The 288,358-nt window shown below is 44.4% G+C and overlaps 2 protein-coding genes across 5 annotated transcripts; one reads left to right on the top strand and one right to left on the bottom strand.

The window, feature by feature from the left end:
• Window positions 1–131,191: 131,191 nt before the first annotated feature.
• MKLN1 (muskelin 1) lies at window positions 131,192–232,058 on the top strand. The gene is made up of 18 exons (XM_033057470.2): window positions 131,192–131,303; window positions 145,193–145,262; window positions 152,751–152,893; window positions 154,283–154,371; window positions 160,183–160,292; window positions 164,066–164,258; window positions 171,388–171,465; window positions 172,576–172,641; window positions 180,424–180,536; window positions 196,116–196,328; window positions 198,164–198,385; window positions 199,722–199,851; window positions 207,835–207,982; window positions 208,921–209,035; window positions 210,670–210,809; window positions 212,995–213,097; window positions 221,196–221,250; window positions 223,152–232,058. The coding sequence occupies exons 1-18, from the start codon at window positions 131,209–131,211 to the stop codon at window positions 223,271–223,273; spliced, it is 2,205 nt and encodes a 734-aa protein (XP_032913361.1). The 5' UTR covers window positions 131,192–131,208; the 3' UTR covers window positions 223,274–232,058.
• Window positions 232,059–232,895: 837 nt separating this feature from the next.
• Window positions 232,896–277,559, bottom strand: PODXL (podocalyxin like). Of its 4 annotated transcripts, none has more exons than XM_033058268.2 (9): window positions 277,467–277,559; window positions 248,264–249,133; window positions 246,056–246,201; window positions 245,499–245,564; window positions 240,015–240,171; window positions 239,210–239,271; window positions 238,979–239,140; window positions 237,621–237,677; window positions 232,896–236,442 (listed from the first exon to the last, which is right to left on the bottom strand). In XM_033058268.2, exons 1-9 carry the CDS (start codon window positions 277,516–277,518, stop codon window positions 236,248–236,250), a joined length of 1,767 nt encoding a protein of 588 aa, XP_032914159.1. In that variant the 5' UTR covers window positions 277,519–277,559; the 3' UTR covers window positions 232,896–236,247. The 4 variants fall into 4 exon arrangements, with proteins under 4 accessions (XP_032914159.1, XP_032914160.1, XP_032914162.1 ...); XM_033058269.2 differs by having other exon boundaries at window positions 232,896–236,439; XM_033058271.1 differs by lacking the exon at window positions 237,621–237,677.
• Window positions 277,560–288,358: the final 10,799 nt, after the last annotated feature.

Below are 288,358 nucleotides of genomic sequence, written 5' to 3'. Positions count from 1 at the left end.
CCTAAAGTGGTTTTTCATAGTCTTTAAACACCAGATCCTCAAGCATTTTCATGTACATCAAAACAGCCAGATCTGTCTTTAGCATGTGGGGCAGCAACCCCAAGAAAGATTCCAAATGAGATAAAAAGATTTCTTTTTTTTTTTTTTTCAAGAAACTGTTTATCATACTGTCCAGGAAGTGGTGCAAAATTCTGAATAAAAGTGAGTGCTGATTATAAACTCATCTTCTCTGGAATTATTCCAACACTCCTAACCATCTGCAGGGAATAAAATACAGCACTCATGTACACAAAATACCTTCTGGGAGACTCTGCAGCCATACAACAGTGACTAGATTATTGGTATGGATCAGGACTGGGTTTATCTTACTCAGCTACAGGTGCCAAAAAATTACAGGTTTACTTTAAACTACATCCTCGAGCAGCTGTCAGAGAGAGGCAACTGACAGTGGTGAATCTTGTTAAATTCCTTAGAAATAAAAATTAACATGAACATCAGAGAGAGAAACAGCTTTGCAGGTCAGCATGACAGGGAAGCAGACTTCTCAATTCCCTCAGGCAAAAGATACTTTCTCCAATTGGAACACAGAGTTTCCCAAAATGAAATCTTAGCACAAAAAAAAATCTCAAACCTGTTGCTGTCAGCTTCTTGCTAATTAACTCTGAAATTACTGGCAGATTGGAGATCAAGGAAGGTAATGGAGTCACAAACTCACATAGTTGGAAGAAGTCAGGAACGAGACAGAAAAGGAGTAAAAAAAGTACAGAACACCTTTTGAACACTGTGTGTGCCACAAAACTTTGCCAGAATTAAACTAGAGGAGAAAAAAAAAGTGACAGGATGGTTGCTGGAATCTTGAATTCCACTCTTGTACAATCATCATCTTATAAATCAAAACCTTTTAGAAAAGATAATGAAGATCTGAATGATCTAAACCAAATAAATTTCGAAAACATGACTTTCTTCATTGACAGTGACGACAACTCAGTGCTGGTTTGAGTTATAGAAGAATTAAAACCATCCAGGGACCTACAAGGGATTGTGCATATCACATATCTGATACTGCCAACCCATCTTTGTACCACAAGTAAGTAATGGCAGGAATCTTTCAACTGCTGCATTTAAATTCCATCACTCACTTCCTTTGGGTCCCCACCAAAAAAACTGTGGAAAAAAAAAAAAAAGCAAATTTCAAAAATTCCTTCTAGGTTGATTACACACAGGAATAGGGAAAATAAATGCATGCCTGTCTAGCAGTTCATTCAACACAGGAGGGATTAGTCACTTTTCTGAGCACAATATTAGGATGTTTGTTGACTGCGGCCAGTCAAAGAGCGACGCTTGAGAATGGAGCCATCAAATTCACTTCCTGGTCAAAAAGTCACAATCCAGAGAGACAGAGATATCTCAGAGAGTTAAACACAGGAACAGAGGAGAAGAAACTGAGAGCCACTGCCTGTAGCTCGAGGTTTAATGGTCATGTAGTTCCTTCCGAGGAAAGGGAGTGTTCCTGCATGACACAGCCAGCAAACCATGTGGGAGTCACATCCTGGTGAAGGGTGGCAGCTCCAGACACTTGACCTGGGAGGACAGCTTTATGCACAGGAATGTTGGCATAAGGAATGGAAAGCATGGGGAAAGGCATTTCTTTCCAGGAAGGCATTAGGGGAATATTGCTCCTGTTGTGAGAGTGGTGTCTGGAAGCCCAGTTCGCCTCCCAAGGGATAAGTCGAGCAGGGTTTTGCCACAGTTCCTTTCAATCCCACAATGTCCATTCTTGTGGGGCTGTCAGGAGGAAGGCACAGTTCAGCAGCATCTCCCAGGATGAGCACAGTCACATTAACCACCTCTCAGGCCTTGGGTGGCTCCCACGGGAGGACTGAACTAAAAGGAATCTGTGTGCTGCAGGATTCCCAGCCCTCCCCGTGCTCCCAGGCAAACCTGGATTACTGCTCTTCATCACCTCTGTCCACCCTGTCCCCTCTGGCACTCACAGGGACACTGCAAACTCAGCTTCAGAAGCCATTTCTGTGCACAGCAATAACACTGGTCTAATTTACACATCCATTAGAGTGTCTTAAACGAATCCGAGGACAGGTTTGACTCATTTAGCAAAATCTGACTCACGCTTCTTGGGTATGGAAAAAAACATTTTGCAGATTTGACTCCTGCAGGTTCTGAACGCCTGAATCTCAGTGCAGCTTTATTTAACAACAGCCACGTTATGAGACCTCAGTAACCCCATGCACCTTGGGCACTGGAGCACAAGGAGAAAACAAAAAGCACAAAGGGAGTTAAAAGAGTCACCTCTGGCTAAGGCAGGAGCTCACAGCACACACACTTTTTTGGGGAAGAAGATAAATACATTATTTTAAAAAGAGGCATGTTTCATTTCGGTAGATACTTTTCACCCCCAAAGCCAGACTAAGAAATTAAGTCAATATTAGATCTGCTTAACCAGCTTAGCCTCTAAACAAAAAGGCCACACTTTCCTATTATGAAAGTTTTGTAAGATTAAACATCCTTTGATTTCTGAGGAACTACTTATCTGTTGTGTACCTGGATGGGTCCTGTGAAATTACTCCCCGTGTACACAAGAATCACCAAACTTATTCAAACTAATTACACAAAAGGAGAGTTTTCCTATTTATTTTTTTGCTGGTGCTCTTGGTTATCATCCCAATTCTCCTCCAACAGGATTTATACACTCAGTTTTCACTGTGCAAATACTGGAGCTCCAACAGCCAACAATAAAACCCAAACATATAAAGTCTTTTTGTACTTTCAAATATATCCTTCCCTGGTGGATGGCACTTCTTTTAAGAGCAGCTCAGCAAAATTATCCAGATGATTATTCATGTCTGTGTAAACATCAGATCCTTTCTGAGGAATACTCAAAGGCCACAACATGAGCTGCTTCTGAGAATCCAGGTCACATTCATGTTTACACTGAAAGCAGCAACAATCTAAGCAAAAACCAATTTTACTTGACATTATTTTTAAGGAACTGCTAATTTGTGATTCATGGTAAACTCAGAGCTTCAAAATGCTGCATAATCTAAAGAACTTTCCAAGGAAGCAGACTCATTTATTGAAAAGAACTAAGAGGGAAAATACACTCAAGATCAGCCTGATCTGTCTCAAGATCAGCCTGATCTGTCTCAAGTGCTGGATGGATGGTTCTGCTGTGCCAGTGGGTTTGAGGGGTTTTACATCAGATGCTGAAGAAGTTCAGAAAATGCCAACATCATTCAACCTTCAACCTTGGAACTCAAGTTGGTTTCTTCCCAGCAATTCCATGACCTAAAGGTCACAGTCCCATGGCTCCTAATGGAGCACCAGGCATGGCTGTGAGGATAGAGGACAGCTACACACTGCCCTCCAGACCCAAAGGCTTCTGTTGCTCTTCCAGGTTGTGCTTCCCCACTGCCTGCTCTTACCCTGCCCTAAAAAGAGGCTGGAGTGAGACCCAGGTCCTTCATGGTTTGGATTTCCCCCAGGTAAGCCAGTCAAAGGAAAAACACTGTGCAGCAATTTGACCAGAAAGAACTGTCATACAAGAGGTGTGGATGGGGACTGAGGTCACTGCTACCCCAGCAGTGTCACACATCAGGCAATCCCTCCCACCAGCTGAGGAACACTATTCCAAGAGGATTTTCTTCCATAGAAACACCTCCTCTCTTCTCACAGAATCATCTCTAGTAATTATTACAATTAGTCAACCATTTTCCCAAGACACAAGCTGCAGACTAAAACCAGAGCCGCCCAAAAACCTCCCAAACATAACAATTTTGCACTGCAAAGCACCAATTGCATGGAAATGTGCTGATTTCACCAAAAAAGCTCTATAAAAGGCAACAAGATTGGCCGGCAGGCCAGTCTGTCCAGCTTCCTGCCAGGCTGCCTGCCAGCCCCAGGGTGGGTACTCCCAGCTCCCTAATTCAAAAAATAAAAATCAGCTATGAGAATGCTTCCAAGAGATGTGGATTTTGCTTCCTGTAGCTCTCTGATTAAAGTAAGTGTTGCACAGGTGTGTTTGTGTGACAGGAAGACAGGGACAGATCTGCTATACACAGCAAGAATGGCTTCTCAACAACAGAAAAATTTAAGAGAAATTGTGTTTTGAAAGACAGATGCCATTGCTAACAGCACAGGAGGGAGAGGATGAGACATCCCTGCATAAATCTGTGAGTGGGAAGACAATGGCAAAGAAATCCAAACAGCAAGACGATAAATCAGAGGTGGGGAATCCCTGTCTTATCCCTTCTGCAGCGTGCATGCAGCCATTGTATTTAATTAAAATAAATTACAGCTCGCTTGTGTACAGCCTGCAGGGCTTTTAACACCCCTGAACAGAAGCACAGGGATGAGCAGCACCCTTCAGGAGCTGAGTCCCCGCGTCTCCAGCCACGGAATGCAGATGCTCTGTCACAGCACAGTCACAGCGAGGCTGACGGATCGAGGCAGAACAAAAAGCCCAAAGAGTTCTGCTTTTGCACCATCCACTTCCTCAGCTCTGTCCCTGGGATCCTTGCCAGGATGCTGGTAATGTTTTAAATGGAGAAGGCAGAGCTGCCCAGCAGTGTGGCAGCTGCTTCTGAGCACGGATGTTTCACTGGAGAGGGGTTTCTTGTAACAGCAGTGATTTACCAGTCTACAAACTAAATTTCTGAACACTTGGCTGAGCAGGATCGATGCACTTTCCTGGCTCACCACCACCTCCACATCCTCAAATTTCTGCCTGAATTCACATATTTGCAGCAGCACCTGAAGACAAGAGGATCTCCCTGCACTGAGGGAGGACCAGGAGGTGAGGACGTGCACAGGTGCACCTGAGGATGCTGCAGAGAACATGGATACCCTGGCAGTGTTTTTGGGGGATACCAACTGAGTTTCCAGCATCACCCAGGTCAGCCACCCTCAGTGCTCCAGGCTGTCCCTGATTTCTGTGGAAGATCAGTCTGTGAAGGTCTGTTAACAAAGAGGTTTGGAAACTCCTGGCTGCTGATTACAATGAAGAAGCAAACACCTCTTGACAGACCATGCTCCTAAGAGAACTGGAGACAAAATGTACCCAACAGGACTCTGGATTTGGAGCTGCTCAGTGGATACTCAGACAGCAGAAAGGACCAGTTAAATACCACCTTGAATATCAGTCAATCCATAACATTTGGGGAAAAAAGAAATTTCTATTTATTCTTGTCCTTAGGAAAGCGTAAGTAAAAAGGAAATGGATTTTAAGCAAGCTTAGAGAAATCCATGATAATACTAATTCAAGATTTTGAAGTGCTTTACCAACAGCAAGTAAAACACACAGATCTTTGACAGGAGAAATGAAGCAGGAAAATGCAAAGCAGCTTGCCCAAGCTTATGCAACAGATGAAAGCACAAACAACACAGAGATCTCCAGGCTCCATCTCTGTGTCCTACCATTCTTTCATTTTGAAAGCCTAAATCCATTTTGCTCTCCAATAAGGTTTTCCACATAGATTTAAGTGCTAATTCTGGGCTGCGCAGACTTTCTTTTTTCTTGATGTGGTATCTCACCCATTATCTCCTCCTCTGTGCATATACAGTATAAAAGGAAGTAGTGTTTCAGAGCCAAGAAAACAGGAAAAAAGAAGAAAGTCCTAAAGTTTTATCTAAAGGCAAATTCCTTTGCATATGGGCACACTGAATACAGATTTGAAGCAGCACTCCATCTTATGAAGAGAGAAAACACTGCTTGGAAACTATGAAAATTGAAATTGCTAAGATGCTACCAAATATATATATTTATAATGTTTCTATTTTCCTCACTAATATAATGTATAATGCATTTTATGTATTATCTGCTCAGATGCAGATGCACTTCACTGCAGGCAGAGATGAGGCAATTACCCAAAATCCTGACAAACCATCCCTTAGCCCCATGAAGTGCAGGGAGTAACACAGATCACTCCAGCACACAGCTCATGTGGCACAGGGACTGCTCCTACAAAAGACACATAAAAGGTTCTCAGTGTCCACAGTGCTGCCAGAGTTTTCTGCATGGAGCCACCTCACCACAGAGACAAGGCACAAAAAGGAAATTTAAGGACTCATCTCAGCAAGCTCCTCTTTTTTTTGCAGAGCACATATTAAACTTACAGGTACTTTCACATCTGACATAAATTAAAAGCTCTCTTTTAAAACCAAGTTGTGTTTTCATGTTCCAAAGCCATCTAGAAGACAGCACTGTCAAATGGAGAGTTTCTCTTTGAATCCCCACTGCCTGTGAGAATGGCTACTCCCCTCACTTCCATCAACACTGACCTCTTCAGGGTTTGTCTCCTTTGCTGCCTTCCAAGCCTGTGGACCTTCTCAGAAGAACATGGACACCTGAAGAGAAAAATGGCTTTCTTTATCCTTGCTGTAATTTTCTTTTCAAACCCACCTTCTCATTCAGAGTAAAGAGGAATATGCTCCAAGATCTCAGATGAGCCAGGAGTGAGCTCCTCCTGAGGTCAGGTATTGGGCTTTTACTGATGAAGAGTTTAAACATTAATATTTATGGTTATGCCCGAGATCTGAAGCAGCCCTCACTGCACAGGTGACAAACAGGACTGACAAAGGCACTCTGTGGAAGGTACAGGAGTTAGCAGAATGCATCCTCAGCCAGAAAAGAAGAATCTGATCAACCTGGTCCCTTTTAAGACCAGCCTCACACAACCAACCAACCATTTCAACAGGGCTATGACAGAAAATACTTCTACTAACCCCGAATACATCTGTGTGCGTGTTCCAACTCTTTTTTTTCTGTAAGACATCGACTAGAATCAACACAATGCCATGACATAGTACACTCTTGCCAAGATCCTACAGGGCAGATGGAATTCTGGAGTCCATCTTTTAAGTGCAGAGGTTGCTCTCAAACAAAAACCATTCTGGATCATTTTAAAGGACATCATTGAAAAAATGAAGATTTATGCCTTGCAGTAAAAGCACCTGATGAAAATGCACAGTTCAAATGAAATTCTCTCTGTTTGGCAGTCTGTAGGAATACAAGGCTCCCTTGTCCAAAACACATGTAAGAGATTTAATCTAATTCTATACATTAATCTGCTCTAAACCCTGCAGAAGCTACAAAGCTTTACTTCCTATTCTGAGGTAGGAAAGAGAATCAAGAATCCCAGACCCCAAAGCCTGATTATTTTAAGGAAATTTTTATGTGAACACCAGTTAGTTCTGTCCTTCAGCATAAAACCTGAAGGACAATTCAAGTATCACAAAAGGTTTGGATTTGAAAGGACTTTAAAGATCATCCTGTTCCAACCCCTGCCATGGGCAGGGACACCTTCCACTATCCCAGGCTGTTCCAAGACCTGTCCAATATTATCTTGGACACTTCCAGGGATCCAGGGGCAGCCACAGCTTCTCTGGGCAACCATGGAGGTTGGGACCATATATGATGTTCAAATTGGAAAACATCACAGAAAGAAAGCAGTAGTAATTCAGAGATACATATCTCCTTTTTCTCTGCACATGTGATGTGCTCCTCACAGACTCTTGGTTGAATTCCCTCCTTGCCTGCTCCCAGTAAGCAATGACCAATTTAAACAGCTTTTTCCAGCTGTCAGAAAACCACAAGGGGTTACGTAATGCAGAGATTGACAGAGCAGGTATCACAACCACCCTCACATACCTGACAATTTACTAAATCAACCTCTACCCCAAGGACTGCACCACCCCCAACCTCAGGTGGAAAATGGAAAAGGAAATTAAGGAAGTAATGGGTAATTTCTTCGGTATTTTTATATGAATGTTGAGACAGCCCTTTTTTAAAAATGAAAAGTTCCATCCCACTATGACAAATCTTTTATTCTGTATCTGGCTCAGCATTTCTCAGTGTAATTTAGTACCTCTAACAGCAAACTCACTGTAAATTAGCAAGAAATGAACAGGGAACGCTGGAGAACTGCAGTTCACCAGAACAAATGCTGGCAACTTCATTATCACTTCCAGCACTGACCACAAGTATTGCAGGGAAAAAGCTGACCTGGTTAAGGACTTTTCCATTTCTATCCATGATCTCTCAGGGAATGTGCTAAGGAAACGATTGTCCTACTGAATCATTTGAAGAATTTTACAGCCAAGATGATTTATTACCATAAAATAGGTCTTGGAAACAAAGATATTTGAGGAGACTCAATAGCTATTAAATCATTGTGGAAAACATGATGCTGAAGGAATTGCAGATGCCTGACACATGTTCTACCACTTTTTCTTTTTTTTTCTCATACTGAGTGTCTATAAAAAGCAACTCTGCAGGATTACTTAAAAATTTTTCCGACAGAAAAAATTTAAATAGAGGAGATATAGGTATAAATTAAGATGGCATCCATAAAAGTAAAAAATAGTTGTAACTAAACACTCCACAAAGGCTGTTGGAAAAACTGGAGTCACCAATAATTTCAAAACCTATACATTAAAAAACACACTTCTCGCTTAGTAAACAAGCCGAGATGCATTTTTACAGAGTTATAGGTATTTTTGAGTTGAGTCAACAATACATAGAAAACCTCACATCATCTTACAATGAGTCCACTTGATAGCTGCTGTGAAACCAGACCCACAATCACCTTGGGTTTTGTTATTACAATTGCAGTGTAAATGTTGTTATCACATAGAGGACCCTCTGTTCAAGACAGTTGGAAGTATCTCTCTTAAAAATGTGCCACTGAATACTAGAAGTGAATCAGAAAGATGGTCTGTAAGGCTTGTTATGCAAAATACCACTGAAGAACACCCTGCTCTCTTGACCAAAATGGAAAAACTCTTGTGCTGAACCTTCCACTAGACCAGGCTGCCCCAAGCCCCATCAGACCATGAACTCTTACAGTACCCAAGTAAATGTTTTTAATGTATTCCAAAATACTCAGCCTCAAAGGAAGGTCCAAGCTTTTCTTACACCAGCTGATACCACACACAATACCAACTACTTTTGGGGGCCAAAATCCCTTTCCAGCCCTTCCTGCCTTCAAACCTCTCCACATCCCTGGATTATCACAGCTATGGCAGCAGGAATTAAGACACAACCCAGCCTTGAACTCCTTTGTGCCTTGACACAATGATGACAAAGGGAGGGAAAAGATCCACCTTGATCCACCATCCACCTCATGCTGAGCCATGTGGCTCAAAAACAGGGAGTTCAGACAGCTCTACAAACTGCACTCACAAATCAGGAAATGAGGAAAACTAATGGTCTTTATAATTAAATAGATAGATGTCTTACAGACAAGTTGACCAATAGTCTCATAAAATAGAAAAATGAGCACTCCTCTTTGACTTACATTTTGCGCCGTCCTGGTTCACTTGTGCAACTCAGCCACCGTTTCTTTTTCTGCAACACAACAAAGAAAACAAATTCTGTTAAAAAAAAAAGTATTTGCTTGAACTGACGTTTCTCATTACATTGTTAAGTAATGCTTCAAGTTTACTGCTTGCTTTTAGTCAACACTGGAAAATATTTCCATCCTTCTTGTCTGTTTTCTCTGATTTTGACTGCCAGAGTATTCCTGTTACATGAAACTGCTCTATCAAGATGAACCTTGGAGACTGCTTGGTGATTGGAGCATAACATTACAAACTAGAAATAAATTCCAAAACCTACTGCAGAGTTGACCAAAGAAATTCCTTGTAGCCGCAGAGAAAGTTAAATAAACCATTTTTTAAAAGGATTTAATTGCTCAATGATATCTTTGTGATGTCTTGTTAGATCTGCGAATGCTCCTTGCTGGTCTCCAGCACCTAATTCAGAAAGGTGATGGTTTGGGGTCACACCTGGTACCCCTGTGTTCCAGGCACCCTAAGACCCAACAGTGGGAGTGGAATATTGGAAGGGCTATTCCTTACATCCTGCTCCATGCTATGGACCCAAATCTACAGAAATAGAGAAATTACATCCATACCTTACTGGGAACTGAAGCAAAAGAAGAGCAAGCAACCAGAAAAACAAATAGAAAAATCTACTAAATAGAGTTATGAGAGTATTGTCCTGAAAAAGAATGCTCTGATGCTACATTCTCTACTTAACCACATAATTAGTAAACTTCCAGCAGAAGCAGTAAAAAAAAATTCCTCATTCCCTTACTAGGCTAAGTAGAGACCTGGAAGAACTACTCAAACCTCCATGAAGAAGAACTGGATTGCTCCAGATAATGAACTAACTAAATAACTGGAGACAGAGTGGAAAATGAAGCACAGAACATCTCATCACTCGAGGTCAGTGCAGTTCTTGTTCTACTGAAAATGGTAATTTGCAAGGGGTAAAAAAAAAAAAAAAAAAAAAAAAGTAAAAAAAAAATTAAAAAGAGATGGAAAGAGGACACCAGTCAGAAAGAATCCTGACTGGCTTCGGTTTGCTGCCAGGAAGGGATAACAAAGCAGTAAGTAAATGCCAGCATGGATTTGTCAAACTGCTTCCCTTCCCCTTCCAACAAGTTAGAAAGCCTCAGGATCCAGAAATAATTCAGTGATCACCAGGGTCACCTGAGCACAGCCATTTTTATGCCATGTCATTCTCCAAAAACAATAAAGGATCATTAATTCGGATAGTAAAATACATCCAAAGAATGAAACTTCAAGTGATCACCCTGGTCTTAGCACATGGCATCCAACCTTGAGCACCAGCAGAACTCCAACACATTCAGAAAGAAGCTGAGCATCTCATTAATCCATTAGATAACCATGCACAAGAAGTGTTTTCTTAGTCCTAATTCTAAAATCTCAATATGAAATAAATACATGTATCATTAGGGGGGTATGAAATCATCAGCTCATTTATAAGGGGCACAGTTAAACTTCAAGCTGTTTAATTTAGCAGAACAATAGAGATTTACTAAGTGTGTTTTTCACTAATGACCTGGACACTATTTTTGTTATTTCTGCCCCTAAAATGCACAGCCAATATTTGTGGTTTGAAAAAAAAAATAGAAGACATTTCTTCCTCAAAATGTTGTTGTGCAGGAAAAAAAAAAAACAATCAAGAAAAAAAATTAAACTCAGAGTACAATCAAATATACAAAGGAAAACCACACAAGTACAGATTTCATCGTACTCCTCCAGATTTTAAATAGATCAACATATTTTGGAGATGGGTGTGATTTTATGCGAGCTGTGCCCCTTTAAAATTGGCAACTACATTTAATTCAGTGCTGCCTTATTCCAAGTTCCTAACTCCAGTAGAAAATAGATCTCACAATGGAATCCTACAGCTGAATATACTCTGGGAGAAGATTAATACTTTAATTTATTCCAAATTCATTTGCATGACAGTATATCATTAGTATATACAAAAAATATATGTATTATACCAACAGAGGAAAAATTCTGTGCAAACAGTGAAAAACTCACATCCCACCAGTGAGATGAGCCTGAAACTTGAAGCAACAAAGCTGTTTTATTTCTCTGAGAAACAAACACATTAAAAAAAAAACCACCAAAAAGAGTTTTTAATAGTCTAGATTGTAATTTTAAAAAATACCATGTGACCTTAAAAAAAATCCACGAAGCAAATATGACTTCTTGCATGCCAGGTATCTCCTAAATAGCTAAAAAGAGCCACATGGACAATCAAGTGCAGACTAAAAATAACTGATGCAACACAGCTCACGTACAAAGCAAAGTTTTCCTACCTCACTGATTAACCAGCTGAAGAGGAAAGAAAACACACACTCACTTTCTAACTCCATCAACCTTGTTGTCCTGGAAACAATTCTACAAGAGAAGTACTTAACTGCCAAAACATCTTCTGCTACCACTTTTGGGGTTGTTTTCTTCCCCCCACTTCCCTCTCTGCAGTGCTCTCAGGGTTTGATAAGCAGCCAGTACCAAACCTAACCCATCAAATGGCACAGAAATTGGATCTCCTGCTCTTAGAAGGAAATATGTAATTCCATTTGAGTATGCAGCACTTAGGGAACACCAGCTTTGCACAAAGGCTATGGAACAACTCCATAATTTTGTTGTTGCTGTTGTTCTTAAAATGTCCCACTAACTGAATCTTTCATTTTAGGAAATGGACTCAAATTGTGCCAGGGAAGGTTAACATTAGATATTAGAAAGAATTTGTTCATGGGAAGAGTGGTCAAGCACTGGAACAGGCTGCCCAGGGCAGTGGTAGTGTTAAAAAAAATAGATACAGCAATTGAGGACATGGTTTGGTGGTGAACATGATGGTGCTGGTAAGCTGATGGTTGGATTTAAGTGACCTAAAAGGTATTTTCCAACCCAAAAAATTCCATGATTCCACATAAACCAGCAAACTTGCAGGGTGAACTCATTATTCACACACCCAAGTACCTGGGGTGAGAATCCTTTCTTGCCACTCAATAGCTCAGTGGGAGTGCAACCAGGTCAGAAACCACAAAAAAAAAAATCTTTTATAGGTTTTATGTTTACTGTCTATGTTTAGAAGAGAACAAAACTTTCAAACCCAGGTCTTGGCATTTTCTGCCGCATTGCTGGCCACAAATTTTAAAAAAATGCTTCTGTGTCCCAGCGCTGCAAATATTTGTGCCCTCCCTTTCTTGGTTTAGAATCCTTTTTTGAAACAAAAAAAAAAAAGATAAAAAAATCCTTTTTGTGTTTTTACTAGAAGAGAAAATGTTAACCTTTGCATGAAATAAAAGCTAGGTTTAGAAAGCAGACAGATCTAGGAAAGAGCAGGTTTGTTTCAGACCAGAACTTTATTTTCACACATTGCTCTCTTTGCTAGGCAGCCTGGTTGGGTCAGATTCAGCAATTTGGCCTTATCCAAATTGGTCCAATCCACTGCAACAAATATACTTATTTAACACTTGTAAATTCCTGATTTCTAAACTACCAGTGTTTAAAAAAAATTGGCATCTGAGCCTCTCAGCCTCTGCCCACACACACTGCCCACACCTGTTTTCCGGTGAAACGCCAGAGTCTGCACCAGCCTCAGATGGGAAAAATCACAATTCACTCTTTTCAAATGAGACCTCTTAATTACCAAAATTATTCCCACAGCAAGTCCAAAGGGATTTTGGTTCCCTCAGAAGATCCATGATTACACACAGTTACACTCAGCAGTTTTATTCAGTGTGGTATTTCTGATGTATTATCTTCACTCTGCTAAGGAGACCTGTGTTTTCCCTCGTCTTCCTCCAATTTCCAATGTATTCACAAAGGTTTTTTTTCACGTTCTTAGCAATGCTGGTTAGCCATCTTTCTGTACCTTAGATTTCCATATAAACCCTATCTAATTCTGGAAGTGTCCAAGGCCAGGCTGGACAGGGCTTGGAGCAATCTGAGATAGTGGAAGGTGTCCCTGCCCATGGAAGAGCGGTGATCAAGATGGTTTTTAAGGTCTTTTCCAACCCAAACCATTCTATGCTTCTAATATGCTTTTACATTGATTTTAAATTGTATCCTTGTATCTACTTTTTTAATGACTTATCTTTAATATATCAACATGATGCACAGCTTTGTTTTCCCTTTTCTCTTGTGACTTTATTCTAGATTTCAAATTTCTATTGCAAACCTTCAAATCTGTATCTGTATTTCTTTTAAGCATCTTCTGGAGAGATCTCAGAGTGATAAATGGATTGGGTTGGAAGGGACTTTCAAGATCCTTTAGTTCTTACACTTCCCACTAGAGCAGGACCTTCCCCTAGACCAGGTCAGATGTTTAGCTGGTAAAATTAGCTGAAATCCCAATTCATCAGGATCTGAAGTTGCTACAAAGACCACTAAGAGATCCAAAATCTCAGCCTCACAGTCTTGAGCTGCCTCTGCAAAGCGCCGCAGTCAGGGATGAAAATTTCTCATCTCCTCCACTACAGATCCAGTTGCCTCGGCAGCATTTTGCTGCACAGGCTCAATAAAAACATTCCATGTGTCATCAAGCAGGCAGTGAACATCCACAGAAGTCTGTCTTAACACATCAAAGATCCAGGGATTTTCAGCATCCCCATCCCTCATACCATGCACGAGAAAATTCAATGTTAGAGACGGAGAGGAGGAAGGTATTTGGAAACTTGGTACATAGGAGCAAATTTAAGATTATGAAAATTGTGGTGCCTTACAGTAGCAGCGCTGTTACAGGCGTTACAAACACTGAATTTTGTCAAACTATTTCCAGTAAATGTATTTTTTCCCCATCTCAGCACTAGAAATTCCCAATGCATAGTGTAAATCGTTATAGTCTGCACTTTCTAGCTCAAATGAGGACCAGGTTTTAACAGCCAGCTTTTAGAGTGTTTAGACCCTCCCTCTCTGGTACAGAAGCACACTGATCTCAGGAAAAACACTTCCCATACTGATTTTTTCCTTCTTACTTCAGGCAAAAATTCCAAACCATAGCAAAGCTTGTGCCTTCTGCTGCTGCTGAGTACCAGTTGCTGCACAAGTAAAACGGAAAAAGGCTCAATTTATTTTAAACCAGCTACTTTTCTCTACTTAAGTGTTTAGTTTTCAGTAGCTGACTATGTTATGGGTGGGAATTTAACACCCAAAGTGATGCAACCACCAAAACCCCTGAGTAGGGCAGTGGCAACAAGTGAAGGAAAAAAAACTTCCAGGGTAACGTAAAAACAGAATATGGAAGGTAGAACAGCATTATTAACTGGAGAGAAAAACCCATAAAACAAACACAACAAAACAACACCCTCTGATGATTCTTTTTAGTCTCAGGCAGTATTGCTACAAAATACCTAATAAAGGTGACACAGAGAACTTCTAAACCATTTATTAATTACTTGAGGCTATTTTTCATTTTACTGCTTCACTGCAATTTCCATTAGCATGGGAAATTGTACCTTTTTTTTTTTTTCCAAAGAGATATTTCCAGCGAAGTCAGTGTGGATTCAACAAAACCAGGACCATCATATAAATAGAAATCAGAAAATAGTATTTCCATAAGAAACTGCTCAGATTTATTGGATTAACTGGCACTTACAAGTGACTCACGCTGACACAGCCTATAGTAATCCAATCTATTTGAGATAAGAATAAATTCAAAGGAAACCTTAAATTTAGAAAAATCACCTCTGTGGTTGCACACATAGTTGGCTTTATTACACGAAATCACATTAAGTGTTCTCTCCAAATGGGAGGACAAATAAATTAAAAGCTAAATTCTAGCAATATTTTTTTTCCATGAGTTCAGAATGTCCTTAACAGCAGTAGCTGCCACACTGAGCATAATTAGAGAGGGATAAGAGAGCCCTGTGTGGAAGTGCCTTATGGAACACAGCAGTTTTCCTGTCCTACAATCCCACAGGAATATGCTGTGCTAAAAGAGTGGGAAGAAGAAAAGCCACCAAGCCACCTCACCTTGTCTCAGGAGAATTAAGGCAGATTGTTAAATCTACACTGGTAACCACCATTTCTCCTGCATGTACACTGGCTTTCATTTCTGTCTGGGATTTCTTGGGGAACTCTGACTTATCTCTAGGGGATGTTATTAAATCCCAACAAACACTGAGGTGTTCTGGCTCAGCACACTGAAACATCAATGCTTTCCTGAAACCCTGAAGGATGCATTCACAGCTCTCACACCTCCTTTAAAACATGGCAGCAAGCAGGGAGCTGGGATGGAGCTATTTCTATAAATACTCCTCCACAGCCATGAAAGAATTTTTACCTCTTGATATTGCCATGAATAGCAACAGTATGGGAAAAAATGTATTATTAAATATTACAGAGTCATAGAATGGCCTGAGCTAGAAATTACTTTCAAGAATATCCAGTTCAGATTCCCTGTCATGGACAAGGATGCCTTCCACTATCCCAGCCTGCTCCGAGCCCCATCCAACCTGGCCTTGGTTCCTCCAGGGATGGAGCAGCCACAACCTCTCTGGGCAACCTCTGCCAGGGCCTCACCATCCTCAGAGGGAAGGATTTCTTTCCAATATCCCATACAAACCTTCCCTCTTTTCACTTGAAAATAAAAAAGCCAATATAAGGAAAGGCGACATGGGGTCATGCACTGAGGACTGGACTTTTATCCATACCACCAATTACTGAAAGATATAATTAAATACCTGTGTGTAAGGATATTGGAAAGCCATGGGATATTGGAAAGCCATGGGATATTGGAAAGCCATGGGATATTGGAAAGCCATGGGATATTGGAAAGCCATGGCATATTGGAAAGCCATGTATTTTCTGCCACCCATAAAGCAAAGACACTTCTCTGTGCGCAGGGATGTAAATCACTGAGTACACAGATGAAAACTCATTTGTAAGAACCAGCTGCACACTACTGAGGCAAACAAAATCTTATCAAATGCAGACTTCAAGGCTGAAGTGACTTATTTAGAGAACTGCTGTGCTGCTCTCACCTGCAGTACCCAGTTAAGTTAGATCAAGGACAGCAGCACATACCAACCACATCATAAGCAGGAGGATTTAATTTTTTTATGCACATTTTCCTTCAGGCCAACACACCCACTCTCAGCAAATTCCCATTAGTGGCCATTCTACAATCCTGAAAAGCAGTATGTTACAGCCTTGGGCTAACTAAATTAGAGTGAGCTATGCTGAAGCTGCAATCACAGTGAAAACCTGCTGTATGACTTTTACCACAATAAAGATACTCCCTCAGAGAGCCTCTTCACAGTATAGTGCTTTCAAAAAAAACCCTGCCATAGCCTGCACCTCCTGTGAATTTGGTCATGACAGCCTGGAGCCTTGCCCAAGGACACTCAGAATAAAGATCAAAAATTAACCAGCAGTCAAAAAATGCTGATTATACCCAAGGTTTTTAATGCACTTCAAGTGGGGATGCGGATCTTGGCTTGAAGGAGTGCAGAACAGATGAGAACTCAAATGGCAAAGTGCAAGGGGACAAGGCACAATTTGTTCTGATTGAAAGACAAGGTTAAAAATCTCATTTTCTGTCACAATGAATTGGGTTTTCAAAGTGAGACCTCCCTGCCCTTGTGCTTTTTTTCAGATTTGATTTCTGGAGAAATTCTACCCTTTACATTACAGTAAAAGGCTGTAAAATTTTCAAATAGCTAGATTTTGTGCTAACCCTAATTCATAATCATTCTGGCCTTGCAACCATGGTGTGAAATTCACTGAGCTAGACAGCTGGGAAGGGGGGGGTGTGAAGAGTGGGGGTGGTGTTGTGTTTTTTTATTATTATTGCACTTCTGGTGCTCAACCCTTCTACTCTACACGAAATCCATATTCAGAAGTCTGTAAGCATGAAGATGCTTTTACGTACAAGGATTTGGTCAGACCCTAAAAGCATCTGCACCTTCCTTGGCAATGAATGAATCTCTCTTCAAATTTACTCTGGTGACCAAAAGATGTGTTTCTAGCCTGTAGTCCTGACTTATGTAAAAAGTGGCGCTCCTTACAAAATTGTTTTGTTCATGTACTGCTCTCCAAAATAATTATCCCTTCAAAACCTTCTAAAGAACACCTACTGAGAAATGCTTTCCAGTGAAACCTAAAGAAAACTCCTGAGCTCACAGTACTGGTACAAAACTAAACCTTAAATGAAGTTCTAGGAAAGAACCACCAGCTTTTCACGTAAACTTGTGGTGAGTTTTCACTGAAGTCCTCAACCCTGCCAACCCATGGCTAAATGTCATTCATACCTCATTTCCTACCCTAAATCAGCCATAACAGCAAGATGGTTTTGTTCTGTCATTTTCAGACCTCATTAAAACCCAATGCTAAGCATAATTCTGGATAGTGGAACTTTGCTGTGGACTGAAAAAAAAATCCCCAACATTTAGACAATCTAAGAAATTTAATCTCTTTCTTTTCCTACCTAAATGGGCTTTGGGCACAGCTTTTTAGCAAAGACATGGTTTTATTTTTTTCACATGCTCTTGATACATGCTGGATCAACATCAGGAGGTGTGCAAATTTAAAGACAATTATTTCAGTTAGAAAATCCTTCTGAGATCAGAGAGTTCAACCATTAACCCAGCACTGCCAAGGCCACCATTAATCCATGTCCCCAGTGCCACATCTTTTAAATCCCTCCAGGAATGGCCACTCCACCACTGCCATGGGCATCCTGTGAGAGGGCCTGACAATCCTTTTGATGAAGTAATTTTTACTAAAATCCAAACTGAACCTCTCCTGGTGCAACTTGAGGCCATTTCCTCCCATCCTACTGCTGTTAAAAAACAAGCACAACCTACCTACAACTGCTTGGTAACACAAGCACATCAGAAAAGTCAAACTCACTCAATTTCTTAGACAGTTATCAGTCAACTTTTAATTATTTCTCCCTGCCAAAAATCTTCTATTCTTAACAATTCTTTAAAGGCCACTTAAGACACCCCAAGAACTATGAACAGCAACACTGGGCAGTTTCATGGATCACCTCCCAAAGTATCATGCTCCAAAGCACAATTCACTGTATTTCTGCCTCTATAATATTATCTTTAGGCAGGTACAAGTTGTCTTGGTGAGAAAACATTATCTTGTGCATGTCCTATTAAAAAAGATTAATCTGTTCAACACCTGATGATTCACTCACCCACATGTTAGAAGTCCACATAAAAATGACTCATTCTGTCCGTAAGAATATTCACCTGGGATACCCAAGTCCTCTCATCTTTTCCAGAGCTGGTAACTGCTTTTTCTTGCAAAGGTGGCTTCCCTATGAGAGTAATGGGTGACATGAAGGACAAACAGACATGGGACTGGAAATTTTATAAACTATCTACATAATAATAAAAATATTTCATAGTTAAGTTTCTGGATGATTGAAGCATTGGCAGAGGAAACAATAACACTCCACAGCGAGACAGTGGTTGAAGGCAACTGATTTTAATCCCAACAACTGATTTTAATCCTAACAAATCTCATCACCCAGATCTGAAGGAGTTCAGGCTTCTCCTCCATGACCTGGACACTTTCTCCCAGGAAAGAGCTCAGGAGCAGCCTGTCCTGGATCACCCTGGCAGGGATGGTCAGTGCAGGATAAAAGCATCTTAAGGGCTGGGCTGATGACATCAGCTCAGTGTTGGTGCAACAAATCAAGCTGAGCTCTAGGCTAGAACTTCATGTCCAGTTCTGATACCCACCAAAGGACTGGCAAGTGTTCAGGGAAGAGCTGAGAAAACAGAGGAGCTGTCTGGGATACAGACACCCTGACTCCATCCTTAGGGAGATGAGTCCCTGACCTTGTTCTCATAGGGACTTTGTGAATGTGACAAATAACAAACAGCTCTTTGATCCTTGGAGAGCAAGATATTACAGCTGGAAGGCAAACAAGCCTGGATTTGAAGTAAATTCTTGCTTTTTAGCAACAGCACTGAGAAATATTTACCATTACTTGGTGGTTTCGGATGGCAGAGCTTTTAACAGCACTCAAAGATGCACTTCTGAGCAAAAATTCTTCCACGGAGAACCACACAGGCTTGATACACAGACATGAATCAAAAAATTCCATGGGATCACAGGATAATGTAGGATGTAAGGGACCCCAAAGACCATCCAGTTCCAATCCCCTGCCATGGGCTGGGACACCTTCCACTATCCCAGGCTGCTCCAAGCCCCATCCAACGTGGTCTTGAAAAATTCCAGGGCTGAGGCAGCCACAGCTTCTCTGGGCAGTCTGTTCCAGGGCCTCCCTACCCTCATAGCCAAGAATTTCTGCCTAATATCCACTCTAAATCTACTCTCTTTCAGCTTTAATCCATTCCCTTCTCCTAATGCTGCTTCCCTTTTATTAAAAATAAAAATCTTAAGTTAGTATTGAAGTTAATTTTCATGTTTAATTTTACTGTTACTGCTATATAATGACTACTGCTTTATGCTGTCTCAAGATGAACTGTGCTCCTTTCCCTTGAAGGAAGCATTTTATAGATTGTTTTCCTCCTTGTTAAACTTATCTGCAAAAATACAGGCATGGAAAATACCTGATTTGCTATTTTCCTTGCACCTCGTTACCTCGAGAAGTAACATGGAAAATAAAGAGAGAGAAAAAAAAAAAAAGAGAACGCAAGACCTCAATTTAGGGGAAAGTAAATGGTAACTCTGATTGTGTATTATTAGAATATGATGAGAATTTATGCAAGAGGACACTTTAGCCAGAAAAGCACTTAACAGAAGTGACTAAAGACATGCTTGCTGCTTGCATGACACAGCTCTCTCTTTCCAGCCCTTCTATCATCCAAACACATCTCACTGCCACCCCTTCTGCAAGTCCTGAACCTGAATTTTTGATTGAGGTTTAGACATTACTTGGAGGTACCAAAGTGCACAGCACACCCAGTTCAGTAATCCAGGAAAAGATAAGACTTTTACATGTACTTGTTCTACCAACACCTTGCATTCCACGAGGAAAGGGGAACAAAGAGAACAAACTGGCCAACACCACAAACAAGCCCTGAAAAATGAAAAACACAAAGAGAAATAATCTAATGAAAGAAGGTAATTTCCTGACACGAGAAATAAAGTATATAGATTCTGAACTCTTGCTTATTTCTAATTCTGCGTGTAAAAAATAATAAAATTAAACCAAATAAGGCATAACTGACTCATTTTAATTCTGACTCATCCCAAATCAGAGGATTCCTGTGTCAGACTATCTGTGCCCTCAAGGAGGTAATGGAATATGGCAATTTCTAATCCACTTAAGAATCAGGAAATTCACACAGCAGGTGTGAACACTAACAAGCCACTATTTTCACTTTTTACTGAAAAAAAAATTCAATCAAGCCCTCTCTATGGAATACAATAAGAGTTCTGAAGAGAGTGGGTATAAGACAAGGCACACTCTTTTACATGAAAAAAAAGCAGGGCAAGTCCTTTCCTGGCTTGTCCCACTAGAATTAGAGACCTTGAACTTGGAGCAAACAAATAAAAAACCTCTTGACAGCAGTAAGAGATCAGGACAACCTCCTTCACACCACCCTGAGCTGGGGGCTGCACACACAAACCACATCATGAACAGCTCCAGTTCTGCTCCTGATGCCACGAGGCAGCAACTCCTCACACTCCCATTGTATCCCCATTTAATATTCTGCAAAAGCAAACACACTGGGTTTATGTAATAACTGCCACTGTGTCATTCACACCACAGGATGTGGAGTTTTTAACTCCTTAAGGACACAATCCTAGAAAAAATAATGTATTTCAGGAGCTTGGAATACTCGTATTTCTGGGGAATTTATCACAGAAGTATTTTGTACAGTGGTTTTAAATCTTCTAATTTTACGAGGAGATTCAAAGTGCTCAGCATTTTTCTTAAAATTCTTGTTCCCAGAATTACCAAGTTACATAAGAATCTCATATGCCAATAATGAAACATTTTCTAGTCTCCAAGGTAGCACAGAAACGCCAGAAATTTGTCTGACATTCCTCCCCCTTTCCAAAAAAAACCCAGCAGGCACGTAAAAGAACTCCAAGTGTTATTTTTAAAGTCTCATTAATTATCAACTATTGAAATACTAGTAGTCCAATTATTCCTGAATACTTGGTGAGGAATGTAGTTGATAATTTCCATGCATTCCTGTCAGGTCTTCTCTATCCAGGAAAAAAAAAGAAGAGAAGGAAGAGAAGAGAACTGAATCACAATTTTCTAGCCCTTTTAAGATTAAAAAGTACCTGATATTTTTATTAAAAGAAATATCTATAGCTTTAATAAAACACATGAATTAAACTAAGACGTTTCCTCCCAGTATCATGGCATCAACCACTATGGGATCAGCATTTTGAATAAAAGCAGCAGGAGCACTTCCCCTTCAATGACAGCAATATACAGCTCTGGTAATTTATTGCTCATTATTATTCATCATTACTTTTCTCAAAACAACTTTCAGGAGAGGAGTAGCTGCGAAACTGCATTTTTCTTTAGCAAGTATCTATGTAAAACACAAAAATGAGGCATCTAAATTATCTGTTTCCAATTACAAAGGCTGTTTATGTGGTCCACAAATTTTCTTAAAATACAAAAGTACATTTTAGAAGATTAACATACACATCAAAAAGATCAAATCCTAGCTAACACTTAAATATTGGTGTCTTAAAGCTATTTTAAGTAAAGAGTAGCAGTAGAGAAGAGTGTGGAACTATGCTACAGGTGGAACACTGGCATCACATCACCTGTGCCTACCCCTGGATTAGGACAAGAAAATGGGAAAAATTCTTTTCTCTCACTCTCAACCTCTTCATCCTTGTTTCACACCCAAAGATTCCAAAATGTTTTGCACAGACATGTTGTAAAACTAACTTTAGGTGTTTAGCAGAGTGAAAAAAGGAACCATTTTGGATCCCTCTGTAAAACTAAAGGCTCAAACTGCAGTTCTGCTCATTTTTATTTTAATCCAGTTCGTGTGCTGGTATTCCAGCAGCATATGGCAGTGTGTATTTCAGTTGGAAGAGCTTCAAGGAGGAGCAGCAGCATCACCCTAAAAAAATGCTTATGTACCAAATCAAGTTGTTGTTGTTTTTTTTGAAGCAAATCTCACTTAAATCTTTAGGATGCTCATCCTCTTCTAACAACACAAAAACCCCTCACGTCCAGAACCAATTGCCCCAATTATCTTTAGACTGTTCTCTGCTTTTTATGGCAGAACACCAAGGAAAAAACAACTATGAAGGAAGCTTAAGTTCCCTCTTTAGAAGCACGATGATAAAAAGAAGATAAGATCTTACTACTTGCTGCTTGGAATTAGTCCAGTGATTAGGAGACTCTGGAGAAATCTCATCTCACTTTAAAAATCAGATACCCAGGTGAGATTAATCTTAATCCAGTGGGATTATGTGGGTATCACCTTTCACAATGCTTGTCAGGTGAAACCCTCAGTTGCAGGGGAACCAGAGCTCTGAAAATCTGCAGAAGAGATGGTATTTGCATTTCAAATCTGAGCAGGAGTTACCATAAACCAGCCACATGTTGCAGCACTGCCAACACCTCAGCAGAGTCTGAAATCCCACGTCAAGTGTCTAAAATAGACAACAGCAGAAACATCATTCCTGAAATAACCTGAGGACCTTAGAGAAGGTGAGAATAGACAACCTGAGGGAATCAAACTCTCTGAATAAACACCAAGCTGATTATTCACTGATTGCTGAGGAGTTTGGCCTCCCACACTTAAGGCAGGGCACAGGCTTTTTCAGGCTTTGATACCACAAAATCTTACCACTGATTTCATAAGATTTCTGCCTGAGCAATTGACTGTGGAACTCAAGGATTTTTCCTTGAGAAGTGCTCAATAACTAACTACCAATTATTACATCTAAAGATGGTGAAACATCCCCTGCAAATTGCACACGAACCCTTCCTTCAAACCAGTTATCCCAGGAACTCTGTACAGCCCCCATCTGTGGAGCAGACAACTCCTCCAGTGAGTATTCTCCCAAACCACAAGAATTTGGTGTTAATTTTCCTTAATTCTTGGCAGACATTAACTGAAAACACCCCTCATCCTCTCTGTCCTGACACCATCCCTGAACATTTGCATTCATTCCACGCTTATGTGATGGGAACAAATAAACACTGAGCTCTCAGCATCCTCCAGACTTCCAGAAAATGTTGTCTTTCCCCAAATTAACACAACAACGAGATCAGCAAATGCCACTGCTCAAGCAAACACCTGCTGTAAGGTTTGGTGGGCAGAAGAGCTTTCCAAACCTGCTAGAAACCGAGACCAGCTACCACCCAGCTGGAAGAAACCCCAGCCCTACATTATGTAATCTACATAGTTTTTAGACCAGTCTGCATTCTTGCAGAGCCCAAAACTGGAGGAAGCTACAAGACAGAACAAAAGAGAAGAGAAAAAGTTCATTAACCTCAGCCCAAGGCTGCTGAAGAGTCTGTATGTGCAGGACTGCCCACTCACCCACACAAACCTGAGCACTGCAACCTCCCAACATCGAGGGTAAAGCACCACAAAATTTCCCCAGCGAGTCAGATCAGTCCTTTATTTGGATGAAAAACCACTAACACCTAATAAGTTAAAAGATCCACTTCAGGCTCAGCTCTGGGTTTTCCTTTTCTTGGTAGTGTGTGAATAAGTCCAGACACAAACTCATCTTAAAAACTCAGAAACAGCTCAACTGGTGCTGCCACTGACCATACGGAATGACCAGAAAATGGTGTTCAACCCCAAATTCAACCTGCCCTTTAAAGACAGATTCATCTCACCCAGTTTCTTCTGTTGAGTATGCATGCTGGGGTTTTTCCTCTATTTCACAGAATCACAGAATGGTTTTTGGTAAGAAGAGCCCTTAAAAGCCCATCCCTGCCATGGGGCAGGGACACTTTCCACTGTCCCAGGCTGGACACTTCCAGGGATCCAGAACAGCCACAGCTTCTCTTTGTAACCTGTGCCAGGGTCCTCCCACCCCACAGTAAAGAATTAATTCCAAATATCTCATCTAAAACTGCTCTCTTTCAGTTGGAAGCCATTCCCCCTTGTCCTGGGACCATATGCTTTTGTAGCCTCTGAAATGGAATATATACTACTAGAAATGCTAGTCTCTGAGAACATGTCCAAGTTGCAGACTTTTCACTTATTTAAGAACAAAGAAAAAACAGATGAAACTATCAAGCACCCAAGTCAAACCAAGGTGTTCCTTGCAATCAACATTTTTTAATAATATATTTATATATATTATATATGATTTAAAATTCCACTCTCATTTTATTCTTTTAAGTCATCCACAGAATTCTAAATTCTTTTCACCTGAAGATATTTTGTAAGCCTTCTCCTTGCTTTTAATCAAGCATCAAAAGTTGCTGTTTTCTAACTCTCATGACTGAATAAAACTCCCTAAAGTGAAAACATTCACCAGTTGAAAACACTGAAATACCAGGGGGGATTTAATTCACTCCATCTCTACTACTTGCACTGGGGTCTATGAGGATTTTTGGGTGTTTAAATCCCTCACAACCCAGGGAATGCAGAGAGCAGCTCATCTGAGCAGAGATGCTGACAGAAGGATGAACCAAAGCTGCTCATTCCACTTCACTGGCTGGGGCAGCATCCTCCAATTATTCTCCACAACAAGGAGAAATTTTCTGGTAAAAACTTCCTCATGTTGTTTGTCTGACAAGAGCATCTCAAAGTGCATGGAAGCCCACGAAGCTCAAAACTTTTCCTCTCAGCACAAGCATATAAGAAAGAAAAGACACAAAACCAAGTCAGCAGCCTAGAGAGACTTCCCAGCTCCATACCTGAAGTGTCCAAAGCCAGGTTGAGCAGGGATTGGAGCAACCTGGTCTAGTGGGAAGTGTCCCTGTCTATGTACAGGAGGTGGAACTGGATGGTATTTTATGGCTCTTCCAACTCAAACCATTCTGTGCTTCTGAAACTTCCCCAGCCCCATGAAGGTACCTGACAGTTAGCCAGCACCAAAAATCACCTCTTGAAGCTGGCCAAACTGCAGGATTTTGGAGATGGATAAATTCTCAGTGTAGTCACTGTAGTGTAAACACTGCATTTTAGGACACCATTAATTAGGCACTCCTTCAAACAACTCTGAAACCCACAGCAGAGGCAAGACTTGACCCGTCCTGACCTGTGTACAGGATCTTCACTGCTGAAGAGTGGCTGCATTACTGATTACAAAGCACTCAAGTTTAGTACTTGAAACAGTAGTTTTTCTCTATTTTTAGCTATGCAACTAAAAAAAAAATCCCCACTTGAGCATGAGGGTTGGACCAGATGACCTTAGTCCAGGTCCTCACGCACTCTGTGATCAAGAAACAAGGAAACTGCTTTAAAGAAAACCTAAAATGAAAAATCAAAAAAAAGGTCAAGGTATTGAGAAGGCTACAGCTTGCTGAAGACCCCATACTGTATATGGAAGAATAGAGCAAGTGCAACTTAACACAAAACAAAATAAATAATATCAAGAAAGCATTCAAAAGCATGTCCTTCTAAAAGAGAAGTCATACTGTGATTCCAGGAAAAAAATAAAGACTTTTAACAAACTAAATGCAAAATTATAAGCTGAAAAAAACATACTGAGAACTGATGTGTTAGGAGGAAATTTTATCGAATACACCAGAAGGCTGAAGCTTATGAGAAAGCCTGCTGGGCCAGCAGGTGATAAAAGATCAAAAGCTTGACAGGACAAAGTTGTGGGGAGGGGGGAAAAAAACCTCAGCAATGTTTCTTTGCCACATGAGAACCCAAATGAACTCACTGTTCAGTACGTAGCAGTGATGGGAACTCCCAGCTCTGGCGTCTGCCTGCAGAGAGGAGCAGGAAAAGGATCCTCTCCAGGAAGCACAGCACTGCTCACTGCCAGAGCCTGCCAGGAATTACACAGCCAGAGCACATGGACACAGCCAGATTCCTAAGGAAACCTAATTATTTAAAATAGCAATCACCAGGTCACAGACATGAGGGCTCTGAAAGGGCTCTGTGGATTTTGGGAGTCCCTAAAAATGACCAACTTCTCCACAAGATCTTGAAGAAATTCAGCGGTAGAGAAGAAAGGAGGAAGGTCTTATCAATAAACAGTCAATTTACATGCAGAGAACATAAATCCTTATACACACACATAAAGTCAGCTCCTGTACAGGTCTGGAGTTAGACCTCTCTCATTTAACTGAATAATAAATGATGCTGCAAAGGACACGCTGTGAGGTCACAGGTTTATTACAGATAAACCAGTAAATGCATCAAAGTAGTTATCCTCAGTCTTTTCTTCCAGCTAGTTATTATACAACGTGGACTGGGAGAGAAAACAGAAGATGAAATTCAAGTAAGATTAATTCCAAGGCCCTGTATATAGAAAAAAGCAGCCAACTACACACTGAAAATGAGGGGTTCTAAATTAGTTTTTTTCTTGATTAGGAAAGACCTTGAAGACACTGCAGATAGCTTTGTGAAAATGCAGCTCTCACAGGGGTTGATAACAGGAGCAGTGAAAAAGCAAACAGAATTTCAGGAGTAATTAGGAAGGAACAGAGGAGGTAAGAGGAAGCAGCAGTGGGACATTGGGACACTGCACTCATGTGCAGCACGTTCATGTCCTCAACTCTCCAATCCCCTAAGCTGCAGCTGCAGGACACCACTGGAAAAAATATTTTATCCTACAGGTCCTTCAGTTTTACATCAGATGTTTGCTATGTTAATGTTGGGAAACAAGAGCAAGTAACAGTTCTACTGCTCAGGCAATTTCTTACACTTAATCATCTAAAATAACCATGTATTTATGATTGTGGAGATGGATTCTGTTGCCTAATTTCCCTTATTCAATATAAATTTCTGTTTACTGGCAATGCAGAGACTGACAAACCAGCCTGGTTACATCCAAGTTGGTTTTGAGATAAAAACTCAGAAGATGAAAAAATGCTGTAACAAAGCAAGTGTGGCATCTTTTAAACATTAAATATCCTCCTCAGTCATTCAAAAGGGTGAATCCCTTGCCCATCCTATCTTTCAAAGGTGAAATTACAAATAGGCAGCACTGGAATACTCTGCTCAGGGAAGTTGGAGGTCAAAAAATCTGTGGATTTGGTACTTGAGGATAGGGGATAGTGGTTAATATGACATGGTTAAGAGGGTAGAACTTGAGGTCTTTTCCAACCTTAAGGATTCTGTGATGAAGAATGACATTATATCTTACATATTATTACCCATTTCTACAAAGCATTTTACAGTGACTCCGTATTTACAAGTGCACCAAAACAGCACAGTGATTTTACCCCAAATTCAGCTGTGCCACGTGCACAAGTGGGCAAACCTACTCTGTTTTTGGCAGGACTTGGTGCCATTTCAGCTCTTCTTTCCACAGGGATCTGAGCTGGGATCTGTTTCCCAGCACTGTTCAATGAATTCATAAATGACATGAAAAGGGCTCTACAGTGAGATGACATCTGCTGATGATAGTAAAGTTATTCACAGTAGCAAAGGCAGTAAATAAGTAGGAAAAACCAAAAAGAAATGTGTGCAGCTTACTCACTGGACATTAAAACACACAAAATGGAATTCAGGAGTGAAATTAATGTGGAATCTCAATGAAATTAAGTGTGAAGTGGGATGACTGGAGGTGGGGACAAATGGCCCTACTCCATGTACAGGTCAGCAGGCTTTGAATTGACTCAACACTTGAGACAGGCTGAGCTCTAGAAAATTATGGTCATAATGGAAATAGTCATGTATGAATTACTTAAGTCTTTTCCAGTGCAAGAAGTGGATTTTAAATGGAGTCCAGGCTCAAGAGAATGTGATTCCTCACTGAACAGGCTGAAGTGTTAGTTAAGCTGGGGAATCACAGAGCTTTACCTTTCCCAGTACTTGTCACTAATAAATTCCAAAAGACAAGGGCAGTAAACACTGCAAAAAAATTAAAACCATCCAGCTCAGTCAATCCATGTACTACAGATGTCTGGACAATGAAGGGGTGCAGAAGGAGGATCCCACTCTCATTTGTTGCTGGGCTCCTCAATAACCCACCTGTGGCCACTGCTGGAGACAAATCACTGTTCCAGGTCACTAAATGACAAGAGCTGCTTTTCTCCTCTAACCTTCCCTATCTCTCTGCAAGCTGTCAGACCCTTTTATTCTATTCTGGATATTATTTTATTCTATTCCATTCTGGACCCTTTTATTCTATTTTATTTCTGTGTTGTCTATCAGGGAAAACCATCTGAACTATGCTAGAAAAACATATCCAAAGGGCCAGGCAGGAGAAGCTGGAGGGGGTGAAAGGGATCTGGTGCCTAAGCACAAAGTCTGGCACCTTGCAGATAATTGTTGGCATTGAAGCTGCAGTGCAGCTTGCATCCAATAAAACATCCATCCACCAAAAGTGCAGTAGAACAGTTCCCTCCTTCTCAAAGGAAAATCAAGCCCAGGCAGAAGGACTCATTCAGTATTTGAGTTCCCTTTTCCACACAGGTGACTGGAGCTTATTGCTCTTTCCCTGAATTTCCCCTACATTTCCACCCCTGCTAGAAAGAAAAATTCCCTTTGAAAAATCCCAACCTGAAAAATTACCTGGATTTCCAAGCAGCAAGATGAAAGTCCTATCTATTTCAGGAAACAATCTAATTCATTTAACAAAATTACTGGGTATTTTAATGACCCTTTTATAGACTACCACACTGTAACTGACTCTTGATACAGTTGACCTGATGGTATAGAAATAGGAAAATATTAACCACAATATCAAAATAATCTTTGAAAGAACTATCATATCACTATTTCCCTTTTTTTTTCTCTCAAAAGGTTACCAAGTTACTTCAACATGGAGCAGAACAAATCTTCTGCCACAGAGAGAGAATTAGAAAAAAATTTTTACTTGTCTGGGTGCATACAGCACTAATTCTTAACAGTCAAGGCTTCAGAAACAACTTCTATGCCAACAGGTACCGAATCATTTTAAGATATTAAAATTATTGAACAAATCACTACTTCTAACCATCTACTCCCTTCAGTTCTGTAAAACTTCCCAGGGATAAAACATAACTTCCATAAAAAAAAACATCAGAAATCAATTTTGCCTGGTCACTGTATTTTCTTTCACAGAGCACAGCTACCTAAATTTAGCATGGATGTTTTTATTTCTCTCACAAGCTATGTTAACAAACTCCATGGGGCTCTTCCCTGCCCTTGATAAACCACAGGCTTGCAGAAGAAGGCTGGGAAAACTGACAGGGTCAAATATCCAAGCTGGGAAGAGGAGGATGAGTGAGGGGGTTGTACCAGTAATCAACTGCAACTTCACTTAGCTCTGGAATAGGAATAGATGAATTCATAGATGAATAGCATAGATTAATTAACTTTATATACAAATAGATCTAATTGTACACTTGAAGTTCCTGGAAAGTTTGCTGCCTGGGCTAAATCCAGGCTGAGCATTCCATGGAAAAGATGGATTCCTTTCTACAGGCACCTTTTCAGAGACAAGTTATCTCCTCCAAGGGGATGTTCCTGGAATTCCTATTCCTGGAATAGGAATTGTCAGGAAGCTGTTCATCCTACCTGCTGTTCACCTCTGGCTTCAGCAGCACCTGGACATTTAAACTTCATGAGAAAAAACCTCACCCACAGCATTTGAGGTTAAACAGAGAAACTGAGGAATTTGTATGTGTTTGGGATGTTTTGTAGGAGGATCCAAGCTGGAACCTCCTCTGTGTACACTGCTGGGAATCCTGAATGTTACATTAGGTTTCCACAAATACACTCATGTGCTCTATCACAAGTACCCAACTCCACCTTGGAGAGTTATTTATGCTGCTTGGAAAGACCAAGGATCTGGATCCACACACAATAAGTACCTTCACTTTACTTGCAGTGTCTCAATTCTGTATCCTCCTCACTGTGCTTGTGCAGACACTGCCAGCACACATGTGAAAACTGCATTTGCCTGAAAAACCCATTTTCCTCAGCTCCATACTGACAGGAATTAACAGCCTGAATAATTATTTCAGAAAGAAAACCATTTTGGCATTTAAGATATGGTGACAACCAACCAATGAACAGGAAATCAAGTATTAGGGTGGATAACTGCAGCTGTACTCAGTTGGTACCTGCAAATATTTTCTGTTGAAATTAGGCAACATCTGTAAAAGATGAGAGTCCTTAAGGGATAGATTCTATCTGTATTCCCTCAGATCACAGGGCTGCCACCACACAATTTTTATTTCTGCTTGGAGCCACCATATCTAAAAAACAATGATCTTCTTGTGCTGTGGAAGGGATGGAATGTGAAATCCCATCCACATCCCAACAGAATCCCACAAACATTTTGGCAGGAAAAATTTATTATGTAAAGCCCAGATGGCATCTCAAATATTTCTACTTCAAAATTTAGGACTCTTTTTTTTTTTTCCCCCCCTTAAAATAAATTACACAAAAGCATCACGCCTAAAATTAACTGTACAAGAGCATCAGGCAAGGTAACCAGACTTAACTGAGCAGTTATTTGGACTATGGGAAGAATGGGAATGTGGTTTTTTCTCCATTTAACTCCATTGTCAGAAATGAATAATATTTTTCTATTCAACTATATTTGAATGACTGGCAGAGAAGGAAGATATAATAAGCAAATACATCCAGTAACATACAATACTTGGAGAAAAACTTTTCCAGTTATCTGAAGTCCAATACCTTTGTCATCAACTTCTGAAGCAACGTTTCAAACTTTCAGAACCGAAATTGTCATTTTTTGTTATTCTAACAGGCTTCTTTTGCTTAATATTTGTTTTTTTCCCACCGTGCAATTTCAGCTCTGAATTTGGGAATCTGTGATTTCAAAATGTTTGAGCTGCTGCTTCACCAAAGCAGCTAAACCTGATTATCAGTTTGGTTCAGCATGACTTAGTCACTGCCCACCCTTTAAGCTCTGGGATGAAGATCAACCCTTGATTCCGACTGTCATTTTGCAGTGAGCCCACTCCTAGATTCCTTTTATATCCACCACTTCACTGAATGCCAAAGAAATCTCAGTGTACTTGGCATGAAGGCTGCACTTCCTATATTTATGCTCCAACTAATGTATGCTCCATTTTAGTCCTTCCCAGCTTAAAATCATCCAAGGGAAGACGGCACAAAGTGCAAAACAGTCCTTGCAACTGTTTTACTAATACAAAATACTGATCACCCACCACTGCCTTTCCATCGCATTTTCTGCTTAAATCTACCCAAAATATTAACCCAGAAGGAACCATGGTCATTTCTGTATAGCACACAGTTGTATCAGGCTTGTTGCTCCACCTCAAACTTCCAGAAAATAAACCATCACTTTTTTAATTGTACTACCTTAACTTTGCTGGCAGAAGCTTGTTTGATTCTTCAAGACGAAAGTGAAACGCTCTCTCCAGGCAAGAATTCCTTATATCTGGCACGCTAACACTTCATCCTTTTTAATTATTCCACAGGTGGTTGCCTTGGAAACTGCCAAGTAGCTCTTGGATTTGAGGGACCCAGCATGAGACAGTAAGAAGCCTTTGTAGCCACAGCGTTCGCATCCACGTTGGCAGCAGCAGGGACATGGAACAGCCACAGAAAACCTGGAAGAGATGGTTAAAATTAACAGGCATTAATTACATTGCTCAGTTCTTCTAATATAGAATACAAGGAATGCTGATAGCCCCTGAACAGAGGGTAAAAAATCACATTTTAGAGGCTCTGCTCCTGCAGCTCCCCAGCACAGCCCCGGATTTCACCTTCGGAGGACGGCACTGAAATGGAGATGCTGGCGGAGCTCAGAGCTCAGCCCTCGAGATCCAGCAAGATGAGATTTTCATTTCCCCTCAGCTTCCAGAGAGACCTTCCTGAGTGTCTGGTCCTACTGCCTGAATTTCAGTGCTATTGTTTTGGTTTGAATAAAAATAGAGTAACTATAAATAGCTGCCACAGCGAATGCTGATTCACTGTATTCCGTATCATACAGAAAATTGCTCCCAACTTCACTCAGCCTGGAAAACCAGGGAAATTCTCCTAACTTTAAACACAGCTAGAAGCCCAGCAAAGCATTCAATTCTGCATTCGTGTCACTGGTCTAAAAGTATGAAAGATCTTCCTTTTCCCTCTCTGATTTCTCATCACTTCAAAAGCTGATAATTTGCATTTAAATATATAAATAAAACCACCAAAAACCAAACCGAAGCAAAACCTTATTACGCTTTCTGTTACTGGTCAAAACTATAAATTTCCAGTTTCAAAAAAATCTTTTTTGTTCCCCATTTTGTTTTTTAAACAAAAAAATAGGTTAACATAAGCCTTAAAAAAAAATTTCATTAAAACTATCAGTGCACTCAGAGGCTGCCTTCTCTTTACTGATGATTAATATGTCCAAAACCAGTGATTTCTTGAGAGCTCACTCAGATATAAATGCTTGGATTTGAGGTATCACAAATTGCCTGGCAGCACCTCAAAAGTAAGAGGGATTTGATTCCATCCTTCCATGGTAAGACACCCAAAAGACACAAGAGCATGTTTGTTCATTCCAGAGCTGAGTTTTACTAGAACCAACCACATTCAAGATGTATTTATTGCACAGAAAAAAAAATTACAGTGAAGTAAGAGAAATAAAACCATTTCTGAATTATCTCCTCAATGCTCACTTTGCCCTTCCAGGTCCTTCTCTCTTCTTGCCTTCTTCAATCACTTGATTAATAATTAGAATCTGAAACCATTTTCCTTCTCTCTGTCACTGAATTCCATCAAAGACAAAGCAAATCCTGGTGGGATCCACAGTTTTTCCTTTCTTGCTTCCCTCTCCACATCCCTTTCAATCACCTATTTTCCTACTTAAGTGTAAAATGACGTGACAAAGCCAGGCACCTTCTTTCCCTCATTCCCAGCAGTTCCAGAAGTGAGACCTGTTTAATCCTCTCTGGATTTAATTTAGGATGAATACTAGTTTTGCCAATTCCCTCATCCCACCCAGGGCACACTTGCCATCCAGCCACCCACCTCCACACTTTGGGAGGGGAAATATGCCTTCTTTTCAGTCCACTAGGTTTGGTTTGTTAAGCATTATTTTGGGGATTTTCCCTGAAGAAGTGGCATTCTAAAACACCGGAAAAACCAGAGCATTTTCTCTGTTGTCCTCTTCCTAATTACAGCTATAACCTCCAGCATGTCCTGCTAATGCAGGAGAAAAACCTCTCCTCTGCCACAGTTCCCTCTGTTCACCAAAGCCTCAAATGACCCTTTTATCACAGATGGTTCTTTCCTCTGAGGAAAGGGGGATTTTTCATCCCTGCCTCAGGTACCTTAACATTACTTTCAAGCACATCCTCACTCTGCACTCCTGATCCCATTTTGCTTTTCCTCACAGGGCAGGACAGGTGAACTTTATCTCCAGTGTTCACTCAGACCAAATCTAGTGCTTGACCAATTTCCCACTGTCAGTCCTTTCAACCCACTGAGGTGTTTTGAAAAACAGGGCATCCAGTTCTCAATGCCTGTCATGTTCATCTGCCTTATTCTCAGAGCAGTATCACCCTGAGATTAAGTCAAAAATTGTGCTGCAAGTCTTCTTCTAACTTGACTTAAATCCTATACCTTTCTAAAGGAATGCCTCAGCAAGCTGATTTCTGAAGTCTTCACCTACAGGAGGTGACAAAACCACTGAATCTCTTCCCTATCCTCATCTCAGACTAAGTAACTTTAAAGAGTGCAAGAGAGCTCTTGCTATCTTTTATCCTTTTTTAATATGTATTTTGGAAACCTCTATATGAAGTATTCATGTTCAATAAGCTCATTTTAACACACTCTTCAGACATTCTGTTTCTGTGAGTGGCCCCACCTGTGCAGTGGTTTATCTCTGCTATGTTCCTCCTGCTCAAACTCCTTAATCCCAGGTTAATCTCTGCCTATCTGGTGAGACTGTTGGACTCTCAGACTTCTTCTCTTTTTCATATAAAGGTTATGCATGGGAGCTGTGGGATGAATTTAATGAAAGACTCGGATTTCTTCTGTTTTCTGTTACATTCACCCACCTCAGGTGCTACAAACACACCTGGAGCACCACCAGCTGAGTTTCTGACCAGCCCTGGGAAAAAAGGGATGTCACACTCTGAAATTCTTGTCCAGACTTGTGTGGGAGAGTGCTACTGACTTCTCAAAATACAAATAAAACCTTCTGTCTCAGCCTTCAGAGGACACAGGTTTTTATTAATTTCCAGCCTCCTAGGGCTGCCTCAGGGTTCACATTTTGCCTCAACCACCCCTGCTCTGACACCCTGAGTGATGGAGGAGCTCTGCTCCCTCCTTCAGAACGAGCATCATTAAACACTAAAAGCACTGTAAACTCCAGAGCTCTGCCTTATTACTACAATACATAAAACATGGGACTTGTGAATAGTAAAACTAAAAGCAAGATGAATAAAAGACTTTTAAGTAACTCCCCTGGTCCACTGTGGTTTCTTTTTTTTTTTTTCAGAATTGTTCTCAATCCATTAAAAACCTAATTTCACAAATCCCTACACATCCCTGAAAGAAATCTTTCTTTCCCTGTTTGAACATTTCCAGATACTGCTGGTTTTCCTCTCCTCAGTCTCCATTCCTGTCAAAGGCTCCTTTCTCATTCTCTATCCCATTCTCCAAAAAGCTGCTTCCCAAAAATACCCTCAGATGCTCTCAGGGAATGCTCCATCTCTCTCCTGCCAGAGACTTGCACTGACAGCAAACACAGCACATTCAAACACCAGCAGTGATGCATCCCGCACTGGAGTTTTCAAAAAGACCCAAAAGGTCAGCTTGCCAAAACCTTAATTAACAAGATCCAAGTTCTTATTTCCCCTTTTCTCTGCAGAATTTCCTGTTTGGTTCGTGTCAAGCACATTTTAGCCATGACCTCTTAGTGTCAAGTTCGTTGCCCTGTCTTGGTTTCAACCACAGTATAATGAACAGATGACCATTAGTTTAAGTTTTTAGTTTCTCTAGTTGCAATTTTTCTTTTTAATTCTTCAGAATTTGTTATCCATAGAAGTGATATACAACCACAACCACCTTTTTTAGACAACTAAAAAACTGATGTTTCCTTGATAACTGTACTTTTATATCTGCAGAAGGCACCCAGACAGTTTAAACCAAGTTCAAAACTTCATTTTTATTCAATGTTTCAAATACTATATACATATATATATATCTATATATATACTTTATATATGTATGAATACAAGTAATAAGTCACAGATACAAGAGAAGATTGAAACTGCATTGAGACTGAGCCCCACTGCCCTCTTTGGAAAACATTGCATTAAGGTTACAGAAGAAATTAATCATTTAAGATTATTTCTTTTAAAAAAACAAACAAAAAACCTCCAAACATCTTCTATTTCAGCTTTCTATTTGTTTACTAAACTTCTCTTCTAATAGCCATTATTTCCCACCTGAAAGAAGTTAAATGGTATTTTAGTAAAAACTGCCATTCCCGGATATCTTTTTTTGTTAAAAAGCTTGTCAACAATTTTTTATGTTTTAACAGAAAACTATTTAACACATAATAAGGAGAAAATAGGAGTAATCTTCTGAAAACTTTCATGGCTGGCAAAATCCCTTCTCGTCACAAAAAAAAAGAAAAGGACCTGTGTTGTAAAGAAAATTATTTAGTATTTGCTGTGATGGGTTTTTAAGGTTTACTTGCAAATGCTTGGTAAATAAAAAGGCACCTTTCTCCTCAATTATTTTGAAGTATAAACAACTAAGGCAGACCACAAAGCTGCCTTTAAAAACTATTCCCCCTCCAGTGAAGATCAGCACAGCTAGGCTACTTTACTTGGGTAATACACATCTGCACAATGAATACTGAAACAAATATATAAAAATTAAGAAACAGAACAAAAACAGAACAAAAAACCCCACCAAAAATCCAACAATGAACCAGACCTTTGCTGTCTTCAATAACAACCTAAAGTATGAATTTTTAATGAGAAATATGGGAATTTCCCCTATAAAAATCACAGGTTGCCAGAAAAAATTTAGCCAAGCAAGCTTTTCCACAGATTCAACTAGAAGATTTTACAAAACAGAGGTTAAAAGAATAATCAGGACACAAGGCACTGCCTGGGACAGGACTACTAAGGATCAGGTAAGAAAGGTATCAAAGTTTGGAAGTTCAGTCAGTAGCAACAAAGACACCTAAAGAAGGGGATCACAGAATTATTTAGGTTGGAAAAAGACCTCCAAGTCCAACCATGAACCCAACACTGCCAAGGCACAGCAGCAGAACGTCCTTGGGACAAGTGTGGCCAGGAAACTTTGAGAAGCTTGAATTAAGGCAGCCCAGAATCAGATGGTCACTTCAAAATATGTTTGAGTTGAATGTGCACTTGGTCAGACCTCAAGGGAAAAGGTTTCCACCTAACATTGGGCAACAGCTCTGATGACCTGTCAGGAATTAAACAAAAACAGAAAGGGAAAGAAGATTCTTCTGCAAAACAGTTCATCAGTTCCCGTGGTTAAAATGAGATCTGTACCAGCTAAAACTTGGGAAGGTGAACTCTTGCTGAAATAATTCACAAACAGATTATCCAAAACCAAATCCATCTCAAAATGGAATAATTTTCAGTCTTAAATACAATAAAGTTTTGCCCCGTGCTACCAGAAGAGACATGGAATCAGGGTGCTGAAAAATGACTTTGTGCTTCAACCACTCAGCACCGCTGCTTAAACAATACTGGAGTCTTCTGGTAAGATAATACAGGCCAATTTTATGTAACAACTTTCACTACAGTAAGGGATCCTGGTAAACTGAAATGAGAATAACAAAAACTATTTTGACAGTACTAAAAAATGATCAGTCAACACTTTCAGCAGTATCTGGAAAAAAAAAAATCTTTTTCCATCTATGGAGAACAACATCAGTATGTGATGCTGCAGGAGATGGGTATATTCTGAATTTCTAGTTCATAACTTGACAATGACAACTCCAGTGTTTTGTGGTGATAAAGAATTCCCTTGCCCAGACTGCACAATCCTCTGTTGCTGGAGTTGACTTGTCCTCAGATCTTGCTCTTTACAGCTTCAGTTCTTTCTTCCTCTATCTCAGAAAACCTCACCCTTCTTCAGACCACAAAGGAAGCACAATTAAACTAATACAACGTTAGAGTGATGTCCATCTCAGATTTTTACAGGCTGAAGATGCTCACCTTTCATTACACAGCATGATGAAGTATTAAAAGCATGAGAGTTGGCAGAGATTTCCTTACCAAATGCTCTCCTAAGAGAAATAATCATTCAGTTGAGAGACTAAAATTATTTAGTGTGAAGGTTACCTGATTTAGCACTAAATACTGCTCAACATCTGGTCTTAAGATAAATATCAGTTTGTGTCTTTAAGGTAGAGTTTATTTTTTGAAAAAGTCTTTACTAAAAACAGTCATCACATACTGGGAATTCCCACATTCAACCTGTTAACACTCAGACTAATTTGCCTCATATAAGCCCTCCAGTAAATCCAAAGCCCTTTTCCCCTGTGTATTAGCTACCAATTACAACAATACAGACACTAAAAGCCCAACAACAAAATAAATATTAATACCTTGAACAGCTTTTGCTGCATCAAATAACTGTTTGGATTTTTTTTTTTTCATTCCAGCGTTCTGATGAACACCTTGACAACATGGTTGTGAAGTTTTGGTGTTTAACACCAGGAGGATGAACCCACAGACACTTCTGGCTGCAGAACAACACAAACCACCACTATTCCCATCAGAAAAGGACCAAGAACCAACATCATTCCCACCAGGAACAGGGCAAGAACCAACAGCTGAAAACAACTCCATGGCTTCACCACCTGCACCTGAAGCCACCTGCACCCATTTCTCATCCCTGATTGTTCATTCCCCTTCATGCAGCTGTGCCATGAACAACATCTTGGTACTGACCCTGGAGAAATCTCATTTTGCTGCTTTTGTGGCTGGTTCTGCAGTGGGTTCACCCATGGCTGTAGGGTGAACAAGGACCAGATCATCCAGGTAAGAAATGGGGGATGCTGACTGCTTCTTTCAGCCGTTCTGCTGGTTTATGCCAGCTTAAAATTCCCATGAAACTTCACAGAATTAGGCATAGCCAAGTTAGAAATGTGAGAAACCCCCCCCCCCCCAAAAAAAAAAGTGAAGCAGGCACAGACTGTTTGTCCCATAGAACAAATTACTAAGAGAGATGATGCTGAAAACCTCATTTCTAAATAACTCCCAAATAAGCCAGCCTGCCCTTCTGAAAAGCATTTTCAGCAGATGCCTGCTAATTTTTCAATTTTTCAGTCAAACATAAGCTACTGAGCTCAAAACAGGGAGTAACAGTTACACATAATGACCTGCAACACCCTAAATGTCAGACTAAATTACCCAACAGTTCCTTCTGCCTCCCATCTTGGTAACACAGATATATTTTAGTTCCATCCCTAGCTGTGTCAAATCAGCAGGCTGTAACAGTCTGAAACACAGGAGTCAAATGTAATGATATCCCTGCTTGGAACGAGTCCAGGGGTTGAATCTGATTTTCTTCACGTAGAAACAAGCAGCTCTTAACATTTGATCTGGAATTCGTACCTCGTTAGGAGGGAAGCAGTAGAAGAGTCTCACCCGTTCTTGGTTCCAAGCTGGTGATGATGGAGGAAGGAAAAAGTGAAAAAGAGAAAAAGGAGGAAAAAAAAGAAAAATTTTTTAAAAAAGGAAAATAAAGGAAGGAAAAAAATGAAAAAAAAAAAGAAAAAAAGGGAAAAAATGGAAAAAGGAGAAAAAAAAAAGGAGAAAAGGAGGAGCTGTGCTGTCCTAGAGCTGGTCATCATCCCCATCAAAACCCTCAGCTGTGAGTGCAGTGAATGATAATTTTGCCTGCCCTAAGCAGACAGCTCCTGTGAATCAGGAATCCTCATGTTCAGAAGCTCTGAGGAGGAGGGTCAAATCCAAAACCTTGGCTTTCAGCATCATTCTTCGTGCCTCAGAATGCTATGGGTGAAGGAAGATGCCTTCTCTCTGCCTCAGTTACTGTGTAGTATTTCATCCTTTGCAAATTAAAAAAAAAAAAAACCTCTAAATTTACAAGACGTGTAGCACTTGGCAGGATTTCATAACTGCTGAGTGACTGAGATGAGCTCACTTAACACAATTTGGAAATAAATGTATTATTGTATGTAGCTGAGCCTATACACTCTGCAAGGCAATGGGAGAAGGGAGGGATGATAACATGGTCTGAAGAGTGTTGCCAGTGCCCACACACACTTATCCCTCTCCTTTCCAGCCTCTGTCACATACACACACCTCCTGGAAAGAAACAATCCGCTCAGGGCAAGTAGGAGCATTTTTCTAGTGCTGCCAACTTCTGCCAAAATCCTATTTTCACTTTAAAATAAAAGACTCTGCTCGTTTAACTACAAGATCCTTGACTTGCACAGCAACACCTGTCAGAGAAGTAGAAATAAAACAAGCGGGGGGGGGGGAAAAAAAAAAAAATCAGGATTTTTTCCAATTCTCTCCTGCTCTCAGTGTGACCAGGAAAGTGGAATTTGTCACCTCCATGAGCACTGGGGATTGGGGAAGAGTGGGCAGGAGCAGCCATGGATACACAGGCTGGGAGAACCAAGCCCATCACTTCTCACACCTGATGCTTCTGGCTTTACACACCTTAAAAAACAACTGTAAAGGAAAACACTGCACAGAAACATCTTCAGCAACACGAAGCTTTGAAGTCCTTTTACACTTTCTGCAAATTCACAGCCTCTGTTTAGATCTGCTCCTTTAAGCAGCTCAGGTGTGGGATTTAAGACAAGCTCCTCAGCTGAATGAGCTGCATGTCACAGTCAGCATAAAAATCCACTGCTAGAGATTCCTCATCCTGTAATTTCTATTAGTCAATAATATTAATTAGGTTTCATAAAAAAAAATAATTTCAGTGCTGTTTCTCATTACCCGTAACAAAACAAAAAGCATTTCAGTCTTTCAGAAAATTAATACCTGAAATTATCAGCCACCAGTACGTGTACAAAACCACCCACTGAAGAGATACCAGCAACTTAAGGATGACTGAGAAATAATTTTTTCTGCACTTTAATTCCAACACTTGCTGCCAGCCTGTCTAAGAGCGAGATTGAGCAAGCCAGGGGGACAAGTGGCAGCCTACTCATGTACCAGGCAATTCAGCAAGGGCTGAGAAACAGGACAAATTAACCCATTTTCAGCTTGGACTGATCTGGTTATATCACCAACCCGAGCTAAAACCAGCTTGGGAATCAGAGCAGAGACACTGCTGTGGCTGAGTAAGCACATAAAGGAGGCCAGAAGCATCAATCAAACTCAGGAGGGAACTGTGTAGGTAATAATCACATAAATATGTATTTTAAGGGATAAACTAAAAAAGGTATGTTGGTTGGGTTGTGTATTTTTTTTTTTTTGTAAACAGCATGCTTTTAAAACTGCAAGAAAATTCCTTCTCATTTTTAAAAGCCAGGTCTGAACTGCTCACTGTGGAAGGATCTCTGCTTGATCAATGCTGGCACTGGAATTCTGTCCCTGCACCACCGTGTTCATGGTCCAAGTAATGCAAAGGTCAGGAATGAACACACCCAGAACACAAAAGACACCCACTCCTGTGCATTAGAGAAATATTTACTTAATTAGTCATGAAGAAGTTAATTTGCCCCTTGAATGACTGAAAATGCCTTAAAATTGCATCAGTTTTCCCTTTGCAATAAAATAATTAAAGGCCTAAATCAATTCCACAAGAGAAACTCATTCCTAACCACAACTAAGGCATGAGCACTGCAAGATCTCCTCATGGAAAAATAATTATATTGATTTAAATAAAACAATGAAATTATTGTTAGTAAGAGTAGCTGCAAGCCTGCAGGAATTTACTAGTTTGAGCAAAAATCACCAGCATTTTTTAAAATCTCTAGAAAAATTCTATATAAAACTACTTGATTTTGTGAGCACTACAGTAAGCTATACTCAACTATTACATGAGTATTAATCTAACCCAGTTTTCCTTTATATAAGTTGCCAAGAGAATGCTCTCTTTACCCTTTTCTGATTTCCAGAAAAAAATGTCTTTAAAAAATGCTTCTGCTAGAATTACTGGAGTCTGAAGTATGACCAGTAATTTACAGTCAGCAAAGGACATTACTTATCCCTAAAAATTTAGGGATAAAAATATTTTTAAATCAAAGTACAAAAATTAAAAAAAAAAACTTTAAAAAATCACAGTAGTCATGACAACCCCATTCCCTTTCCTTCTGCTCACCCATGTCATCAATATGATACCTAAAATAATCCACAGTAATTAAACTATCTGCAAGAGACTTGTGCAGAAAATAATCCTAGAAGAACTTACACCAAAAAGTGTTGTGGTTTAATGCCAGCCAGGAACTAAGTTCCACACAGCCCCTTGCTCCCAGCATGGGGGATGGGGAGAACTGGGAAAAGTTAAAACCTGTGGGTTGAGATAAGAGCAGCTTAATAATTTAAATTAATTCAAATATCATTATAATAATAGAATATAATATCATGAGAAGGAGGTTATTAAAAAGAGAGGAAACAAGTGATGCACAAGTCACCAGCACATCCCAAAACACCCCTGACTCCTCCTGGATAACATCCCCCAGTTTCTATACTGGGCATGATGTCCCAGGGTATGGAATATCCCTTTGGCCAGCTCAGGGCCATTGTTCCAGTCCTGTCTTCATCACCAGAGTCCTTGACTTGGAATGATCACTCCTTAGCAGCAACCAAAAACATCAGTGTGTTATCAACACTGTTCTCACACTGAATCCAAAACACAACACTGCACCAGCTACTAGGGAAAATTAACTCTATCCCAGCCAAAACCAGGGCAGACTTGAGAGTCTGACCTCAGTTGCTGGGAAAAACATGGAGAGGATTATACTGGGTGATGCTGGGAGTCTTATGAAAATACATCTGCCAGGCAATGGCAACACAAGGTTAATTAATTTGATATCCATCTATAATAAGGTCAACTGCCCAGGGAATGAAGGGGAAGAAGGGGATTTAGGTTTTTTTGGATTTTAGTAAGGCTTTTGGCACTCCCAGCACAGTTCTGGACAAGTTATCTGGACAAGCTCAGGGTGCCCTGGGTGATGAACTGGCTGAAGGGCAGAGCCCAAAGAGGTTCCAGCTGCCTGGGTCTGTCACCAGCAGTGTTCCTCAGGGACCAGCTCTAGGGCCAGTCCTGTTCAATGGATTTATCAATGACCTGCAGCTTCAACCCTGCAGCAAGCCCTGAATTGCTCAGGCAGCTGGACAAGATGATCACTCTAGGCCCCTTCCAATAGAAATATTCTATTCCATGCTAACATTTACACCTGGGTGTAAAGCAAGCACCAAGTGGGAAACATCCCACCTAATTCTTGCAGCAGGGCACTTAGTGCCCACCTAAACCCTCCAATAAAATCTCTGATTTCACCAATATGACTCAACTGTGACTTTTCCTCCCATTATCTGAACAGCAGGTGACATGTCCAGAGACTGTGAAATCATCTGAGAACATCAGAGCACAGTCCTTTAATTAATTCTGCACCTCTTATTCAATCCTACAAGTATTTTAAGACTACAGTCAACTGCACTGCAGAGTCTGATTACAAGAACAGAATAAAACTCATCAGGACTATTGCTGGGATTTTAATGACAGAGTGGCCAAGGTAGCACCATGGTGTCTATTATGTACCTACACTTGACAGACTAATTTTATTCTAACCCAGTACATTCCCCTCCAACTGCTTGACTCAATTCTTACAACTCAAGAAAGATTCTAAATCAAACACTGTTAAAAAAAGGAGAAGCGCAATGCTAATAATCTTTGATTGTGCCTTCAAAAGCATATTTTGGCATATATTGTCTTCATTTTGAGATCTGGATTCTACAGATTTTCACAGAAAAACAGCACACCTGTAATAAACTCTTATTTTTTTACAAGGAACAGCAATCAAATCACAGAATATTGGTATTTGTCTCAACTGTCCACACCAAGTGCCAGCTGTCCAGGTACCCCTGGAGGCAAAGGAGCTCTACCTAAACTAGATGAGCCTTCATTATCATTCACTTCACTAAATCCAGTCTCTCCATGAGAAAATGAGGAATCCCATCCTAAATTTCTTCAGGTAGCCCTCCACTGACTGTAAAGCCCAGAGTGACCTGCTCAGCTCAGTCACTCCCTGACTGCTGCTCCTGGAGTCTGGAGGGATTCATCTTGGCAACTCTAAGTTGCTCCTAGGTGGTTTGAAGGCAATGCTCCTGTCCAAAAAATTAAAATACTTGGCAAAAGGAAGATCTGTACCTCTGGTATCAAAAATTATATACACAAGCCCAGAATATTAATTAAAGACACAGTGACCCAGTGGTCATCAGCCAAGGAAATCACACTGAGGATGAAGACATTCTGCCCTCCTGGTCTGACCACAACTCCCTCTGTTGACAAGATGATATTTCATCCTTCTATGAGAGAAATGGACCATCACATTTGATTTTATTTCCTGAAACTGCTGAGTCTTTTATACCTAAAGAGGATACAACAGATAGGCAAGAACCTTAGAGTGAAGGAAACAGAAATTAAATGCAGGTAGAAAAGCAAAATTTCTCTCCTTCACAATACAGAGTAGCCTCCCTCACCTGATCTTTACATCAGACAGTGACCTATGTCTGATAATTAGACAATATTGCTACCCACATAACACAACATACAAGATTGAAACACCTAATACTACTTTACCCAGCATTTGGTTGGAAAACCAAAACAGAACACAGAAAGAAGAAAAAAAAAAGAAAAAAAAAGAAAAAAAAAAAAGAAAAAAAAGAAAAAAAGAAAAAAAAAGAAAAAGAAAAAAAAGAAAAAAAAGAAAAAAAAGAAAAAAAGAAAAAGAAAAAAGAAAAAAAAGAAAAAAGGAAAAAAAGAAAAAAGCAAAAAAAAGGAAAAAAAGGAAAAAAAAGGAAAAAAAGGAAAAAAAGGAAAAAAAAAGGAAAAAAAAAGGAAAAAAGGAAAAAAGGAAAAAAGGAAAAAAGGAAAAAAAAAGGAAAAAAAGGAAAAAAAGGAAAACAAAAAGGAAAACAAAAAGGAAAACAAAAAGGAAAACAAAAAGGAAAACAAAAAGGAAAACAAAAAGGAAAACAAAAAGGAAAACAAAAAGGAAAACAAAAAGGAGAAAGAGAAAAAAAAGGATAAAAAAGGATAAAAAAAGGAAAATAAAGGAAAAAAAAAGGAAAATAAAGGAAAAAAAAGGAAAAAAAAAGGAAAAAAAAAGGAAAAAAAAGGAAAAAAAAGGAAAAAAAAGGAAAAAAAAGGAAAAAAAAGGAAAAAAGGAAAAAAGGAAAAAAAGGAAAAAGAAAAAGAAAAAAGAAAAAAGAAAAAAGAAAAAAGAAAAAAAGAAAAAAGGAAAAAAGAAAAAAAGCAAAAAAAGGAAAAAAAAGGGAAAAAAAGGGAAAAAAGGAAAAAAAAGAAAAAAAAGGAAAACAAAAAGGAAAAAAAAAAAAAGAAAAAAAGGAAAAAAAGGGAAAAAAAGGAAAACAAAAAGAAAAAAAAGGAAAAAAAAGGAAAAAAAAGAAAAAAGGAAAAAAAGAAAAAAAGGAAAAAAAGGAAAAAAAAGAAAAAAAGGAAAAAAAAGGAAAAAAAAGGAAAAAAAAGGAAAAAAAAGGAAAAAAAAGGAAAAAAAAGGAAAAAAAAGAGTAAAAAGGAAAAAAAAGAAAAAAAAGGAAAAAAAGGAAAAAAAAGGAAACTCAATACTTTCTCTTTAAAAAAAAATTCATTAATCAACTGCTAAGTTTCCTGATAAAAACAAAAATTACCCATTACTGAGTATTGGCCACATTGAGATCCAGAGAAGCTCCTGGGCTGTTTTAACACGCATTTCACTGACACAGAGCTGGTGTCAGCAAGGGGTTTGATTCCTTAAGCAAGCACTGTCAGGCCTGATCACTGCACTCCCTTCCAAACTTCTTAGTTTGTCATTCCTGTTACTGATTCAACTGTATTCCACAGAAGAGAAAAACACCCTTAACAATACCAAGAATAACATCCTTCCTTTCCTGTTCGGATACATTGATGTCAGTCATCTTCCTCTCCAAAAAATTCCAAGGCATCTTCTGAAACACAGAGCTGGAATTCCATTGCAACTTATCAGTCCTGTGGTTAAAGCAAGCTTCACCCTTAGGGACCAACAGCTCCAAGAGAACTGAGAATAAATGGAATTGGGAAACTCTGATTGGGAAACTGCTTCTGATGAAAAAAAAAAAAAAAACAACACTTGACCAGCCCTCATGCACTGATCAGACCCCAGCCACTGTTTGCACACATTAATTAATTAATTTATTTATTTCTATTCACATTATACTGGGTGCATACTTTCCTTCACTCTTCTCTGTTCTGCCACTCTCTGTTTTGATTCAAACTTGAAGAATATGTTATCGAATAACATCAAATATTGTTATCAAATTCAACAAACTGGCTAAAGCAAATGAAGGGAACAACTGAAGGCCCTGGAAATTGTGTCTGGAGAAACCGACTGCCAAATGGCCACGGACACACTCTGTACTTTTCCACTGTTTGGTTAAAAGCTGTTAAGACAGGTCACATGGAGAGATGGAAAAGCCTTATTTAATCCCATGTTGGTTCAATTACCTTTCATCTTCAATAAGCCAACTCCACTGGGCTGCAGCATCTATTTCCCGTAAGACAGTTAAAAAAAAACAACTAAAAAATACTCCTCTGCCACCCAAGGCACTCTGTGTGACTGCTGCACCCTGGGCATCTCCCTGCTGCACTCTCCATCTCCACCAAAACTGCACAACAGATGGATTTGGGTAAAGCCTCTGAACATCAACTCCTCTGCTCCAGCTCCCAGAACTATTTACATGACAATACAGACACCAAAGACACAGAAATTGCTTGCCTGTTAAAATAAATCCTTCAGGTCAAAACAAAATATTATGTTCTAACACTGACAGCTACACAATGTACAGTGCTTTGTCATTCCCAAATTCACCCAGCACCCCAATACTGCTGCCACCTGTGGCACTTAGAAAATCCACTTAGCAGCTAAAACCATTTTTAGTTTAAAAAAAATAAAAGTCTAAAGGGCGGAAACAAAAAAGGACAAAAAATATTTTAATGTAAAACAGGAGGGGAAAAATTATCAAATATTGAATACAGCAAAATGAAGACATTTACTACTGGAAAATAGCTGATATAATCCTCTGATTGTTTATTATGATGGTAAAATCAATTCTAGAATTTCCGTTTTATCTTTAGAATTTTCACAAAGCCAAATGCAGATGATTTCTTGAAAATTTTCTTAGTTATGCAAAACTGGTTTGTTACTTTTTGGCTTATACCAGCAGAAATTGGCAATAATTAGAAAAATTACAACAAATCACGCTACAGCAACAGGATCTGATTCTGTCCAACTTCACCATGTAAAAGATGCCAATCCTGGCCATGCAGTGTTTCAAACACAGAGTTTTCCACCAGCACTAATGCACTTCTACACCCAGGCAAACAAGTACCAAACCAGGTAACTCACTGAAACAACAGCATAAAAATCCTGAGGAGTTGTGGTGACAAGGAAAGCCTGCCCTTTTAGCTGGGTTTTGGTTTTGGGCTTTTTTTGCCTTCTGATTAGAGCAAAATAGATGCTTCATGCTTGGTATATTCTGGAAATAAATCTACAAAAACTTGAGAGAAGCACTGCAGCTCTGGCAACCAGCTGAGAAAAGCTGATCTATAGCAACCCTCTATTTCAGCAGGTCTGAACTTCCTCAGCCCTGCCTGTGCTCAGCAATTCCTTTCCCCCACCTCCCATTATCCACCTGGGAAGCAGAAGGCAGCTAAAAGCTGCTTCATCCCTGATCTGCTCCTTTCAACACCTCATAGGGCTACAAAACTCCATCCTAACCGAGCCTGAACGCTGCAGAAATTAGGATTTCACGTGTGAGTACACTCCTAGTGGTAAATGCACACAGGATCCTCATGTGCTACAAATACCAATACTCACAGTAGTGGTGCCATCTGCACTGCTCCTTTTGAAGTGTCTGCCCCTGCTGTAACCTCCTGCCTCCCTCCATCCTGCCCTGCTCCTGCTTCCAAGCGTGCCCCAGCTGTCCACCCCTCAGTCTCAGAGCTGAGGATTTAATCTGATATTACCCACAGAACCAGAAATCAGTATTGATCTGTTTTCATTGCTCTCAAAATCTGGATGATTATCTTAATGCACTCCCTTGAGTGACTTCCACAGGACTCGCTTTTAGTCAAAGGTTAAAAATCTCTGTTGTAAAACAAAAACCTGATCAAGTTGATGTGTGTAATTGAATAGAATTTACAAAGCAATTTTTAGCTTAAAGGGTCTGAATAATCAAAAATGTGCTTTGCTACAACACTGCAAATACTCCATGGTACTAAAATTCCTCTGTGTTAACATCTTGACACTACCATCAAGTATTCCCTAGTATGAACAAGAAATGTAGTTCAATATTTATTCATGCTGAGATCAATCTCTCTTATTCCAGCAATCTAGTGTAACTCCTCTAGTGTTAAAATCTACTGAAACAGCATTTCACCCAGCTTTTGGGGGAAAAAAAAATCCCAAAACAAACCAGCAAACCACCCCCCCCCAACAAAACCCAACCCTATTTTCAATATTCAGTGTTGCAGCCTCATCCTCGTTCTCCTCATTAAATTTCCCAAATTTCCTCTGGGTAGTAATGTGAGGTCTCATCTTCCCCTTCCATGCTCAGAATTTTCCAAAATTCAAATCACATCATTCACAAAACCAGTGCAGACCTCTAATGACATTATACAGTGTTTCTACTTAGACATCAATCACTGTTTACAGTATCCCAGGCTATTTTTAGGATGAGTGATTAAAAGGTCTTTTTAAAAAACATAAGGAGACTGAGAAGTCTCAGTCATTAAAACTTCTATAGTAAATAAAACAAAACTTTACTTTGCTGAGTCAGGTCCTACTCCAGACTTCTAGAAACTCCTGCAAAATACAGAAAATCTCTGCAGGTCAGAAAACAAAATGATGCCGTGACAAACTTTGACAATTTAGCCTAAATCATCAAGAATTAATTGACCCAAGAGGCTGAAGCTCAAGATCTGCAGAGTGCCCAGTCTTGTACACAGAGTCAGAACAGATACTGGACTCAGGATTGTTTGGAACCAGGCTAGATCCTTGTTTTCCAACAATTGAGGGCCTCATACAGATCAAATTTTTGTTAGAAAGGCAGAGACTGATTCCACAAGAAATAATGATAAAGTCAACTGAACTGATGGGAATACAAATGGATGGACAAGAACTGTAGCCTGCAGGAAAAGTAAAATGCAGGATTTGCTGCAAAGATGAAAGAAATGTGTGAAAAATTCATCTGTTAGACACAGACACTGAAGGGAAAGTGAATCAGTGTGTTCCCACACAGAAATTTTGACAAAGCAACTATGCGACAGTTCCAGACTATGTGTTTTATCAAAGGGAGACTCAGTGGTTTGCTTTTTAGTCTGATGAAATGGAACTACAGAAACAAGTTTCAATATTGAGGAAAATGTCTCCCAGTGATAGCTCTTAAAGCCAGAGAAGTAAAATCACAAATTCCACAAATATTAAAGATAGAGTTCAATCTTGACCATCTACCACAGCAAAACAATTAGTACATTTTCAAAAGTGACTTAGAACTGGCTTGTGCTACTTTTTGTAGCCTCAGGGGCTATTACTTTGGAGGAGTGAAATGATGCATTTTCACTTTTACACATCACAGGGACTATTACCAAAGTAACAAGATTTATACACTGAAAGCCTGTAGGATTCTATTCTATACAACAGCAACACACCACACTTACTAATAATCTCTGTCTTAGTTTCTCCTTCTCTCCATCTGGTGTTATTTCTGTACATCCTTCAGTAACTTCAAATTTGAAACCATTTTTCATTTTCTCGTGTCATTTTATTTGAAGCATATGCTTCAGTTATCATCTTTGTCTGCATGTGTGATATCAATAATGATTCTATACAGAGGCAGATTCCGAAATCTTTATTAGGTAACAGCTTGCCTCAGCAACATGGGCAGTCTACAAACTATTTAAATCAATTAGGCTAATTTCCATATTACTCAACCTGACACTGTACATCAGAATCTAAGTAAACATATATAGGCAAGTAAAAGAAAAGCTATTTGCAAACACTCTGGAACACAAACAGATTAAATGAAGATTACAGCCAACACCACATCAAATCCCAGCCATGATCCACCTCACACAGTGTACTGACCAGCAGGAAACACCACAAACATTTCACAGAAAGGTGCAATGAATTCCTGCAACACAAAGCTGTAAAGTAAAGGGTAAAAAAAAGGGATCACTTCTACCTAAATATCACCTATTTCTGGCGGACGAACGCCCTCGAGAATCCGCGCTCTGCTTCACCGACAGAATAATCCCTGGGAGATTTCCTCACCTCATTACACTCTGGTTTTGTCCACTACACAACCCCCTCTTTTAATTTCTAGTAAAATAAACTATCTTCATTAACACATTGCTACATGGCACCCACTCAAGACAAAATTTTCCAGTACCAAGCCAGTTAATTGGAAAAGGTAAACAATTAGTTCCTTAATATCACGGTCTGTGTGTCCTCCTAGTGATAACTATCTGAAACTGCACTGATCTGCTGCTGCCAGCTCCTGTCCTCGCTTTAACTCTTCATTTCCTTCATTTCTCTTGGATTTTGGGAAATTCCAGCTGCCAGGACACATACTGCTCACTGTTAGTCACCCAAATCAAGCCCCCACAAGCTCTGCACTAGGTATTCAATTGGGGTAAAATCAAGATGCAAAGGTAACTAGTAACTACTGCACAGCAGATGTAAAACCAATAAAACTATCTAATATTTCAGAACACACAAAGTGCAAAGTACTTTGAGGTTTAGGTTTTTAAGCAACACAGAAAACTAAGTGACTCCAACACAATTTCAGCTAAGTCTATGTGGCAGTTTCACCCAAAGATAAAACTTTTAAATTTTTTGTGAATAAACACAAATTTTCCTCCCATGTGTCCATTACTGAAGATTCATTAACTTCAATTTCATTTCTACAGCACAACTGGACTACAGCTCTGCAGGCCAAAGGCTTCAGGTCACTTTATCTGAACCCTTTCCTATCGCAGGTTATTGCATTTTTTTCCAAAATAAAACAAATAAGAACTTTATCTGAGTTTTTTTTCCCCCACCTGTCAGGTGACCATGCACTCACCTAAGAAATGACAAAAAAATTAAAGAGATATTCCCAAATTATTTCAGATGAATGACAACACCAATCTACAGAAAAATGCAAAAATCATCAAGGGCTCTACCAGACTGAACTCAAAGTTCACCTGGACCTCAAGCCAGTACAACTTTTTGGGATAACCTGCAATTCTCATGACCACACTGCATCCTCCCCAAGACCCAGGATAGAAGAAAACACACAGAAGATGAGGATGTTGGATGTTTGTGCCACAGCTACAAGTTTAAAATCCAGACAATGAGAAGAAAAAAAAAAAATCTAATATCAACAGAACAGTGAACATAGACACACTGAGGGAGTTTAAACCCCTGGTTCTTTCTACAGGGGTGACAAAAGCCACAAAGTTGAATTTTAGGAATCTACAGGCAGAAGAGGTCTGAAACATGTAAGGGTTATAACAGACAAGCTATTGACAAATGCTAATTACCAATAAAATTACCATGGAAATTCAAAGGAATGTTGCCAACTTTAGGTTGACAGGCAGCATGTCTTTCTGGAAACAGAGTTTACAGCTGTTATAAAACAGCATGATGACTGGCTAAAACCACAGTATTGTTGAAAGTGCTTGTAAATTTAAGAACTATTTGTATTTAAGAATTTCCCATTGTTATTATTTCTGTCAAGCCTGGCAAGTTTCAGTATATTGTGCATGGTCGTCAAACAAAATAACCTGATTAGAAATGAATGAGTGCATTACTAACCCCAGAAATTCACATTTATCTTCAACCTTCAAACTGACACATGGTGTTCAAACACTCATTTTCACAGCAGAATGTCTGCATTTTCATATACTGCAACACTTAGATCATTTATAAATCAAAGCACTCCTTTAAAGGTGTTCTAACTAGTTTTTACTCTGCTAGGTTAGGCATTAGTCTTAAGTAGCATTTTAGCTAATTAATAAGAAGAAAAAAATCCCCACAAAATAGAAAAAATATTCAACTCACATATGTCATCCAGAAATTTTAGGATTATACTGTTATTTTTTAAACATACATACACTTTTGAATTATTTCAGTTCATCTAATCTGGTTAAAAGGAAATTTTTAAAACAGATACAACTCTATTAAAACTACTTTAGCATTCCAATTTTTTCTTCAGACACACTTTTCATCTTTCCTGGTTCCCACACATGGTGACCTGCCATGGTTTATTTAATTTATATTGCTCTGTAAGTACCATATTCCACTTCAAAGAATGCATTTTGGTTGGAATCATCTCTTTCACATTATAAATGTCATACAATCCAAAACTGTGCTCTATGGGATGAGTAATAAAGCTTGGCTGCCTGTTTCCTCTATCACACACATATATATGCTTGGGGTTTTTTATTATTGCCAAATCCTTCATGTCTTACAGAAATTTGATGGCTACTTCCATGTCCTGAGCAGTAAGAGGCAGGAATAGAAGAAACTTCTGCAAGTTGCACCAGGAGAGATTCAGGTTGGATATTATGGAGAATTTCTTGACCAAAAGGGCTGTTAAGGATTGGAAGAGGCTGCCCAAACAGTATCAGAGTGGCCATCCATGCAGGGTTTTAAAGGACATGAAGATGTGGCATTTGGGAATGTGATTTTTGCCAGTGCTGAGGGAATGGTTGGGTTTCATGATCTTAGAGATCTTCTCCAAGCCTAATGATTCCATGATTCCCAAACATACAAGTTTAGAAACCACTGACAGCATGAGGATTTCGCATTTACAAAAATGAAATTATTTAATTTCAACAGGCTTAGCAAGTAACTAATTGCTTTTTACACACTTGAAACTCCACAGGAAAAGAGGAACATGGAGCAATTTTGGGATGCTGGTTATACCTCGTTATTTCAAACCTGTCTGCACCACTTGTCACTCTATGACTCACAGCTTGCTAAAGCCTGAGACTATCAATACTTACTACATGTCAGACTATGTGCTTAAGTTGTTTCCATGCTCCCACTGCCTGCTTTGGGTTTTGTGAACCCAAATTCTGTGTGGTACCTTCTCCAGTCCATCCTGTGCCCCCTGCAGCATCACCCTCCATTCCATGGGATCACTATCCTGCAGTACTACACAAGCTCTGGAGTAGAAACAAAAGTCAGGTGGGTCAGGTCAGCAGTACAAGAAGGAAAAACAAAAATCAGCTGAGTTTTTCTAAGAAGTACATTTTTAGATGTACCATGTAGAAGGTTTTCAGGAAGCGGCTCGTACAGGAAGCCGGTGACCTCACAGCTTCATGTAAACACCACACAATTACAACATGAAAAAGAGCAATATTTCCTCACTGCCACTTTCTTTTAGCATGTTCACTATTCACTCAACGCTTCCCAATTATGAAAACTGCAGATCAAAGGAATTGGGTTTTTACAGGTCTAAAAACACAGATCAATGAAACACTTGTGCCATATTCAAGCAGTGGAAACACCATTAAATCTCTGTAGCATCACAACCTTTCAATGATTTTCTTACATTTTGAATATTAACTCCATTGTGCCAAGCCCCAACCGGCAGATATGACCACTCACAGCCACACCAACCATCAAAAATCCATGTATTTTCTACAAACCCACTCTTTTCCTTCCCTTCCAAAACTACCCGTCCCTACCTCCTACCCACCTTCTTGTCCATTAATTAATTGCCTTTCCTCATTCTTACATAGGATGGAACCAACTGTTAAATTCCAGCACCTGCAATGAGAGCTGTGCTTCCCCATTCTATTTCTGATTTTAACTGACTGAAGACACTCTGGTATTTATTCATAATTGTCTCATGTGTTAGAAGGGCTTTATCTTATTTTTTAAACAGGTTTAATCCTCTCTCTATTCTTTAGGTTGTTCTTCTTTAATCAACTTAGCCAATTTGGATTTGAAGCCTTCATTATTTCTAACAAAAAACACAAAAATGCAACCACTCTCTTATGAGCTGTTATTTCACTGATTGGAAGAACATCCCACATTTCTCCATTCTCAAATCTGCAGGCTCTCTCTGGTTTACCCCGATGAGCAGAGTATTTCCAAGTGAGCTGCAACACCTCCAAGAAGAACTGGACCTCACCATCTGCTTTTTTAATCCACCCATATATCCTGGACATGTTTTAAATCTCGCTAAAAGAGAAGATACAAAAATCCAAGTTTTTTCAACACATGGGCTGGGCTAAGTTCTTCACATGTGTTCTTGGTTGGTGGATACGTGGAGATGCTGAGAATTATAAATTTGTCAGGTTGGGTAAGTTTTGGGGTTTTTCTCCCCCCATTAGTAATCCTGTATTTTGTTTGTGGTTTTTAAAACTGAGTCAGGAAAGAAGAACCAGGAGAATGTACAAAATGAACTTAAAAAATAGAAAAATAATAAAAGTGGGGTGAATTTCCACAGCATGTCATACACATAGGTAAAATACATATTCCTACCAGGTGAACAGCTTCTTAATTTGGAAACTGTGAAGGAGAAAAAAATCCTAGCCCATTACTACATGACTGAGGGTCATCAGAGTGACACACCTGCTAAATAAAGCAACTGTGACCCCAATTTATGGCTGCCTGGAAAATTCACCTAATTAGCGTGCGTGCCCTGCTTAAGGGAACTGGATTCACACTGGAGCATGGAAAGAAAGGTGGTTTTAGGTAGCAGGAATGGCAGCAGATGGTTCAGCTCTGCCTTGCAACTATGAATTTTGTTGTTGGTAGATTGACCCAGCCCATTTCACTGCAAGTTAAAACAAAACAAAAATAAAAGTTTAAAAAAAAAAAAAAAAAAAAAGGAAAAAATGACATTGTCTGATCACTAGCCATAGCCTTAGACCTGGAACTCTAATTTCTCAGCCAAGATCAGTGTCAGCAGCCACAGGACAGTGGTTGCTGGTTCTTGCTGCCTCCCAGAACTGATGAATCCCTGCCTGGACAAGCTCCTGCTCTGCCATCCTCTGCTCCATCGTGCTTTGTGTTCAAGCATTCACTGCAGGAATAAACTGAGGGCAGAGAGGAGAAGCAGCACCTGCAGCCTCCACACTGGGAAACAACAGGGAGCCCCAGCTCCAAAATGAAAGGCAGGACCATGAGGTTTGAGAGGCAGGAAATGGAGGGCGAGCCGAGCACTCGTTCCGTGCAGCCTCAGCTGCAGCAAACAACAGCAACACGATTAAGAATAGTTCCTTAAATCATGTTTGTGCTTTGATGAACGATTCCAACTGCACGTCAGAGCCCAGCACAGCAAGCTGAACTCACCACAGCCGTTCTGGAGGAATACAGAGATCCTCAGGGACACTGTGTCCCATGCTGGTTTAACTGTGCTGGCTGCAGGCAAACCAAGGTGCAACGCCAGCTCTGAGCTGAGCCAAGAATGCAGAGCAGGCACAGTTTGGGGCGCTCAGGAGAATGGAAAATTCAATACTGAACACAGACTAGAGGCTCTGTTTGCTTACCTGACTGAAGAGGTAGTAACTGATATAACTCCTGGTCATAAAAGCATTACAGTAATAAATACCAGCGAAGAAGCATAAGGCAAACTCTGCAATTATCATTAAAAAGTGAGCTCTTCAAAATGTTAGGCTGGCAATTTGAAGACTTTCAAGATGCTGGATGGTCTGAAAATTGGAATCTTTCTTCTAATTCCAATAATGGAAGTAAAAAAACCTGTCCTTAAGATGGAGTTTGATTATTTTAAAGTACAAATTATATAGCAATTATACAACGTCAGGCTTTCTATATCAAGTGATAAGGCTTAGAATCCTAGGAAACTATTTCCAGTTCAATATTCTTACTAGCAGTTAGCATTAATTCCACAGGAATATCACAAACACCATCAGCAATAAGCATCTTAGACAGGAAACCAAGGTAAGGAAAGAGAATTATCGAATACTGAAGAAATAATGAACAAAACTGACCCAATCAAAAGTTCTGCTATCTAAAATAACCCTTCCAGCAATAAAAAAAAAAATTAAAGGAACTGCAAGATCATCCTTCAGAAAGCAAACAGAAACAGATATTCTAATTCTCTGACTATAAAAACAAAAGGGTCTTAGAGAAACCAGAAGAACATACAGAATAATGTAAGGAGAAAGAGAAACGGTTACTAGTTGTTAATGGAAAATCTTAGTGAGAACAGGAATACATGGACAATGTTGCTTCATGTTTTTTTCAAGTCCAAATGATCAGTAGTAAAATGTGCCACCACAGTTCCCTTGTTATTTCTTCAGAACAAACACGTAACACTGCTACTGAGCAAGTGAGAGCACCTCCAGCAGCTGAGCTCCCCCAAACACATCAAAAGCAACACTTTTGACACCTTAAATAAGTTGTAAGATTCACACATGCACTAGGGCAACACAACCTCACTGAAGCACTAATTTAACGGAGAAGTAATAAGAGGACTGCTAATTTTATGGGCAAGCAGCCTAAAACATTTATTTGGAAACTAGCAGTCCCTGGAGGAATTTCTACATTGGTAATAAGTCAAACCTGAATACCCCAAAACATGATAATTAAAGGGCAGAACAAATCCTTTAAGAGAAAATAACCATAGTTACAAATGCACGGTAATGAGTCATGTTAAAAGAAAAACAAAATATTTCCAGTATGTGAGCCAGATGACTGCTGGACCACATCAGTTTATGGTAAAACACAAGAACAGATTTTTAAACATTTGAAGATAAGCTCTTCAAAAGCCAGCATTATCCTGGGCCAACACATTTATCTAGTGGTAACACAAAGACATATCTTTGCATTAAATCTAAATTTAAGATCCATGCATTATTTTTGAACTAACTTCTGCACCACAGCTCCAGGCACTTGACATCCTTGAAATTAATTCCTCCATCAATTCCAAGTTTCTTTCAATAAAAGGCACCAAACTCTTCTGTGTTTACACAACCAGGTCAAACACTAGCACTCATTAGGAAGAGCAATCAGCAAATCAACAGGAAGCACAGCTAGCTGGAAGGATTATGGAAGATCCCAGTAGAAATCCAACTTGCAGGAAGATGAGACAGCAAAGGTGGGAGCCTCAGAACTGCTGCCTTGTCCTGGAGTTGAGCATGGGATGACATCTTCCCAGATGGATACAGTTATCTTGTTTACCAAGAGATAGATTTTATAATATTACAGTTATATAATAATATAACACAGAGTTTATAAAAGTTAATTGATAGGCCCCTAAAGTTAGCAAAAATGCCTAATAATATGTACTAGCAACATGGATTAGTAATAAGCAGATGTAATACAGAGAAGTTCAATGAACTCCTCCAATTTGATTTTTGTGTACAGAGGAAACAGTTCTGTTTGACTTTTTATATTAGTCTGTGGACTTGGCAGCACTGGGTTAATGGCTGCACTCAGTCATAAAGGTCTTTATCAATCTGAATGATTTTATGATTCTACTCCATGTTAGCCACTTGTCTCTTGTTCACAGTCTCTGATTTTTAAATCTTACCCAGCTGGGGTTTCTGTGTTCTGTACTTTCAGACATCACAGGCTCTCACACAGAACCCCCTCCCCACCTCCTCTGCTGTGCCCTCAGTGCTGTGACACTGATCCACACACACCAAATCCCCCAGGAGCCAAGGTGGCTGTGGATGCATCTCTGGACATGCCCTTCCCCTGCAGGGCTGGGCAATCCCAGCTGCCCAGGCCTCCTTCTCCACAGGTTTAAATCTGATTTTCAACACTCACAGGAAATGAGGGACTTAGCAGCAGAGCTGCAAATACAAACAGCTTGAATTCGGAGCTACCAGTGAAGCTGGTTAACATAATGTAATACTTAAATATGCTCTTAGAAACCACAGGAGGGATTCAGCAGTAGATGATACTATTAATATAAATATTATTTAACAGAACCCTTGAGAGACAAAGAATGTAGAAGTAGAGGGGTCAGCTGAGTAAGATTAGCTGAAAAAACATGTATTTATGATCTTCATCCTTTTTGAACTAAATGCTAGCAAGGAAATTTATTCTGAAGTAAGTTATGCAAGAAAGGCTGCTACAAAATCATTCTTAAAATCAAGTATCCTGAAAACCTTCATCCATGTGGCACACAGTGGAAATGCCAGGAAAACATATCTTACAACCAGAGGATGGGAAGTCCCTTACCGACAGGCCCTGGTCTAGAGAAAAAAAATGGAATTATTGTTTCATAAGAAGAAATTCTTCCCTATCAGAGCGGGAAGGCCCTGGCATAGGTTGACGGAGAAGCTGTGGCTGCCCCTGGATCCCTGGAAATGCCCAAGGCCACACTGGATGGGGCCTGGAGCAGCCTGGCATAGTGGAAGGTGTCCCTGCCCATGGCAGGGGGTGGCACTGGATGATCTTTAAGATCCCTTCTGACCAAAACCATTCTAGGTCTCCACAATCCCATTCCTCGCTCCAGAACCTCGAAGCCATGAACCACACTGCTGCAATCCATGGGAACACTGCTTTAAGCAATGCTGAGAGCCTAGGATGGACTTGCCCATCCCTGTGCTTTGGATACCTGGTGGCAGTGATGGGCAGAAGGGAATAAAAGCACAGATCAGGATGGAAAGCTGATCTTGGAGTCTGACTGCAACTGGATGAACAGAGAACATCCCTACTGCTGTCCCTCCCTGATGGAATTCCTGCTCTTGCAGATTCTTTCTTTGCATATCCAGAATCAACAAACCACAAAGATAACCCAGCAGTCAGGAATGAGGCAAAGTCTCCTTTTGCTGCAGGAAAAGTAGAAAAACAACTGAAGAAAACAGACAAATCATGAATGCCACTCGCAGGGAAAGGACAGACTTAGTCACCTCATTTCTGTTTCCTGCAAGGCAGCAGCAGCCTGAAAATAAAACCTAGGATGGACACTGACTGCAGGCACAACCATGAAGTAACATTTCAAGAGAAAAGAGTCACTGCAACCTCTTTCAAAAACATGATGCATATCTGTCCATGTTAGCAGAAAGAACAATGAACAGCTGAACAACACTGTTTAACATCTTTGCAAAGATTTATGTATTAAATATGAAAACTGAATAAGCCAAAGCATTGTTTGCCCAGGAGAAATGTTGCAGGCCAGAAGAGGTGTCACTTTATACGTAACATTAGAGCTATACAATAATTAATGTTGACACAGCTACCAAAGAGACTGCATCTGAAAGTCTCAGAGCTGACTTACAGTTTTCATCTAGTCAAGGAGATTTTTCTGAAGTAGCAGAACTAGAAAAGCATAAATTACAATCCTTGTCTGCCAGGAACTGTATGCACATCACAAACCTGTGCTCCAAAGTGGATTTTACTTTGGGTAAATACAATTTTTTCATGAAAACTGATCTCACAAGAAACTGCCAGAAGATCCATTAGCACTTTATCAGCCCACAGCATCTGGAACAGAATTAAACCTGTTCATGATATAGGAGTACTTTGTAATTGCAAAAGAGAACATCAACAAAACAGATAAATACAAACAGATATATCCTACAGAGAACTTGACCAGGAGAACATTAGACATGACAAATTATGTTTATAGCATTTACCTGATCCAGGCAACCAGGAGAATAATCTTCCGTAAACCTTCTCAGAGTAACTTTACCCACAGGAACAGAAAATTTGCTTCACAGGAAAAGGCTACAAGGGCTTGTTTCTGAAACCAGTGGTCTTTAAAAGACCAGGGATACTGGATCCAGCATATCTTGGAAAGCAGGAAGGGTACAAAAAAGCTGAAAATCAGAACAGTGAGAGCTCCAATTTGGAGGCTGAAATCTGCTGCAGGAATCATACTGCACATCTGCTTGCAGCAGTGAAGGGCTGGATCCTGCCATCCAGGCTGCACAATGAGGACCTATTTTCCATGCTTCTGTAATTGGAAGAGTGCTCTGACAGATGCTGCTCTCCCATCACAATGCTGGAGGCCTGGGTTAACCTATCAAACATCCCTACCAGCATTTTCCCCCACTGTATTACACAATTTTGGTCTCCAGTACAAATTATTGCTGCTTATAGATGTGACTCATTCACTACTGAAGTAATACTGCTTTTGAGGAATTCAGTTTTATTCAATAAATAGCATTTCAGCTCACAGTTCCTGGTTACTTCTCCACAGTCACCATCTCTGACCTTTTTTCTCTCCAATATTCAGCAAGGACTTCCCTGTGAATGTCAGCACTTCCATTAACAAGGACTGGGAGAACAGAGGTCCCCACTCACACTGAAACACAACAGCCAAGCTCTCTCCTGCTTAAATCCTTTTAACATCAGAACCAGCAATACATGAAAGCTGCAGTTTCTTGAAAACAAAAAGAAGGCCTTTTCCTAAGTCATAAAAACACAAAGGAAAATAAAGTTTCACCACTCAAAAAAAACCCCAATAATAATTATCTCATTAATAAAATCATAATAATCCAAAATTTAAATAGCACAAAAAAAATCCAAGAACAAAAAAAACAAAACCACAAAAAGAGACAAATAACAAAAACAAAACAAAACCAAAAACAAAAAAAGCAAAAAAAAACAAAGAAAACCCACAACATACAGTTGTGCTACAGCACAGACTAATCAGAACAGCAGATACAGTCAGTGCCAGTGAAATTTTGTACATTTAATTGCTCCAACCTTCTTGTTTCATATTGTGTCAACACCCAACAAATTAAAACCAAATTTAAGTGTATTTACATTCAAAATACTGATTTTTAGATCAATACTGTTTAAAAAGCATCTGAATTACCAGAGCCAGACACAGCTAACAACCCAAAGATTAAAGCTGTTTTATGGGAAAGGTGTACAACCCCCTGGCAGAACTGGCTCCAGCATAAAAAACCTTTGGAGAAGCAGCTGATTCCATAATGTTGGATCCACTGCTTGGCTTTCAGATTATCCAAACAAGCACCTGAGCAGATGCCCATGGACAGAGATGAGCAGGACCAGAAGCTCTGGCTGGAACAGGAGCCCCTGCACAGCTCCAGCAGGAAGGTGGGCTCTTGAAACAGGAGCTGCCAAAAAGTGCCAGGGACTGCATCCAGGGAAGCCCACACAGCAATGCCTGGCGCTGCGGGTCTCCTCCGGCAGAGGGCAACGCTGGAAAAATCGCCTGGGAAGGAAGGAAGGAGCGGAGCATTGCATGGAAGCGAAATGTGCCCGGCAGCCCCGCACGCTGCGGGCTCCAACGCCGCCGCTCCGGCTCCAGACGTGCTGCGGGTCCGTGCGTTCTGCAGAGCGAACAAATACACCTGCTGCTTCCCACGTCTGGAATCCGGCCCTCTGGCAATGGGATAAGCGTAATCCCGATGGCTCCGGGGTCCTGGAGCGCTGCCACGAAGCCGGAGGAATTAGGATGTAAGGATCTCGCAAGAGCTACAGATGATGCGTCAATACCCAGACGAACACTGAAGTTATGCTAAAATTTTTAAAAAAAGGGGTGGAGAACGGCACTGCAGAATGATACAGCAACTACACCCTGCTCGGGTGCATTAACAGCGCTTTTCAGTTTCCAAAACACATCCAGATAATAGCCAGAAATGTCCTTTTCCTCCTCCTGCTGGAAGTAAACACGGTGGCTGGAGGCTCGCTCTCCCTCCCAGGAGAGCCGAGAGCTGCTCACTAGAGCTGCAGCGTAGCAAGAAATCTCCCAAGTTCCAATAATCCAAACACAAGGATCCCTCCTGCTTCAGACACGTCTCACCAGCACCTGATCACCGGCAAACACCTCCCTGTGCTGATGTAAATAATCATCAGGATGAAATTCTTGTTTTCTTTCTGAACCTCGGTTTGATTTTCCCTTGTTTCCTCAGCACGCTGGAATTTATTCAAGGCCAGTACCTGCCGTCATTTTACAACTCTGTTTTTGCAGAAGCTCCTGGAGAAGCTACTACAGTTGTGTTAAAATTCAGCAAGCTGAGCGTAACGCAGGTGTTATTCAAAACAGCACATTTCAGGGGCATTCCACACACAATGCTATTAAATGAACACAAAAATCATCTTGCTTTTCCGAAAATCTGAGAGCTACCAAAAAATATACCCCAATGATAACACACAGATTTAAAAAATAAATAGCACAGATTCAAGGTATATTTTCCAGAGAGATCCAAACTTGCTCCACCTGTACCACTTATGAATGATGTTCAGCCCAAGCTAATAATCATTGCAAAAAAACAAGGATTACTTCAGGCTCTGCACAGAAATTGGCACAGCAGTGTAGCTCACAGGTAAATTGGGGCAGAAAAAGCTAAATTTTGTAGCAGCAGAAAATGATGCTTAACAGGTTTCCCTCTCTCCATCCTGTTCACCTTCCCCACCCCCCGACAATTAATTGCTGCTTCTGATAATTGGCAAAATGACAGAAATGAAAAATAATATAAATGAAAATAAACAATAATATCACATCAGCAGGCTGGCTTCACAAGTTTTTTTTTGTTTAGATGAGACTACTGTTCAGCACTCTGCACATATAAGCACAGCACGGGCTTGGCTGCAAGAGAGCAAGGATTTGAAATATAGGACAAGAAAAACGGGATGACTGCTCAGAATTTACCAACTCTGCTGATTTTCTACGCAATTACACAATTTACGTTCCCTAACAGGACCTGCTCCTTATACAAGACACATTCAGAGAGCTGTTTGTAAAATCAGGGCTTGCAAGTGGTGTTATAAATGCCCTCTTAAACCATTTGTTTCTCAATTTCCTTTGCTTATCTTTTAGTAAGAAGTTTCTATCATAATAAGAATTGAAAAAAAAAATAAAAAACAAAAACATTTACCATAGGCTCACTAATGCTTCATAATTATGAAAAACTAATTCTCAGGTAACAGTACACTGAAATTCAGCTCACTGTGACACAGAATAGGACCATCCCTCCTCATCCAAATTACTTCCCACAAATCATAAACCACTGTCAAAAGGAAACTTCAATGCCCATATTGATCAAAATTACTTAAAACAGGAATATTATTACAATTATTGCCTTTTTTTTGTCCTGCCAATTACTTCAGTTTTATGTAAGAAACTTGGATTTTCAGCTTGACTGCTTTATTACCATCATGAATATTTCTGCCACGCAGACGTCACTATTTCAGGCATTTCCAAACTTACGTTTGGGAAGAAGCACAACATGGGGACATTTAAATTCCCTCAAGAGCTCAAAAAAAGTTCATGAAAATTCCTAAATCAGGACCCACTGCAAGTGTTAAATTCCCAGATCAGGAATCTATGGAAGGATGAAATCTCTGACCTTGGTAAGGGTAAAACTCAGCACAAACAACTCCCATTTCCAGCCTCGCTGTTAGACAACAACGCTACGTCTGCTGGCTGAGGTGCAGCATCCTGAGGGACTGGAAAAAGACCGAGGATTTTTCACTGCATTTCATGAAATCCAGAGCCGAAAGAAAAATATTGTTTATGCTGAAATTCACGACAAAGAGTTGCAGTCCCATTAATTCCATCTCCAGCCATTTAGAAAACCATGAGTCAGGATACAAAATTATCATCAAAACTGACTTGAAAGAACTGCTGGGGAGAGGCTGTTGTTTAGTTTTTTTTTTTAACTTTGAATTTCAGCATTCCTGTACACAAGTGCTCTAACCCTTTATGTCACAGTATTTTCAAGTTCATATTCTGGTGCTATCAATAATTCCAGGAGCAAGATGTTTATGGAAAAACACCAGGCAAATATGGCACGAACTACAGCCAGTCATGCTATACACGAGGTTAAAAAAACATGACTCTGTGTCTTAATTTATAAATACAAAAGAAATATAGTAAACACGTGATTACACCAATTAAAATCTAGCTTGGATTAAAGAAATCCTCTTAATTTTAACAATATAACAGATTAATAAAGTGTAAATAAACACATTCTTAAAAGAAGTTCACAATTTCCTTTTTTATTAAAACTGTAGAAAGATTTTACTACTTCCTACTGCAAAACCAATACAAACACTAATTTAAATATTTCCTTTTCAGCTGCATTTTGAATACTTACGAAGACTAAACCAGCCACCTTTCTGCCATCAAAATTGACAAGGCATAAGACCCTAAAATGACACCTTTTGAGTATTTTAGAGAAAAATGGGGATTGTTTGTATAAAAAGTAGAGAGCAGTGGTAAAATATTTATTTTTCATCCCTTTTTTTTCATGTATGTCGTATTTGTCACCAAAACAGTTCAGTGGAGCACAGTGTGCAGCACACATTGTGCCTTGTCATGAGCTGACAGCAAATAAAGAGAAGGTGAACCAAGTTACAAAACAAAAGTGGGTTTGTTTTTTTTCCCCTTCTCACTGCCTGAGAAGATAAATGATCTCAGTTATATTAAAGAGAAATGGGACAGAGGATCCAAAGGGCTCATTTTACGTTAACTGCATCTCACCAACAAAAATAGAGAAAGCAATTTCCTGGTGCATCATTCTACGCCGGCACTTTCAGGTACACCAAGAATTGGGAGGCGCCGGCACGCTGCGCACCTCCGGGTATCCTCACATCTCCTGCACGTCAACAGCTCCCCAGCAATTTCCTCTATTAAGTCAGGGCTCTTTCTCCCCTCCCCAAAAATACAAAGATAACACAGATATGCCACCACAAACCACCCCAGCTGAATAAACATCATTCTCTAGGTAACACCGTGCCGAATTACTCCCGTAACCAACACAAAGCGTCAGTTCTCTCTCAAGACTTGTCAGCACCCCAGTTCTTTCACCACTCCAGTGCCCCTCACTCCTTTCTGTAATTTCTTGTTATTTTAAGGTCAGATTTCCTTCATCACCCACAGCAGTCAGTATCTGGAAGTTCTCATCATTACGGACTGCAAAAAATTCTACTGAAAAAGTCAAGATGGAAGAGAAGAATGTGAAATACCAGGAACTATTCCTGATCCGTTTACCGGACTAGACCAGCATAAAACTGCAAACCTCATCTTTCCATCCTCCTTCTCATGTTCTGTATTTATAGGGTATTAAAATCCTCCTCCTCCTAAGCAAAGACTCGTTTCTAGTGCAACACCAAAGCAGTTTTAAGTATCTGTGTACAGTCCTCACCATTATAAAACCTTCTCTTCTCGACCCAGTCTCGTTCATCTGCTGTTATTTAACTCTTGAAGGCTATTTGAGACTCACCACGATACTAAAGGTTATGTAACTCTTAAAAACACACTGAATTTTACGTTTTTAAGCTGTGCAATAGAAACATACGCAACAAAACACACAGTTGAGGGGTTTTTCCCCACCCCTCCTGCACTTATTCTAAACCAAAACATCTCAGTGATCTAGAATAGTGGATCTCCATATTTTGTTTTCAGAATCTTCAGCAGTGCAGGAAACAGTACAATGAGCACAAGCCTACAGAAAACACGATGTCCTTTGGTCTGTGGCTTCCCACTGACCCTGAGTTGTCCACAGCCTGCAAAGCTGAAAGCTGCTGATCTAGAACCGAGTATCCTCTTACTGTTTGCTCTGCCACCCGAGAAGTTGCATTAAAATGGCATCACATTCCTTAACTCCGAACTGACTCGCCTTTCTCCACATAACCTAATAACAACCCATGCTCCAAAGCGTTTCATAAAACCCCATTCCCAGGAACAAACACTCAAAACTAAACACCATCATTTAAGACGCCTCATTTTGCCAAGGATTCGAACGAGTCCTTCACACGGAACACTGCCCAACCCACCTATAAATAGGTTCAAAGCTCCAGGCTCAGGAGACTGAGAGCTCCACATGATCCTCACAGCGTTCCCCAGCTTCACCTACATAAGAGCCGTGCCACGACACTGCCGGGCTGGGCAGACACCGAGCTGCTGCTGTGGCTTACGCAGGAGAGCACGAAGGGAGGGGAAAGAAATAAAAAAAAAAAAAAAAAAAAAAAGAAAAAAAAATCATTGGGCATAAACAGCTCTCCTCGGGAGAGAAACACCTCCCTCTCCGGAGGCCAGAGCCAGCCACGGACACGCTGTCACGGCTCGGCCATGACAGGAACAACAGCCAGGGACAGGCCCTTCAGAGAAGGTTTAATGGGGCCAGGGTCAAATGGACGCTCATGGTGAGCAAGGGCCTGGGGGCAATGGCAATGGAGTCCTGGACACATTCCCTGACCAGGGGGGTTCAGACAGAGCCAGGCCCAGTCAGACTCCTCTGGGCAGGGGGGGCTTCAGGCTCCTCCCAAGCCGGCAGCCAGTTCTGCTCCCCATCAGACCCCACAGACAAGGCAGTTCCAGACCCCCCCTGCTCCCCATCAGACCAGGCAGCTCCAGAGCCCCCTGCTCCCCAGTAGATCCCACAGACAGGACAGGTGCAGATCCCCCTGTTCCCAGTCAAGACTCCCCCCTGGACAGGAGGGCTCCAGGCCCCCCAGCGTCACCCCATTAGATCCCATAGGCACGACATCTCCAGGTCCCCATCAGACCCCTACTCAGACAGGAGAGCTCCAGATCCCTGTGGTCCTCATCAGACCCCGAAAGACAGGACAGCTCCAAACCCCCACGTTCCCCTTCAGACCCCCAAAGACAGGAAAGCTCCTGACGGCCCTGCTCGCCATCAGACCCCCAAGGACAGGACAGCTCCAGACCCCCACGTTCCCCTTCAGACCCCCTCAGACAGGAGAGCTCCAGACCCCCACGCTCCCCTTCAGACCCCCAAAGACAGGACAGCTCCAGAACCCCACGTTCCCCTTCAGACCCCCTCAGACAGGAGAGCTCCAGACCCTCAGGTTCCCTTTCAGACCCCCTCAGACAGGAGAGCTCCAGACCCTCAGGTTCCCTTTCAGACCCCCCCTCAGACAGGAGAGCTCCACACCCCCACGCTCCCCTTCACACCCCACGGTCCCCACCAGACCCCCCGGCCCGGGGCGCCACGTGACCGGCCCGAGGCGGCGGCACGTGGCCCGGACCGTAACAAACAGGCGGGTGGGCGAGGGGGGCGAAGGGGGGGGCGGGCCGAGCTGCGCTGCCATTGGCCGGCAGGGCGCGGCGCGCGCCGAGGGGGGCGTGTCCCCGCCGCGCCGCCCCGGCGATTGGCCGGCGGGGGGGCGCGGTGGGCGTGGCCGCCACCTCCCCCCCTGCGCCCCCCCCTCCCGCCCCGCCGCCTTGGTGCAGTGCTGAGGAGGCGCCAGGCGGGGGCCGCGCGCGCTTTTCCCGCCCTCGGCGGAGCCGCCGGGACCCCCCTGAGGGCGCCGCTCCCTCACACCCGCCATGGCGGCACCGCCGTCACCCCCGCACCGCTCGCGGCACCCAGAGCTGCGCCACTCAGTAACCCGCCAAGTCTTGTCCCCGCACCCCACTTCACTCTCAGCCCCGGCAGCGCCTCCCGCCGCGAGTCCGCGGAGTGCGGGACTGCTCTGGCGTTCCCCACGCGAACAGCGCTTCGGCCCCTCTGCCCGCACGCACCCACCTGTGGGGCGCCCTCGGCCGCCTCCATCATCGCCCCGCGGGGAAGCGCTTAAATCTCCCCGTGGCGGCACCGCCTGTATCACGGACCGGGGCTGCGAACGGCAGTGCGGCCCTCCCCGCCTCCCCCCCCGGCCCGCCCCGCTCCGCATCTTGTTTTCTCCATACGCACTTGGAAATGCGTATGGAGAAAAGCGGGATCGGGGGGGCACCGCTGTTATTCCCGCTCTATTCGGGATACTCACGCAGCACCGAGGAAAACAACGCGGCGCAGTCCCGTTCTTTCTCTCCCCCCCCACCACTCCGCGCTGTCACTTGGCTGCTTCCCCCATGTCGCGACGCACACACCACCACCCCCCCCCGCCATGTCGCGACAGCGCCCCGGGCACCTGCCGCGCCGCGTCCCCCCCCACGCCCCCGACCCGCCGTGTCCTACCGGGCTGCGGGGAAAGGGACGCTCGGTTCTCCCTCCCCGGGGGAAGCATTGCGATGCCGGCGCTCCCCCAGGTGCGCGGGGGCTCCGCGGGTGCGGAGCGGGGGGAGCGGCGGGGAGGGGGCGGCAGGAGCCGGGATGGAACCGGGATGGAGCGGGGATGGAGCGAGCCTCCCTCCCCCCCCCAGTTCCCCGTCCGCCCCCCCACCCCCCCCGCCGCTTGTGTTTACCTCAAGTTTGAATTTTATCTGCGCAACATGAGCTGGAATGCGGACATGGAGGGCGGGAGGGCGCGCACACGCCCGGCGCTCCGCGGGGACACCGCGGACACCCCGCGCACACACCCCGCATCCCCTCCGCGCACACAGCGCGCCCGCACCCCGCGCCCCCCGCCCCGGTCCCGCCGGTAACTTACCTCCGCCACCGGCTCGCCTCCTTCTCCTCCTCCTTCTCCTCCTCCCCGGGGGAAGGTGCCGCCCGCAGCCCCATCAGCGGGGCGGACACCGCGCTCCCGGCGCGCCGAGACAGGTGCAACCGGGGCGGGCGGGTCGGGGGGCGCCGTCGCCTCCCCGCCGCCTCCCCAGGCTCCCCCACTGCTTCCCTCCGTCCCTCCCCACGATGTTGTTTCGTTATATCATGTCCATCATGTGACACCCGGAGGCCTCTCTATGGAAACTTAAAGGGGACTTTCACGTCCGCCGCCGCCGGACCCGCCGGTACCCCCGGGGGGCTGCGAGCCCCGGCGGGGCCCGCCTGCCCTCCCTCCGCTGCCTCCCTTCCCTCCCCGGGGGGCTGCGCTCCCTGGTCCGACCGCCCTCTGCTTAAAGCAAGTTGCTGCGCTTGCTTCTTCTATTATTATTTATTAGGGGCTGGTTTGGTGTTTGGGTTTTAGGTTTGGGTCTGTTGGTTTTTTTTTTTTCTGTTTCCCCTTCTCTTTTCGCAGAAAGAAATAACCGGGAAATAACCGGCCGGGCAGGCACCGTGCGGAAGGATGGACCCCACTCCTGGAGGCTGCGGGATCCGGTGCTCCTCTGCCGCCGCGGCGGATCTCGGGTGCTGGAAGCGGCAGAAAAAAAAAAATTCAAAACAACCAAAAGAAAAAAAAAATTTAAATAAGGCGGAAAAAATTATCTTGTTTGTGTCGGCGGGGTCGATGCGGTGGTCGCCACCGCCGCGTTGAACTCCGCCGGTCGGTAGCGAAGCGATCTCTCCGTCCCGACCCGTCGCACCGCCGGCTCCCGACAGCCGCCTCTGTGCCGAGCTGCTGGAAGGAGCCGCTCCTAGGGATGTGCGCTGCCCACTGCAACACCACCAGCAGCAGCCAGCCCTCACAGAAAGGAAAAGGGAAGATGCCGACAATTCCCCGTGGTTCGGGCAGCCCCTGGCTCCCCGCGTATCTCGCTGCCCGGCCGCAGCCGCCGGGGGTGCGGGGCCGGCCGGCGGCAGCGCCGCGCTCCTCCGGCTGCTGTTCCGCCTGCGGTGCTGAAGTGGGTTTTATTCCCTGCTCTCCTCCAGCCCCCAGGATTTGGGATGAGGGAGCTGAAGCCCACCCGCTTCACGGTCCCACCGCCGGGCTGACAACGCGCAGGGGGCTCTCGGGGTTTTCCCCCTGGAAGGTTCCTGCGGGAGGCCCCCAAATTCTGCTCTCGAATTGGCGGCACATGTCAGTGTTGATGATCAAGTGCAAGGCTTTAGGGGCTAGACTGAGAAGGGGGAGATAGATTTGTTGTTAAAAACTGAAGGAGGAAAAGCAATCCCGCATTCACTCTTTCTTTTCTGCTTCCAGCAGCCCCTCAGCAGATTAAAAAAAACCATGACCCACAGATGCAGTAGATTTTAAGTTGGGGATTTAATTTCTATGGTATCCTAACATATTTTCTTGAAGGGAGTCGTATAAACGACTTTTTTCTAACTGGTGGGCTGGTGCTGGTGGCTGTCAGCCACGGGAGGGGAGCAGAGCTGCCGGGCACCCGGCACAGGCCCAATCCTGCAGTGACAGTGGATCATCTCCCTCAGCTCTCCCATTTGTGCTTTGGACTTGAAACACTGATCTCTGTCCCACTCATTTCCAAGTGTCTGTGCAATGAGCTGTATATCTAACAGATCAGTGTTTCAGATATATCAACTTTTTTTTTTTTTTTTTTTTTTTAGTTTTGTAAAAATTACTAATAATATTATCTGAAAAGAGTTAACGAAGTGAGGAGCAGTTGATCCTCCTTTCCTTACTTCTTCTCACAGTCTTCCCTCCATCCACCCTACACACTGTTTATGTCTATCTCTCCTTCCCATCCAATTTTGGGGGAGTTTTCTCTCTGGGCTCCCTTCTGCCATTTATCCAGGTTGGCCCACTGCTGTGGAGCTTAACTACAATTTGCCTTGCTTCCCATATCTCTGGGCCTCGTTTCCCTGCCTCACTAAGCCTCTTTCTATTCCGTATTCCCTTCTTCAGATCATCCTAAAAGGAGGAAGAGGCTGGAACTGGGATTTAAAGTAGTCTTTTAGGAGTACTGCCAGAACCGATCTGTTTTACTCTGCTGCTGCTGCTGTTGCTGTTCTGCTGTGTCATGGGAAGAGTTTCCTTTGCACACCGACCCTTGGAAGCGGCACCCCGGGCAGAGCCGCTCGCTGCAAACCCCGGCCGTGTTTTACAAAGCCCCGGGTAAGTTTGTGTGGTGCAGGATCGAGCCTGGAAGGAGAAGGCACTGCTGCCTTCCCAGGCTGTGACCTGGAGAGCTGTGCACGATTTTGGGAGATTTGCAGGAGGCAGAGTGGCGGTGGCAGCAGTGACAGCGCATCATCGCTCAGCTTTATTTCATTTTCTCGAGCCAAGACGCTTTAGGTTACAACCCAGCAGAAAAGGAAAATGAAGCATTTCTGTCAAAAGGGAGCTATCTCCCAAATTTGCTTTAAATTATTGCAAGATCTTGCACTAAAAATGAGCAGAGATTCTGTCTCCTCTTAAAAAATGTTGTTAGTTATAAAATCTTTACGATCTTGGCTCTCTCCCTCTCAGCCTGTCTCCTTCAAAAACTTACTTTCAAAAATCTGAGGTTTAAAGATGACTCTTCTCTCTCTCTGTCCCCTCTCCCAAATTTATGTTCCTTGGAAAGGCCTGAAGAAGCCTGAAGGCTGTGTCTGCCCATGAAAAAACCCTGGCTTGCACATACACGTGCGTATCCATGCGCACACACAGGATTTAAAGCATCCCGTTGAAGTCCACATATAGGAAAATCCTTCATCATGTGATAGGCTTTAATATCTGCCTTAAAATTAATCCCTAACTGATGGACTCTGTCTTCGTGTGGTGGCAGATCACAGGAGGCTCAGTAGCTGGGGCTCTTGTGCAGGTTTAAAAAAACTGCCAGATAAAATCCCCCGTTTGCTGTTGGATTAATTTATTTTTTCACAGCAGCTACCTGGGAAATGTTCATCTAGTGAAACCAAGTAAGAAGACTTTTATAGGGCTCTGATCTTGTTTTTCCACAGTTAAAAAGAAAGACCTCGTCATGAGGTCAGGACAAGATCTGATGTTATTACACAAGGAAATGGCTAAAGGGCCCTGCAGAGTTCTTCAGGTGCTCTGTTGGAGGTAACACTCCTGAATTTTATTAGGGCTTGAGTTTTGAAGATGGTTCTGCTTAATTGTCAGAGTTGTCTTTGCTTCTTTTTGATTCATTTCTGTTGTTGACACTGAATTTTCTTGTTTCACTTCTCTTTCGAATTCATTTCACTCTTTAGTTCCCACGTGTTAGAAAGTGCAGTTTCATTTCGACTCTCGAGAGAAGAAAGTCTGATTCCAGAGAGCAATTTGCAGCAATATATTTTCCTTGCCACTCACACAAAAACATCACCACTCCAACAGATCTTGGTATAAACAATGCTGACAGGTCCTCAAAACCAAAATCAAATTGTGAAATTGAGGCAAATAGCCCAGAGAACCCGAATTGTTCTGGTTTCTAAAATGCTGGCTGCTGTCAAAAATAGGGTAAAATAAAGCTTTGTTTACGTGTAGAGCAGAGTGTTTGTTGATCAAGTTTCTAAGGTGATGTAGCAGGAAATACTGTTCTTGGGGAAAATGACACGAACAAAGCATGAAACTATAATTCAGCAGCTATTTGTCAACTGATAGCAGAAGAAAAAAAGCATATTTATAAAGCAGTGAGAGGTTTTCATTGAACTTTTTCTCTCATTTGCTGGCATATATGAAGGCAGCTTCTCACCTGCTCTGCTCCTGCATATAACTACTTGCAAGAGCAGAGCTAAATCATTTATCAGAAGGAATGTTTCCGTCAAATCCAAATATCTACACTGGCTGCTGTTTCTACGTCACGTCACGGATGAGATTGATGCTCAAGCAAGGTTATAATGTACCTGCATTTTCTCCAGATTGGTGCCAAGCTTGCTGAGTCATTTTCCCTGTTCCCATTCTGCAGCCGGCTGCTTGCTCGCTATTCCCTGTTATTTGTGTGGGTCGTAAGCTCAGCAACAGATGAGAATAAATGCTAATATTTCTTTAGGCTGCCTCCCTAAGGAAATAAAGGTTCTGCTGCACTGCTTTTCTGTGCAGGTACGTGTCCCTCCCCCTCTCCCAAAAGCTTCTGAACCCTTTAATGAATTCCAGATGAATTTGGGAGGAAGGAGATACTTTGAACTCAGTTATATTCCTGCAAGGTGCACACGGGCAGGAGGGAGAGACTCGGAGTAGGAACTGAAGCAGAATTTAGCCCTAACACCTCTGGGTTGGCATCCACCTTCAATCCACCAACCCACCCGTGACAGGCAATTAATCTCTGTGTAGTGACTCTGAGCTGCCCTATCCTGCCCAGTACAGTTTTCTCTGTCTGGCAAAGGGTATCATGGAGAAGCAGAGGAGCTAGGCTAACTCAGGGAATGAGCTGTTTTCAAGGCAAAATAATAGAGGAATTTAAGGAGTATCACTGCAAGCAGCCGACAAGTTAATACCTGGGAATTGGCTGTGCATTGTTTGGGGGAATGATTTAGCTTTTGTGCCAGTCCCAAAACAAACCATGGCAGAGGAGCAGGTCAGGCTGTTCCTAGAGCCAGCACAGCTGTCAGTCTGGTGCCTTGTTGCTCTGGGCACTAAAGCTAAAGGCCAAGATCCTCCACCTGCACTTCTTCCAGACATGGATGTGTTTTGTCTTCAATGCCAACATCAGGTGAGGAGCACCCTCAACCACAGGCTTCAGCCTACTGCATCTGACAGCCCCACTCTCCCATCCTCCTTTCTGGCATAGCCTGGCTGTAGCTGAGGCTCAGAATTGGTTTATGTTTGAGAAGATCCAAGCCTGGGATGTCTCCTCATGGATAGTGCTGGGTCTCTGCCTTGGATGGAGCCCTCTCGGCTGCCTAGCGGAGATGGGAGAGCTCCAGCCCTGCATCTCCACCTCAGGGAATGCTGGTCAGGTCAGGAATGCAGACAGGATCAGATCCATTCTCACCTGAGAGCCAAGGATTAATTTATGTGTCCTTTCTCCACCCTGCTGGGAGCAGCCACCGGAGGGGGGACACCCTGATGCTGCACGTACCATACACGCTCATCTCCATTGCAATTAGTTTGATGCAACAGCTCCAGCGTGACAAACTCCAAGCTAAAAAAAGCCAGGACTTCATCTGCATAAATTGGATGCACAAAGTATGTATTGTGTGTCACCTCCCTTATGTCCCACATTTGTTCCTGCAGCAAATGGCATATGCTCCAGCAATACCACGTGCTCTGAATGGACTCCTGGAAATACAGCAGGGATCTGATGCTGGTAGTCTTTAAAATTAAGACATTAGTTGTGATCCTGCTTATGGACCTCTGCTGGAAGGAAGGTTTTTGCATATAAATTAAGATTCGTTATCCTCTGATGAATAATCTATAAAATTGGAGCTTGCCTCTCCATCGATGAGCAAGTTATTATTTCTGGTTTAGCTGTTAGACAGCAACTGAGACCAGGGGCCTCGTTCTGGCCACTGTGTAGTCACACCCAAGGAGATAACCTCTGCCTTGAAGAGCTTACAAAGCAGAACAACAAAAGAGTGAGCAATATAACACTCAGGCAGAGCAAACACGGTGACCTTTTGCAAATGTCAAGTTAATACCATGATCTGGAAGTGGAAGGGGCTTAGCAGAGGGTAGGTGGGTCAATGAGGATGGGACACGCTTCAGGGTGGGGGGATGAGATGAAGGAAAAGCCGCAGCAGAAGCTGTGCGGTGTGAGATGCACAGGAAGCGCATGCAGAGCGTTCTGTGGTCAATTGGTGCATCCAGGGTAAAAAACGGGGGAAAGAGCCTGACGACCCTGGCCACAGCTCACAGAATAACCAGCTCCCCAAAGTCTCACAGCCTGGAAAGGGGAGGTGGAGAGGGCAGGGGTGGACTGAGCAGTTCCTCCTACGCGCTGGTTCCGCACAGGCGGCTCGAGGTGTGATAACCCTGTTTTGGGGCTGTTTCTCTCCGTGGCTCAGCCTCCTGCAGCTGTGTTTGCTGCAGCTGAGCCTCGGGGCTGGAGTGAGACGTAGTTCAGCTCTAAGCTGCTCTAAGTCCAGGGCAGCACGTAATTGAATATTAACAGGAACAGCTCTAGGAGCTGCTGGGACTCAGGAAGTCACAATTCCTTCTCTGCCGCTCCTTCGCCTTCGTGGGAGGTGATTGCTGGAGGCCTTAATGGATGTGAGACATAATATGCTTCCCTCACATTAGCCCCAGTTAGAAAACTGAGGCTTTAACCACATCCTACCCTCTCTGATCATTTCCTCACCACCTCTTCAGCAGCATGAGAAGTGCAGTAGCTGCAGCCACCCCAGCGACCAAGCAGAGAGGTGCAGAGACCTCATGCTTTCTGAACACTGATTTCACACCTCATTTCCCCAGTGAACAAAAGGGTCCCACCTTTAAGGAGCATCAAAATTTGCCAAATATACATTATTGAATTCTTGGCCCTGTATCATCCTCCTGGAAACAAGAATTACTTAGTTGCTGGGTGCGGATGCCATGAGCATCATACAAAATGCATAAAGTGATATTTAAGTTGAGAAAACCTTTGGTACCGTGCCTTTGTTAAATAATCAAGGTAAAATACAGCAGCAAATCCATAGGTACTAGGGTCTTTCCATGCTTGCTGCCAAGCTGAACTGACTAGCTGCCCTCTCTAAAAATGTGGATGGATATCTTTCCCTCCTCAAATTCATGGTGCACATCTGCACTGAGTTTAGTCTGCAGTCGTGCTATGTTTATGGAGGAAGCAAAGTGCTTTACAAAAAAAGAGATACCCACAGAAACCCATCCCTGCCATCTGATCATTCAGAACTTGGTGTTAGACTAAGAAGGAAGAAGGCAACGTGTTCAGAGTACCAGAAAATTCCTGAAGACCCTGAGAGCTGTGCTGAAGAGCAGTCAAAATCTAAAGTTCCTCCTCTTGTCTTTTCAGTCTCTTTTCCCTTTTGTTCCCTCACTTTTTCCTCACTTTAAAATTCACAATATCCTTGACGTATCATTTTCCTTCAGGTCCACCAGCACTTGTTCATTGCATAATGGCTTTCTTTTCAAAAACCATGCTCCTCTATCTCCTTTTTTTTCATTAGTTGAAATACAATGGACTCTACCATGAGACTGCTCCTGGTTTTGTTTGATTTCTCTTTTCCTTTATCACTACCCAGAGACATCCAGCAGATTGTTTCATAATCTTCCTAGAGTTCAGAGAAAGTATATTTCTTCCAGATAGGAATACAGCCTGCAAACGTCCTCCTCCTTTTTCCTCACCACCTGCTCCTCTTGAACAACACTTCTGGCAAACTTTATCCATGTATTATTCCTTTATTTACAAATTAGATGTTCCTTTTTAGGGAAAAGTGAGGAACACACTGTTTTCCTGGCATGCAATGTGTGTTTTTGCATGGCTACTTTGCTCTCTAGCATGCTCCCAAATTTTTGGAGCCCTCAGGAGCCAGGACCTCAGCACCACATTCATCCCCAGCAGCCACACGCTGTCTGTGGGAGGTCTGCAGAAAAGGAGGCTCTCTATTCTCCTTGTGGTGCATTAGGGAAGAGAATTGGTGGAGCTCTGCAATGCACAGGAGGAAGGATTGCTTTGTTATTGGTCAGGGAAGCTCTGTGCTGTATTTGGTATCACTGGCTTCCTGCTGTTGGTGGATAATTAATTAACACCAACAGAGTGTTTGAAGCTCTGCTGAAGTGCAAACACAGGATTTGCATCGATATTTCACATTCTGGCCAGGCATGGGGAAGATGGAAGCACTGTCCCACTTTGAGGAGACAGTCATGGAACAGGGGAAATGGAGAAAAACCATGAATTCCCCTCGGTGCCCTGAGCAGGATCCAAACATCCCTGAGAGAAGCTCATCAACTTCCAGAGAGGAATACTTACAAATTGATTTAGAAATTGTAATTCAAAGAAATTTGCTTTTGGACTTAATTTGTGGGGTTTTCTTCTTTCCTAGATATCCAGTAACAACGATCTTTGCCACTTTATTTCTGTGGGATCGAGAACAATTGTCAAAAATCTTTTTATAAGTTTACTCTGCCTTAGAAGGCAGTTTTCATCTTCTCACATGGTTTTTCCCATTTGGAAAAAGCAAAGAAAATGCTCCCATTTTTTAAAACTCCTCATAGTTCTCGCTGTTTTCCTTCAGCCCCTGTACGATTTGTGTATGTCACTCTTCTTCCTTCTCCTAGCACAGCATCCAAACCCACACCTGGTATTTCCCTGTTAGAGTGGAATATTGCTTCAGATGTTTCATTGTTGCTCATACACCCCAGAATGAGATTTGCCTTATTTTGCAACAGCTGTGTCCTCTCCAGTGCCTCTTTCACAGCTCTTTTTCCATTGAAACTCTGCTTGACCAGAGTTTTGCCACTTTGCATTGACATATTTTGTTGCTTTTTACCTTACTGAATCAAATCTGGTTGATTTTATACTGTTGCTCTGATTTCCCAGGCACATTTTGGAACAGATCCTCTGGAATATTTATATAGTCTTTATTTCATCATCCAAAGAACTAATGAAAATATTAGAATCAGGTCGAGGAGCAAACCCTGAGGGAGCCCTTTTGGAAAACCTTCTAAATCCAAAGGAAAGGAATTAGTAATTCTTATGTGAATACATTTATTTTCTGTCAAGTATGTCTTAAAATGATTTCACAGAGATCATAGTTCCTGGTCAGCTTATGGAAATGTCATGTGAAGTGGTGTTAAAAGCCCTGCTTCTTTCAAAATACATGACATATGTTCCCTCTTCCTTTTTCTACAACACAGTTACTGGATTCAAAGATGGAAAGTGGACGGTTTTAACATCACTCACTCTATGACAAATCCAGTCTGACTGACTGTATGTTTTTCTATTGTCAGTCAAATGCTCACAAAGAGATCATTGCACAGTTTATTGTATTTGAGTTTTTGCATTGCATGCTGAACTGGCTGCTGTGTAACTCACAATTCACCAAGATCTGCTTCCCCTTCTTTAGAGACAGGCACTGTGTTTGCCCTTCTCCCCTCCTCTGGGATCTCCTCCCTTCTCCATAAGCTCTTCTGGATAATTACTAATGAGTCAGATTGCTCTGGCCAGTGCCTGAAGTGCTCTAGGGGGAACTTCATCCAGTCCTGCTGACTTGAATTTGCCTAACTTCTCTGAATGATTTTAGTCATGTTTATTTGCTAATTTGGATTGTCTTACCCTCTGCAGTAAAAGTGGTCCTGATAAATACCAGTTCACAATCTTTTTTTCTAAATATTTTATTTCCCTCCATAGCTAAAGCATAAAACCTAATGAAGACTTCAGTCTTTTTTCTGTTGTTATTTCTGTTCTCTGATTTTCCATTAATTCAGTTATGTGTAATTTCCATTACCTTCCTCCTGTTTCAATACCTTTGCAGAGCATCCTTTTATCGCCCTCTATATCCCTTCCTAATTGAAACTCATTTTGCCCCCAGTCTTTCTCATTTTAGTCCTCCATAGTCACACTATTCTTTTACAGACACAATTTTCCTAGTCCTGTTTCCCACCTTTGTACAGCTTGATGTTCACCCTTCTGCTTCTGCTTCCCTCACTCCTTCCTTTCCTTGGAGGATGATGTTCCATCATTTTCTCATCTCTTTCAATTTAATTAACCCCCACCTTCCTGTCCTCAGCAATCTCCTCCCCATTAGTCAGTCCAATCCCAGAGAGCTCCAATGTCCTCATCCCACAGGAGCTTTTCTCCATCATTTGCACTTCTGTTGTGTCCACACACAGTTTCACATCCTGCTGCTGGTCTGGTGAGGCAGTTTTTGTACAGTCCCTCTGCAGAGCACCCTTGGCTCGTTTGCCAGAGAGGAAACCTTTATTCATTTTACTCCATTATTGCAGATCAAATTAATAATGAGTTTGTCTCTTAAACCCGTGCTCACCTCTGCAATATGCCAGTCCTTGCCCTTTTTTCTCCATCTAGAAGGAGTGGAAGAGGACATTTCCCACTCCCTCATCTCTTTCCCTCTTCTTCCCAGGGCCTGCATTTAGAGCTAGGAGGCTTCATCAAGATCCTTTTTAGGGTGGTAGATGAGGGTGATGCTCCTGCAAGCATTACAGAGATCCCTTGCCTGCTGAGGCTCCCCTCTCCAGCTCAGTGTGAGACCAAGCAGGCTTTTAGGAAAGGAAATTATGGAGTCAGAGTGTACCATGCACTGAAACATCCCTTTACCCTTTCAGAATTATAGTGTCCAGCACAAAGATGGCTTTTTTTTCCCACCAAAAATCATGCTGCTATCTTTTAATAAATCAGACAACAAACCCAGGCCTGAGATGTATTAAATTAAGTCCCCAGCTCTCTGGGTCAGTGTTCCTCATGAAATGATTATATCTCTAAACAAGGAAGAACACAAACCTGCAAGGTCACAGAGACCTGCAGCTCCACATGGATCCACCTGCCTCTTCTTTCTCATTAACTGCACTCAGCTGACCCTTGCTCAGGGCTTTCCTTAGGCTCTCCAGGCTCCTGGGCACTCTCCACTGAGCAGCTCCAAGGACTGAGGTAGCATTTGAGCTGGGTGAATACATCTGCCCATTTCTACTTTGGCCAAGAGCGTTAAACCAGCAGCTCTCAGTATCTGAGCAGTCTGTCCCCATCAGGGGGCTGCTGGTGAAGCTGGACAATTCTCCACACTGGAGACAGCCCTGAGCCCACAGACAACACTTGGTGGGGCCCAGAAGAGTGCAGGTTATTAAGGTAACAAAGCTTATTACTGCCATTAACTGCCTTTAGGAGATTATTGAAAAGACAACAGCAGATTTTGCTTGAAGGTTATAGTGATGGGATGAGAGAAAATCAACCCGAGGGGCAGAAAAATATGCCAGATATTAGGAGGGGAAAAAAATACAACCAAAGTAGTTAAATACTGGAACAGGAGTCTAGAGAGCTTTTGGGATCTCTATCCTTGCAAAACTCCCCTGGGAAAGCCTATAAGAGAGGAACCTGGAGATCCCTGAAGTTTTTTCCCTCCCCAAATCTCTGTGATGCTGAAATCCTGTGTGGGTGGGTCTGGGGCAGTCCTATTGCTGTCCTGCTCATTCCAGCTGATTGCCAACAAAATTACAAAGCTGCCCAAGCATGTTGGTTCTGTTTTGCATAAATTTGTAAGGATACTGTGTGCAGACTCCAAAGACTGTATAATAGGAAAATCCCAGGTAATTACAAATTCATTGGTTTAAACCTGATCCCAAACAGCATCAAAGAGAATCTGATATAGGCTGTGATTAGTAATGAATTAAAGGATGCTAACCTGATTGATATGCCTGAGCAGTTTTATGGAAAGTCTGTCATGTCAAACAAATGAATGTTTTTTTAATGAGAATGTAAGTTTGGTTAATAAAGATAAGCCTGTTATAAATTACTTAGATTTCTGCAAGTTATTGAACAGTTCCTGAACACAGTCCCAATTAAAGGAAAACGGTACAAAACCTAATCTGGGATACTAAATGGATTAAAAACTATTTCAGCAAAAGATCTTATAATGCAATTTGAAATTCAATTAAACCAGAGATATTGAAGTCTTCCATTTATTTATTTTGGACCCTGGGTTGTTCAGTGTCTTTGGGATTGACCCAGAGGAAATGATAATAATCATCACTGATAAACTTGAAGATGACGTGGAAGTTCCAGATTCATGGCAGGAGAAAGCCAAGCAAATAAGGTGAATTTAAATACAACAAAGTGCAGTGTCACTGTTGTTAAATGTATGGACTGTGTTGGCAAGAAAAAAGACAGCCCAGACTGTAGGAACAATGAAACTGCCCAAATAATCCACTGAATTGGAACATCCTGAGAAAATTTTGCTGTACCCCAACTCAACTAACAACAATCAAAGTTGGTTTTTTTTCCCCAAGAAAAATTCAGGATGTTCTTGAAGATGATGAAGAGATTGATTTGCCACCCAGGATGGCATTCAAAGAGCTGTTACCAGGAGGTACATTCACCACCATGCAGGGATTTATAACAGGACAGGAGGAGGATATTGCTGCTACCCACCTGCTCTGTACCTTGGAAGCTCTTGGGACACCAAGGCCGGGATCCAGGGTGCCAGCCAGCAGCTCCAGAAGGGAGCAAACCTCCACAGCATGCTCCAGATTTCTCTTCATCCTCTCCCTTCCTCACTCACCAGCACTGGGCACCAACTGGTTTGTTGGTACAAGAGAGGCTGCAGCCTCCGTCAGCTGTCACATCCTGAATCCCTGCCAGGTTTTTGTTGCAAGAACTGATGCCAGTGTTTTTAACCCAGAGTGTATTTGGCCCCTAGTGTTCTCCATGACACAGAATAAACATTAGGGAGGAGATTCAGGCTTCAATGAGAAATGCTTTCCCATGATACGTTTTCATTTTGGCATGCACACTGTTTATGATGAAAGGATCCTAAAATAATTGTATTAGATGAACCGTCTGTTCTTCTTGCTTTGAGGCCAGTACAGCATGACATTTCAGAGATAAAATGTTGTGGAACAGCCTCTGACTTACAGCCCAATGGAACTTTTCTGAAGCCATCCTTCTCTCTCTTTTTATTTGCTTGAGGTTTATAACCTGAAAACATCGAGCTTGCATCACACTGTTGCCAAAAGATCGTCCCGTGCATTAGCTAAATCTTAAATTATCACCAAATTAAATTTCTCTGCAGAAGTCTGGTTCACAAGCAGCCAGCTCCCTTGTGGAAAAAGCTCCACCCTTCCAATTCAAAGGAATTCCAGTATCACAAGAAGTACTAGGTTTCCAAGAGGAGACTATCTGTCCTTAGGAGAACTTATTTCTGCCTGCAGGTTCAAGTGAGTCTACGGGACCTTAAATCAAAGGAGCCCAGTGCCAGGTCAGTTGCTGAGTAACTGATCCTGATCGTCACATTTTGACCAGCTGGATGAATGACAGCACCAATTTCTTGGGATTGCATCTGGAGTCTCCTGCATTTTCTTTCCTGCGTTTAACTCATGACTGCAGCCTTAACAAGGGGAAACGATTCTGAGTTGCAGATAGGGGGGTTTGTGCCACGTCCTTTGCACGAAGGTATGTAATGATAAAACCTCTGAATCATTATGTGCATTGCTGAGATTATTGCAATTACAGGAAAGTGAGGGGAGGCCCTTGCCAAATGCTTTGAGAGCCACAGGTGAAAAGTGCTAGCCGAAAGCCACGTCATTCACGCTGGGCCAGATCCTGCCTGGCTCCTTGGGGAAGTGCTCTGTAGCTGGAAACCAAAGGGGAAAAGGTTTAGCAGGCTCTTGCTGCTCTTTTATGGAATGATTTGGATTGGAAGAACTATAAAGATCACCCAGTTCCACTCCCCTGCCATGGGCAGGGACACCTTCCACTGTCCCAGATTGCTCCAAGCCCTATCCAGCCTGACCTTGACCATTTCCAGGGATGGGACAGCCCCAGCCTGTTACAAACTCTGCTTTGTGGAGAGAGGTGGGATCCCATCACGCTGCTCTTGATGGATGGACATGGTGCTCCTTGAAGGAATTCAAGGCCACCTCCCCACCCTCACCAGGCCACTCAACAGCAGCCCTGAGGGACACAAGCTGTCCCCAACATGTGCTGTGGCCTTTGGTGCACCTGGGAGAAGCCTCCCCTGTGTGTCTGCAGCTCTTTGGCTGTAGACAGTGACCACGCAGGGCACAAGCTGAGCCTTTACCAGCACAACTATTTCTGTCACATTCACTTGGGATAGTTGCTTCATAGCTGAGATTTTTGAGAACCACTGAGGACAGTGATAAATGGAGGATGCTGCAAGTCTCAGCCCAAAACATGACAACTCCTGGCTCTAGGAGCTTGGGGCTGGCACTCCTGCCTGCACCTTCACGAGGAAATGGGGCAAGCGGAGCAAGGCATTTTTGTTGGATCATTTATTTATTGTTCTGTGCAAAGCACAGGGTGTAACTATCACCAGTCATTTTTGGCTATTGAGCTAGCACCAGACATCACTATTAGAGCAAAACATATTAGCTCATCATGAATTTACTTTTAGCCACGGTGACTGCACGGCTTTCCTGTTTTTGCGCAATGCTGCAGGACATGAGACAGATCCCACAGTCACAAATTCCTCCTGGGTGGAGACTTGGTTATTGCAAACAGCCCTGTGGGTGTGGGGGCATCGAAGGAGGTTGACTGTTGGACTGCTTGGAGCTTGGTCTGACCCAACAGTGGCATCTACACCAGGATCAGGGCACAAGAACAAGAGTTGCCCATGTTGTTAAATTTTTTATGTGATCCCTGGTCTAGTTTTGGCCAAGGCTAATGAATGCTCTCCCAGATCATGTCAGGGCATGAGTCTGAGCTCTTCTGCTGGGTGGTTGGACTGTGAGGTCCCTGTTCTGGATGGTGAAAGAGTTCATCCTGGTGGCCAGGTGCTGCCACCTGGAATCAGAGAAGACAGCCAGCATTGCTGATACTCCTCTGTTCTTTCATAGCAGAGTACACCAATACCCAGGTGTGCTCCAGGCCTTTGGTTTGTCACAGGCTTTTAATGCAATTTATAGATGTATTTCCCAATAGCTTCAATACTTCATAGCTAATTTTCCCCAAAATATGTGGAAGTTAATGAAATAGTCCTAAAATCCTCTTGCTCTTCAGTTCATCTTATTTTTCCAGCATCCCTTTCTGCCCTAATGGGACTTCTCTAGATAAACACCTCAGAGAGAGGTGCTAGGAAATACTCCATAGTTGGGGATGTCCCAAAGCAGAGCACTTGGCAGCACAGCCAGCACGTACAAACCATGGCTGGGACACAGCCCTGGGCACTTGCCTGCTTGTTGTGGGGCATTGTTGATGTGGTTTGCACGAGAACATGCAAAAAATGTCCTCTAAGGACCAGGAATAGGCTTTACAGGTGTATATTCTGAACTGAGCCCTGTATCTCTCAATCCACCATATGGGATGAGGCTCAGCCTGGGATGTTCCAAAAGGGACATTAGCTGTGCCCAAACTGAGAAAGGAGCTCCCTGGTTCCTGGGCCTGGGCTTTCTTTGTGTGTCCAGAGCTGGGCAACAGAGCTGGGGAAGGCTCTGGAGCTCCAGGAGGGGCTGAGGGAGCTGGAAAGGGGCTCAGCCTGGAGAAAAGGAGGCTCAAGGGGGACCTTGTGGCTCTGCACAAGTCCCTGACAGGAGGGGACAGCTGGGAGGGTCCAGCTCTGCTCCAAGGAACAGGGACAGGAGGAGAGGAAATGACATCAAGCTGCACCAGGGGAAGTTTAGGTTAAATATTAGGAAAAAATTGCTCATGGAAAGGGGGGTCAAGCATTGGAACAACCTGCTCAGTGAAGTGGTGAAGTCACCATCCCTGAAGGGATTTAAAAGAGGTGTGGGTGTGGCACTTGGGGACGTGGATTAGTGATGGTTTGGCAGTGTTGGGTTAATGGTTGGACTGGATGACCTTAAAGGTGTTTTCCCAGCCTTAATTATTCTGGGATTCTATGTCTGTGTCCTAAATCTGTATCCAAGAAAGACCAACGTGCACCAGCCTGTCCTCTGTTCCAAGGACATCCAAGCCCCCAGGAGAGCACCAGGTCCGTACCACAAGTCCTGGAGCAAAAGGACCAGGGCTACCACAGCACCCATGGGACCCTAGCCATGCTCTCCTGCCTGGCTCTTCTGTGACTCCCAGGCTGGCTCCTTGCTCTTTAAACCACCAGTCACAGAATCCCAGGATGGTTTGGGTGGGAAGGGACCTTCAAGAGCATCCAGTTCCACCTCCCACTGTCCCAGGCTGCTCCAATCCCCACCCAACCTGGCCTTGGACACTTCCATGGGGATGGAGCTACTCAACCATCCTGGAAGTCATGGGGCTGTGCAGCCTCAACAGGGATATTACACACACTTATCTTCTGTTGACACTTCAGTTTTTGTTAATTTTGGGTAAACAGGCTCCCTCCAGCAGAACAAGCTCTCTTTTGCATTATGCTGACTTTTTGCTGCTATAATATAAAAAGCACATGGGCTTCTGCTGACGCAGTTATTCCAGCAAAATGTTTAAGTACGGGTTTAGCCTAATTCTTTGACAATATTCCCAGATTTATTACATGCAATGAGCAAGCACAGAACAAGTATTTCACTGACAACCTCTGGATTGGAAACAGACACAAAGAAATCATTTCTCTTCTCTGCAACATCCTAATTGGGCCTTTTACTCTCTGATGGACTGAAAGATTGCCAGTTTCATTCCAGGTTTCCTTATTCTGTCTCATGCATTAAAAAAATCTGATTTTTTCTGATGCCCTTTCCTGTTTGCAGTTTGATTCTCCCTTAGTCTTTTCAATATCCAGATGATACCAGACCTTCCAAGGTTTAAAGCCCAGCATTTCAGTATATGTTAAGTGACTTTAACATCACTTTTCTTTCCATATGTATCTGTGGATATTTAATGTGATTTTTCTGCCGTGCTACCAATTTTTTAGTACTATCAAGTTGTACATTTTAATAAATACTAAAATAGCTGAAAGACAGTCCACTTGGAAATTAAAATCAACTACAATTTGAATGTTACGTAATATAGCTTTATGGGGAAAAAATCTTGTAGAACTGGGTAAGGAGAGAAAGCAGTGGGAGTCAATAGAAATGTAATTCAGTTTTAAGGAAGTTATTTTAAAATCTGCAGAGTTAAACAGAGAATAATTTAATTTTTACAGAGTTTTTAATAACATCTAAAATTCTATCGTGCTGATTTAATATCAGCAAAGAGCTGAACAGAAAGGTATAATTTCCTGCTAAATTCTATAGGATCGTAACGTAGGTTTGTAACCTAAAAATAATTTTATGCCCAAGAGAGCACAGTTTCTAGCAGGAGGCTGCCTCCCCCCAGCTGCATCTGTCTGTAAGAAGTTTTAGCTCTAGAACCCTTTGCTTGCATTTTGTTTCTAATATTTCATCTCTATGCTGTTGGAAGGAAAAGAAGAAAGAGGCTGACTATTTCTTGTCTTCTTAACAAACTCAACATCTTGCCCTGTTTTGCCCAAATCCCTGCTTTTGGAAGCTCCATATCATGTCATAAATGCTACTTGTTTGAACAAACAGGGATTTATTTACAGCGCTGAAAGAACTTTTTGTGCTCCCTGCCTCATTTGCAACATTATTCCCGATTGATTTCTGCTGTACCTATTATTGACTTGCCAGCAATATTCCAAAGTAAGGTTGGGTCTATGTCAGAAAAATTTGTTGCCTCACACTGAGCCTTTTTCAGCACCGTTTACTCAATATTGTTCCTCTACCCAGCTACTGCTCCAATAAACCAAAACAGCTCGCTGTTGTCTGAAATGAAGAATAATTGGAAACACCATGCCTGCTTCTTTCAGCACAAGTAACAATTCGGCCATTTAGTGCTCCTCTAACACTCCTGAGCGCTGAACAACTCCAACCTTGGCTTCCTGCTAGCCAGGAATATTCAAACTCACCAGCTCCTGGCAGCGTTTTCCTCCTCGCTGCACAAGGACAGAGAGGTCGGGCTGAAGCCACACGAGGGATCTGAGTCACCACGTGAAAAAGCTGATGGGCAGAGCTGCAGCAACTTACCTGAGCACTTCCCAGCCCAGCCCAGGGCTTGCCTGGCATGTGGGAAGTAAGGAAGCCTTGAGAATGTTCTCCAGGAAAAAGCTGCAGTGGGTCTGATGGTGAATTCCTTTGGTTCCCTGGGTTTGTGCAGTGTCCTGGGCTCGCAGTGTCAGGATGAAGAAAACCACCCACATTTCACCTGGAGTGCTGAAGCTCTGGATGTGGGACCCTGGAGGACACACAGGACAGCAGAGGTAAGGCTGGGACAGATCCCACCAGGGCTGAATGGCAGCCTCCTGCTCCAGGTACTGGAGTTCATCCCCCAGAGGGAATATTCCAGGACTGGGCTGGAATGGTGATTACACTGAGCTATAAACCTGAGCAAGGCAATCCTCAGAGACAGCAAAGGGGATGTAGACCCAGCACAAAGCACACCAGTGTTGTTGTCTCCTTCCCAGCAGCTGGCTCTGACTCATCCCTTGGTTTCCCCATCCTACCCATGACTTGTATCTGCGGGGTGATGCACCTGTGATGTCACCTTCTTCCTGGATTTGACCCCCCATGACACATCCAGTGGCAAAAGTGCCTCCCTCACTTCTGCCTCTCTGAGCTTCAAGCCAATCCTGTTGTCTCGTGATCACAGTGATGCTGTGTCAGGAGTTCTCTTTTGCTTAGGAAAAGAAAACTCAGTCTTTTAGCACAAATATCTCCTGGAAGACATGGCACACTGACAAGGAGTCAGCAAGGCTCACCCTTGCTCATCCAATGGAGAAGATGTAGGACACCCCACCATCCTTTGATCTTTTCAGTCAAAGGTTGGACACCATGATCTTGGAGGTCTTTTCCAACCTTATGATCCCATGATTCTGTGCCTTGAAGAGATTTTCAACCACCACGAGTTTCACTGGGGAACCAAACCATCTGGGAATGGTTCTTTCCAACAGAGTCCATCTCAGCCCATTGGCAATAAAAATCTGTGAATCTTTCCCAGAGGAAACCACCCCCAGCACAGTCTGTGACCTGGTTTTGTTTTTTTTTTTTTTTTTTTTTTAAGGATATAAACCCAAGGCCCAGGATGAACATAGAGCAATAGGGACTTGCATGATGAATGTATCTAAAAAAAATACATGGAGATTGTACTTTACTTTTGGACCAGAAAATGTAGAGCAGAAGAATCCATCCAACAATCCATGAGTTGTCCAGAGGGCTGGAAGCATGCACAGATGGATCCCTATGTGACAGTGGCATAATGTTGGTCCAGCTTCCAGCCCAGGCATCCACTGGGCTTCATTTCACCTGTGCCCCAGCAGGAAAGATGAAACACCACGAAAAGCCACTTTTGATTCATTATTCATATTAATTGGCCACAGTTTAAAGCCTGTCATGAAAGAGGAGGGGGAGAGGGATCAGAACTCTGTCAACAAACCTCACATCTGAAAGCACAGCACAGCCTGGGAGATGCATCTGCTCCTACCCTTCAGCATGGGCAGAAATTCAGGCAATAAGGAGAATAATGAGGAAATTTAGTCCCTTCAAAAAGGTAATTCCCACCCACCATGCAAAAATGGGTGAGTTAAATTGCCCAACGACCCTTGGAGTAAAACGGGCTCCTGTGTCCTCTGTATTGGTAAAAGAAAAAAAAATAAAATTGGAGATGGACACACAGCCCAGCAGAGCCAGCAGGAATTCTCAAGGGAGATGTCCTGGCTCTACTGAAATGGATGGAAATCCTGCCACCAGATTTTCTGGGATTTCAGCCCAGGACTTTTGGATACTTTCTGCACACTTCTCTCGCTGTCTCTGCATGATATAGTGAAGCTGCAGGAAGCATTAGATTGCATCATTGCTTGGGCATCCCATGAAAAAAGCCTTGGCAATGCATTTTTGGGCTACTGGAGTAATTTTTGCCATCTCATGTGGCACATCTCTGACTGTTTTGAAAGTATAATTTGCTGGCACAAAGGCATCCTATATTATATCATATTTATTTATTAGTCCCTGGAAGTCCAGAGTGGTGGGAGGAGAGGAGTAGGGCCCATCTGGAAAATGTGTTACAGTCCATAAAACACTTTGAGTTTGAAAGGTTAGTCTGAATTATTCAGTGATCTTTTCATTATTTACAGGGGTTAATTTTGGGATTAAATTGGTGTATCCTCCACAGTGCTGGGTGGTGCCTCCGATGAGACAACATAAAACCTGTCTGAACAGGGCAGGGAGAAAATCCTCTTACCTTCACTGTGGAGGATGAGGAGAAATTCCACCTGGGTGGCAAAGTATCCATAGGATCCCTGAAGAAATCTCAGAATGGTTTGGGCTGGAAGGGACCTTAGAGCTCATCCAATTCCAACCCCCAGCTATGGACAGGGACAGCTTCCACCATGCCAGGTTGCTCCAAGCTCTGTCCAACCTGGCCTTGGACACTTCCAGGGATCCAGGGCCAGCCACAGCTGACAGGGAACAATTTTTAAGAAAAAATGAGCAGGTTCAGCCAAGAAGAAGATTTGGAAGAACAAGACCTTCTGTGATCCACGGCCAGGACATTTCTTTCCCACCTTGTACGTGGGATGCAGCTGGGGATCACTGTATCATTCAGGTTATGGAATTGGGTTTTATAAACAGGAAACTGAGATGTGCAGGGGAATGGGTGCCCAGATTTGCTATCACCCAACAGGTTGGACTCAAAAAGGGGGATGTTTCCTCCACATGACCAGGGCACCTCACACCACCTCCATCCTCTGCTCCATGAGATCCCCCTCACACAGGCAAGGAGCATCACCTGCTAGTTCACACACAGCATTTCCCAAGCTGTGAGGAGGCCAAATCCCACTTTGTAAGATGCACCTGGTGAAGCCACCATCTTCTAGTTGTGTGGTTCTCCACGTGGTGGGAGACTCGTGGGAGTGGAGGTGTTTTTTGAGGCAGAACATCTCCCTGCCCAGCCTGTGCTCAGCCTGGCACGGCTCATCCCTGCTGAGCTGAGCAGTCACAGGCTGGCAATGGGACCAGTGGGGTGTCCAATCCCAAAATTGGTGTAGCCATTGTCCTCCATCCCAACTGCAGCAGCACAAAATGCTGCCAAACACTGCCAGTGCTGAATGTCTGCAGCGAAATCAGCCGTCGGCATTCGGGGAAATATTGTGTCTGAAGTCATCAGAGCTGGTGCAAGGAAAGTGTCCAAACCCAGAAATCACAGGCAGTGGGTCAGGGAGGCAGATGGAGTCATGCTCACACAGCACATCGCATCATGAGTCAGGGCTTTGTCACCGCCGTGTGACCGGCAGGACGTGCTCAAAACCCAAAGTGCTGGAGCAAATCCCAACAGTGAGTGGTGCCCAGCTGGCTCAGAGGAGGCACTGCTGGCTCTGCATGGCTCCTTCTTCTGATGCAGAGCTCCCCATCCAGGGGAGATGGGCCCTGACCTGGAGAGATGTGGGGAACTCAATTCAGAGTCATGAGTGGTGTTGAGATCACTGCTTGCTCCTTTCTGAGGTGATGAGCTGATGCATTCCCCTGCTCTGCCCAGCCTGGGGGTCCCTGCCCATGCCCATGAGCCCCAGCCCAGAAAAGCATCACACAGGGAAGGAGCCACTGCTCACTTCACCCTCATTCCAGTGGTAGATTAGGTTTCCTACTGTGGTCTTGAAGCTCTTCTCTTCTTTGAGCTTGTCTGGCTTCCACTTGGAGTCATTGGGTCTTGCTGTGGCTGTTTGATGTTTAAAGAGCCCGTGTAAGCCTGCTCTCTCACATCCTGTGGAAGGGCAAACTTCTGCCCAGCTTATCAGCAGCTAAAAGCCAGAACTTCCTGACTGCTCACTCCAAGGCTTTGCCTCCAGCCCCCAAGGCATTGATCACAGAATCCTGGAATCAGGACAGCTGGAAAAGCCCTCTAAGATCATCAAATACAACCATTAACCCAGCACTGCCTAATTCCTCACTAAACCACGTCCCCAGCTGCTACATCCACATGCCTTTTGAACACTTCCAGGGATGGGGATTCCACCACTTCCCTGGGAAGCCTGTGCCAGTGCTTGACACTATTTTCAGTGAAAAAATTTTCCCTAATATGCAATCTAAACATCCTCTGGTGTAACTTGAGGGTGTTTCCTCTCATCGTGTTACTGGTTCTCATTGAGCACAGCCCAACCCCCTCTGGCTGTCCCCTCCTGAGAGGAAGTTGTGCAGAGCCACAAGATTCCACCTGAGCCTCCTTTTCTCCTTTCCCAGCTCCCTCAGCTGCTCCTGGTTCTCCAGCCCCTTCCCCAGCTCCATTCCTTACTCTGGGTGTGATATTCCTCTCCTGATCCTTTTACCTCTTTTCCAGCATCCTCTCACAAGCACGAGCAGGGCAGAGCTCCCCACCATGCACAGAAAGGAGGAGGATTCTTACAGAGGGTTTGCATCAACCATTTCAGCCAGTCTCACACTGGGAGACCTTACTGAGTTGTCTCCTGAACGATCCCATCTTTCAGAGTACAATCCTTCAGCAGGCAGGGATGACCAGCCATCCTTCTCCCTCAGTGGAGAATTTGCCATTAGCAAGTATTTAAATGAGCAGAGCTTGCTTGGGGAGCCCAATCTATTCACCCCACCGTGTGTGATCAGAGAGAGGCACTTCAGCAGCAGTGACTCTGTGTTTACCACCAGACTCCTACCTCACCTTCCAAACTGCATTTGGTGCTAATTCCCAGCCAAAGCTGGAATTCAAGGTCTGCCAGGCAGACACTTTTTAATCTGTTTTGCAAATAATAATTTGTGATAATTTTCAGTGCCAGTTTTTAATGGAAATATATCCCCAACAAGTGAGTATGTAGTGTGAGATGCAAGGACAAAGGTCTGAGAATTTTGTACTGTCATCATTGCCTCTATCAAACAAACCTGTAATTTCACTCAAGAATGCTAAGCCAAACTCAGTTAAAAATGCTGGTTTTCTATCAAAACCAACTTGACTGATACTGATTATATTCTTGTCATTTTATACCGTATGGACTGAATTGCATGTCCACTGTTCTGCATGGGAATGTTGTCATGGCTATAATTACCTGTGCTGCCCTGCTTGCCTTGTCATCAATCAGCACTGGATGGGGCTTGGAGCAACCTGGTGCAGTGGAAGGTGTCCCTGCCCAGGGCACAGGGGTTGGAATAGATTATCTTTAGGGTCCATTCCAACCCAAACCATTCTAACATTTGATGATCTGTGGTTACCCTTCTCCTGGCCCTCAGGAGCTCCTCCAGATGCCAAGGCTTGCAGAGTTATTAACACAAGCAATCCAGAGGCCTATGGAGGCAGCTCCTGAGGACCACTTGATGCAGATTTCCTGGATGGCTAATCTAAAAATATTTGTGTGTAGTAGATATCCAATATCCTGCTTGGTTCTACCAACAGAGGAGACTCATCTCACCTAATTTTAGCTGCCAAAACGTCAGGTGTTCGGTGTGAGCCAAGTCTGGCCTCCCCCTCTCTAGTCAATGGAGGGAAGCAGTTTTAGAAAGCAACTCATCCCACCCATCTCTGGAGCAGCTGAATCACTCTCCAGAAGAGGTGTCTCTCTCCATCAGCTGCTCACAAAGGCAAAGCAGGCAGCTGCATCAGGCACTGAGGCTTGGTAGCCCTCTTCCCTTTTGGCAGTGGTTTAACATCTCCATTGCAGCACTCCCTTTGCTCCTCATTTACCTGAAGTGCTTCTTCTTATCTTCCTTGTGCCCCTCAGCCCAGCCATTCCTGTATTGCCTCTCTCATTTACAGTTCTCTTAATTAATTGGTGCATGGCACTTTCTATCCAGCGTCCATATCCCCTTCTTCCCCTGCTTTTTGCTGATTATATTCTGCTTTTTATTTCTTCTTGCTGTTTTCATCTTGCTGTTCACCCAAGATGAGCACCACACTGAACACTCAAGATTTTTGGACATCTTAAAAAAAACCTCCTCCTCTCAACCTTGCCTTTTCCACTCAGGGAGCTCTATCTCAATGTTTTATCCCATTTGTCTCCACAGCTTTGGGAAACCTACTGTGCCACCAGCTGCTGTGTCTCTCTTTGGGTCTGTTCTCTCTTAGTTCATACCAAATGCTGTTGCAGGTGATGTTCACGAGGCTGTGAACAGCCACCAGCTCACAGCCCAGTGATAAATATAATTTTATCTGTCATAATGAGGCTTGAACCAGTTGGCTCACATTTGGTGCAAGACCATTTGTGTCAGAAATTATCTCCTTTAATTTTGAGGAGGCTTGGTGATGTTTTGTTTTTCTTCTGCTGGCTGCAGGAAGCTTGTCTTATACCTGACTCATGCTGATGTTCCTCTTAACAACAGTTGCATTTTCTGTAGCGTGTTATGAAGATGAACTCGTTGAAAAGTTTATTTGACTTAGTTCTTCAACTCTGTTGATTCTCAGATGGTTCAAATACCTGCTCTTGGGGTTGACTACAATCAGCCTGACTCGATTTTAAAACTGAGAGGGTGGAGAAGTAATGTGAGCCAACAAGACCAAGCTTCTAATAATGTTTTACCAATAAATCAGAAAGAAGTATCAAGACAAACCCCATTTCCTCTCCATTTCTCTGTCACTGCAAGGGAAACGGCATCACTGTGCTTTATTGAGGGTCCTGAATTTGCTGGATGTGAGAGGCTGCAGAAGTACAGGCAGTTACTACTGCAGGCTCATGCTCGTAAAAGGTGTTCTGGGTTTGGAGAACACTCAGATCTAGTTTCCCTTTTAAATAAAGTGGCTCACATGATTACCTCCGTAATGAGCTGGGACCTACAAAAAACACGCTGTAACTACCAGAGTTCAGAAGCAGCATTAGTACAAAGGAGCTCCTTTAAATGCCCCGGAGCCAGATTTACAAAGACAGATAAGACACGGCCTGTGAAAAATCAGACACCGAGTTCAAATCTCAATTCTCCTAGGACTCATATGTATTCATTTCTCCTCCCTCCCTCCCTTTCCTCCTTCCCCGCTGCTTTTGCCAAAGGAGATGAGCTGGTTACTGTTAATGGCATCATCCCGAGCGTTTCTCGTGTTTCAGTACTGAGACTTGTTAAGGAAAATCCCCGTGTAATGGCATTACTTGGCACTTTTGTGCTGCACAAGACACCATCCACAAGCACAAACTGCTTAAACCCCATTCATCCCCCCTCTGCCAAACACCAGGGCTGGGTGGGTTTTGCTGGTCCCATGGTGGAGAAGGAGAGGAAAGCAGGGGCTGTTCTCTGCTCCTCCTGCCTTTCTGCCTCCCTCCATCCACACCTGGCTAGGGGTGGCCAGTGAAGCTTTTTTTGCTGCCTGTGCTGGTGGGGCACAGCTGAAAAATGGGAGGGTTGTATGAGCCTTTCTTGATTTGGCATATTCAGTCCTCTCCTCTTCTCCCAGCTCAGTGCTCTGAGAGGAAAAAAAAAAGTGAAAATACATTGGTAAAGAGAAATTTTCTGCCTGTGCATCCCAGTGGTGGGAATTCAACTGTGCAACAGGTTAAGGGCTGGACAGCTCCAGTCAAGGCAAAGGTGACCAGACTGCCCTGGTCCCACCTCTGCAATTAGGTCTGCCAGAATGAAGGAGAAGCATTTCCCAAAATCCTGACCCTGAGGTCCTCCTCAGCTACCAAGATCCTCCCCTTCCACCAAGCAGCAGAGGAAATGCTCATACCTCCTGCAGGAAATGGTGCAGCTGGGCAAATCCTCCCTGTCCCTCCCTTAAATTATTTAATGTCCTACAGGAGCAGATGACCCCTGCTAAGCAGACTGTCAGGAGAGCAGCAGCCTTTGATGCAGTAATTGGAAATTTCCATTCTTTGCTTGCAGCTCTGAAAAACAAAAGAGTCTAATATACTGGGAAATCTCCATGCTGAGCTAGGAAATTTCCATGATGGAAATTTTTAATATATTCTCCAGCTTTAAATACACAGGTTGATGAGGCTTGGGGTGTCTGTTTTGTGTTTTGGTATTGTATTTGGGGTTTGTGGTTTGGTTTGTTTCTCTTCCCTTGTTTGCTTTGCAATTTGCTTGAAAGAATCAATGAGTGGCTGTGGGAAGGGTTGGAAAAATCAGCCTGACCAGAGGAAAGTGATGCATTTGCAGGAGAAACACGTGCAGGACTAGCAAGGCACCTGTAACACTCCTGGCCGAGCCAGAGATAATGGGAACCTGTATTTTAACGAGAGGGTCACTGCCAGAGGACAGAGATGACTCTGCAAGAAGCTCTGCAGCACAGCTTGGAAAGGTTGGAGCTTTTGATGCTCTTAAAAAGCCAAGGAGCCCAGAGTGAATATGCCTTTGCCTCCCTGAATATTTTGCACAAGGAAAAAGCAGGAAAAGAGTGGAAATCAGCTCTTAAGGGGAACCTGTGCGAGCCCTCAGTCTAAATACCTGGCAGTTCTTGCCGGTGCTTTGAACAGAGAGTTCTCAGGGACAGAAAATATGGGAGGGAATTGTCAGCTGTGCTGTAAAAATGATGATGAGGAGCTCGTAGGAGCGAGGGTGGGAGGACAGCAGAGGAAACACATTGGAAGCAGAGCTGCCGCCTTTCCTGGCTGTAGCACTGGGACTGCACGGGCTCTGTGCTGGATTCTGCAAATCCTCCCAGGCTGGACCCAGCTCCCTGTTCCCTGTCCTGTCCCATGTGGGTGCTGGGGTGGCTCCTGTTGATGTCAAGCAGCAAAATGCAAAGTGGCCCTGATATTTCAAAGTAACAAGGTGAAAACAAAATCCTACCAAGATCCCTCGGCGTGCCAAGCCCCCTCCATCCAGTGGGACAAACCAGCAGAAGTGGTTGGTTTGTTACCCACTGGACTATTTATTAATCAGAAATTAGAGATTTATGGGGGTGGAGATATTGAATCTTCATTTTGTCAGGCAGGTCCGTGTGAGCAGCAGGGGTGGGGAGGAAGGGAGGGAGCCAGCCCCACACCAGGAGCTCTGGGTTTGGTCCCCAGGGACCTTGTGGGGCCAGTGCAGACACAAAAACCTGCACAAAGCCAGCCTAATCCAAAGACAATGGGAGTTCTTGGCTGGCTTCTTTCTAATGCCCCAAAAGGTGTTTACTCCCTTCAGCCCCATGCTCCCAAGTGCATTCAAGGTGTTCCTGCCAGTTCCCAGTGTGCAGGACCTCAAAGGAAACACTGAACTGGGATGGATGGCTGGGTGAGCAGTCAGTTCTCCATGTCCAAGCACACAAAACTAAAAAACAAACTCGTGGCACAGCAGGGAACTTCACCTCTCTTCCAGCTGGAACAGATCATTGCACCAAAATATCAAAGGTTTTATTTAATTGTGCTCCTGCAGGGCCCTTTGAGAACAGAATCACAGAATCATTGAGGTTGGAAAAGACCTCTAAGACCATCAAGTACAGCCATTAACCCAGCCAAGGCCAACACTAAACCATTTCTCCAATATCTACATGTCATTTAAATTCCTTCTGGGGTTATGACTCTCTCTGCCCTGAGCAGCCTTTTCCAGTGCTTGACAGCCCTTTTGGTGGAGATATTTTTCCTGAATTTTTCCTAGTCTGGGAGAAGATGTGTTCAGGTGCCAGTGGGTGAGATGAGGTAGGATTGGTCCTTCTGAGCACAAACCCTGTTGCCATTGGGTCAAGTCATGAGCGTATCCTGAAGTTCCCCTGTGCTTGTCCATCACTTCAGCCCTAAATACCGAGACACTAAAACAAGTTACCTCTAATGGGCCAAGAGCTGAACTGCTGAGTGTCTGCCTGGGATGTGTTGACTACAGATGACAAAACAACAGCTAAATCCTGCTCTGAGTTTGCAGTAAATGCAGAGAAGAACAAACCCTTAGGGTACAATCCATCTCCCTGTAAAACAGACATCACACTCCACCATGAGCAGAATTACTGAGCTCAGAGTCTGGCTCCACCACACAAGTGGGTGGATCCAAGCCTCACAGACTACAAAAGTGGGTGACTTTGGCTAGACAGATGGCTTTGTCACTGAGATCTCGTATTCATTTATGTGTCCTTCAATCTGAGTCCATCTGCTGCCTCCTGTGCCAAGCACAGGAGGTGGAAGCCATCACTGGGGTGAGTCCTTTGCTCTGGGTTTGTGCTCCTTGCACAGCCCATCCTGGTCCTTGTGTAAAATCCCAGGTACAGCAAGAATCTGAGCCATGTGCTGCTTCCCTCTGAGTTAGGTTGTTCACCTGGGGAAGAAAAAACCACAAAAACTCTGATGGATTTTAACTGTCCTTTGCTAATTATGGTATATTTCTATTTTCTTTCAGATTTCCTCTTCACCTCTGCTGCCAAAGAGTCACTTGAGTCATTTCCTCCATCCTGGAGCTGAGCCAAGCTCAGGATCAGGTCTCCAAAATCAAGACCACATCTCTGAGTGGGAGATGAGCCAGAGCCCAGGACCTGGTGTCCTGAGCCTGGCACGCAGCTGGGCCCCTGCTCCAGGATCATGGCACTCGGGGTGTGATTTCAGGCTGCTGCTCGCTGGGTTTTTCCACTTTGCAAACTCAGCTTGACCTTAGAGCTCAATTCACCGCTGACTGCCTGAACCCAAGCCAGGCTTGCCACCAAACAGGGTCACACCTGAACTTTTTGGGGCTCAGGGAATCATCCAGCCTGAGCAGGGAACACACCCCCAGGCTGGCTAATTGCTGATTCTCGCTCCCTGCAGAGGGAGAGGGCAGGAGGAGGGCGGGTTGCTGCTGTCTGTGATGGCTTAGCAAGCTGAATGACTTTTGGACCTCTTCCTCAGGGGCTTTACTCCTGAAAATGATTTATTAGGACGGTCTGTTTGATTTAATGTGATACGGACGTGCTTTATGGGTTACAAAACTGAAATCTGATGATGAATCTTCAGCAAATCTGCTGCCAATTGTATTTTACCTCCCAGAACCTTCAGCAAATGCTGCCAATAGTGTTTTGCCTCTGTTCCCTTCCATATTCCAGGAGATTTGCTAGATTTGTGTTTGACTGGGTGGGGACTTTAAGCTCAATAACAGTTTGGCCAGCATAGGTGAAGTTTTACCAGCTCATAGAAACCGTACATCAAATTTACAACTAAATATTCACAGCTGGGAGATTTACATCGAGGCTGAAGCTGTTGAAATAATCAGTCATGGAGCAGCCATGCTTTCTGGCCAGCCAGAATGATCCCATCCAAGTGGAACCAGCTCCAGAGTGGTGCCTGCTCTGTGCAGAGTCACACGGGTGAACCCAGCGACGGCGAGCACCAAACACCGTCAGGAATTGTGATTCCTCCATGGATAATTCATGAGCATAATAAGCAGCCACATTTGTTAAAGAAGCTGGTGCTTATGAATGATGCACTTACGGCTCTGCTCTGGTTTTCTTAGCGCTTCTCCCAGACGCTGGAACATTCTCCACATCGCACATTCAACAGGATTTGTTCCAGGGAATTTTTACTGTTCCCTCTTAGCTTGGGTTCCCAATGAAGCAAGGCTGATGCCTTTGAGCATTGTTTATTTGGAGCCCCACTTCCATACCTGCCTCTCCAGCACCTCTCAGAGCTGTTGAACTTGGTGGGTGTGTTCATCTGAATTTACCAGATGCAGAAGTGAAAATTGCCCAGAGAAGCTGTGGCTGCCCCGTCCCTGGCAGTGTCCAAGGCCAGGCTGGCTGGAGCTCTGAGCAGTCTGGTCCAGCGGGAGGTGTCCTTAAAATGACAAGGGGTTGGAGCTGGATGATCTTTAAGGTCCCTTCCAACCCAAACCCTTCTGTGATTCTATGAGCCTTTTTGGGAGTTTAATGAAAGCAAGCAAAGGGGAGCAGCAAGGAAAGGAAAGATTACAGGCTGACTGCAACTCCCCTGGGAATGCAGAGAGAAATGAACTCTTGTAAGACCTTTGCCTGCAAGCAAGGTGAGCCTCAACCCCATGAGGCAGAAGAGAATTCACACTCAAAATGAATCCTTATCAGGACCCTTATCTGTTGCTTCCGTATCTACTTTAGGGAGCTTTAACATTTATTTAAAAGTTGTTATTTTAAAGGAATAAGTACCTTGTGGTGCAGCATCAGAAGAAAAACACAGTGAGAGGCACCATTAGCAGGTGGAGCCGAGCAGAAAGCGCTGCCTCCCATTGTGATGCTGCGTGGGGCTGAGCAATGGAGAAGGAAAATATTAAACAGAAACAGGCTGTGATATTGGCTGACAGCCTCAGCACAGGCCCAGGGGTTTGGAAATCCAGGATCAAATCATGCCTGCGATAACAACTCCTTTCATTGCCCACACGGGCTTGGGGGTTTGGCTACCTTAGTTAAAAGGAGTGGGGATGATGCAAGCTGTCTCACAGGATCGTTCCTGTCCAGCAATATGAAATCACTTGATGTGCTCAGAGGTTGAAAGCACCCTGCAGTGAAATAAAAGGCACCAGCCATCACTCCTGTAGGCATTCAACGCTTCTCCCTACCTTTGACAGCTGCCACGCTACGGCAGAGATTGTTCTGCTCAGCCCCAGCTTCAGAATCCAAATTTAGAACGTGTCCTATGACAGGAATCATTTACATGACAAAATCTGCCTTTCTCCAGATTCCTCTAATTAAGTCCTGCCTCCCTCGCAGCTCTCCCGCTGCTGGAGCGTTGCAGGGGAGCCGCCGTGGGAAAAGCAGCGTGTCTGTCTGCAGGATGCTCTCCTGAGCCCACCAGGGTGGAGCTGGAGCTGCACATCCCTCCGTGGGATGCTCTCCTGAGCCCAGCTCAGTGCTCAGTATCTCAGGGTCAGCCCCCACAGCCCTCCTGCACTGGCTTCAATCTCACCATCAAGCTACAGATGGGACAGAAGACTTCCCTCGGAACAATTTTTAGGGTGAATTTGGATGTTTTTGTAAAGCCTGCTGCGAGCATCTGATTAAAAATGGATGTTGACAAATTTTTGGCATCACCTGGGTCTCCACTGAGTGCCTGTGGTGGAAAGATCCACCATGGTCAACAGCAGTTTCTGTCCTCCAAAGGATGTGCTGAGCTGCTAACGTGCCTAGCAGCTTGGAATCAAAGCTCCATGGCCACACAACTAGGAGGATTTTAGGAAATCCCACATATCCTTCAACCTATTCTAGAAAGAAAAAAGGTCCTTTCTTACTCATCCTGGGGTCACTGAGGATGTCTGAGCTACTTGCAGCAGAGTAGTTTCAAAGACTTCCTCCTTGAATAACTGCTGTCTTCCCTGCTGGGAAGATCTTACGTGTACCCGGCAGAGGAGCTTCTTCCTCCCACGGGAGGGATGTGCGTGGAACCTTCGTGGCACTCCCCACCTCTGCAGCCCCCAGGAGGGTCAAACCTCCCTTCAGATCTGCCAAAGATCCCCCAGCTGAGGCACCCAAAGCTGGTGGGCACTGCCCGAGTTCGTGGCACAGATCAGGGGGGTCAGGGTGCCACCCAGGCTGGGGGCACAGGGGCAGGGTGGCCACAGTCAATGAAACACAAAGGAAGGAAGGGTGGTACTGGCAGCTCCAAGTGCTGCAGCTCATCTGGCTCAAAAAAGCCTCCCTGGGATGGGTCAGTGTTTGTTCTGCACTGGTGGCACTCGGCCATCCCTGTGCTGGGATTTGGTGCTGCTGATATTTCTGCAGACAAGGGCACACAAGCAGCAGGAAGCTCCAGGAAGCACCAGGCCATTCCCCACTGGTGCCAATGGAGAAGCTCTTCCCATGGAGCAGCTCCTCCTCCTCCACACTCTCATTTCAGAGCAGCCACAGGCTCCATGCCCTCCAACCCAGCTCCAGCAGTGATGCTCTCATATCCCCATGAGGACAGTGTGTTCCTCCCTGCTCCATCCAGGGGATGACCTGAGTCCTCTGCCCACCCCTTCATCCATCCCTCCATCAAATTCCAGCTGAGACCCTTGCAGTGTTGCCTTGGGAGAGAACACTCAGGATGTGCTGGTCACCAGCAGCACCTGGGACTCAGCCATTATTGGGAAAAACTCCTTTTCTTGAACCTGCAAACCCCCAGCAGCACCTTTGGATGCTGCCAGCAGGTTCTCCCTGCCTTTCCTCCACAGATCAGCACTTGGGGCAGGTGCCTGAGCTTCCATGGACACAAAATTCCTGCCACAGGCGACCTCTTATCCCAAACAGGAGCACATCAGTTCCACACTCTCACCCTCTGTGCAGAAGGGATCATTTCACTCAGTTATTCCAGCCAGATTTCACCAAAGTGACCACAATCCAGGGTCTGTTTCTATGTCTGATGCCAGCCACATAATGCTCTTAATCTTGGTGATTGTAGTTTATTAAGGATCTTGGAAACTGCAAAAATGGTTTTCAGAGGGATAATAAAAAAATAAAGCAAAAATTTCCCAAATTCCAAATCAGGGAGGAAATTCCCTCAGAGGATCATGGCTGAAAACAAACATGTTTTTGTGCTTCCAGAAAATCAGCAAGACTAACAGTGCCATTGTTTGTGTAAGGGGGATTTCCACATTTCAGGGAACAGCTTGGAAGCCAGCACAGCAGCTGCTCTCAGGAGAGCAGGAATTGTGAACCAGCACCAGGAAAAACCACAGCAGGTTAAAAAAAATGGGATTTTTTAAAATGATCATCCAGATATAGGCTGTGTTTTGGTTTTTCTTTCCTTTCTGTGCCTGCTCTCCAAACCTTTAGGGGGCATATTTTCCTGCTTCCCTCATAGCATGAGGAACAGAAATACACCCGGCTATTTTTGCCCCTCATAAAAGCTCCTTGTCACAGAGCCATGTGACTCTGGCCATCCTTGCATCACTGAGGGCATGAAATATCACGAGATTTATAATAAAATTACATGAGTCAGCAGCGCTGAAACCTACCATGAGAAACAAGAATGCCCTCCAGAGGGGGAAAAAGTGGATTTCTAAAATCCACGCTGGGCTGCACATTAGGACAACACACATTTGGTACCTAGGATTTTTTTCCCAGATGAAGAACTCCATGGAGAACCCCTCTGTATCATCCTGGAAGAGCCAGGAGACAGCACCAGGATGATTCCATTGCAGTGGTGAGACCAAAAAGGGACACAGCCATGGGAAGAGCAGGAAGGGAATGACAGGAGGTGAGGGGGAGAACCTGAGGGAGCCAGAAATTGCTGTCTTGTCTTGATGGCCCTGATGATGAGAAAGCCACTGAGGGGCTGGAGCATGTCCAGACAATGGGATGGAGCTGGGAAAGTGTCTGGAGCACCAGGAAAAGCTGAGGGAGCTGGGAAAGGGGCTCAGCCTGGAGAAAAGGAGGCTCAGGGGGGACCTTGTGGCTCTGCACAACTCCCTGACAGGAGGGGACAGCCTGGGGGGTTGTTGATCCCAAAGAACAAAGTGACAAGAGGAGAGGAAATAGCCTCAGATTGCACCAGGAGAGGTGTTGGTTGGATATTATGAAAAATTTCTTCCCTGGAACAGCTGTCCAGCACTGGAGCAGGGATGTGGTGGAATCACCAATCCTGGAAGTGCTCTCAAGACTGTTGCACTTGAGGACAGGGGTTAGGGGTAAACACTGGGTTCATGGTCGGGTTTCATTGTCCCAGAGGTTTTTCCAACCTAGATTCCAGGATCTTAAGGACATCTTCCAGCCTGCACAGCTCTTTGATTCCACGGGGATGGATGCTATCACCACAAACACTGCAGGGAGACATCCCAGCCTCAGCTGATCGCCCTGGCTGATAGCGTTTGGAGATTACCATATCCCTGGGCTGGGCTGCCTGCCAGGAAAACATGACTGGGAAGGCGATAAGAAGGGTGCTCTACGGGGAGGGGATGGCGTGGCTGCTGCCAGGGGTGTTACCTCATCCCCTCTGAGTAAGCACCGTGTGACCACCCTGAAACTGGAGCAGGGGAGGTGGCACGGCGACCCTGGCAGGGTCACCTTACTCCTGCCACCACGGATGGACCTGTGACAGATATGTGGTGGGATGGGGCAGGTGCTTGGGATGTGCTGCTGGAACATTTGTTCTGCCTTGGTGCGCACTGGGAGCAGGGAGGGTGGTTGTTGTGTGGGTAAAGGAGTGTGGCTCTTCTTGGGTCTGCCCTGCTAGGGGATGCAAGGTCCTTTTGGGGCATGGGAAGAAGAAATCACTGCTCAATTTAATACTTTCTGCCATGAATTAGATGAAAATCTCATCAGAAAAGGCTCCAGGATGTTTGTGGTGGGACACCCTCAGCGAGCAAAGATGAGAAACGCAAGTTGGGAAGACCCTGGCTTAAAAATATCCCTGCAACCTTCAATGATCCCCCTCGTGTGGGTGAGTCCTGATGGCCCTTAATTGAGCTATTTTTTTCACTGAGCTGCTGCTTCATTTAGTGCTCAGGATGTGCTGTGCTGGGTTAATGAGCAGCTAATCAGTGTTGTTCTTTGGCTGCTGGAGGCTGAGCCCCGCAGAGCCCGGACCTGGCAGCCCTGGAGGAGCAGGGATCCTCCTGCCCTTTCTCCAGGAGCAGGGAAGGCACCTGGTGGGCTTTGAGTGCGCTGGGATTTCACTGCTGTCAGTGAAGATGTCTCATCTGAACGCCAATGGCACTTTTGAAGATGATGGCATTCACAGGAATCCAGAGATCAGTCCCACTCCACAGCTGAAATCCACAAATATTTTTTTAAAAGGAGAAACATTTTACTTTTCCCTACCCCTGTTCTTAGAAGGGGCTGCCTGGTTTTGGCTGAAGTTTGAGCATTAGTACAAAACACTCAGCACAGAAAACTTCTGCCCAAGTGTTCCAGAGTTCACAGTGTTAAAAGCAAGGTAATACATCTTCTAGTGGGAAGCTCTGGGTGATTTACAAACCCATCCTGGTGTGCTACCTACAAGTTAAAAATCATATGTCTCCATCACTCAGTGGAATTAACTGCTCCAGAGAGCAGCTTAGCTCAGCTGAGTGCCAGGCAGGAAGGGGAACGCTTTGAAAGATCCAATTTCCAGATTAGACTCAGCCATGTTTCGCTTGTTCTTCCCTAAAAAAAAATCTTTTTAAACAAACAAGCCATCAAAGGTACCAGAAAAATCATGGCATTTAGTTTTCTTAGGGTTTCTGAGGAGTTCAGGAGACAAAAATAATTATGGAACTATAATAAATTATGATCTCAATCTGATGAGATGAAGGACAACGAGGAAATTCTGAAATTAGAAACACCCATGATAAGCACAGAAACAAACACCTTGTGTCTTTCCACACCTCTTGCAATCCCACCAGTGCAGGGTCTCTGTTTGGAGGGAGAAACTCCCATAAATGTATTAACTAAAGAAAACAAAACTGAACAAAAAGGGCACCTGATGTGTTATAGATTGCCTGAAAAAAGCCATTTCAGAGGGGACCTAGCTCTTAAACTTGAAGGTACTTCCCCACAGAATGAAAAGCTTTTGTAAGGATTAACTTTGTGCTATCCTGTGAACTCAACAGGCATGTGGTACCCCTTAAATGTGGCTTTGACACATTAACAGACATGGACATGTTTACAGGACAAACAGAACCATTTATGTGAAACCCCAGGTTTTGTGGGTGGGCTGTGGAGTGTCTCACTGAAGCATCTTTATAATTCACAAGAAACAAAGATCAAAACATTAAAAATGCCAATTGTAGCAGCAGGGGCTGATTTGCTTCATTTTAAGGTTGGCATCAAAAATGACAGACCAACCTCCAGGTGCAGCTTTGGGTGACTGAAGGGAGCCAAGGGTGAGGACAGCAGCAGGAGGCTCCTGTTTACTCCCAAAGTCAGGGAAGATGAGTGTTGTCCCTTTCTCTGGAGTCTGGGATGAGGAAGGACAATCCTTCCTCAAATCTCCAGCCCTGGGGGTGCAGTGGGTGCCACCCAACCGTGTCCCCCCCGGCTCCTGCACCAGGCTTGGTCCTCGCTGCCTCTGCTAAACCTGCAAAGACTGCCCAGAACATCCTGTTTTGCTGCCAGCCACTCATGTCTAGGCCCTGAACCTTCTCCTGGAGCAGCTGCAAAGACAGGGCAGGAGCAAGGTCCTGCCCTGCTCAGAGGGATTCCATCACCTTGGGATCTCACCAAGGAATTTCCTCCGTGTGACCGCAGGGAAGAGGCCACGAGGGACAAAGGGCAGGGGCTCCTCAGTGGAGCAGGAGCCTGGACAGCTGGGATCCCCCTGGGCTCATCACTCCAGAGTCACTGCTGGGGATGGAGTCACCTTTGGCCAGCCTTGGCTCCTGCTGGTTTGTCAGCTCAACACCTGGAACCTGCATCTGGACACTGTGAGGCAAAAGCTGGTGAATCCAGTCCCTGCTTCTCTGGGATGAAAACCAAACTCAAAGCCTGGCAGCAGGTAAGTCACACAGAACATCCAAGTGAAGAGCTGCTCATTGAGGGAAGGAGGAAGGATGTCTTTATCTCTGGGCAGGTGATGGCTGGAGGTGCTGGAGAGCAATGCCCTCGATGGCCCTGCTGAGGAGAGCTCCCACAAGCTGTAAATCAGCATCAAATCCAGCAGCTGCAGACCTGCTGTACATCACTGAGAGGGAGATGCCTCCCAAGTGACTCACAGGAGCTCCAGGTATTTGATAGAAGTAGCCAGCAGTATTTTTCTGCTGTGCTGGAGTGTTGGTTCGTTGTGTGGAGTGGAGAATATTTCAGGATTTGGAAGGTGGAAGCGTTGTGCAGGTGCTGGAGGGAGGGTTCACACTCTAGCCCATGTGGCATCTGTGGGTGAGCCCACATTACAGACAACACCTCAAAATTCTCTGCTGAAATTTAGCCAGGGCAGACCCAGTTTAGCCAAGAAATGATGCTCACACAGTGGTCCAGCTCCTGTCAAGCTGGCACAGTCAGTGCCATTCTCTGTATCCTAAGGGATGTGCCATGCTTTTGGCCATTTCTTGGGAAGGGACACTGTATCCCACACGATGGAGAAGCCATCCCACCCTGCAAGCTGTGGTTAAGGCTTTTGGTCTCTCTTTGCCTCAGTTTTCCATGTACAAAACAGGTCTGGCTCTTTTCCTATCCCTGCAGAGCTGCATGAGGATGAGTATATTAAAAACTTGGCTGTTGTTCAGGTTCTGGAGTACTGGGAGTGACTTAGATAGATGGTTTAAAGCCAATTAAAGCAAAATCTTTGCTCTGGCCATAGAGGGAAGATATGTCAGGTCACCCAGCCCTCATCCCTGCCAGTGTAGAGTTGTTCTATTTATTTTCTGATCTTCAGCCTTGTCCAAGTGTACATGCTGGAGGCAACTCACTGTATTACCACCAGGAGAAAATTCAGCATTTAACCTAAACACTCCCTCTCTTCATTTCACCCCTGTATTCCCATTTATCCCCCTGGCAATCCATTGTAAAGCTTGTTTCCAAGCTAATAACAGGAGTCACAGCAGTGAGGAGATAATGTCACGTTAAAGGGATGAGTCTGTTTGGCCTGGGAGCATCATCTGGATGAATTCAACGCTCCTGGTGCCTGAGATGATGCAGAATGGATCCCCTGCATCAAGTCCCCTCCTTGTTCACACCTCTCTGGCACAAATGTAGGGTTTCATCCATCATCAGAAAAGCCAGTCTCCTCCAGGTTGTGCTTGAAGGTGGAAAAAGCATGATAAACACATGCAAAGGGGAAATGTTTGCTGAAACACTCACTGCCCTGAAGTCCATGGCAAAAACACGGTGCTGGCTTCTCAAAGTGCAGCCCTCACCTCACCCCTTGGGCATAAATCCCTCTCAAACCTGATCTGTTTATTTTCATTTGCCTCCTTGTCTCATTTTCACTCCAGCTGTACAGACACAAACCCATTTGTGTTTCACGTCCTTACAAGTGGAGTTTTATTCAGAGCTTTCAGAAGGTGTTTTTTGTTCCTGGTGTCCCCAGGGGACAGCTGGGATGATGCTGTTCCAGCACCACGAGCTGCTGAGGGCTTGGCTGTGCTGCTTTTGTGCAGAAGATCCTTCACTTCCACTTTAATTATGGGTATTTCAGACCAAAGGTTGAGAACAAATAGGGTATTTTGGTAGGTTTTCACACTTGTAAAATTAATAGGCTCCTCAGCACCACCCTGGGAAAGGATTAGCTCAAGATGCACAAGAAAATACGCACAGGCAAAACTTTTTGTTGCAAGGAAACTTTTCTCCAATCCCCCTGTGCATGTCCATGGAATCATTGAATCCCAGAATGGTTTGGGTTGGAAGGGACCTCAAAGATCCTCTATTTCCAATCCCCTGCCATGTGCAGGGACGTCTTCCACTACCCCAGGTTGTTTCAACCCAGCCTTGGACACTTCCAGGGATCCAGGAGCATCAACAACTTCTCTGCACAATTCCTCAGTTACTATGTTATTTAATCCTGGGTAGGACTGTCACCAAAATAAACAAATCATTGCAGTCTGCAGCTGCTGTAGGTGCTTGGTCACAGCACAGGGGCACAGGAGCAGAGGTGGGGGCAGGATCTGAGCCTGTGGGATGTGCCTGCTCCAGGCTGGATTCCCCTGTGTGATGTTGAGGACATGGATGTGCTCTGAGGATTCTTGGTGTGAGGAACTTTATGCTGTCCACATGGATGCCTTTTAACCATGTTTTTATTTTGTAAACAGCAATCAGTCATGGCATTATTTCTTTTTAATCAAAATCTTTTCATGTCCCCCTTATGCAGCCTTAGGAATGCCAATGCTCTGATTACCAGAAGGCATTATTTTGAGTCACTCTCCATCAGTAGGATCATCATCTTTTGAGAGAAATCTGTGGCAGCCTTCAACCACTAGAGTGGAAATAATTTTTAAAAACAATTTGACTTGTCACCATTTTCTTTGAACTCCCTGATGACTCCATCCATTTGTCTGTTCAGCCCACCCAATTCCTCACATCTTGCAAGGTGTTTCCATCAGCTCTGGTGACAGCAGCAGGTCCAGCTCCTGGCAGTGACAGCATCTGGGGCTGCAGGAGCTTTTTGAGTCAGCTTTTCTAACCCTGCCAATGCAGGGGATGCATTTGGGGCAGCCCAGCTCAGACATTCATTCCCAGGTTGCACATTTAGTTCTGAAATCAAAGAGGGTGGTAAAACACTGTCTAGAGAGATGACTCCACCTCTGGAATACAGTAATTTCACGATTATAAGCTGCACCATTTTGACTAAAATTTTGGTCCGAACCCAAAGTGCGGCTTATAATCAGGTGCGGCTTATATATGGACAAAGAATGAAAAGTTGCTGTTTTAGTTTGGAGGACAGGTGTCTGCTGAGAAAGGCAGGAACTTCTCTTTGAAATGGAGAATGTAAAACCCCTCCCTCCAAATTACTGTAATTTGGAAATCAAGGGGCTTTTCAGGCAAAGATATGGGAATTAGGAATAACAGTTCTTTACTAGGGAAATTAAAATAGAAATACAGCACTACAAAGAACAAACCCCAAACCCTGACACAGTCAGAGTACAGCCTGACACCCGTCAGGCAGGGTGTTGGCAGCAGTCCCATTCCATGGTGGCTGCATCCTCCTGCAGTGACAGATGTGGCTCAGCTGGAGCAGTGCTCCTGTACAAGGTGCAGTTTCCCTCTAAAGCTCCAGTGGGGATGTGGAGAAATCCGGTTTTCCTCTGGAGTCCAGTGGAGAAAGGGGCTCCCTTAGTGTCCCAAAAGCTCTGTTTTTATCTTGGTAAGAAATGTTGGGCTCTTCCCCCTGGCTGGAGCAACTCCCAATGGGATGCAGTAATTTTATCAGTGCCACAGTGGGACTCAGTGGCCATGAGCAGAAAATGACTGGCTGGAGGAAGGATGGGTTGTGAAAAGATAAAGAACACTGCCCCAATTGGTTTCAATGGATGGCCCATTAGCAGATTATCTGCCATTGAGATAAGGATCACTGCCCCACCCTCAACAGATGGTGATAGAACAGATACCTTTTATCACACTCTGTATTGTAACATGCGGCTTATAATCAGGTGTGGCTTATATATGGACAAAAAACCAAAAAGTTGCTGAAACCCAGAAGTGCGGCTTATACTCAGTGCGGCTTATAATCGTGAAATTACTGTACTCTGGCCAGCCTGGGTGGGGCTCTGAGCTCTGATCTAGTTGAAGATCTCCCTGATCATTAAACCCGACCTTAGATGTTTCCAGGGATGGGACATCCACGACCTCTCTGGGCAACCTGTACCGATATTTCACCACTCTCATTGTAAAAAAATTCTTCCTTGTGACTTATCTGAATCTACCCTCCTCCAGTTTAAAATCATCAGCCCTCTTGTCAGGAATTTTTCTGTGCATCCCACTGTTTCCAGCCTGTCCCACAGGTATTGCTGGGCAGACGGACGGTGGCCTGGCAAAGCAGAGCCAGTGCAAGTGTCCAAAACCAGCATGTGATTAATTAAAGCTTCCAAAGCATGGTAAGGACCATAAAAATCTCCAAATGCAGTCAATTTAATATTTGCATGACATCCTTCCCTGTCTCTCTCACTTTCTCAGGAGGAGGGGAATGTTTTTTTCAGTGCAGCAGTTCAGGTGGCAACTCAGCTGGCCCAGGGTGAACCTGGCAGTGAAGGAAATAAATGCCCATCCAAAAATGAAGTCCTGAGATCTCTGGAAAATTCCCTCAGCCCTGCACCTGCCCCGTCTCGCATGTACTCCTTCTGTGCAGTCTATAAGCTGCAGTTTTTGGTTTCTGGACTGTAAAAGAGCACGAGGAGAGAAGTTTTCTTTCCTCTGTTTTGCTCAGGTAAGCACAGGGGTGCTATCACAGGGATTTTGGGTACCCCTGAGCCAGAATCCTCAAGGAGAAGGAAGGTGATGGTCCTGTCGTCATTTTTGGGATGGTTTGGAGCAGGACCCACATTTTCCACAGTATTTCTCTTCTTTGGGCACAGCGGTAACAATTAGACCATTGGAAGTAGGTTGATGCTTCCCAGTGATTAATTAGTGTTTTTTGAGGTCTGCCCATCCCCTGTCCCTTCTCATCAGCACTGGGTGGTGAAGGAAGGGCTGCTGTGCTTCATTTCCATCTCCTTGAGCCCCCAAACAATGTGCTTCACCCCAGAGAGGGGCTGCAGAAGGGAGCTGCGAGGTGCCTGGATGTCCAGAGCTTCCCTGCACTCATCCTGGGCCAAATTTGGGGCAAATGCGAGGTCACAGCCGCTGCTTTTCCCCTCTGCCCCGTCAGCTCTCACTGCTCTCAGCTACGCCTCATCCTCCGCCTTCTGCATCCCCACCAGCCCCGCTCCTCGCGGCGAGGGCTTTTATTTTCCAGCCTAACCTTTGTCTCGTTGAGCCAGTGACTCATCTCACTCATTAGCTGAACTTTGAATATCTCTTTATCCGCTGGATCCCTTTCAAGCTCGTTCCCTGGCAGCGGAAGCGCCTGCTCTCCATCCCTGCGCTCCGGATCGCAGCGGAGCCGCCTGCCTCGCTCTTCCAGCGGAATCCGTGACAAGGCAAAGCAGCAGAATAAACCTGCAGCAGGGATGGGGTCCAGCCCTCCCCGTGCCCTGGGGGTCAATGGCAAGGACACAGCACTCGGCGTTTGGGAAGGCAGAGCGGTTTTTGGCTGGTACCCGCATTGCTCCCCCATGAGCCGTGCTGGTGTTTGCAGAGCCGGGGATGTTCAGCCGGAGATGCCTCGAGGGTTGTTCCCCTCGTGGTGCCTCCAAAAGGTCCAGATTCTTCCTTAATGTCCGTGTAAGGGTGGCCACGGGGCCAGCAGAGGGAATTCGGAATGAGCGATGTCCTGGGAGGAGCAGGGCACGGGATGGCTCAGTGGGACAGGGCGGGGATGACTCCAATGGATTTTTACAGCAGCTTGGAGAGGTGGGGATGACCTCAAATCAGCTCTAGACTGCTTGAGGAGCCTCTCACCTGATTAAATAAGAGCACTGAGGGTGCTTGATCAAAGTGAGAAACCCATGGAAAGTGAGCAGGAGGTGCCTTTCTCTCGCAGCCTCCTCTGCGTGCCTGCTGCGGTTCACCCAGCTCATTTTCCCACTGAAAATTCAATTTATTCTTTTTTTTTTTTTTTTTCCTGGTTTGCAGCTCTAATCGCCTTCCCAAATTGCCGGGCACATGACCGAGGGCATCTCCGTCGGCATCTCCGCTGCCCTGCTCCTGTTTCCGTGCTGCTCCCCGGTAATTTGTGTCTCTCCGAGCCGGGGAGCTGGAGAGCCCTTCCCCGCCAGGAGCTGATGATTCACAGAAAAAAAAATCAATAAAGGATGACTAAGGCAGCCCTACATCAGGATAGTGATTAGAGGCTGCCTCCGCAGCTTTGTCCAGAGTGGCAATTTGTGGATTGTCTTTACAATTTTTGTCTTGCGGGGTCTCCACTCAGCTCCCAGCAGCACTTTGTATTTATTCGTTTATTTTTGACTCTGGTGTTTCACAGGGATTTGCTGCCTTGAGCTTTCTGGGGGTGAGAAGTTGTACCAACCTACAAATTTCTCAGCGAGAACAGTAACTCAGGCTGCCCTAAACCAGCCCAAACAGAGAGGTGGGTGCTATTAATCACTGCTCTGGGGTCTCTAGGGGATTGCTTGCCCACAAAAGCACTTTGGGATAGAAGAGTTCTTTTGATTTATGAACTCTCCACCCAACACAGAGAACACACAGACATGATAAGGGCACACTGGACAGGAAACTAATTATGTACTATCAGCTGCTCAACATCCACAAGAGGGTAAAATGATGCTCAGCCATGAGACAGAGGATATTTTACACCTTGTGCAGCCCAGCTCTCAAGAATACACACAGGTACTCCAAGGTCTGGAGGTCAGCTCTTGTTCCATGTTATTCCTTCAATTCACTGTGTGCTGGAGCCTTTTAGGAGTAACACAGGGCTGCTGCTTGTCCCTGCCCATGGCAGAGGGGTTGGAATTCGATTATCTTTAAGGTGCTTTCAAACTCAAACCATTCTGTGATTCTGTGGATGTAGGGATGTGCCAGCCTCACTCTTAATGCATCCTGGAACATTTCACTGGCAGCTGTGCTGTCCAGGCAGGGCCTGGGGAGGGTTTTTATTTGTAAGGTTATTCTGCGCTGGATCAATTCCCCAACAGATCGTTGTGCAGCCCCAGGGCAGGGAGGAGAGTGATTTGGGGGCTGTTAAATAGGGAATGGCAGCCTTAGTGACAGGTAATGTGAGGATGGTGCAGGAGACAACAAGGAAAAGTCTTCTTGTGAGGAGGGGCTGCTTAGAACAGCCCCCAAAAGCCAAACTCCTGGAAAGGGGGGGGTGGAGAGATGGCACTCATTGCCTGATGGCAGTTCCTTGGCATCCAGGCTCCAGCAATGACACAGGGAGCAGAGACCCTGTGTTGGAGCAGTCCTCAAAGCCTGCTGAGGTGATGACAGGGAAGAGGAAAGCCAGGAAGGAAGAGGCACTTCCCCACACCCATGCCAGGAGGATGCAGCAGATAATTCCTGGCACAGGGATGGCAGTTTCCACAGCAGTCCCCGAGGCTCAGCCTGACCTCCCTCACCATAGGGAGTTAAAATACCTCTCAGATCTTCCTGCTCGAAATTCCCATTAACTTTGAGGTGCCTAATGGGAGAAAGTGCTCTGGGATGGATGAGCACCTGTCCTGGGACACACTTTGGCTTAGACACCGGACTTAAGTTTTGGCTCCTCCCATCCCCAGTCCAGCATGGTCCCGTCTATCCAAAAGAGCTGTTTCAGCATCCCAAAAGTACTTATTTCTCCCTACAGCCCTTCAAAGATGCTTGAACTTCTCCATCAGCTCATCTCCATACTTGTTGCTGCCAGCACCGTTTTCATTGCCTCCATCCAAGTGCTTGGGGCCGCCTCCAGGGGGCAAGCCAGGATGCCCAAATTTGCTATAGGGAATCTGGGGAGGTCTGTCCTGGAGCAATGAGGTGTCCACCTGCAGAACCCAGGTCCCCCTGCTCTGCTCAGCCCTCTGGAGCCCCTGGCTATTTGGGATGCCCTGGGCGAAAGCATCTCTCTCTACTTGGGCAGCTCCCACTGGGTGAATAAGGAAGCAGAGGAGGTGTCAGCAGTGCTGGAGCACATGGCAAATGGAGATCTGTTTATTCTCAATCCCTCCACTCCCTCCTGCTCTCCTTCTAGTTTCATGGATGATGTTCCAAGGAAAAGGAAAACAGAAACCAAATCCCAACCTGGTGTCATACATGTGGGAGCACAGCTGTTCCCAGTGCTCCCCTTCCCGAGTGGGGAAACACTTTGTGTTGGAACCCCTGGTCCTGCATTAAACTGGGGATGTTGATGCCATGGATCCCACCTGGAATGGTGGTGCCATGGGTAAGGGTCTCCCTGGGGAGGGTGATGCTGCAGGTGAGAGCTCCACAGTGGAGGGGACAGTGATGCCACAACTGAGAGTCCTGCTGGGGACCCAAGCTCTGGTAGTGCTGCTTCCTGCTTGGGTGCAGGTCCTTCTCTCAGCCTGCCAGCAAGGCTCCTGCTCTCAGCCACTTCCCAAAAGCCAGTCAGATGACAGGGTTATTTACTAAGGCTGGCAGGAAGGAACAGCCATAAATTCCCCAGATCTAACAGCTGAGTCAGAGAACGAGGTGCTGGCAGACAATTCCAGCATGGCCCAGGAGTGCAGCAAGAAGGGAGGGACAGGGTCAGCTGTGGTTTGTGTTGTCCTGCTGAGCCAGGAGGTCCCTTGGAGGCTGGGAGGGACAAGGAGGTACCAGACAGCAGGTCCCACCAGCTCCTGGTAATCCTGGAACTGTTTTCCCTGGGAAGGCCACCCTGCTTCCTGTGCTTGGAGGCAGCAGTTTTCTTTGGTCCCCTGCCCTGCTCAAGGATCACAGCTTGGCTGGAGGGCCTTCCTGACATCCTGCCCTCCCACCCTAGGGATTGCTGCTTCTCTGGCAGGAGAGCCAAAGGGGCTCTTCAGCTTTGGGGCTGAAGACCATGTATTATCTTCTGCAGGGTTTTTGCAAGAACCCCCACTGCTATTTATTTTTTTTTATGAAAAAAAATCCTAAAATTACCCCTGACATGCTGCAAACATAAAACCCACATATTTCATTCAGAAAAAAAATAAGAAGGAAAAAAAACCCACATTATAAGGAGGCATTTGGATCCATTCACATGCATTTCTTTTTCTTCTGTTTGTTTGAGAGCAAATTATCCAGCGGCTTCAAACAATCTCAAACCAAACTAGATAAATATTGTGTTTCCAGAAGGTTTTACCCCACAACTGCTCCTGCCCTGTGCAGTCTGCAGCCTCCACAGCTGACTCAACCAGACCCCATCCCTGGTAATTTTGCTCATGGTCTCCTCATCAGTCACTCTATTCATTATTTCTGCTCTCTTCAGGTTTCTTCCTCCTCCGCCTCAGGTCTACTCAAGAATTCCAGTGGGTGTTCATAGAGTTTGCAACCCTTACCTCCTGTTTAAAGTTTTAATTAAAACTCTGGAACTGAAGAATGAGGACAAGATCCCACCACACCTGCAGATCTGGGGGTGTCAATGTTTTATGTCCCTCCCCTCTTCAAGCCTTCTGGTGTGGTGCTGGAGTCTGAGACCACTGCAGCTCCAGGGACAACTGGCCATGCTCTGACCAGGGCATCTGCCACAGCCAGGAGAGAGAATGAGGTTTTGGGACCATAGGAAACATAGGTGAAAACTTCTGCAATCCTCACCTCTTCCCTCTCTCCCTTCTTTCCCAGCAGACTGACAGATGGAGGAGTCCCCTTCCCATGGTGACTCCTGGTTCCATTACTGAAGGTAACACTGATTCCCTTCCACCACTAAGCTTGTTCTGTGAGAAGAGATAAAAAGTTAAATCCTCCCCAGAAACATCCTATGTCCTCCAGCCTGCTTAGAGAGGACACAGATGCTCCAGGTCCCTGTCCCCTGCTGGCCCAGAGAGCTCAGCTCAGTGCTCCAGGGACCTGGATCAGGCTGCTCCAGCGACTCAGGGCTGTTGCTCAAGCCCTCACGGATGGAAAGGTCTTGAGCAACAGCCGTGAATCACCCAAATAGTGCAAAGAGGAGGCGGCCAGAGGAACACGAGGCCAGCACAGACCTCAGAGGCTGCTGGGGGGACCAGTTTAAGCCATGCAGAGCTAGAGCACTGGAGGAGAAGTAGGGTGGGACACATTTGAAGGCACAGTGCTCATCATTGTCATCCTTTCCAGCAGTGTTCATTGTAGGTGGGGAAAGAATGAACCTGGAGAAGGTGACTGCGTGTTCTGGGCTACTCTGCACCAGAAATGTCTCTCTAAATATCAACCCAGGGCTGGGTCTGCAGTGAGATTGGAAGGGTTAAAAAGAGACACTGAGTGGGCTAAGTGGTGAGTAATGGAGATGTCACTCAGTGAGAGATGTTTCAGTGTGTTCAACACAGCTTGATATTGGATGGAAATTTCCAGGTGTTCGCAAGAAAGCCAGAGGCAACTTATTATTTACCATCCTCTGGTATCTCATTTTATGCATTGCCCTTCCAAACCATTAGCAAATATGTTAATGAAACTTAATCTTTAGCCCTGACTCTTGTTTTGCCCTGGTAACTGTGCCTTGCTCTGTGTAGACCACTCCATTTCAGGATTACTGACTGCATCCCAATGTGTTTTCAGTTTGTATAAACCACATCTCAGACCAAAGCTTTTTTCCCCCTAATTTTTGTATTTCCTAAGACAAAGAAGCAAAATACATTAGTCAAAACAAAAACACATGTTCATAAAAGGCTGCACTGCTTTCATCCTCTGGCCATGCTGTTCTCTAACAGGATTTCTCTTTGCACCAAAAAAGTTGGAAAAGAAGAAAACTGGCAGTTTTCTGTGCCCATCATCCCTTGAGTCTGACTGTTGTCTCATGGTAATTTTATTCAGCGTCTGGCTTCTGCAATTTTCTCCCCATTGACACTATTGTGTGGACAGAACCAAGCTCTAAATATTTCACCATGATTTTTTAGAGAATATTTGTTCTGCTACTTTTATAAGCTGGTGATTGCCAGAATTATATTCTCCCCTTCTTTGTTTTAAATCACCACCTCATTTCCTCTCTTCTGCCTCTCAGAATCACATTGTCCAAGGATTTTAAAATGCAACCACCCAAGTATCAATATGTTCATTAAAGAAACCTGTTGTTAGCAACTGAAAATGAATACTGGATGTCTGCAGCCCACACAAATTGGTTTCTTAAATATGAATTTTCTCAAGGATGCCTCTTCCCTCTTTCTCCCCACACTTGGAGAACAGAATATTAGCCCTTTTTGGATTGACAATAGGGTCTTTTACTTCCTTCCTTTTTCTTTACCTTTCTACTTCCTTTTTGGTGGCAAATCACCTCTTAATCCTTCAATGAAGACCAACCTGTTTTCCTGCTTGGCTCACTGTCCTCTTCCCAGCAATTCTCAGCTGTCCCAAAAAGCTCCCATGTGGTTATCTCCCTATAACTTCCATCCACAGGCAGATGTCCACCCTGCAGAGGGCTGTGCCAGCTGGAAATGTCACTGTGCCCTGGCTGGTTGTTACCACCCCCAGCAGCACAGGACAGTCTGCACCACAGCATCTGTGGAAGCATCATTCTGACCCCAAATCTGCTCCAACAAGCATTGCTGCTCTGTGTTGAAAGGGCTGAAGCAGCTGGGGAGGAGAGGCTGGAGGAGGAGCACATCCAGTGGCACAGCTGGATCCAGGAGTGCACATCTGTCCAGAACTCCCCATCCCTGAGGAGCCTTTTGAGACTCAGCCTTGGACAGCTTTTATGTTGGACAAACTCTTGGACTTCAGCCCGAGGTAGAGCCTTCCTTGGGATTTTCCAGCCTTCTCCCTCACCTCTGGCTTTTACTGTCCCTTCAAGCAGGGACTTAAAACCCCCAAATCCCCATTTTCTTTTCTTTCTTTCTCTATGCAATCCTCACCGTGGCCCAGCTGAACTCCTTTCACAAGCTGCACGTCCAAGGTTTCCCATCCATTTCCAGTCTGGAAGAAGCAGGGTTAGGAAGGTTTTCCAAAGAGTACCTCATCACATGAGTGCATGTTTTGGACCCTTGCATTGGATCCTTACTTTGGAGTGAGCAGCTGAGTTGGAGAGAAGCAGGGACTGGGTGGAGGATTGGCTGGAAAAATGTGAAAGCAAAGTGCAGCAAGACAGAGCAACCCAGTAGTTTTTGGGAGGTTGGGGTGGTCCTTCAGCCTTACAACAGGTGCCAATGAGCCATGGACTCCTTTTCAAAGCAACCCAAGCTCAGGGCAGGCAGCCACAGCCAGCTGTGACAGCTCTGGTTTCTCCTGCACTTGTCCTGCTGCCTCCAGGCTCTTCCCCATCACCCCAGGAACTGGTCCTTGCTGGCAGCTTCCTCACCTTGAGCTGCCAGGAGCATGGGGCCCAGAGGAGAGACACTGGCAAGGGCTGCTCCTAGAACAGCAGGGAGGCTCCTGGTTTTGGGTAAAACATCCCCTGTGTTGCCCTTGGTGAGGGAACACGTTTGGCACCAGTGTTTCTACACTCACCACACCCAGGGTTTCTGTGGAAGGGGAAAGGATAAGAGTTTCAAACACAGAAGCATTTTGGAGGATGCCCATGTCTGCCTAAAATACCATCCCTGCTACATAGAAAGCACCAAAAATGGGGGAAAAAATATCCCACTGCAATGATTAAACTGAGATTTCTGTATCACACTTCAGCCCTGCCATGGGAAATAATTGCTAAATCACACGGACTCTGTGGTCATCGCCTCACTGGGCAAACAGGAGCAGTGATGTCAGCCTGCAAACTGCATTTCCCTTTGGAATGGCTCTCCCCAGGTTGTTCTCCTTCCCCAGAGCCTGGCTGTTAATGGATTTCTCTGAAAGTGGCTCAGTACCCACGTGTGATTCAAGCTGCGCGCACCCAGCAGATCCCAGCCCGCGGCATCCACGAATTAATACAAAGTCCTTGAAGGTTTTGCTATTTTATCTGCTTGTTGTGTGGCTGGAGGAGACTGAGTAGTGAGGGAAAGTCACAGGTTTATGGGATCCTGGGGCTGGCAGGGACCAGCCCGGAGGTTCACTCACCAGAAACCACCCCCATGAGGAGCCACCAGGAATAACCCAAGGAAGGATCTCTACAGTCCTTTCCTCCTGAACAAAGGAGTCATTTCCCCATGGGAATACCCCAGGCAACCCCCAAATACCTCATTCCTTCTCCTTACACACTCAGCCATGGCAGGGATGCTCTATTATCTTTCAACACACAGCAATTTGTATTTTCTCTTCCCAACTCCTTAACAATGGCTGGTCTTCACATTATATTAACCCCATGCCAAAGACTGCTGTTTGTAGAAGGAAACTGAAGCAGAGAGGAAAAAAAAAAGTGCATTTTTCAGTGCTAGAGTTCTCAGGAGCTGCAGTGCCTCTTGACCTCCCTTGCCAGCACCAAAATCCCTGGGAAACAGGGATTTTTGGGCAGAATTTAAGATGAAAGAGGGCAAATTTAGATTACAATTTGGGAAGAAATTCTTTACTATAAGAGTGGTGAGTCCCTGGCACAAATTGTCCAGAGAAGGTGTGTCACAGCTAAGTCAAGACAGATAGGGCTGGCAACACCATCAGCCCTTCCATTTGCATTTCTTACCAGTCTTAACTCTACACATTTTCATCTTCAGTCCCTATTTTCAGACAACTATGAACTCAACCCATTTTCTTCTACAGACCTTTTTCTTATACAACACTGTCTCTTTTCCTCATAAGCCTCTCTGTTAGTTCTGTACAACTCTATCTCCTTATCCTATTGACTTCTTTGTTAATTCTGACTCCATTCTCTTATTAGCAGCTTGTACTGATTCCTTTAGCTATAAGCAGTTTCCATGACTCTGGTTCCTTCTATCTTTCCACATGGTCAGCTACCTCAAGCTGTCCCAACCACCTAGCCCTGGACTGTCCCCCATACAACACATTCTTACCTTATCTGGCCCTTACACCACCGTGTGTCCCCAGGCTCCTCTCCACACAACCAGCACCTTCAGAGCTCACAGCATCTTTAACTGCCTACTCCTTTCTATCCTGAAGATTGGCCAGGCACAGACGTTTCCTCTTTGGTGATCAGTACAGCTGCAGATCATTGGGGAAGATATCCTGCACTACCCTAGCTCTGCACAAAGGTGTGGATGCCCCATCTCTGGAAGTGTTCAAGGCCAGGTTGGACAGGATTTGAAGACAGGTGGGATAATAGGACATCTCCTTGCCCTTGGTAGGGGTATGGAACAAGATTACCTTTAAAGTCCCTTCCAACCCAGGCCATTCTATGACTCTGTGACAACTTTCCCCATAAAAGTGTTAAATCCTCATCCTACCTCCAAAGTCTTTCCTGCTGCCCTGTGCAAGCCTGAGTCTCTTTGTGAGTCAGAAATGCTGACACCTCATCACTGAGCAGCGTGAGGGTGCAGGAAGGAGAAAATTGCTTAGCAGCACTAAATCCAGCCCTGCTCCTATTATTGCTGGGTTTCTGAACCTGCTTCTCCTTCGCCCGCTTTGTCAACTTATTCGCAGTTGCTGTTTATGGGGGAATTATTTAGCAGCTAAAGCTTTCCTTGTGGTGTTTTGACATCCACCTCTTCTCCAAGAGGTTTGCATCTGAGATGCAGATGTGCTGGCTCCAACCAGCTGCCTGCTGCCTGGATTTGTTGGAGGAGGTTCAGATGGAGCAGCGTGGAGCCCTAGGGCCCAGTGTACCCCACCTGTATTAGCCAGGCTGGAACAACACAGTTATTTGTACTGAAATCAGCAGTAAAGTTTTCATCCACTCTCATTACACTGAATCAAGACCCTTGGATGGCGCTGAGCCGAAACATGATTAATGGTTTTCCAAGCACAAGCCAAAGGTGGGTGGAAAATACATCTTGGAAACCAGCTTGGTAGCACTTTGATGCCTTCTGAAGCCTTACCAGGATGTGAAAATGTACCTGGCATTTTGCAGCTGTAAATACGGGCTTCGCAGCCACATACAGCACTTCCAGCTGCACAGATGCTACTTATTTTTGTGTTCTCCTGGAACAAAACCTTGCTTTATTTTTCTCACTTCCAAAATAAACTTCCTTTTCTGCACTCCCACAGAGAATCGCCACCGGGAAGAAAAGCTGTGCAGAGTTCTCTATCCAGCAGATTGCCTCTCTGTTCCCTCCACCCCAAGAACCTGAAAGCAGAGCTGGGCTACTGTTTACAGAAATCTGAAGCGAATTTAAAGATGTCTTGTTTCTAAATCCATCCATTTCTGATTGAAAGAAGCTGAGCTAGTCACATTCGAGGAGCTCATTAAAATGTAAACAGCGTCGCTTTTAATTGCCAGCGCTAAAAATTGTCATTATTTATTTTAAATGTCGAGGTGCATAAGAATATGTGTTTAATTGCAAAAAGAAGGAGGAGGTGAATTTTAAATGCACTTTGGAGATGATGCAGCTTGAGCTCTGGCTGGGTGCTTCCATGAGGAATTGCAGTCGGCCGTTTCACCCTGCAATTCCTTCCATGCAGACACACTTTTTATACAATTTATTTTTTCCTCTCTCTTAATGTATCTGTTTGTTTGGCCTTTCTTTTTCAAAACCTTATTTCCCACCTTCTGCAAATTCTCACTCTTGAAGAAATCTGGAAATCAGTCCAACGCTTCCAGATCAGTCATTATTGGATGTTTTTCTGTTCACGCTGGTAATGGTTGGAAAGTGTGTAATTAGTTAAAGATGTGAAGTGCAGACTGAGTGCTAAGAAATGTTACATAAGTGCAATGTATGGCAGACACAGTGTGCCATGGAAGCCATGGCACTGTTCTGCACTGAACCAGCACCTTTCCCCCAGGCTGGCAGAGCTCCTCGCTGTCGCTGCCGGCGCTTGTCAGCACCCGACAAATTAGCAAATTGTTTTAATACGCGTTTACAGCTGAGAAAACTGAGGCACAGAACAGTGAAATGCCGTGTCCCCTTTCCCATGGGACTCAGCAGCAAAGCCAGGCATCCCAAATTCCACTGCTAGCTCCAGTTAGGGGTGCCACTCCATAACCCCTGGCTGCATGGATGCTGCCACACACTGCCAGCAAAACCCTGGGGGCACAGCCCAGGGATCAGCTGGGAGCAGAGGAGAAGGATGTTTTGGATGGCATCTGGAGATGCTGCAGCCCACCAGGGTTTGGGGAAAGGCCCCCACAGTTGGTCCATGGCCACAGGGACTGCTTGTAGGTGTGCTGACACAAATGGTTTGTGTCCTCAGGAAAGCTCCCATCCTAGTGAAGGATGGAGACCCCATCTCTTCCCTTTCCACAGTCAAGCTCTTCTGAGAAAGATCAGTTTCCTTGGAAAGTGGCTGAGTTTTGCTTCCCACAATTTTTGTAGGACTTGCTACACTGAGGGGGGGAGAGGAAGAGCAGCTTTATCTTCTGCTGCCCAGCTTATGTAATTTCCCATCTCCTGCCCATCCCATGGATACATGCTGGACATTGTCTCAAGGACTTTCCCTGTAAAACCCAAAGAGCTGTGTGGTATGGACAGTTGGGACATAGTTGAGCCACAGCAGGCCACTGCTCTGTGCCTAAGGCCACCAGCCAGGAGCTGGAATATGCCACATCCAGGGGATGCAGACCCAGACAGATTGTCCCTGGAGGGCCTTGGACAGGATGTGCATCATCCTTGCTGCTTGGCACCTCAGCCCTGCCCTTCTTCAGCAGCATCACTATGTTCCCCCCACTTCCTCCTCCTTGCAGCCTCTCCCTCCCTCTCCAAAGCATTTTTCTTCAATTGCTTTTATAACTGTGCTCTCTTTGGATTTGCAGTGTCCTCTGGAAAATTTGATTTCACACCATATTTGTATGTTTAACAAAAATAATTCCAAACACCAAAAACAAGCCGTGCCCCGACTGGCGTTACGTAGCATTTGTGATAATTGGATTCTCAGAAAGCCAAGCACTTTCTGGATTTTAATGAGATTCAGACTTTAATTACTGCGGCCCTTTCCCAGGCATGCAGTGGAAGCAGGGAGGAAAATGACCATAATCAGGACTTGGGCATGTTGCAAGAGACAGCCTTGATGGATCGTGTTTTGGTTCCTTAATGAGGGGCCATTCTTGCCACACAGTTGGAAAGCCACTTTCTCTTGCAGTGTGGCCTATATTTACACCCTGTAGGATTTTGGCCACAAACACTGCTGCAGCCTCTCAGAAGACACTTCTTCCTGGATGGAAAACCAGCAGAGATGGCTTCTGGTCCTGCAGGAGAAGAGAGGGAGACAAGGATGTGGTGGTGACTGGCACATGGTTTTGCTGAGTTCTGCATGCAGCACAGGAAGGACATGGACTTGTTGGAGCAAGTCCAGAGGAGGGACACTAAGCTGATTAGAGGGATGAATGCCTTCTCCTGTGAGGGAAGGCTGAAAGGGTTGGCATTGTTCAGCCTGGAAAAGAGAAGGCTTTGGGGTCACCTAATGGTGTCCTTCCAGCACCTGAGGGAGCCAACAAGAAAGATGGAGAGACTATTTATAAGGGCCTGGAGTGACAGGACAAGAGGGAGTGGATTCAAATTATCAGGGAGTGTGTTTAAATTGGATAATAGGAATAAATTCTTCCCTGTGAGGGTGGGGAGGCTCCAGCACCGGTTGTCCAAAGAAGCTGTGGTTGCCCCACCCCTGGAAGTGTTCAAGGCCAGGTTGGATGGAGCTGTGAGCAGTGGAAGGTGTCCCTGTCTACAGCAGCAGGGTTGGAACTAGATCATCTTTAAGGTTCCTTCCAATCCAGGACATTCTATGATTCTATGATTCAAGTTTTGTTGTTGTTGTTGTTGATGATGATGATGATGATGATGATGATGAAGCTAGCACAGGGTGATCCTTGGGAAGAGTCCAGGATTCCTGCAGGACCAGCACCAGCTTCCTGCAAGCCCCTAGCACAGCTCTTTGCCTCCTGCACAGTGCAGATCCCAGGCAACTCCTGCCCGTGAGGCTGGGATGAGTCACTCGCTGGCTTTCTCGCTTCCCGCCTCCATCCTGCAGGATGCGGTGTTTTGCCGAGTCTTATCTGCACTGAGGTTGGAGGAAGCAGATGATGCAGTGGTTTCATGTCTGCAGAGCGCCAGCCTCAGCAGAGGGGTGGGGTCATTAACAGAAACACGCAAACTTTATCTGGGAGGAATCAAGATTCTGTGTGGCCATCCGAGAGGTCCTTTAGATTGCAATGTTCAGCCTGCGTGATGATATTTGGATCCAAGCCAAGAGAAATTAATTTTAAAAAATAAATAAAAAGGCTTTGTTAGAGGCTACATGTAACTCTTCACTGGTGAGTTGATGTATTGCCTGTATGAGTGGACACATCCACTCATTTTACAAAATGATAAGAAATCTCTCCATTTCTATGTTCCTGATAGCCCTGCTCCATAACTTTTGTTATCCTATCATCCTCTTGCCAGTCAGAGATTGATGCCACTCCCTGCCTTCCCCCTTGCTGTGTTCAGGACTGAAGTCAGAAATGCCAGGTAAAAATTTCCAAGATTGCTCTTTCCATTTCCTTTTCCAAGTTCTCATCTATCTGCCTGGTTTTCCATCACTTCTAAAAGGTCATACTCTCAGCAGTCTGGAGTACACATTGTCCTTGCTTACCACACACAGGCATATTCTTGGAATTACCTTCCTTTTAACCACTCACTGCTTTCCCTTTCAGCCACACACTCTGGATGCCCACACAGCTGTGACTGCTGCACGCTGGCAGCAGAGGAAGCCGAGGTCTGAGCAGGCAGCAGCAGTGGGTGGCTTGAATGGCGCCTGACACGAGGTTCTTCAGCACCCACCGTGGGCAGGTTTGGCATCTCCATTCTGCCCAGCGCTGTGATCATCATTTCATGGGATGGGACAGCACTGAAGGACACGTGTAGGAGCTGGGGAGGAGCTCAGTGAGGCTGATGCTGTGAGGGCAAAGTGTTGCACAGGGCTCAGAGCGTGCCTGGGAATGTGATTTTGGTGGCCATTCCCTCCGGCACTGCCCAAGCGATGTGACAGAGCAGGGACACATCTGCCAGCCCTTGTCCTCCAGAGGCAGATCCGTGTCTCTGGTACTTCTTGAGCCTTAATGCTCCCTAACTGTCCAGTAGGATCAACACTCAGCTCAGAATTGTGTTATTGCTCATCCCCCCACCTTCCATTTGCTCAAGAAAACCTGCTTGCTTTGTCCATTTCCATTTCCAGACCTGTTATTTTTACCCTTGGAGCTGTGCAGGGGGAGCCATGTCTGCTGCTGTCCTGCTGGAGGAGGCAGGGCTGTTCTGCCTCCCCAGGGCTCATTTTTAGGGCTCTGCAGCTCTTATGGGTGGTAGGACCTCTCCAGACATCCTGGACAAACAGAGAGCTGGGAATCATGAGCAAATTGGATGCTTTGGGGTATGTGTAGGGACATAGTCCAGGAGGTTACAAAACTCTTTTGATCTTCCTCCAGTTTTTCATGGAGTCAAATTTCTCATCCTTGACAAAGATGACTGGATTCAAGGCCAAGGGCAGAACTAAGGCCTCAGGGATGATAAAGAGGGTGAGCTGGAGGGCTCCCATGGGATCAGGGCCTCACCTTGAAGAAGGACACAGCCAGACTTAGGTCCCATTGAGACAAATCCCAGGAACAAGGTGTCTGCACAAAGGCTCTTAACCTGCAGCTTATGCAGAGCAAACTGCTTCACCCCCTGCAGTGACCAAGGAGCTTGAATTTCCACACCTAAGTCTGAGCAAACAAAAATACACCGGCAAGTAATGTGGGATGACCTGTGCAGGAAGAGAAGTCCCTTGCTAAGCGTCAGGACTGGAGAAGGGAAAGCTGCCTTTTGGTGTCCCTCCTGTTACACCAAAACCAGGAGAAACTAGGATGTGCCTGGCTTGTAGTGTGCAACACCACTTCAGGACACAACTCAAATGTTGTTCTGTGTCCCTAGGAGGGAGCTTGTTTTATTCCAGCACATGTTGAGCTGATATTCTCTGGACTGTGCTCTCCAGGTGCTCCTGTTGAAGGGTGTGGTGATTTAGGTCACACTCCCATCTCTCTTCTCTGACTTTATGTTGTGTATCCTTCTCTTTTGGCATCCCTGTAGAGGGAGTCCTCCTTCTCAGCAATGTGGGGAGGCCCCTGAGCCCCACAGTCAATCCATGGATGTGGGGCAGGTTGGGAAAGTCCATGTCCATCAGTCCATGCCCATCTGTGGCTCTGGGAAATTGCTTCTGATGAGGCAGGAGAAGCTGAGCCTGGGAAGTTACGAGCCTCCCACTGGGTATATAGCTCTCCTCTCTTCCCGAAAAAATGGAAGCACTGTCCTTCAATGGACTGAGAACTTCTGGATCTGTAGATAAAAACAGCCCTGGATCATGTGTCATCCCAGCCCCTCCCAAAAAGCTTTTTCATGGGGTTAGGGTTGGGCTCTGGACAGAACAGAGGAGTCTGTTTGGGTGGATTTGCTGCTGGGGCAACGGTAAAATGCAGCTTGAGATTTCTGTATGACTTTCACTGTGTGAAAATGTGTATTCCTCTTGAGTGGAAGAAAAATTCATCTCTCTTCATGGATGCAGTGTGTACCCCCTATTTCCCACTTGTGCCTGAGTGCTAAAGAGGGTCTTAAGTGGAGCATCTATGGCCATGGAGGGTGATCTTGGTGAACAGGCATATCCTTCCCCAAGCCCTGCCCCTCCCAGAACTGCTGCCAGCATTTCCACCTACAAAATCAGGAACAGACACAACAGGAAGCAACACTCTGGAACAAAGCAGCTTTTCAGAGACTTTGGAGACTGGGCACAACCTCTCCCCAGGAAGTGCTGGGATGGGTTGGTGAGTTTGGCATGTGCATGGCCGTAGAATTGCATTTCATCAGGCCTGGGAAATGAAATGATGCTTTCCTTTTCCAGAGGTCAGGCATTACTGCTCCTTATGGATCTCTGTGCGAAAGATCAGAGAACACCCACGGTGGAGAGGATCAGTTCCAGGTTATCCATGGTTTTTCCTCTCCCTATTCCTGGCTGTGGAGGTCCTGAGTGAAATCCCTGTACAGGATGCAGAGAAGTTGGCAGAAGCTGCTGAGATGGTCTGCAGCTGGCTAAGCAACTCCATGGAAAAGGGATGGGAGCTGGCATCATCTCCATGTGGCCTGTGGCAGGAAACAGGGAGAGCCCAACAGCCTCACTGGAAAAGTCATCTTCTGCACAGATCAAAGCATGAGACTGTCCTCAAGAGGAGAAAATAACTAAAGAGAGTGAGAAACCTTGGGCTGTTTAGAAGAGAGGCAGAGGGAGAATGTGCCTCCCTGGACTGGTCTGGCAAAAGTCAGGCTTGCAGAGGTGGGACAGAACATCCTAGGAGGGCACTGGGAGAGCACTGAATTTTATAATTTTCATATGAAATCAGAACAGGTTAAAAACCTTTGTTTGTAAATCTAGAGTATAATTAGCAGTGAGTCATGGAAAGTGCTGTTCCAGCTACTGTAAAAAACAAGCTGGCACTGAAGGGTCTGCTGGTCATTTGAAAGCACCGAGAGCTTCAGCCCAAGATTCCTCCTTCCTTAATTGCACCACTCTTGGCCACTCGCTCTAAATTAAGCAGACAGGAGTACAAGAGAACTAATGCACTACTCTGAAAGGCAAACTATTAACCAGTGTCTCTCAGATGTTTAACTTCAAGGAGGTACGATTGAAATCTCATCAATTATGATCAGCAGACATGAGGAGGGCTTGAAGTTCATCCATAACGTAATTTGCAGGGTAATAAAATGTGAAATCTCTGCTGGGCTGAGTCTGCTTCAGTCCCCAGGGTGAGTTAGATGGGTCCCTGTACCATGATTGTACTGTGTTGCAAGTGTGCAATAAGTGCAGTGCAAGAAAAGTTTCTCTGATGCACTTTTGTTACTCACAGGATGTTGCTGTTGAGTATTTACACCACACTTAAAAATGAAAGGATTTTCTGTGCAGTCTCAGGCATATTTCCTGCTTTGGGCTTCATTGGCATTTTTCTCCTTCTAAAATTCACCCAGTTTTTCTGACAGTTCTTCTGGACCACAAACAGCTCTCCGCTGTCCCCTTGCATCCTCTTCCTTTAAACACTTTCCCCAAGTTCCCTGCCCTCAGCAAACCAATCAGCAGGAACAATGGATTTAGGGGAGACTGTGGTGTTCCTGGCTGAAAAACAAAATTGAGTCCTTCACTTTCCCACTGTGCTGCTGACAGAACACTACTTAGCACTTCTACCCTATGACATATTACCCAAACATTAGTTAATTCTCCTGCCTGACTCCTTAGAAAGTAGGAAATTCAATATTTATCTTCATTCTCCTGGTGAAGAAAACCAGGCACAAAAAGACGTCAATAGGGGAAAGACCAATCCTGTCCTGTAGGGTGGAGAAGAGAACATCCCTGGGCCTTGTATCAGAGAATGGTTTGGATTGGAAGAGACCTTGAAGATCATCTCATTCCAACTCCCCTGCCATGGGCAGGGACACCTTCCCTGAGTGGCTCCAATGTTTTGCTGCTGCGATTTGAGCTGACTTTGATGAGCATTGTGGAGCACCATGACAGAAAGAGGGTCTGCAAGCTCGCTACCATCAATTTGATGACCAGTGCTCCATGAATTTGGGATATTTTTGGAGGGAGAAAATGCTGCGACACACTATTTCTAATACAGAGAGAAAACGTTTAGCAAAAAGAGGAGCTTTTAGCAACAGAAGGAGCACAAGTCTAGTAACAAGAGCTCTAGCCATTGTGACTAAGTATGCCATAAAATGTGTAATTAGGCACTATAGCAACTATTGAATTCCAAGGCATATTTTGCATCTGAAACACAGGACAGAGCTCTCTTTGGGTGATTCAGAGGAATCATCACAACACCCCAGTGCTCCGCAGTGTACAATGAGCCGCGAGTGCTTGCCGTGCAAGAGCATCCCTGTGGGAGCAGTCCTGCCTGGGATGAACACACCTGCCTGGGGGGGAAGAAATTAGTAAATATTTTTAGCCTGAGGCACAGCTGGGAGTGTCTAGTCTGCTTCCTACAAGTGCTGAATTGTGGAGTGGAGCTGAGCGTGGTGGCGCGTCACACTGGTGGGCACAGAGAGAGTGGCATGGGGATGACATCAGAAAACTGAATTTTCCAGAGAAGAAGGACCTGGTATTGTTGGAGCAAAGTTCAGAGGAGGGCCACAAATTTGGCAAGAAGACCGGGGCTATTCAGCCTGGAGAAAAGAAGGTTGTGTGGCGATCACATAGCAACCTTTCAGTATCCAAATGGGGCCTTCAGGGATGTTGGAGAGGGATTCTTCATCAGGAAATGTAGTGATAAGACAAGGAGTAATGTGTACAAAGTGAAAGAGGGGAAATTTAGGCTAGATGTTAGGAAAAAATTCTTTAGTGTGAGGGTGGTGAGGCACTGGAACACCAGTGGGAGGATGTGGATGACCCAACCCTGGCAGTGTCCAAGGCCAGGCTGGGTAAGGCCTTGAGCAACGTGATCTAGTGGAAGGTATCCCTGTTCATAGCAGGTGAGGTTGGACTAGATGGTCTTTAAGGTCCCTTCCAACCCAAACCATTCTGTGATTTTACCAAAGGATGGAGAGTGTGGGTGTGATTTGTGCCATCATTCCCATCTCACTGTCTTTCCCTGCCCTCGGGTGCCCTATTTCAGTTCAGCCAGAGCAAGGGTACCAGGGAGATCTTCTTTCCCCAGTGTGGCTCAGAGCCACTTGCATCCCTTAAATGGCATCTTCTGACTCAGATACACTCTCCTCCATTGTCTGGGGCATGTTGTTTTGCAGCTGGAGATTGGTGAATGAGGCTGAGTTACTGACCTTGATTTGGAAAAAATGCAAACTTGTGCTTTGCAAAACAAGCCTTTTAAAGCTGGCTTTTATGCAGAGAATTATGCCAATGTGTGCATGGAGGCACTGGCATTTTGGGCCTCTTTCAATCCTCTGGATTGTCAGTGAGGTCTTTCATTGATTGAAAGCTTCAACCAAAGGACAGATGCTGCAAGAGGCAGTGAAGAGGACTTAAGCAGGTATTGGAGTGTTTAGCCCAGGAGCAGATGCTTGGATCAGGGCCTAGATCAGAAGAGGTATTTTATTACGCTGAAGGAGGTATTGTTTTACTGCATTGTAAGGAGGCACAGATGATCCCTCTCTCTAAGGGGACAAATAAAACATCATCTGGTTTTGAGGCTTGTTCTCATCCCTTTCTGGTGTGGATGTGCATGGCAGCCCCACAGGAAATGGGTCTCAATAAGCTTTGCCACTTTTTTCCATCATGTCATTAAAATGAGAGATGAAGATGAGTGAGGCCAGTTTGAGGAGCTTTTGGAATTCCCTCTGGTCATGCTCCAGCCTTGCACACAGGTTAGAAACGTTTTTCTTTGAAGGTGCTATGGGAGGCAGCAGGCATTTGGCTTGGGAGGAAGCTCTTAGCCTGAGTCTCATGTCTGAGTTAAACAAGGCCCTCGCCTTGCAGGAGGAGCTCGGTTAGGTGAGCACCGCCAAAATCTGGTAGGACAATACCCCGCTGGGCCAGCGCTCTGCTTCCGCTCCCTGAACAATGGGAGTTTACACAACTGCAGCCCACTTGAGGTTTCTGCCTTGATTCATGGCTGAGCAACGAGACCCCAAATGTTACAGCTCTGCCTAATGTCCTTGGCTCTGTCCTGCTTTGGAAGGAAACATGCAGCGGCCTGTGCTGCCAATGCTATTTCCTCTCTCGCTTGTCTTTAAAGGTCTCTTTTTCCAACAGCTGATCGGCTCCGCAGCTCCGGGGAGGACGTGAGATCCGGCTGGCCCACGAGCTGGCTGGTATGGCTGCGTGCCATGTTGTTGTTTGTATTGCTTTCATTTTTCTGGCGTTACTTGGCTCTTCCACGAAACTTGTTTTCATCCTGAACTATGTGCTCATTACATATCCAAACGCCCACGCGAGGTTTTGCATGAGGAAACTCGAAACACACGCGCAGTAGAGGAGCGAGTTTCTGATGTGGGGGGATGAGATATTCGTCTCGAGGCTGACACAAACAATTGTCAAATCCCTGAGTATCCTGCAGTTGGGGTTCCTGCTCGCTTTGCTGATGACAAGTGAACACTGTGTGTGCATCCTCCTGGCAAAGAGACGCAGGGAACATCTCTTGTGGTCACCTTGGCCTTTCCCAGAAACTCCAGCTACTGTCCAAGGCACACATCCAGGGACCTCCGAGCTCTCTGGCAGGCTGGGCCCTGAACGCCAAAGGGACCTTCTGCTGCTAGCAAAGCTCTCACTTCCCCTGTGCGGCCCCATCCTCAGAGAGCAGCCAGCCACAGGCAGCACGGATCCACCCAGCCAGCTCTGGGCCAGGAGGCACCAAAACGTGCTGGAGGGTTTCAGTGAGGTCCCAAGTGAGGGGGGCAGGAGCAGGAAAACTCTGCACGGGGTTTGCTTCGTAAGGACAAGGAAGCTTGTGAAGGGCCTGGAGCACAAGTCTGATGAGGAGCAGCTGGGGGAGCTGGAGGGGCTCAGCCTGGAGAAAAGGAGGCTCAGGGAGATACTTCTCACTCTCTAAAACTCCCAGAAAGGAGGGGGCAGCCAGGTGAGGTGTCTGCTCCCAGCAATAGGATGAGAGGAAACGGCCTCAAGTTGTCACAGGAGAGCTTTAGATTGGGCTTTACAGAAAAATTCTTCACTGAAAGTGTTGTGAAGCACTGAAACAGGCTGCTCTGAGTAGTGGTGGAATCACCATCCCTATAAGTGTTCAAAAATCGTGTAAATGGGGCACTTGGGAACATAGTTTAGCGGTGGGTTTGGCATTGCTTGATAATTTCAGAGGTCTTTTCCAACTTTAATGACTGTGTGATTCCATGTGTAAGTGCCCTCTTTGTGGTACTTCCCTGGAGCAATGGGTCTCAGTCACTGCTGGAGGCAGGATGAGGCGTGTTGGTGCCATTGGGCTCCCCACATTCCTCAGATCCAGTGTCACATTGACAGAGCAAGCACAGCACAGGCCTGGACCAGCACAGTGGGCTTCAGTTTCTTGTTTTCTGAGTTTTCTCTCCCTCTTCTACAGCCCCATCACCAGCTGGGCTGCAGCAGCTGCCCTGGTTGTGACACAGAGAGCTCATCTGGAGGCTGCAGACTGTCCAAATCTGCAGCACAACACTGCCCTGCACATTATGCTCCTCCCCACCATGCTCTGTCCACTCAGAGTGTGCAAAAACCCTCTTCTCCAGCAGCCACTGCTAACTGCACAGGACTGGGCAGGCTGTGCTGGAGGGACCACAGGGCTCGGTTTGCAGCTTTGGATTGCTCTGCTTCCTCATAGCCTTCCCTGCTGCCTGTGCTGCAGATGAATAAAGATTTTCCAGGGCTGTCAGTACTGCGTATTTCACCAGCATTCCCTTCACTTTAAGTCCAAAATGTGCTAAAAATACGCTGGCTTGGCATCCAGGTCTCGATTCAAGTGGTAACAGGATATTGGGCAGAGAAATCCTGGGGTGGTTTCACTGTGCAGCAGCAAGCTTCTGGCTCTTCCTTCTTTTCCTCCTCCTCCTGGCTGCTGCAGGGCTCTTACCCTCACTCTCAGTCTCCTAAATTTCATATTCAGAGGTCCTAGGTTTCACACAGCATTTTTCCCCTTGGGCTGGTTGTTAGCAAGGCTCCAAACACTGAGGTGGTATCTCTCCCTCTGGGGTTGGGAGTATATAATCAGCAAAGTATTTGTTTTATTATTCCAGTGGTAATTTTGGGAGGGGGATGCCTGTAGGCTGGAGCTGGAATAAGTGAAGTCTGAAATGCCACGGGAAGGCCACAAACGTCAAAAGGCCTCATTAGCGAAACAGCAGAAGGAGATGTGGATGTTTGTGCCTCATCCATGGATTTTGTTGTGTTGTTTCTGAGTCGTGTGGCTTTGATAGCAGTGAAAACACAGCGAAACCCCTCTGGGAAAGGGTCTTGAGATGAAGTGCTTTCTGCTCCCCCTCACTTTTGAAACACTCAGTTGATGTTCAGCCTTCAAGGCTGCTGAGCGAGTTTTTCATCCGCAGGCAGATTTTGCTGCCACATTCTCACTCACTTTCCTAAAATAAAAGGGGAAAAAAAAGAGAATCCTTGTGCTAATTTAATCTAGCCAGGCATCCTGCTGTCCTGCCTCATAATATCTCTCCAATCTGTCATTTCCAACAGACAGTGGTTTATTGGTTTGGCTTTTTTTTTCCTCCCCCTGGTCTTGAAATATCTCTTTTTCTTTCCAAGTAGCCCAGAGCTCCCCCAGGGGTGTCCCAACTTTCTCCTTTGCTTTGGTGGGAGCTCTGGGTTAAAACATTTCCCTTCTTCAGGAAAAACCCTACAACCTCAGACAGAGAGAAGCTTGTCAAAGAATCTCCAGTTTATGTGCTGGTCCTGTCGGTGCTGCATTAATGGCTGGACTTGATGGTCCTAAAGGATTTTTCCAACCTTAACTATTTTATAATTCCAGGAGCCAGCTAGAATCGAACTTCACTGAGTTTCTCTTGATCCCTTTCTCAATCACCCACCAGCGTGGAGCCAGGGAATGAGTATTTATTTCGGTAATTAACAGTCCTAAGCCCACCTGAGTCCCTCAGGGCCTCCCTCTGGAGCCCCATGGGGCACACCCTGAGCCCCTCATCCCCACAGTGCCTTTCCCAAACTTCTCAGCTCACCTCAAACCCTCGAGGCATCCCTTGAGCCCCTCAGGGAATCCCTTCAGCCCCACAGCCCTTCCAGCCCCTCAGGCCACCTCAGCTCCGTGGAGCATCCTCTGAGCCCCTCAGGGTGTCTTCAGACCCACAGCCCCTCTGAGCACCTCCTCAGACCTACAAACCCTCCAAGCACCCCAGTGCACCCCCTCTGAGCCTCACGGGACACCCCCAAACCCCTCACGGCACCTCAGCCCCAGGGGAAAGCGCCCGAACCCACGGAGCTCCCCTCAGCCGCCCCCGAGCCCCCTCAGATCGCCCCCACCCCCGCCGGCGCGGCCCCTTTAAGAGCGCGGCTCCTTTAAGAGCTTGGCCCCGCCCCCCGCGGTCGCTGCCGGGGCCGCTGCTGACAACAAGATGGCGGCGGCGGCGGGTCCGGCGGGCGCTGAGAGCCGCGTGTTGGGCTATAGCCTGCACCGCTGGAGCAGCTTCTCCTCCACCTACCTGCCCGAGTGAGTGCTGGGCTCGGCACCGTGCCTGGAACGCGCTCCGGGCTCGGGTCTGGGGGTGGCTGGGCGGCTGGGCCTGTGTGGGGCCTGCGCGGGCCGTGCGCTGGGGCCTGCGCGGGGAGGCCGCAGCAGTGGCAGCGGGAGCGGAGCTGGGTGTGAGCGGCGTTCTGTGTGTGAGAGGGCTCTGTGCAGCAGATTTTGGGGGGCGGGCGTGTGTGAGAGGGGTGTCTACAGGAGAGTTTGGCGCGGCTGTGTGTGAGAGGGGTCTCTACAGCACGGTTTGGGGGGCTGCGTTTGGCGGAGGTCTGTACTGCAGGAGTTGGGGGTGTTAGCGGGGCAGGAGGCTCTCAGCAGCGCTGGAGGTTCAGAGACAGGGCACCATCACTTGGGGCTGTGTTTGGGAAAGTGGTTCATGAAGAAATTTGGGGAGAGTTGCGCGGAGCAGAGGGTTTGGAGTGATGATGGGGAGGGCCTGGAGAGTCAGGTTTGCTGCTCAAGAGGAGAAGCTGAGCTCAGATTTTGGGGAAGAACAGGTGCTGGTGTGGGAGAGGCTGGTCACTTACTGGGTGAAACGAGGAGAAGGGTCAGTGCCCCTCCTGCCCTGCCCTGCCTCTATCAGGTGCTTGTGGGTTCTGTGTTTTTTGGCAGCTGGGCGTCCTCTTCTGCCCCTGACCTCTGGAATGCTGGGCTGTGTCACCTTCTGTTTTAGTGAAAAGGTGTCACCTGCTGCTTTTAGGAATTTGGGGGCTGGCAGGAGCTGTTAGAGCCATCGGTTTGTGCTGCTGTACCAGCTCATCCCATCCTCTGTTGGCCATGTGGCATCTAGCTGCAGCCTGTGCAGTTCCTCTAGTTTCTGGCAGTCAGGTCTGGAGTGACCACAGCGTTTAGGTGGGATGTTTTTGGTAGACCTTTTGGATAAGCCATCCTTGGTGCTGGATTTGGGGAGGACTGCTGGGGTCACAGCACAACGAGGTCATCGTGGGCTGTCGAGGCTCATCCGATCATCGATTGTGCTACATCTGCTGACCTTTGATTGATGTATCCTGAACTCACCCGCTATCAACAAGTGACAGAGTTGCCTTAGTTGTTAATTATTAATATCCTCAATTATCTCCACTTTCCAAAATGAGGCAAACCTCTGAAAACAGGTTTTTAACTGAACTCCAAATTGTTTTGGTTTTCTGTGTATTTTCTGTGTTAGATGTGGAAAAGAACTGGTTTCTTTTCTAATTGGTAATCTTTGGTGATAATTAAACCATCCCTTTACCTTTTTTGTTAAAACAGCTTGCCCTTAGGGTGCCTCTTTCAAGTCTCTGATGGTCTTGTAGTTATTTCTACAGGCATTTCTAGCTTTTAAAATCTTATTAAAGTGTTGGTCCCTGAGGAGAGGGGTGACAGTCCATTATTGATCTCAGTGATGTGATATAAACACAAAGTATTGTCTTTCTCCTTGTTATTCCTTTCCAAGGCTCCCATTAGTCCCTTTTGCTACAGACTCGTGTCAGGAATTAATGTTCACGTGGCATCTGCAGTGCTGCCCAAAGTCCTTAATGCCTTCCCTGATACAAATTCCCATTCCTGTTGCTGGGCTGGTATTTTACAAATGTGTGACCTTGCATTTGGCTGTGTTTAAGATGTTGTTTAAAAGTGCTTGTCATCAGTGAAAACAATTTTATCTGCTTTTAAGCACTGTAATCTCAGCAATGGGGTTGTTCTCTGGTGTGCTGACCTTGGTCTGATGGATTCTGGTCCTAATGTGCTGTCTTGCTGTGGAAATTTTGGTTTTTGCTTTTTATTCCCATGGTCTGGGAGAGAGCTGGAATACAGTCTGAATTGGAAAGGAGAAGCTTTGAGCTGTGATTTAAACCTTCTCTTTTTGAGAGGTTGATCTTAATAAGAAATATATGGGAGAGTGGGTTTTTGGGGATGGACTGAAGATGGAAATGTTGAAAATTGCTGGGACAAGACCATAACACTGTGGGATGAACATGCACATAGAACTAAAGGCAGTCTTAGTATTTAATATGTAGAACAAAATGATGCTTGTCTGGAAGAACTTGATCTTAGAGGATGTTTTCCAACCTACATGATTCTATGATATTGGAAATTCTGGTTACAGTGTAGTTTAAATGGGTTTGCTGGCATAGCTGGAAAGAAACCACTTTAACCTTGGAGGAGAGGCTCTGCCCTCATGTATGTAGGAATGAATATACAGCTTATTAAATATTATTGCTTGTTGTTGGGAGCTGTGGTCTTGCAGGCAAAGTGCTTGGGGAGGAGCAGCAGAGGAATTAAGCATGATTTAAACACATGCCTTAAGTAGTTGTATGGTTTTAAATGTAAAAAACAAAGTTATGGAATGTGAAACTTTTATTACTGCTGATCAGGGAAGAAATTAGATGTCTAGTGACATCTCACCTGCATGTGTGATGCTGAACTGACATTGAAACTTTTCAGAAGACTGAAATCATCTGATAACCTCACTTTTAATTAAAAAAAAAAACCTAACCAGAGCAAAACAAAAAGTGTTTTTCAAAGGCCTTTCTGGTCATGCTCTAGCTGATGATCAGTAATCTGTTGAAAAACATTAATTTTCTTTCAGTGACAGAGAAGCTTCCTCTGCTGAATGCCAGTGTCATTCCTCTTGCATTTGGTGGTGGTACTGGAGGATTAGTTAGTGCTGGGTCCAGTTTCTGGCAGTTTTACCTGCTGCATGTTTGCAAGGACCTTTCCAGACATTAAGTGAGGATTGTCTTAATGAAAAGAAATAGTTCTCCTGTTTTTCAGATCACTGGAGTTGTCTATTGGTTTGTACCAGCAAGAAGACTGACGGGTATTTATTTTAGAAACTGTGGGTAGAAATCAAAGAATTGGTCTGGTAATAATGGCTAGCTCAGTCAGTGTTTTAGGGTAGGTTGTGCCTTTGGGAAGAGAATTGATCCAAGAGGAGATTTGCTGTTGAAACATCTGGTGATTCCAGAGATGCTCTGCCTGTGCAGGGGCACTGGTGCATTGAGAGGCTTCAGCTTATCCAACTTGGAAAATGCTCAGCCCAGCCCATTGCCTGAGCTGTCAGGTCATTCCTTACCTCTCCAAGGTTCCTCCAAAAAGGAATGGAGCCCCAGGGGAGGCTGCTCCCTCATGCCTCATCATTCCTTGCCTCTCCAAGGTTCCTCCCCAAAGGAATGGAGCCCCAGGGGAGGCTGCTCCCTCATGCCTCACATGGGGCTGGCCTAGGGATTGCCCCAGCACTGGCAGTGCCTTCACTCCAGTGACACAAATGAGCACTGGTGTCCTTAGACATGCACAGAGACCAGGAGATGGATTTTATTCCTCTCCCTTCTGTGCCCTCCTGCAGGAAGGGATGAGCTCAATCACTTTGTTTCTTTCTGGCCAAGGACAGAATAAAGTTATAGAAGGTAATGCGTGTCTTGCTCCAACTTGAGTTTTTTTGGTAGGGAACAGAACCAAAAGCTCTTACTCTACACTGAGAGAAGCACTTCATATCCTCACTTGTTTAGTGGCCTGTTTCTGTGCCTGCTCCAGTTTGAACTTCCTCCTGAGGTGAAGTGCTGTGCTCTGTGCAATGGCAGCCATGTACCCTTTTTTATTGCCAGATTGCTTTATCCTGGGGCTGTGGGTTCCAGTGGCTGCATCAGCCTCATGGCATTTTGTATTTGGTAATGCACTCAGGTCCTTCTGTCACTGCTTTATACAGCTGAAATCCCACTTCAGAGACTAACAAGAGCTTTTTGCTGTGTTCCTCTATTCACATACTTTAGTGAGGAATGTTCATCCTGTTTCTGTTGCTCAGTTTTTCAGTCCTTCAAGTTTTCCTGTATGGAATCTCTGTAGAGGAAGATCAGTATGTTTCCCATGTTTGACTTCAGGATTTTTAATTAGTATTTTGTTTATTTCTTGTGCTAAGGTTGTTATTAAGAATATAAATTAAGATTGGTTTCTAGCTGATAATTAAATACCATTAACAATCTCTTAGTTGGTGTCACTTTTTCACTGCAACTCACTTTTATCTGTTTCACAGTCAACTTCAGTTATTCAGAGAATTCCAGTCTTCTCCAGTTTGATGCCTTGAGTGGTCATGTGGTAAAGGCTGAATAACTGTTTTTCCTTTCCTAGGAAATATCCTGGAGCAGGGAAAGATCCAGTTGAACTGTTAAAACACACTCAAAATATTTTTTTTATTGGTTTTCTGTATTTCCATCAAATTGGGCGAAGAAAGCTTAGTGCAAGATACTGTAATAGTAAAATATGAGTGACACATAGGCTTTTAAAGTGAGAATGCAAATTTCATTTTTACTTTCTAGTTATGAGGATGTAACAGCAAGTTCCTGGCCAGACTAAAATGTACTGGTGTAGTGGTCTGCTCTGAAAGAAGCTGAATGTTTTCAAATCTTGCAAAACCTTAACAAGAAGGTGAAGAGAGCACATGTAGCAAACTTTTTGGGGTAAAGTCCAGAAGGATTAAAAACAACAGGCCTAAACAAACAAACAAAAAACCCCAGGTGGAAAATAACCTGAATTCCAGCTCCTGTGATTGCTGAGATTTTTGTAAAAGTAAAAAACATGTTTGTGGCCAGTGAATTGTGGGTCTCTGTTTCTCCTCCGACCACATGAAACTGATGACTCAGATCTGTACCTTAGAGGTTCATAAATGGCTTTGTAGATGCATCCAGCTCTTGAAGAATCTCATGTTCAAGCTGAGATCAGTCATGACTAATGAAAAGGTTTATTTTTAATATTATGTTCCCTGAGCCCAAGCTCTGTTCCCTTTACAAGGTGAGGATACCTTCTGCTGAGGTCTAAAGAGTTTAAAGCCATCTAAACCAGACCTAAGTGGTGGAAGAGTTGTAGAACTGTGACTTTGGAGGGTTTTTTGCACCAATAATAAGCATTAATATACTTTTTTTAGCTAAGCTCTCAGCATTTCCAGCTTTACTTCAGTATTTTGACATAGCCAATCACTTTGTTTGTTGTAATTGCTTTACCTGTAGGTATGGGAAGGCAAGCAGGGCTGGCTCTGTAATGCTGATTATTTTCAGTGTTGATCAATACTTCCAGCAGTTATTAACATGAGCAGGGAATGCAAACCCTGCCTAACCAGTGAGCTGACCCACTCCTTTCCTCTCAGCTGAATCCTGTGTATAGAAATGCTCTCAGTTTTGCTTTTTGTCCTTTCCAGTGGCCAGTGGAAAATATTTTCCCCCCTCTGCATGTTTGTGTGGACTTTCTGGATGTTTCTAGACAACCTCATGAACCTTCTGACAGGCATTTTCCCTCTTGTTTACGTCACTTCTGTAGCCTAGGATTTTTCTGTGAGTGCTGAAATTCAGTATTTACAGAGTAAAACATTTCTGTAGAAAATAAAGCTGCCTGCAGCTTGAATACATAACTATTAAATGCTTCTTTGGTGTCTGATAAAGTTAACTAGTGAGAAAGAAAAATGTCAGAGGTGGAAAGAGTAAAAAAAAAAAAAGTCACAAAATTATGAAGTTATGAAGAATTATGAGTTGTGATATCTCTTGCTCCCCAGGTAAAAGCACAAGTGCTGTAGTATCAGGAGAAATCTCTTTAGGCTCCAGTTAAAATACAGACATTATTTAAGAGATTAGACAGGTTTATTCACTGGCAGAAGGAGGAAGGTGAAATGCTAATTGCTCAGGTTCCCTGGTGTGCCCAACCTGGCAGAACCTGTAATGCTCTGATGTTCAGCCTGTTCTGGGATGGCATTTTACAGGAGCATTAAGAATGTAAAATTTTCATAGGAGGTGTTAACATCATCAGATTGTGAATCATTTGCTGTGTATGTGAATATATAGCCTGTGTGTTTAATAAAAGTTTTCTAGCCTTTAATTACTAATTACTAGTTTAAAGACTAACTAGTTACTGGAGCAAAGTTTTCCTTGGGAGAAATGTTGTTGCTCAAGCAGTATGTACAGTCTGCTTGATTTTTTTTTTTTCATAGCAAAGAATATGTTTTTTAATTCTGTACATTCATTATGGTTTTATCAGATTGCTGGTAGAATGGTCAGGTTTATCACCACCATCAATTTTGTGATCTGATCCTGATTTTTTTGCTGAGATTAAGTAGTGTGGGTAGCACTGATTCCATCACTTACATAGATGGTGACTTGTTCTAAAGCAAGCCAGTGGCTGACTTTAATTGTACATTAATATAAACTTGTAAACCCAGATGTAATTTTGCTTTTTTTGCCTGTTTTGTGGGAAGAGTGTGCTGTAAGTTCACTGGGTCTGAATTCCATAATACACCAGTTACTGGAAGGGGAGGAGGAGCACTGGAGATGTAGAGTGGTTTGTTGCTTTAGGTAGTTGCTATTTCAGTCATTACTTGCAACTCAGTGTGCATAATCCTTGAGAAATTATTTCCTGGATCAATTTAAATCAAGGAGCACAACCATCTATTTAAGTTGAGGACAGCAGCCTGCAAGTCTGAATTTAAACTGCAGGAGCAGACTGGCTAATAGCACTTGCTCTTCCTCTGCTGGCACCTTCTGCTGTTCCTGGAAAAGGACAGGATCTTCATCATGGATAAAAATTGTGCTCTGGTCAGTTTGAATTTGGTGGTGTTTTCCTTGGTCTTCCCTGCCTTTCCTCCTGAGGCTGGCTGAGTTCATAATGTCATGCTCAAGCTCTGGGAAGGTGCCTGAAAAAACATTGTAACTCCATTTAGGACATGACCTGTATTTTTCTGGAATGCTTTTCTGTGGGTACATAGTTTAAACAGCATTTGGCTGTTATGGTAATTATATTTAAACAGCAATTTCCTAGCCTGTTCTGCACTTGAAAATTTTGTTAGTAAAAGAGATGCACTTAACACAGAGTGCTAAATTGGAGGTAAAAATTTGGGTTGGGTAAATTGACCTGTGAATAAGGAATTGATGAATGAGTTCCCACTCCACTTGTGTGCGTCAGTGCACTATTGCTAACTTTTAATTTTGTCCTCTAAAAATCCTGGTTTCTGCTACAGAGTTTGGAAACTGCCAAGTATGGGAAGTAATTTTGGCCTGGGAACTACTGTATCCTTTAGCATGAATTATGTATATTGATCCAAAATAAGGAATTATTCCCTAATGTAATCCAGGGTCAAATGTTTGACCTGTACTGTGTTTCTCCACATAACCAGCACTTAACAGGCTGATAATTCCTTGTTTTCCCAGATCAGTATTTTGTCTTCTTCATTCCTTGAGTTGCACTGTCAGTATGAGAAACTTAATTCGGAATGAAAGCTATGAAAGTTTTCCCACCTGGAACCAGGAGGCATTTTCCATAGAGTTTTGGTGGAAAAATCTCCAAACATGACATCAATTTGGGCATGAGGCAGCTTCAGTCTGTTTTGTTGAACATAGTCTGCTTTAAATTCTTTTGCAGGCATCAGTTTTTTGGGTGAACTTTTACTGGGTGTGAGGTTACAGCGCTGATGAGTACTAAAGATGTGTTTATGGCTTACATTAGCAATGTATAGCTTTACATCACTGAGTCTGGTTTTATGGCTTCCCCTGAGTGGAATTATTACAGATATTGTGGAATAGAAGAGCATCCTTGCACTGTTGTGAAATCGTGGAAGGCCTTGATCTCCTTCCTGGCCTTTGTTAAGTTTTTCCATATGTGTATTAGTCAAACAGAAATACTCCACTGAGGTTTTCATGCTTCCAAAATACAGCACAGGGAATTTACATAGATGTGCTGCTTTCCTCTAATCTACTTAAAAAGGATCTGTCCCATCCCAATAAAATGCTTTTGGAAATGAGAAGTGAGCAGTGCTGAAGTGGGCTGCTCCAGAACTGTGGCAGTTTTGGAAAGTCAAAGTTCAGTGACTTTTCTGGTGATTGCTGGCAGTAGAAATCCCTATGTTCACACACAATCCAAACTATTTTCAAGCTAGATATGAGATTTTCTCAAAATGAAAACTGAACGTTGTTATCCAGTGGTTGTGGGTGATGATGTTTTAAGCTCTGGGAGATTTTATTCCAGTATTTTATCTGTTGGCTACAAATTCAGTCAACTGAAGAATGTAATCTCTTTATCTTTTTCCTTGAGTCTTGAAGGGCAGAATTCATGCTATTCTTGGTCTCTTTATTAAGCCAGGGATTTATTTCTACTCGGGGAGTCTGCTGGTATCTTACCTAGGCTTGGTTAAAAGGCTGGAATTCAGATATCCTTGTGTGCTCAAATAGTCTTATTGAGTATCATAATATGTACAGGTGAACACAGAGTATGAAATGAGTAAAAGAAACTGCAGCAGATGATCTTATAATCACTGAATTTGCTAATATCACCAGCATTTTAAGTTATTTTCTTATAAAAATGCAGATAGACATTAATTCAACTATATAGAAAAGATCTGTTTTAGTGGTCTAACAGTTCTTAAATTTAAACCTAAAGTCAGTGCAGGGAGAGAAGGAACCTTGGTAATTTTTCAAGCTTAGAAGATTCTCAGCATCACTTAGCAGTGAAATTGCATCTAAACTATAATCCCTAAATGTTGGGACAATTAGGCTGGTAATCATCTGTGATGCGTGAACTTACTGTGGGTACCAACAGAAGTAAATAAGCCTGACTTTATTTTTTCTCCTGTTTGTTTTTCCCCTGTGTTCATACTGATACTCCCAGCCTGGAGCTGGGAGCTTTTGCCACCATGGATTTGAATCTCTCAGTGATACAGTCAAAAGTTTAATCCGCGATTTAGGGTTGAATGTCACTGGAATAGAAGTCATTTACTGGGCTGTGGTAACTTGGAAATGACCTCAGGAGTTGCCAGGGGAGGGTTTAGATTGGAAATCAGGAAGGGATTCTTCACCAAAAGGATTGTCCAGCCCTGGCACAGCTGCCCAGAACAGTGGTGGAGTCACCATTCCTGGAGGGAATTTAAAGACATGGATGTGGCACTTGGGGACGTGTTTTAGTGGTGGCCTTGGCAGTGCTGGTTTAATGGTTGGACTGGGTCATCTTAGGGCTTTTCCAACCCCAAGGGATTCTGTAACTTCCTGCACTACACTGCTGCAGTTTTAGTCACTATTGATACCATTCAATCCCTGTCATGTCCCAAGGAAGAACTGATGAATGAAAAAGTCTTTAGAAGTCTTAACTAGATAAGGGGAGTAAAAACAAAGTACTTCCTAACTTGCCTTACTGGAAATGTCTGTGACAGGGTCATTTAACATTTAAGAAGCAGTTTGGTTGGTCTGGCAGTGATGATAGGCATGTTAAAAAACAAAAGTAAACTTTTCATAGAAAAAATTGAGAACCTGATTTTAATGGGACTGTTTCTAGGCCAGAGCTAAGTAATGTCAGGTTTGTTGTCCAGTATAGTCAGCTGTGAGCTGATGAATAGATTTCAGTAAGATCTCTAAACTCTTCAGTTTATTTTTGTAATGCTGTATTTATGAAGCTATTTTATTTTTGATAGAAATAGGTTTATAATATACCGATGATGTTGTGAGACTGCTGAGGAGATGAAGTAAAATTGAGCAGCAAGTTGGCCAATCTCATGACATTGTTATATTTAAAACTGTGCACTCCTGCACATGTTCTACTCAAACTTTGTTTGGCTATGCAAGAGGGTAAGAAATGCTGTGTTGTAAAAAAACAACCTCAAAACCTCCCACTTTTTCTCCTGAATGGATCTGCATAATAACTTCCCATTTTTACTATGATGTTTTCGTGTCTTTACATTCTTCTGCCACTCTGAGCAGAGAACTTTTCCTTGGAGAAGGAGAGAAACTGTAGCAGAACCTAAAAAGTGTTTTTTAACTTACTTTAGGTGATAACCATAGGTACATGCAGGTTTTCAAACATTGCAACCAGGTGTTTTCAAATCAGCATGGCTTGTAGCGAGCTATGGGAGTTGCAGGAGAAAAAAAAATCTCTAGTTCTTTCCAGATCCATTGGGTTTTTAGGTGGTAAGTTGTTTTTATCCCCTGTTTCTCTTGGTTAAGGCTGTGTGTACATTCCTGTGTCTAGGCTGGGCAGGATTATCTCCGTGGATGCTTTCTGCTGGCTGCTGTGAGGGTTCTGCATGTTTGGAATAATTCAGTCCACCACGTCTTACAGGGGACTTAATGGAAATTCTAGTCTGTGTATTCCAGTTGCTGTGTTCTTCCCAATCTCTTTTGGGATGGTTGTAGGAAAAACTGAAAGAATCATCACGTGGACAACCCTGCAGCAAGTATTTAGTCCATTTCCAGCCAGTCTGTGTTTTCCTAGCACTCCAAGTGCCTTTTTGCAGTGTAATGGCGTGGTAGCTCCGTGGTTTTGAAGAAGAGAGTCTGAGCTCCAAGTCCTCTCAGTAAAGCCCGTGCCCTTTCCTGCACAGCTGCTCTCTGAAGAGCCATGTGAATGTGCCAAGCAAAGAGAGTGTTTGGGATTTGTTTATTCTTAAAGACTTGTTCCTAAAATCATGGATTTCCCTAATAGCAACTCCATGAAAATATTTAGGTTAGATGCAAATTATAGCAGCCTTAAACCTAATTTGCAGTGTATTCTGCAAAGTCATCTTATTTCTCCCTTCTCCACTGGAGCAAAGGAAAACTCTCCCTTAGTGATTGTCGTGTCTGAACCCACAGAGCTCTTAGCACAGAGAAGTCCCCAGGACATCTCTGTCATTCCAACAGAGATCAGCCAACAGTTGGCATAAAGGATATGATGATTTCTGGGTTGGTAAAAGGAAAAATTACCTCCTTCCAGCAGTTGTGAGACCAGTGTCTGCCTGGGTAATAAAAGGAAACTTGTGCTGTGCTTTGCCAAAAGCTTTGTACATGGGACCATGCACTCTTTAGCAATGGGAATCTTACAGTAAGGCTTAGCTGCTGATAGCTGTGCAGGCAGCCAGGTTAGAAAATGAGGCACACCAGGCTGCCTCTGGAATTTCTTGGGGTGTAATAAAATGGCCCCTCCTGCTTTGCTTCTCATAGCAGAGGTGCCACGTCATCTCACTTTTCAGTAATTTCTTTCCAGTGGGAAGGGGGGATTGGGAGTTCACTCCAGTGGGAACCCCTTGTCCCAATCCAACTGCTCATCTTTTAGCCTCAGCTTGTGCTGGTGCTGGTATGAGCTGATCTGACGGAGGGAGTTATTTATGCAAATCTTTATTATAGCTGCTGGTGCAGGGAGGGGGAGGATCCTTTGAGAGTGGGTGGGATGGTCCCTTTGGCAGTGTTGTAGATTGGTGCCAGACTTGATCTTGTATCCACAGCTGATGATGATAAGTTATCTCAAACCACATTTAATGGGATGCTTTTTTCGCAGGAAAAGCTTGCGTAAAACCATCGGTACTTGTGCTAGCTCGAGGGCTTACAAATACCTCTTTATTTTTTTTTTTAATGTCTTGTGAAAATAACATGGAAAGTCGTTGTGTTAATGGAATTTTCACTTCTCAGATTTTAATCTAGGTGTCATATCTGCAAAGCCTCCCTCTGGGTGCTGTGTAGGAGTTTTGTGATGTCCAGAAAAAGGGCTTTACATGGAAAAAGACATCTGCTGTTAGGACATGCATTTGTTTGTTTCTTATTGCCTCATGGCTGGTGCAGTGCTTGAATTCCTTCAAGTCCATAAATTTTCCTAAACTGTTATGGTAAATCTGCTTTGTACACGTGGACTTCTGTCTTCACTGTTTGTTTAATCTAAATAAATTAATAATCCGTGTATTTTAAACATTTCTGACTCTATTGATACTACTATCTTTGTATTTCATGTCTTTTTTTAACCTTTTTATTTTGTGTGAGCTGCCTGTCCATTTCCTCTCTCTGTGGAATGATTTTTATCTTGTCTAGCTATAGTGATTGAGATCTTCCTTGAATGTGGCAAATCTTTGACCTGGAGAAGCAAACAAATCTACTTCTAAAAATACGATATTTGGGATCTGTCCCAGGTACAAAATGCCTCTTTCCAGCTGGGCATGATCTGACCATGCAGCAGTGCCAATTCCTGCGAGTGTTGCTCAACGTACGAAGAGTTTATTGTCTAATGTTTAAACAAATGTAATGGAATCATAAATAAAATTTATTCCGTAGGGTAACTTGTCTTCTTGTGTTCCAGGATTAGGATAAAGTTCCATAAAGGAGGAGAGTCATACAGCATTATCTAATTTTATCTGCCTTTGTATCCCTAAAGTATTTAATGTAAGATACATATCTTGAAGTTTAGCATTTTTTTACTCTCCAGATACTAAAAGGTATTAATAATTTATTAAATACCACATCTTGCCTGTGGCATGATACAGGAGACTGCAGGTGATTCTTCTCAAATACGTCTTGTGGTTTCTAATGATGACTTAGCTTTCAGACTGGCAGATTTTATTAGAAATTTGTGTCTCAGTTCCCAAATTCTTCCCTTTGCTTAGAGCGGTTTGTTTTGTCCCAGCTGCAATTAAAGACAGGGCCAGGTTTTCTCTTGGAATCGAGCCTCTTTGCACTGCAGATGATGTTCTGAGCTGGATGTTGAATTGTGTAGAGCCGTGTTTTTTGTGTTTGATGGGGTTGGAACAGAGGGCAGTGCTGTTCCGTTGCGTTTTCCCGAGTGGGGATGGGTGAATAAAGCAACCACAGACCTGGATTGGTGCTGGCATCGCTGTGTTAATAAATGCCGAGCTATGATGGGAATCAACTAAAAGGAGGGGGAACTTCACTTTTATTCCTGCACTGTGTGAAAATCTGGAGGTGTTCTCCAAGCCTATGGATAGACACAGCCACTTGGCCAGCTCTCAAGAGTGTTCAGATTTAAGAGGCCACCCTGGTGTGGCTGCTGGCCTGTCCCTTGTCTCATCATGGGACTGCCTGGATACTGTTGCCACTGCGGTGATTTTTGGGCTGCCCAGTGTGGAAAAAGCCAGCTAATTTCTGTCTGGTAATGCTCAACCTCTGACTTAACCTCTTTCCCTTTGGAGCTTTCGTTGGAGCGCTTTTTCCTCCAGCCCTTTGTAGTAATCCAGATGCTCATGTTCTTTTCCTCCTACACAGCAGATGGAGATGGCAGAAGCCTTTTGATGACTGTTTCCTTCTTTTTACATAAGTTTTATGAGCTGATGAGTTGGTTAGTTGGAAGTGGTGGAGCTCACAAACCCTGTCCAGCAGGTGGTGCATTGTCACCTTGCCAATAATTATATATATTTTAGGGATTTTTAGTTGTTTTTTTTTTTAGTTTAATCTGGGGTGTGAGCTTTACTGCATGGTTATAGAAGAGAAAGCAGATGTGTCATGTAACTGTCATGATGAATCTGTTTAATTTTAGCCAAAAACAGCTATTTTGAATTTATTAAATACCTAAGTATTGTGCTATTCAAAGTGAATGAAGCAACTTAGTTTTGCTGGTTGAAGAGTTGAACTTTTGCTTTTTTCTGTTGTTCTGGGCTTGTAGCTCATGAAAAATACTTGCTAAAATTTGGCATGACTCAGGTGGTCATCTTTCTGTGCTCCAGGAAAACTCTGTCTCCTTTCAACTATTGCCTATCTACTAAAAGAGAGTTTTTGGCTTACTAACCCTCCAGCTGCTCATCATTTCAACCTTATTGAAAAGTTCTTACCCTACTGGGGTATATAAACCCATTTTTTCCACTTCATTACAGACTTAGGTCTATGTAAATTCATCTGTTTTACATTTATTTCACAATTTTAATTTTGTTTTATTTCACAACTTGGAGCTCTGTTTCACAACCACAAAGCTTGAAGGCGTGTTTTGATGGGTCCTGTGAAATAACAATGTAGAAAATCTTTAATAAAGAAGGGGTAGAACCTGAGTCTGTACCTGATGTTTTTAGGTAGTTGCATGAGAATGTTACTGATCTGAATGTACAACACATTTATTGGAGATGTGAAATATGCAGCTGTTACTTAAATTACTTTTGGCTTCTTGTTTCTTAGGAATATCTTGGTGGATAGGCCAAATGATCAATCCTCAAGATGGTCTTCAGAAAGCAATTATCCTCCCCAGGTAAGCTCCTGAATCTGTGCTGCTCTATAGCTGTGTTGTACAATTTAATGTATACTGGGGGTTTCATTTTAAATGTGGGCTGCTGCTATTGACATTGGCATATTTATTGGCTTCTTTTTCTGAGTAAAATGCAGGTTGTTGGTGCATGAGATATTTACATTTCCAGCAATTTGTGATCCTTCTAGAAGTGCTTCATTGCGGGGGAAGTTTCAGGTTTCCTCCTTGGCAGTCGTGGTCGTGCTGGAAATAATCAAACCTTATGGTGAGATTAAGCTGCTAATGAGGCGTGCAGGTCCCCCTTTGTCAGCACTACTGGAGGCTGTTGTAGGTTCTTGGCCTTGCATGCCAGATCTAAGGAGCTGGTGTTTATTTCTCCTTGCAGCACGTTCAGAAATGTGGCCTCTAGTTAGAAACACGGATGTTACCTCTTCTGCTGGTTAAGCACCTTATTAAAATAAGATTTGTATTGATTTTAGCATCTAATTTGCTTTCTCAGTATTATTAAGGCTGTTAGGTTATCCAGAATATGCTTTTTCACTTTTTTTTTTTTCTCCAGTGAATGTTATCCTTCTCTCTGTGTTGGATCTGTACCTTATTATTCTGATATGGTTTGATCAGCTGCTATGTCTCTTATGCTGCTTGTTTTAAATTCTTTGTTTAAAGCACTGGTAGACAGCAGTGTCTTGCACAGTGCAAAGTTCTGCTTATCTCCTTATTTAATCCAAGTATTCTTCATCAGTGAAATCTCACAGGATTTTTCTCCAGGTAAATCTTGCTGCTTTGTCTTGGACTTGTGTTAAAAATCCAGAGTCTGCCACTGGTGGCTCCCTAGAGCAGGAGGTCATCTGCTGCAGCTGAGGAGCTTTCACCTGGATTTTCTGATCAATCCTTCTGTGTCATTGTGTCTGTAAAATTAGGTTTTTGGGGTTTTTAGAGGAGAAGGAAAGGTATCCTTTGTATTCCACTAAAATGTTCCTTAAACCTGATTGTGAAGAATGATATTGATCCTCTTGATGCTCTTTGAATTTGATTATTTTACTAATTTATATTTTTGATAAACAATGTGGGATTTTAATCCATAGCCTGAAGCAGTTTAGTCTGTCTAGGAACTATGGATTGCAGAGTAATGGGTATTGAGCATGGATTATATTTTAGCCTGTGTGCCATCCTTTACTTTCTTTCATGCAGGAGGCACATGTTTTTCTTGGTTTTTCTTGAGCCAACTCAAGGCAGGGTTGGCTCATGGTGTGTCTTTGGACTGGGCTTTTTATCTGACATGTGCTGTTAGTTGTTGTTTAAATTCACTCTTTAATTTTCTGAGCCATCCTGAACATTCAGTCCTTTTAAAAATCTGATTCTGGAATGGAAATGCACCTCCTGTAAGTGGATGCTTTAGAATATTCCCACTTTGTACTTAAGTCTGACAAGGAGCGATGCAGGTTATACTCAGACATGTAGATTAAGCAGGGATTAATTAGAGTGGCAGACTTCTGTACAAACCACACGGGCTTGTTAAAGAGATGTCTTCCAAAAATTTCATGTGTATGAATCGTGACCTGAATGGAGATACTGTTGCAGAATGACTTGACTCCAACCCTGGAGAGTTGGGCACTGCTCTGCATGCTAAGCAAGGCATTTAACCCCAACTTCTTGGTAGGAGAGAGATGAATTAACACTGGCATTATCTACCTGTGTGTCACGTATCAAGACATATATTAGGTATCCAGAATTAAGGCCTGGAATGCAAAAAAAAAAAAAAAGTCCTCATGTGGCAACTGAGATTGGAAGACAGTATTTGAGTTTTATTCTATTACTTAAAGACAACACTGACAGAAAACCTGACTGGAAAACACTGTGTTGCTGCATCCTCTTGCTTGAATCTTTGTATCTAATAATGAGAATATAAAGTACTGTGTAGTTGCTTGTGTGTTCAGCAAGCCCAGTCCTGAGCACTGAGTGAGAGATGATGTATTTACAGTGCCTTTATACTACATAAAGCACTATATATATGATATACAGCAGCTAATTCTCATGTTTCTAATCTGAGTATTTAATTATTCATGTTAAGCATTTTTTACAGTTTAATTTCTGTGTTGAAAAATTAGCTAGAAAGAGGAAGTGGGGAATTAAAATCTGCAGAAGAGTCCTGTGTGCAAAGAGTGCAGTTTTTGTTATTTCTGTGTATATAGAAACAGTTCCTATTTGTGTTGTCTCATACTTGAGAGATGAAAGAACTCCAGATTTGGTTGCATTTTGATCAAAATAGTTCTTGTACCTTGTCCATTGAAAGACTGCCAAATTAAATGCAGGAAAAACATTTATATAGGTGTTCTGCTTCCTTGGTTTCTTCCCCAGTGACAGAAATTCTTACAGCAGAATCTTAGCTTGGAAAACTTCAGTTGAAATACTGGATGGCTGAAATTTAAATGTAGTGAGGAGAGAATTAGGGGGAAAAATCAAGTTGAATACTGCATATTCCTAAAAATGTTGATTTATACACATAGCTTCTAATCTCTGGAATAAATATCATGGATCCTGTAGAAAATGTAGCTGGAAGGCATTTTATAGGTGTTGTGTTGGCAGCTCTTCAGTTAAAAACTGGTCACTCGTGCAGTGACGCACTTGCTCAAGTGTGTGGGTGGCCATAATGGTCCGGACAGGAAGCGAACTAAAACTCAGGGAAATAAAGCTCTCCTTGTTCCCAGCTTTATTAGCTGAAACCAGGGTTAAGGCACAGCACAAGGACTGATGTCCAGCATGCTCAATGTGAGATATTTTAATAAGCTCTGCAGCCCTGATCGCTCGTGTTTGTCTCCTCAGTGCCTCACCTTAATGCCAGGGTTTAGCAATTCCCTGCTGAGGTGATAATGCTGTGCTGGCTTAGAGGTAAAAATATGAGTGAGTCCCTAAACAAAGGTTTATTCCCTTCCCTCACTGACTGAAACAAAACCTTTCCTGACACCTTTCTTTTTTTCAGAGCATGTATCAGAGGAACATATGTAAAAAACATCAAGATGTGTTCAGAGCCTCAATGAAAATGCAGTAAATGTGCTGAAGGTACTAAACCTTTTTGAAAAGGGAAAGAAAATGAAAGTGGAAGTGTAGCCACTTGAAATGCTGCCACGTGACTATATTTAGTAAAGGGGTTTCCTGGCTTCATGGGTATGGTAGAGTTAAATAATTCTCACGGCTGTGAAAGCCACCAGTTGGTTATGAATGAGTGCCAGTGAAAGGAAATACATCTGACAGCTGTTTTTCTGTTTATTAAACTAGATATCTTTCTTGAGTCTTGAAATAGATGACCCAGAAATTATATATTTAATAACAAACCTGTTATGTAGTAACCTATTCAGGCAGGAGAGGGCTGATGGTTCTATTTTTAATTCCCTTCTCAGCTTACATTGGAAGTGTGAAGCAATGAGGCTGGTGATGCTGAAGACCACGGCTCTGTCAGAAAGGCTCATCCTGATGATTGCAGTGATGGTCTGATGTGGAAGGCTGTGCAGAGCATTTAATTCCCCTGAGTGGCTTGATGTAGAACAAAAACATAGATTTTTATTTAGCCATCAACTTAATTGCAAGAGCAATCGAGATGTTTGTGTTGTGGACAAAGGCAGCCCTTGTTATTTTGTGGGTTTTATTTTTACATGCAGTACAAGTTTCACTGTTCCCTAATTTAAAAAAAAAAATGCTTGAGCAGAACTGGTTAAAGAAATTGATAAAAGACAGTGAGACTCTAATTGCATAGGCAGCTTGTGCAGTGCATTTTGGAATCTGGTTCAGCATGTTTGATCACAGAATCAGTTAGGTTGGAATAGACCTCTGAGATCAGAGTCCAACCTTTGACCAATCACCACTTTCTTAGTGCCAGGGTCCAGTTAAATGCCACATCCAGTTGTTTCTTGGACACCTTCAGGGATGGAGACTCTGCCACCTGCTCCCTGGGCAGCTCATTCCAGTGTTGAGGAGGTGTGAATTTTGAATAGTTGAAGATCATATGCTGGCATCTGAAGACCAGTTTTCTTCTGATTTCCATCCTGCTGTGTAGATTGTATCAGGAATTAATTTAAAGTACATTAATAAAATTTACACTCCATGGTGTGATGCAGCAGCCTGCATATGGTTGTCATCAAATGGTAGCACATACCAGAGCTTCAAAAAAGTTTGGAATTTGCTGCAGCTCCCCAGTGTAACAAGGCTGGACTTGTTTTGATTTTTTTTTGGTGGGGGAGTACACTGTAAGCTGCTGTTGGGGTACTGAAGTGCTATATGTGACTTAGTCTGCTCTTTTTACATATATACTTACAAATGTGTTGAATCACAAACCAGAAGTTTTCCTCATCTAGTGTTTTGTAGCATCTTTGTTGTTAGTGTTGTCCTTTGAGGCCTAACAACTGGGCTGAGGTTTTTGCTCAGTCATGCCAATTAGCATCTGTGTGCCCTGTTCTAATGGACAAACACTTCAGTTATAATTTGGATTTTTGGAATACTGCGTGAATACATGGACATTAAATGTGCTGATGTTGCTCACAGCAATAAAATGGAGAAGTGTCAGATATCTTGGTGTATTTGCCTGAAATCTCATAGACTTGTTCTCTCCAGGTTGAATAAATCACTTGATCCTACAGACACTTCTGTCACATCTTTTAGAGCTACAGAGAATAGTCTGTCACAGCTAAAATCCTGGTAGCAGTCCAAAAATACCCATGCAGCCAGCTGTTAGCAGCTCTAGAGGCAGTGTGTTTTTACAACATCAGTGAGATTCATGGCTGGTACCCACACAGTGGCAATGATGTGTGTTTGTAGAGAAACCCAAAAAGTGCATCTCTGTATTTTTACATTTATTATTGAATTACTCAATAGTTTGCATTAGAAGGGTCCTTAAACATCTCATTCCAGGCCCCCTGCCATGGGCACCTTCCACTAGACCAGGTTGTTCCAAATCCTGCCCATCCAGCCTGGCCTTGGACACTTCCAGGATGGGGAATCCACAGGGTCTCACCACCCTCACAATAAAGAATTTATTCCTAACAGCTAATCTAAATTTATTTTTTAGTTTGAATGTCTTTCAGTTTGATGTGTGTCTATGCATTATAAACCAGAAAAACACATATCAAGGTACAGGGTTTTATAGCAAATCTGTCCTTTGTTTCCGTATCAATCAGCACATAATTCACAAAAAAATGTTGAGTTTCGCTTTTGTGCTTCTATTTTTGTGAGGTCTGCATGACTCAGCAGGTGGTGGGATGTGTGGAAGTGGGAAGGAGGGCAGCAGAGTTCCCTCTCTATCTGTAGGGTTAAGAAATCACTGCTGACCACGTGGAGTGATTGCTGTGCCTTGCTCCCTTCCAGGCATAAAGGATTTAACTGCAGTCCTACTTTTCTCTCCCTTAATTTAGGGTAAGAATTGAATAATGCAGGGTGATGTTTGTGCCAAGTTTTTGCAAATCTTGTGTGGTACTTGAGAAAGTATGTGTTCATGGCCCAGGCATTAGGTTTGGGATTCCAGCAGGATTAGGAACTGCAATTGTTGGTAGTGCTGGCTTTGCTTTTCCAGCTTTGGGAGAAATCTGCAGGGAAGATGTGATGGTGTAGGAGGAGTTCTTAGACATTGTGTACTGTCTGTTCTGTATGGGAATTTTGGCAGCAGGCTGTGCCATGTATCAAGTGCTGCCTTGCTCATTAAAGGACCATCCTTTTGCTCATCCTTTCCTTTCTTCTGCTTTAGAAAATTAGTTTTCCCTATAGAATTTTAGAGGATTTTTTCCTGAAGTTTGGGAATTACTTCGAGACAATGGCATGGCTTGCTGCTGCATAAACAGTGAGTTCTGACATTTAGTGGATGGTGTTCTTCACAAAACAAATCCTTTTAATGAAAAAGTTCTAGGAAAAACACCAAAGCATTCTTCTGTTGTACCCTCACAGTGTTGATACTGGTTTAATTTCTTCATTTTGAAAATTGGAGATGCTGGAAGTACCTTTGACAGTAGATCTGCTATTAGTACCTATCAAGTCTGCATCCTCATTTGTAACTGCTCTATGTACAAGTATTTCTCTTAAGCTGAGCTTTTTGTAAATGTAGTAGGAACCAGCCATTGAGGTCATACCTTTATTGATCATAATTTTATCCTGGTGCTCTCCAGAACAATGTCAGTACTGCTCCTAGATGGAGAATTATTTGCTTTATATGGCTGAGACAAAAAAAAAATAAAAAGACTGGGAACTAAATGGATGAGCAACTCTTTTTTCTGCTGCTCTCCCAAAAGTTGCCCTTTCTAGGGTAAGATTGCCCTACTGATGGAGTTGTCTAGGACAGCAGATACTATCCTAAGATGTTTAACATAGGAAATACTACTCAGTCTTTACTCAGGATCTGCAGAAAGCAGCCACACACATGAAAATAACTGCTTGATGTTGATGAAAGACCAAAACTCAGGCATCATATCTTGGCAGTGCTGCTGCTTGGAGGACAGGGCCACCAGCAGTGCCTGTGGTGGGAGGTGTCCTACAACTTGCTGATCTGCTTTTGCTGGAGTCCTGATGACAGGGTTTTGTAACAAAATCCAGCACAATGAGTAATTGTCATTCTGTGCTTTGCCTCTGTGGTGCACTACTTATTCCTGAGAAATCAGGGAAGAGAGTGAAACATGTTGTTTTCAGATTTGAAACTCGATGTATTCTGCAAAACAGGGTGTCTCCAGACTTGCCCCAAGAGCTGTTTGGTAGGGGGAAGGTGCTCTGTGGCCCCTGATGAATGGTGAAAGTGCTTCCATGCACCTACCTTTCCATGGGAGCAGACCTTTTCCTCCAGCAGGGCTGGTGAAGCTGGTAGCTGTGACCTGAGTATAATCTGACTACTCATCCACAGATTGTGTCCAACCAGTGTGAGAGGGGAGCAAATGTTCACAAGGGAGAGCATTTCCATTATCCATGTGAAACCCCTTTTCTGTCATTAAGTGGCTCAGTTTTATTTGGGATGGTTAATAAGCGGTTGGATCCTGTGTTTGCCACACACCAAACTTTGTGTTCAGTGGTTAAACAGCCCAGAGAGGAGAAGTAATTTGATGTTCTCTTAGCATGTGGAACATACTGTATTTATCTAATTGTGTATTCAGTTTAGGTTTCATTTCAGGCTCTAGTGGGCGTTTGAATCTTCACTCTCTGTGGTTTGATCCTATTTGCCAGATTTCAGGAAGCCTTGTGTCCAACTTAAAGGAATGTATGTAAGCTCTGAATAGAATTGCTAGGCATAAGTGGTTTAACCAAATCTTTTTCCTACATAAACTGATTTTAAAATAATATTTTTTAAAAAGCTTTCCTTCATTCCAGGACCAAATAAAAAAAAAAAAAAACATAATGGGGATGTTTCATCTTTGCTTTCATTCTCTGGCTTTGTAAACTGAATATTTGCAGACTGTAATGCTTCTCCCTTAGTGTGTTTTGCAGCCTTGGCTTTAATATTCAAACTCACTGTTTTCTCTTCCACAGTATTTGATTCTGAAGCTTGAAAGACCTGCCATAGTCCAGAGCATCACATTTGGCAAATATGAGAAAACGCATGTCTGCAATTTAAAGAAGTTCAAAGTCTTTGGTGGGATGAATGAGGAGAATATGACAGATCTCTTATCCAGGTAAGACATGATTCCATCAACTCTGGGAATCACAAAGGCTGGACAAAAATGCTCTTCCCCCTTGTCTCCCCAGCAGTGGGGCAGAGCTGTGGGTGTGACCCTGCCATTGGCTGCCCTCATGTTTGTGCTCAGGTCAGGATCAGCAATCCCAATTCTCACTCCAGGAGCCTTCCTTATCCTGCTCTAACCACAGAGGGTTTGTGGAGAGCAAACTCTTGGGGATTTGGAAGAGCTGAGCACGGGGTGCAGCATTGCTGGATTGTAATTCTTTCCTTCCATGTGTTTGAGGCACAGAAGAAATTATTCCCTGGGTGTAGGGGACTTTGAAGTAACTTTCAAAAACCCAAGTAACCTTCCCAAGTCAAAACCCTCATTGCAGCCTTAAAGATCTGAACTAGTCAGCTGCTCTGCCTTTTCCAGATGGGTTAATAAATCAAACAGGCAAATGGAAATCTGCATTTTCCTTTGTTTAGTTGGATTTGGTAGAATTGTAGTGATAAGGACTAAAAGAGCCTTTTGGCTGTTCGGGTTATCCAGAACTTCAGAGTAGTTGCTAAAGTAAATTTGCAGGGGCCTTTTAAGGAGTGTGCTATTTGAGAAAGGGAAGTGAGAGTTAAAATCCAGGAGTACAAGAGAAAAGTGTGACAAGGACCTGGTGTGTTTTGGGAGACCTACAGAAGAGAAGTCCATCTCCAGGGAATGTGTAGGGTACATCATCTGTAGTCAAGCAGAGCAGCCATGGACAAACATGGGAAATTCTATGTTGCAGGTATCATTCAAGACCATATAGAATCTATCCACAGCCCTTCCCACACTTTTACCCTCTTTAGATAGATCAGTTTTGAAATTTGCCTTTATTGCTGTTACAATTGTGGGGGAAGAGGTCTTTTTGTATCATAGTAATTATTGGCATTTAATATTTTTTCCCTTCTGCTGAAGTTTAATCAAAATCCTCATTTTGGGACTTGTATTTTCATTAAAAATGGACTTAAGATTTTTGATAAATTAAACATTTGATGTTTTTAGAAAACAATGCCCATAAATTAATCACAAAGCACTTTGTCAGGGTGATAATTTTGAGATCTGATCCATCTCCCTCTTGAGAATGGAACAGCGCAGTTCAGCACATCAGGAGCTGAAGTCTCAGGGTTCCAGGTGCAGAGGAGCAGCACTGATCCAAAGCCAAATCCCTCCCAAAAATCCCAGTGTTGCCTCCCAGGGAGGCACAGGTAGGTGGAGAGCAGCCCAGGCCTCGGTCCAGCACGTGTACTGATGATTCAGAGTGGTGTGGAACAAGCTGCGTGTTTCAGGCGTGACCTAGATTGCGTTTATTAGCTAGTTCTAAAATACAAGGTAAGATTTAGTAACCTTATTTATTTTTTCCCACAGTGGCTTAAAGAATGATTATAACAAAGAAACATTCACCTTGAAGCATAAAATTGATGAACAGATGTTCCCCTGTCGATTCATTAAGATAGGTAAATGCATTTTTTCAGCATTCTGAGTAGAAAATAATCTCTTCTGATACTTGTGCCTGTCTTGGCACTTGTGACTTCATTGTACTCAGGCAAAGTGTCCACAATAGCTGTTCCATTTCATCATCTTCTAGGCTGGTTAGATTGGAACACGGTGAAGTCCTGTTAATAAGAAATAGTAGCTTCATAATTTAGATCCTGGGGAGTGAAAGCAAAATAGAGTGATTTTCAGAAATACAGTTGAGTCAACTAATTGTGGGAGAAGCTGCTTACTGTCCTTCTATGAATTGCTGTATAGAGCTTTAAATAAATAACTAAGCTAAATACCAGTGAAAGTTTCAGTCTGAAAAAGCTTGTAAAGTTTCATTCTCACATGCTCACAACACATAAAGCAACAGCAGAAGCCTCCCTTGTTCTCTCCCTGCTGCTCTTCCCACGGTGTCTCACTCACCTCTGGCTAAGGATGACACCCAGGGGCAGGGGAGGGTTGTACCCACTGATGTCTGGTTTGGCTGGGGCAGGGGATAAGGGGGTGCTCCCAAAGGCCAGGTGCTGGGAGGTGTGATGGGAGCAGGTGAGGATATCTCTTCCTTGCTTTCTGCAGACCAGAGAGAACAAGAGCCTTAGAGCTGTTGGATCTAGTCCAAGGATTTGGAGCCTTTCAGCTTGCTCAGTAAATTTATCTTCGCCTTCCTACCTACTGAGATAGTACAAGAATGACTGGGTTTAAACTAGCTGTTTAAGGTTAAAAATAGAGCAAGGAGGTAGTTGCTGAAAAATGAGATAAGATCCTTTTGGCTAATTTAGATGAATTTAGGAGTGTTTTGATGTGTTGGGTAATTCCTTTGCCAAGACGCTGATGATAGTGGCTGTGTAGGAGCTCCCCTTGGAGCCCTTTGCTCCAGTGTGTACTTTCTGAATCTCCTCATGTTTGTCAGGAACTGAAAGCTTCGGGCTGGGAATCCAGTAATCATTTGTGGGGTTTCCTGTTCTTAGAGAAGCAGAGGTTTTGGTTGTTCACTGGGCTGGTTTCTGGCTGCTACTTTTGGAAGCAACTTGTAGTGCTTGGCTTTAGGAAACCTCAAGAGTAGCAGAGGAATCAAGTTAAAGGTTGACTACATCAGGGAAGTTAAATGAATTTTAAAAAACTTTATTTTTTAAATTCTGAAGCTTCCAGCATTAAGCTTTTGGGAAATTATTTTTCAGTGGCTAAAAACCAGCAAGTAGTTCCTGGAGGGCTAAAGGGCCAATGGAAAGATTTCTGGCCGCTTCTTTGAATGTGTAAATTGTATTCCAGGAAAGTGCATTCTGATGAAATGAAGTGTAGCTGTGAGTTGAAACTTGTTATGAATGTGAAACGCTGATTAATTTCTATTACCAGGATGTTTTCCTCCTGAAATTGCATGAGTACCTGGTTTTCTTGGGATGCAGTCTTCATATGTAGCACTTTTCACAGGAGCATGTGGTGACAGGACAAGAGGAAATGGCCTTATCTGAAGGAAGGTAGATTTAGATTAGATATTAGGAGGAAATTCCTGATTGTGAGGGTGGGCAGGCCCTGGCACAGGGTGCCCAGAGAAGCTGTGGCTGCCCCTGGATCCCTGGAAATGCCCAAGATAAGATTGGACAGGTCTTGGAGCAGCCTGGGATAGTGGAAGGTGTCTCTGCCCACCTCAGGAGGATGAAGTTGGATGCTCTTTCAGGTCCCTTGCAACCCAAACCATTCCATGAATAAACATTATTATCTACTTTAATATTAGGTTTGCATTGAGCTGTCGCTTGCTCACTGCTTATTGTTTGAGATGAGTGTTCCTTTATCTATAGCCTTTCATTTCCTGAAGCTGTCTTCCATGAAGAAATTTCTATGCTAAGACAGAACTGGAAATGATCTTTTCACCCAAACCTATGAAAGGCTGTGGTTGGTGACTGGTGTCATTTTGTTGATGAAGTTGTGAGAGCGCTTTTTGCTGTGAAACAACTGCAAAACACTGTTACGAAATTCTGTTATTTTTCAGATTCACAGCTTGAAAATGTTTTGAGTTTGTTAAAATTTCCAAGCTGCTAGCCAAAGTAACTCAAAATTTCAAGCACCGTGCTGTGTTCCTTGTAACAGTGCCAGGAAATGAGGCCAAAATCTGCCCTTTGGACTCTTGGGGACTGACACGGCGAAATCCCGCTATCAGTGAGGTTTGGGTCTGGGGATTGGCAGCACTTGCACCAGGAATCGGCTTTATGATCCCACAGATCAGCACAGGGACCTACAACAGCACTGTCAGTAACACGGCAGTGGGGTTTATATGGGGGCACAGGGCAGGAGGAGCCGTGGGGAGGTCTGGGAGAGGGGAAAGTTCCTGCTCCAGCCGCCATTGCTCACGTATCAGAGGAATTTTCAGGCTCATGAAATGAAAGAATAACCTCTCTCCTTCTGTCAAGAAAAACCTTGCACTTCTGTTAGTTTGATAACTTCAGCTTTAGTTCCTGAGCACTGAAATGCCCCGTTGTGCAGGCTTTTGACCTACTTGACAGATAATTTTTACATTTCATGTAGCACCTCATTAAAGAACTGAAGAGAGAGAAGGTATTTATCCAGACAAAATATCGAAGAATAATCTTTGTCATGTCTCTGAGCTTTGTTTCTGGCTCTGTTCTCATGATTCCTCCAAGCAGAGATTTTTCTGTGCTGTGTCCTTGAAAGCAGAAGGTGTAAAGACTGATTGCCATGAAAGATCTTGAAAAATGTCAGGTGTAATTCTCATTGCAGTTTGTTACTAGCATGGGATTTGGTAACTAGGCTTCAAGATTTTTAGGCTTTGGTGGAACAAAAATGAGGGATACTTTTAAAATTGATATTTTCTTCATTTTTGCAGGCATACCTGTGTGTCTGCCTATAGGTGAGGGACACAGAAGTTAGCTTGAGAGAGGTATTTAAAATTACTGTGTTTAATGCATTTGCTATTATCTTCTCTGCTATATAGTTGCAGTCCTTGTCTAGGCATAACTATTATTGAGAAGTATCCCCTAAAATCATCCTTGTATGGATTAAGAAGTGTTTAAGTGGCTCAAATACATTCTATTTCTCAGAAGAATATTGATTTTTTTTAAAAAAAATATATTTTTCCTCTACTGAACTCCTCTCACTGTAGAGTGACAATTTAACTGTTCTGAGCAGTTACACCTTTTAGGATGGATTGCTGTGGTACCTGCAGGAAAAAAAAAAAAAACATGGTGAGGTGGCTTTATGATAAAAAGTGAAGGAATTATTTATCTTTAGGCTTTCAACATCTTTGATTGTAGTGATTTTCCATCTCAAAGGTGTGCAGAAAAAAGTGCTTCCATGCTGCACTTAGTACCTCCTCTTTCCAGGTATGTCAGATTGTGGGTGCTCTAAAAGGAGATTTTTCTGAAGATCTGAGCACTCCTGTGGAGGACCTCAAAAAAGAGAGGGCAGAAGAAAGGGTGAGAGATGTCTCCTGGGAGTCAGGAGAGAAGTTAAAAAACAGGGAGATACCAGAATCTGATCCATCAGAACACTTCAGCTTGCCTAACTGGAATAGAAATCACATTTCAGTCTCAACCTTCATCTTTGTTTCTTTTCCTGCTCCTATGGAGTCATTTACAAAGATCAGGTTCAGTGTTCTCTGCCTGTGCAGTGCTGGGGAAGTGGTTGCCTTCCCTTCCCTGTACAGATTAATTTGCTTTCCTTAGAAAAAATGGTTGCACCATGAAAATCTTGCTGGTAAAATCACCATTTCTGGTGTTTTGTGTTTTCCTTTTGGTAAAAAAGGCTGTTGGAAGCTCTGAGTTAACTGTGGGAAGGACAAACATCAGTGAGTTGATGGCTTTGCTTTTTTTTGTGGTGAGAGCTACCCCAGATTCTTGTGTACACCCCAATAACTTCTTAGGGGTTGTAGTTGGTATCAGAGAGGAGGATGAATTGTTAATTTTTTTCTGGGAGAAGTTCATATGAGTTCTGAGGAGAATTGCTGTAAAGAAATAGAGGTGGATAGAGAAGGTGGTGATACTTCAGGTTGGAATTTGGCCTCAGGTTTACCATCAGGAAATTGATGGTCTTGGCCCATTTGAGGTGGTCTGTGGTTCAGTTGACTGTTTCAGTTTGGTGAGCTGATGGATAGACTTTGATGTTTACAGCTGTCCAAATGCCAAATTTAACCTCAGTTTGATCTGGTCTTTGTGTTCAGGTCTGAGGACAGACCAAAGGTGTTGCCCTTAGATGTGGTATTCTGTCAGACTGCTGCAGTGATGGGTAGGATATCCGGGACCCAACTTGAATTTAGCAGCAGTGGTGTTTTATGGTGTAAAGTTACCTTATTGACAGCGCTCAGCTTGTGCAGGGGATGAAAGTCAGCAAGAGGGAAATTTCCTGGGCAGAGAGTGTGGCATGTGGCTGAGAGACAGGTGACTCTTGGCTTTTCTGACCACTTCATTTCTCTCTTCTCTCCACAAGGAACTGCTCTGAAAGCATCACACTGTGTATTTAATAATCAAGTTTAAAAAAAAAGTTTGAAAAGATGGTTTGAGAGCATAGAAATTAATATCCCTATTCTTAGGGATATTCAAATCAGTTAAGAGTTGCATATAAAAAAGTCTCTTTGGATCTTGACTGTTCCCAGAAGATATTATGAGTCCTTAGCAATAGGTTTGTAAATACACCCTCTAAAACTTAGAAAATCATGTGTTTGAACATGTGCCTTGTGCCCAAGCACATTGCAGACATTCATAGATGCAGTTTGTTTGAAGCATAAATACTTAAGAACCTGTAAGAGCTCAAGAACAACTTTATGATGAGTTTGGGGTTTTTATTTCCTCAAGGAGTAGGTCAGAAAAACATGAGTTCAACAGGTTAATCTCAGTGGTATTTCATGGTGGTTTGAAAGACAACAAGCAATTTCTTAGTGGCAAAAATAGTGCAAGGGAGGAGGTAGTGGACTCCTTGCTGTTGCTGGTAACTGCTCATTCAACTTTAATACTGTCTTTTCCTGTTTATCAGTTGCAGTCAAATAAAAAGGAACAAAAGTATTTGAAATGAAACCACTTGATTTCAGTGCAGTTTTAAGGAGTCAGAGTTCACACACAAGTTTTCTGGGAGTTGGAGTTGCTTCAGAAAGCAGAACCGGGTCTTAACCTGCAGATTAACCACAAAATCAGTGCAAGGCCACAGATGTTAACCCAGAGTGGTTGTTGAGCTGTAGGTGAGAGGCTGTAGTGTGTTTCATGGGTCTTCTAATATTTCAAGTCCATTTGTTCCAATAATCAGTTAAAATAGTATCAGCAAGAAAACTGCACAGATTAAAGCTTTAAAAAAATAGAGTTTTTAAATTAGAAACTGACAGTTATCCCTCCCTCGCTCCTCCACAACTTGCAGATGTTACTAATTTTGTAAAATTTAAAATACCCAAGCTTCTTGTCTTCACCATTAGGGAAAATAATTGTTGCTGACAAATGGGGAAATAAATGTACTATGAGGAGCAAATACTGTCGCTAGTATGCTCGTGATTCCCATCCTTGTCAAAGCTTGTTGCCTCTTGGAACTGTTTTAATGATAGTGTTTTTGCTCTTCTGCTTAAAGCAAGCTTCTGCTTTGTAATGATCTGCTGTGTTAATGTTGCTCAGCACAGGTTGCTTTAAATGACAAACTTGAACATGATGTATTTGGTAATTTTCCTAAGCTATGTTAAATGAGCTAGAACTTAAGTCAGAAGCACTGAATTTTGTGTAAACTTTAAAAGCATTCTGTTGCAATAGTGATTGCTTGATGTTTATGCATCCTTTTTCTCCTTTTCATTTCTTCTCCAGTTCCACTCTTATCATGGGGACCTAGCTTCAATTTTAGTATCTGGTATGTTGAACTAAATGGCATTGATGATCCAGATGTGGTCCAGCCGTGCCTCAACTGGTACAGCAAGGTAGGCCTGCATTTTAGATGCCTGTTTGTTTGAAGATTCCCAGTCTCAGAGTCTTGTGAAACTTCTCTTACTGGAGTGATGTGACCTTTTCATTCCTTGAGCATCAGCTATTAAAACAGCAAACACGCATAGTTGAAACCACATGGCTGACTTTGACCCTGAGGGAAACTTTCTGAATTTTATCTGTTTGTTCTCTTTGAACAACCAATAAAACAGCCCCAAGAAACCCCAAAACCACCAACATCACCCAGAAAACCTGCCAGGTAGACATCAGAAGAACATAAAAGAAAGGAACACTGAGCCAAAGGGGACAATATTAGTAAACTAGTATTTGTATTGGAAGGGAAGTGAATCTTAACAAATCCAGATTCTGTTTTTCCCTCTCTTGCTTTCTGATTCTTTTACTCCAGTCTGTGGAGTCCAGTGCCTTTTGGGTTACAGATGCAGCTTTTGTTACAGGATATAAAAATGATCTTTTTTAAAAGAGAATCCATGTTGGTGACTTGCACTTCAGATGTTTCCCTCTTACTGTCTTTTTGCTGAATATCCTGGAACAGAGTGGGGCTGGTGCCACTGGCCTGTGAGATTAGATGATTTATGCCATTTGTCATTTGATAGACAGACAGCTCAAAGGGTTCCAAACTTTGTTTTTATAACCTGTATTTAATTGAGTATAAGAGATGCCTCTCTTGTGGGAGGGAAGTGCACACTGACCAGAACTCAATTTTATTGGTACATTTTGTGCATTGGATCTTCTGGAACAATTAATGAAACTCATATTGTGCAGCAGTGGAGACATCCTTCCCAGCTGAGTAGGACTGAGTAGGGGAGCAGTGTATCTCTGCTTCCAGAAGGAAGAATTCAGAAGGGGTAGAGGTTGTGTATGATTAGTACTGGAGGTACCTCACCAGTTCATGGTGCTGCCAGAATGGTGAAGAAGCTGTGTGTGACTGGTGCCTGGCTCGTGCCCATTTACACCAACATCATGAGCTGCTTTGTGGAGGATTTAAATAACCAACACAGTGGAAGTTGTCTGGAGCTGCTTTATGGTCCAAGTGGTGTTGTGGTCATGAGTCAGCTGGTGATGGATGTCCAGTTCTGAAAAGTCCAGTTGACAGAAGCTGCTGTTGGTTTTCCTTTTGCTGGCTCTGCACATGGTGGTGTGTCTGGCAGTTTGGACCAGTTGCTGTAAGCAGGAAGCTCTGATTTTTATTTACTTTTTTGGTCAGGAGTCATGCAGTGATGATGTCTACATCTGTTTTGTTCCATCTTATCCCATGGATTCGGCACTTTTCCTGGTCAACATTGTGTGTAGGGACGGCTTCTTCAAGGGGTGCCAGCATTGTTCTCCTAGAGCTTGGAGCCCCAAACAGCCATGCAGAGACTGAGTCATGATGGTATGGGCTCTGCTGGGATCCACTGCCAAATTCTTGGTGATGAGTACATGTGTCATGATGTTCTCTCACAGAAGAGAGGCCGCTGTTGTTGGATCCATGGAGAAGGATGTGCTGTCCCATATTTAGGGAAAGGCAGAAAGGTTGATCTGTGTCTTCCAGTTCTTTTCATGTGTGTTTTTGGAAATCTCACAGTCTTTGAAGTGTAATAATTCTTCATTGCCTGCAACATCAGTTGAGAGGAAGGTTGTGCACCATGTTTCCCTTCCTTTTTGTTTTGTGCCAACAAAACCTCCCTCTCCTGTGGGGAGTGGAGCTGGGATAATGGATAAGGGTTGAAACATTCCCCAGCGCTTTCTCCTTGCTGTCCAGCTCAGCCTACTGCCTCCAAAAAGCCTTACCCCTTTTTTCCTGAGGACTGGACATACTTCAGCACTTAAGGTGTCCTTTATCACTGGGTGTCACTTCTGATAATGAGCACATACATATTTTTAATTTTATGAGTGTATTTGACAGTGTTGATGTCTTAGTCTCATGCTCTTGTTACGTTTTTAACTGTAGGAATTATTTACAGCTTCAGATCAAAGCTAATATTTGGGTTTTCATCTCTTTAAACCTGTATGACAGCATTTAAAAAGGAACCTTTTATATACTTTTTACATGCTTTCTTTGCTTAAAGCAAGTTTTTACATTTAACTTCTGAAGTACTATTATGGTGTCACTTGAATATAAACTTCTATATTGCATCAAGTGGCCAAACTCCATCAAAGTCATTCCTGGCTGTCTAAGCCAAGTCTATCAGTTGTGAGAGGCTCAGTGGAAGGGAGGAGGTACCCTCTGTCCCAAGTCAGCACTTTGTCTGATTTTTAAAGTTGAGGAACTGAAAATGCAGGAGCTGGTTGTTACTGGTGTGCAGCTCCCCTTTTGTTTTCTGTCCCTTTGAATAAAAAAAAGTCTAATTTGGTTTTGGCCTTGACTCATGCAAGTGAAGATTTGCTTAAGGAGAATGTCTTAGGCATCTCTTGGAAAGGAAGAAAAGGAGTTGTTTTTTGCCAGTTGTGCTGCAAAACTATTTTAGCTTTAATATTCCTTTGCTGCAGCCTTGCATTCTTATCGGTACATGTCCTTGGCCTTTATGTGGGCTGGGAACTGGTTTTCTAAAAATGCAGAGTTTTGGCTATTTGCAGCTGTGAAATACTGATGGATTAAGAACTAAAAATACAGCACATGGCCGTGTTTCTTTTTAGCTACTTCAGTTTATGAGATTATTGCTATCGAGCCTTTCTTTTGAGAGCACTGATTTTTGTTCAATGTGTTAATTCCAAGTTTTCAGAAAGATTCTATTAATTTAAATACTATAAACTTCACTTTTAGCAGTAGTGTCCATTTAGGAGTAAAATCTTTTGTCTGTTATTTGTTCAGTCTTACAGATGCTTAAAGTTGCATTTGCTTTTTACCACAGGAGTTGTGTGTTGAAAATGAAAGTTGAGATTTTTGTTTTCTTTAATGCCTTAGAATTTAGGCTTAAAAAGTCTATTTAAAATAAGTGGTACTGCTACTTATCAACTTAAAAATCTGTGTTTCTTATGTGTCTTGTTAGCAGCTTTGAAAATTGTAGCTCTTACTCAGAGTTTACTACTCCCTCCTGTGTCTGTGCCAGGATGTTTGACCCAGCGTGGGTTTTCTGTCACCTTTCTCACCCCTTCCCACAGATGAGTGGGAGATGGGCAGCTGTGGCTCCATCCGTGGTGTGAAAGCAGAGGTTCTGCTTCAAGATGCAGGAGAATATTTAGAAGTTAAAACTTTGACATGCACATAAATCCTTGATGCTGCTGATCACAAACCCTCACAAACCCGCAGGATTTGGGGTCAGCCTTCTGCCTTTCCGTGGCAGGAGTGCTGGTCATTGCAAGTATTCCCATTCTCACAGCTTTTTTTTTTTTCCTTCTGCTTCTAGAAAAGCTGTGACCTACTTACTCCTCTAAATTATTTTGTTATGTAAGAGTCATACAATCAAATTATGTAACGCTGATAGCGAAGGCTTTTTCCTGCTCTGTGCTTCGTGTAGGCCTCGAACAGCAGGGCCAAACAGATGGGGGGGAAATAATGGCCACCTCAGAGATCTGGGACACCATGCACTCTCTTCTTGTATGCTTATTAAATGGGATGATACCAAATTGTATAATTTCTATACTGTTGGAAAGTAAATGCCTGCACAGCTTGTAATGTCTCTCACACAGCGTTCCTCCGTGAGCTCACGAGCCGTTTGTGGGGCGTGCATAAGAGATCCTGTCTCTGGGCAGGTTCACAGGTATTTACCAGCAGTGCTGGTCCAAGAAAAAATCTCCATGTCTCAGAGGTTTTCTTGTGTTCCAGTAGTACCGTGAACAGGAAGCCATTCGCCTTTGCCTAAAGCATTTCCGGCAGCACAACTACACCGAGGCGTTCGAGTCGCTGCAGAAGAAAACCAAGATTGCCCTGGAGCACCCCATGCTGACAGACCTGCATGACAAGCTGGTGTTGAAGGGGGACTTCGATGCTTGTGAAGAACTGATAGAAAAAGCTGTGAATGGTAAGAGAATCAGAGGAATCTAATTAATTTTTTTAAAAAAGCACATTGAAATAATTACCTTCTTTTGAATGTTAGTGTGCTTAGTAGTAGAATTGGCAACTCTGTGTGTTGTTCCATTTCTGGTGTGCTGTCAGCTTTTGGGCTTGGGAGTGTGTGTGTGATGAAGGATAAAAATCAATGAAATCTCTTATCACTGCTACTTTTGAAGTCTCTTTCCCCCAGAGATGACAAGGAGGTACACTTGAGTGGGTAAAGACAAGTTCTTCATGTAAGTGTTGGCAAAATGAGGGTGGGCTTAAATTTTCAGGAAAGTCACTGGGATGGTGAGCAGGGAAGCAGAAGGGTGGAGTTCTCAGTGCTGATCTGGATCATGGTTTCTGGTTGGACCTCACCACTGAGTTGGTGTTTAGGCAGAAGTTTTCAGCTGTGTTCATATGAGGATGCTCTCTTTGCTTATTGGGAAAATAGTCCTTGGAGAATTGTGTGGCAGAGCCTGTTTTCCTTTGCAGAGTGGGACCTTGGCAGGGCAGTCAGTTCCATTGGAGCTGTTACTAATTTTTTACTTGGAAGCTTTCTACTTAAAAACATGGTGTATAAACAGCTCTCAACTCCTAAAAGGAGGGACATGTACTCTCTCTTGATAAATAGGGTACAGAAAGAGTGGGGCTGTTGCACTGAAGTGACTCTCAAGACCTGTGCAGCAGTTTTGGATTGCAGTCTGATAAACCAGAGGTGCTCTTGGCTGTGGGTGTGCAGCTCTTTGATTCTGTGCAGTCACTCAGTATGGGAGGCTTGTGCTGGTGTAAGAGAAAAACTTTGTGTCTGATGCCAGTAGAGTTAGGGACTTAGTGAACCAATTTCATGGATAGCTGGCACCAGAGATGTTATTCTGTAATTCTGGGCTAATCAGTCATTTTGTAATACCTTTGGAAAGATGCCAGTGTACCTGCTTGACTCACATCAGTGTGGTTTGTACCACTGAAGCTGGAAGTGGTTCTCAGAATGTGATAGAATGATAGCTTGGAAATGAAGGGTTGTCTTCCATGAAAACCCACCATCCTTTTGTGACTAAGCTGTTCAACTGAGCACAGTTTTAACGAGCTTATTACAACAGGTCCTCCAAAACTCCAGTAAATAGTTTTCTGTGGGTTTGGCTCAAGGTTTCACTTCAGACAGAGCAGTGGAGACCTGCCCTGTGCTGAGCTCCATGAGCAGCTACGAGTGTTGAGGCTGAGAATTGCCATGTTCATCCTCACCCTCCTGAGACAGCAGAGTGTTGGCTGGGCTGGGAGTGTGAACAGCTTCCTGCAATGCAGGGGCATTTTACAACTGGCAGCTTCCTCCTGAATTGTAAGGGCAAGGGAGAATTGCAAGTTGGAAAAGCAGCAGGGAGCTGTTTCTGTCTGTGTCTCACTGAGTGCCTGGAGGGAGCTGATGAGCCCACCATGATGCTGCAGCAGCCAGAGGAGTGCTGTGTGCTGATGGTGATGATTTTATCATTGCCTCGCTCTGCTGCCTTGGCCATGGCTTAATCTCAGTGCCTGGAGGCTGTCCTCTTTCCACTTCATTGCAGGCTGGAGTGGAAATGATTTCTTGAATGGAATTTCACTCAAAGTCTTAGAATGTGCTGAAAAGGTACTCTCAAAAATGGAATTTTTTTCTTGGGCACTAGTGAAGTTGAATGTTTGTAGCCGCATTTTTTTGAGCTGTTATATCTTAATATCTTTTACTACTTAATGTATGCTGAGAGTGGGGCTGCTGTCAGCAGTGCTCTGCTTTTCCAGGTGTGGAAGTACTGGCAAAGACTGGCCTGGTAGGAAACTGTAGGTCTTGTATTGTTCTGTCTGACAGACACTTGTTTCTTGTCAGATTTGATGTGGATAATCCTCCTTCCCTGGTTTTTGTAATCATGTCCCTTTTTGGAGGCTGAGAAGCTCAGATCACGTAGGTGAGCTGGAGGAATATGCTGTAGGTTGTTTCATCAGCCTTTTTTTTGTTCCAGCAAGCATAAGAAACGAGTCTTGGTAGTAACAGACAGTGGATAATTTAGCAGGAGAGTCTTCAAGTGCATCATTAGGTTTTGTCACTGCTTCTGAGGGACAGAAAAATAAGCATTGGGATGTTTATTTTACTTCATTTTTTCCCAGCACCTGGCTAGCTAAAGTTAAATGTCAGTGTGCACATCTCCCATTGCTCTGTTGGTCATCCTTAATGATTTTGCTTGTCTTGGAATACATTAACCTTCCTTCCCCCATCCTCCTGCCATTCTTTATGCTGTCTTCAGCTTTAAATGTACCCATTTAAAGCTGTCACCTCCCAGCACCCTTTGGAGAGAAGTGCTATCTACCCCGAGACACCGAGGCTGCATCCCATATTTGCTTTAAGCTGACACGACTGCGGGTTTTCACTAAGTGGGTCAATCCTGCCCTTGCTCAGGACGCTGTGTCCCTGGCACTGGTGCTCGTGCTGCCACATGGCCAACCCAGACAGGGAGCTGATCAGGCTGGGCTGGGGGAGAGGACAGGACAAACCTCTTCTGATAGCCACAAACCCCCCCCAAAGCTGCAGCTGGAACAATTTGTCTGAAGTTGAGGCAGTTAAGGTGCTGGATATTAATGGTGTTTAACAGTTGGATTCTCCTTGATAGGATGGCAATAAAGGTTTCCAGCCTTCAGCACATTCTCCTACAATATTCCTACTCTCTGCTCCCTGTGATCTTCCACAGTTACATATTCTTACTCTGTTCTGCATCTGTCAAGCTCCCCGGCATTTTCTGAGCAGCCTGGTCTGGTGAATGGTGTCCCTTTGGGGTCCCTTCCAACCCAGGCCATTCTGTGATTTTTTAAAAATTATTTTACTTTCCTAGCAGCTCTGTTGTGAAATCTCAGTAGCTTACTGCTTAGTCTCTAAGGTGTGGGTGTTCTTACTGCTGAACTCCTGTCTGATATGTTGTTTTTCCAAATAAAAGAGGATTAACTTTAGTCCTGTGTCTGTGTAGTGTAGCTGAAGTGTAGAGTTAATTGAGACATACAGATCCTTAAATTATCCCTGAAATCGTTCAAAGAGCGACTGTTCTGTTGCAGACTGGGCATGAATATGTGAACTCCTGACCGCTTGCTGATCTGGGAGTTCATTGCCTTAAAGGCACAAACAGAAGTGCAGTGAGCTTGACAGAGATACTGCACACTCAGTTCAGCCCAAAATGTCTTCTGGAGAGGCTGATATTTGCAGTGGTGGGTATTGACAAAGTGCAACGCTCTGCATCTCTCGCAGGCTATTTCCATAGGCTTAGTCATGTAGAAAAAGAGTAGGTGGTCAAGAATTAGTGCTGGCAGAGCTAACTCTTGTTCTTTTGCATTGCTAATGATGAACGCTGTCTTCCACCTCACATCACCAGATGATTTCTTTTGAGAGCTCTGTGGCAGGCAGCCACACTTTCCCCACTGATTCTTTTGACTTGTGCGTTACACTTAGTAAATGGGCAAATGGAAACTCTGGCAGCTGCCTGACTTCGTCTCAAAAAGAAAAGGTTCCCTAAATCTCAGCTGGTTCACAGACTTGGTTCAAATGCTCCACATTTGGATCCATTCCTGTAGCTTTCAGGCCTATATTATTGAAGGAAAAAAATCTGCTTAATATTCCTGCAGAGAGTATGTGGAGTGCAAATTGCTTGGTTCAACCGCTCGCAGCTCCTGTAGACATGGAAAGCTGCTTGGAATGGGTGGAAGAACTGCTTGTTTCCTATTAGTATTCCAGGGACTGAGGTGTTCCTTCTGGCCCTGCTCGTGTCAGTATGTGACATGTGTTTATCTGGTGACAAGGCAGTCCTGCGCGACAAACAAGAAGTTGAGACGCGCAGCCTGCAGGCTCCAGTGTCTCCCAGAAACTCATGATTCACAGGAACAGGATGCACAGGAACAATTGTATTCCCCTGGAAGCTCCAGACAGACACGTATACCTGAATTTTACCATCTAATATTGTTTGGATTTGGTTCTGAGAAAGCTGTTTTGTGTACTGGGATATGTGGAGGGGAGAGGCTGCCTAGGGGTCCAAAGCCTCTGGGAAGTAAATAGTAGGGTTTGTGTAGAAGGAGGATAACTTACATGGATTTGAGAGCAAACCTTGTTTCATTTTTATGAAAGAACAAAGTGCAAGAAAATATTACAGCTCTGAGGCTGGAAAAAAAAATTGGATGTTTCCTTGTTTCTCCCAAGTCTTGAGGAAATTGTCAAATAATGGCTGGGTTTTTATCGGGTAGAACTTTTCTCTCCTTCAGGTTTTCTTTAGAAGGTAGCTTGTGACTCAAAAAGCCTCAAACAATTAGGGTATTTTTGCTGCTTTTCTTTGGTTTGACAAGAATCTTAAAACCTCAAACCCCAGTTCTCAGAAGTTATGGGCTATAAATGTCATTTTGAAGGTTTTTGAACCTCTGGCAGTGAAGTGAATAGATTTCAGCAACCATACCTGGAGATAAGTGTTGTCTAAAAACCCCAAAACTTTATACAACTTGCTCTGATTGGCTTCAACAAGTTAAATATTTTTGTCTGCAATGTTTGTCCTAATTCTTTCTGGGTAACCTGCAATTGGCTGGCAAAATAAAGGCTTGGATTATCAGGGAGGCAGAATTTACCGAGCTTTAATCATGGTGAACTTCGTGTTGTTACATCCAAAATGCGTCATGACTTGCTGCAAAGGGCTTGAAAATAGTACAGAGTTGTTTTTTGGCTGTAATTTTAGTAAACATGGACATTGAAGTGAGAGGTCTCCGGAGCGAAAGAAAACACTTCATCTAAAACCTTCCACTCAGCGCTTTTTCTTTTTTTTTCTTTTTTTTTTTTTTTTTAACAAGGGCCTTGAAATTTATTTTAAACTCCTGATTCATTGGGAACAGCTGACAGACCTGAGCAGGCCTAGATCTGATCCTCAGTGTCTCACAGGAGCTTTGGAGACCTTTTGGTCAGCAGTGCTCTCCTGACAAGGAACATAAGGAGTGCGCTGGCGTAGGTCTGGCGTCGGGTGCAGAATCCACCTAGAAATCCTCCTTTTTTTTCCCTGGTGGTGTCAGACAGGTGGTGATTCAGCTTCCAAAACAAGCTGCTGCTGGTTTGCAATGCAAGTAGAGTGAATGTGGAGCTGCTTCCAGCAGAAGGAAACATTTCTGGGAAGCAAGCTGGAGTATTTCCAAACCAATGTCCCATGGAAGACAAGAAGCATTATTAAAAGAGGCTGAAAGCGCAGTAGGGGAGAAGTGTCATATCTTGACAAGTGCAGCCTGTGGGTGTAGAGCATGAGAGAGAGGTTAAATCACCCTTTCAGATCCTATGTGGTGTAATTCATCCTTCTGAGCTATTTATGTCCAATTATCTATTGGCTGCCATCGGGATAAATACGGTTTTGGTTTCTGTCTTGTAGACCCAGGGCTGTAAGGATCACCGAAAAGCTGCATTTCTGTCTGGCTTTGTGGCTGAGTCACTGTGGGATTTCTTACAGCACATGCATTTGTTCTATTAGGCCTGGATTTTCTGAATCAGAATTTATGAGATCTCAAGCTTCAAGCCTCTAGTGTGTTGTCCCAACTTCATAAATGCTGAAGAAGTGGGAGTTAAGAACCCTGCTATTAAACCCAAAATAAACCACTTTTCTTTCTACATACGTTGAGCAAACTTCTGGCTTTCCTCGATTACCTAATAGGGGGGAGAGCTGCTGGTTTTGGCGCTGAGGTGAAAGTAAAATCTGCCCTGTTTTCAGAGTATTTATTTGGAAAAACTTGCACAGCTGAGTTTATGGAAGTTTTATATTTTCAGACCAAACTCATCACCTTTCAGGAGCTCTTGAGTGCCCTTGTTTTCCTGTTAGATGGTCTCTAAATAGAGCATTCATCTTCTCCCAGGAAATACTTGCTGGCTTGGGTTTTAATTAAAACCTGGATTTCAGTCACGACAAAGTACAGGATGCCAGGAAACACTTCAAAATTTTCTCTGAGCCTTGTGTCATGCTTAACAAAGATTTTTACCTTTTTCTAAATAAATATGGAGCTGTTCAGTAAGGATTATTCTTTTTTGCCTATATACCTACAAAGGGCTTTTGTATAAATAAGCAGAGGCGTTCATCATCTATTAAATTCTTCTTATTTTTTTTTTCCAGGTAGTGCATTAATACATTAATACAGCAGAAACATTTGTCAGGAAGATCTTGTGTGTTGAGGTGGTGGGTGATGGGTGGGATGCAGCCAGGCAAACAGTGCTCAGGTGCTCTCATAGTTTGTTGTGTTACAGAAGGTGAAGTAGGTGTTTCAGAGCAGACATTTAAAGAACAACTGCACCAAGTTCCCCACATGCCAAGCCCTTCCCAGTCTGGAGAGCAGTCCCAGGGAGTGTGGGTGTTACAAATCTCCTCTACACAAAATTGATGTTTATGTGGTAGATTGATAACATCTGAACAGGATTAGGAGCTGGCCTCTGAGTGCTGGAGAGGTGGAAGGCACAAGGGGAGTGTGGATAAATGCTGGAGCTGGTGCTGCTCACAGAAATGCTGCACTTGGCACATCTGGCCCAGGATCTAACGCTCCTCTATTGCTCTCCTTGCTTCACTCTCTGAAGAGAATGAAAACTATTGTTTTGTTTTTCATCCAGTGCTTGGTTGTCCCATATCACAGCATTTAAACAACCTGCTCTGCTTCCCTTCTCTCAGATGAAGCTCCAGAGATGCTGTCTGACCCAGTTTTAACTTAACGTGCACTGAAATGGTTGAATTTTATATGCACTGGCAACTTTCCTTTTGCTTAAATAAGGGGGAGGGATTCTATTCTTAATTAAATTCACCACACTGGAGATTTATAGACACTTGGCACGACCTGGCAGGCAAACTGGATAATTCCTGATTGATCTAGTAGCAAGTATTCTTTTTATTTTAGTGCTTGCACATTTAGTTCATTAACAAACCAACAAAAGTTTAACAAACTAACAAAAGTTTAACAAACTAACTGACACATAATGGAGAACTCCCTGAAAATGGAGGCTTTGGAGTGGCATACTGGATTGAGTTAGGCTGAAGTTACCCACATTAAAAGTGGTTTTGCTATAATAGAAGGATAAATGTTTTATCCAGTAAAATTTTTTTGTTTTGCAGATGGCTTGTTCAATCAGTATATCAGTCAGCAAGAGTACAAACCTCGCTGGGGGCAGATTATTCCCAAAAGCACCAAAGGTAAGGACATTGCTTAACATAGAACTCATGTACTGCCAGTTCTGTCTTGTTCCTTTGAGAATATGGAGCAAGAAAATGATGCAAGAAAGTCTCCTCTAGGAGAGTTCTAGGGAATGGTTTCTTTGAAAAAGTTGCATTTGTCTGCAAATTCAGTGAAATTCAGCCTGCTCTCTGGTTGAGTAAAGAACACTGAAGGAGTATAAGTGGTAACTTTGAGGTTAGATCCTCAGTTTAGTAACAAATCCCAAAATATTGATTAAGCATGAGAACAGTTATCTGTGTTACTGGATTTAGCTTAATGTAACTTAAGTTAAAGTGAAGAATTGGCAAATAAATACATTATCTTAACAGGGGGTATTTCAAATGAGATGGATCTTTTGAAGTCTTGATCTGTTACACAGGAAATCCAAACTGCAGAATCTTTTCCATTCCTGTCTGCCTTGAGAGGAGACTTGTAGCAGCATCCTTAACTGCAGAGTACAAAAATCACTGTCACAGAGCAAATGCAGGATCCAAGATGACAATTGTCAAATGTGGAGCACTGTCCCCAAGCCCCTTGGGAGTGCTGTCACCTGTCCTGAATGCTTGGGATAAATAAAGTGCTTGGAAAGCTGCTTTAGTTGCACAGTTGGAATTCCCTTGCACGTGAGAGTAGCTGGTGCAAAGCTGGCTGTGCTCTGTGTCCACATCACCTCCTGCTCCCATCCCAGGGGTTCATTTCCCTGTCATTTGATTATCTGTTCTCACAGCTCAGCCCTCAGGCAGCTCTCAGGTGGGGAGGGATGGAAGGGGAGCCAAAGGGTGGCTGTGTTGTCCCTGCAAGGACAACTCAGAGCTCTTTTGTGTGCAGAGTGCGTCAGGAACGTTGGAGCTCCTTTCTAAGGCACTGGGAGTTGCAGTTTTCACTTCTGCTCTCTGTACTGTCAGTACCAAATAATTCTATATAAAACTTTGTACAGTTTTATAATGCACAAAAAACATTACCTGGAAAAAGTGACTTGATAGTGTTTAAATAAGGATGAGTTACTCAGTTCCTTTGCTTCCATGTTGAGGCTGTATCTTTCTTTGGTTTAAAAATCTTAAAACTCTCCTTTCTCTCTTTTTCTGAAGGTGATGGGGAAGACAGTCGGCCAGGGATGAGAGGTGGCCATCAGATGGTTATAGATGTGCAGACAGGTGAGTAGTTGTTACATGTATTAACTAAATTATCTAATCAGTTATTATCTGGATTAATATGCAAATATGTTTTCACTATGTTAGCTTCAGATTTTGAGGAAAAAAATTTGCACTTTCTAATATTTGGATTAAATGCTCTGCTTCCTCTCTGGATCTATATTCCAACTGCCTTTCCCCTTCTTCCCTCATAATTCAGTGTTATGCTGTAGCCATTGTCTTGCCTTAACTGAGAAGCCAAGAAAAATTGGTTTTAATTTTTTGTTCCTCCTACCATCTTAGAGCAGGAGTTCAAACAGGAGAAGAGAAATTAGGGATAATAATTTCCCTTATCTGCTGCAGGCTGTGCTCAAGCAATAGATCTGGTGTGTTGAAACATTCCTTGTATTTCGGTTGGAGTGGCTCCTAATTCCCATAGTGTGCAAGAAAGTCCTGCTAAATATAATCCTTTAGACATCTTTTGCAAAAATGTTTCCTGTAGCAGTTTAAAGAATGGCTCAGCCATTTCAGAGAACCTGCAGAGAAAAGAAAGTGGGGTGGTGTATCAGGAACAGTTCCAGTGATTGTTGTTCTGCATAATTTTCTCAATCTTTGTCTGTTATTTAATCAGATTTCTGTGCTACGTCAGTCCTTACTAAAATAAGGAAAGCATCTGCCCGAGTCTTTGCTGTATGAGTGAAAGGATTGTTCTTGGGAAGGGAGAAACAAGATCAGGGTGTGGGTATTGGACAGGAATATAGGGTGGCATTGAAGGAGTTGGCAAAAAAAATGCCCATGGCCGTATCTGTTGTGGTCACAGGACGGGGACAGAGCATGTGACAGGAGAGGACCTTCCAGAGTAATTTGCTAAGTCATAGTGAACAAGCAAAAATCCAGCAGTAGCTGCAGCCTCTGGCTTTTGCTCAGAGTAGTTACTGCTCTGGAGGAAACACTCGAGTTATTTGGTGTAGGAGAGTAAACTTTCATTTGGTGGGAGAGGTTTGAGATTGATTAGGAGACGCTGCTGGAGGATTTGCCGGTGTTTGCCTATGCAGAGGCTGCCAACGCTCCCTAGTGGCCTCGGGAATTAGCAGTGAGTGTTTCACAAGAGTGTGGAAGAAACCTGATCCTTGTCAGCTTGGAAATGTTAGTCCTGCACACCTCTGAAAATAAAATCCATGGTAGTGTGAGCCTTCCTTTCCATTCCTCTTGCTTTTCTTAAGTCCCAGTAAAGTTGTCAGCTCTGCCTTTGACTTCAGTTTCATTCTGCTTTAACAAGGCAGTGAAACTCATCCATGTATTTTTTAATATTTCTTGATGTATTTTTTGTGTATTATATATACTTTGGAAGTATGTGTGTATTTCATGTGTATCAATATCTATGTTATTTATGGAGAGACATATATATATATGTAATTTTTTTAAATTGTATTTTTACCACTTGAACAAAAGTGTCTGGATAGTAGAGTCCTAGATCTCCCTGCCTCTCTCATGGTGATCCTTTCTTGCTGTAGCACTATTTACAGGTGGTGGGATACCTTCCCAAAGTTTCCCTGTGGGCTCTTTGGGAAGTTGCTCTCAGTTTTGCATCCAGGTCCACTGAGGCTTGTAAAAGCTGAAATGTTTTTGAGATGATCAGTTTTGCCATTTAATTTGGCTCGGGACAGGCCAGGGGAAGTTCTTGGGGCTGTTTCCCATTGCTGATTGCTGGAGTTTTCCTTTTGAATATAGGTGGAGTTTAATGAGCTGGTGGGAATTCAGCCAGTTATGTCAGGATGCATTTTACAGACTGGAGCTGGAAAGCTCCCTGGCTAACCTTGGACAGATCCAGTGTTAATGGAAAAGGGAGCAGTGGTGTACTCTTCCCTTCAAAGACATCCTCCCTCCTTACTCACTTGCTGAGTGGGTTTTTTTCAGAAGACTTTGGCAACTGAAGAAAAATCTCAGTTTGCATTCCTTGTTAGGGGAGTGAGGTCCTTCTCAAAAATCAGTATTTTCTTCAACTTGAATCTTTTGGAAGTGAGGTGAAACAGCAAAATCATACTTACAAGGAGATTCTGAAGTTTTATATCACATAGAGTTAAGTGTTGGAAACAAATTTTCATCTCTGATGGCCAAACTTGCTGTAGCTACAAATGAACTGTCAATGGTTTGACATTTTGATTAACCTCAAGGAGATTTTAACCACTTATTACTGACTAGAAAAATAATTCTAATTTAATAGTACTGAACCTGCTGGATGCATGTGCTGATGTTAAGACAGAGGATATGGGTTGGTGAGTAGCTGAACTAGATCTTAAATTCCTGCTAGTGCATGGAGTCACCGAGACTTTTTAAATCACTTTTGGGTAGAACTGGATTAACTTGGTCAAACATGCCTTTTAGCATGGTTTATGTTGCACTTAGAGTAGGCTGAAAGTAACAGAGAGAATTTAGCATCTGGCAGCAGTAACTTGTGCTGTAGCTCATTTCCATCTGATATTTCTATTCTTAATACTTACCACAGCTAAGTGCAGTGGTCCTGATGCTTTGGAGAACTTTTAAAGCAGTTTGAAATGGAACTGAGAATGCAGCCTGATGTCTTCCTATATAAAAAAGAAGAGAAATTAAAAATGGGAAGTTAGTGATTCCTATAATATCCTTCATCATTTTAATCACATTACCACTCAGACTGGAATGACTCTGGATGGTAGAATTAGGATTTGGTATACATGTGCAGAAACATAAATTAAGAGAAATTCACAGTTATAGCTGAAACCACTATTAGGTACTTGAAAGCTTTAGGCTGCAAATGAAAACAGAAAGCTCCTGTTATTCCTGCTTTTCCCTGCAAGGTGCATTTCTCATGCAACTCTCTGTGTGGGAGGCCTGGAGAGTTCTCTCTGCTTTTCTCCAAGGATGGGGAAGTATTTGAGTAGCTGCAGCCCAGGTACATAGATTAAAACAAAATTATCCCCCATACAACCCCAGAACTACACAAGAACACTGTTGTGTGCTGCATGTCAGACATGAGAAGCTGTTTGTGTGGACCCTGGGGAAATGTTGGGGCAGTAACACACAGGCTGGTGTGCAGAACTGTGTTCCCAGAGAATTGAACCCTAATGCACTTTTGGATGAGGGTGTCAGCATCTGGCACTGGTTCCTTATTAACAGCTCTTTGAGTCTGCCCTCCCTGGCCTCCTTATGGGTCAGATACGCCACATGTTTCAAAATTCCAGTGCTTATTCTGGAAGGAAGAGGGAATGGGTAAGAGAATTGCCAAAAGCAAGTGTTAAGGAGTAATGTTGGTACTTACAAACAGTATGTGTGTTGTGTTTTGGAGATGTGGTTTGTACTTCCATAGGCAAGGTGGAAATATCTCTTCTGCAGACACAGTGATTGACAGTGCAGTCCATAAAACCATGTAATTTTGATAACAATAGAAGTATGGACCATGTAGAAATAATTTGATTTTTAAAAAGATATTTGTTGTTAAATCAAGCCTTCTTAAATGTTGACATTTTCCCATGCTTTAGAAATAACAGCAAAGCAACCAGGATGATTTTTCTCCTATCTCCATTTCTCTTTTCTTTGGCAGGTGAAACAGTTTTGTGAGGGAAAGCATTAGTGAAATGGTCTTTATTGATGTGATACCTCTGTTCTCTCACTGAAGTGCAACTGCTGTGTAGTTTTGGCTGTACATCATCTTGCTTTTCCTTTCGTCCGAAGGAATTCTGTTTGCTTCCCTCCATTAGATAAATGAGGACAAATCTGCAGGTTGGGAACAGGGGGAGATTTCAGAGCACTGGGCCCAGCGTGCCCAGTGTATATGTGGGCAGCACAGCAGAAATGACAAGGCTGGTTCAAAAGCAGCGTGGAAAGATGAAAAAGATGAAGAGAGAGCAGCAGACATGAAGGATGCTGTTTTGCCTGAGGAAAACACTGCTATCCATAAGATATTTAAAGACAAGACTTGTGTACAGGATGAAGGGATCTCAGAAACAAAACACAGATGGCTTCTAAGCTCTGAAACACAAACAGCTGCTGAATCCTGGAGGTTACTCAACTTCATGGGGCTTTCACATTTGAGACTGTATGCCTATCCTTAAAAAAAAAAAACCCTTGTATTCAGCCAACTTGCATCCAGCTGAACTGTGGCTCAGAAATCAAGGGGTGTGATACTGCAAGAAGATTTAGGGCTGGTTTTATATTTGTGCTTTTTAATGCTCCTTGCAAAGTGGGCAGCATTGCTGGCATGTAACTAAAGGTGTGGATGCTACTTGGACAAGTGACATTCTTTTGTAGAAGCTTTTGAGAGATCTTACACCTTGGGGTTTATTTTATTTCTGAGAGGAATCCTTTGTAGTTTTAGGGACAGTGGTGCTCCAGTACAGCCCCAGCAAGTCTGTGCTGGGAGAGCAGTGGCTGATGAACTGGGGAACAGGGCCATGAGTCCAGGGGACTCGGGAGAGTGTTGTAAGGTTCTGATCCTGCCCCTGGGATGTGCAGCTGTGCAGGGGGACAGGCTGGGGACTGACTCCATGGAAGGATTTGCAGGGCACTGGAAGTGGAATGTGTGTCAGCAGTGTGTCCTTGTGCATTGATGGCCAGCCTCTCCTGCTGGGCTGTACCAGCACAAGCACAGCCAGCAGGGAGAGGGGAAGGGTGATGTTCCTCTCTTGGGTACTCAGGGACACATCTGGAGTGCTGTGCATAGTTTGGGCTCTCTGGCACAATAAGGATTGTGTCAAACTGAACTGATCAAGTAGGGCTGGAGTGTGTGATGTGTGAGGAGATGCTCATGGAGCTGGTTTTGTTCATCTGGTAGGAAAAAGGTTCATGGGAGGGTTCTAGAGCTGTCTTCAGCTACTGGTGAGAGCATGGAGATAGGCAGGCTCATTTTGGGGGAGAGAGGGATAGGATAAAGGACAGGAAGGAAAAATGCTGTTAGATAGTAATTGTAATGAAGTTAGTCAGTCATTGCAGCAGGGATCCAGTCTGAGTATCTCCATCCTTGCAGATACTCAAACATAAAACTGAATAATTCCCTGGGCAGCATGGTCTCTGCTGAGTTAGCCCTTCTGTGATTTGGGGGATGGCTGATGGACCTTGCAGAAGTGCTGTAGATCCACAATGATTTTATATTCCGTGGAGAACTGTTCTAGCAGAGACATGGAAATACTACTTGACCAAAGAATGTAGTTAAATATGTCACCAGAACTGGAATGTATTCACTGAGGAAGTCCTGTACCAGAATCCCACTAAGGATTTCACCACATGGAGAAAATGGAGTTAACAGGAGTTAGAGAACTGTCCTTAAGAGTGTGTGTGAACCTGGACTGAAACCACCCTAGGAATTTTGGTATTTAATGGTTTGGAGAAGGCTACTTTGCTACTCTTCTGAGAAATAGAAATTAAGGAGAGATAGACAGGAAATCTGTTCATTGTTGGGAATGTACATCCTCTAATTTGAGAACTTCTCTGGCACCTTTTAATCATCTAGAGGGTAAGGGAAGAAAAGAACTCAGACATTACAGAAGAATTTTTGACTGAGCAAGCAGTTTAGAAATACTCACAGAACATATTTAATTCAAAGTGTTGAATTTGTATTCAGAAATAAATGTAGAGGAAATAAGCTGAGGATGCTGGAGGAGAAATTTGACTTCCTAAACGTAGCTGGTAAAAGCTTTGGGTAAATATAATTGCTTTCATGTTTTTTTCTTGTTGCCTTGCAGCTAGGTTTGAAAAATTCTCCTGCTCTGCCCCTAAAGCTGAATAGAGACTTGCTTTAATAATGCAGCATCAATTTTGTTGTTTTCCATATTGCTTGGATGCAGAGGGAGGATCCTTTCCTCCCTGAGTTCCCCAGTGCTACCAGAGTTACCTTGGTGTGAGACTGCTGGGCTCCCCTTGGGCTGCCCCACTGCTGCTGCCTGGAGTTTGTGGCTCTGTCCTCTTCTTTGAATATTGGCCTTTGTTATCTGTCCTGGCTGGGTCTCTGCATGCAGGGTGAAAAAAAAAAAACCAAAACCCTCCCATAAAATCTGAATTAACAACTGGAATACAAGCAGTGATGGTGGCTGGGAAATAGAGTGAAGCTTGGCTTCAAAAAAACCTTAAAATCCAAAAAAACTCAAACCCAACCAAACAAAAACAATCAAACCCAATCCCAACCAAACAAGAACAATCCCACAAACCACCACACAACCATGGGAAAAGAGTTACACATTTTAGAACTATAAAAAAAATTTGCTTGACATTACCAGCAACAGATGCATTTATGCATTAAGAAATACTCTTTTTAAAACATGAAACCTTCCTCTAAAATGTGCATATGCTTCTGCAATAAGGCATGAAACTAAAAAAAATATTTTCGTTTGGTCTAAATTGTAATGATGGAACCTTTCTTTCATGTGAGCTGCAGTTTATTCCATGATGAAAAATGGGTCTGGCACAGAGTTCATGTCCACTTGTGTTCAGGGTGTCACTCTGGGGATGCTCAGCACCAGTTGGGTGCTCGTGCTTCTCTCTCAGTGCTCACATTTAATTCCCTCAACTTGGGCTAGGTAACTTCCAAAATCTGAGTTTTCATCCGAGTCATTCAGGTTTGCTATTAAATTTCATGTGAGCCAACAAAGCCTTTCCAGGCAGGCCTGACATTTTGGCAAGGCCCCAGTAGGATTTTTAGCTGGTGCCAAATCTTTTATTTTTCTCAGCTATCAATGAAGCTGTTGTGGTAATGTGGGTTTTGTGAGCTGTGAGAATTTATGCGCACAAAGGGACCTGCTCTTTGCAGGGAACACTGGGAGCCCTGAGTCCAGGAGGAAGGGTAATTAAAGTTAATGAACCAGGGTAACCTTTCCATGGTGATGACCACTATCCTGATGGTAGGTAAGGGTCAGGGACTAGTCCTGTTTGTAATCGTGCTCTAACTCCGCGCTTTAATTGGTGTTGGATTAAAAATTGGCCATTACCTCCAGAATAGAAGTGGTTGGTTGATTTTAAAGGAGTTTTTCAAAACCCTGCAGGTCTTGAGGAGCTTGTTCTTCTTGGACTTGGCTTTGTGTTGTGTTTTAATGCAGTCTGAAAATTAAGTATTTTTAGAATTAGAGACCAGATAGTGCTGTTTCTATAATGGGAGCAGTTTGGTTATCTCCCCATGGCAGAACAGAAACTCCTTTCTTAAGTGCTTCCCCTCTTCAAAGGCTTCATCTGGTTTTATCAGTGAGTCTGGGAAGCCTTAGAACTTGCTGTACACAGAGCAGTTGTGGGTTTGAGGTGACAGCCCTGAAACACTGACTTAAATTTGTGACTCTTCTACTCACTGGCTTTTGTGACATCAGGTAAGTTATTTTATGCAAGACATTTCCCTTGAAGAAGGTTTTGTAGTTGATTTTTCTATCTAAGGAATGGGCTGAACAAAAAAACTTTGCTGCTCCCATCTCTGAAATCTTGTTGGTGTATAAATCCTGCACCAAACAGGGCACAGGCTCAGATGTCATTGATAGACTACATGCACAGGATCCAAAATGTTAAATATTGTTCATTTGTCTGTCTGGAATTTTAATCAGAAGGCTGTGGGTTTGATTGCCTCTTATGTAAATGTAGAAATAGAAAATGACTCTGAGAATTGGCTGTCTATCAATTCTAAAATCTTCCATTACTAAACCAAACCACATTTTTGTCATGATGACTAGTTCCATTCAAAGAGGAGTGGTGTTTTAAGTAAAAAAAGAGTTTAAATTTCTTTTCTGATAGCTTGTCTTTGTCACAGATGTTTAAACACATTCTCTTTTAAAAATAAAATTAACTTTTTTTTTTAAATAGAAACTGTTTATTTGTTTGGTGGCTGGGATGGAACTCAGGATCTGGCTGACTTCTGGGCATACAGTGTGAAGGAAAACCAGTGGACCTGTATATCCAGGGATACAGAGAAAGAGGTGAGTTCTGCAAACATCCATATTTTCAAAAATACATCAGTGGTTGCCTCAAAAATGCCTTTTCTAAAGTACTTGTGTTGAAGTGCAGTATAAGGTGAGAGCCACAGAGTTCAGACTTTCAAGTTCTGAAGACTTTTGAAATGCTTACGTGGGAAAAATATGAGCTGGAGGTGGCTTTGAAGTGTTAAGATTCCTGGAGGGGAAAGGTTTATTTCTCAAAAGCAGAAATGATCGGCCAAAAAATCAGCTCAGCAAGTAGAGCACAAGTTAAACAATTCTGTGTGGCTGAGCAACCAGACTTATCACAGAATCACAGAATGTTTTGGGTTGGAAGGGACCTTAAAGATCATCCAGTTCCAGCCCTGCTGCCATGGGCAGGGACACCTCCCACTGAAAGGTTCCAAGAACTTGCTAATGAACATTTCAGGCCTGATCCTGGTGTTTGAGCTTTAGAAACAAATTGTTTGTTTTTTTAGCTTCTGTCAAAAATGAATAGAAATGGACAAGTACCAGATGAAATCTAGAGGCCAGGGGTTACTGCCAATGGCTACACAACCCCAAGAACTTTCGTGGAATTCATTTGAACCATTTTCCTTGGCCTGTTTTGCTCAGTATTTGATGCATTAAACCTGAAATGAATGTAGCTTGGGTTATGGGACCAGACAAAAAAAGCCCAAGACCTTTGTCTTGTGTAACTCATTTCACTGTACAGTGAAATCTTCTAGTTCTGTGTGGTTGTTGTGTTTTAAGTTCATTACCTGTTTGTCAGAGGAAAATTCATGCCACCTCTTCTTGGAGGTATGAAAAGTTTGAGATCCCATCACTGTTTGACAAATTCAGGAGTTGATTTCCTCAGCTATTTGAAAACAGTATAAAACCATCTTCTTTCCCATTTGTATTTCTCAGTTTCTTGTCACGGCTAATTTTGTGAGCTTCCTTACCAGATTAAATAACAATTTAATATTCTCATTTTTTTCCTGGCAAGGATTTTTTTGGAGGTTGTAATCAAGTAGGACAAATAGCCTGAGCTTAAAAAAAAAGAATAAAATTTCACAGGCATTTCCTGTAGCCCTCAAATCTGTGTCGTGTACTTACTGACTGGAACATCCTTTACAAAATGGGCAATAACAAAACTGAACGTGGTACTCTCTGGTTTCTGTCATAACAGAGCTGTGGAGAGGTGAAATTGTTGTATTTATGCACTGTTTAGGCAAAAAGGGACTGCTGTGTTCTCTTCCTGCACGAACCAGTGTGGGTCAGGCTGGTGTTTAAGGGATTCATTTCCTTCTTGCTGGGTCATGCCACATCCAGTTGAATTTCTCTAGAGATAAGGAGACCTGGCTGGGATGTTTTCTCTGCAGGTTCCTCATGCCTGACTCCAGCAGGGTAAGACTGGGATGGGAGGAAGAAGGGATGCACAAAAGGAGAGCTGTGGAGGAGACACAGTAGAAGAGTTGTGAGTTGATGTGTTTAAATGATTATAAAGGGATTTTGGAGGGAAAAATTGTTAACAGAGTGTTACAGAAGCTCAGGAAATTAATATGGAAGATGGGAAGGGTGAGAGAGGGGAGAGGCAGAAAGAGGGATTTTTAAAAACTGGGGACTTACTGAATGTATGAGGAATTTTGAAGAAGGGATGTACTTAATAGAGATGAGTGTGGAGAAACCTGGTTGGCTTTGGAAAGGGAAGGACTCTCCATGACAGACTTGTAAGGTGGGGCCCCTGTGAGCCTCATGGAGTTTAACAAAGCCAAGTGTAAGGTCCTGCACATGGATTGGGGCAATTCCAAGAACAGATAAAGCCAAGCAGAGAATGGGTCCAAGAGAGCCCTGAGGAGGAGGAGGACTTGGGGTATTGGTGGATGAGAAGCTCAGCAGGTCTCGATGATGTGACTTGAGCACTTCTACTGTGGAGCCAGGCTGGCAGAGCTGGAGGTGCTCACCTGGGTAAGAGAAGGCTCTAGGGAGAGCTCAGAGCCCCTGCCAGGGCCTGAAGGGGCTCCAGGAGAGCTGGAAGGAGACTTGGGACAAAGGTGTGGTGTACCAGAACAAAGGGGAATCACTTCCCAGTGCCAGAGGGCAGGGTTAGATGGGATATTGGGAAGGAATTCTTGGCTGTGAGGGTGGGAGGCCCTGGCACAGGTTACCCAGAGAAGCTGTGGCTGTCCCTGGATCCCTGGAAGTGTCCAAGACCAGACTGGACAGGGCTTGGAGCAACCTGGGACAGTGGCAGGTGTCCCTGCCCATGGCAGGGAGTAGCTCCAGATGGGCTTTAAGGTCCCTTCCAACCCAAACCATTCCATGATTCTGTGATGCATTCAGCAGTGTTCAGGAGGCCTCCTGAAATCTAGTTCAGGGTTTTGGTGGCTTCAGAGGTACGGTGAGCTGGCAGCTGCTGTGCACAGAAACCAGCAGTGGGTTGTGTTTTTTTTTTTTCCAAAGAGATCTGGATGAAACCTGATTTAGAAATGAAAAGGTCAATCTCAAATGTTGAGAAGTAAATTCAAAAACAAAGACTCCAGATGTTTCTCTAATAGGGACATCAACTGCTCACAAACAATTTGCAAAAAGGAAATGTCTGTTGACATGGAATTTTAAAAAATATTCAAGAGTAGATTCCAGTAGAGCTTAATCTTGTTTTGTTGTATTGTGCTAGTTCTGCTTCTGGCTTTTTTATTCTAATTAATCAGTGACAGTGGTTAAATTAGCCACTCAATAATTAAACTTGGATAAGAGCAAAAATATGGTGAAAGTTGCATCCTGTCCAGTGTTATTTAGGGATAATGCAGAGTAATGCTTTTGGGAGTTTCTGTTCTGTGCATTAGGAAAACGTTTTTACTGTTTTACTGTTTTTTCAACGTTTTCCAGAGGTGTCTGTCACTTAAAATTGCATTTGTCTTTTTAAACAATTAGACCACCAAAACTGATTTTTCCATAACTCTTTGTCATAGAATCATTGAATAGTTAAGTTGGAAAAGCCCTCTAAGATCATCTCCAACTGTTCTCCCAGCACTGCCAAGGCCACCACTAAACCATGTCCCCAAGTCTCACATCCACATGGCTTTTAAATCCCTCCAGGGATGGGGACTCCACCACTGCCTTGGGCAGCCTGTTCCTGGGATGGACAGTGCTTTCAGTGAAGAAATTTTTCCAAATGTCCAAACTCAACCTCCCCTGGTGTAACTTGATGTCATTTCCTCTCCTCCTGTCCCTGTTCCCTGGGAGCAGATCCCAAATCCCCCTGGCTGTCCCCTCCTTTCAGGGAGTTGTGCAGAGCTACAAGGGCCCCCCTGACCTCCTTTTCTCCAGGCTGAGCCCTTTCCCAACTGTCCCAGCATCTCCAGAACCTTCCTGGATATTCCCCAGCTCCTTAGGTCTGCCTTGTATGTCTGGACAAAATGCTCAGGGCACTAGCTGGTCATTACAGCATTAAAAACAGGGTCTGGAGGATCTGCTCCAGACCTGCTCATGGACAAACAGACCCTACCACCCCTTCAGAGTGTGGATCCAGCAGGATTCCTGCTGTGCTTGTCAAATCTTCTTCTTCAAGCCTGAATCCTTGCAGGGAGATGCTCCATGGAGCAGCTCAGGGCCTCTCAGCTTACCCACAGCTTCTGTCTCTGGGGGGTGTGACAGCCCTGTGAATCAGCTGGCACAAGGCACAACCAGAATTTATTTCATTTAAGAGCCTTTAAGAGTTTCTACCCTGAATCAAGTGGAATGTTGTGACAAATGCTGTTGTCTTCAGGGTTTTTTAGTGGCAGTAGATCAACAGACCTCTTTAGGATTAGGGAATAGTTTTAAAAAAACAGACCCTGTCATTCCTTGGACATTTTTATTCTAGGCCAGTGTCAGTTAATACAGAAATTTAATGTGTGTGTTTTGATGTCTATTTCTAGTTTCCAAGCAGCAAATTTTCTCTTTTGAAGGGTAATTTAGTGAAATTTGGCACAGGAGGACAGTTTTAAGTGTAGGAAAGACTTTGTTTGTTGTAAATTGATAGTCAAGGGATTTTGAAATAAGATCAAAATGCTGAGGGATGTTGATGCCTCTGGAGATCAGATAAATGAGAGTAAAGCAAGTGTGATACTTGGCATATTTTGTGTGTCTCTGGTGTCCCTGTACCTTGTTTTAGCATTTCCTAGAGACAAGGGATGGGGGGGATCTCCCTTCAAGCAATGTCACTGCACTGATTGGTGCCTTCTGTGCTGCTTCTTGGAAAATACATTGACTCACCCTCATTCTGGCTTCTTCAGAGGAGAAGCCTGCTCACAAATCAGCTCTGTGAAGGATGTGGAAATTGTGTAAATGGGTTAGGTTTAGGTGACACTGTGTTTCTCTCAAAAATTGTTGAAGTGTTTCCTTACCAAAGGTAGAAGTGAAGGTCTTGTCATGGTTTAACTGCTTGAGAGGATAAATCTTTGCTCACAGTGGAGGGAAGTGTAGGTCAACAAGTGCCTCCTGTTCAGTAGGTTCAAAATGGTGTAGAAAATGGGTATATTGTGAGATGACAGTTTGCTGTGAGCACCAAGTGCTTTTCCAGGATGCTGAAAGTAAAAGCTGACAAGTGTAGAAAGATCTCCTAATGGTGAGAGCCAGGGGGAATTTCAGCTGTTATTGTATTTCCAGTTAAATTTTCTCCTGTCTCTGCATGCCTTTCTTTGCATTTGTTGACATGGATGAATTTACCCAAATCATTCAGTGTCATATTACCACAGAAGTATTTTTTTGTAGGAATTTGTGACACTTCTGACTGGATTTTTGGGTGTGATGCAGCAGTACATGAGCTTATCAATGTAAAGCTTTTACCCTGTGCTGTTTGAAGTGTAGGAATTGAACTAGTCTCAAATATTGACTTCTTCCCACAGATGGTGATACAGTTTGGAAGACACATCAAGTGACTTGAGGGGCTTTTTGTTGCAAATATTGTGAAGTTTACGGACTTGAGATCTAATACAGTGAGTGTGCCATGTCCCACTGCTGAGCAGTTCCAGTGGTACAGATGCTCAGTTGTACAAGATGCCTGGTGCTGCAAAAGCACATAGGGAGAAGGCAGCTGTCCCTGAAAGAAACTTGGATACTGCAGATGTACCTCAGAGCCAACTTCCTAAATAGTGCAAATGCCTACAAAAGTAGGGACAAAGACGGCAGATGCTGGAGTGAACCAAATGAAAAGTATCCTAGGCTGATCCTAAATATCACAGCCTAATGGTTTCTTTTCCTCCCTATTTAGTAGCATAATGGTTTAAAATGTTCTAAGCCAGTATTCTTTCACCAGACTGTTAGAGAGAGACTTTCACATATGCCTGACTGACATCCCCAGTGATTTCCACTTAGGCAGCCTAAAGCAAAAAGAAAGACCCTGTTGAGGGAGCAGCCCACAGCTTTTTAAAATAATTTGTTTTTAAATAAACTTTTTGGAAAAGGTCTTCAGCTTTTAAAGCTAACTTCAGGCTTATGCTACCTTGTGTGCCTCAAGAGTTCTGTCCTCTTAACCCTGGTTTATTTGTTATTTTTAACTTTGACATTTTTTGAAGGAAAAGATCATCCATATTTGAAAACAGCTTCAGGTCTTAAGTTATTCAGTTCCCTCTCTAGGTGCCTGTATTTCTTGCTTTCAGCATGAAAGAAAGCCCAGAAAACCAGCCAAACTTCAGTTATTCCTCACACCAGATGTTTGAATGCATGGGGGTCCTTTTCCTCCACACGCTACTGTTCAAGTCGGTCTCGTGGAGAAAGGAGCGTTAAATAAATGCCTTGTGCCCGGTGTTCTGGCAGGCCTGGAGCTTGTGCGTGCCAGTCTTCAGGTTATGCTGAATTTCCAAGTCATCATAAAGCTTTCAGTTGCAAAGTAAAACTACTTTTAGTCCTTGAAGTAATGCATCAGGCAGAGTTGATTTGTGGCGTTTATGTTCCGATAAAAATCACCACTTCAACTGCAGCTTATGATGAGTTTAATGCTCTGATCTCTGGGCTGGAATGGAACTTTATTTTACTTACGTGGCTTTATTAGGACATTATTGCATCATCCTAATGCATTTTGCAATTCCCTGTAAATTGTAGATGAGGCAGTGTAGAGTCATTCTTGGGTGGCTTGGATGTGTCCTGGGGGAAGTCGACATTACAGGGTTTTCAGGTAAAGATTTAGGGAGGAGGTTGTATTGGTACAAGGAATTCTGATTTATATCCTTTTGGCTTTTAAAGACACAGAAATATGCACCTGTGAGATGAGCCAGCTGGAATGCCAGGATCCCAGCATTTCACACTGAAGGGATTAAAAGAAAAGGATTTTAAAGAAATAGGAGAATATGTAGAGGTGGAAGGAAAACTTACTCTTTTGCCCGGTGAGTGAAAGTAGCTTCACACACCAGTCAACTTTGCCTTGGGAGTAATGTCTTATTTCAGCTACACTGAGAGACTTGTTACATTAATGTTACATTAACATTCCTCAATCTGTTCAAATACAGAAATCCCCAGAGAAATATCAGTTATCCCAAGGTGGTAACATAAGGGAAGCAGACTCAAGTAGTATCACAGACAAATCTCTGGCTAAATTGCCTGGATAATTACGTGCTTGAAAATGCAGTGAGTTTTTGTGGACCTTGCTACTGCAGTATTTCAGCAGCTGGGTTTTGGAGGTAATTGGGAATTGAGCTTTCTGGAGTGTCTCAAGAGAACTTGCTGGTGCAATGATGTGTTGAATTCAGACGTACCTCAAAGAGCCTAGTGTGTTTAATAGGACTTAACCCATGAATTTTCCAGGGCATGCATGTAATGGAGATGTTAGTGGTACTGGGCTCTAGGAAATTAAACAGCCCCTTTTACAACTTGCTACCACCTTCAGGTGCAAGCTACTCTTTTGTCACCTGTTCAAAACTGTCTTCATTTTTCCAGAACCATCTGAAAACTGTGACTGTCGAAGGATTTAGACTCAGAATTTCATGTTTGTCTATCACCAGCATCTCAAGGACAATTAATTACAACAAAAATCAACTTCCAAAAGTGTAGCCTTGCTTGTAACCTTTGTGACTAAACAGCTTATAAGCAACCAGTAAAATTATTTCAGCCTTCTGGTTTGCAAGTGGGGCTGTAGCTCAGCCGAGTAGTTCGTGTCTATGGAAAAATCTCTCTTGGCTGGACCTTTTCTGGCCATTGTTACTGGTAATGAGAGGACAGCATGAACTTGTGATGCATGCAAAAATGACCTCATTCAACATCCTGCAATTGTTAATGGGGTTAGTTAAATTCAGCACCCGGGAGACGTTGTCCTGAGGGCCCATCTCGGAGCTGGTGAAAGCTCTGGTTCTCTGGTGGGTCCTCTGTTACATCTCATCAGCTTTGCTGAAAGCAAAACTGAGCAGTGGATGTGGAATAAAGTGACAATTTACTTGGTAGAATTTAAGAAGTTACAATTTTTTTCACATTTCACCAGGGTGAGCAGCGCTTTGTTTGCAGGTGAATTGTGCCTTGTGTTAGAAGCAGCACAGAACTGATGTCCTTTTGCTGCAAGGCTGCCCTGTGCTGGGTTATCCCTCCAGTACTTCTGGTTATATTTATAAGTTGAATCACAAAGGCTGGATGATTTTACTTTTGACTGTAAACTGAAGTTTGTACAAGACCTTCATTCACATAAATTAAAGAATTACAGAATGGTTTGGGTTGGAAGGGACCTTAAACATCACCCAGTTCCAACCCCCTGCCATGTGCAGGGACACCTTGCACTCCCAGCTTGCTCCAAGCCCCATCCAACCTGGCCTTGGGCACTTCAGTTGGTGGGGCTTCTCTGGGCACCCTGTGCCAGGGCCTCACCACCCTCCTGAGCAGAGAATTTCCTTCTCACAGCTGATCTCAGTGTCTCCTCTTTCAGTTTAAACTGTTCCACCTTGTCTGCCTGTGTAAAAATCCCCCTTCATCTTTTTTATAACCTCCTTTTAAGTACTGAGTGGTCACAAATTATTTCCCACTATTTGCTTGCTTCAAGATGTGGGAGCTTTTTCCCCTTTCCACTGGTGTGTGAGAGGTCTTGGTTTACTGCAGCATAAGATCCATGGTGTTATGCATTGCTGGAAAGCCTCGATGATACCTTGATGTGAGAGCAGAGAGCTCAGGAGATTCAGCAACGTGGCTCCTGCACTGACAATTCCTGTGGCATTGGCTGCCAAAGCTGTTTCTGGACTGTGGGAAAACTCAGGCAGCACAGCTGTCAAAGCACAGTGTTGGTGCTTTGGAAAGTTCAGCTGTGAGGACACACTTGGTCTTTAGAGGTGCCTTGATCAGGGCAGAGCAGAAGCCAGAAGATCATGTATTAATTCATTCTTCTATGAAAGTACTTTCAAATCAGTTATTTCTGCAAGCAGCCTGGCTGGGAGGCTAGTAAATAATTTCATCACAATAGAACATTATCTCTTTGTTTTCATAGCAGTGCTCATGCACTGAGTCTGTGCTGTGGTAAACCTGTGCTGATCCCTGAAGGATGGAGCAAAGACTTGGAGTCAAGCTCATGTCAGACTGGAAGGGTTGGGCTGTCAGGGGTCATCAAATCCAGCCCGCTGCTGTCATAAGGATCGTGGCGTGTCATCTCTGAGCCTGATCATTTGACTTATAAGCTCATTGAACTGTCTTTCAAAAATAGAACATCAGGCCATTTATTTTTTTAATTCTAATTTAAGCAGGGAAAGTCTTTGTGGCAGGCTCAGCTCAAGGCCACACAACATCAACAGTGGGAAATTAGGACTGTCCCAAATGTGAGCGTGCTTTTAGGAAGGGGAAAAAGAAAGCTTCATTCTGTTTAATTTTATTGTTTTCCCACCTTGAAGAGACATGCACACAAAACTGTGTGCTAAAAGCTGCTCTGACTTTAATCTGGTCCATCATGTCTGAGTCAGATGCCCAGAAAGGACTTTGCTGGTAAATCTATCCCGTGGCATCGCTGTAGGAGGGCACCAGTAAGCAGATTAGCCATAGCTCAAATTCTGTGTCAACTGCCTGACCCAGGGTGCCTTCCCTGTCTTGGCTGTGCCTGGACTTATTAATGTTAGTTACAACTTTTTAATATCCAAACCTAATATTTATCATAAGACATTTAACTCTCTAGTGTGAAAAATTGTGTACTGGGTCCAAGTAGTTTTCAACATTGTGACTCTTAGATTCTGGTCTATTTCTTGGGCTTCCCAATATATTTATTGGCAGAACATATTTAATTTATATATAAATATATATTTATATGTAGTTTTCTAGAGAAGCCATCCCTGGAAGTGTCCTGGACCAGACTGGATGGGGCTTGGAGCAACCTGGGATAGTGGAAGGCAGGGGAGTGGGACTGGGTGAGCTTCAAGGTCCCTTCCAGCTCAAACCATTCTATGAACTTGCATGTGATCAGAAATATTCTTTATAACTGGTAAAGCATCCTTCAAATTAAGTTGTAATATCTGTTGCTTTTGTAAATAGTGGCAAGAATCATGGAATGTTAAAGGTTGGACAGGACCTTAGAGATCATCTAGTTCCAAACCCCAGCCATGGGCAGGGACACCTTCCACTAGACCAGATTGCTCCAAGCCCCATCCAACCTGACCTTAAACACTTCCAGGGATTATTTGCACAGTAATTTAAACTATGGTGTGTACATTAAGCATCCAAAATAAGTTTTTTGGAGCTTAACTCCCATCTTATGCTCCTAGAGATGTCCTTGGCTGCATCTACCCTGTGTGACATCCAAAGGTTTTTAATTCCAGTGCTGGAGCTGTGTAGTCTTGGACATCAAATGACACGGGTGGCACTGATTTCTGCCATCATACAGAGCAGGAAGTTGGGATGTGCAGTTTGAGGGAGGGTCTTTGATGCTGAAGAAACCCTTAGAGAGGGCTCTGAGCCCTGCCATGTGCCTGTGCTGGGCTGCTCTGGCCTTGAGCATGGCTGTGATGCTCCTGTTGTGTGACTGAATGTGCAGGACCCTCCTTATGTTTAGTGTTCTGTGTTGAGGGGCCATACAAATCCTCCATGCTACCATAAGAAAAAAAAAATAGATCAAATTATTTTCTTACATTTCTGGCACCTTTAGGTTATAATAAACTTAAAATCCCTTTGGTGAGTAACTTGTATGGGATGAAAGTGTTTTATTTTGTTGTATGGCTGCAGTTGTTTCTCTTGCTGAATTTAGTGCTCATCTGGACCAAAGCAAATCTTTGCTGCGGCTCAGATTAAACATTTTGGGAGCGCATTAGCTGTAGACTGGCATTGATAAAGCACTAACAAGCTCTAATCTTAAAGCACATGGACTTGAATTATTGCCAGGAATAATATGCATTTCCTTTCATTTTCAAGTTTCCCCCTTTTTTTTCCTTTTTTTTTTTTGTGGGGGGGGAGTAGAAGAGGAAATGAATTATAGTCCAAAACTGGGAAATGAGAGCAATTAATCTCTGCAGTTGTGTAGGCAGGAGGGACTATTTGTTGCCTGACAGGCTGCTCTCAGGACTGGAAACAAAGTAGGTTGTTTGTGTCTTTTTATGTCCTCGTCCTAGTTTGCTTTAGGACAAGAGCATTTACCTCATGACGCTTATTTTTGAACTTCATACTGGAGGCAGTGTTCACATTCCACTCAGTCTTTTACAGGACCAAGAACGGAGAATTAGTCAGCTGTTCTTTGTTTTTATTGCCCTGACTCTTGAACAGGATCCAGGCTTGCTCCTGAGGTTTTTCATCTGGATTGGTCTGAATAAAACAGATTTTTCTTGCAACTGAAACCCCTTTATTTGCAAAAGGTTATGATAACCAGAAGAAGCCAAGCTCCCCCAGTTTTTGTTTGGGATGGGCAGTGGAACCGGCTTCCTGCGGTCGTGTTCACATTAAAGGAGGTTCATAGGACATTTATTTCAAAACAAACCAAAAAGTGAAAGCTGTCATGTTTGTGCCTTAGTGTAGCATGCTAGGACGCTCTTGCTAAGATTATGCCTGCTGATCCTGGCATAAATAGTGATTTGAGCAGACCCTACCCTAGGGAGTTGAGTCCCATTCCTTTCTCCCCTGTATAGGAACAAATCAATTATTCTGAGGAGGCGGTGTTGTCTCTCGGTGCTGTTGTGTTGCTTTTTGAAAACGTTTTGTAAGTTAGTCCTTAAGTGGGATAATTGCTTTCAGCATTTGCAAGTTAAATGAAGAAAGCTCTAATTAGATTTTATAAAGTGGCTTAGCATGTTGAGAAGGCTTTTCATAAAGTATACTGTGTATTCACTTGGCGTTGCACAATTGAATTTCGTGTAGCACTGACGAAACCTAAAAATCCTATTTGGCCCTGGGTGCTTAAAGGATTGAAAGCCTGTCTTAAGTGCTCCTGGCCATACAGCCTCTCCTCCTTTCCCCACCATCCCACCCTCACCAGGGCATTTATCTGTGCTGTAGAGACTGGAGGAGTTGTGTCAACACCAAGGAAGAGCCTTGGAGCTGGCCATAAAGCTTGATGTTTTGTAGCATTTCCAAACAGGACCCTGCACAAGCTGTTTGATCTGTTTTAGCTGTTACTGTGCTGTGCTGATTGTATGCTGGGGCTGGGTGGCACAGAGCCACTTTGTTCAGGTCACTCCTGGCTCTGTGTGGGCACTTACTGAGTCCCACACAAACCCAACAGTGCCTGTGCTTAGTAGTTTTTGGTATTGTTTGGTGTCCTGTAGGTTAGAAATGTGATATGCTAATGCTTTCCTCTTGCCATCACAGCCTTGGCAGCAGCTGAGGCACTGGCCAAAGCAGCCTGACACACTGCTTGCCATCTGAATAAGGGCTTAGCCCAGTCACAAGCCCCTTTCACGTGTGGTTTCTGCAGTGTGTGTGCCAGGAGCTTTCTGATGAGAATTGGAAGGAGTCCCCACAGCCAGTGTTTGTTCAGAACGTTTGGATGCTGTTGCTGGATGTGACTTTTAGAGCTGTATGTAAGGTGGGCTCTGTTTGGGAAGTGACACCTCTACTACCTCAGTCAACCAGGTTCTGAAGCTTGATCTGCAAAAATGTAGATTCCACGTGTAACAACCTAGAAGAAACCAGATCTAAAGTACTTAATTGTAAAATCCCAGAATAGTTTGGGTGAGGATGGACCTTAAAGACCCTCTAGTTTAACCCTCATGCCATGGACAAGGACACCTGCCACTGGGTCTGGCTGCTGAGGGTCCCATCCAGCCTGGCCTCAAACACTTCAGAGGTGAAGAGTTTTGCACAGGTTTGTTATGAGTTCAGACAATCACAAAAGCAGCTTATCAAAACTGTGACTTGGTGATAAGGCCTGAATTTGAAGAAGGGGATAGAGATCTCTAGTAAGATCCACTCAGCCTGGGACAATAATTAATTAATTAATTAATGGATTATGACCAGCCTAACATCTTGGCAGGGGGACAAAAGGTTGTTCTTTTGCCCTCTAGCCATGCTTGATCTGTTCAACCTTGGGTTAGAGAGTTGTCTCTGTCATGGTCAGTTGTTCTCACTCATTGCTTTTAAAGGGTCAGATCCTTTGAACACTTGTGGAATCAACAAACTTTCCCATTTGAATTTACTGAATCGCTGTGTCCACGACAAGTTGTGGCAGCGTGTTCCTTGTGTGAACAACAGGCTGCTGTTGTAACCACATGGAGCACACAGCTTTGGATGAGCATTCACAGCCACCCACGGGCACTTGATTCATCACATGTGCCTCAAAGCGTTTTACTCTTTTTGTAGTGTCTTTGTAAATGGACTTTGTGTCCCTCTTTGAAGTTCATATGAGCTGCAAGGGCTGCCATGGTCAAGCTGAACTCAGAAGTGAACACAGATTTAGACCTCTCTCCTTTTCTGCCTTAAATGTCAAACCAGTGTGTATCACTGTTAATGGAATTATTTACTCATTTTGGTAAACATGTAGGCTAAGGAAGAAGCTTTGGCAGGTTCCTTGTGATCTTGTGAGTGGTGTGCAGGCAGAACTCCAGTTTTCTTTGGGAATGGATTTCAAATTGGATGCGTGTCCTGTATTACAGGAGATAGTTCATGCTATGGCAGGCTCTGCAGTTTGGTGGAGCTGAAGTTCTTGGGTGAACTTGAGGTGATGAAGATTCTGTGTCTGTAGAGATGAAATGTTAACCTTAACAGCTCTTTAAGAAAGCAGATATTACTCTGTGAGATGTCCTGGGTGTAATTTAAGAAAAAATGTATTTTTTCCTGAATTCTTTTCTCATTTTAAATTAGTCTTAGGAAATCTGTATGTTGCATATTTAGTGTAGCAACTGTGTTGTTGGTGCCAGTGCCTTGAAAATGGATATTGAGTTGTGAAGTGTCTCAGCCTTGTGTCTTTGCTCAGACAAATTTTGGTTGATGATGTAGCTTTTCAAGGCAAGATAATTGCTAAACTGGAGATTTACTCCTGAAAATGCCAAAGAAGTTATTTGAACAAGTTTGGGAGGATTTAATTTAGTCTGTATAGAGGTGAGAGAGTGGAGGGATGATTCTTAAATTGTCCAATCCCATAAAAAAACTGCAGTGACATGCCAAGAGGGGGCAGGTCAGAAAGCACAGGTAGGTACTCACATCTCACCTACAAGGCAGCTCTGCCAGGGTAAATAGGGGCTCATTGGCAGAGGACTGGTGCCATATCCCTCAGTGTCCCAGCTCCATGGCTTGGGATGGACTTTGCACACTGGGGTGATTTATTTGTGAGCCAGGGGCTGCCTTGGGAGTGCACAGATTGGTGCTTCTCGTGCACAGGAACTCCCCCGTGTGTTTGGAGCAGGGTCCTCTGCAAGAAACTGTGTTTGTATTTTCTAGGAACAAAGTAAATTGTGTTGTTGCCTTCTGTGTTATCTTCCTCCATGTGACCAAAGGCAATCAATGAGCTTTTGCTGCATTTCAGGATTTTATGCTAATATTTCACTGCTATCAGTACTTTTTTTTTTCTTTCAGAAAATAAAATTATCTTAATTACCCTGAAGTAACTAATCCTCAAAGCTGTAATCATTGCAGACATAATGCTTCATATTTACAAAATATGAACAATTCAGTTCACCTCTTCACATGGTCTTTTGAGTTACTGTAAACAGTTTCCTGGAACCATTGCTTAATCAAGAAATTGAATTTTGTAACATAAATAGTAAAGGCTTTTGACAACAAAGATGTAATGCTTCCTTTCTTGTTTTATCCAATTTAGTGATGTGCATTCCATTAGTGTACTTCAAGTTTCAGTAGAATTTAAGTGAAAGGGTACAGTTATGAAGATTTTATCATAAGGCAGTACTTGGACACAGAGCAATTATTGTGCTGATTATTTGGTGTGATATGTTTGCTCTTCTTTAACTATAAGTCTTCAATAACGATTTTAAAGATTTGCTATATCCATGTCTACTTGCCTAATCTTTACTTTTCAATAGTTTTTAATAGATTTTTTAGTATAACATCCCAGAATGGTTTGGGTTGGCAGGGACCTTAAAAATCATCCCATTCCAGTGCCTGCCATGGCAGGGACACCTTCCACTGTCCCAGGTTGCTCCAAGCCCTGTCCAGCCTGGCCTTGGACACTTCCAGGGATCCAGGGGCAGCCCCAGCTTCTCTGGGCACCCTGTACAGGGCCTCACCACCCTTATGGGGAAGAATTTTTTCCCCATATCTGATTTAAACCTGTCCTGTATCAGTAGGAAGCCGTTCTCTGTATCCTGTCATCCAACTGTGTCAAAATAAACTACAGAATTGATCTACACTCATGCTATTTTGCACTTAAGGCTTTACAAACCTTGATTCCTAATGTTTTGGTGTACCAGAACATCACTCTCATGCTTCAAGGAAAAGTCTATGAAGGCTCTTAAAATGAGATTTGGGAAGCAGAAAGGAAACTGCCCAGGACAGTGTAATCATCATCATAATGTCATTAAATAAATTACTCCACGATTTAACTTGAGCACTCCTGGATGGATTAAGCCCATAATAATTTGACATGGAGCACTCTGTGTGTTTCTCTTGAAGATCATAACTCAGGGCAGTTTTTGCATCCCGTGGGAAACTTTCTTTCAGATGGAGGCTGGGAGGGCCATATCTATTTGTGAAGGACAGGGAGTGCTTTTGTTACCTTCCCAGAGCCATTACGGGCTATGATTGCTTGGGGGAGTGTCTGCTTATGATCTGTTAGAAAACAGCCTATTAATAAAACAGAGGCTCTTGTAATAGAGCACTTCTTAATCTTCTTCCTGTGTAGTTATTTATAGGTTGTGACATCTTAATTTGCCTCTCATGTGCATCGACTTCTGTTATTTTAAAAGATCAAGTAGTTTTCACACGCCTCTGAGAATCACTTCTGGGAGAAACTGTCTGTTTTCTAAGGAATCTGACAAAAAGGATTCAAATCACAAGTTTGTTGTGACAAGTGCATTAAGGTTTTTGCTGGTGTCTTTCTAAAGGACAGAAGTTATGGGATGTACTTTTGTAGTTATTTATTTATCAATCCTGTGTTTGATTACAAGCAGATATTCCTGAATTCCCCAAGGATTTCTAGTTGCTGCTAATCCTTATTTTCCCTTAGCGACCTACCGGGAGCAGTATTAATTCCCTTCTTCTCTTCATTTCTGTGGTCCTTTGCTTTCTCAGAGTGGTCCCAGTGCCAGGTCCTGTCACAAGATGTGCATTGACATCCAGAGGCGGCAGATCTACACCCTGGGGCGGTACCTGGATTCCTCTGTGAGGAACAGCAAATCCCTGAAAAGCGACTTCTACCGCTACGACATCGACACCAACACCTGGATGTTACTGAGCGAGGACACTGCAGCAGATGGAGGCCCCAAGCTGGTGTTTGATCATCAGGTCAGCCACACTCATCCTCCTGCTTCAAGTTCTCAGTGTTTAAAAGTCAGTTTTGATTGTAGTCTCTGATTTCGAGGTGCTGTAGCAGGTAACAGAGCAGGGATGAAGGAGGGTGTGATGTGCACTCAATTAAATCCTAATAGCATTGCTGCTCAACGCCACTTGCTGCTGGTGCTCTAATCAAACCGAGTCAGAAGAATCATAAAAACCTTTGCAAACAAATGCATTTTATTAAGACACGTTTTATTAAAGCTCAAAGCACAGTTCACCTGGTTTTAATCAGTCTCCTTGAGCTGAGTTTGCAGATCTGCCTTGCCTGGAGGGCCTTGGGGAGCAACTTGCAAAGCTGTGTATGGTACCTTTGGATGAATACTCCAAGCAAGCTGCTGGAGTGAGGCCAGCACAGGAGCAGGATTCTTTCCAAATTGGTTACCTTTAAAAATTGTAGAATGTGCTTTCTTTGTAGAGCTTGAAACACCTTAGAGGAATGGCTACTAATCCTTTAAAAAGTCACATCTGTCCACGTGCTCAGTTTGAAAACTTTACTTATGTTGTGTTCACTGACTTTTGTCTACTTGAAAAAGGTATTTTGTTCTCAGCTGATTTTTGTTATGAAGCATCGCCAAGAAACAGCACATCAGGACTCATTTTTAAAGCAGCCCAAGATCAGCTTTTATTGGTACTGGCTGTTTTGTAACCAAAGCTGTTGTTTGCCAGCACAATGTGCCTTCCTGCTGACACCGAAAATTAAAGATGTGCCATGTCTGCAGAACAAAAACCAATCAGTCTTTCTGTTCTATTAATAACCAGTGCCAGTCTCCCAGGTGTTGGGGAAGAGGCACAAGGAAATTGTCAGCTGGCAAGGCTTCTCTGGGCACCTTGCTTGCCTCTTGAAATGATTCCTTTTTTCCTTGTTCTGTCTCTCAGGGAAGAAGGGATTTACTGACTCCTGTCAGTCTGCAGCTCTCCCTCTTCTCTCCCTCAGCACCTACTGCAACAGCAGCTTTTATTTAACCTTCAGAAATGTGCTGCACTGGAAGTGTTTTGTGTAGGCTTTGCTGAGTAGCATCTCTACCTCACTGTAATCTTGTCTGCTTGTTGGTTTTCTTGGTTTTTTTTTGCCCTCTGGTGTTCTGTAACCCTCTGCTTTGCACTTTGAAAACATCACCTGGTTTGATGTGTGCTGCAGTGCTTCTCAAGTGTGCCATAACCTCAGTTTAGGTTTGGACATTAAACGTATTTCTGCACTCCCATGAGGAATCTTTGGCCAAGTTATGCCCCCACTTTGTGTTCCAGTAATGGGGGTAACAGTAAATGTGTGCTGGGGATGGAATCTCCCTAACAAATCACAGGCTGGTTTTTGCAGCACTCGATTGGTGGGCAGTGAATTAGCAGTGATTTTGAATTTTTCCCTTGCCCAACCATTGCCAAAGGTGATACTCTGTTAACTCTGGCTGGAAGGACATAGCTTGAAAACATCTCTGTGGGTGTTTTCTGTGCAATCTATGGAAAAAGAACCCTGTGAATGCTTGTGAAAGACTCTCAAGTACTTTTCCCTGTCATCAGCAGGTTTTTCAGATGATGAAGGATACGTTGAGTCTTTTCTTTTGCATATTAAATGGCATACAGAAATTAGACTTGTGTTTTAAATTTCTTTCATGAGATTAAGACCTGACAACCATGAAGATGTGTGTCCTTTTCTGTTTGTTGGAGGCTCAGGAGATGTGCAGAGCATTGTCTCCTGCATTGCTTGCAGGAGAGGGCTGTTTAATGTTAGATCTCAGAGTGTTCAGGTCTTACCGTGCCGCTTAAAACTGCTTCCCTTCTCCTTGCAGATGTGCATGGATTCTGAAAAACACATGATCTACACTTTTGGAGGCCGAATTCTGACCTGCAATGGCAGTGTGGACGACAGCAGAGCCAGTGAACCCCAGTTCAGTGGCTTGTTTGCTTTTGACTGCCAGTGCCAGACGTGGAAACTTCTGAGGGAGGATTCCTGCAACGCCGGACCCGAGGATATCCAGTCCCGGATAGGACACTGCATGTTGTTCCATTCTGTAAGTATCCACACCCTGCTTTGATTTATGATGTCTGACTTTAAGGGGAACATCTGGTTTTGGTTTCTCTTGCAAATTTTGAGCTCTTTAATCTCCTGAGTGATGTGTTGTCTCAGTTAATTCTATGTTTGCTGACATTCTGATGCTGCTTTGGTAAGTGCAGGAGGTGCTAAAATTTTGGAGCTTTCATGACTCCAACTGAATAAAATTTCAAGTAAAAATCAAGGTGAATTTAAAAGAGTTGATTTTAATGAGATAGTAAACAGTATGGGCACTTCATCCAGAGCCTCATGGAGAAGCAGAAGGGTGGGGGTGAGGTATATACAACATTTTACTCTATGTTGGATATTAAAAAACACTTTCCATTGCCTTTCCAGTTGTGTTCATCACCCACATGTCTATTTAAGAGAACTAAAGATAATTAAAATTAATGTTGTGGCATTTAAATATTTACTGATACCTTCAACTTAAACCCCACCAATTTCAAGAAATTGCTGATTTTATTTCTCTTGTCCTTTCAAGTGAAAAATCAGAATTTTTACAGTGAATACTGGGCTTTCTGAGCTTTCAGTTTTAGTTTTGTTTTGAATGGTTCTTTAAAATCTGGGGGGAAAACATTGCCACACAAAATTTTGCACAAGGACTTGAGGATCTTTCAGAAGAAGTTTTTTTTCCTGAGGATCTGTCCGTGGTAAATGCAAGAATACTGGTTTCTGTAAGCACAGGTCATGGAGGTTTAAATCCTTTTCTGTTTTCTCAGCCATTTGAAAGAAAAATAATCTGCCTCTTACGGACTTTCCACTTGGCAGACTTGAAAGAAGCAATAAACCTGTTATTCTTGGCTTGCTCCTTGCCATTTGCCTGTACAGAGTTTAGTAATGTGCTGGTACCTGGATGGTTTCCCCTACAGTCTGTCTTTTGTTTCTCTTGTGTTTTTAACGGTGATTTTATGATGGATTTAGAGATGGGCCCTGTTAATTCTTTCATAATAAACTTGAAAGATGAGCTGCTGCTTTATTGTTCTGGAGTTAAAACTGGATGAGGCAGGGCTGCATCAGTTACCTGTGCACTATGATGCTAAACTTAAAGAGACATCTCTGCTCCTCTTTGATTCATTAATGGCTGCCCCTGCATCCCTGGAAGTGTTCCAGGCCAGGCTGGATGGGACTTTGAGTGACCTGGGATAGTGGAAGGGGATGGGAGCTGGCTGGGCTTTAATGTCCCTTCCAACCCAAACCACTTATGATTCTGTGATAAATATTCCTGTTAGTGATCACAGCTGACCAACATACTGTCTTGCATTTGTAAAGCCTTTTTTTCCCCCTCCCTATTCCAGAAAAACCGCTGCTTATACGTATTTGGTGGCCAGAGATCAAAGACTTACTTGAATGACTTCTTCAGTTATGATGTGGACAGTGACCACGTGGACATCATCTCAGATGGCACAAAGAAGGATTCAGGGATGGGTAAGAGAATAACTACAGAATCATTTCATTCCATTGGTACCAATGAGAAACATACTGTGGGAGATCAAATATTGTAAAAGGAGAAATATGTAGGTGAAAGGCCAGCTTCAACCTGTGGGATCAGGTTGGCATCCTTAACTAACCCTCCATACCCAGGTAAACTTCCACACTGTGCAGATTAAACTTATGCCAGCTCTTCTGTCCTTTCTGTCATTTGACACTCTCCATCTTGAGCACAATACAAATAATTGATGCATGAAACCACATAGCACCTCAAAAGAAAACAAAAACAAAAAGACACAGCAAAAGAACTACTAAGAATAGCTTTTCTGGAAACAAAAGCTGGAAAAAATATCTTTAAACCTGGAAAGGAGAAAGCAAATTTTTATTTTTCTGGTTTTCACTAAGTGAAAATTACCATAAGGTAGAGATAATCTGCAGAAGGGCAGCTATGGTGCTCAGAGACAGAAAATTGGAGTAGAGGGACAGAAGTTTTTTTGACCAAAAAGATGAGACCAATCTGTCGTCCTGTTATATTTGTAATAGATATCAGAAAGGGGCAAAAAAAAACAAGAAGAGGAAGGGAGCAGGGCTTCAGTTCTGTGTGATTCATAGCACTGGAGCTGCATATCCTGTGTGTGTGACAGAAGTCTTTAAAAACACCCAGAAGGCCTGTAACACAGCCGTAAAGAACTGATTTCATGCCTTTTCTGCTCAAATGACAGAGAAAAATTTTCTTTCTTCCCAAGAAGCATTTCTGCATGTATAAGCACATCACTTTCCTGTTACAAATACCCTGATCTTCATCCTGCAAGTCAGAATTTGAAATTTGAGTTGCACTGTGTACCACCATGGGACAGAAGTTACAAGTATTTCTCATATGTTGTATATTCAGTCCCTATCTTCTCTTTTTCCAGTTACTGAAAATCCCAGGAAGGTAATTAATCTTGAATTTAGACTGTCCTCCTCCTTTTGATCAGATTTAACTTTTAGCAAGTAATTTTGCTGAACTTTTGAAGTGAATTATTGGTGGTGACGAGTTAATGTGTGCTCATTAATTTAGTTATGCCAATAAGGAACAAAAGCACCCAAGCTCTAATTCTCTGGAGTCATTTATTTCCTCAAGTGCTTCCAAGAAAGAACCAGCTCATTGCTGACAGTCTCCTTTTTCAGGTGCACGTTGCCTGATGCTGCTCTGCACACACCCACGCTCCCTTTGTTGTCCTTAGAGCTTTTAAAGAATTGATTTATTTTTTTTCCCCAGGAAATTAGTGGCATTCTGCCATTTTGATCTTTTCAAGTTACATGTCTTCATATCCAGATGCTTGAAAACATGTGACTTTAAGCTGACACCTTTGTCTACTTCAGATTTGAAGATAATGAGTTAATCAGGACACTGAGCTCTGCTTTTCATACATGAACTGCAACGTTCAGTGAAGTTAGTGAGAAATGAAGTAAATTTTTAGCCCTTCTCCCCATTCCCACAGGCCCTGAAGGGATGAATAGAAGATTTTATTTATTTTTTTTAATAAGAAAATGACTCACTGGAAATAATTCACGGGTAGATTTTTTTGGTTTACTGTTCTCCTGTGTGTGGAGAGTAAACAAACAGATTTGAACGTTTCCATTGCTTTTGAAAGAAAATGCTGGGATAATTTGCATTTTAACAGGAAGAGAACAAAATGCTTATTACATTCAGACAGCAAATGTTGACAGCACTATTTTCACCCCAAAATAAGCAGGTCTTTATTGTGCTCTTGTTAGGTAGTGATACACCATTTTGATGTGTCTGAACAAAGTGATTGCCTGCCTGGTCGCTGTGAAGTTTTAAGCTGCTCAGTGTGATGAGTCAAGTTGAGGATGCCTGACCTAAATGTTCCTATAAAGTCCCATGATTACATTTTGTTCCTGGCTCGCATGTGGCATTCAGTTCTATTCTTAGTTGAGCTATTTTGAATTTTACCCTTTCTAAAAGAACTTAATTGTGCGTTTGTTTCAATATCTCGTGGAGTAGGGATATTTTTTTAAAAAATAGTGAAATAGATAATAAGCATTATCAGTAACAGAGTTGTTGCAGTGCTGTAAAACCATGGTAATGATATGTTGGTTTTGCTGCTCTCATCTCCTGAGATATTTGTGCTGTTCAGCATTTCTTTGCTTTTGTTTGTGCCTCTGCTGTTGATGCTATGACCAACTCCTTGGATGTGTTTGGGAATGATGGGTGAAAGTATCACTTAGACTTTCACAATTTGAAGTAAAAGACGTAATTCTAACAAATTTAGACATGCAACTGTGGTGATGTGTTGGATGTCAAGAAAGAAAGCAGAGGTGCAAATTAGAGGAATTTTAGTGCTGTTGACTAGAGTTTGTGTTTGGAAGAGATGCAGAAATGTTTATGTTGATGGATGCACTTTTAGAGCAGTTTTGTATTTTAATTGCTTTAAAAAGCACATAAACAACACTCAAGCAACAATTCCCCACCCCCCAACAAACAAAAATGATGTGTATCTGAAGCCTACAGGTGCTCTGGAGATGCCACCAGTCCCAGCTGTCCCCAAGGGCTGGACTGGGAGCTTTCCTGAGGCCCTTAGTGACAATTCATGACTAATTGTGGGCAGTCATTTCAGCTCTGAGGGCAGCACTTGTGGTGGAGGTTCCTGTGATAATCCCCTCTGGCCCTGACTCAGGTGCTGTGTCAGAGCTCCTGCTCGGAGGGAGAATTTCCTTCTGCAGAGCATCTTAACATCCCCTGGATCAAGTAACTTCCAAAGTCAAATGTGACCAAGCCTTACAAGTTCTAGTGGCTCACAGTGGTGAAGCAGTTCTTAAGGGCAGCCTACAGCTTTTAAAGCTCAGCCTAGTTTTTAAGCTACCTGTGAAGCTCCCAGGTCTCTTGTTGGGCAGGTGCCCATTTCACACACAGAACTGTGCACCTGATGGATGGGGAATTTCATGGATAAGTCTCTTGTTGGGCAGGTGCCTATTTCACATACAGAACTGTGCACCTGATGGATGGGGAATTTCATGGATAAGTCTCTTGTTGGGCAGGTGCCCATTTCACATACAGAACTGTGCACCTGATGGATGGGGAATTTCATGGATAAGTACCACGGACAGAGGCGACACAGCCCAGCCTGGGAAACAAGGCAAAGTCATTAAAACATGAATCCAAACAGATAGTACAGCTGGCTCAGCACGGCTGGGATCCAGCTCACACAGGCAGCCTCAATCTCCCCTTTTCATCACCTCCTAGTGATACCTGGCATGTTGTGTCTATGTTCAGGTAAGGTCTTGCCTGTGGCCAGCACATCCCTTGCCATGAAGCATTTTGTTTTGTGAGGGACCTTGTGCTTTTCATCTTGTGAGGTGCTTCTCTGAACTAATCTCCAAATCTATTCCTCTACCTATGAAGGTGTGGATAGGGACAGGCAGTCACCAGATCCTTGAGGTGCCTTGCAGAGCTGTCATAGCTCAGAATTCCATTCAGATTTACTGACTGATCTTTTTTCTTTTTTTTTTCCCCAAAATCTCAGAAACAGCTGAGCACTGGACGTTGGATTGTTGCTTTGTCAACATGACAACCAAACCGTTCAGATGGTCTCCTTAGCTGCTTCTTGGCAGACTGCCAGATGCAGTCTCATCAGGAAAAATCCAAGAGGATAATCATTATCTTGCTGTGTCAACAGCTGGCCTGGTGCTATCACTCACCACGACTTGCTCCATTAAAGTCTGGGGGAGGTGCTGCTTCCGCTTTATAGGAATTAAAGGAGTGGCATGGAATCATTTCCAGCCCTACCACTTTTTAAAAGTTAATCCACTGGGAGGTGCCAGGTTCTGGTGAGCAGCAGGATCCATGTGATGCAGTTTTCTCCCAATTTTGTAGTCACGAGGCATCACAAGGAGGGAAGATTTTTGCAAAACGCTTGCAATGAGACTGTCAGTCACATGTCCTGAGGGTTTCATAACTCAGGTGGCACTAAAATCCTGTCAGTGAACTTGATTCTCTTACTAATCCTTCATGAATCCTTCAGGCATGGTTTGTAGACTATAAATTTATAGAATTGTTTTGCCATTGTTGTGTTTCGAAGCATGTTGAAAAATTTGCTAAAGTTTGCCCTCAAATGTAAGAGATGAGATTTAATTACCAAAATGCTGTCCAGTTACAAGAACCACATCTGTGTAATCATAAACTTGACTTTAGGATGCCCAGAGAAACTGTGGCTACCTCTGGATCCCTGGAAATGTCCAAGGCCAGATTGGATGGGGCTTGGAGCAGCCTGGGATAGTGGAAAGTGTCCCTGCCTGTGGCACAGGGTGGGACTGGATGATCTTTAAGGTCCTTTCCAGCCCATACCACCCTAGAACTCCATGAATTTAAGTTTTCTGCTTTGCAAGCTCAGTCTCTGTGTAAAAGCTGCTTTCTTGCTTTGATACTGGCAGCAGCCAAGGTTGTGCTTGAAACAACTGTAGCTGTTTGCACATACAAGCCAAAAAATATTCAACTGGCTAAAATGATCACTGTGATCCCATAAAGTCCTGTAAGCAGGGACTGTGGTAGTGGGAATGTGGCTGTTCCATGATTAGGTGTCACTTTGGGAGAAATGCTTTTCCCATGTGTTGTATTTAAATGGAAATCCAAAGATCCAAAGATCTCCTCAGAGGTTGCTCAGGAATTATTGCTTGTTTATGGAACTGGCTGCAAACTCCAGGCCTGTGTGGCTGAATATTGTTTTTAAATATTGGGGCCACGAGCTTTTAGTTTTTACTATGTAAAAATGAATGAAAATACTAAGTTCCTGAGCAGGAATTCAGATCTCTTATTTTCAGGTAGTTACTGCCTCTCTACCATGGACTGGTTAATGAGAGTAAGGGGGAAGAAGAGTCAGTAGGACAGGAAAAGCATTCTCCATCTTCTAGACTTTTGGGATTGTGTTGTGTTCAGTGATTTCTCTCTACAGCTTTTCCCCTTCAATAAGTGATGTATTGTCACAGGAGGCAGGTTAATACCACATAGCCACAGGCCAGTGTTCAAAACAGCCTGGGCTAAGTCCTCAGTCACTGCATTGTCCTTGGAGCTGGCTGCCCACAGCTGACCCAAGAGGTGCTCTGAGAGGTGTGGAATTGGTGGGGATTTGCTCCAAAGCTGATCTTACATCTCTTGTGAGGAAGCACAAGTGAGGGAATTTGCATGGAGCTTTTCCTCCCACTTCATTCACCCCTTGGATCTAGCACATTGCAAATAACAGATCTGCAAGTGATCTGGTTCTCACCCCTTGCTATTTGACTTTTTTCTCCCAACTCCTAGAATTTTAAAAGATATGTCCTAAGCAATCAATTACTGTCACTGTTAGAGACCCATTTTTACAGGTTCAATTTTGCCCATGCAGAATTAGATTTCCTTCCCAACATACATTTTGTTACCTAAATGTCACAAGTGTTTTTCTGACGTTTCCAGCCCGTGTCCCTCTTTAATACTCCAACCATTCTCATTTGAATTCTGTCCAACATTTCCTGCCAGTCTGCTGCACTTGCAGATGATGAACCTCTCTTACCCCCTAGTGGAGGTATTTCAGTCCTGAGGTTTTCATGGAGCCCTTTTGCTCTGTCAAGGATCAGACTTCCTTGGAAAGCATCTTTTTGATGTTTCTGTTGGGTTTAAAACATCACAGCTTCTCCTGCTCCCTGTGTAGTATATTGTCTTATTGTCTATTTATTTTTCAGGGACTTGTTTATCAAATTTGTGTTTTTTTAATGACACTGCATCCAACTTTCTCATTCTGTCCTCCTCTGCAAAAGACCAGATGTCAACTCTTTTTTTGCCTAAGGCACTACTTTAATACAGTTTCTACACAGTTGCTTAGATAGGTCACAGAGTTTATGTGAGTTACTCCTTGTCTTTGACCCTTAGTAAATGTAGGGATTTATATTTCTGATACTTTCCTAGGCATTCTGCATTTCAAACAGTCTCAAGAAGAGATTGATTTGCAACTGAGGAAAGCCTGAAATTACTTGACTTGAATCTGGGTTTGATTGCAGTTGCTGCAGATGAATTCTATTCTTAATATCAAGAGGAAAGAACCACCAGCACTGAACTTTGGCAGCTTTTCCCTCCTTCATTATTTAAATAATAATTTCAGCTTCGGGAAATCGAGCACAAACGAGATACAAAATTAATTTATTTAACAACATTTCAGGAGGAGGGATGGGACTTCCACAGACAAGTTTCAGATGCTTTGAGTATCAATGGTAATAGAGCAGCTATGTTCCTCATGATTATAATAATTTTCATTTCAATGAGGTATTAGTGCTCTGAAGATTTGCACAGGGTTTTTTTGGTTTTTTTTTTTTTGTAATATTCCCAGCGTGGTCTCAAATGTTCAAAGCAGCAGATAGGGTTGCAAAGATATTTTCCATGTGCATTAGCATTGCTGATCAAATTTAGATGACTCTCCTGCCAGAAATGTCTCAAACAGGCCTTGAATTTAATAATTTTGGGTCAGCAGCTTAGTCCCTGCCTATGCAAGCAAGCACATTGCACGATATTTTTCAAAAATTAACAATTTTTAGTCCTTAGTCATCTTTATGTTCTGAATTTCCTTATGGGATGACTTTCACAGTTCTCATTTGCCTTATTTTTTAAATAAGTTCTTTGTGGTGTGCAGATGAAAACAAGTTGTGTAGTCATTGTTGTGTCATTGTTTTTCCCTCATTTTTTTCTCTTTTCTACCACTCATTTGATTATAAACTGGATTAATTTTTCTTTTGAACTTTGTGGCATAATTAGAGGTCAAACTAGACAGGTTTATGCTGATGAGGGCTCCAAAGCCTTTTCTTTCTGTAAAGTCATAAGGAAGGATTTTGTCAAAGGGAGTCTGAGAATGAGTTATCCAAATATATTCCAGTTTCTATTTAAATTTACATGAGAATTAAGCATTTAATTTTTTTTAAAGAAATGCTTAAGTTTTGTGGTGCTGCTAAATTCTTCACTAGGGGCTAAAATTGTAGAAAATCAAATTCTACTCAGAATTTTTTAATTCCTTTATTGCTCTGCTGGCCTAACAAATGCAAGGAATGAAGCGTGAGAATGAAACCAGTTACAGGATGGGTTTCCAAAATACCATTTTGTGTATTCCCCAGCGGCAATATTAAATGTTTTATTAATGTTGGGCTCGTTTTCTAGGCCATGGGTGCAATTCAGTTAATTGCAAGGAAGAATTTGCAAAATACAAGAGTTCTGAGAATTTTTCATGCCAAAATCTTGACCGAAGGCCAGGAACCTTTACCAGCCTTTGTAAACTGACCCAGAAAGAGAAAGGAGACAAACAGGATCTGTAAACAAAGATCACGTGCCCTTCACAAATACATTTTGGAAGGATGGTTGCCTAGGGAAACAGGAAATGGGGAATTACACAACAAACAAAAAGGACTGCCAAACAAATTTGCTGACCTTTTTTTCGGGGAATTATGATGAAAAGTATTGGAATCCGCAGGATTTCACCATTTTACTAAATCAGAAGAATACTTTGGTAATTATGCCACAACTATTCAGAAAATACAAAAAACTTCTTTGACATCTTTGTCCTACTGGGTTGTGAGTATAGAATTGTGAGATCATCTCGAATTTTTTTGGAGTTTCCCAGCTTTTGCAATTAAGCTTTTTGGAATCAATGCTTCCTTTTACAGATGAGATAATAACAAAATCACTCCATTCATATTTGTAAGGGTCATCTGGTCATTTAGCTCTATGTTAGGCAGCTCAATCCTCATTTCTGAGCTGGTAGTCTCCCAAATGACTGTCCATATCTTTTCCTAGGAAACAGCAGCTCTCAGAATGGTTTGTTTTTTGCTTCCAAGAGTCAGAGATAGGAAGAGAATTTTCATTGGACTTTCTTTGACAAGAAAGAAGCTGCCTCTGTATGATGATCTGCTGAATTGCAGGGGGAAGGAAACTCATAATGTGTAACTTCAATTTTCTTTTCTCAGTTCCAATGACAGGCTTCACTCAAAGAGCCACCATTGATCCTGAGCTGAATGAAATCCACGTCCTGTCAGGGCTCAGTAAGGACAAGGAGAAGCGGGAGGAGAACGTAAGGAATTCCTTCTGGATTTATGACATTGTGAGGAACAGCTGGTAAGTCCAAAGTTCTGACTTCCACACTGGCTTTATTTAGAAAGCAGTCTCTAAGGTAACTCTGTAACCTCTATTAACCACAGAATTGTTGAAAGTTGTGGAGGACAGCTGAGTTCCCTTGAGGCACCTCTTTTTCCCATTGTCTTCAGAGGCATCATGGCAATAATCCAAATGAGGGAGAGAAATCATGTGAACATCTTTATTGGAGCCAGGTGGAGGAGATGAGGGGAAGTGAGCAGTTATGAAAGGCTTTTCCTGTAGGAAGGGTTCAAGGCCAGGATTTGTACAGCAAATTCAGTCCAGTGTCAGTTGTTAATAGCAGAGTTCTTAGAAACTGAGGAAGCTGGTGTGAGTGAATGGGGATGGAGAAGTCTCTGTGCCAGGTGGGATATTCTGAGGAAATATCTCCTGGTTTGTTTACTGAGTTCAACTCACTAGCTCCTTGCCATTGTTCCTTAAGAGAGCTGGCAGAGATTTTGTGTTCAAAGTGGGGTCAATCACTTCAAAAGGTGTGAGTGCTGTTTTCTAAAAGTGAATTCTCAGTTATAACTGAAGTCTGCTTGGAAATCACTGACTGAAATACCACCTCTGCTGTAATCTGTTGTCTAAAGCTCTGCTGGGTCCAAGATGGTTTTTTCCATAATTAAAAAAATACTTTTTGTTGACAGGTCTGTAGGCAAATAATGTAGTGTCTGAAGAGATTCCTAAAGCTCATGACAAATAATTTTCTAGAACTTTTTCCTGTTTGTTTTGTGCTTAAGCACTGTTTTCAGCCAAAATGATCTCTGATTGCTGCCTGGGTTCTTTATAGAACTAAGAATGGGATGGGATAATAGAGGACAAAATAGAGAGAAGTAAGAAAATCTTTGTGCCTTCCAAGCAACTTCTCATGTTTCCTGTAAGTACAACTAATAATTCCTTACTGCTTTGAATTTCAGGTCTTGTGTCTATAAGAATGACCAAGCAGCAAAAGAAAATCCAGGTAAAAGCCTTCAGGAAGAGGAGCCCTGCCCAAGGTTTGCCCATCAGCTGGTTTATGATGAGTTGCACAAGGTATGAAGTGGATTTTTTCGGGTTTTTTTCAGTCTTTTTGTTCTTTAGAAATAGCTATTTCCTTAAAGATGGTACAATAAATAGACTTTTTGAATGTTTGGATTAATATGGTGAGTAACTCTCACTTAACTTCCCATATTTTAAAATAAGGTGCTGAAATGCTTTTTATGTCAATATGAAGTAAATGTGTGTTCTCACACTTCAGAACCCACAAAGCTTCATTCATTATCCTTATTAATCTTACCTGTTGGTGACTAAATGAGAGCAGATAGTTAGCAAAATTTCTAGGAAAAGCTGTGTTTGATTGAACCAATCACAGTTAAGAATCCTCTGAATCAAAGGTGTCTGACTTTGCCCTGCATTCAGAATAAACTGTCATTCTTCAGCACTGTCATCCTCCAATAGACAAATTCTTACTTAAATACTCTAAACCAAATTTTAAGTCTGTTTGACAGCTCAGTAAACTTGGGGCTGGCTTTGTGCATATTAACCAATAAAGCACAAATCCACAGATTAGGTTCATAAATTCATTAACTCATGAATTTAAATTACTGTGGCAAGTTTACTGATCTTTTCATGGAATTTTCTAAAAATTCTCCCTAGTCTGAAACAGTCTGAGTTAAAGAAAAACATATTTTAGTCTTGCATTCTGTGGGATGTTCATCAAATTTGGGAAACCCAACTAGCCCAAAACTTGACAATAAGAGGGATTTTAAAGAGGAATGGGTGCAGATTCTGTATGGAGAAATTGCATTGCTTGTTGTTCTCACTGTTATGATACAGTAAATAAGTAAACACTGTTCTGCCTTTACTTGCAAGTGTAAGGCACCATGAGACAGAGTAGTATTTTCTGAGTTCCTCTGAAGGTTGCTAAATCATTGCAGTTGCCCAGCTTTATCTGAGGAGCTGTTTGATCTGCTTGTTTTGAAGAGTCTTATTTTTAGAAACCTCTGTTCCAATGACCTTTCTAAACTCCTCTGATACAAATAAGGAGAGCCTACAGCAGTGGGATGCAGAATACATTGTTTTGAGTGATTATTTTTAAAGCTGTGGGGAAAGGTAGCCTGTTGGACTTGTTAAACTTCAGTATTTGAAGGTCCTTTGTAGCATGTTTAATATCAACAGTTCAGAGTCTGAAATTACCCCACGATGGGAAGAAAAATATAGCAAAGAAATAAACAGTCCTTTTGTGACACTTCCACTCTTCTGGAAATTTGCCTCTCTCTGTAAATCTAGATTATGCTGGCCTGGCTTGCTGGCACTTTACTTTGGATGTCTTTAGACTTCCAACTCATTTTGTCAGTGCTTAAGGATTTATCATTCTCGCAGGTTTTTCCTAAAGAAAGAGTTTGCATGATTTTTGGATGTTTATTTATAAATATCTCAGGTATTTGCTAGAGGGATGTTCCAACATTACAACTCTTATTTTCTCAAAATGTAAATGGTTTAAGAGAACTTTTTTCATCTCCAAGGGGACAAAGTGAGGCTAACAATAAGTTAGAGCAACTTGCTAAATGGGGCAGAGTTTCTCCCACCAGAATAAACCTCTGCAAAGTTACTGAAGAGTAAATTGTCTTTGTTCAGTGGATTTACACAAACAATCAATTTTTTTGATCTGCTTCTCATTTCCTTAGGTTCATTACTTATTTGGAGGGAATCCTGGTAAATCCTGCTCTCCAAAGATGAGATTAGATGATTTCTGGTCTCTCAAGCTCTGTCGACCTTCAAAGGAATACCTGCTAAGACACTGCAAATACCTCATCAGAAAGCACAGGTAAAGAAGTAAAGGTGGTTTGCAATTTTCTTTTCTAGGTGTGGTTTTTTTTCAAGTTGTTATGACTCAAATCCCTCATAAACCATTTTGTGAAATGTCATTTTGTTGGTTATATGGAACTAGATGATCTTCAAGGTCCCTTCTAAACGTTCTGCAGGTTTCTCGATTATTTTTAAAAACTATTTCAATAAAAAGCAGTGGGCCAGGGCTAAACTATAAAATTAATTTGATTCATTTTGCCTGTGGCATTCTAAAACTAGAAAAGTCTGGTTATTGTGTGGGGAGTCATGGGGAATTTTTAGATTCCCTTTTCACTCTGCTGCTCATCAACATGTGTTTTGGTGCTGTCACCTCCCAAGGAAATGGAGTGTGTTTTGGAAACACTGTGCTTGGAGATAGTAACAGCCTGCAAGGATGCTAATGAAGTCTGGGGGCTGGATGCCTTTGCACATCTGAGACTCAACTGTGGTGAGGTCATCAGAGTTTCTCATTCAGAAACTCCTGAAAGAGCTCACTTAGGCAGAATTCAGCTACACTGCAGTGCTTCTTGCACTCTGGATGCTTCAAAGCTGCCTTATATTTCTTATTTAGGGCAACAGCTTTTCAAAATCAAGCTATGGTGTTGCCTTAGTCAAGAAATTGCAGCAGTGAGAGAGCCTTTCAGGACCCAGCAAATCATTTGAAGGCAGTAAATAGCTCTCCCTGCATTCTGGGGGAGAATACTTTGTTATCAGGCTCTGCCAAGAGTTGGAAGGTCAGGTTTTCCTGATGGTATTTTATTTCTGAGGCAGCAAGCAAATTGCTGTACTCAACTCACAGCCACTGTGGCTGGGTTGAGACTCTGAGATTAGCTGCACAGTAGATGTGAATACCTACAAGAAGGAATAAAGGCCTTCCCAGTTATCTGGGATGCTTATTAAACCCAGATGTGGTATGGAAATGCAGCTGTGCAGCCTCCAGAGACAGCTCTGCATTATTTGTTTCTACTTGCTTAAATTGCACTTGAAGGAAATGTTGCTGTGTGTTATCTGGCAGAAATTTGGGGTTTGTGCACCAGGCTCCCGTTTTTGGGATCTGTGAGGGAGTCAAAGCTGAGCAGCCAGGGATGGAGGGATGGAGCTGAATTGCTGTGGAGTCACTGGCTGCCCTTGACCTGCACTCCCCAAGCCCTGGGTACCAGAACAGCTGCTGGCCTTGCCACAGCAAACCCACAGCATCAGCTGGGCTCCTCTTTCTCCTGTGAACTTGCTCAGCACCAGTCAGCCAAACAGGGCAGGTGGAGAAGAGCAAGGTGGCAGTGGTTCCACTCATGTTAAAGCACTTCAGCTCTCTGATGTCATCTGAGAAAATCTATGGCAGTGTTTGAAACCATGTGTAGTGACCAAACTGTCAGATGCATCAGGTGACAGACAAGGTCTTTGTGCTCCCTGTGCTGCTCAGTCCCTGACATCTTGAGGCAGTTTCAAGATTCAGGCTACACATGTCCACTGTGGTATAAATAGCCAGGTAGATGACCCAAATAAAAAAATAACAATATGAGAAGATGAGAAACAGTGTGATGCTGCACCCAGTGGGTAGGTGAGGTGAGGAAAAAGATGATTTTAAACCTCATCCTTTCTAGGCTTTTGCAACCAAAACAGTGCTGCAGGGAAGTAGCTGTGCTCACTGAGGATGCTGAGCCCAAAATCATTTCCTGAGGGCTCTCTTCACTGCTTGAGGGAATTCACAGAAGTTGCAGTTCCTGTTCATTAAAAGAAAATGAAGAAATAATGGTGGTGGTGCACAGGATTTTTATGGATCTGTACTCTTTCCAAAGGTGGGATGTTAATATCCCAGGGACTAAAGTGCTCAAGGCTTGCCTGTGCTACTCACAGCTTACTTCATTTGTGGAAAACAAGCTGTACTCAATATTTTATGTATTAAGTTTCTGTGCATAAGCTTTTGAATAATTTTAGTAAGAATAAATAAATACTTTGCCCTTTTACACTCCTGGACACCCCAAAAAAATCCTCTTCCATGTTTCAGTCTGGCTTGAAATTCCAGCAACCACAAGGCTCAGCTGTCATTAATGTGGTTTTCCTTGGAAATACTGGGTTTGTTAAATGGAGTTTGCTCTCTGTTGAACCAGTATTACTTAGTCCTGAAGGAAATGGCTGTGCTCAAGTTTTCTGTCTCTCCTCTGCAGGTTTGAAGAGAAAGCTCAGACTGACCCTCTCAGTGCACTGAAGTACCTGCAGAATGATTTATATGTAACTGTGGATCACTCGGACCCTGAGGAGACAAAGGAGGTGAGGAACAGCAATCCTTGTCCTAAAGAAATTTAAACTGTGTTCTCATTGAAAGTTTTGAGCCTCTTAAACCTGGGGTTTATTCAGTTTATAAAAGTTCTGCAGGTGCCAGGCAGTTTGCTGTGTCATGTATTTCTCTGCACTTAAGTCACACTGTTTTGGAAACAGTCATTTAACAACTGCAGGTCCAGATAAAATAGCTTTTGTACTCCTAGGAGTGAAGACTAAGCCTTTGTTTTAATTCCAGTGTGCTGGTGTATATTTTGGGAGCTTTAATTGAAATGTAAACTCTCTGAAATGTCACCAGTCTGTAGTTGGTTGTGCAGTAGAAAGGGAGTAGAAACTCGTGCTCAGGCTTCTCAATATTCAGCATTTCTGGGGAGGGAAAACTTTTCCAAAGGTGATCAGTATTTCTGGATGTAGTTTATACCTATACATTGCTTGCTACTCTTATCTCCTTTGCCTTTTGATTTTATCCAGTAGGCATCTTCTTTATTTATTCCAGGAATTTGTTCCCATTTCCTGTGTTGATTCCAGTACCTCAGTGCGTGTCACTTTACAAAACGGATTAAAGAAATAGTGAGAAGTGGCAGATGAGGTGGTTGATTTGACTCTGGCTTCATTTCCAGATGGAATTTGGGGCAGCCAGTTAAGATATGCTAGCTCCTGATGGGTAGATAAGGAAAAGTCTGGGGTTCTTGCTGTCTTCTTTGCTTAATGACTTGGAAAGGGATTTGACAGCTCCTTTTATAAATCATGATAGGAGGAGGGGCAGTTCTATTCCATGCTGAGTCCCTGGATTAAATCTCTTAATCTGGTGGCTTTAACTTGCTACTTTAGCTAAAGAAAAGATTACACAGACACTGAAAGGTCTTGGGGGAGAATATGCTTCTTGTGTGTGCACAGGATGGAATTGCAGGGTTAGAATTAGGAAAAAAGTTTACCCTTATCAGGATCTTGGAAGGGATCACATTCGTCATAAATTCTAATCAGCCTTTGTAAACATGTGATTCAACAGAACATTTTAAGTGCTGTGACTCTCTGTTCTCTGTAAATGGTTTCTTGTTCAAATTGTTCCATATCTAGTTTCACATCCTTTGTAGTTATTTCTAGGAAATACAATAGATGATCCTGCTTTTCTTAAAGGAGATTTTTATTTTTTTTCCCACTATGTGCCATCTTCCCAGTGTGGGTGCATTTCCAGAGTCTTTGAGGTTGGAAAAGACCTTTAAGGTCATCAAGTGCAACCATTGCCCCAGCACTGCCAAGGCCACCACTAAACCAGGTGCCACATCTCTATGGCTTTTAAATACCTCCAGGGATGGGGATTACACTTCCCTAGGCAGCCTGTGCCAGGACGACCCTTCTGGTGAATTTTTTCCTGATACCCAGTCTTAACTTGAGGCCATTTCCTTTTGTGCTGTGTTTTACTGCTTGGGAGTGACCCCCTTGGCTGTCCCCTCGTGTCAGGGTGTTGTGCAGAACCAGGAGCCTCCTTTTGTCCAGGCTGAGCCCCTTTCCCAGCTCCCTCAGCCTCTCCTGGTGCTTCAGACCCTTCCCAGCTCAATTCCTCTCCCTGGACACACTCCATCCCCTCAGTGACTTCCTTGTGAGAGGGCAAAACTGAACCCAGAATTCAAGGCTTTTTCTTCCTGTACAAGCCCTCATTCTGATGCTTTCTTTTCCCTTTCTGCTCCCTCCCACTCCTGTAAAATGTGTCCTGTGTTCTTTGATCTCCTTTTTTCTCCCTGTCACACCTGTGTGCTGGTAGCCTCTCTCTCCTCAGCCAGTTATTCCTAAAGAGATCCTGCATCTCATGGCTGGCTGGGCCTTTTTATTATTCCCTGAACAGCAAACATCTGTGATGTGATGAGCAAGCTCCTTTCCTAGTTGCTGCTGCCTCCTGTCGCCCACAGAGCGAAGGAGGTGCTGCAGAAGCTGCACACTGGGCACATCTGGCACAGCAAAGCCTTTAATATCCTGCTTTTCCTTTTCCCAGTTCAGTGTTCAGCTTGTCCACATTGTAGGAATGGAGAATTTACATGACTGCATGGGCTCCTTTGAGAGTTTGGGGGCATGTAGAAGCTGTATCATGCCAGGTAGAAATAAAATGAAATGTTTGAAAAAAGGAATTACCCCTTTTCAGAGAGCATACTGGTGTTGTGAACATTAATGATCCAGCGAATGAGCTTACATAGCTCAATCCAGCTGAGTGAATGCATTGTGGATTCTTTCTCTGCAGGCCTAATGTCTGATCCAAACAAAATCCAATAGCTTGTGTCTGTTGTGCTGGGCCGTCAGATCAGCACACACCATTCAGCAGAATTAAAGCTTCCATCCATTCCAGCCATCTCCAAAAAATTCATTTAACAGCTTCTGGGACGCTTTTGTTCGCGTTTTTTGTTTTTGGTTGTTTTTTTTTTTAAATTATTATTCATTGTGCTGGTCATAAAGCTTTAACTTCCAAAGCTTTTTTTTCCACTGGCACAGATCTGCCAGGGCTGTGGCACAGAGCCAGCTGCTGGGCTGGTACTGACTGGGTGCATTTCCAGTTGACGTCAATTTACCTTCCGGTTATCACATCGAGTTGGCTTTTTGCTCTGGCATGGCATCTCCAAATGGCTCCTGTGCTTTCCAAAGGACTGACGCAGGCATTTTGGATTCCATATCGAATTTCAAGCACCAGTTTGATTGTGTCTCTCAGCCCAGACACCTCCATACCCTGCCTTTATTTGATTTGTATCTCGATTAATAGCAAAGGTGATAGATGTGGTTGGCTGCAGCCATTGAATGCTGTAAGGCTTCTTAGAACTTTAGGGAATCAATTCCTGTTTGTTTTCCCTCCTTTCAGGGTAACTGTTAAATTTGGGAAGGACCAGGCTGAACAGTTTTATCCCCAACTTTGTGCAATAATTCTGGAGACTGGCCTGTATGGCTTCATGTTTTATGGATGGAGATCTGGGTGGTGTTATATACCATTACAAGCAGAATTTCCCCTTGCGGTGAGGCTTGCTTGCTTTGTAATAGAAGTAATTCCTTCTAACTTAGTTAGGCAAGTCTGTTCAGCTGTTTGCAGTTGGATGCCAAGGAAAACAAACAGACTGTTCTTGAAACTTACTTTGGCATTAGGAACCGATTTTGTTTAAAGTAGCATGAATGATTGATAGTAGGAACATACCCGAAGATTTTCATTCTGGTGCTGTGAATTTTAGGGATGCTAAGAGGGCTAGATTTTTATTTCCCTTTTTTATTACTCTGAAATGAAATAGGTATCTGCAAGTAAGAGGTATTGCATGGGTGCTTTGTTTAGTAGCCACAGGGCTGTGTGCCAGCAATTTCTCTGCCCACAAATGCAGATCCAGTTCTCTTTAACTGTGATTCTGCTTGACATCACTTAAACCTCCTCAGTCAGTTCAGTGTTCCCAAATCAGTGGATCTTTTTTACTGGCTGTGAGTTAATAGCCCTGACACTGTAGGAAAAGGAGAGTAAGTCCCTAGAAAATGTGGAATTTTGCCCATGATTTAACAGATAGAAAGATGTATAAAAGGGTTATTTGCTGGTGCAAAATTTTCTGCTGGCCTGGCTGTTCTTCTGTTTCACACACAGATGTGAATTTGGTGGTAGATTACAACAGCAGGCTTTTAAAGATAAAAGGATGGTCAAAATAAATATCAAATTGAATTCCAAATTTTGTACTTAGAGAAAAACAGGTGCTGTTAAAGCACAGAAACATCAGCAGTTCATGTACAAAAGCTGAAGATGCTCCTTGAACACTGCAGTAATCATACCCAGAGCTTTGCTGCTGTTAAATGGGCTGCAGTAGAAATCAAGATGACACCAAAAAAATGTCCAGTGCTTTCCAAGTATGGGAGAGCAGGATGATTTTGTTCATGGAGATTCAACAACTGATGAAGCTCTATCCCATGGTTGTTGTAAAACAGATACAAAGCACAAGGAAAACTCAGAGTATGTTTTTCTTGGAGCATGGTAGGAGAAAGAGCAAGGACCTGGAGGCCAATCTGAGGCCTGACTTGCTGTAGGCTGAGGCTGGAGGCCCCTGTTCAAGGCTGCTTCATACTTTCCATTCTTAAGACCTTGTCTTTAATAAATTTGACAGATAAAGCCAGCAGGGCCCAAAAGTATTGTTTGAATTTGCATTAGACTGATATTTCTGGGAAAATTGACGCCCAAATGGGAAAAATAGTTCTAGGAAGGAGCTAAGAAAAGCCTGTTTCTCTTCTTTGTGTCCTGCTGTGATTCTTTGTAAAGCCTCAGAGGCTGTGTGCTGCAGGAGCAGAGCTTTGGAGCCAAGGAGCCTTTACAAAAACAGCATCCAGCCTTCCCAATTTCAGTGTCAGCTCCGTCCTCAAAGGGTCTGAGCCTCTCTGTGCCTCTTTGAGCCTGTGCTGGGAGTCACCAGCCCCAGAGCACTGCTCCAAGCTGAGGAACTGGTTTATGCTGTGATCTGAACACTAAAACACAGGCATTCCAGAGGGGAGGAGTTGTGTCTGATTCATACAGGTATGCCAGGTATCCCAAACCAGAGTTACTCATTCTCCCTTAATCATCTTGTTTGTGCAAAGGCAGAGGTGTGCAGATAGATAAAAATAGACATAGTGTAACCTTTTATTAGTTAGCCAGATCTGTTTATCTCCAAGGAACCCCTGCCTGTGTTCAGAAGGTTGGTTGGATCTCTCAGAGAGAAGTTAATTGTATAACAAAGGGAACTGCTGCCTTTTGAATGGAGACTTAATTTGGAAAGGATGAAGCCAGTGAGCCAGAGGGATTGTCAGAAGAAAATGGGTGGTGGTGTGATTGAAGCAGTTGGATGCTTCTGCTGGGTAATTGAATTCTGCTCTTGCCTCCATAACAGAGTTGCTGTGTGATATTAAGCAAATTGTTTTTCCTAGATGGTCATTAATTGGGTGTTTCATTCTGGTGCCTGATGGGAGAGATCTGAGGTGTGATTTGCTTGAGGGCTTTGCTTTTCTGTGAATTCAGAAGCTGTTGCATAACACTACATATTTTGAAAAATCAGATACTGTTAGTTTCAAATAGACCCAAAATTAATCAGAGTTTGAAGTGCCATCTGTTAGAATAACAATTAGTATGATAAGAAAGTACATGAAGAAATTAATTCCTTCTTTAGAGCAGAGCTTCAACTTTGTGAAGAAAATAGTACATTGGATATCTGCTGGGATGGGATAATGAGCAGTAACTGTCCTACGCTTTGGGAATTAAGTAGAGATCCTTTGAGAGAACAGTGTAGGGTTTGGGATCATAATACAAATGCAGAGTGAACCAGCTTAGGCTCAGCACTGTCCTTAACTGATGTTCTTAACTCACATGCTCGACTTCTCCATCAGAAAGTGCTTTTCAAGTGTGAGCTGATACACAAATTTAATTACAAACCAAACAAACAACGGCCCTCAAGGTTAACTCAAGTGCAGTGCCATCAGCAGAGAAGGAAACAAGATCCTTCTTCCCCACAAAGCTGCAAAGAACTCATAGCCATGAAAATCCATCATGCCTGGTGCAGAGGAGGCTGCAATACTTGGCAGAGGCTGCTTCAGCAGGGTTTTGGTCTCAGTTCAGCAAGTTCCTGGCTGAACCCTGCTCATCTGGCCTCTTACTCGGGCACCTGAGCCCCAGTGTGGCTTTGTGCTCCCAGCAGGACCTTGGGAGCACAGGAACCCCTGGAAGCACGTGGCATGTGCTTTATCCCAGCCTGTGTGCCACCAGGCAGCTGGCAGAGGGCCCTGAGGCAATTGTGTGGAAGGGCAGGATGGCCAGAGCGTGGCATTTGCGCTCTGAAGCCGCACGGATTTAGCCACGGGTTTTATTGGAACTTTTGGAGCTATTTCTGCTGGGCAGCTGTTTAAGTCCAGGGCTGCTGGGAAGCCAAGCTGCTCTCACAAATGAGGCTCAGGGTGGAATCCTCCTGTGGCATTGCAGTGATTTTGTGTAACCAGGCTTTACACTCAGGAGGGCACTTTACACCCCCTTCCCCCTCATCTGCAGTTTGTCAATCCTGGGTCTTTCTCACCACACCCTCCCCAAAGCATACAGAACTCTGCAGTCCCTATTTTAGCCTTTTTTTTCCCCCTATGTCACATTGAAACTGATCTCACTGAAGTGTTTTGGTAGCTTCTTGCACTTGGTTGTAGATGTACTTTTTGTAGCAGCCTTTTGCATCTGTGACTTCTGGCAGTTTTGTTCTTGGCCACTGTTCTGTGGAGGTTCTGGAGCCCTGACTCCTTTGAGCTTTCTTCATAGAACTTGGTTTTCAGAACACTTTTTTTTTTTTTCCTAGTGCTTTCCTCATATGTCAGTAACTGATACAGGGCATCCCAAAATGGGTGCCTTATTGTAGAGGAGACTTTAAAACCTTGATGACAGCAAGAGTATTTCATTTAAAGATTCTGCTCCTTTTCATGCATTTGTCAGTTTTATAATAACTGATACTGATTTGTTGTAGCTCCTAAGTGCATTTTCACAGAGCCTCTGCACCTGTTCTGTATTGCTGATTTTTTCTGTTTATGTTGATTTGCACTTGGCCCCAGTGAAATGCACCTCAATCCATCATTATAATTTGGATTAAGTGGAAAAACAGTTGGAAGGCTGTCTGTTCCATGCTGGCAGTCAGTCTGAGTGTGGTGTAAGGTCTGGTGATCCTGCCCTGTTCTGCCAAGCAGGTTATCACTGAAAACTCAGGGTGATACTGACCCTGGGGCACAGATGAATCACTCCTGATTCAAGGCCCCATTTTGATGTCAAACCATTGATGGCCTCCCACAGTAAAGTTATTTGACCTGTTTGCCTTTCCCTGTTGGCTTAATCTAAGTGATGCCTTGACAATGTGCCTTAAATATCATATAAAAGTGTTAAAATTCCTATGAAAGTCAGAATGGACAAGGTCTATTGCCAAATCCCATCCCTAGGGCCTTCTGCCTCAGAGGAGAAATCAGATTGATATGCTACAACTTGTTGTTGCCAAATTCACGTTGGCTGCTACTCATCACCTTCTCCACTCCTACATGCCTACAAATTGTCTGTGTTCCCATTTTTCTTGAAATTGAAATTAAACTGATGGATATGTAATGCCTGGCTGTTCTTTCCACTCTTTCCCTGAATATATTTGCTTCTCTTCTGTTTTTTCCTCACTTCTTATCCTTCAGGCTGTGTGCTGAAAAGACACACAGGCAGGAGACACAAGATTCCAAGGCTTTAAGGAATCAACTCTTTCTTTGCAGGAGCATGACAAAGCACTAAGCTTTGCTGTTCCTTGGGTAACTGGAAACAGCAGTCAGGAGCAGAGGAAGACACTGTGGTCACCATCTATCAGTGTGACATGAAGGGAGAATAAAATCATGAATGTGTTATTTAAAATGTTTTTATTCATGATCTCGATGTTCCCAAACAAAGAAAAATTATTTTTAGTTAAGAAGATATTGCCTTAAGTTTGAGATATGAGATCTCTGGCAGTTCAGAAGGGTTGTTGTCATTAGTATCATAGAATGGTTTGGATTGGATGGGAGCTTAAGGATCATTGAGTTCCAAACCCCCTGCCATGGGCAGGGATGCCACCTTTTAGATCAGACTGCTCAGTCCTACCTGGCCCTGAACTGCTGGGATTGGGGCATCCACAGCTTCCCTGGGCAGAGCTTTCTCTGTGTTCAAGCAGTTCATGCTCACTCCAGCAGTTACCCTTTTTTTGTGCCATCTAATTCCTGTACCATGTTAATCCCTGGGAATGTTATTGTATGGAAGGGACTCTACCTTCTGCCAAAGAGGCAAAAAATTATATGTAAAAAATTAGATTTTTAGAGCTCTCAGTCAAATACCTTTCATTGCATCAACACTGCTCTAGTTCTAGGAAAAGCCATCTAACTTGTGCCAAGGTGACAAATTGTAGTGCTCATGTGAAAGTGCCTGCTGCTGTTATTCATGTGTCTGGCACAGGAGTTATGAGGATTGGGTAGAGAAAACACAGCAACTCTAAAGCTACTTGTACTTCTGTGAATCCTTTGGGGTTTTTTGCCTGTGTGGTTAATAACACTTTTTTCTTTCTTTGTCCCTTTACCTCCTCTTCTGCAGTTTCAGCTTCTTGCCTCAGCATTATTTAAGTCTGGCTCGGATTTCACGACTCTTGGTGAGTATTGTGTGTCGGAGGAATTACATGATGTTCCCTTTGATAATTACTCTTAGTTTCTACTGGGTTTTATATCAAATATTATAGTTCCTATCAACATTGCAGGCTCTTTTCAATATGCAAAGTGCCACTACCCAGACATTTGAGAGGTTATTTATAATGACCAGTGTCCAATGCCTCAAGCCCATATTTAAAACATCTGTCAACATCAGTGGTTTTAAACCAATGCCTCCTGGGATCATTTTGTGTCTCTTATTACATCTGATCCTTCACTGTTACCCAAGTAAACAGAAGCTTTGGTCAGAATAAAGCACCTCCTGTCATGTCACTTTGGAATCTCACAGCATGGCTACGGCTCTGTTTGCTGTGATAACTGCAATTCCTGGAGTAGTTTGGTTCGCTCTGTTCTCTGCAGAACGAGTTCTTTGGGCAGAGTGTCAAGAGCGGAGAAAACAGTGGCGTGAAGGGCTGGAAACAGGAGGGCTGAGCCAAAGCCATGATTTGTTTCACTGCTCTGTCCAGTTAACTCCTTGAGAGATCTCAGAGACTCATCCTGAGCAAGCTGTAGGAAAACTACTGGCAGAAATTACATCCTTGTACTGCTGGGGTGTCCTCAAGTCACTGAGCTCTTGCTGAGAGAATGGAAGACTTTAATTTTTGATGGAGGTACAATTCCCAATCTAAGAAATTGAGGGAAAGTTAAAGCCCACTGCAGTTCTGCCCTGATGGATGAGGAAGCTCTGCTGAATTCCTGTGGTTTGGAAGACCCTAGTTGATCAAGTTGACCCTATAAGATGAACTTTTTTAAAAAAAGAAAACCCAAGTTTGAAAAAAGTTGAATTTTTCGTAGACTCATAGACTAGTTTGGACTGGAAAGGACCTTTAAAAATCATCTCATTCCAACCCCCCCTGCCATGGGCAGGAACACTTTCCACTATTGCAGGTTGCTCCAAGCCCCATCAAATCTGGACTGGGACACTTTAGGTATGGGACATACGCAGCTTCCCTGGGCAACCTGTGCCAGTGCTTCACCACCCTCAAAACTTTTCCCTTGTTTTAAGCATTTTAAAAGATGGATTAGTTCTTGACTCAGTACAATACTTTATCCAGATTTCGGATTTACAGATAGGAGGATATGTACATCAAGAAGTGCTTTGAAAATAAAAACCCCAGCCCTCCTTGATTTGATTAATTTGGTTAACTTTGATTAATTGAAGAGTGAGTTCACCGAATTAGAAAGCATTCCTTTGAGATAGCAGCAATGGAAGTAATCCAAAGTGGAGATCGTTGTGTGCCTGCCTTATTGTCTTGTTGATGATTTTAATGTAGGATTTGGATAAACAATGCAAACCAAATCCTGCTGTGTTGGGAAGCAACACTCCAGAAACCGATTTGCAAAGCTCCTGTGTGCCAAGATGCAGCCAGGTGCAAGTCCAGTGAGTAAATACCAACTCTGAGTTGGGACTCCTGCTGTCAGCACAGCTTATCTCAAGGAAAACTTGAAGCAATCCAAAGAGCAGTTCTGGTTATGGCAGTGAAGATAACGAAGAAAGCCTGAGGACAGAAGAAATGAGGCACCAAATAAAAATAGCTACATGGATTTTGTTTTCTGGGACATCAGAGCAGTCCCCTGAGAACTCCTGCTTCCCCCATTTCTTTGGGGCTGTCAGTGAGCTTGACAGACATTTGTTTATTACTTTTTATGGCATTTTGATGGCAGTCCTGGCTTGGGGTGACAATCTCTGTATATGTGCTCACAGTAGTGGGACAGAGAGCTGGCAACCTTGTTAGTGGAGGCAGAGGGAGCTGTTAACATCTATCCCAAATGGACAATCCCACAGCTAAACTGAGTGTTTGGGGTTGGTAGAAGTGACTTACTTTCCCCTTTCCTTCCTCCCCAGGATTTTCAGACGTTGACCACACGTATGCCCAGAGAACTCAGCTGTTTGACACGTTAGTCAACTTCTTCCCAGACAACATGACCCCTCCTAAAGGCAACCTGGTGGACCTCATCACGCTGTAACAGAGCAATCACTGGACACATGGAAGAGGGGAAAAGCATCCATTTTCAGTATTTTAATTTTTTTACTGCATTGATTGACTGCTGGGATGAAGTTAATATAGTAACCCCTAGGTGTTTGAAAGGGGTTTTATACTTGTATGGTGAATCCCTGGAGCTTTTCCCTTGGAGTAGGTTAATAAAATGTAACTGACGTACTTCTGACTAAATATATATATTTTTTCTGACTTTGGATTTTGAGTTAGCAAATGTAAGATGAAAAGGTGGGGAAAAAAGAAAAAGAAATAAAACCCAGTCATGCAGTGATCTTTTTGCCTATGGGGGAAAATTTGAAATTTGTGAGTTGTCTGGGATTAAAGATGATGGGTTTTATTTTGCATTTCCTGAGGAAGAGGGGGAAGAGGTTTTTCTTTCCTCGTTTGTAGCTAGTCATGATGTAATGCTTTCTCCTACAACTCCATCCTCAGCAGCTGCATAACTTGGTGGCAGGACACTGGCACGTGTTGAGGTGATGTAATTGTGTCCTGAGTCTTGTACTCACGGTGTGTCACGGGAAGGCGAGCGTGAGTTCCGAACCGTCTGTCTCCCCTTCCCAGAGATGTGCTGACAGTCGTGTCTAATTGCTTCTGAGACTCCATCTAAACTGACTTCTGCATCCCTGTCTCCTGTTCTCTGGAGCCTTCCACTTAAACCTGGCAGGCAAGAGGGAACCTGGGAGATCCAGCTGGAAAATGGGAGTGCGGTCGCTGCCCGCACGGGCCCCTTGTCAGGGATCGATCTCTTTGCTGCTGTGCTCATCCACTGAGAAACCCTGTGGGTCCTCAGTGAGCCTGGCAGAACTGGGTCTTCCACCACACACACCCCTGCAACCTGACCCCGGGTTGGGTGTAGGATTTCTGAAGCAGATTGTCTTCATTTCCATGTGCTTCTGTGTGTGTTTGTCCACGTGTATGCGTACAGGGCAGCTTGTCTCCTTCCCCTGTAGTGCAGCTCCCTTGTCAATGCATTTTAGACCTAGATCTGAATGTCAGGGAGGCCTTCTTAGCATAAATCTTTGAAAATGAGCTGATACGTATGTATAGAAAATGTATTCTTCCTTTTGCTGAAAGCCTTTTTATAAACACTCTAAGGGCTTGGTGCTGCACTGTGAGGTGGAATGAAGGACATGCATACCCAGCATTAGAAACTCTGCATTCAGTACACACTGGCAGATGTAAATATTTATATGAAACTGCAAAACTTTCTGTCCAGCAGTGTTCATGCCAGTCAGGTATTGTTGCTGCACCTGCTGGGGCTCCTGTTGAACTTGGTGGAAGTCCTGTGTGTGCAAAGATGATTTGGACTCTTGAAATAAAGAGTTAGTCAAGTGTCTTTTTCAGAGCTCGAGTGTCTGCTTGCTTTGATTGTATTGCCTCTTTATCATGTTCTTTGTGTGACTTTTGTAGTCCTGGTGCATTAGAAATAAATTTCAAAACCTCATACTAGTGTTTAATCACTTAGAAAGGAACAGTATGTCAGAGGCCAGGCTTGTCTTCAGGGAGGACTGTACAAATGAAGTGTTTTTAACCTGTCACTTGAGACTGTTCAGACACTGTTCACTTCAGTGGATGGCAAATCAGATGTCTGCAGAAGAATCCACTCAGTCTGGGAAATGAAATCTGATGAAATTGTTTCTTTGGAACGTGGCAGGTTTTTTTCCTATTCACATGGAAAGTTTTACATCACTGCTGGGCTTTGTGGTGTGCTACCTGTGCTGAGCCTTTGTTAACTTAGAGTTTGTACAGTACAAATGTAGATACTGGGGGAATATTCCAGCTGAGCTGTTGCTTCCGTTGAGATCGAAATGAGCACTTTTAATGCTATCACCCAAAATTCTGCAACATTTTAGTACTTAAATTTAGTGCTGCTGTGCTCCTTTATCACTTGATCTCGTTGCTTGTGTATCCTCAGCTTCAGTCAGATGATTAAATAGTCTTTGTGACAGTTCTCTAATTAACCAGGCTCTTCACAAACCGTTGTGTGTCCACCTTGGATGCCTAAAATAACCCCAAAGATCCACCTTGGTGGAGAAGCCCTGGTGAGCAGGCAGGGGAGAAGTTCAGGAAGGCCCAGAGCTGTGAATGGTGTTGCTGGTGAGCAGTGCATCGTGTCAGGTCTGATTTGTGTGACAGGAATTCGATCCAAACCCGTTGTCCTCCGTGCTGGGGGCGCGTGTGGAGCCCGGCAGCCTCGGCTCTGTGTTTTGTAGCCTCGTGCAAATCGATGATTTGTTGGAGCGAGGGGAAGGTTGCTTCTGCAGGACTGACAGTCCCAGCTAACGAGAGCACTTCAGGATGATCAAATATTGACCTGCCTTTGTCCCGAGCAGATCGATGCTGCTCGCACCAGCACGGTTCATGGCTTGCAGCTGGTGATTAACCAGCAGAAACTTCACTCAGCTCTGCAGTATTTGTTGAGCAGCAGAGGCACCGTGTGGCCAGAGAGGTTAATCCAAAGGGAAAGCTTCTTGTGGCTTTGCCAAGGGTCTTTCCTTCTTTTTGTCCTTAGGGCTAGGAGTCAAATGTTCTCTCTTTGCATTAGTGTGTGCTACGTTACCTGCTTTAAATTCTAACCAAAAATTCTGAGCAGTGAAGTATAAATTTCCTTTTAAAATTGACCACTTGTTGTCAGGCAGTGACACAGGTAGTTTGAATTTCATTGCATGCTGATCTTTAAAGACACTGGTGATATGCCAGGAAAGCATCTGAGGTGCTCATTACAGAAAGCCCGAAATAAAAACAGTAAAGAAACCCACTGGATCTGAAAACAGCCACCTGAAAACATTTCACAGCCCAGTGCATGCGAGGTTATAAATATCTGAGCTGTGCGTGAGAAGTCTTTGAACCTCACCATCATTGCTTGCTGGCTGTGTCTGAGGCTGCTCTTTAGCTTAGACAAGACAAACATATTCTATTTGCCTTTACTTCAGATTATAAGGTGACTTTGTGTATGAACTTGACACCACATAATCTTTGCACTACAGTGAGTAATTCTATCTGTAAATTCTGTGTTAACTTGTAAATAAGGTATTGCAAAGGAAAGCGTCATTCCTTGACAGAGAGGGACTCATTCATCATGTTTTGGGTCTTTAAAGCCAAAGTTGCAAAGTTCTGGTATGTCTTTAAAAGCTAGAGGAAGTCAGGGTGGGGTAAACTTGATACAGACATCCAGACTTCACTCTTGTTTTAGCTTTTTTGAAAATGTCCTTTGAAATCCCTGTGTTTGGTTCTTCACTGACTCTGGCCCTTACAACACCCTTTAGAGGATCATCTCCTTGGAAAAGAAATTATTCTTTGTTATTCCTGTCAAGTGATGCATTTTCTTAGAGAAATAAGGCCCTTCAGAATTAATTTTTTTGGTCACTTGGATTAGGTAGAATTAAGTGAGTTTGTTAATGTTTGTCTTACACAACCCCTCATAGTAGTCACAAGATAGAAGTTGTTAAGAATTCTCCCAAAATGATTTCTCCAAGCATGTTCTGCTCTTGCAGTGTGACCCAAAAATGTTGTCATGTGGCAGAAGGACTTTGTTACATGTTGTTAAATGAGATTATAACCACTTCAGCCACCTTTTTGCCTCTTTTCTTTTGAGGATCCCATTAGTTAGTATTGGTCCTGGGAAGGCCTGAAGGGTGATGCAAAATGTTCATTGAAATTAATTGTAGTTGGTATCCTCTTGCTCTTTTAAAGATATTTGTGATGTGTTTATTCTTTATCTCTTCCTTTTGCTGAGCATAATGAGGAAGGAGAATTTTCTTTTGGAAAAGTTCAGTTTGCCCTTTCCCTGGGTGGCATCTTGCATGGGTAGTTAAGGTAGTTGTGTAAATAAACCTCTGGAATTGGTTTTTGTTTGCCTGGGATGGCTCTGGGTGTACACAGGTACACCCTGGCTCAGGGATCAGGCTGGAGCTTCCTACCAGAATTTCAGTTAACAAAATCTTATTTTGGAAAATCAGTCTGGGAACAGCCAGTTGGAAAAGTTTTTCCAGGGCATTGTCTTGTGCAGTGGCAACTGGAGTGAAATTAAAAATTTTCCTAAAGAGCATAGAAAAGCTTCCCTTTGTGGAGCAACAAAGTTAAATGAAATTGCTGAAACTTTTTGATCATTGTTTATAATAACCCAGCCTAAAAACTGAATGATTTAATAACAGTTTGAAGATTGAGGAGTCAGTAAGCAAATTAACTGGACCCACCTATGACAGGAGGTGTGGGCTGGTGGCCAGAGATTGCCACAGCTCATCTGTGTGTGTCTTAAATTGGCAGCCACGAGTGTCCAGGGCTCCATGAGCTGTTCCTTCTTCCAGAAGAAACTCCTTCCAAAGCCGAGTAATGACTCTGGAAGAGTGTTTTCCATAGGGCTTTGTGGAACAGCTGTTTGCTGAACCATTTTCCTGATGTGTGCAGATTTTTTAAAGGGAGTTTTCTCTGTCCCAAAGTTTTGTGCTGACCTGGCCCTGCTGTGCCAACCTGCCCTGGTGAGTGGTGGATTCAGAGCAGAATCCTGAGGAATGCTTCAAACTTGTTTGCTGCTCTTACTGTGAGAAAGATGAGCATTCATGCTGCTTGTGTCAAATGCAGGAGGGTGGTAGGTACCTGTAGCACAAATACTATCAGCTCTCTTGTTGCCTCCTGCATTTCAGAATCGAGAAATAAATGCTTTTGTAGAGCTTATTGAGTGAATTTTAAGTTTGAATAATTTGTACAACCTCCCTCTCTGCACAGACAGTAATTCTGCTGATGTAATGCTGTGCCACTTTTGGGGAAAATGGCAGAAAATTAGTAGATAGGTTTCCATTCGGTCCCTTTGTTTTTAAAAGTGGAAAAAATGTCTTGTGAAACCTTGAGTCCCCGTGTATGCTTTGAATTTTAGCTTATTAGTTGGCTCAGAGTTAAGGAATGTTTTGGCTATTGTCAAGTGAAGTCCTGACAGTAAAAGCAGTTCATGTATGTCTCTGGAAGTGCTTGTGTTGTTTTATAGCTGTACTTATTACAGAAACAGAGGTGGACCCAGTTGAAAAATTAAAATTATTGGTGTTTTGATTTAGGGGGAAGATTATAGAAACTCTGAGCTTGGCCTATTTTAATAAGTACATGTGTTAATTTGGAGATGGGTCTTATTTTGTGAGAGGAGAGTTTAAGGACAACTATATGACTTGTTCTTGCTATAGATTGCTAGTAATATATAAGCTGTAAATACTGTTGAAATGTAAATGTGCTGTCAGAAGCTTGTTAGTGTATCTAAATGCCTGTGGGAATGGGAGACCAAATCATACCCTGTCATGGAAAAGGTTATACTGGAGATTATTCAAGTTCTGGTAATGGCTTATAGGCAAAATCCCTCTTCTCCTGAAAGCTTTTAGTATAATGAAAAGTTGGAGTGGAGAAAGTAGGTTAACTGTACTGGAACCAGGATAAGAGTCCATGGCTCAGTGCTTGGATAAATTGACTCCAGATGCTTTTGTCTGTGGGCAATGGATCCAAACGTGGTTTTGGAGTGGAAGCCAGTTAATGACCTGCTTATTGCTGCTGGAGAGTCCTGCAGGAGAGCCTCACAGGGATGCCAGCAGGTATCCCTGCAGCATTCCTGGCAGAGGTCACAGAGCTGGCTGCAGTGTGGGATTATCCACGTGTGCTTTGGTTATATCTGAGCTGAGGAGGAGGATGCAGTGGCTGTGTGGGTGTGTGTAATTCCAGCTGTGTGGCTGAGGTGTGGAGCTCTGCAGGGCACACATCCTGAGGATAACACACTGCTGCTGTCTGCTTGGCCTTCATGGACTCAGTTTGATAGGGGTGAACTCAAATTCCTGTTTCCAGTGGAGCTGCTGTCAGTGCATCACCTCAGTACTCTGAAATCTCAATTTATGCTTGGTGCAGACACAGCTCCACGTTGCCTTGGCTTCCAGCTGTTTGCTCTAAGTCAGCACAGCTTTTACCAATGACCTGGAGAGTGTGAGTGCTGTCAGAACTCACTCCACTGTTCAGCTCCAGCAGTTCATTCCTGGAAACAGGGATGTGAGTGAACAGCTCAAAACTGGCTCTGTCAGGCTAGAATTTTGGGTTTGCTACTAATTTGGAAGGAAAGTCTTATCACTGGGTGGTGTGATGGTTAAAGCATGACCCTTTGGTTATTCCCCCATTTATTCTGAATTTTCTTTCCCTGTGAGGCTGATCACTGCTATTAAAATGCATCAGACTTCCCTGAGTTTAGTAGGTACCTGTGGAGGAATTAAATGTTAGAGCTCCGTAGTGGTTATTGAGGCATCAGTTTCCCCACATCATACTCCAGTTGCTTCTTTTGCAGAGCTCCTTCTGCTGCCTCTGAGAGAGTCAGGAAACATCCTTGTGATTTACATTGTTCTTTCCAGGGCTGTTTCTCATCCTGGGTAAGGACAGGGAAGCGTGGGAGATGATTTCCCACTGCAGCACACAATTATTTACTTGTGCCCTTCCATGGCCTCACATTCAGTGCTGTGATACTCCTTCCCTCCCATCTCAGGGTTTATTTTGTGTCACCCCAAGAAGAAAAAGGTGATAATACCAACCCTCAAGTTGTCCTAGGTTCCTACACCTGCTCTAATTGTCCCAAAACTTTTACAGATATTGGAGTTTTGGTTTATTTCTGCAGCATAAGGCAGAGGGAGTGAGAAGAGAAATAGTCTTGGGGTTAATGCAGGGATGCTGATGTGAATAGGTGTGGAAGGTGTGGTCTGTCTTTGTGGAAGGGCTTTGAAGAACTCTCCCAACAGCAGCTTTGCTGTTCAGAGCTGATTTTACAATGTCAGCTAGATTCTCTGGCTCTTCTTCAGAGAGAAGTGATGCAATATCAGGATCTTCTAGTCCTGGAGCTTCACCTCAAGCTTTGTCCCCCTTCCACCCCAGACACCAGAGAGAATAATACCAATTCTATTCTCTCCACAGCAATTCTGAGGAAGCCAGCTGGGTTTAACCCTGCTCAAACAGACCAGAGGTGATGCAGCACCACTGGCTTTTGGATCAGGGCTGGCTGCCTTCAGGGATTGTTAAAACCTAAAAGCATTCTGAGCTTTCTGATGAAAGCTGCCAGTCAGAGTAAAGGAGATTAGGTGCTTTTTAATTAATTTGGTGGTGGGGAGGCTGGACCACAACAGTGGCTCCAGTGGTTGCAGTCATCTCCACATCCCAAATAGCAGTGGATAGGTTTTACTCCCCAGTGACAGGAAAATAAACTTTAAATATCCTGACTTAGTAACCAAGGGATTCAATCAATTACTCAGTGTTTCACTAAATAGAGAAGTGCTGCAATGTGTGAACAGGGTCTGTTCATTAAAAAACCACATTGAGGCTTAATTTTTTGATTTTTTTTTTTGAGGTTTTGTCAAAAACTCAACTCTTAAAAGGGGAAAATGGAAGAGAACTAGTGTGCTGCTGACTTGTTTCCTCTCCTTTCTGCTGTGGTCATCAGGAATGCAAACTAACAGTGGAGGGTGAATATTGCCTTCATCTTCCCCTCCTCATTCCTGTCCCTCCCGTTGATGTTTTGATGTGCAAAACACTCTTCACTTCAGAAGCTGCTGTGCAGGGTAGTGGAAAGGAAAACAAACCCCTCGTTATTAGTAGCATTGCCATTTGCTTAAGCTGTATTTTCTGCTGTGTCTTCCAGCACTCCCTCCTCCACAGCAGGAAATGAGGGGGTGCTGAGGAGACCACAAGCCAGGGAAAAGAGCTTAATTATACAAACAAATGTGTTCGTGGGAGCCTTGCAAATTGGAGGCCCTGAACCACAGAGACCACTTTGCTGAGGGACAGAAATTGGAAGTCTGTGGGCTCATTCCCAGTTAATTGGAGGTGACATTCCCATCCTGTGGGCTGCTGGTGTTGTACATGTTGTGCATGCAGATGCTGAGGTGCAGCAGGTCTCGTTTTGGGAGTATTGAGCCTCGTTAAATGTCTGCTCTGTGAAAGTGCTGCAGCTGCCCCTCTTAGAGGAGTTGTGGCACTGACAGGACCTGGGGGTCAAACACCAGTGAGCTGGCTGGGCACTTCACCTGAATGGGGTGGGAGATTGAGCTCTTTGTTGAGCTGTAGCCTCTGCTGTGATGGTATCACTGTAGTGTGTGATGGTTTGTTTGTCTGGACCTTCAGTGTTCATTATCTTGTCCTCTGCACCCCAGTGTGGTCCCCAAAAGCTGGTTCTCCCTCCCTAATGATGGAGGTGTGAGTGTCCACCCCCTGTCCACGATTTGGCCTCTCTGTTCTGTTTTGACACCCAGCTTGGAGCGTTTGCACCTCCCCAGCAATCCTGCAGGCTCTGGTGTCCGTTTGGATTCCCTTTGGTGTCTGTCCTGCAGCTGTTGTCTGGGACACCTGAGCACAGGAGAGCTGAGCTGAGAGGTGTGGACAGCCCTGGGCTGGAAAGAAGCATCTGTGGGGTGATGAAAGCTGTGAACTGCTCATGTGTTTTAATAGGCAGGTCAAATATTGACTGCTCCTGTGCTGAGCCTGTGGTGGTTACAGGCATCTTCCCTGGACTCTGGTGATTCCCTTTCCCATTCTTTTCTTTGTGGATGATCTTTGTTCAGCCTGGAGTGTTAATTTTCTTCCTTGGCATAAATCATCTTTGATGATTTCTGGGTTGGTGTGTGAGCCCCATGCTGTACATAAATGAATGAGTGACACGAGGAATATCTACAAATGTAGTTATGTTGTATGTAATGTACATAAGGAGAGAATGTATTTTGTTCATTTTTTTCTTAATAAAAATGTATATGCTAGCAAGGGTGTTGATTTAAGATCTGTTTGTTCTCACATCGCTTCAGAGAGTGGAAAAATGCCTGTGAAGGTCTTTTAGTGATGGAGAAATTATGAAATGAGTGGTGCATTATGTGTGACCCTGCTGCCTGACATCACTGATGAGCTCAGTCAGTATCCCATAAATCCAGCACATTCCCAGGAACATTCACAGGAACTTTTTCAGGGGGAGCACAAAGGTAGAACATAGGCTGTAGCAAACTGCTGATGTTCAATATCTGACTTAAACAAATTGCAATTTTTTCCCCTTTATATAAGCAGAAACTTAACCTGGAACACAATGTTTTATTTTGGGCTCTTGAAGGTCAGTGGAGCTGCTGAACTGCCCACACTGCTGCTGCCCCTCTGCTGCCCTGGGGTGATGCCTCTGCTGCTTTATGGGTGTGATTTGATTCCCTCCTCCACAGCCTGACCTGAGTGCAAGGAGGGGCTGCACACCAGAGTGAGTTAGGATGAAATGCAGAAATAAATAAGGGTGAAATGCACAAATAAGGGTGAGTTGCCTTTCCCTTTGACAGCCTGAAGGCACCAAGAGCTCAAAAAAGTGCTCTCACACCACCCCAGCTTCCCACCCCTCTGAGTTCTCTCTGCTTTTTAAATTTAATAGGTTTTCCACCACTATAGTACTTCCTTCTGCATAGGAAAAACACAGGCTCTCCCATGGCTGGCTCCTGTGAAGGTCTGGGTTGGTTTTGTTCCAGCTAGTTTCCCATGGAGCATCTCCAGAGCAGGAAGCTGAGGCCCTGGAACTTGTCCTGTGCCCTGCCCACCCCCTCCTCACTCAGCCAAAGGCACGAAACTTTTACATAAGAATGTTTATTGACAGAAATACATGATGCTCTCAAAATATATTTGTAGGAAAATGCAAGAATAATCTCTTACAATCCAGTTCCTCAGTAAATTCCAGTGTAAATCAGACTCCTGTCCCCATGAGAGATGCTGCTACACACAGTATGTGAGAGCTCTGCTCTGTGTGCAAGGTTCAACAGGTAACCACCTGAGGAATTAGCTTTTCCTTCTCCAGCCCCTCATGGATTATCACTTCTGTGTGTCTTCTGTCACAGTATCAACCTCATCAGCTGGGTCACGGCACTGTGAGCGGGAGATAAAATGTTCCTAAAGTATTTACACGTTTCCTCATGAATCTGAAAGTAGAAAAGTCTCTTGCAAGGACATCTGAGCTGCTTGTAAAGCTCTCACTGAAAGGTAAGAGCAGGAATCTCTTTGTACAATGTGTGGGATGTTAAAGCTGTTTTGGGGGAGAGGAGCACAGGGAAGGGAGGAAGGGAATGCCTGGGTAAATATTTTTTTTTAAATTTTATTTATTATTTTTGGTCTAACAATTATGGCTACAGTCTATGAAGGGAAGGGTTAAGGCCAAAGATGCTCATTGCTGCATTTCCTACCTGATTTTTTTTTTTTCCAAAAAAAGAATGTTCTCAACATTAAAAAAAAAAAAAAAAAGTACTGTTTTCTTTTCCTGTGGAAATAGTTCTTTTAAATAGGGGAAGGAAAATCTACTATAAAATATTAGTGGTTTAAAAATACGGTGTCTGGAAAAATAAATAAATGTACAATTCCTATTCAAATATAAATCACTATAAGCACTTGCTGAGCAGTTAACATCCTCAGTGGTCTCTGCTCGGAAAGATTTAAGGTTCCTTGATCTCAAGCCTCTGTAGGGTTCTCTTGGAAAGTCTTTGGACCTGACTCATTAAAGCACTTTGGCATCTCTTTGCTGGGAAGGGGGAATCTTTAGGCACGTGCCAAAGCCCAACTGCCTGGAGATGCCCTGCCAGGAGTGTCCCTGTGGCAGCTCCAGCCCTGGTGGCCACAGCAGCGCTGCTGCCCTGGTTTCACTGGGTTTGTTCTCTGGGAAGGACAGAAATGGGAGGTCAGGGACCTGCTGCTTGTCTGTCAGGGCAGCTGGGAGGCCACGGTGCTCACAAGAGCAATTCAGAGCTGAGGGTCTGAGTTCTCTGAGACTCGTGGCCATGTTAAAGAGCTGAACTTGATGGTGCTAGAACAGGGACAAAGCCATGGCACAAAGTTACCTGGGCAAGAGGTGTTTTTCTGCTTCATGTCAAATTTTAATCCCCTACCAGGCTGGCCTTTAGCTTTTTCTTTCTTTTTTTTTTTTTTCTTTTTAAGATTTTAATTTTTTTTTAACATTTATTTTCTTTGTTATTTCCCCTCCCCTCCAGAATTACTTCCCCATAGTGCAGTGCACAGGTAAGTGAAGTGTGCAGAATACATTGCTAATGAATAGCAGGAATATTTACATACAAAAATATAAAGGTTTGAACACTTCAGACTCTGCCCTTCAGTGCAGGACAGAAGGGGGAAGAGTCTCTTGCATCTTCTGCCAGCACCTGTCCTGGGGCTGAGTGAAACACCCTGATCCCCTCCTTCCTGAGTACTCCCAACTCCACCAGGGTTTCTCCAAGCTTCCCATTGCTTGGGAATGCTTTTCCCCTCCTTCAGGCAGCCATGGGAGCAGATCCCAGTGGGTTGACTTGGTGGCAGAACCCAAAGGAAATGTCCCTGCTGTGCCTTGGTTTGTGGCAGGCAGAGGAGAAGGGTTTGGGCATTGCTCTTCTCTGCAGCTCCTCTGGCTGGCAGAGGGTTTGGGACAAGCACCATCCTCATGCTGGGAGAGGGACTCAGCCAAGTGACCTCCTGGTCCTCGTGTGCTGGAGGATGGAGCCCAGCTGGAGGATGATCCCTGCCTCTGCCAGGACTGAGCTGCTTCACCAGAGCACAGGCATGAAACTCCTCAACCTTTTAGAGCCATCTAGGAGCTGTGGTGGGGAGTCAAAATCCAGAAATGGCCTCAGTCCAGCCATATTCTTCTTCTCCCCTTTAAAGGCTTCAGCAAAGGGAGAGCTGGGTGACAGAGCAAGGGCTGCAGGACAAAGCTCAGTCCCAGCTTCACTGCTGAGCTGGAAGTCGCTTTGCAGGTCTCTGTTATTTCAGTGGCTTGTGAAGAAGAGCTTGAGAGCGTGGGCTGAGCGTTTAAACCTTGAGGGGATGAAACACCAAGGGACACCTGAATGCCATCAAGCTCCCTGGCTCACATTCTGCTGCTCTTTTGCCTCTTCTGCTGCTCATGCTGGAAAATGTGCCCTCAAAAATCACAAACCATCGTGGTGCATGTGTCCCACAGTCTGGTGGAAGATGGATGAGGGCTGTGAGATGCTGCTGTATAATTCCTGGAAGGCAAGTGATCCTTCTGTAGGGAAGTGCAGCACCAGAGCTGGGCTCCTGCACCACAAAACCCCCAACACCACACCTGGGCTAGAGACCAGGCATTGCTCTTGCTCTCCACACCCTTCCTAAGAGGGATGAACTCAAGGAATTCCTCCTTCTCCTCTCCCTCCTCCTCATCCTTTCAAAACAAGAAGCTGCTGCACCTCTCTGGGTCTCCAGGTGGGTGCAGGATCTGTTGCACAGCCCTTGGCAGCAGGGCTGAGCATCTCTTGGCACTGCTGCATCCCTGCCACCCTGCTGGGATGCATCCATTCACTGTGGCACAACGAGGGGCTCTTGTGCGCTTCAGCTCTGAGCAGAGGATGCAAACTGGATTAAAAAGAACCAGGCTGTTCCAGCTTTGTTCATTCACTACCTGGGTGTCAGGGAGGGCAGGGTGATGACTAAACAGCGTGGGCCAGAGGATTTGTCGAGCTGTAATTGCCGAGTGCTGCTTTGCTGTCAGATGTGCTCCATCTCCCATCCTATTTATTTTATTTCTCTTGATTTCTGAGTCGCTCTGTCGCTGGAGGGTGCAGCTGGCATGGTCAGATGTGGGATGGGAGGGGACATGATTGGAGGAGACACCAGCAGCTCTTCAGGAGCAAAGCCACCCTGTTTGCCCATGGCTGCTCTTGTCTGGCGTGGGAGGAGGATGGGGGATGGAGGATGCTTGGCCAGATGTGGCTTGTGTTGCTGTGCCCCAGAGGTGTCTTCTCATGTCCTTTCCTCTTCCATCCTGCACCCCACATGGTGGCACAAGGGGCCACAATTAGTTCATTAAGGGATTTTCTGCTTTTTGGGGGGAATTTTGCCTTGTTTTGGAGCTCTGTGTGCGTGTGTGTAGGGTTTATGGGATTTTTTAGGGGGGTGGTTGTTTTTCTCTCGATCAAGTTCTGCATCCTATAAATGCGTGTCCTCCTCTTCCTCCAGGTCCTCCTTCATGAGGGTGTCCAGAGGAACGATCCAGCTGTCCCCCAGCTCCCCATTGAGGTTCACCTTCTTCTCCTGCATTTCAGAGGAGGTCTCCATCACCTCCAGCGTGGGGTTGTCGTGGTAGCCGTTCTCCATGGTCTGCATCTCCTCGGTCAGACGCTGCTATGAGGAAAGAAAACCATAAACCCCACTGAACAACACCTTGGCCATGCTGTGAGTGTCACCTCAGGGCTGTCACCTCCCAGCCAGCTGTGACAGCTGCTCCATATGGATTTATATAACTACATATAGAGACTTTCATGGTGAGGTTGAGGCAGGGGGCAGTGAGGTGATAGCATGGAGCTGGCAAGAGAAAAACTCTGCTGATGATGGAAGGAGGAAAGAGTAGCCAGAGATATGTGGAAAACCTCCAGGAGCAGCTGCCAGCTTCAGTTTGTTCCACCCAGGACCCTGGGAAGAGGTTGAGCATCACTGCATCCCAAATTCTACCTCCCTACTGCCTGCTCTTCCCCTCCCCTTTCTCTCTACCCCTGTCCTTTTTTTGTTGCTTTATTATTCTTCTTTAGTCAGAGCTATCTCCCACCTGCCAGATGTTGAGCATTATCCCTCCTCATTCTGGAACTCTCAATGGAAACCAGGCAGGGGAAGATGGAATTGGAAACTTTATCATCCTTGTCCTTTGGTGTGATGTGCTCCAACTCAGCCCTTCATCCCTTGGCAGAACCCCAGCCCATCCCAATTCTGTATCCACTTGAGCTCCTGCATCCCCATCCTTCCCTAGAGGAATTCAGTGGGGAGCTGCAGTCCCTGCTCAGCCCTTTTTGAGAAGCACAGGGCTCTCAGTGTGTCCTTCATCCCCATCCTTCCCTGGAAGGATTCAGTGGGGAATTGCAGTCCTTGCTCAGCCCTTTTTGGGGAACCCTGTTAAAATCTGCCTGGATTCACAGCTTGCTCCTCCTAGTAAATGTCAGGAGACAGGCGTGGGAGGGAATCCATGGAGAAGAGAGGGATGGAGAAGCAAAACTGCAGGGCTTGGCACTGGCAGAGGGGCTGCAGAGGCGCTGCTGGGAGTCCCCTGTGTCACTGTGGCAGGGTGGGGACTGTGGGATGCTCGAAAGCACAGAGAGCACACCTGGGCTCTCCCAAGTGTTGCTTCCCTGTGGGATTGCTGGTCTCCCACCATGGCAAGGCACCCTCCAGCCATGCAGCGAGGGGAAAGGGGCTGTAAAGCTGGGCTTTAGTCCTGTTAAAAGCTACTGGGCCCTACCAAGCGCCGGAGGTGAGAGCTGGGGTGTTACGGATGCGGCGCCCGCCCCTCCGATCCCTGTGTTGGAACTCACATTAAAGATCAGGGCCACATGTCCATCATCAAACCCGGGGACATCAGGGTGGATGTTCTGGGTATTTCCAAGATAAAACAACAGGGAGGGAGGTGGGGGGCGAGGAGGGTTGGAGAAAAAAAAAGATAGGAAAAAAAAAACAAACTTTCAAGTCATTTTTGGAAACGAAACAGAAACCACCCAAAAAACAAAGCCAGGAAGGAGGAATGTGTTTGATTTTAGGAAATGGCATCCTTTTCTTTGGTTTTGCTATTTTACCCTGTGTCTGGTGGGAATTTACCTCTGGAACATCCAAGTTGGATTGGTACCTGTTCCTCTGCACCAGGTTATTTTAGGAATACGTGTTCCCATCACTAAGAATACCCTATTTCTACCCATTTTCTGAACAACATGGGGTGAGTTACACTGTTATCTATCCCTGGTGGGATGTTTTTCACCCCAGCCAGAGAGGTTTCATGCAAGGGATGGTGAAACTCTGGAAGCTCCAAGGGGACCACAGTGCAGGTCAAATATTTATTGAGGTCTTGCCTCTTCCCCTATTTCTTCCCAAAAATTCAAGCCTGGTAAGTACAAACAAGTATGACAGGGACATTGGTTTGTTCTTCCCTCCCTCCTGTGTTCACCTACCTGGCACTGTAAATATTTAAAGCTTTATCCCTTTTTTTTCCCGTGGGGCAGAGGTTGGGATCACTGAAAAGGGATGAGCTGGTCCAGGTAAAAATGATTTGAAGTAGGAGTGAAGAAAGTTTACTTCTCCATCAGGAGGGTGGTTTACCCTGATTGTATAATCTGATTTCATAATTATTTTCCTTTGTTGTTTCTGTCTGTCCTCAAGCTGAATCCTCAGAAATGGCAGCTGGGACCAGTGAAAACCTTGGTGCCCCAGGCTGTGGGAATGGCCAGTCCTTGCAGGTGGATGCTACACTAAAATCACCTAATATTGCTTCCTGAGATAAAAATCACATTATTTTCTCTTTCTGTGTTGGTTCTTTCTTTAAATCCTGCTGCTCCTCTGAAATTTGGCCCTGGCCCAGCTCTTGCAAAAGCTGAGCCCTGCAGTGTCGATGTCCCTCCTGCTGATGCCCTCCTTCTTCCCTGCACACAGCCTGGGGCTCCCTGGCACCCAACCCAGCTCCACTACTTGTCAAAGTATTTTAAGAATTTTTTTGAGGGGTACAGCTTGTTTTTGCTATGGGGTTTGGGATTGAGAAAACCTTTCTTGTCAAAATTATGATCAGTGGGCAAGCCAGGAAGTCTCCACCAGCAGAGACAGCAACACTGCTGATCCTCATCTCCTGAAGGTGCCTCTGGGATGGAAAAAGTCTTGGGATAGCTGTCCCACCCTCCTGCCACCTTACCTGGTCCTTCTTCTGGGAGAAGCGCTGGTGGCAGCCGTAGATGGCGGCGATGAGCAGCAGGGAGCCGGCCAGGGTGATGATGGTGATGATCAGGGGCGTGCTCAGCTCATCCTTGATGGTCATGTCTTCCATTTTATCAGAGGTGATGTTGAAAATGCCGAGCTGCCAAGGAGGGACAGGTCAGGCTCCTGTGCCACCACCACTGGGGGACATCTGTGGGGACCCACTCACCTGCTCTAGCTTGTCCTTCTTCTCCTTCAGCTCTGTGAGGATTTCTTCAGAGTCTAAGGGAACTGGGGGAAGAAAAAGGTTTCAGTGAGCACGAGGTGTGGAGGGAGAACAGGTTGTGCCACCATCCCCTGGTCAGAGGGGTGACCCAGTTTCTGGAGGAGGTGGATGAAGGTGTGTGGGGATGAAGCCAACCCTTATAGGTGCTTCACAGGCAGACAAGGAGCCAGGATCTCTTCTGGAAGGGGAAAAACCCCAGAGCCCCCAGGCCCCACCATCCATCCCCAGTGGGTGATTTACAAGTGAGCCCAGTGAGGGGCTGTACCTGGCTCCTCAAGGATTTGTCCCCAGGGCCTGGGTGCCTTCCCTGAGGCTGGATGTGGAGTCTAGATCCCTCACCCAACCCCTGCTCTGGTGATGAGTAAGAGCAGGATGGAGCTCAGCCCTTCCTCCCCCTCCTGCTAGGGCAGCAGGATGTCTCCATCTCCCAGGCACATTTGTCCTAAAGCAACATCTGGGCACTCCCAGGCTGAGCTGGGTATCCCAACAGGGCTCTGACATGGGCAAGAAGCTCCTCTCTGTGGTCTTTGGGGAAGGATTTGAACTGGGCACCCAGTTTTAACCATGTGGGAGGAATTCTTCCTCCTGGAGTCTGGTCAATGGCATCACTGTACCCCTCCCAAACCACCGGGATGGGGCAGCCATGGGAACAGAGCCCTTTGGCCAAGCTCTAACAGCCCCGAGGGCTCTGCCAAGCCTCCAGCTGGGGGTCCCCAGTGCCACCCTGTCCCAATGGGCTCATACTCACGGTGCAGGGTCACCTGCACGGCCCAGTGCTGGGAGCTGGGCTTGCAGGCCATCAGCTTCACCGTGCACCTGTCCCTGCTGGCGTCAAACGCGCGCTGGGCCGTGGAGCAGAAGCTCTCGTAGAAGGAGGTGTTGTTGCTGGCATTCATCCACTCAGCCTGCGGTGACAGAGAGGGTCAGTGCTGCATCGCTCCCCATAGCAGGGGTGCAGGGTGTCCCACCCTTGTAGAATGACCCTTTTGAGACTGGATGTGCCACTCTGTGCCGGCCATGGGTTGGACTCGGTGACCTCTGAGGTCTTTTCCAACCCGATGGGTTCTGTGATCTCCCCGCATCCCCCTGCACTGCCCGCCCGCCGCCGGCCCTCCCAGGCAACAGGAAAAGTTTAAAAGGAGTTTCTTTACAAGAAGCCGAGCTCTTGGCTGCCGTTCCTCACCAGGGCCCTGCACCAGCCTTATCTGTGAGCCGCAGCTTTTGGTGTTCCAGGAATAGCAGGTCCCCGAGGGAAGCAGGGCGGGGGAGGCCAGGGGGCCGCAGCGGGAGCAGGGCAGGGCTGTGCAGCCCCACAGCTCCCCACAGCCTTCTCCAGCCTTTCCTCCCTCTGTCCCACCAACACAGCTCTCTGCCCTGCCTAAACCTTCCCCACAGCTCTGCAGGGAAGAGCAAGAGAGCGTGCGGTGCTTTTGGATGGAATCACAGAATGAATCACAGAGGGGCACAAAACACCACCCATGGCAGGGACAGCTTCCACAGACCTGGTTGCTTCCATCCAACACTTCCAGGAATAGGAAACCACAGCTTCTCTGGGCAAAACAAAGCATCCCTGGAGAGATGGGAGAGGGGTGGATGGAGCCCATGGTGTTCCTGAGGGGTTTTTGCTCGATGCTTTGTAGCATCTGGGAGCTCACTAAGGTAGAGAGCACAGACCCTGGCGTGTGCATGTGGCACTTGGGGACATGGGTGGGTGGTGGATTTGGCAGTGCTGGGTTAATGGTTGAACTTGGTCTCAGCAGGCTGTTCCAACCTAAATCATTCCATGATTCCTGGCCCTTAGAGATCCTATATGAGAGGTGCTGTACATACACAAGGTGATCCTGTGTGTAAAAATCCTTAACCCCTGCTGAAATGCCTGGCTGGGAAAGGCTCTGCTCCCCAAACCTCCCCCTCCATCCCAGCACCACCGCTGGCTGCACAGCAGGGATGGGAGCTGCCCGCCCCAGGGACGCCCCAAATCTCACCCCATCTTATCTAAACATTTGGGAAGCAGCCCTGGAGACAGGATGCCGGGGAGGAAGGCTGGCCCCGGACACGGTGCGAGGGTGAGCTCAGCATGGAGAGGCTCTGGCTGTCCCTGCCGCTGTCCCCTGCCTGTCCTTTCGCTTGGCACCGGGACAGCTCCCGGGACCCCTGGGAAAGAGCTGGGTGGGAGATCTGCCCAGCCCCAGGGGGCTTTTCCTGGAAATCTGGCTCCCAGCAGGACAGGAGGAGGGGGCTGCAGCTTGGTGCTGTTTTTATCGCGTCTGGACGCTGGGCTGTGCTCCTACGCTTGGAATGTCCTGTGATTTATCAGTCCCTGTCTGTGCAGCGCTCTCTGCTCGGCAGAGGAAGGGAAAGCCCCTGCTGCCTCCCTGCATCCTCCTTCCCCTGCCTTTGCAGCAGCTCTGCTTTCACCCTCAATAACCTATTTCTTCCCCTATCATGCCATGGGGGGGAAAAATCCTTTATTTGGGTGGGGAGGGAAATGGGGTGGGAGGGTGAAACCTCGCTGAGACACTTCAGCGGCAGCTGGTGAGCAGTGCCTGGAGCCCTTCCGAGAGTGAACTGGAGGGACTGGTCCTTTGCAGGGCTGGAGAGGGGCAGGGGAGCGCAGGGATGTCCCGGCAGCTCCCCCTCCCCTCCCAGCCGCATTCCTTGGCCGGGGCGGACAGGCGCTGCCCAGCAGCTCGGATCCGGTTCCCACACTGGCGGGGACCTAAAACCAACATCCCCGAATGAGGTAACAGCACTTGAGTCAACAAACCAGCCCGCCAGCTGCACGGGGTGAGGGGACACCGCGACCCTGCTGCCCCAGGGACTGTCCTGTGTCCCCAGACTCAGCAATTCCAGCGCTTTTAGGGGACCTGCTGTGGGTATTGCATCCCCCACTGCAGCAGGTTCTGGTGGTCCCCAGCATCCACTGACTCAGCTCCTTGGGCACATCGGGGCCAGGTGGGGACACGATGGAGGAGGAACCCCTGGGAGATGGACACGGGGTTGTGTGGCTGAACCCCAGCTCAGGCTACACCAACCACCTCTGCCATCATCACTTCTTCTTCACCTAACTCATTCTGGGGCTAGGATGAGGAGCAGAGCATCCACCCATCCATCCATCCATCCATCATCCATCCATCCATCCATCCATCATCCATCCATCATCCATCATCCATCCATCCATCCATCATCCATCCATCCATCCATCCACCCATCCACCCATCCATCCATCCATCATCCATCATCCATCCATCCATCCATCCATCATCCATCCATCCATCATCCATCATCCATCCATCCATCCATCATCCATCCATCCATCCATCCACCCATCATCCATCCATCCATCCATCATCCATCCATCCATCCATCCATCCATCCATCCATCCATCCATCCCTTTGAAAGCAAGAGAAACCCAACTGAAAATACATTTGTGAGCCAGACCTTGGAAGAAGCCATCCTCTAGAATGTGAGGTGTAGAGCCAATAAGCCTTATTTAAAAACTCATTATGATCCTGCTGTAATCAAAGGAATGACAAGGAGAAGGTGGGGGAACATGGCCCCAAAGCATCACCTGAAGAGGAAGGATGCAGGGAACCAACCAGCCTGTGAAACACCTACAGTCCACAAAGTGGTACTAGCTGTATATTTGGCTTTTTAAAAAGGATTTATAGTTTGAGTTCTTTTTTAATTTTTTTTTCTGGAGGATCTGAGGTGTGGTGGGGTGAAAGATTTGCAGTTCTGGGTCCAGTCCCAACTGTTTGCTGTGTTCTCCCCATCACTGGTGCTGCCCCACCAGCCCAGCTGTGGATGGGTGGGCAGCTCTGCAGTGTCCTCTCCCCTGCCCTGTGTGATCCAGACATGTCCCCCACCTCTGGTCCCCCCACACTGCCCTGGCTTCTTGCTGGATCTGAATTTTCAGTACAATGCCACCCCGACTCTGGCTTGCTCTTGGAGCAGGACTGGAGCAGTTTCTGGAACACTCCTCCTTATAGCACACACTTTCCTGTTTTCCCACGGCTTGTGAAACGCAAAGGATTTTTTCACTTTGCTGTCAGGATTTGGCTACAGACGTGTTTACCGGGCCTACAAAGCAGGGAAACCAGATAGTGCCATTTCTCTGTTATCTGCTCAGCTTGGGAGGCACGGAATGGGCTGCAGTTTTCAGGAATACAAGGAGTGGGAAGTGAAGGGCGAGCGGGGGAGAGGCGCTTTGGCAGCGGGGAGGGCGATGGGAGGGGAGGATGCAGCCCATGGGAGGATGCAGCCCTGCAGCCCTGCAGCCTTTCTGTGGCTGCTTTTGGGGGTGTAATTGGCATTTTGTGCTAACAATGCTCTGGCTTGTTATTACACCCAGAGGAATGAAGGGGAAGCAGGGTAGGAGACTCCCTGGCTCGCCAGCTCCAATGCTCCATGGCCCTGGAGCAGACCATGATGCCAGCATGAGGTGTCTGCCCATCCCTCAGCTCACTGGTGCTTCCCAGCCTCACCATCCCTGCTTCCAAAAGCCTCCCAAAAAAACTCCATGGGGAGGACAGCAGCTCTGGAACATCACTGTGCCCAGAAGGAGGGGGGAAGCTTTAAACACCACCCTGGTCCTAAGTCCTTTTAAGCTCCAAAATTGGATTTTCTCAATCTGATTGAATATTTTTATGTATTCAATACAAAATTTGATGAGAAACTTTTCCAGCATGCCATGTCCAGAACATTACATGGGGAAAAGTGTGGTCTCAGGAGAGACCACCCTGCTTCATGGAGATAAGATCCCTCCTTGGAATCATCCTCAGCATTCAGAGCAGCATCACTAAGGACATCACCACTACTGCAAGTGTGGGCAAGCAGCATTTACAGCCAGCAGCAGCCAGAGCAGGAAGGTGACAGCAGACAGCAGGCAGGTGCTTTCCCTCCTGCAGGAGCACAGAGGATGATTCTGGGAGGTCCAAACCCTTTCTAGAGCTGCCAGGCAGGGCCATCACCCCCACACAGGGAGTTTCAAGAGCTGCTGAGGTCAGTAGATGCATTCACAATGAGTCTGAAGAGGTTTTGTGAACACAGCGTGGCTTCACTTGGAGAGTCCCTTCCAACCTGGCTGATTCTGTGATTCACTTAGGACAGGGGGTGGCAGGACAAAGGGGAACAGTTTTAAATTAAAAGAGACAGATTTAGATTAGATATTAGGAAGGAATTCTTTACTGTGAGGATGCTGACACTGGAGCAGGTTGTCCAGAGAAGCTGAGTCTGCCCCATCCCTGGAAGTGTCCAAGGCCAGATCAGACAGAACTTGGAGCAATCTGGTCTTGTGGCAGGTGTCCCTGCCCATGGCACAGGCTGTGAGAAGATCCCTGAAGTGCCAATTTTCCACTGCTTACACTGCCAGAAATCAGAGCATTATCATGCCAAAATCCACCCCTGAGCCCTACCCACAGTCACTCTGCCAGGACCTCACCAGCCATTTACTGGTGTCTCTTCCTCTTTATTACCAGCTTAAAACTCCTTCCTATTTGGAACTTACCAGAACAGTGCATTTTCCCAATTGCAGGAAGCTCACAGTTTCCACCAGAACAATTCTGAAGGTGGATATCCCTCAATAACACCAGCAGACAGTGCCCACCACCAGAAAAGCTCTTGGTGTGTGGTCCTGGTTGGGCTTGCTTGCCCCCAGCCTTCCCACCACATTTAACTGCTCCCTGGTCTTGCAGAGGGTCTGAAACAAGTGAAATCGAGATTTTTCCCTCTGATTTCAGACCAGTGAGGAGCACAGTGAGTCCCAAACTCCAAGCTCCTCTGTTTCCCAGCTGCTCTGCAGTTGGCTTCCACCCTTACCCCAATGTGAGGTACAAGATCTCACAAGTGCTCAATAACTGGAGGAACACCTCGGGGTTTTTTTCTTGGGTTTTGGGACAAAATTCCAGCCCCTCAATTTAGACAAAAAGCTTCCCTGCTAGCATAGGGAATGATTTACCCTTTTAAATTTTCCCTTTGTCTTTCTGTAAGACCTGGGTGGGCTCAGCTGGTCCTTCCAGCTGGAGAAGACAACACTGGCTTCTTCTGCCACATCCCCCACTGGTGGCACTGCTGAACACGGGTTTGCATTCACCATTTTACACTGGTTGCATCTTTGATGAAATTTCCTCATTTCTGACCATTTTCTCACATGCTCAGAGCACCACAGGTTAAAGTCTGAACCTCCAACAGCTGCTGGCTGTCCATGGAAGTCAAAAAGGTGGTACTTACACAGGTTCTGGGTTCTTTCAGCCGAATAGTGGGCCTGGTATACTGCACCTGATCTTGACAGATGAGCTGGAAAGGCAGAATAAATGCCACTCTCAGTGGTGGACATAGGTTGGAAGGACAGTTGGTCATCAATCCAACAGCCCATCATTTGTTAACTGGGAAATGAGCCTGACCCCTCCTGGCTGCGCCCTCCTGGGGAGTTGTAGAGAGCCACAAGGTTCCCCCTGAGTCTCCTTTTCTCCAGGCTGAGACCCCCAGCTCCCTCAGACACTCATGGTGCTCCAGACCCCTCCCCTGGACACACTCCCCTTCACCTCCATCCTCACTGTCTCTTCTCTGGAAAGCCCCAGGAGAAGGGGAAGGGAGTAAGTGACCTCTAAAGGTCCTTTCCAACCCAAACAGTTCTGTGATTCTACAACCTGGAGTTACTTTGCTGGCAGATCTCTCTCTCTCTGACACAGAAACAGCAAGAAGAGCCACAGACTCCATGTGCACGTGGCATGGCAGCTAAATTAACACCCCTGAGAAGTGCCCACCTTCCCATTTGGGGCCTTTACCTCGTTTTGTGAAGAAATGTTGGGGTGCTGGAGGTCAGGACTGCAGTCCTCTGCCTGGTCCCCTGGGGCTGGAGGAGGTGGCTGGGCACTGTCAGGGCTCTGGGAGTCACTGGTGGGTTTGGTTGTTGCAGATCCAACATCGTGGTCTGGCTCCCCAACATGCACCAAAAAACAAGCAGACAGACACTGACACAGTACAGAGGGTACAGCTGGCACAGCTCTGTTAGGGGTCACCTCAAAATCAGTTTTCGTCTCTAGCCCTGCCTTGAAGCTCAGTGTGTCAAAGGTTGGAGAGGCTTTAGATTGCTTCTTAAATTTTATATATTTTTTAAATTAACTTTGACGTGGAAAGAATCTGATTACTGATTTATTTTCTGCTGCTGAACCTCATCAGAGTGTTCTGAGAGAGGAACCAAAGGCCGTTGGATGGCTGTGTGTGGGTAGCTTAGAACACACTTAGAAGTGTGGGGTGACCCTCCTCTCATTTATCTGGGGTGTTTTCCATGGAGATTTCCTCAACAGGATCTGCCCAGGATCTGCCAGCCACCTCTGCTGGGAGGGGATGAAATGCCACCTCTGCTGACTGCACCTCCATGGAAAAATTCCAGAGTGACAAGCTTAGAATTAGTGCCTGGTTCTACAGCCTGGGGTGTCCTGATATTCCAGAAGGGCACAACTCCCAAATCTCTGACACCTGAGGTCACCTCTGAGGACTCGGGTAAGTTCTGCAGCATCTCAGAATTGTTTGTGCAGTGGGAGCAGGGCAAGGAGCACAGCAGCCTCCTGCCTCCCCAGATCCCGTTGAACACATGGATCTTCACCCCTGGCTTCCTAATTGATCCTTAAGTGGTGACAAAGAGAATAAAAATGCCACAGGATGTTCACAGCCTGTTTGCTCTCGGGACTCCTGCCTCTTCCACAGAAAAGATGAGGGATATTTCTCTCCCAGACACATTGTGAAGGCTCCAGGAGAGAATTAATTCCAAAGCCATCTGTTTCTCATGCATTCTGCCAGCTATTTATTAAATATAAAGGGTTTTTTAGACCTCTTCAGGCTTAATGCTGGAGGCCCAAATTGAATTAACATAGTTTTATAGATCACCCTTCAGTGGAGACCAGTCCTGTGGAGCAGGAGGGGAAAGAAAGGAAAAAGAAACATTCATCATTAAAATATCCATTTCACCTCATTCCTGCCCACACATGAAAACAGGACTTGGGGGAAGCAGTGAAGATGGCCTTGCAATAAAACTTTGTCCCATTTAGTGATGCCAAAGCTGGGAGGCTGAGGGGGATGGAGATGGTTTTTGAGTGGCTTCTGTATTCCAGGTAACTGGAAATCAGGTCAAGAAAGCATTTTCCAGGGGAAGATAATGAAGGGCTCCAGTGGGATCACAGCTTTTATTCAGAGCAAGATGTGAGCTGATCCCACAATCCCAGCCAGGTCTGGGAGGCTCCACGGAGCCCACAGGGTGATGTAAATTCCTGTTCCATGTAAATGCTACCAGACAAAATACCAGTTTGGGAGGTTGAGCTGTGTCTCACCAGGACACCTAGGAGCTAACAGGACTGTAAAACTCCAGAGGTCAGAGAAAACACCTTAATGGTGCTCAGCAAGGTCCTAAACAGCACCTGGGCACTCCAAATGCTGCTGAGACAGCAGCCAAAGCCCTCCCTCAGCACTGATCAACATCCAAACTCCTCAGGGGCTGTAAATTCAGAGTTTAGCCACAAAATCTCCTCAGTCATCTAAAGCTCATTGTCTGTGCATGCCCAGCCAGCCTTCCCTAGGCTGTCAGCTGCACCAGGGCTGTTCCATGGGCAGCATTCTGGGGCTGTCCCTGTTCCCCAGCCATTCTGGGGCTGTCCCTGTTCCCCAGCCCTCCCCCAGCCAGTGCCCAGCCCATCACTGCCAGCCCCTTGGCTGTCACTGGAGATGGAGCCGTGCAGCTGATGGTGCTCCAGGCACCCCTTGGGCCATCCAAAACCCAATGCCTGTGCTTTGCCAGCTGATTCATGCCTTGCATTTCACTGGCTGCATTGACTCCCCCTCCACCGAGGACAGCAGGGACCTGCTTGTCACACAGACAACCGCGCTGCAAAGTCCTAAAGTGAGCCAAGGTGGTGACAGCCCATAATGGCAGGAGGTGTTTAGGGTAGCACAAAAAGGCCTCCCCAGCACAAGAAACCAAGATTCCTGTCTTCTGTTACCTGCTCCAGAAGGTGTCGTGGGGGCTTCCCCTGGGATCGTGGTTTTGGTGCCAGCTTGTGACATCGTGGGGGTGGTGGGGGCTGGGCTAACAGAAGTTTTGGTGCTTCCAGTTTGGCTGGAAGGGGTTGGTCCCTGGGCTGGAGAAGTGGGAGAAGGAGGAGGCTGCGTGGTGCTATTGCTGTGAGGAGGGACAACACAGTCCCGGCAGCCTGGGGGACAGATACACGTTGACGCTGTGGTGCTCCCACTGGTGTTAGACAAAGTCTGGCTTCCCTGAGGCTGTGTGCCAGAAGGGGATGTGCCAACAGCCCCTGCAGCTCCTGGAGGAGTGGTTGTATCAGTGCCAACAGGTTGTGCAGCACTAGAGGTCCCCAAGTTTCCTGAAACACTTGTAGTGGTCTGCTGGGGAGTCGTGGGGCGTGCAGCAGGGGTGGTTCTGGGGGTAGTGGGGCTGTGTGAGGAGCTTTTCTGCACAGGTGTGGAGGTTGGGGTGGATGGGGTCCCCTGCTTTGAGGAGATGTCCTGTGTCATTGTGCTGGGTGGAGCTGCACTGGAGGACGGTGGCGTTCCCTGGCTGGCTGTGGTGCTGTTGCTTTGAGCTGTGGTGGGTGGTGTGACAGTGGTCTGAGCAGCTGCTGCATCAGTGCTGCTGGTTTTCACTGTGGAAGGTGATGATGTAGAGAGTGCTGCTGAGGTTCCTTCAGTGCTTGCAGGCAGGCTCCTCGTGGTGGGCACTGTGGTTGTGGGGGTCTCTGTGGTTGTGGTGGTTTCTGTGGTTCTGGTGGTACTTGGGCTCTTGGTGGGTTTTACAGTCGTGGTGGTTGAGGCTTGTATGACTGCAGCACCTGAGTCATCCTGAGAGCTGACACCTGGGGGAAAGTAAAAATGCCAAGGTAAACGCTGAACTAAGGAAACTTCCCTTGGTTCCCCCTCAGAAAAGGTATTTGTAGTGTAAACACTGACATAAACCACGAGTCATTCACTCAGGGCTTGCCTCGTGCTCTCCAAAGTCATCTCAAATTCCATGTGCTGGTGTCACTGTGCCCAGCACTGATACCAGATGGGAGGTACAGATGGGAGGTCCCCCAGCTTCCATGCAAAGCCCTGCAAGTGGTTCCCAAAATAAAGCAGGTCCAGCCCTTGTAAGGGGACAGCCAAGGGATGCACTGATGAAGTGTCCATCCCTGCTGTGAGGGTCTCCACATCCCTGAAGGGACAAGGTGACACAAAATCACACAATCATTAAAGTTGGAAAAGACCTCCAAGACCATTAAGCCCAAACAATCATCTCCCATTATGACATGCAAAGAGACCTGTGTTTGGTTTCTGAAGAATACTTCAAACTTTCAAATGATGAAGCTGTTCCTCAGTGGGGGATGCAGCTGAAGGACAACTTGCCTGACAGGAGAGAACTCTCCCACTGCAGAGAGCTCTGCAATGTGCTGCAATGCCAAAATGGGGCATTTTCACTGCTAAACCAGTATAAAAACATTCTGTTTATAATCACTGCAGGAGCTCCACCAGTGGCCACAGAGAATTTCCCCACGTGGTGACCACAAGTGGGGATCCAACCTGATTTGGGGAGAAGGTTCTTCCATTTAGGGACTGTGCAGAAGAACTGCTATATTTTTTTCCCCCATTAAATTATTTCCAACCCCTCAAAACAGGAATGACACTTCCAAGGATTGATTTTTAACCTAATACTACTCTCCAGAGATCTGCTTTGTTCCTCCTTGCTGGCACACAGGCAAAGTATCTTCTCTTACAGAGCCTGTCTATTGACACTGATTGTGCATCAGGGATCTGATGGAGATCAAGATTTTGGTGGGAAAATTCAACTCCATCATGTCAGGATCTGGACTGAGAAAGATCTGGGGAGTGGGATTTGAGATGGGGAGGCTGCAACAAGTTTGAGTTCCTGTGAGAACTGCCTGGGGACAGAGTGGGTTTGGAGGAAAATGGAATGGAATGTAAAAGGAAAGGAAAGGAAAGGAAAGGAGAGGAAAGGAAAGGAAAGGAAAGGAGAGGAGAGGAGAGGAAAGGAAAGGAAAGGAAAGGAAAGGAAAGGAAAGGAAAGGAAAGGAAAGGAAAGGAAAGGAAAGGAAAGGAAAGGAAAGGAAAGGAAAGGAAAGGAAAGGAAAGGAAAGGAAAGGAAAGGAAAGGAAAGGAAAGGAAAGGAAAGGAAAGGAAAGGAAAGGAAAGGAAAGGAAAGGAAAGGAAAGGAAAGGAAAGGAAAGGAAAGGAAAGGAAAGGAAAGGAAAGGAAAGGAAAGGAAAAGGACTATAGAGTATTTCAGTTGGAATGGACCTACACTGATCAGCTCATAAAGCTGCCTGACCATTTCAGGGGAATCATAGTGCCACAGACTGATTTGGGTTGGAAGTGACCTCGAAGCTCATCTCATTCCAACCCCTTGCCATGGCAGGGACACCTCCCACTACCCCAGGGTGCTCCAAGCCCCATCCAACCTGGCCTTGGACACTGCCAGGGACCCAGGGGCACCCACAGCTTCTCTGGGCACCCTGTGCCAGGGCCTCATCACCCTCCCAGCCAAGAATTTCTTCCCCATATCACATCCACCCCTGCTCTCTATCACTTTAAACCATCACCCCTTGTCGTGTCACTCCATGCCTTTGTCAAAGTTCAGATCTCCTCCCAAAACCTGGTTTCCCCACCAAGAGCAGCCACTCCTGGAAACACAATCAAGATGTGAGTGTAACTGAAAGTAGCAGCATGAATTATTTTAGGAAACACTTGGCTTGTGAGGAAACATTTCCATTACATCTGCAGGAAAAGCACTTTTGTGGAGATAAGTTGTATTTCCTACAGGCTGACCACTGTCTGCAGGAGAAGAGGCAAAGAGGTAAAACCTCATCACAGGGTCCTGGCAGATAAACCCCAGGTGCTGAAGATAGGAGGGAGTTGTGATCTACCACCTCCTTAGCTGTGTTATCAATTTGTGTGGCTGGGATTGTCAGGGATGGCTGCACCAAGCTGGGGACAGACCAGGCATCCAGTGAGCTCTGACCCATAAATAGGGTGTGAAAGTTTGACAGGGGGTCTGACAACAAAAGAGGTACAAACAATTCCCCTAAAGGTAGAAACAATACGAAAGGGATGTAAAGAAATAAAGGGTTGGATGGAAGGAAGGAAAGAGGAAACCCCCAGCTGCTCTTGTTTCCTCTTCATGCCCTGGCCTCATCCCAGAGGGGCAGAAATTAAAGACTCCAAAGAGAGGTCAAAAAGACAATTCAATTCAATTCAACTCAGTCCAAGAGAAAGGGACAGGACCATGCTTTGGCTCTAGGCCAGTCCTGGTGGCCAGCTGGGACCACCCTGTGATCCAAGGAACCAGGATCCCTGCCCCAGCACTTCCCTGACCCACCCTGGGGAGATACAGATAGGATTTACTGCTTTTAGCAAAAAAAAAAAAAGAGGTCAAAAGCCCAAAGCAAGGGGTTGTTCTGCTGATCTGGTATGATCCTCCAGGCTTGTCCTGGCTGGGTGGTAGCAGGGTCTTTCTTGGGGCACACAGAGTGACACAGCCCCCAAAAAATAACTGAGAGAAGATCCAAGACTCAAGTTGGTACCCAAAAATCACATTAGTGTTTCATCTTTCTGTATCTCTGCACCCATACCTAGTGTTCCTCTTCACTAAGGCCAAGAGATGTTTAAAAAATCCATTTATTCTTCCTGATTAAGCCAGGACCAGTGATTTAAGTGGGATCAAGCATCATGGGCTGGACCCACAGCACACCAGTGGAGAGGAGCTGTGGCTACAGCTGGGTGAGATCCTCTCCCACAGAGGAGCAACAACACCCCTCCTGCAGGTTTTTGAGCACCTTTCTGTCAGCAAAATTTACATTTTTATCCTGCTGCATTAAATTACAAGGAAAAAAAAAAAAAAACAAGACTAAATTGTTTTCTCACAGCTGCTGCACAAGGTGCTGCTGCAGTCATTGGACTCAATACCTTCCTGCAGTTTTATTGCTCTGAGCTTAATGTTGTTTTGTTGTCCAGGGACAAAATTTAGAAAAATTGCACTTTTTTTTTGGTGTCTTGCAGGATCACCACCCACAGAAGACCTGGCTTAGGCAAACCCATTGCAAACTTAATTCTAAAGCAGAAACAAGTACAGAACAAGCACTGCAGTCTCAGGAGTCACTGTTTTCCTTCCACACGTACTGTATCTCTTTCAAATACCAGAAATTTATTTATTTATTTATTTATTTATTTAAAATCTCTTCCTGCCTTGCTGGCCACCTGTGCCAAATTTCAGTGGAGGGCTTGGGGGTAATAACTGGTAACAAGCCCCTGTTTGCCTGGGCTGGTGGCCAGTACTGCCTGACAATTGTCCCCAGCAGAAGAAATGAGAGGGTCTGGTTGAAGGAGGAGAAAACCCCTGGTAAGAACAGCCAGACAGGGCAGGATTATGTCTGGGCCCCCTTCAGCATGAAAATCACTCACAAAAGATGCAGTAAGTCCTTTTGCAGGGAACAAGTGATCCCTTCACGCCGTGAGCCCCGCAGATAAAAGGATTTAAGAGTCTATGAGAGAGGAGAATGGAGAAGAGATCCTCCAAGTTATCACTCCCCTTACCCAGAGGAGACCCTTCCCAAAAGAAAGCCCACTTGAATTTCATCCAGAGTCCCTCACCCTGTTGTCCAGGAGGCAATAAAAAGCCCTGCCCTGACCTTCCTGGCTGCATTTTGGCACACCAAAGCTGCTTTTTTGATTTCACTTTTCTGGACCGTCACCAATTCCACATTTTAGGGAAGACAACAGCAATTTAGCAGCTACTCAGGGGTATTTTGACAGCAGTGAGTCTAAGGGTTGATCTGCACTTCTCTCCTTGTGTGCATCCCTCAGAAAAGCCAAATTGTGGCTCTGGGTGTGGGGCAGATCCGTGGGAGGAGGGCGCGAGCTCTGCGCGCATCCGCGAGCCAAGCGGGAGGAAATGAGAGCGCTGCACAAACATGATTTCACGTCCGGATACGTGTATCCATGACCCTGCCTGCCACACAGGCTGTCTGGGATGGGCACAGCCAGGAGGGGACACAGCTTTCCCTCGTTGTTAGCTACCCAGATGGGCTTGTTTGGGAGGCTGGAAGTGCCTCTGTGGATGGTGTGGGAGCTCTCTGGTCGGGGGCTGGTTGGGTGTGAAGAGTCACCCAAAATGTGAAAGGAAAGGCTGTGTCACAGACACAACTCTGAGCTGCTGTGCACCAGCTCTAACCACAGACTCATGGAACCACAGAATGGTTTGGGTTGAACAGAACCTCCAAGGCCCTCTAGTCCAACCATGGGCAGGGACAACTTCCACTGCCCCAGGATGCTCCAAGCCTCGAACACTTCCAGGGATGGAACAGACACAGCTTCTCTCCTTCTCACTGCCCTCACAGGGAGAAATTTCCTACTAATATCTAATCTGATTTCCAACTAAAGTGTCTCCCTTCCAGTTTAACCGTGCCATGGAGTGATGTAACCTCGGTGCAGTGAGTACGTGGAGTTTTGCAGGCAGGGGAAGGCACTCAGGGGAGAAGCTTTTTGGAAAGGTCAAGGCTTGGAGTGCTAAAAAACAATCAAACAGGCTCAAAATGCAAAGTGAAAGGACAAGTCCCGTCCATCCTCCTGCTGCCCACCCAAAGCCAGGATTAATTCCCTCTCCACACAGCTCCTCTGGGTAATTCCCTCCCCAACAGCTTCCCGCTTCCTATTTTGGTAACGCCTCCCCCTGTCTCCCCCCCATCCACCTTGTTGGAACAGCTCAGATATTGGCTGAAATTCTATTAATAGTGAGAAAAGGAAGCTCCAAAGAATAACTTAGGAAATGGTGGGTGACACACCCCACGCCGGCGGGCTGAGCCCGGCTCAGAGCCTTACGCCAGCCAAGCTCCTGCTCCTCCCAAGGTGGGATGAGAAAGCCAAGGAGCCTGAGCAGCCCAGGGAAGGGGAAGGGATGTGAGCCAGGCCCTGAGGAAGTTCCTATTTTCCTCCCCTTTTGTGCAGCCTTTCCTGATTGAACAGGGGCAGCGGGTTGAGTTCATCAGAAGCAAAGCAGGGGCTGAGGCTCTGGGGGTGGCCTGTCCGTGGGGACAGCATGTGCCAAAGGGAGTGAGAGAACTCCTGGGCTTTTCTTTGCATGGCAAGAAGCTCCTGGGAGCAAGGAGGGTTTGATCCCCCTGCTGCAATGCAGCCATGTCCGAGGTGCAGCAGAGCCCAGTCGCTGCAGAGGACAGGAAATCTGTCACCTCCTTTTGAAACTGTGAGAGGGATCAGATTGGCAGAATATCACAGAGCAGTGTTATTTATCCTGGAATTAATCTGGGCTTCCAGAGCAAGTGGTTACTTCACAGGGTTTTTATTTTTGCCTGTGCAGAGGCTCTTTCCCTTCCATCATCTTGGGGATAGATGGGATCCAAGCAGGGTCTTCCTGAGCTGCCTGCAGAGATTTTAGTGAGGGATGTGGTACAAGGATGGTTCACACCACCCTGGCACTCTCCATGTCTTAAGATGCTTTCCTAATCATCCTAATCATCACCCAACCCCTTTCTGCCAGCCTCACCATCAGCTTTATGAAATGGCTTCACCCAGGCCAAAGAACAACTTGGCTTCCTGGGTTAGAGAATGGGGAAAGGTCCAACAGCAGCTGCCAGAGCTTTTGCCCTCTAATCCATAATTCCAGTCACCCAGTGCAGACATAGCCTCTCCAAACCCCTGCCAGAATAAAAACTGCTGCAGAGAATTGCTCTGCAAACTGTTAAAGATGAGACCTAATGGCTGGGTCTAATTGGTGATGCAATAACATCTGGGGAGGGGCTGCATCAAAGAAGTGTGGGCAGCAGGTCAGGGGAGGGGATTCTTGGCTGTGAGAGGGGTGAGACCCTGGCACAGGGTGCCCAGAGAAGCTCTGGCTGCCCCTGGATCCCTGAAGTGTCCAAGGCCAGGTTGGACAGGGCTTGGAGCAACCTGGGATAGTGGGAAGTGTCCCTGTCCATGGCAAGGGGGCTCAATAAGAGGATTTTAAAGGTTTTTTCTAAACCAAGCCATTCTATGGTTCTATGAAACTAATATGGACTTTGATCTAAAGCCACCAGGTTTATTGTCAGCAGGGAACTTCCTTTTCCCTGCTGTGAAGAGACTCTACTGAAAAAAACTCTTCAAATTGCTGCTGTTTGGGTCATGGGTGATAGTGACAGTGACATGGGGGCAATAATGCTGACAAGGACCCTCTGCTCTGCTGTCAGATTGAAGGAATCTGCAGCCACAGCCTGAAAACCCTTCCTAATAAACCCTCATTGTCTGGGCTTGGAGCAGGGCAGTGGGGAGAATGGATTTTCTTCAAGCCCCAAGCAGTTTTGCCTCGTCTCCAGATGGAGAGGAGCATCCAGGGCTTCCTACTCCCCTGCCAGCCTGGAGACACCCCTCCAGGAGATCTGGGGCAAGTCCTCACAGCATTTCAGCATCATCTTGAGGACTCTAAGTCTGCAGCATTTTGCAGTGACTCACATCCCTACAGTAGCCAAAAGGCACTCTGCTTCCAGAACTGAGAAAAATTCAATTTTTCCCTATTTTTACCAAGTACAAGTAACCCTGAAGCCCAAAGAGCAGACTTGAAGCAAACCTCACGTGAGCTTTGGCTGCTTCACCCTCTCTGTTAGATCTGCCTGGCTTTATTTTATTCAAAAACATCCTTTAAACCTCCTTGGTTGCAACCAAGAAACCCAGCCTGATACACTTTTCCTGCCAGGACTGCAACACATGTCCCCAGAACCCAGGTTTTGATGAACCAGCATTTTCTGATGACAAACTTGCTTCATTAACAAATTCCCCATCAGCTCTTTCTGCAAGTGTTTGAGCCAGCTCAGCTGGCTGCTGTTTCATTGGGAAGTACGACAAATATTAAAAATAATCATCCCAATGCACACCTCCCCACACTCCTCTTTTCCTGCAGCCCTGACTTGTCTCCTCTTTGCTGCCTTGGTCCCTCTAAACACCACGTTTTGGGAGGCAGAAATTGGTTAATTTGCTGCACTAATTAATGACCAGACAGTGGATTTGAGGGAGCAGGAATATCTGTGTTCCTCACTCCCACCTCCTCAAAAACATTGTTGTTGAATTGTCTTTCATGTCACTCTTGGGCCTCTCCTGAATTTCTCCTCAGAGGCTGGGGCTTGCTTGATCAGTGGCATTTTTCACCCAAGTGGACCCAGCTGGTCCATCCCAGGCTGTTCTGCATCCCATGGCCAGCTCCAGAGGTGAGGAATGCCAGCAGTGGGAAGCCCAGCCTCTCTCATGGATAAACATAGGACATCCTATTTAGGATTGTGTCTCCACAACTCTCCTCATGGAAAATATGTGGCTATCTAAAAAGTGAAGGGAAAGACAAAAAAAAATAAAAAATCAGGAGACAGGAAGACCACTGTGGAAAATGAAAGCACTGAAATCCTTTGGGATGTTGTCAAGGAGTCAAACAAACACACACACACACGTGCCCACCTCTATTCACACAACCCACAGGTATTTTTCACCACTAAACCTGGAAATAATCCTCTTTCCATCAGGGGAAAGAGGCTGTTTCCATCCCATACATGATGGTATTTTTAAGGGACTCCAGCCCTGCACCCTCCCCAGGCTGCAGAATGAGCTGGGCTCTCTGCAGCCAGAAATATTTCGATGTGTAGGAAATGTCACTGGAGCTGCTGGAGCCAAAAAACCTCATGGAGCCTCATGTCCCAGCCTGACCAGCCCTCCAAAACACAGTGTGGCCACATTCCTGTCCTCTCCTGGATCCTTCACAGCTCTGGAGTGGAGCTGTCCCTCATGACCCTGCTGCTTTGAAGGATTTGTGGTCTGTGTCAAGAGAGCATCAATCACCCATCTCTGAAGGACACGGGGTCTGGTACTTTTAGTCCTGAGACCCCTCCATTTCTGCAAAAGGCACACAGGACTTTGGAAGGAACTCAAGGTTTGCACCAAGTAATGTGCCAGAAAATCTCTCTGGATCAAGGTAAAGCTCAGGTGCTTCTGTCCCAAAGCAGTGGTGTGAGTCAACACAACACTGAAAACTGCAGGAAAGCTGTAAGAGTACAGAACTTTCAATACACTGAATATCTGGGGATTTTCTTCAATGTTGTAAGTCTTTAAGAGGGGCTTTCAGGATTTTGCCTGTGAACATGAACACTAAAAAATTTTTTTTTTTTTTTTTTTAGAAAGTCTGGGGCTGTCAGATTGGGAATTCCACCTTGACAACATGAGGATCCCACCCAGCATGAGGATCCCACCCAGCTTCCCCACCTCTCCCCAGGGCTGAGAGCTGGGCCAGGAGTTGATTCCAGCACTAAGGAGCTGTGAAGCTGTCGGCAAGGTGGTGGGAAGGAGATTTTTGGTGACACCAACACCATGATCTGCTTGTCCAAAGCATCAGCTTTGCTCCTCCTGGGGTCCTGACCTCCTTTCTCCAGCCCTGCTCTCACCAACAAGGGTGTCTGGGGACACAGACATTCATTAAGATGGAGAAAAAAACCCTCCCTGAGCTTTTCACCCCAGAAAAATGAATCATCCCTTGCTGGCTTTTCCTGGAGGACTTCACTCCAGACAGCTTGGGAAGGAGTGAGGATGTGAGCCCTCAAGGCAGGAGCTGATTTTTATACAGCCTGATGGCTTGTCTACACGGGGGTACTCAGAAAAAATTAATCTAAAATTAAAAGGAGGTATGATTTCAGAGTGGATTTGTCAAAGTGCACACAACCCACCAGGAGGCCACTCTTGTTCAGCTTTAAATCAGTCTTTATTTAATTTAGCCCAAATGAAGTCTGTGAAATTGAACCAAAGTCTCCTCAGCTCTTAAACCTGATGAGGGGGAGCTGATGCACTTTAGGAAAGTTAGTTCGGGAGAAATTTGGTGGTTGCTCCCACAAAAAAAGCTCCTAAATATTGCACTGATGGGGCACACCTTCCTCTCCAGCTGAAGTTGGCCTTTCCTAATTCCTGGGCATGGAAAGCTCTGATTGATGTCAGATTTGATGTCACATCATAGAATCACAGATTAGTTTGGGTTGGAACAGATGTTTAAAACCTTGTCCAACCCCACTGCAGTGAGTAGGGATGTACTCAACCAGATCAGGTTGCTCAGAGTCCCATCCAACTTGGCCTTGAACATTTCCAGGGCTGGGGCACCCACAGCTTCACTGGACAAAATGTGCCAGCATCTCAGCACCCTTATCATCAAAAATCTCTGCCTTGTGTCTAATCTAAATTGAGCCTTGTTCAGTTTAAAACCATCATCCCTCATCCTATTGCAACAGGTTAAAACTTCTGTCCCCATCTTTATTTTAAGGTCCCCTTAGCCACAGAAAGGCCCCAGTCAGGTCTCCCTGAACTCAGTTTTTCTCAGTTTTTGCCTGGAGAGAGGAGCACCACAAGAAGGCAGAGCTCTCTACAAGCTGCTGGGTGGCACAGGGGGATGAAATTCCTCGCCTTGCTCTCCTCTCCAGCTGGCTGGGTCCATGTTTGGGTTCATGCTGAGCAAGGCAGGGATGGAGCTGGCCCTGAGCTGCTCACCCTGCCAGCTGAAGCTCTGCCAGCTGGCCAGCGCTGGGGAAGAGTTGTCACATCCAATGTCACTCACGGTGGGTGCTGTGCATCAGTTTGGGATTTATCCACGGGTGATGGGGCCACAGGGCTCTTGTGCAGCAGCTCCTGTGGGTTGGCTGCGCAGCCAGAACTCCCCTCACTTCTTGTGTCACTCTGCTTTTTGCAGTGAGGAAGAGGAAGGGAGGAAATATTCCCTTTCTTGTAGAGGAGAAGGAAAAGGATCAAGCCCAAGGACGGACTACTGGTTTCTCTGGGACCCCACAGCCTGACAAAGCCAGACCACAGAGAAATTAAAGCTAGTATTAGCAGCAGGGATCTAATGCCCAAACTTGTGCCATCAAAACTGAGGATGCCATCCTCACCTAGGGGTGAAGCTGCCCAAAACGCAGGAGGTCCAAGCCATAAGGGGCAGAAAACAAGAGGAGAGACCCCAAACCCAAAAGAATAAGGAGATCTCAGCCTGGCCACAGGCTGCTCTGGTACAAGGGACAGAATGGAGGTGGGTGAGGGGGAGGTCAGTTTGTGCTGGCACACGGTGCTGCCGTGGCACTGCGACACGCCGTGCCCTGAGGATTGCACCTCCCTTTCCTCTCCTCCTCCCACGAAGATTTACAGCAGGAATCGCCCTTAGACAGCCTCTGCCTGCTCCTGGCACCACTGCTGGTTTGGTGGGGAGCTTGCCAGTCCCCTGGCACGACTTGGGCATTGCCCATCCCTAGGACAGAGCACAGAATGGACCAGCAGAAAGGAGATGGTGGGGACACGATAAGGACCAGAGCCTCACCCTCCTTTGTGCACCCAGCACCTCTGGTGAGTCACAAATCAGCCCAAATTCATGCCCTCCAGCCAGAAAATTTATTTTTAATCTTTTTGGGGTCATGAGTCACGTTGCCTCCCCCAGCCCATCTCACACAGCACCCACTGCCAGGCCAGGATCAGCCCAACGAGGATGACCTGAAATGTCTTGAACTGGATAATCCTTGTGGGTCCCTTCCAGTGGAGATACGCTGTGATTCTGAGATCTTTGGCTTATTGGCACTCTAAGGTGATGTGAAAGACACAAGTGATGGCAAGTAACACAGAAGCAACCTCCAAGAGACACACTCAAGCATCCCAGCCTCTCTAAGTAAAATTTTGGGTGATTCCTGATTAAATATCACTCCCCAGTTTTGTTTGCTTTGCTCCTCTTCCAGGCTGTGCTTCTGGGACACCTGCAAAAGGTCACCAACATAAAAGCTTCCACTCACACCCCTCAAACCATGATTTTTGCAGAAGATGGATGTCAGGATCCATCCCACCATCCATGACCTTGTCTAGCCAGGGTTACTGAACCAGCAGCCCAGAGGTTTCCTGTCAATGCCGTGAGGAGAGCTCCACATTTCCTTGGGATCCTTTGTGTGTCCGTGCTATTTTGGGTCCCAACTTTTCTTATTTTTTTTTTTTTAATTTTTTTTTTCCCCTGCAGTTCCACACCCACACCTCCCTCAGGGTGGGGTCTTCCTAGATAATTGGGAAGCTCTATATATACACATGTGCATGCATGAGCACCTATATTTATATATATATATATTTATTTATACATCTGGGCCTGTGAGTGGAGCCTCCAGGACTTGGCAGGAGGCTCAGTGCTATTCTTTAGGTGGGGAGAGCCTCGGAAGGGAAGGACACAGCCAACCCTCCCTCTTATTCAAAACTATTTAAAGACTGTCTGGAACTGAGTTTCTTTCCCACCAAACAGGCTCCAGTGACAATCTGGCTTTACAGGCCCGTGTAATCTGATCAGCTTCTATTGTTGGCAATTCTGTAATTGCCTCATTATTTAACTCTCCTGAAATGGTCTGTTTTACATGAAAAGAAATCCATTTTAGCTTTCTGTTTTGTTGTTTGTTTGTTTGTTTTGTTTTGTTTTTCAGGAGCAGTGGGACTCAGTTTCCATTTGAAGCACTTGTGTTCTTTGATAGCTCCTGCTCCTCCCCTCCTTAAAATAATACACATGATCACAGAAATAACTTATCAAAGGCACAAACAGTGAGAAACTACCTTTTCCAGTGTTGTCCCAGGGCAGGAGCATATTTGTTACCCAATGGCCTCTTAGGTGGAAGCAGCTCAAGTAGAGGAAGTGTCCAAGGCTAGGTTGATGGGATTTGAGCAGCCTGGTCCAGAGGGAGATATCCCTGCCCATGGCAGGGGGGTGGAATGAGGTGGTCTTTAAAGTCCCTTCCACCCAAACCATTTTGCAATTCCATGTTCTAGGATTTACCCCCAGAGAGGAAGGATGCTCCTGTAAGCACTGTGTGCTGGCTCACCTCCCTGCTCAGCCCAAATTTCCAAAACAACTTGTGACACCTGTCAACCTCTCCCTGCCTCAGTTTCCCCACCTCTGCCCGCAAGAGCGGACAGAATTTGGACAGAGGAGCTGTCTTCATTTACAGCACCTTTCCAACCAGGGCCCCAGCCTTGGTTAGGTGCCAGAGCAATACAAATAATTACTAATAGTAAATCCCATGGGAGTCTATTACATTATGGTTCAACTTCCTCCCAAACAATTGCTCCTCTTCCTTGCTTTGTGTGTTCTTCAAAAGAAGCGGCTGCTGTGCTTTAGGGCTGGGACACCAGCCCTGGTAAACACACACCCAGCCCTGCTCAGGGCCTGGGCAGCAGAAAGGAGATAAATCTGAGTTGAGACAATCACTCTGCAGGCAGAACAAACCCTGAGGGTTTCATGGAAGTGGCAAGGAGCTGCACTGAGCAGTGTTTGTCCTGTGGAGTCCCTCAGGGCATGTTTATTCTGTTTTTGGGGTGATATCACTCAGAGTGGCAATGAGAGCAAGAAGTGCCCACTGGTCTCAGGGCTCGAAACATTTCATTCAGGGAGTGTGAGGGTGCTGGCAGTGCAGGAGCTGAGGGCAGCAGGGATTTACTGTGGGCACATCTCTTGCCAGTGCTTGGACAGGTCCCTGCTTTCCACCTGCACTGCATCACCCAAAAAGTACATAAAGGGAAAGGTGGCCCAGAAATGGGAAGAAAAATGCCCTTGGCCTACAGCCAGTGGATCAAATTGTCCTTGCAATGCTGCAGGGTATGGGAGCACCCCAATGCCCCAGGTTTGGGTGCAATTTCAAACTCCTACAGCACCTGAGAACCCAAAATATCAGTGTCTGACAAAAAGTGGGATGCTAATGCAGAGATGCTGTCCCAAAGTGGCTTGAGTGGGCTTTGGGTGAGTTTTATTTCAGCTTGCTCTGCACATGGTGAGATATCTCTGAGGAGCTTTTCCCAGTGCCAGGACCAGGAATTAAGGCCTGCACAGCAAGTGGCAAAGTGGAGAAGGAAGAAAGGTCTTGCTTCTTAATCAGCCAACTGGCCTGAGTTAATGCTGACAAAGAACAATGTCTATTTTGGTCATCCCTTCCAAGATGGAGCCTGCAAAAGCTTTAATTAGTCAATTAAAAGTGGCTTTGTCATAGGAGATGAGACACAACCAGGATCAGCCAGCTGGGTTCTTGGCTGCTGAATGACATTGTCTTTCCAGCCCAATGACCTCATTGTTAATGACTCAATAGGGGAACAATGTTGTCCACCCAGCAGCCCAGCAAGGAGTGAGATTCCTGCGTGGTTACAGCTGAGCAGAAGAGCATGGGAAGTTGTGGGATGTCACTGGGCTGGGGATGCAACGCTCTGCACTCAGCAGGTTTCAATGGCGTGGTTGCGTGCTGAGAAACTCCAGAAAAAAAGAAAAAAAAAAGTAATATATGACACAAAATACAGCACACAGCAATGGTTGTACTCAGCTCCCCAAAAACTCTCTGGATAGGTAGTGAGTTTGAGGAGAAAGAGATTCACTGGTCAGGGAGAAAAAACCAAAATGTTATCTAGAGGAAAGCAAAGCTTAAAGTACCTACAGCCAGGGTGGTCTGGATGGAACAGACCCTGTCCATGTCACCTTCTGGGCTTTGCTGACATCTCCCTGCCACCAAAAACATCTCCCTGCCATCCAGTCCTTCTCCCCAGGGCAGTGCCTGGAGGCTGTGCCACAGGGAAGGCCATGGCAGGGCAAGGAAGGGAGCAAAGGAAGCAGGAAGGAAGAAGGAGCTGCATCCCCTCCCTGCTGCTAATCATCCTCCTCTTTCTCCTGAGAGGCCATCAGCTCTGCAAATTCCAGGGGATCCACAGAGGTGAGTGGCAGCTCTGGGTACAGGAGGGAGCTCTGGGTGATTATATCCCAATTCCTCTGCTCCTGGGCTGACAGACACCAGCTCCTGCTTTGGGCTCTGACATATCAGCCTGGGCATTTCCTTCAGGGAACTGAGCTGGAGCCATGGTGGGGTTGGAGGTGGGAGGAGAGGGCAGGGATGTGATGGGACCCACAGAAAGCAGAGCAGAGGAAAGAGAGGGTGCTGAACTGGGTGCTGCTGGTTGTGATCCTGGAGCTGGGCAGTGGAGATGGAGCCCCTGCTCTGGTGAAGGCTGCAGCTGCCTGAACATTCCTGGCATGTTTGCAAGTGATCCCAAATCAAAGCATGGCTTTGCTGCCAAAGCTACCTGAAAACAGCATCCCTGATTACAGCTGGGCAGAAGAGACAGCTGAAAAATGCCCACACAGATTTCAAATGCGCATTTGGAGAAGCACAATCAGCTGTGCAAAAATTCCCCTCTCACTGCCCTGAGCCCCATCTCATCCTGACATCTCTGGAAATCATAACTGGATAAAATGCTGCTGGACACCACTCAGAAATCAAGCCCTGAGCCTGCTGACCATGGAGGCAAGAAAGAGCTGAGCCATCAAAAGCAAATGACAGCTTCCAGCAACGCTCATTGATAATTCTCAGTAATTGATTGTTGTTTGCTTTAAATTCTCAGCAACTGATTGCTTTAAATAATTAATAACTTGCAAGCCCATGTACTGCAGACACTGCTCTGTGGTGCAGGCATGCTCCTACCCCTGGTGGCTGGCACAGAACCAGCACAGAATCACAGAAGGGTTGGGGCTGGAAGGGGCCTTGAAGATCATCATTCCAGCCCTCTGCCATGGGCAGGGACATCTCCCACTAGACCAGAGCTCCACTCAAACTGGCCTGGAGTTGCTTTGCTTCTCCACCACCAGTCCCTCCCAGTACCCAGACCTCTCAATGTGGGCCAGTGCCACTGAGGAGAGGCTGAAATGCTCACATGGTGCAAACCAGCAGCATCAGGTCCTTTGCTCAGGAAGTTTCTGCACAGCAGAGCAGCCAAATAAATAGGATGTGCTGGAATCCAGGCACTGCATTTTGGGACTAAGGATGATGCAGCAGATGGCCAAGTCCTGTGCTGCTGCAGGATTCAAATCAGCTCTCCCAAACAGGAGCAGAAACAGTGGTGGAGGAAAGCAAGATGTGGAGCAAATCCCCTTCTTGCAAACACCCCTGATGCTTGGAGGGCAGCCCAAACCTGTGATGGAGATGAGTTACAGCATCAGGACTTTTGGATGCTAGGCCCTCACCCCTGGGAAGATGGCTCAAATCCAAATCCAAGCAGATCCAAAAACTGATCCTTATTACTACAGAACAAACTCCTTATTCCTAATCTCGATTATCAAACAGAGGGCTCTTCCTTTTCCCACTCTTGGCAGTCTCATGGCAACAGCTATAGCTTGAACAGAATGGGAAAATTTGCAACTCTTTGGCCATTTCTTGCCTTTTGTCAGGATAAAAATGGGAAGTCTGGCCACAGGCACAGCTGTCCATCTCAGCAAAGAATAGTCTTGGTGCTTAAAACAGGGGCTGAGAGATCTGAGGGCCTCAGAAATAAATTCTAATAAATATTTCCCCCAAAATTGCCTCTATTTCCTCCCTAAAATAATTCCTCTAAAAAATAAATTCCTGAGGCAGGAATGCTTCTGATTTCTTCAGACATAGGCTGTGGGCATCTGATCGTGTCAGATTTGAGCAGAGAGAAAATCTTACTGCTCCTTCTCTCTCCTGTCCTTCTGTGGGGTCAGACCAAGCAGAAATCCTTGCAGGAACAGCTCATGGGCTGCACTTTTCTTACCCTTGCCCTTGCTGTGATGAGTGACAGCTTTCAGAACAGGAGCAAATAAATAAATAAATAAAGTGGGATTCCAAAAGCACTCTCCAAAATCCTTCTTCAAAGGCAGCTTCCCATCAGTGGTTTACTTGTGCTGCTCCTCCTCACCCATCCACTTTATCAACACACCTCAGGCTACCAATCTGACCAGCCAAGACAGAGATAAACCCCTGCCCCAAAACTGCTTCTGAGCTGGATTTGAAGGGAACCCTCCCTAAAAGGCCAGCTGGGCTCAGGGCATCTCCAGGGAAAGCAGATTTACATCCATCCATCCATCCATCCATCCATCCATCCATCCATCCATCCATCACCCATCCATCATCCATCCATCCATCCATCCATCCATCCATCCATCCATCCATCATCCATCCATCCATCATCCATCCATCCATCCATCCATCATCCATCATCCATCCATCATCCATCCATCATCCATCCATCCATCCATCATCCATCCATCCATCATCCATCCATCCATCCATCCATCCATCCATCCATCATCCATCATCCATCCATCATCCATCCATCATCCATCCATCATCCATCCATCCATCCATCCATCCATCCATCATCCATCCATCCATCCATCCATCATCCATCCATCCATCCATCCATCCATTATCCATCCATCATCCATCATCCATCCATCCATCATCCATCATCCATCATCCATCCATCCATCATCCATCCATCCATCCATCATCCATCCATCCATCATCCATCCATCATCCATCCATCCATCCATCCATCCATCCATCATCCATCATCATCCATCCATCATCCATCCATCCATCATCCATCCATCATCCATCCATCCATCCATCCATCATCCATCATCATCCATCCATCCATCCATCATCCATCCATCCATCATCCATCATCCATCCATCCATCCATCCATCCATCCATCATCCATCCATCATCCATCATCATCCATCCATCATCCATCCATCCATCCATCCATCCATCCATCCATCCATCCATCCATCCATCATCCATCATCATCCATCCATCCATCCATCATTCATCCATCCATCCATCCATCCATCCATCCATCCATCCATCATCCATCCATCCATCCATCCATCCATCCATCCATCCATCCATCCATCCATCCTCACACCCCTCAGCGAGCCCCCTCCTGATCAAGCCTCTTCCTAATCAGCTTGGAGCCATCCTGCCAGACATGTAAAATGCTCTCAGGGCAGACAGAGCCTTCTCCTCCTCCTCTTCCTCCTCCTCCTCCCTCTCAAACACAAACAGAGCCCCGAAATAGCTGGCATTCCTTCTGCATGGCTGTCCCCCCAGTGCTCCCCATCAAACCCCCAAGGCACACACAGCTTCTTGTGGTGGTTTCCTGACTTCTTATATTTTGTTTGTTTAGTTTTGTTTTGGTTTGGTTTTTTTTTTCCCCCTCCCCCTCACAGTATTTTATCAGGATTGCCAGTGGGATTTTTCTGTTTGAAAAGCAGAGATACAGAGTTGTAGGCAGTGGGACCACTCCAGAGCTTGGCTTTGGGTCTGGTCCAAAAGAACCCACTCTCCACAGCACCCCCATGAATTTCTCACCAGTAACTACTGTGCTGGGTGGATTTTTTTCAAGCAGAAAACCAACTTTTTCCTTTCTCAACCCATCAGTTTGGACTCCTGTGTTTCCCTCCCCAGCCCTAGTAAATGACACACCGTTCATGACATCCCCCACTTCTCTTGCCACCAGCCCAACCTCACATTTCTACTTTTCACCACCATGCCACCAGTCCACCCTGCTTGAGCCACTTCCTTTGCCAGAATAAAACCTTTTGCCTCCCCAAACTAGCTGCCCTAAATCATCCCCAGCAACTGAAGCTGTGATTTGGAGAAGCCTGGAATGGGGAGCGTGGACAGTGACGGGTGACAGGTTTTATCCTCCACAGGGCAGCTGACAGTGGGGTCGTGTTTCCCATCCTTGTCCTCATTAGGAATTGCTGAACACCACCCCATCCACTACTGGTTGGAAAACTCCCCAGAAAATAATGTTTGCTCCTCCCAAGAGCCTGAGAGGGATTTGGACTAAGGAAATGCAGAATGAGGGTGCAGGAACCTGCCCAGGTTCTGTTAGAGCATCCTCCCCCTTGAGCTGGCTCAAACTGCAGCTTATCAGAGACCTTTATCAGCCTAAACTGATGTGATGCAGCAGAAGCAGATGTGTCCCCCCACTGATGGCAGGAGTGGCAGTCACAATCACATCAGGATTATTTTATTTTCCTTCTTTTTCTCCCCTCTGTGATTGTTGCCTTAAACAGCAAAGTTTTATTTGCCAGGCTTGCTGGGGAAAATGCTCTCCTGTTGGATCAGAACAGGCTGGATGAGGGGAATGGGCCACAATCCATCAAGGCCAAGTCTCTTCCTAAGTTTTGGGAGACCAGATTTTGTCATCTAGCACCAAAAAGAACATTAAATATATTGCAGTGAGACCAAACCCAACCAGGACACCCCTGGCACTTGGGGAACTCGGATTTTCCAACACTAAGTGGGGCTGGATTTGGATGTGAGACAAAAGCAGGGCAGTCAATTAAAAGAAGTATTGCTAATTTTTGCTTCTCTTTAATTGCTTTCTGCCTTTACTATGGGCAGATGTCCAGGGCATCCAGACATTGAGCATGGGATATTCAGACAGTCAAAAGTTATGTGCATAAACCTCAGCCATCATTGAAATTCCCTCTGCAGATCAAGGAGAGACACATTCAGCTGCTCCACCAACAGTTAATTCCAGGCTGTGAAAACAACTGGAAACTGGCAGCTGAAAAATAAAATTGTTTCCCATTTTAAACAGTGAAAATGAATTTTAAGAGAACAACTCCTGTTTTATTTGACCCCCTCAAGGGACACAGAACAATTCTTTTCAGTCCCTAACTCCATCACAGATTGCTCAGTGAATTGCTTAGCACTAAACTGAAAAGTTTGTTGGAAAGTTTATTGCATAAGGTACCCAGGTTCTCATTTATTTGATGGATCTTCAAGGAATTTTAAATGCTCTTTTGCATTTGTCAGTTTAACAGAAATTTCCTCCACAAGCAAAGAGTGATTTCCACCTATGAACCCTAAATTAGTTTTATTCATCACTACCAAGGACGACTCCAGAGATGCATAAATTAGAAATCAAAATAGAGAGGTCTCAGGCTATAAAATTCCTTCAACAAATATGTTCAGAGCGTGCCAGCCTGGTTAGAAAACACAGCTGAAAGGCAAGAGTGGGCTGGAAACCTCCAAGTTTCACAAAGAGGAGAATCAGCCCTGCTTAAGGGATATAGCTATGAATTGTAAATGAAAAACATGATAAAAATCAAATCACTCAAATTATTACTTTCTCCTCCTGTATTTTAAGTCATGATTAAAATTCATAATTTAAGCCACATCAATTTAAATCAAAGCACCCTGCCATAAAATGAGGTTTTGAACCCTTTGTGAGGCTTTAATGAGAAAAAAAAAGATCATTCTCCTGTTGAATACAGTTAATGGGGATTTATTGGTGCCATTCATGGGCAGGAACTGTCTTAGAAGCCCACAAAATCACATGGACTGAAAGCCTTGAGGGCTTTTTTTAGCCATCTGGGAAAATTGTAAGGAAACAAAATAATTGTCTATAATAGGGTGCTGCATTCATCTCTAAACTTTCTTTTTCCGCAGTATTCGTACTGTGGAGGACAGGAAAATTCATTCTTTATCTCAAAGAGATCATCATCTCTCCTTGGCTTTTAGGCATGGGAATGACCCTGAGGCTCAGGAAAGTGGAGGTGAAGGGGAGATTAATTCCTGCACTTGAAATTCAGACTCAAGGCTGTGAATTCTGCTCTCTGACACGATGCCCGTCCCATTTTGATTATATTTTGTCCTGATTGTCTCTCATTTGGATCAGGATTTCTGGGAGCCCCAGAACTGCTGGTTCATCCCATTTGCAGCACAGGTATCACAGCTTTTCATTGCCACACAGGATTTTGGGGGTTTTATGGCAATGTTGTATAAATTTATGTGCCCTTAGAATGAGGCAGTGGAGAGCACAAACATTTCTTTGCATTGTGTCAAACCAGATCAGGGTGCTGTTCCATCTGAAAATGAGAGCAATATTAGAAGGAAAAAGCCAACAAAAAAGAAAATAAAACAGGAGGAGGCTGTTTTCTGCCTTTACTGCGTGTTGCTACCTTCTCCTCTTTGCCAAGAGAAACCCACAGGAACAAATTCTTATTTGTTTATTTGGTTTTTTTAATTCCTTCAGGCTCCAAAACCGAACCAGGTTGCCAGCAGAGAGTGATGGCTGCAAAAAATGCATGATGAGAATACTGATTTGGAGTTCTGCAACCACAACCTGCTTTGAGGCTGCTCCTTATTAACAGAAAATTTGCTTCCCTTACCTGTGCTTTGAACATTTATTCTGTTGTTTGATAAATTAGAAATGTCCAATGAGGACAACTTTATTGCTTATTTAATGTGGATATAGATATAGGTACAGATATAGATATATAGATATATAGATATACAGATATATAGATATATAGATATATAGATATATAGATATATAGATATATAGATATATAGATATATAGATATATAGATATATTTTGAGGACCTTGGTTACTTGGTGTTGTTCCAGTAAAACCACTGCTAACCAGACCCATGCTGGCACAGAGCATCTCTTTAACTACTCTGCTTTTTCTCACAGTATTTTGATAAGCAGCACATAATAGTCACCCTGAGAGCTCTCCACTTTCCTGCAGCAGTATCATTTAAACTTTTCCCTTTTTTTTTTTTCCCCCATTTGCCTACGTGGTGGAATGTCTTATCTTTACCTTTAGACTCCAGGGAGTAAGGAAAAAAAAAAAAAGAAAAAAAAAGTGGTCTTTGCTATTAGGTTTCAAAGAAGGACTTTCTCAAACAGAGTTTCTCCAAGCCTTTCTGAAGAGCCTTTCAAGTCCCCTTTGTCCAAGTTAGAAATTGGGTATTTTTCTCTTTGTCATCTCTCTATATCCAGCAGAAGCCACTTAGAATAAATGTCTAACAAGGCTGTCTCCTCACTTCTCTACAATAGATCTAATATATATTTAAATATTACAGCTTAATTTCTAAGCCAATTTCTACCTTCCCCTCCAGATAAATTTGCCAAAATCAATTAAGGTTGAGAGAGAAAATTTCAGCCTTTGCCATTAATAACTGAGGTCTTATTCTTCCACTGCAAAATGACCTTCCTTCCCCTTTCACCACCCTCATCAGCCATGTGGCCTAAGACCAAAGCTCCCTGTACACAGACCCTGTGAAACAGAGAAAAAGCCACTGGATTAATCCAATTTTTATTCAGGATGATAAGGATATGAACCAGACCTCAAAGCAATATCTAAAATGGGACGGACTCAGAAAGAAAAAAAAAAAAAATTTTTTCAGTTTTGGAGGAGATTTTAATGCAGAGCTCATCTCTGCCTATTTCTAAGGATCTCTCCTGCACCTGACAACAAGCACAGATTCGGTTTTTAAACCCAAAATTCTTCTTATTTGCCTGTTCATTTTGCAGCCTTTAGGGTGCACCCCTGACCCACCAGCAAGAAGTTTGTCCAAATCCCAAAACCATATTTTTTTACATTTTTTGAGCACATACAGACAGTGTTACACAATCTAAGTGTTTCCAGGGGCAGGTCCTGGATATTTTTGGTGTGACATCAGCCCATGTTGGGGAGCATTTATGGAAACAACCATCTCTAGTAGATAAATCATCCCAAGACACATCTGCATTGCCTTCACAAGACACAGCTGGATTTAAGGATAATTCAACCTTTAACACCTTAGTTAAATATCTGAACCTACATGGCCTTGCCTTGGGTCCCTCAGAGGGAGGAAAAGGAGAAGAGTCACTCTGAGACTTCCAGTTTTCCCTTCCTCCTCAAGTCCAGTCATCCCAGTTTGTCCAAACTGGAACCCATCCCCTTCCTGCTGCCACCCAGCCCCAAAACACAGAACCTTGGATGTTATTCACAAGTGGAGCCTTGCTGAAAGCCAAATCTCAGCCTGTCCTGTTCCCTCCCCTCTGCTGGAGTAATTTCACGATTATAAGCCGCACCTGATTATAAACCGCACGTTACAATACAGGATGTGATAAAAGGTATCTGTTCTGTCACCATCTGTTGAGGGTGGGGGCAGTGATCCTGATCTCCATGGGAGATATTCTGCTAATGGGCATCCATTGAAACCAGGCAGGGCAGTGTTCTTTATCTCCATGGGATATCTCCTGTTAATGGCCATGTTTTATAAACCAGCTGGGGCAGTGTTCTTTATCTCCATGGGATATCTCCTGTTCATGGCCATGGTTTATAAACCAGCTGGGGCAGTGTTCTTTATCTCATGGGATATCTCCTGTTCATGGCCATGGTTTATAAACCAGCTGGGGCAGTGTTCTTTATCTCCATGGGATATCTCCTGTTCATGGCCATGGTTTATAAACCAGCTGGGGCAGTGTTCTTTATCTTTTCACAACCCATCCTTCCTCCAGCCAGTCATTTTCTGCTCATGGCCATTGAGTCCCACTGTGGGACTGATAAAATTACTGCATCCCATTGGGAGTTGCTCCAGCCAGGGGGAAGAGCCCAACATTTCTTACCAAGATAAAAACAGAGGTTTTGGGACACTAAGGGAGCCCCTTTCTCCACTGGACTCCAGAGGAAAACCGGATTTCTCCACATCACCACTGGAGCTTTAGAGGGAAACTGCACCTTGTACAGGAGCACTGCTCCAGCTGAGCCACATCTGTCACTGCAGGAGGATGCAGCCACCATGGAATGGGACTGCTGCCAACACCCTGCCTGACGGGTGTCAGGTTGTGCTCTGACTGTGTCAGGGTTTGGGGTTTGTTCTTTGTAGTGCTGTATTTCTATTTTAATTTCCCTAGTAAAGAACTGTTATTCCTATTCCCATATATTTGTCTGAGAGCGCCTTGATTTCAAAATTACAATAATTTGGAGGGAGGGGCTTTACATTCTCCATTTCAAAGAGAAGCTCCTGCCTTTCTCAGCAGACACCTGTCCTCCCAACTAAAGCAGCAACTTTTCGTTCTTTGTCCATATATAAGCCACACGTGATTATAAGCCGCACTTTGGGTTTGGACCAAAATTTTAGACAAAATGGTGCGGCTTATAATCGTGAAATTACTGTAAATGCTTCAGCAGTGCTGGAGTTCCCATTGCCCATAACAAAGCTTCACCTCCATTCCTTCCCCCTCCAGCTCTCTGCTGGGCTCTCAGACATCACACTGAGTGGATTTTAATAAGTTGTTTGAATTCTCCTTGTGTCCTTGCAGTGCTTTGTCACCAAACTGTCAGCGGTGTCCGCGCAGAGCACCTGGCGCGCGGCCAAGGCAGGCGTGAGCAGCGCGATATTTACGGGGCAGAAAAGGAGCCTGCAACGCACAGAGCTGCAGGGGTGCAAGGATCTGCTAAACAGGCACATCTGGGCATGAGAAAACTTCCATCAGCCCCACCTGGGACCCAACAGGCAGGTGAGTGATGAAGGATTTTGGCGCTTTCGGAGTTTCAGCAGCTTCGCTTCACCTCCTGAAGGAGAGGGATTTTTCTCTCTTTAGGGCATCGTGGCATTTTCTGGTTCCCAATGGATTTCAGCAATATTCAGTGCCAAAGGCTGGCTCTAGACACACAGCAGCTCAAATCAAGACCCACAAAAATTCACCCCAAATAAGCCACCACAGAGCTCTGCACCCCCCAAAGGCATGGAAGTTCCTGCTGGCATTTTCCAGGATTGCCACCAATAATTACTATTTCCAGCATTATTTGCAATTGAAAGCCAGCAGGTAACTTGAAACAGGTTTAGTCATCTTTGGAGGCACCTCAGGTTTACTGTGAGGGTGAGAGGCTTGGCACAGATTCCCAGAGCAGCTGTGGCTGCCCCTGGATCCCTGGAATGTCCAAGGCCAGGCTGGGACAGTGGGAGGTGTCCCTGCCATGGAATCATGGAATCATTTGTTGGAAAAAAAGCTCTGTCCAGCCATTAAGCCAGGTCCAGCACTAAACCATGTCCCTAAGCACCACATCCACACTTTTGACCCTTCTCAATGCTATTTACACACAGCACCCCCAGGTGAGAGAATTCCTCCCATCCCTGACCACTCACCGCACAGTGTGGCCACGAAACACTTAAAAAATAGAGAAAAATAGAGAAAAAAAGCATTTCACCTCTTCAGTTTATAGCTGAAAAAAAATCTTATCTGATTTTTTTAACAGGGAAGATTATCTGTTTCTCCCCAGCTCTACCTTCTCAGATATGGCTTTTAAGCATAAAAATCAGCATGTTTTTGGATAGCTCCAATGGTTGAGCACCTCTGGAGCTGTGATATGGCAGAGCACATCTCTCCTGACTGTTTGTACTGGATCTGTGTATTCCTCAAGGATCCCCAGAGAAAAACACTGCAAGGCTTCAGCCCAGCACTACAACAAATACATAATTAGAGCACTTAAAACCCGATGAAGCTCAGACAAACTGTCCCCAAACCTCCCAAATAATGAAGCACTGGAGGAAGCACCCTCACTCTGGAGTGTGGGACATCATCCCACCAGGCAGTTCAGGGAAAAAATAATAAGGATTTTTTTTTTTTTTTAATTAAGCCCCAATGTCAAACAGAGAGATTTTTGGGGGGAGATGGGTGGCACATCCCCAAAGGAACTGCAAGACCCCTATGGAGAATCAGGGTGGCCTCACAAACTGCAAGTGAAAGACTTTATGGATTTGTTTGGCAGTTCCATGCCTAAAGGAACTGCTTTCTGCAACGTGGAATATTTGGCAAAGCCCTGGGGGTGGTGGTGAACATAGCACAGGTAACTGGAGAACAACAAATGCCAGATGACTGCGTGCATTGCTTAGAGAGTGGGGAAAAAAAAATTAAAAAAAAGAAAAAAAAAGCAAGGTTTGCTCAAGATCTCTCAGTGAAGGAAAGGGCAGGCATTGCAAGAATTCAGAAACAACATCCTTAGGTGGAGATGGGCCAGTTGTGGAAGGAGCTGAGCACGTAAACAGGAGCAGGAAGCTGGCAGGAGTGAGTGAAAGCTCTGGGGAGGGCTGGTGAGAATTCACATGCCTGCACATGGGGAATGGACCCAACCTGGATTCCTGCAGGGCTCAAAGCCTCCTGTGAGCTCTGCCCTGAGCTGAGGGTGGTTCTTGGCTGTGCAGGAGTGCTGGCAGGTTGGGAACAACACTGGAGCTCAGGTGCACACAGGGCTCACAACCTGCAGTTTCTGAGTGTCACTCCCCATCAGCTCAGCATGGGGAGGGAGGAATTCTGCACATCCACAGGTGGGTTTGCTATAGGTATGATCCTGCCTGCACCACCTGGAGATGGATGGAGCTGCTGAAGGCATCTGAGCTTGGGGTTTGAGCCCCTGTAGCACAGAGCAGCTCAGGTGGGACAGCAGGACCTTGCCTCCACAGAGCATCACCCTGTAAGGATAAATCCTCACTCAGCCCATCCTCCCCAGCTCTGCAGAGCTCCAGGGGGCTCTGGGTGCTCTGTTGGGTCAAAAGGGGCCACCCAGAGCAGCATCACGGATAAAGGGGCAAAATTTAGGGTACCTAAACCCCAACAGCTCCTCTCTGCTCTCACAGAGCTGCCCCCAGGATAGTGGGGGCACAGCTCAGCCAAGGGGATCCTCACTAGGTAAATTACCTCCCTCAGCCCCCAAAAAACCCCCCAAAACACCCCAGAACTCATGCTGCTGGGTTTAGACCTTTTAGAGGTGTAGAAGGGAGTGAAATAGGGAAAATACTAACCAGAGTGCTACCCCAGCCTGCCTGTGAATGCTGAGAGCAGATATTTCCAACCACTCTCCCATCTCCTCCAGCATGAATGATCACCCTGGTCACAAGCCTTTAGAACAACTCCCTGGAATTAAATCAGTATATTGCATAGTTCCAGTTCCTTTCATCCAGGAATCTTCAAGTGATTTACAAATAATCCTTTAATTAAGACTCCCAAACAGCCCCCGGGTGGAGTTACTGTGTCCGAGGCTTTGCACTTCTAAAGTGGCTAAAAGGTCACAAAAATCTTATCAAAGCTCCTGCTAGACAAAATATCTTGGAAGAGTCTCTCTGCTTTGATGCTGATTCTAAAACCCACTGGTTAAATATTTTTTTTTTCTCCTCCTGGGGACATGGCCCCAATTGCCTCCTCCTGTCAGGATTAGTATTCAATGGATAAAATGTGGTTTTCTTTTAATGTGCATCTTTGACAGCTCGAACTCCCAGTACCACAGAACTCTCAGTACAGGGGAGGTAGCCTGGGAATTCAGTTTTGGGGATGAAAAGCGATGTTTTGGCAACAAGGATTTCAAACCAATCGATCTGTGGTTTGCTTTGAGCCCAATGCTTGATCTCTGGTTAAAATCCCTTCCTGCCCTTTTCTGCCCTCAGGACAGGTTTGAGCTGTGGCTCTTTCGAATCCCCTGAGAATAAAAAGTATTGTTTGTCTCTTCCTGATGCAATTTTTGTTATCAGATAGCCTGTGGGAATACAAGATGCAATTTGGAGAAAGAATAAATAAAATAAAATAAAATAAAAAATCCCATGAAGATGCTGCAATGGGTAACTCTGAGCCCCTCCCTGGCTGGTGGAATTTAAAGATTTTTTTTGCCTAATGCTATATTTGCTGCATCTCTTGTACACACCCTGGCTGTGCCTTGTCTGAGGCTGATTTTCTTCTGATTGAAGCAAGGATATAAAGGGGAATCTCTGCAGAATCAGGGGATGTACAAGCCTGCAAGTCAGTATTTCTAAGGAAATTGCTGTACCCCAGAGAGCTGCTTTTAAAAACTTCAGCAACCTAGGGCTGGTTCTGCTCTGCCCCACACACAGAAGTTGTCACCTTCCAAAAACAAGCTCTGAAATCCCTAACTCTCATTTCACTTCCAATTTAAATGCAGCAAATCATGCAGGCTCCATCCCAATCATTATTTCCTAAGATACCCAAAATATTACGGCCTCACTTACAAACCCAACTTCTTCCCATTTAAGGAGGAGGGGAAAAAAAAAGATGAATTTTAGGCTGATGATCATAGCAGAGACCAGTCTTGGAGTTAAGCACTGCTGGGACTCTGAGCCCAAACACTCAGCAAATAGGGACGCCCATCTTGGCCCTTAAGGAAGAAAATCCTGGTTCCAATACCCAGGGAAAAACATAAAAGCGTCTCTAAGCAGCTTATTTCAAAATTCAAGAGCAGCAAGGAATGGCAGAAAACGCTGTTTTGAAGGATTTAATCAATTAATTTTGGAGAAAGATGTAATAGGATCACCTCAGAGTGTTGTAAAAACAGCTCCCCACACCGTCCTCCCACTAAGAGCTCGTTTTGTCCCAGTCCCAGTGTTTTTATCACCTCATTTTGGAAAACAGAACAAAACCTTCTGAGAAGGCAAAGTCAGCTAAACTCGGGTAAATTCTGGCCAGCACATGAAAAATTGCATTACCAGCTCCTACTTCATGCCAATATTAGTGATGCTCAGGGCTTCCCGAGTTTAAATGGGAGGAGAAATCTCCTTTAAAGCCCACGTTGGCATCAGGGACAGATGGGGGTTTGCACCTGCTCGCCACCAAACCCCGTGAGTCCCAAGAGAAACAGGGGAAAATAAAAGGAGCAGGCAGAGATTTCAGCCAGACCTCTGGGAATTCTCCCGAGTTAAATCCCCAGGGCCCTGCCTCCACTTGTGCTTTTACCTCCGGAGCATCCCCCAGCTTTTGTTACCTTGAATAAAAGAACATTCAGCTCTGCAGAGGCTCTTCTGGGAGCCATGAGTTGGAGCAGGATTTAATCTTATTTCACTCCATTATTTTATTTATTTTATTTTATTTTTTTTTTAGATTTCATTTTATTTTGATTTCGCACTCCTCTCATTTTCCCTGATTACAAGAAATGCCCCACTGCTCCCTACCTTTATTCACTCTGGAAAGCATGAGTGCATTTCCTTTCCCTGTTACTTTTCCGTGTGGTTCATGGACACCTCTCCGACAAAACACACCAGCACAGAACCGCAGCTCCCACTCCATCACCCCGACCCCAACACTGCCGCAGGACTCCGGGAACTGCTTCCACTCCCGAACCTCCCCAAAAGTCTCCCCAAAACTCCACCAACTTCCAGCGGGGAATTGCTGTCTCCAGCAGCATTCCCCACTCTTCTCCCGCAACATCCCCGCTCCTTTTCCGTGGGTGCAGCACCTGGAGCACGGCAAGGACAGCCCCAGCTCCGCCGGGAACCCGAACCCAACAGCGGGGGATGCAGGAGGGAAAAGCAGCAGGCTCGGGCTCATCCCTCCGCAGCACTGCGGCTCCAGAGCCCCAAGTTGCGCTGCCACGGAGCGCTGGATGTGCTCGGGGCTCCCCCAAAAATCCGCAATTCGTGCGGAGGGTGCGCGCCCGGCGTCCCCCGGCCGCTTTTCCGCCCGACTCGCCAATAGCAACGGGGAGAGCGAGGAGGCGAGGGATGCTTGAAGCGGGGAAGGAGGCACGGGGAGCGGAGGGCGGCACTCACCGAGCAGCAGCAGCAGCGGCAGCAGCAGCGGCAGCAGCCCCGCAGCCCGCATGGTGCCTCGGCGCGGCCGTCCCGGCGCGGCTCCGGAGCTCTCTCCCGGCGGGGCGGGCGGGCGATGCCCTCCCTCCCCCGGCCACGGCCCCGGCCACGGCCCCGGCCACCGGCCCCCCCTTCCCCCGCCGCCGGGGGAGGCGCGGAACCGCACCGGACCGCCCCCGCCTCCGCCCCCGGAGCGGGGGGAGAGCCTGGATGGGGATGGATGGGGATGGGAGTAGGGGATGGGCATTGGGGAATGGATGGGGATGGGGATGGACGGGGATAGGGATGAGGATAGAGGGATTGGGGATGGATGGGCATGGGGGAACGGACAGGGATTGGGATGGGGATGGGGATGGATGGGGATGGGGATTGGGGAATGGACAGGGATGGGGATGGGGATGGAGGAATGAATGGGGATGGATGGGGGTGGAGATGGGGTTAGGGATAGGGATAGGGATAGGGATAGGGGAATGGATGGGGATGGGCATGGGGATGGACGGGGATAGGGATAGAGGGATTGGGGATGGATGGGGATTGAGATGGGGGAATGGATGAGGATGGGGGATTTGGGATGGGGGAATGGATGAGGATGGGGATGAGGATGGGGATGGGAATGGGGATGGGGATGGGAATAGGATAGAAATAGGATAGGATAGGATAGGATAGGATAGGATAGGATAGGATAGGATAGGATAGGATAGGATAGGATAGGATAGGATAGGGTAGGATAGGATAGGATAGGATAGGATAGGATAGGATAGGATAGGATAGGATAGGATAGGATAGGATAGGATAGGATAGGATAGGATAGGATAGGATAGGATAGGATAGGGATGAGGATTTGGGACAGATGGGGATGGGGATGGATGGGGATGGATGAGGATGGGGATACGGATAGGGATAGGGATAGGTATAGGGATAAGGATGGGGTAGGGATAGGGATAGGGATAGGGATAGGGATAGGGATAGGGATAGGGATTTGGGATAGATAAGGATGGGGATGGATGGGGATGGGGATTGGAGAGTGGATGGTGATGGTGATGGATGGGGATAGAGCAGGCAGCAAGGAGTGAGGGATGCACCTACAGAAGGGATGCTGGGTTTTTTTTTGGGATAGGGGTCTGGGGAGGATTTGGGCTTCTCAACTTCATGGAGGGATTTGGGGGGTTTCACTGGAGATGAGAGGTTATAAAAGGTGGAAGGGGTTCGTTAGGATGGAGGTATGGAAGGGGGATTTGAGGTTCCAAGCTGCATGGAGGGATTTGAAAGTTGGAAGGTCGCAGAAGATTTAGGGGTTTTATTGGTATTTGGGGTTCTCAGCTGCATGGAAGGATTTGAGAATGTACATTTTCACAGGATGTTTTCTGGGAAAGATTTGCACCTGTTTGAGAATGTCTCAAAGGAAGCCATGCACCCAAAGCATGAAGGACAAAATTGTGATCAAATCTTGGCATTGTTTTGTGTTGAGGCACTGAAAGTTGTTTTGTGGTGTTCAGGCAAGGAGTGCTTGCTGCAGCTGGGAGGAGACTGAAAATAAACCCAGGGCTTTGCACTGAATCCTCCTCTTGGCTCTGCTGGATCCAGCTAAACCAGGAACCTTCCCAGCCTGGATCCAGAGCTGGTAAAGATAACCTTCACTCCAAAAAGGACTTTTCAAGTACGGTTTTCTTGATGCCTTCAGTTAAAAGTGGACTTTTTATTCTTGTTGCAAGGTCTTCAGAAGACAAGGACATGTTTGGCTCAGCCCTCCCTGCTTTCCAGGTTGTCCCCAGAAAAGATTTCTTGTCCTGTTCTAACTTCTAGGTTAGTGCAGAGAGACTTTCCAAGTGCCTCAGCCCAGCCTCACCCTTTCTTGCTACAACTGTGCACTACCCGGCACCCAAAAGCTGTGAAATTCGAGTTGCAATAAATGAATGAATGTGTTGGTGCACATTATTAATCCTGCCAGTAGCAGAGAGGCAGTTCCTTCTGTCCCTGAGGAGTATTTTTAATGACAGATCCCATTCACACACACTCTCCCAGTTTCACTGCCAAGCCAAGCCAGCTCAGGGAAAAACCTGAGCTGCTTCAGTAGAACAGACACCCTGGATAGAGAGGAGGGAGGTGATGCTGAGCTCCTCAAACTCTCTGTTTTTGGCACCAATGCCCATAAAACACTGCAAAAACCTCCTGTGGCTCATTGCCTGGGAGATGGGGGTTCCCCAAGGTGTGTTGGGTCTCCTCTCTAACTGAGGGCTGTGGGAATAACAGAGCTCCCTTGGCAGCAACCTAGGGAAGATAGAACAGTCTGAAATCCACTTAAAAGGCAGGCTGGATTTGGTTTTATTGTGTGATGTTTGTAACTGATGAGAGTTAGAAGAACTCTGTCTGGTTGGTCCCATCAGCAGGTCTGGGCTGTGCTGGTCCTTTGGCCTTGGGCAAAGAGGAGGGAGCCTCACCCCTGAGCATCTAAATCCTCCTAGATTGCTGATTTGGGATGTAGGTTTTCTCTTAATGAACACAAAAGTCACCCTGGCACTCACACAGGGAGTTTTGTGAGTTCTCAACAGACTTGTAGGGTGCAATACTCTTTTGCTTCCTCAAACCTTGGCTGCTGGCAATTACCACAGTGGCTGAAACAACAGCATGGTCTCCACATCTTGGAAAAAGAGATTCATCCAGAAACATGGAGCTAAGCCTCCTTTTCCTGGGGGGCAGCAGGAAGGTCTCCCATTTTTACTGCTGCTTTGCAGGGTACAGCATTTTCCCACTCCAAATCTGCCTCTGCTCCAAAGGGGATAATTACTGAGGGTGGCAGATCAGGGCTATGAATCATGAGCAGCTGATGGCAGAAAAAAAAGGGATATTTAGCACGACTGTTTCAAAAGCTGGGTGTCTGATATAATACATCTCAACCATCAGCTGGGGGAAAGGTCAGGAAAAAACCCTAATTTGGGAAACTGGACACTTCTGGGGGTGTTTCCCAGAAAGATGGCAACAGCCTTTGACACCCCAAGATGTGCAGCATTGCTAACTAGGAGCTTTACCATGAGCAGCCCAGCTTTGCAGGTTTTCCTAAGTTCCAAAATCACAGGGCCAGGAAATTATGTAGAGGCTTTTGCTTTCAATTCCAAACATGAATGTCTCAGAGGTGAAGGGAAACCCTTTGGAGAATGGCCTGCACATCTGTCTGAGAAGTGGGAGCCAAAAATAAGAATTCACTTTAAAATTTTTTATTGACATTACGATTATTTAAAATCTCACGGGCTTAAGCGAGTCAAGTGTGGTTTTTAATCCTGACATTGCTGTGGCTGCACACAGGTTCACATTTACCTGGGTCTGTGTGTTCCAGCCAAATATTTATGTAAGGCTGTGAAAGAGCAGCACAGGGAGTCAGTGGTTTCAAGGTATGCGAGTCAGCTGGGCTGAAACCCTCTCAGGAGGAGGGAAACTCCACATGACACAAGATTTCCTTGTTGGGAAAATCTCAAAATGTTTTTGTGATTCCCCAAAGGGTACAGACACCCCATTTCTTCTGCAATTTAGAAGTAAACTGGACAAAGGAGTAGAAAACATAAAGCAGGAGTTGCTTCACACTGCTGGGATAAATTCCCTGAGAGAGTTTTATCTTCTCTGCACCTTGTAATTCCTTCTTGGCTGCTTCCAGGCTCGTCACAACATTTGACTGACGTCTGCAGGCAGCCTGGCAATATTTACCTCTTCTCACAGAAAACGACCGAGGGAAGCCTGCACAGCTTGAGAATCCTCGGGCTGAGATCCAGTTTGGGATCATTTCACTTGCCAGTAATCCGATTGCACTGAGTGTCGTCACCCCTCTCCTTGTGCGACTGGGCACGAAGTAATAACGTTTGGAATTCAAATTTGGGGTTAAGATGGGGAAGGTGAAGGGCTGATACCTCTGACGTGAGTAACAGGGTGAGCAACAGCCTGTGCACTCCTGGGTTGAAGATCACTAGAGGCTGTTTCAGGAAGGAAAGAAAAAAAAATAAAATAACCCAAAGCCAAACTACCCTCCTCTCATCAAGAGACAAAAATACCTGAGGTCTGATGTTTGTGTTTCAGAAATTGGGAGTTTGTTTCTTAGCCTGGACCTGACCCAGAAGAAAGGAACAAAATGCAGCTTGCCTCAGGAGCAGGAATTGTCTTGAGGAAGCCAAGAACAGCCCAGGATGCTGCTCACAGTGCCAGCTGTCTTTTCCTGAACTTCTGTGAGTGAAGAGGCAAAAATCTCATTGGTTTTGGACAAAGACTTATAAAATCCATGGTGCAGCCCTCAGCTCTGAAATAATCACCTGTTCTCAGCTGTGATTTTATTTTGAAGGCTTCTGTTCTTCCACTTTTCTCTGCACTTGACCACTCAAACTGGCGTAATTTCTGATTTTCTTGGGTTTAGCTTTCCAAGAAGAAAAGCAAGGAGCCTAATTTTCAGCAAGCTAGGGAGCCTGCTGCAGTGTTTAACCACCCTCTTGGTGAAGAAATGCTTCCTCATGTCCAGTCTGAACCTCTGCCACATGTCCTGTCACTGGACATCAGGAGCAGAGCTCAGCACCTCCTCAGGAAGGTGCAGGGAGCAATGCAGACAATTCTTTTTCCAAGCCACAGTGGGTGGATGACTCCTGCTCCAAAATCCCTTGTGTTCATCCTGCTGAGGTCTGTGAAGGACCAGTGGAAGATCCCTAAAAGAAATTTAGGATGGATTGCACAATTTTGCTGGTTGAGGGATCAGCATTACTTCTTTTCAGATGGAGCAGGGGAGCTCCTTGAAATCCCAGTGTGGATTCAGTGGGAATTTCCCAAAATGACCCTCGGGTGCAGCACACCTCTACAACCTAAATATCTTCTGCCACTTGGGCACACCCTGCTCTGCAAACATCAACTCCACATCTCTTCAGAGTGGCTTTGCCACCACCTCTCCCCTCTGACAAGGATCTGCCCCAAAAAATCCTGGAAGTTACCAGAGCAACCTGCAAAAGTCCGGCAGTTCTGATCATTGTTTGGGGCTGCAGCAGCCCTGAGGAATTCACTATTTGTTTTAGAGATAAAAGCTGCAACTTCCACACATTCTTCTTCAATTTCACTCTCCATTAAGTGCATTGCCCTGTCATAACAAAGCTCGGTGAATTATTGGAGATGAGGAGGATTTTTGAAGCCTGGAGTGGGGAAGGGGATGGGAGGGAGCTTTGTGGATGCTCTCCATGGAGCATTTAGGATGTGGCTGGGGCTTTGTGAAGCTGGGACTAAGATCCAGAGGGTTGGGTTGGGTCAGGTAGCCTTGGACAAACTTATTTTTTTGTCTCTCTGTCCCTGTCCTGGACTGTGCTTCAGTTGCTGACCTCCTGCTTTTTTTTGACATGGATAAAAATTAAAGAGGAAAGAAGGGGCCAAATGAAAGCTTCATGTTTAGAGTAGCAGTTGACCCCTCCAGTTCCCCCAGAACTATCAAAATTTTTATTTCTTCTTCCCCACTCCAATATTCAGTGTGGGGCTGGTGCTCCCAGCTGCCTTGTGAGCAGTTTCCTTTATAACTGGTGCAAGCCATGGGTTGCTGGGACATGAATCAGGTGGATTCTTTCCACCCCAAAACCCCTCCTGGGATATCAGAATGGCAGAGTTGGTGTGAACCCTGTGTCACCCCAGAGCCCCCAGCCCTTATGTTGGTGCTTGTGGTAAATTAAGGAGAGAAAGGTGCTTTTGGAAAGGAGAATTCACTTCTGTAGAGCAACCCAAGCTAGGCCAGATGAGTCACTCCTGGCAGTCAGATGAGGTGAACCCCACTCCTAAGTCTCATTTCTAATGCTCACATCAGTATGGTTTTTAAAATGTGATTTTCCCTTTCAGTTCCTCAGTTTCCCAACACAAGCTCCAAGTTACATCCTGCATCTCAACAAGATTAACAAGACAGCCATGGGTTGGGTTTATGAAAGGCTTTGACATTTACAGAAAGAACATGCAGTGGAAATAATAAATGTTTATTATTTCCATGAACTAAAGCTTTGTACAGATAAACACATTTTCTCTTTTTCTTCCTTAACAGTGAGGGGGTTTTAAACACTTTATGTGGAGCTCTCCTATTTAAAGACAAGGCTGAAAACAAGCTGGGAGCTAACTGAAACACTGCCTCCCTTTTATTTCCCTGCTTCCATGTTTCAGTGAGGATTAATTTAAGGGACATTCACCCTGTGAGTGGAAATGCGTCACTCCCATCTCATAATGGGAATTACAGAAGGACATTGGTGGTGAGGTTGACAAGGATGGAGCTAAATTTCCCTGCTGGAAAAGTGCAAAGACAGGAGAATTCCTGCTTGCATCAAAACCTGGGGACAAAGTACTCTTCAGGAGAGGACAGCTGAAGCTCTCTCCCTCTCCTGTTGTAAAAGAAGAGCAATAAACAGCCAGGGGGAAAGGGGAAATGTGGTGAGGTAGCAGGGGAAATCTCCATCCAGCCAGCTCCTCTCCATTCCTGCAGTCCTGTGCAGGTGCCCACACCAGCAGCATTCCCAGCACGACAATTTTGATGTGGTGTTTGGAAAGAAAAGACAGCTCAGAGTTTTCCAAGTGGCTGGGAAAGGAAAGACTGTGAGGGTGTGAGATCCTGTCATCATCTCCCCTCTGCTGGTGCTGGGACTCCCAGCAAAGCCTGACCTTGGGGAAGGTTTGTGGTGGCTTCCCTGCTGTAGTTGGGTGATCTGTGATGGCTTTAACTTCTTCTCTGGCACTCAGACCTAGGATAAGTTAGGCAGGAGTTATTAACCCAAATCACCCCAAATGTGGAGTCACTGTTGATTGAGCTTAAGCCAAACCTAGTGCCCAGACACTGGGAAATTGTTGCCAGGAGACCTTGTGCAAACACTTCACCTCCTTGAGATCAAGCCAGCCTGGAGGCAGAATGCCTGCAGCCTCCACCAGTAAAACGAAATTCTCCTTTTTTTTTGCCTGGGACATTGGCAATGAGATGGGATTTATTAGAGCTAAGGAATATTACTGTTGGTTCTTGTGCTTCAGCTTGATCTAAGAAAGCTGAAATGGATTCAAAAGGTGCCTTTTGCTCAGTGCTGTGCAAACAAGCATGGAGAGCATTCCTGTCCCAGCACAGCATAAAGCCACATCCTCTTGGCTGTGTCAAGGATGTTAATGAGGTACCTGGGGAGCTGACATTTCATGAAGGACAATTAGCAACATTCACAACCTTCCACCTTGGTATTTTACATCAGCTTCAGCCCTGCTTCGTGCCTCAGCTCTCTGCTACCTGCAAGAAGAAGGATTCAGCTCACAGATGCAGGAGGTGGCAGCAGGGGAGTTGCTTTGTCCTAAAAATGTCAATTTTGGCTCTCAGGTTGAGCATCCTGAAGGAGGGAGATCTGCAAGGGCACTCCAACACTTGAACCAGTCAGATGCACACCCCTGCAGCGTGATGGGCTGAACTCTACCAGGATAATAAAAAGAGAAGAGTTAAAAGCCAGAGTGGCAAGGAAAAGAAAAAAATTAATAAATAAATCCCCAGCAATCTGTGTTTTGTGGCCTGGTCTGCTCTCTCCAGGATGGCTGGTGGGAAAGCTGAGTGTCCAGGAGAACACTCCAGATGTGGTCTGTGTTCCACTCTGCTGAGATTAACAATAAAAGGAAATTCTGGGAAGAACAGGAGGCTGGGCTGGACCTGCTCCTGTAAGAAACATGGTGGGAAGGCCCCCATTGTGGGGAGAGCTGTGCTGAATTTCTGGGACTGAAGGAAGTTGTCATTATGTCTCTGCATCCTGTGTGTGCTAGAGGACTGAGGAGAACATCTGCAAAAGATGCAAAAGGAGCACACGAGGCTTTGACCTCTCTGTCCAGGTTGAACCTGGTTGGTTTTCCTGCTAGCAAATGGTAAATCCACTCAGAGGAAACCTGCAATTCCTTCCCCAGCAGGCTACAAACAGCCAGACCTCAACACAGTGACCATGCTGGAGAGGCCCCATGGCTCTGGTGGTGGATCAGGATTATGGGTTTGGTAAATCAGGCAGCAGGGGATGGAGGGGCTGGGCTTCCCATGCTTTGTCTGATGGACCTAGACCAGGATCAAAGCTGGATCCCAAAGCTGCCAAGAGCAGGAATCTATACTACTGATCTCTAGCTGTACTCTTGGATTCTGTCTGATGTACCTTGGTCTGGACCAGAGGGAGGGCTTAGTGTCAATCCACACCCAATTAGCAAATGCTCCACGTCCACTGTAAAGTTCCTGTGGCTCCTGGCTCACCAGCAGCTGGGCTTTTTCAGGTGTGTCTCTCCATTTAGGGTCTCTCCAGTCACTGGGGAGATTGGAGATGTTTTCCTCATTGCCCTGGGTGGGATGAACAGAGAGGGATTAACAAGAATGTTCATTTTTTTTCTCTGGGAAGTGTGAGATGAGGCACAGTCACCCCATCATGACCCAGAAGGCAGTGCCATACTAATTTCCTTCATACTTGGAAGTATTTAGGATCCTGAGGTAACAAGGAAAATGTGAAATCTGTAATATTTCTGTATTTATAAGCCTCTGGACAGTGGGTTCAAGCACTGGGATGACCAGTGAAGGCAGGGTTACCCATCCAGAAAATGTGAAATCTGTAATATTTCTATATTTATAAGCCTCTGGAGAGTGGGTTCAAGCACTGGGATGACCAGTAAAGGCAGGGTTACCCATCCATGTGCAGTAGCCACCCTGAAAATGCCCTGGGTGGAAGGAGCAGGATGGGTCACCAGGGTCATGAAGGAGCTGCAGCACTGGGAAGAGTCAGGAAACCTTGGGAAAACTCCCTTTTGTCTCCAAGGTCTTGAGAACCAAATTAATATCCACCTTCAGGAACATGGGTGGTTAATGTATAAGGCTTCATCTGGATCAATGCAAACTTCTTGCTTCATAATGTGGAAAATCCTCTCTGAAACAAAGACTTGAACACAGCTGCTGTCCCAAGAGAATCTTCTCTGCAGGAAGAGCCTCACCTCCTTCAAAGCCACTGAATTCACAGGGTTGATGACAATCCCAGGTGTTGACTCCTAATGTTGCTTTTCAAGATGCTGGATTAAAGAACAGGTTGATGTTGTAACATTGAATTACAAAAAACACCTCATTTTCTCCAGAAAGAATCTGTTTGTCCTCTTCAAACTGTTTTCTTTTCTCCTTCACGTGTCTGTGTGTGATGGCATTACAGAACAGCATTTAGTCCTGCACACAGGAGGGCAAACCTGGAAAACAGGAAATATTATGGCCATTTTCTACAGATAACAAAACAAAATATGGTAGGTCTGACCTCACCCTCCAAAACTGAGTGAGTGGATTCCCAACTTAGTTGTTCTTTCTGAGGGCTGGACCTCAGATGAGTAAGAATCAGAGAGTTAAACTGCAGTGACCAGCCCAGGCTGGGATTCTTTTCCTATCTTTAAGTGACATCACTGAATTTGCCTCATCTGCTTCCCTGGCTCCTACAGCACCAGGCAGGGTTGGACTGCTCATTCTTCATTAAAAAGCACAGGATAATCACAGGAAATAGTGAGAAACAAAATGGAAGGCTGAAACCTCCTCTGGTGTATTAGTCAGAGAGTTTCCTCTCCAGGGTGCAGTGGGTTTGATATGAGATATTTATTTGTCAATGAATGAGAGATTCTCACTGCAGGGTGCTTGTGCATGTTCTGAGACTGGCAAAGAGAGGAATCCAAAGCAGAAAGAGGAGCAGGGAAGGAGAGGAGCAGGAGGTGGTGAAGAGCTCCCTGTGTCCCTGGGGTCACTCCTGGCAGGACAGAGGCACAGGAGAACACATATTCAGGAATAAATTAAGTTCTTCCTCCTTGACTGTTGTAATTTTTTATTTACTGGCCAAAAGCCACTCTCCTGGCATGGCACATGTCCCACCACACTTCCCTGTGCTAAAGAACAGCCCTCCCTGTATTTAGCATCCTCCTCTCCCATTGTGCAGCTGCAAACACATCCCACCCATGGGCACACCAAGGTGGGGCTTGGTGACTCCTGGTGCACACTCCCTATTTTTAGCTATCAGATGATGTGTGGATGTGTGTCAGCTCCTCGTAATTCTTTCCAGGAAACTGACCTGGACACAGTTTATAGCTCCCCATGATGTAAAATCCTGCACATTTTCTCCTCCTGGTGGGATGGAGGAGGAGAGAAGGATTGTAGATGTGTCCTGCAGGTGGTCTGGGTGGGATAAGGTGAGAGGATTCCCCCTGGGAAAATCAGTCCAGGCAGAGCTCTGGGGGCTCAGTGAGAAGAGAAGGCTCTGGGGAGACTCTGTTCTTTTCAATACTAAAAAAGATGAGGACAAACTTTATAGCAGGGCCTGGTTTGATAAGACAAGGGGTGATGGTTTCAAACAAAAAAGAGTCAATTCAGATTAGCGCCAAGGAAGAAATTTTTACAATAGGGGTGAAAAACTACTGGCACAGCTTGCTCAGAGAGGTGGCAGATGTCCCATCCCTGGAAACATTCAAGCTCAGGCTTGGAGGAGCCTGCCCTAGTGGAAGGTGTCCCTGCTCATTGCAGAGGACTTTAAAAGGTCCCTTCCAACCCAAACTATTCTCTGATTCCATGGCTTAATGCTTGAACTGCTAGGCACATTCATCCACTCAGGGGTGATGAGGACTACAGGAAAGCCTCTTGTGGGAATTCTTCCTGACACCAAAAAGCAGCAGATTGAAATTCAGGGCTGAGGCCACCCTGCCACTGGGACTTTCTGGCCTCTTTTCTGGAGCTGTAAAAACATGGCTGAGTTGGCACATGGGCAGAATCCAATCTGATGAGACTGATTCAGTTCCTGGAGAGACTCTCCTACTGTCCTCATTCAGAGGCTGCAGTGGATTAATTAAATGTTTAAAGCTGGGGAACA

Source organism: Catharus ustulatus, chromosome 4, assembly GCF_009819885.2.
Source record: "Catharus ustulatus isolate bCatUst1 chromosome 4, bCatUst1.pri.v2, whole genome shotgun sequence".
Classification (NCBI taxonomy): Eukaryota; Metazoa; Chordata; class Aves; order Passeriformes; family Turdidae; genus Catharus; species Catharus ustulatus.
The sequence above is the reverse complement of the archived record's forward strand: the minus strand, read 5'-3'. Positions and strand labels throughout refer to the sequence as shown.

Bases quoted from the DNA above. Each gene is read 5' to 3' on its own strand.
- PODXL (XM_033058268.2), bottom strand. From the start codon at position 277,518: ATGCGGGCTGCGGGGCTGCTGCCGCTGCTGCTGCCGCTGCTGCTGCTG. The intron at 237,678-238,978 runs GTAAGGTGGCAG...GGAAATACCCAG, and splicing joins TCTCCCAGAAGAAGGACCAG to AACATCCACCCTGATGTCCC. The intron at 236,443-237,620 runs GTGAGTTCCAAC...CTTTCCTCATAG, and splicing joins ATGTGGCCCTGATCTTTAAT to CAGCGTCTGACCGAGGAGAT.
- MKLN1 (XM_033057470.2), top strand. From the start codon at position 131,209: ATGGCGGCGGCGGCGGGTCCGGCGGGCGCTGAGAGCCGCGTGTTGGGC. The intron at 164,259-171,387 runs GTAAGAGAATCA...TTTGTTTTGCAG, and splicing joins GATAGAAAAAGCTGTGAATG to ATGGCTTGTTCAATCAGTAT. The intron at 221,251-223,151 runs GTGAGTATTGTG...CTTCCTCCCCAG, and splicing joins CTCGGATTTCACGACTCTTG to GATTTTCAGACGTTGACCAC.